The sequence below is a fragment of the Canis lupus genome, chromosome 5 (assembly GCF_011100685.1).
Source record: "Canis lupus familiaris isolate Mischka breed German Shepherd chromosome 5, alternate assembly UU_Cfam_GSD_1.0, whole genome shotgun sequence".
NCBI lineage: Eukaryota > Metazoa > Chordata > Mammalia > Carnivora > Canidae > Canis > Canis lupus.
Genome location: NC_049226.1, coordinates 66709830 through 66995639, shown reverse-complemented (window position 1 = coordinate 66995639; position 285810 = coordinate 66709830). Strand labels below are relative to the sequence as shown.

The 285810-nt window shown below is 51.0% G+C and overlaps 4 protein-coding genes, 3 long non-coding RNA genes and 1 other non-coding gene across 36 annotated transcripts; 6 read left to right on the top strand and 2 right to left on the bottom strand.

Moving 5' to 3' along the window:
* Positions 1-81490: 81490 nt before the first annotated feature.
* On the bottom strand, positions 81491-153250 carry LOC102153633. Of its 4 annotated transcripts, none has more exons than XR_005359972.1 (5): positions 153097-153250; positions 136005-136525; positions 97470-97843; positions 85896-85954; positions 81491-85656 (listed from the first exon to the last, which is right to left on the bottom strand). It is a non-coding gene; the product is annotated as an uncharacterized LOC102153633 (long non-coding RNA). The 4 variants fall into 4 exon arrangements; XR_005359973.1 differs by lacking the exons at positions 136005-136525; positions 153097-153250 and adding exons at positions 106061-106130; positions 106743-108982; XR_005359974.1 differs by lacking the exon at positions 97470-97843.
* Positions 153251-154937: 1687 nt separating this feature from the next.
* On the top strand, positions 154938-158942 carry FOXF1 (forkhead box F1). Its single transcript, XM_038538114.1, has 2 exons — positions 154938-155931; positions 157403-158942. Exons 1-2 carry the CDS (start codon positions 154938-154940, stop codon positions 157561-157563), a joined length of 1155 nt encoding a protein of 384 aa, XP_038394042.1. The 3' UTR covers positions 157564-158942.
* Positions 158943-168518: 9576 nt separating this feature from the next.
* On the bottom strand, positions 168519-194919 carry MTHFSD (methenyltetrahydrofolate synthetase domain containing). The gene is given in 9 exon segments (XM_038538111.1): positions 168519-171296; positions 171299-171401; positions 180664-180789; positions 181054-181166; positions 184077-184167; positions 186741-186854; positions 189918-190031; positions 191415-191518; positions 194798-194919. Coding segments are annotated over 9 exon segments (1116 nt in total). The 5' UTR covers positions 194814-194919; the 3' UTR covers positions 168519-170961.
* On the top strand, positions 181720-235529 carry LOC102153392. Of its 23 annotated transcripts, XR_005359955.1 has the most exons (9): positions 181720-181918; positions 184086-184236; positions 184382-184713; positions 186919-187134; positions 189139-189256; positions 222204-222250; positions 223983-224043; positions 234812-234932; positions 235515-235529. It is a non-coding gene; the product is annotated as an uncharacterized LOC102153392 (long non-coding RNA). The 23 variants fall into 23 exon arrangements; XR_005359954.1 differs by lacking the exons at positions 234812-234932; positions 235515-235529 and adding an exon at positions 224533-224616 and having other exon boundaries at positions 181722-181918; XR_005359958.1 differs by lacking the exon at positions 235515-235529 and having other exon boundaries at positions 181723-181918; positions 189139-189205; positions 234812-234826.
* On the top strand, positions 206987-213543 carry LOC119863920 (forkhead box C2). 2 transcript variants are annotated; one of them, XM_038538110.1, is made up of 3 exons: positions 206987-208793; positions 210753-210914; positions 211005-213543. In XM_038538110.1, exon 1 carries the CDS (start codon positions 207108-207110, stop codon positions 208623-208625), a length of 1518 nt encoding a protein of 505 aa, XP_038394038.1. In that variant the 5' UTR covers positions 206987-207107; the 3' UTR covers positions 208626-208793; positions 210753-210914; positions 211005-213543. The 2 variants fall into 2 exon arrangements, with proteins under 2 accessions (XP_038394038.1, XP_038394037.1); XM_038538109.1 differs by having other exon boundaries at positions 210753-213543.
* FOXL1 (forkhead box L1) lies at positions 215444-221264 on the top strand. The gene is made up of 2 exons (XM_038538112.1): positions 215444-220598; positions 220651-221264. The coding sequence occupies exon 1, from the start codon at positions 218207-218209 to the stop codon at positions 219275-219277; it is 1071 nt and encodes a 356-aa protein (XP_038394040.1). The 5' UTR covers positions 215444-218206; the 3' UTR covers positions 219278-220598; positions 220651-221264.
* A 24646-nt stretch (positions 235530-260175) lies between the features above and the next one.
* FOXC2 lies at positions 260176-268305 on the top strand. 2 transcript variants are annotated; one of them, XR_005358927.1, is made up of 5 exons: positions 260176-260267; positions 260824-261027; positions 261505-261659; positions 262682-262884; positions 265031-268305. It is a non-coding gene; the product is annotated as a forkhead box C2 (transcript). The 2 variants fall into 2 exon arrangements; XR_005358928.1 differs by having other exon boundaries at positions 260190-260267; positions 260793-261027.
* Positions 268306-279046: 10741 nt separating this feature from the next.
* On the top strand, positions 279047-284371 carry LOC111096007. 2 transcript variants are annotated; one of them, XR_005359947.1, is made up of 3 exons: positions 279047-279998; positions 282460-282605; positions 283733-284371. It is a non-coding gene; the product is annotated as an uncharacterized LOC111096007 (long non-coding RNA). The 2 variants fall into 2 exon arrangements; XR_005359948.1 differs by having other exon boundaries at positions 279047-280009.
* Positions 284372-285810: the final 1439 nt, after the last annotated feature.

The window sequence follows — 285810 nt, the reverse complement described above, 5'->3', positions numbered from 1 at the left end:
GCCGCGCGGACAGGGCTCGGCCCGGGCTGGGGGCACGCTTTCAAAAGAAACAGCGAGTTTTTACCTTTTTGCCAACAGTTCTGTAGACAACATTTGTTTTTTATTTTCCTCTTTTTTTCTTTTCATTAAATCGCTTTTATAAACTCCTCAAAAGTTTCAGTTTATTCAGTGACAATTAGTTTATGGTATTTCTGAAGTGGATTTAGTTCGAGTGATAAAATTACAAGCCAAAATTGCAACCATAATGGAAAATCCTGGTTCATGTTTGGCCTTCGAGACCACAACTGAAAGATTACTGGCTGATGCCAACTAGCAGGAAGAAGTAGCAATCACAGAACATTCCTGTCCACATGCAGCGGGATCCCAGGCTCCGCCGTGAGGACGCGGGGCACCCCGGGCTGGAGGCCGCCGCTTCCTGCCGCTAATGGTGGGACGGGAGAGGCGGGCCTGCCCTCGCCTGACAGGTGGAAGGAGCATGGGGCTGGGTTGGCAGATTTGCCTCCTTCTGCCCTGAGACATGCTCTCCTGTTTCTTAAACTCCAGAGCCAGCATTTTCCTGAATTCCAGCCCTGCTGATTGCATCTCAGTTTCTTGGTGTTTAACGGAGACCTTCCTGAGCTATTTCCTGATAGCGGCTGGGAGCCTTTTGAACAGTCGGCAGCGGGATTCTGGAACAATCTGAACCCGTAATGGCAGTTCCAGGGGCAGGGCTGACTTTGAACTACAGCAGGAAGAGCAACATGCGGCCAGCTCACCCGCTTTCAAGCTCTCTTCCTCTGCACGGTTCAGACCCCAGCAACCCTCCCTCCCCCCTGGGGCCCTGTTATCCTCGGGGGCACAGACTTCTGCTGGGAGCCAGGCTTTATTGAGCATCTACTGCATCCCAGCACTGGGGGTGCAGCTGCGCACCAGACAGGCCAGGTCCTCGCCCTCCCTGGTTGACGGAGAACACAGATAATAAAACAACCTAGGGACCAGGGCGTTTCAGACAGAGATTAGAGTTATGAGGAAAATGAACAGGGTGTGTGGTAGGGAGAGTAATTGTTGGGGGGAGGGCGGGGGTGGGGAGATGGAGCAGCCAGGGTAGGCTACTGAGAGGAGGTGGCAACTGAGCTCAACCCAAAGGACAAGGAGGAGCCAGCCAAGTGATGAGCTGAGAGCGAGCACCCTATACAGAGGGCCCCGCGTGTGCAAAGGCCCTGAGCTAATGTGGTGTTGAAGACACGGGAAGGACGAGCACTGAGTGTTGGAAGCATGTGTCAGCGTCCAGTGGCCTTGCTGCAGCAGGTTCCAGCCCTCGTCCAGTCCTCTCAGTGCTCTGGCCCCCCCTCCCCAGCTCCTTCACCACCCCTCTGTGGCTGGCTCCTGGCCGTCAACCCTCCACCCACTTCTCATTTCACACATCCTGCTGGAAAGACCTTGTTCCTGTCTACCTTCAGCTACCTCCGGTGGGTGGGCAGGACGGAACACCAGAAACATATTTTTTGACTGACGGATCCGGAGCCTGAGTACAAACTGGGAACAAGCCCTCTACCTGGATGAGCCGCTTGCTGAGGATAGACAGACAGATGGACAGACAGGTAGATATTGATTAGCTATTGAGAGATAGATAGACAGATATTGAGAGATCGACAGACAAAAATGATAGAGACAGATGGATAGACTGACAGAGACGGATAGATAGGCAGGCACATGGCGCAGAGACACACGTACACACATCGTATAATTCAGACACATACAAAATGATATAAAACGTAATCCTACTCTATCGACTGTTTTATTTATTTATTTTTATTTATTTATTTTTTTATCGACGGTTTTATAACTGACCTCACTAACTTTAACTTAACGCTAAGCTGGCGCTGTGAGCCCAGGCCTCTCCCTATAGCGTCCCCTGTGTATTTGTACTGACTCACACCTTCCCAGGGCGACACGCACTGCCTGCAACAACGCCAATGATGCCAACGTGAGCGAAGTCGAAGCGAAAGCCTCTCTGGGTCTCCGCGCCCACACCTGCGCGCTGCTTGCTCAGCGACATGTGTGCAAGCTCCTTGCATACTTTTTCTATTCAGGTAGAAACATACCGCGTGTTATTTATTTGGACAGAAACAGCATCACACCAGCGTGTTTCCCCCAGAGCTTCCTTTCTCTCTTGCTGAATCCCGCATGGACATCTTTCCTGCCTGTCCCTGTAGATCCCCAACCAGGACCCAGCACGCCCCAACACCTGAGGCTGCCATTCTGGGGACAAGCCTGTCTACATACAGGGTAAGTACAAGTGCTTCGGTGACCCCTCCCCTCCCAAAGCAGCCCTCAACTGTGGGGGGCGGGAAGGGATTTCATGCATGAGCTGGTGGCAGGGCTCTGGAGTGGGGCCAACCCTGCTTCCAAGGGTCCAGGTGCATTGAGTCCCAGGAGTCACAGTGGTGACATTCTGAATGATGTTCCTTTTACTCTTCACTCCCTCCCCTGTCCTGCTGCCCCAGCTCCCAAATCAACTCCTTGTACTCAAATCCTTCTATCAAGGTGTGTTTCTGAGGAAACCTAAAGCCAGATGCCCAAAAACTTGGACTGGGTGATTCCCTCTGGGTGACAATAGGTTGTTCTTACTTTATTACTTTTGGTGATTTGCTAATAGCCTGTCAATACCTGGAGCCAGCATGCTATTGCCTCTGGGACAAATGTGGCCCACCACCTGTTTTATGAATAAAGTTTTATCGGCACACACCCGTTTGTTCACTTACGGTCAATGGCTGGTTTTGCACAACTGCCATGGAGTAGAGTAGTTGCAATGGAAATTGAAGTATTTACTATCTGGTCCTTTTACAGAAAATGTTTCCCAGCCTCTGGTCTAAGTGATAAGCCAACCCCATACTTGAACCACTCCTCTGTTTTATGCATTTCTCACCCAGGTTAAAAATCCTGTTCTGTTGCTGTGACCTGTTTATTTCATTTGAGGATGTGCAAACCAGTGCCGTGCTCAGTGGCCTGGAGTGAATGTATGCACACTCATGTTATTCTCAACTTTGCATACATGCCTCAGAGTCAAGGACCAGAGCAAATGCTAGGTGTTTTTTTTTTTTTTTTTAAATGCTAGGTGTTTGATGCTTATAATCTATTCCTACCAAGTGACCCTTGAACCAACAGGGTTTGAAAATGCCCATTTAAGGGTCAGAAATCCCTCATTTTCAAGGGCCAGGTCATTTGAGAGATCAACCCAAACCCACAGATGCTCCAGAGCACACAGAAACCACAATGATAAGGAAGATAGGATTTTCTGATAGCCTCTGTGAAATAGGAATCGTGGTTGGCCCTTTACTTCCCTCATCCCTGAGCCTCCCCCCAACCCTGTGAGGTCAGCATTGAACCCAATAACAGAGGAGGAAGCTGACTCAGAATGCTTAAGTAACTTGCCCAAGGACACACATATTGGTGTCTATGTTAGTCTCTTGGGGCTGCTGTAACAAGTGACCACGAACCAGATGGGTCAGAACAGCAGCAACTTACAGTTCTGGGCGCCACAAATCTGACACCACACTGCTAGTGGGTGGGCTGAGCTCTCTCTGAAGGCTCTGGGAAACAGCATGTATGCCTCTCTTATTGGCTTCTAGTGTTGCCACTGGTCCCTGGTGTTCCTCGGCTTATGGACAATCTCTGCCTCTGTTGTCACGTGGAGTTCTCTCTGCGTGTCTGTCCCTCCTCTTCTCAGGAGGGCACCAGGCATTGGATTTAGGGCCACCCTACTCCAGCATGACCTCATCTTCACTTGGTCACATCTGCAAAGACCCTATTGTTAAACAAGGTCGTGCTCACGAGAACTTGGGAGTTGAGACTTCAACATGTCTTTTGGGGGGATCACAATTCTATCCATAACAGTGTCCTAATCTGAGTTCTTCAAGGAGCTGGTGAGAACCCAAGTCTGAGTAGCTGATTTCAGGAAAGGGCAGGCATATGAGATGGGAAAGCAGAGGCAGCTCCGAATGGGTTTTTCTTGATATGCCTGCCCCACTGGTGACTAGAATTCCCTCCTACGGGGAGAACCACTGACTCAGGGGCAGGGGAGCTGGGTATTTATGCCAACCCCCAGAGTCACACGTCAAGGGCCACTCCTCAGGGTGTCCATTCCCTGACACAGCTGGCCTGCTGCACAGAGCAGCCTTATGTGGTTTGGTGGAAGGCCCCCCAGCACAGATACCCCCAGGGTGGCTGGGAGTTGTGCAGCGCCTGGGACACAACAGATACCTGGGGACCAGAAGCATCAGCCTCCCAAAAGAAATGCAGAGTATAGGCCCGACCCCAGAATTGGAATCTGCATTTTAATAAGCTTTCTGGGCACATGTGACTAAGCCTTCGTAGGCACGCAGGTGACAGTCTGAGCACACTGCAGAGGCTGAGGGTTGAGGACAGGGCCACCAGCACCTGCCACACTAGAGACAAAGGAGTCGGAGAGGTCTCCTGACAGGACAGAGTCATGATTTAGAGGTTGCCAGTTAAAGAGGAAAGAGGAGTCAGACCAAAGCAAGTGAGGTCCATGCCTCCTCAAAACCACGACACGACAGTCCTGGCCTCACAGAGCTCCCAGCCCGGGGGAGGGGACTGACCAGCACCCAGCTCCACACCAGGCAGGTAAGGAATGCGGTATGAGGACAGGGAGTTCAAAAAGGGGCACCGTCCCCTGGCTCGGGGGTAAGAGGGGCAACCTCCAGGCAGGGTAAGACCTGACAGATGGGCAGGAGTTGGCTCAGCCCAAGAAGAGGTGAGGAGCGTTCCAGGAAGAAGGGACAGTACGTGCAAAGACCTGAGGCTGCACAGAAGACAAGGATGAGCGGGGATAGAACAGCTTGAGGGAGGGTGTGGAGGCTGAAGAGGAACCTGGCGTCTGTAAGACGTGCGTGCAGTGCGGTCCTATTGGTACACTCTCAGGCACGTTTGTATCTACCAGGGCAAGACAGCAGCAGAAGAGATCCCTAAATGTTCACAGAGGCCATCCCTGGGTGGCAAAACTGCAAATGAGAGTTATCTTATTTGCACTTCTCTCTGTCTGTCAACTTTTTACAGGAAATATTGTAGGAGCTACCTGTGGCTCACAAAATACTGTGTAACAAACCCCAAATTCTTAGCAGCCCGCAACAACAAACATCTGTCTAGCTCACAAGTTCGGGGCTGGTTAAGAGTCAGCTGACCAGGCGGGTTCTCAGCCGGCGTGGCTCCGCTCCCCATGTTCCTCATCCTCCTTCTGGGACCAGTGGGCCCGCCTGGGCGTGTGCACTCGCGGCCCCCGCGGAGGAGCAGACCAGTGAGGCTTGGGCTCAGAGCTGGCCTGTGGCCACCTGTACCTCATTCTAATGTTCAGAACACGACACAGAGCATGAACTCAGAGTTAAGAGATGGGGAAATCTCTTCTGTACCTTTGGGGCGAGGGAACTGTGATGTGGACAAAACCTTGGACACAGGGAGCAATGAGGAACTGGAGTCAACGGAGTGCTTTATGGCATCACCGCAGGTGTGTTATCTAAAGGGGAGGGGGATGGGGAGGATGATGAGAAGGGGGTGGAGAGGGGAGGGGAGGAGGAGGATGAGGGGCAGAGCAAGGAGGGAGAGGGGGGCCGAGAAGGCAGTGTGTGGATTCAGAGGCTCTCCCCAGCCAGGGAACTAAGACAGGCAAATCCAGACCCAAATATTTTTTTTCATTAATTTATTTTTTATTGGTGTTCAATTTGCCAACATATAGAATAACACCCAGTGCTCATCCCATGAAGTGCCCCCCTCAGTGCCCGTCACCCAGTCACCCCCACCCCCGCCCACCTCCCTCTCTACCACCCGTTGTTAGTTTCCCAGAGTTAGGAGTCTCTCATGTTCTGTCTCCCTTTCTGATATTTCCCACTCATTTTCTCTCCTTTCCCCTTTATTCCCTTTCACTATTTTTTATATTCCCCAAATGAATGAGACCATACAATGTTTGTCCTTCTTCGATTGACTTATTTCACTCAGCATAATACCCTCCAGTTCCATCCACGAAATCTAGACCCAAATCTTAACAGCTTGAGAGTAGTAGGAGGGGAGGCAGAGGGCAAATGGACGCCTCCCCCAACCGCGCTGCCTCAGTTTACCCATCTCTGCACAGGGATGGGAGAGTGCCCCAGCGAGTGCCTCCAGGGCTCCCAGAGCAGCGCCGGGCACACAGCAGGCGCCATGTGGGTAGTTCTGAGCATAAACATGAACTGAACCGCCTGGCCCCTCCATTCTGAGCTGGGCCCGCCCGCAAAGGCAGGGTAACCCCCAGCCAGCCTTCGGCCCTCCTCACCGCTCTTACCTAGCATCCTGCACGCGGCTTTTCTTCTTCCGCAGAGTAAATAGATCACTTCCCTCCGGCAAAAGAGAAATAAAAGCGGTTCCTTAATGCATAAGAGGAAAGTATGGAAGAAATTCCAGTTTGATGGTCTACAGGTATGTTTGTTTGGACTGGCGCATATAAATCAGTGCCTGGCTTACATCAGATTATCACAGCGGAGTGGCTCTGGGCTGATTGCGTCTTTACAATCTGTTTACGAGGAGGGCTGCAGTGAAACATTCTGGAAGGGTTGCCTGCATAAGCCTTTAAAAGTTTTTGTAATTGCTGGGCCTAGACCGTTCCGCGCTGGGAAATGCATCCTCCTGGGAGCAGCGTGATCTAGGGAAGCAGATCTGGCTTCCCATCAACCTCTGAGTCCTCAGTGCTGGCCCAGCACCACTCAGGCGCGGCCCTAGGAACATTCTGACATCTTTCCTCCTGCCCTGGGTGCACGCAAATGTGTCTATGAGTTTACGGGGGAGACCACACTGCATGCACAACGGATGTGCGCTGCTTACCTCTTCAGACCCAGCACATCCCACCCAAGTGTTTCTGACTCTGCTCGTTCCAGAAGGCACGTCTTGTCCTCTCTGTATCCTCAGGACCTCTGTATGTGCCATCCTTCTACCTGGAACACTCTTTACCTCCCCTGTCCACCTTTTTTGTTTTAAAGATTTATTTATTTACTGTAGAGGAGAGTGGGGGTGAGGGGAGGTGTAGAGGGAGAGGAAAAAAGAGAGATCTCCAGCAGAATTGGTGCCCAATGCAGGGCTTGATCTCACGACCCTGAGATCAGGACCCGAGCCAAAATCAAGAGTTGGACACGCAAGTGGAGGAGCCACCCAGAGCCCCATTCCTCACCTCTCCTTTAGCTGAGTCAACTCCTCCCCACTTTCCAGGTGGAAAGTTGCCTTCTATGACTCTCCAATCTGGCAAGAGTGCTGGTATGGGTTATATTGCATCTCCCCCCCCCCCCCCGAATTCATATATTGAAGTTGCAAGCTGCCATACCTCAGAATGTGGGCCTTACTTAAAGATGAGATTATAAAAATTAAAAAAAAAGATGAGATTATAGCACATGTGATTAGTTAGGTTAAGATGAGGTCACACCAGAGTAAGTGGGTCCCTAATCCAAATACATCAATGTCCTTACAAAGGGGAGACATGTAGACACAGACATGCACACAGGGCAATTTCCCTGTGGAGACAAAGGCAGACACCAGGGTGATGCGTCTACAAGCCACGGGGCTCCCAGGACCACCAGCAAGGCAGCAGGAGCCAGGGGTGGGGTGGGGGAAGGCCTGGCATAGAGTTTCCCTCACGGCCTCAGAGGGAGCCAGTCCTGCTGGCCCCCTGATCTTGGACTGCAGGAGAGCTCGGGTCTGCTGTTGGAGCCCCCAGCCTGTGCCTCTTGTCAAGGCGCCTCCATGCTGCCCCTCCTTCCATTCCTTTTGTGGACAGCCACTGGTCTTGGTCTCGAGTGGGGACTAGAACAGATGCTGGATGGGAAGGAAGACAGGCCAAGGTATGGGGTCAGTGAGTGGGGGAGACAGGTGTTCCAGGAGAGAAGTGACTCTGGGCTCAGAAGCAATAATGGGCATCAGTACATGTGCACACGAGGGGTGTTCCTCAAAGATCGTTTGTTCTGTAGGCCAGGGATTTCAAGCCCAAATCTCTGCAGGGGCCAAGCAACTGACTTAACAGAGCCAGGGTATTTTCTCTTACAGGAAGATGCATTAAATCAGGGGTGGGGGTCATGAGAACAGTGGTGTGCAAGCGGGCTTGTATGATGTTTCCAAAGACTTTTATTACCTAGAACAGGGTCTCAGGTCAGATGCACTGGGCTAAAGGGTGACTGCAGATCAAGAGGCAGAAGTCCAGAGTCCAAGGAAGTGCAATTGTTTGGAGAAACAATTTACTCAAGGCAAGACCGCTTTCCTGCAGTGAGTGTCCAGAGCGGTGGCCCCAGGGACACAGGGCGTCCAGGTTGGGGTGTCATGACCCCCCATCAGTGGGGTGTCACTCACGTAGGTTCACAAAGTGCCCGCCCCTTGTCCCCCCTTGACTGGGGAAAGCCTCGGGTGGTGCTGATAGGTCTCTCATCCCCAAATTTCAGGAACAGTTGAAGGGACTTAAACAAAACTGATAGTAGGGATACCGCTGAGCCAGAATCATGACCGTCCGTGCAACTGGGGAAACACCGTGACGGTGGAAGCAGCCCTGGGCTGGACACTGTCCACACGAGGACACCTGGGTGCAGGCAGGTGCAGTCATGGAGGCCTGCCTGAGCGTTCACTCTCCACCCCCACCCGGCTCTCACTGCCCACCTGACAACAGCACTGCGCCTCTGACAACCCGTCACTGGAACCAGGGGGGCCCTGTTGCCACAGAGGGAAAGCTCTGGATGAAGCTACTCTCCTTGTTTTGGTTTAGCTTGTTTTTCTAAGATAACCATTTATTTTCCAGCCACTGAAAAAGATGTCATAGCATACATCGGGGACACTCGGGGGTTTCCCGAAGATACACAAGTTTAGAAATCCCTACTCCAGGGACTCCTGGGTGGCGCAGTCGGTTAAGCATCCAAGTCTTGGTTTCGGCTCAGGTCATGATCTCAGGGCTGTTGGTTTGAGCCCCGCATCAGGGTCCATGCTCAGCAGGGAGTCCACTTGTGATTCTCTCTTTCTCTGTCCCATTCCGCGTGCGTGGGTGCTCACTGTCTCTCTCTAAAAATAAATAAATAAATCTTAAAAAGAAAAGAAAAGAAAAAAGAGAAAAGAAAAGAAAGAAAAAAAGAAAAGAAAAGAAAAAAAAGAAAGAAAAGAAAGAAAAGAAAGAAAGAAAAGAAAAGAAAAGAAAAGAAAAGCTTCCTCTGCAGATGGATGTGATCAGGTGACACAATTTGGGCCAATGAGTTGCAAGCAGAGTCCCAGTGGATTCGAACAGTATCTGTCCACTTGACCTTCATTTTCTTCCTTTGTTCTGCCTGGAACACAGATGCGATGGTGAAGAAGGGGCAGCCGTCCTCATGCCATGAGACATGAATAAAGCAAAGTCAGGAGAAAATCGGGACGATCTCCGTTCCAACAGTCTTGTGCTGAACCAGTGCTGTCTGCTGCCACCTTGGGACTTCTCAACGCTTGAGAGAAATAATATATACCAAGCGTGTTAAAGCCACCATTGGGGGATTTCTGTTAGCAGCTTTCAAATGCAAGCCCGAATGATACACTCTGTCGGGGGCGGGGGGGTAGTTGGTGAGGGGTGAATGGCTTGGTGGCCAATACTCTAGGACAGACTCTGTGTAAGGCTTTTGCTGCCCCTCAGAAGCCTACTTTTGGAAATGCTGTTCCTCCTCTAATCTCATAGAGAATGTTCCAGTTTCCTAGAGGCCCAAGAGATGTTGGATTGACTCCACGTCCCTCTCTGCCATCAGCACACTCCGAATCCTGCCTGGGAAGGCCTGAAATGACAGCCTGAACTTAACCACACTCCCTGCTGACCACATCTCATCTCAGCAGGAGGACAAACCCTGGCGTCAAGTGTGCCCTGTGTACTCAGTGTAAAGGAAAAACCCTAGAACAAAAAAACTAGTCCTTAATCAGGTTATTATGCTACACATGCACCCACTGGGGGCTGATCGAGTGAATTATGACATAGCCATATAATAGAACCCTACTCATGTGAAACGATGCCGGCAAATATGTAATGCATCCAGAAAGGTTCACACTACATCGGGGTGGGGGGGAGGGCTGCGAACATCCCTGCAGAACGCAGACTGGACTTCTTTTTTTTTTTTTTTTTTTTTAGTTTTTTTCAGACTGGACTTCTAGTGGACGTGCGACATGACGACCAAGGACTGGAAGACCACTTCCTCCCAAGTGTAACAGGTATTCTCCTGGAGCAGCAGGATGATGCACGATGCCTCCTTTTTATTGTTTGTCTCCACGTTTCCTCGCCTCAATAAAAAAGAAAGAAAGAAAGAAAGAAAGAAAGAAAGAAAGAAAGAAAGAAAGAAAGAAAGAAAGAAAGAAAGAAACAAGGACAGTAAAGAAGCCCCTCTGCATCTCCAATCCACTCAGTGGATCTGATTTCAGTTGTAAAAGGGTCAGCTGAGTCCTTGGCAAATTTTATTTTCCACTATTATCTGAATAGTATTGGCTAAATTTACTTTTAAGAGCAGCATTCTTAGGGTGGCACATGCCCCACCTCCCTTTTGCTTTTTTTTTTTTTTTTTTAATCTGCCTTCACAGAGGTTTTTGTTCTGACACATTCAGTACACATTCGAGGCAGCTGCTTTGTCTGCAGCCTGACTGGCTCCTCTCAATACAGAGGTTGTTACCCCTTCAGCTCATGCCATCAGTGAAGCATTTACAGAGCGCCAGATGTTTGCCTTCCACGGAGGGTCCCCAGAAAGTGCTCAAGAAGATGACCGTCCCCTCGCCGGGAAGAAAACTAACAGCCAGGGGACAAATACAAAGAACTGAGGGCAAAACTTGATGATCGTCACAACCCGCAGGATCCCTCCAGCAAGTTCCAGAACCATCCACAACAATGACGGTGCACCTCAAATAAATCAGACTCTCCTTTCACGACACTGGCAGCCCTGTGCCTATTTTTAAAAGTTTACGACCCTGGATTTGTGAGTGCAGCTAGCAGGGTGCAGCCCAGAGCTGTGCAGGGCAGAGCATTTTTCAGTTCCCATCTCACTCCCGAGCGGCAATCCATCATGATAAGAAGGGGCAGGGAGAGAAGGAGCCAGGCTCCCCGCAGCCTCCCGGCTGGTGAAGCTCCCGAAGTGGCAGGCACCGCGAGCCCAATCCATTAACCAAAAAAGGGCGCCACAGCCAGAGCTATTTCTAGGTCCCGGCAGGCAGGGCTCGGGGAGGCTGTGGGTGCCAGGCAGGAGGTCTCACTGGCTACCGTCCATGCACATGGAACTTCTTCCTCAGACACCAAAATCTGGACAAGCTGGTCCAGAGACACACAAAGAGGTACGAGAACGGCCGTATTGGATCCTCTCTATATTCATGTCTTGGGGCTGCTGTTACAAAAAGACCACAAAGTGGTGGCTTTAAACAACAGAAATTTACTCTCACACTTCTGGAGGCCAGAGTCTGAGATCAGGGTGTCACCGGGGTGGGTCCCTGCTCTTCCTCCAAAGGCTCCAGGTGAGGGTCCTTCCTTGGTTCTCCCAGTTCCTGGGGGCTCCAGGCGTCTCTGCCTTCCTGTTCACCCTGCCTGTGCATCTCTTCTTTGTGTGTCTCTTATAAGGACAGTTATCCTGGATTCAGAGACCACTTGGATAAGCCAGGGTAATCTCATTTTGAGATCTCTAACTTAGTTACATCTGCAAGGAACCTGTTTCTGTAAGGCCACACTCACAGATTCTAGGGTCAGGATGTGGGCATATCTTTTTGGGAGCTGCCAGTCAACCCACTACACTTGAGCAGATACTCATATCTTCCCAGGAAGGGCCCCAACTCATGGTTCCAGGGAACCTGGGGCACCCATGTTCAGCCATCTGCCCTTACCCAGGGGGCCTAATCCAGGGATCAGTGGCCCGTCCCTGCCCAGGTCCTGGCATTCACCAGTAAGCATCAGTCAGCGGGCTGCCTATATGCAGGGACACTAACCTCAGCCTTGGATCTGAGTCCTGGTTCCACCAAGTCTACTGGACAACCTCGGTCTCTTTTATAAAATGGGAATAACCAGAGTCCCTGTCCCCAGGGCCATTGTGAGAATCGAGAGTAGTCCCTTCATAATGGACAGAGCTTGAGGTGACCTCGGACTATGTTCCTCAAGCCCCTGTGTTTGAGGTTTTTAGCCTATTAACATCAATTCCATTTGAGAGGCTCAGCTTTGCTCCTTCCTGGATCAAAGAGGAATTAATGCCCCAGAGCAACACTTTTCAAAGGACTTGCAATGTGCAGTTTGACACACCATGGAGCAGTGAATGCAACTATGACGCCGTCTACCGGGAGGCAGTGTCAGACCCCACAGCCTGTGCTTCTGGCTGAACGGCTATAGGTAGGTCAGAGGTCCCAGTGACACCCTATGCAGGGTGGATTTATTTGCTTAAGTGGTTCACAGAATTTAGAGAAACATTTCTTACTATATCATGGGTTTGTTAGCATAGGATATAGCTCAGTAACTGCCAGATAGGAGAGATGCACCTGGGGAGGTTTGGGGCAGGGGGACACGGTACTTCCACATATGCTACAGGGGCACCACCTTCCCAGGAACCCCACCAAAAGCTCCCCGAGCCCCGCTGGAGAGGGCAACATAGAGTCACTCACGTCCAGCAGTGACGTAAGCAGGCAAGGGCGTTGCAACCAAGACCAGACAGATATCACCAAAAGCAGCAGAGGCTGGAGGCACCCAGAACTGATAACCAGCAAGGCCACGAGAGCCTGGAAGAACCAAGAGCTGATAATCACGAGACCCAGAGGAGGCCTGCAGAGGCCCAAGACTGATTAGACTCCTTTAAAAAGAAGGACTCTTGCAGCAAATGGTCAGACTCTCCAGATGCGTCATGACCTTCCCATGCCTGAGCGCCTCAGAAAGACAACTGCGCAAAGCCTCTGCCCGATTCATCTCTGAACAGAGCAGGTCCACGGCCTGAACACAGGAAGCAGCCTGGAGAGCTGACCCGGACCTGGCCGAGGCCTCATCCCTACTGCGTGCTCAGGGCCTGACTTCACGTTTGGCCCCCTAGCTCCTCACCCCGGTTGTATCTTAGTGTGTCACTTTGTCTTGTGCTTTGCTCCACGTGACGTGTACAAAGCCAAGTAGAATGTGGAGTGGAATATTGTTGAGTTTGGAATCCTGAACCTGCTTTAGAGATTATGGTAGCCTTACTTGGCGACCGAATAAAGCTGACTTTGTGGGAAGGTACGACTTGCATGGGGGCCATCAGAGCACACTTGTGACGCCGTCCTCTGGGCGTTCATGAGGGCTGCGTTACGTGGCCGCGTATGCTCATGTCACTGCTGGTGGTGACTCAACTCCTAGAGATCAGGAGCTGAGGCTGAGGATTCTCATCCCTCCGATCGGAGGGTTGGCTTCCCAGGCTACCAGCCCGATCGTCGGTGACCTCGGGGCTTTTCAAAAAAGGCCCTCAATGCAACCAAAGACCTCGATTGCTCTCCTCCCTGAGAGCTCTGCTCCGGGAACAAATCCTAGTAGTACAAGTCACAATATCGCACAATGGGAATCCACAGAGCCCTTTGTTTGCATGCATTTCCAGAAACCCCGACTTGTTGGGTGGAATGAAGCTGGTGGTGGAGAGGGTGGAGGCCAGGACTGAGCCCGGCCCCCAAAGTGGCCCCTCTGTGGTGCTGTCACACCTCTACGCCTTTGGTCTGCGGCCAGGGGAGGCGGACTGGACCAGGAAGAGGCCTTCACAGAGCTTAATCTGCCAATCAGCAACAAATATTTCTTACTTTCCACGCCCCATCGTGCTTCAAATATTCCAAATCTGTATTCAAGGACCACCTGAGCTCACAGCCATCAAGCAAAGCAGAACAAAGAAGGAACTGGACAGAGATGGAGAATTTCACACATTTTTTTTAAATAAAAACAACGTATGTTTATTGTAGAAAATCTGGAAGGCATACACAAGTGCCTGAAGTAAAATAAAAATCACATACAGCAACGATCTTTCTGTTGTCTTTACCCTATTCACATTTAATAAACCGAGCATATAAACAAAGTAAAAGACAGTCATGGCTAACACCTGGATTCATCCCTGGTGGGTTTTCCTTTTCCCCAGGCTAATAAATAAAATCCTTAATTTAAAAATCTTAACACATGGACTGCCTTGTCACTTATTTTTCCTTGCATATGCTTGCCCTATATTTCATAAATGTTTCTTATAGTTTTACATGTTTTTTAAAGATTTATTTCATTGTATTTTTTCCCTCATGAACGTTATTTATTTATTTATTTGTTTGTTTGTTTGTTTGTTTTTATTGAAGTTCAATTTGCCAACGTTTCTAGCAGCAATGTCCACAATAGCCAAACTGTGGAAGGAGCCTCGGTGTCCATTGAAAGATGAATGGAGAAAGAAGATGTGGTCTCTGTATACAATGGAACCCACCATTTGCTTCAACGTGGATGGAACTGGAGGGTACTATGCTGAGTGAAGTAAGTCAATCGGAGAAGATTTTTTTTTTTTTATTTGAGAGAGAGGGCATAGCAGGAGGGGCAGAGAAAGAGGGAGAGAGAGTCCCAAGCAGACTCCCCACTGAGTGAGGAGCCTGACACGGGGCTTGATCCCATGATGCCGGGATCACGACCTGAGCTGAAACTAAGAGTAGGATGCTTAACCAACTATGACACCCCGGTGCCCTAATCTTTAAGTATTTTTTAAGAATGTGATTTTAGGGGCACCTGGGCAGCTCAGTCAGTTGAGCATCTGACTCTTGATCTCATCTCAGGTCTTGACCTCAGGGTCGTGAGTCCTAGCCCTGTGTTGGGCTCCACGCTGCACATGGAGCCTCCTTAAAACAAAACAAAATGGAACAAAATAAAAACATGGTTTAGAGCATTTCTTTGCGGACACAGCCCATCTTCTGTTTACCCAACTCTCAGTCACTAGTTATTTGTGAAACTGCCAATTTTTTCCCCCAGAACACATGAATGATGCTGTGATGAATATATATTTGCTGCACATACGCATCTGCGTGTTTTGTTTGAATCAATCACTACAAATATAGTGACTGCCTTGGAAGGCGTGACCTTTTATGGCCTTCAGTGCCTGCTGTCAGACTGCTGCCCCGTAGAGTTTGTACTAGTGTACAGTCTCACCGGCACGTGTGACAAAACCGTTTTCCTGAAATGTCATAAAGAATGTTGCAATTTTCTAAAAACCTCTTTGCCACAGTGGGAGGCCAAAGAGCCAGGGCATCTGCTGAGGTTCACTTTATCTCCTTATGTCACTAGAGCACGTGTGCATTTCCCCGTGAGCGGGCTGGTTGTTTCTTGTCTTGCAAACTGCTCAAAAATACCCACTGCCTGGGATACTTGCTTGGATCTTTTCTGATTTACAAATATCACTTGCAGATTAAGAAATGTACTTCAGGGGACGCCTGGGCATCTCAGTCAGTGAAGCATCTGCCTTCGGCTCAGGTTATGCTCCCCGAGTCCTGGGATCGAGTCCCATGTCAGGCTCCCTGCTGGGCGAGGAGTCTGCTTCTCCCTCTCCCTCTGTCTGCTGCTCCTCTTACCTGTGCTCTCTCCCTGTCAGGTAGATACATAAAATCTTAAAAAAAAAAAGAAATGTATTTCATATTAGCCTTTCATTAGAACTGATTGCTTCTTCCAGAGGCCAATTAGAAAGTCAGAGTGTCTTTTGTAGATGTTGCTAACGTTTTCTCCGATGTGTTGATAGCTTCCTCATTTTGTAATGGATTAATAAAAAGGTTTTAAAGGTCAAGTGCACTAATCTTTCTCTTTATGATTTCTTTCTCTCCCTATAAACTTAGAAAGGTAGGAACTGCAATCTTCCCCCAACTCATGTGAGAAAAATTAGTAAATATTAGGAGAGGGCAAAGCCACCTTGATCCAGGAACAAGAGGACTGACCGAGGTAACATGGTAGCTACCTGTTCTAGATAAAGAGAGTTCGACTTGGCTTTTAGACCCCGCTGGGTCGAGTGTGTTTTGTCTTTCTACCACACTTCTCTGCCTGGATAGCAAGTGTACGTTTCTGTGGTGCCCTCTCAGATGTGCCTGAACAGCCGCTGAAGCTGTGGTTCGAATGCAATCGGAGGTCTCTTTCCTTACCCCATAAGCAGGGCCCCTTGGTCCTCGGTCCACACAGTGGGTTCCAGAGCTGAGTCCCAGAGGCCGACGAAGGAAAGAAGCATTTAGCAGCTCAGAGACAGAAAGTGCTTTCCCAGGACTGCGGGCCAGGGAGGAAGAGTGCCGGGGCCCTGTGCCATCCCGTCCGCACACCGCCAGAGTCCCAGACACCCTGACGCCCTGATGACCCCTCACCCAGGAGTCTGCATCTCACAGCAGCCCCCTGGTGCCTCCATCGCTGGCACGTGTGGGTGTGGACACCCCCTTTCTGGCCAAAGGCTTTGTTCTACAGCTGAGGAGAGGAAGCCAAAAGTGGGGGGAGCACTTTTAGGTTTACAGACAGAGCGGGGACCAAATCCAGTTTCTAATCCCAGACACAGCCCCCCGAGGCCCTGGCCAGTGTGTGAGCCTCTGTGTAGTTGCCTCCCCCCCGCCCCAGGTACTTTTCTACAGAGCTCCTCAGATTTCCCAACTCTTCACCCCTACGGTGCCAGGTGGTATCTAAGTTTCCTTTGTCACCACAAACTGGGGGGAATGAGACCACAGAAATTCATGTGCCCATAGTTCTAGAGGTCAAAGTTTGAAATCAAGGTGTCAGCAAGCCCCTGCTTTCTCCAGAGGCTCTGGGGAGACTCCTTCTCTGTCTCTTCTGGCCTTGGGCTATTGCTGTGATGACCCCTCGTGTGTGTGTCATCTGGGTCCTCTTATGAGAGTGATAATCGTATTGGACTCAGGGCCTCTATATGCCAGGATGACCTCATTTTAACTCGAGTACATCTGCAAGCATCATCCTTCCACCTAAGGTCACGTTCTAGGGTTGCGAGAGGGACATGAATTTTGTGAGCACACTGTCCCCCCTGGTGCACATGGTCAGAGAAAAGCCTGTGGGAGGAGGGGCAGCAGAGGAAGGCCCCCCACATTGAGGGCACCATCAGAATCACTGCAGGGGCCCTGCACAACCCTCGTCCTTGTGCCCACCCAGACCCCTGAGCCAGAACCCCTGGGCCTGGGCCCAGCACATGGGTTTTAAAAGTGCTTCCCTGGAGATTCTGACAGACAGTGGTGAGCCCCCTTCCATAACAAGGACTTATCACTGGGGACAGCTGCAGAACCAGAAGCTACCTTTCTCAGCCCCCTGCATCGAAGGTGGCCTGGGGACATATTCTCACAGTGACACGGGAGTCACTTTCTAGTCCAAGTGGCTCAGAAGTGGGTGTGCCTTTCCTTGGGCACCCACTGGACAAGAAGGGCCACCGAGGCAAGAGGGTGGCACGGCCACGTGATGAAGGGTCCTGGGTCCCTGAACGACCTCATGGAGGCCAACAGTGACCTGGTCACACCACCTGCAGTGCCAGAAATGACCCTTCCTTCACAGCCCTGGAGCATGGGGGAGATGGCTGTCACATAGGTACTGTGGGGTCCCAGCTGAGAACCCCTGGTCTGAGAAGACATGGAGCCAACCCTGCTTCTGTGCTCCTGCATCCTCTTCCTATCACCTTCAGATGACCTCAGATTTGAATATGTGACTAATGTTCTGTATCTTTAACAAAATAGAAGTCCAAAGCATTTTCCACCAGCCTTAAATAGGGACCTACTCCTTAAAGTTCTCCTAGAATTGAATAACAGGAAGACGCTGATGATCCTGAATAATTTCCATTTTCTCTTGGCTGCCAGGAAGTTCAGAGTAAAATTTTATGTTTAATTACAGCACCTAAGTCACTCCAGATTCCTGGAAATCGGTCCTTCTGCTTCTAAATGGTTTCTGATCGGCCTTAACTGTGCACTCTCACGGTTTATGTGCGTTTTAAGATTGCACGTGAGATCAAATCTCTTTATTCATTTGGGGGCTAATAAATAATAAAGGCATACAAACGCACATCGGCACAAACACGCGCTCCCAGTAGAATTGTGTCAGAAGTGGAGGAGGCCGTATTAAATTTAGCTAACGAGTTAATGTAGCAAGCAGGTACTGACTGACCTCCTGCCAAGGTCTGGGCGATGGGCCAGGTGCCCAGGAAGAAGAGGCGGACCTGCATGTGGCTTTTTGCCATCAGGCAATGTATGGCCTCGTGGGGGAGACAGGGGTGCTCACAAATAATCATAACATCAGGCCAAAATAATAACAAAACGTGCCACGTAACACAGAACAAGTGTGAGTCTGCAGGGAAGAGAATCAGCAGTTTGGACTGGCGGGATCAGGGAAGGTGTCACGGAGCCCAGGCGGCTAATCTGGCTTTAATGAGATGGAAATAAAATACTGACAGGTGGAGGAGCAGGGGGTTGTTTAGAGCAGAAAGAGCAAGGAACAGATGTGGCAGGTTGAGGGATCTTTCTGTATTTCATTCTCCGCTGTGCAGGTCCCTCCACCCTGTGCAGGGTTTTAACCGAGGATCACTCTTATTATTGTTATTATTTGTTTTCTACCTAATGAGTAAAGTTACTTAAAATAGTCACCGTGTCCTGGCATTACATTCTGAGTTTTTCCTAAGATGAAATCAAAATTCGCCAGTCTCGGAGGTTCCGACCTTCGGGAACTTGATGGAAGTCTGACATGTTTCCCTTGGCCGGGGCCAGGCTGTCTTCCCGTGCCAACAATAAGAGAGTAAGATAATGTTGGTTTCAGATCTTGATTCTTCAGAAAATGCCTCTGGCACTGCACTTTCTGAAACATAATGGTGCGAGGGGACGATTCCAAGAACTGTGTGCCGGGGTCCTCAGGGGACGCGGGGCCGGTTTGTAATTACCGCACAGGGGCACTCACAGACCCCGCAACTCCGCACCTCGTCCTCCCCCACGCTCCCCAGGAAGACAAAACAGCACACAACAAAACTGGCTAAGAAAATCCCCTTTGGAAGAGTTGCCTATGCCAGAAGAGATCCCAAAGTCAGAGAGCGTGTTCCCATGGGCGCTCGCAGGGCTCACATAGGACTGGATGTGAAAAAAATGCTCACTTCCCCAGCTGCTGTCTTCAGAACTGGGGGCGAGGGGTGATTGGGGGCAATTAGGTCCGGCATCCATGGGCCTCCCTATACTTTTTCTAAGTCTCTGTGTGAAAGTCAAGCACACGGAGGCAGGGCAGTCCCGGTGGCTCAGCGGTTTAGCGCTGCCTTAAGCCCGGAGCGTGATCCTGGGGACCCAGGATCGAGTCCCACGCCAGGCTCTCTACATGGAGCCTGCTTCCCCCTCTGCCTGTGTCTCTGCCTCTCTCTATCTATATATCGAATAAATTTTTAAAATTTTTAAAAAATGTTTTAAAAAAAAGCACACAGAGCCAGACACTGCTGAGACACCAGGTTCTCCAGCCGGTGTCCCTATCTCCTTGGCCGACGCTACCTACCGTGCATCAAGCCTCCCTATGGCCGGGGACCCTTCGGGGTGGGGCTCCACCATCAGGGCAGCCCTCCCTGGCCCCAGCCCTCACCCTAGCCCCCTGGATCTGGGCAGTGGTCCATTTCCAGCTGGCCCCACTGCCATTTTTTTCTATGTGCGGCCCATCTGTCATCCGTGAGGCTGTGAGCCCATGGACAGTATTTCTGCTGGTAGAATGTGACACCCAGAGCAGAGGGGGCAGAGGAAATAGTGGGAGGCAAGGGTAGGAGATGCTGCCTGGGTCCCCCCAGACAGGCCGGGGACTTCTTTCTTTTATTCTTCAGCCAAGAAGCACCTCCCTGGTGTCTCCGCTGCAACGAACGTCTCTGGTCATCGTTGGTGCTTTCTTCTCTCTGTGCCCAGTCCAGCTTCTAGGTGGGGAAATGACCGGCCACCTCAGCATGAGTCACGGGTCCGCCCCACGGCTTGGGGAGGGCAGGACACCATGTTATACAGAATGTTATTTATTGAAAAAAATAATTCCTCCCAAAGGAAAGTCAGAGTGCTCTGACCAAAGGAAGTGGGGTGAGGCTGGGCCCCAAGACAATTCATGGGCTCCACCTCAAGATCACATAGCGAGTTCATTCGCACGTGTGTTTGTTCAACTACTATTTACTGAGCTTCTACGCTAGGGCCTGGACCTGCATCTTGTCTCTAGTGTCTCCCTGCTGCTCTGGGTTGGGTTCTGCATGGGATGCTAGACCCAGATGTTGGCCCCTGGGAGCTATGGGGCAACCCCATTAGCCATAAGACACTCAGTCACTGAGGCAAAGTGACCCTGTGACCTTGGCCAGCATGGCCCCTTCCCCCTTCCCAACCCCATGACAAATCTCACTCATTCCTCCAGCAGAGCCCCATTGTGCAGGGTCTGGGCAGCCGAGGAATCACTGACAGACTCAACATCATCCTTATCTGACCTCTGGTGACCTTCCCGGGGCCGTGACCCCAGTGATACCTGGCCTGAGGATGGGGTCTTGTGGAGACAGATGGGCCCCCAGCGAGAGGCCCATGCATCATGCAGAAAGAGCTGCCTTCTTTGTATATTCTGCATCAACCCATGAGGTGCTGGCGCGGGATGCTGGTGAAAAATCAGACCCTTTGGAAGAACACCGAAGGTAATGGAGCAAGAAGATTGGCTTTTCTGGGCTTTTTCATCAGTGAGGAGTGTCCAGAACACATGCCAGCATGCAGACGCTGCGGGCCGGGCTGCAGGAGCCGTCCCCCTCAGCAAGGAGGTTCCGTGATGGGCATCGGGAGCCGAACGTGTGGGTGTCTGCTCACCAAACATGCAGCAGTGACAATCTGGACCTCAGGCAGCCCTGAGGATGCACAGCATCCTTGCTGTGAACCCAGTGCCCCAGGTCACCGGATGGGACCCTTTGGGCTGCCCTGAATATCTCCCGAGGACTGGTTGTGTTAGGAAATTTGGGGTTCCTCCTCCACGCAGAACCCGGGATCCCATGGCTCACAGAGCTGAAGAGTGGCCCAGTGGAGCTCCATATGGGGTGAATGGATCACAGGAAAATCTTCTTTCCAGAATATTCTAGTGCGCCAATCACTTGCCTCTATCCCAGACCTGCCAAAGGGCTGCTGCCAGGGGGTGAGGGGGGCAGCAAGAGCTAGGGTTTGGAGCCACCGAGTCAGGTCGGTCCCTTCAACTTCGAGCACATGCTAAACCTCTCTGGCCTAGTTTCCTCATCCATCCAAGACAATCGTGCTTCTCAGAAGTGCTTGACAGAGGCCAAGCACACAGCATACCACCACAGCAAAGTGTCACTGTGCTGCACCCACCTCTGATTGTCTCATCTGCAAAATGGGCATGAAACCCCCGCTCCCCAGGGTGGCCTGTGGCCTGTGAGAGGCAGACCGCCTCACATATGGGAAGTACTTGAGAAATGGCAGTTTCCTCTTCCTCCTCTCTTAATTGTCCATAATTGCCTTAATTCCTAATGACCTTGAGTAGTCAGGCAGTCCTGGAAGGTCCTGCTGGATCCATAAATACCAGGGCGGTCAGCCAAGGCGGGTTCAGGCCCTGGACATCCCAGTCTTCAAACCAGGAGGCAACCTCCTTCCTCATCCTTGGTGACCCCCTGCAAATGGGCTTATTGAGTGAATCTCGCCCTTTACCGGTATGGAGTATCCTGGATGCAAGATGCTTTCTCTCTGACTCAGCTCCCAGCAGAACTAGGATTCCCAGGCTCTCTTGCAGCTAGAGGTAGTCACGTGACCCTGCTCTAGCCAATGAGGCGTGAGCTGGGGGTCGTTGCTAGACCAGTGCCTCCATCTGCTCTCCCCCTTTCTGCTCCTGGCAGGGAGGGCTGTGGCTCTGGTGCCATTTAATACTGCATCGTACAGCCTCTCCTTTATTAGTTTCCTCTGGCCTCCTGAAACTGTTTCATCTTCTTAAAACAAAACTGCAGTTGACTCTCAAACAACAACCGTCCTGAACAGCCGAAAATGAGTGTGTAACTTCTGGCTCCCCCCAAAACTTGGCCAACAGCCTACTGTTGACTGGAAGCCTTACCCATAACATAAACAGTCGATTCACACATATTTTGTGTGTCGTATGTATTGTGTACTGTATTCTTACAATAAAGTAAGCTACAGAAAAGAAAACATTATTAAGAAAATTATAAGGAAGAGAAAACACATTTTTTGGTACTGGATTGTATTTATGGGAAAAAAATCCACATATATGTGCACCCACACAGTTCAAACTTCTGTTGTTCAGAGGTCAACTGTATTTCGTTTTTGATTTCAAATCATTCATAAACCGCTTTTGCTGGATTTCTAAACATATCATCTTGTAACAACGTGCTATGTTTGAATTATAAACGTGGTCACATTTTGTCATGACAAGAAGTATGGAGTTTCAGACTTCTAATCAAAGTCTAACACACCTACAGAGAAGTGCAGAAATCATAAATGTATCGCAGGACAGATTTTTTGCCAGCTGAACACACCAGAGCCACCATCACCCAAACCGAGAGACGCTAGCGGCCCCCAGAAACTCTCCCTCTCTGAAACTCTGCCCCAAGGGGCAATCACTGCCCTAGCTTCCAACAGCAAGGGTTTGCTTTGCCTGTTTTTATGCTTTTATATAAATGGAATCATCCAGCGTGTGGCTGCTTTTACTCAACGTGATGTAGGTAAGATTCGTCTGCGCCGCTGCCTGTGGTTAGGAACTGCTCATTCTGGTTGCTCTACATTATTTTGCCACATCAACAAACGACCGCGTTTTTGTTTCTAACAGCAGCCTGGTATTCTAATGTGAGGATGTGCCAAGCCTTATCTAACTCTTTCAAGACTCTGGGGGGTTTTGTTTGGGGTGGTCATGAACATTACTGCAGTTATACTCCTGAACTCACACCTCGGGGCACTTTCCCCAGATATCTATAGGTACATTCCTAGCTCATCTTTTCATTTATCTACCTCTGGACCACTGGGCTTATTAAAGAATCATACAGTCCTTTTACAACAAAAGGGAAAAAATCCTATAAAATATATTCAAATTGCCAAAATGCCCCAAAGGCAGAGTGGGGCCACCCTTCCGTCTGTCTCCAGCCTTCATAAAGCCTCATCTTCTTCCTCTGCCAAGGATCCCAGCCCCGTGGCTCCCAGCCCTTCTGGTGCTCGTCCCTTCTGTGTCTGGAAATGATTTGACAGCCTCGTGAGTTTTACAGGCTCTAAGCATCCATTAGCTGACCTAATCATTTTCAGAGACCTGGGTTATCTGTGGTCCTGCCAAACCTTCACCCGTCAGAAATTGGAATGGGGAGAGTTGGTCCACATGTCCAAAGAGAGTAGTGGAAAAGATGTGCATAGACCTCTTTCATTAGAGAAAGAGAATTCAGGAGGCATGGCAGGGGGTGAGGGTGGGGCGTCGCCAATAAAAAAGTGTTAGATGAAGACAGTGTTAAATGACAATAAGCAAGATTTATTTAAGGGCAGGCATATTACATGTTCTATGGAGGGAATGGGGCGGATCATTTACATATACTTGAAAACAAACCTCTCTCCCCACCGTTGAGGTTCCCGTGCACATGAAAGCTGTTCCTAAAGGGGTCTCAGACACCACAGCAAGGGAGCATGAAAGGGGCGGGACCTGGATTTTGCAAGTTATTCCCTTGTGCACTGTGGTGATTTTCTAGCCCTGGGCTTTGCATCACATTTCTGTTACTGTGTAATAATTTATTGCAAACTTAGTGGCTTAATACAACACACATTTACTCTCTCACATTTTCTGAGGGTCAGGAGTCTGGGCGCAGCTTCACTGGGTCCTCTGCTCGGGGTCTCACAAAGCTGAATCAGGGTGTCCTCTGGGCTGTGTTCTCATCAGCGGTCAACAGGGCAAGGCTGCCTCGGGTTTTGGGCTGAATTCTTTTCCTTGCAGCTGTGGAGCCAGGATGGGTTGCATCTTCAAGGCCAATCGGAGAGTCTTGGACATCAAGGAGTGTCTCAGTCTCTCTTGCTTGATTACTCTAGGCCCACCCAAGATAAGCGCCCTTTTGGTCAACTCAAAATCAGCTCAGTGACGACTTTAATTACATCTGCAAAATCCTTCACCTTTGCCATGTTCTATGGGTCGGAAGCAGTTTGCAGGGTGTGCCCACCGTTGAGAGGAGGGGAGCCCAAAGGTGTGTATGTGGGGGAGTGGGGAGAGGTCAGGGAGCCATATTAATTCTGCCCACCGCACACATTCACCATGTTTACTTAGGCAGCATTAGTGGGAGTCATCCAAGGAAATGGCTCATGGTTCAATGTTTGGTTTTTCCACATGTCTAAAGACTGCTGGTGCATTTTGTTAAAGGAGTATTTTGTAATGCTCTCCCCACTCCACCTGGTTTGTTTCTGCTCTCCGTGTGTGAGCAGTGAGGCACACTTACTGCCATGCCTGTCTTATGCTTACACAATCAAATACAACCATGTATACTCAAATGGAGAGTCCATCCCTGTTTTTTACCCAAGTGAGATTAAACCATAAACATTGCCGCTCACATCAGTTTATTTTTCCCCTCACACGGGCGGCCTCCCTGATGCTTCCCCACCCCCTCCTCCTTCACCGACGGCTGGTGTCCCGTAGCTCAGATGGGCCACGTTTCCCCCTCCCCAGTGAGGGATGTTCTGTTTGTGTCCAGGTTGCTTGGTCTATTTGTCTGGTTTTTTTGTTCCACACCATATGATGCCGTAACAGATATCCTTGTAAATATATCCTTACACCCTGGCACTTTTCCTGCTACAGGATGGATTTTCTGAGGAAAGATTTCTGGGCCACATCTGTGCATGTGTGGCTGTCTCCAAGACCACAGCGACGTGCACCCGTGGGCTTCGATGAACACTCCTACTTCCCTCCACTCTCCAAATTAAACAACTTGCCAAACCTGAATTCAAATCCTGGTTTTACTAGTTCCTCCTGTATTTTCAGGGATAAATTGCTCAACATCCCTAGACCTAAGTCTCCCATCTGTAAAAGGAGAATAAGGATGGTGCCTATGGATGGATCTGAGGGTTGGATTTGCTAACACAACTAGAAGTCCAGCCTGGCTGACATGTGCCAAGATTCACTATGTGGCCGCTACTCTGACGAGTAGAAGAGCAGAAACTGGCCTTCCAAGATCAACCCAAGGCAGCGCTCCTTGTCAAGCCTTGCCTTTCCTGAGAGCATCTTGTTCAAGCCGGAAAGGAAACGGGCTGGAAATGCTAAGCCTGTGTTCTCTAGAAGTCAGGGAGGGAAAGCAGAATTGTCAGCAGCACTGTCACCACCACCATCACCATCTACGTCAGAATGACCCCCACGTACTGAGCACTTATATTTGTCGACAGGTCTCTCCCTGCAGGAGGGTCACTCCAGAGAGTGTTTCCTTTCTTAGCCCATCCACCAGATTGGGGGTGTTTGGCTCTAAGTAGCACAAACCCAATCCAAGGTAGTTTCTACAATAAGGAAAGTATTTCTTCTTGCAGGAAAAGAAATCGGGAGGCTTAGTGGCTCCATAGATGGCTAACTGGGTGTCATCATCAAGAACTCATGTTCTTCCCTCTTGCTGCTCTTCCATCCTCAACATGTCAGCCTCTTCCTCCATATCACAAAATGGTTGCCATGGTTCCGGCTACCTGCTTGCAGCTGTCACAGTGTCCAGCGGACGAAAGCAAACTGTTTCTTCTTTGTGTCCCCTTCTAAGAGCAAGCAAGCCTGGGGGGGCGAGAACTGTACTTTCTACCCCATACCCCATGTCCCTCACTACAGCCAGACAGATGTGCTCCCGAGTTCATGAATCCTGCCTCTGACCCTTACATGGTGGCAGTGGATAAGTTGCTTCACCTCTCTGTAAACCAGGCTTCTGATCTATAAAATCTGATCTGGTCTATTTCTGATAAAATAGTATTTCACAAAGTTGCTGTGAAGATTCAATGAAATGGGAATGCCTGTGTTCTCAGGACCCTTACTATTACTGTTGTCCTTGCTGTCACTATTATTGTTGTTAGCCCGGGGCAGTGTCTGGCTTGGTAACTACTTGAGTTGCTGAGTGATTGAAGGGGGGAACTGTCGCAGTGGCGGGACGGAGATGTGGGAGAAGCAGGAGCTGACAAGGGGCCAGCACAGGACCACCCAGCACGCCAGTGCAGGCCCGGACGCAGAGTGAAGGATCCCCCATCCTGCATGAAGACCCTGAGCCCCAGAGGCGCAGCAGGCTGCCCCCGGACCATCTCGGCCTTTTGTTTTTATCTGGGCTGTCCCGGCGGCCCTCGAGCTAACACTCGGTGTCATTACTCTGCTTGAGCAGCTCAGGTACCAGCTCGTTTGTCAATCAGCACTGAGCATTGTGATCATCAAAGACCCGAGAGCTTTGTGCGGGCACAGCCGCCTGCGCAGCTGAGAGGGCCCCCAGCTGCTCTGCAGGGAGCCAGCAGATGCAGGAGACCAGGAGAGGGCTGATTTAGGGGTCAGGGCCCATGCTCGAGATCCTCCACGAAGGGGTGTAAGGATGCAGACCAAGGCTGAGGCCTCAGGAACCGTGGCTGGGGCCCCCATGTGCAAGTGAATCCTCGGGTCCCCACTTAGCTGAGAGACACTGGGCAAGTTACTCCCGTCTCTGAGCTACAGTCTCCTGTTCTGAAAAAATGAGAGTTGGACCAACCAGGGCTGAGCCCTTCCAGCCTTGGATTATGCACGCAGCTCCCGGAGGGCAGGGGCAGCCCTGGCAGGTGAGGCGGCGGGACACTCAGGAGGGTGGGAGACGGGCCGTGAGCTCTCAGGAGGCGGCCTGGTGTGCATGTGCGCAGTCCCTCCATGAAATTAGAAACGAGGGATGCCTGGGTGGCTCAGCGGTTAAGTGCCTGCCTTCAGCCCAGGGCGTGATCCTGGAGTCCCGGGATGGAGTCCCGCATCGGGCTCCCTGCCTGGAGCCTGCTTCTCCCTCTGCCTGTGTCTATGTCTCTGCCTCTCTCTATGTTTCTCATGAATAAATAAATAAATTCTTTAAAAAAGAAATTAGAAACTCATGGGAGGTTTAGGTGCTTGCCCTGTGACACCTGTGTTCTCTGCACCACGGGCCTCCACCTGCAGCAGGCTTCGACATCCGTGCAGCCGGCAAAATCCAGCATTTTCCCAAAGAAGTGAAACAGCATTGGCCAGAACGGAAAGTAACAGGGTGCATAAGGGTTAGGACCGTCTACGGAACTGTATTCCAGGGCGTGCACGAACTGGTCACTGTGCAGAAGGATTCCTCCCCTGAGGCCACTTTTGAGAGCCACACACACACACACACACACACACACACACAACACACATTTTTTTCAGGACTATCCTTTCCTTAGGTGACTATTCCTGGGGGCTGGTCAGGAGCAAGGAGGTGGTTGGGCTATGCCCACAGCAGACATGGCCTTGTCCTCAGAACAAATGCTCGGACATGACTGCTTATTCTCATCAGTGCTGTCACTGCGCCCAGCAGGCACCTGTACACAGGCAAGGGCCCATCCTAGCCAGCAGGGTGGCAGAGATGTGGCATTTCAGCGTGGGGGAGAAGGGATGCCCGGGACACAGGGCTTGCTCCGGTCAGGTGGGGTGAGGAATGGCAGGCAGGGTGCAGAGGGGACCGTGTGGCAGCTCCACGAAACAGCATGGGTCCAGCTCCTCACCCCAGCATCGTGCGGCTGCAAGTGTCAGGCGGCAAGAGTGAGAAGGCCCGGCCACCGGCCGGAGTCACGGCTAGCATCTCTTGTCAACTGTGACCCCCTGTGAGGGGATGGGGCTCAAACACCAGTTGGGCCCGGCTTGTCCCAAATCGATGCAGCAGGTGGCTTAGTGAGAGGGCACCTGGAGGTGAGTTCCAGGGCACGGGGCTGGGCCTGGGGGTGGGGAGGTGTCCCACGCCCAGGGTGCCGCAAAGGCCAAGGCCCTGGTATTTCATCCCTGCTCCCACTCTGGCACAGGTGCTGTGCTGGTAAATGCCCAACAGCTGGCTCTCCACACCCCGTGGGCACATGGTGCCTGATTCCCACCACGCTGACTTCCGAACAGAGATGCAGGGCCTCTGAACACAGAGCTGCTGGAGGCCCAAGCTGCTGGCTCCTGCACGCACTGTCGCTGCCACGCCTGGTATGCAGTAGGTGCTCAGCAGTTTCTACAATAAGGAAGATATTTCTTCTTGCAGAAAAAGAAATCGGGAGGCTTAGTGGCTCCTTAGAGCCATCCTTCTACAGTGATGGAACTGGTCTTCATGCTCATGATCATATTTGGGATGCCCCCAAGCAGAGCCCAAGACGATGGCTTGATCTAGGAAGTAATTCCAGGAAGCACGGTGAGGAGGTGAGGGAGTAAGGTGGCAGGACCACCGTGCCAGGGTGCTGGGTGAGCAGTGGGCTCAGCCTCCAGGGACCTGAGATGGCCTCTGAGGATCATAGAAAGCTGCAGTGTCCCTTGGCAACTCCTGCCTGTTGCTGGCTGAGGCTTCCCTCAGCTTCTCGAGGTTGGATGGACCATCAGGTGGAGGAGAGGGAAGCCAGCCCCCCAGGTGCCTCCCCACAGGCCAGCGGGAGGTGGGTGGTCCCCGTCAGCAGCCACGGCGACATCTACGCAGACCCCATGGCCACCCAGGTCCAGAGAGAGACAGCCTCCTTCTCTGGCTTATATATGAGGGTCCAGGGGAAGAATCTCTTCTCCCAGAAGTCCTGGTGTGGGCAGGGCTGAGCTCCCTCTGGAGGCCCCAGGGGTGGGTCCTCTGGCCCTTTCCAGCCTCTGGTGGCCCCAGACGTCCCCAACTCTGCCACTGTCCTCACTGTGGCCTGTCCTCTGGCTGGTGTCTCAGAACTGCCTGCACAGACTCAGGACAGGCTCATCTTGAGCCCTACTGCACTTATATCTGCCAGACTCTGTCTCTGAGTCAGGGTGTAGAGACACCTTTTGGGGGACGCTGTACTCCCCACTGCAGTGGCAGCCCGTGTTGGAGAGATGCCACTCTGCCATCTCCTCTCAGATCTCTGACTTCTTTCTCGAGGCCATCACCCCCTGTCGGGGCTGTCTCCCCATCCTGAGCTAGCACCCTTGCCCCCTGGACACTGGGCCCCATGAGGGCTGTGTCTGCTTGCCCAGAGCCTCCCCCAGGGCTTGGCCTGGCTTCCCTAGTATGCAGCGAATCTTTGTCCCGGGGAGAGAATGCTCAAGCAAGTAACAGAACTCAAATTCGGGGCGAAGACCCCCCACTTCCCAGGGCACACACTGCGGATGGCAGCCAGGGTTTTGCTAGTTTTCTTTTTGTGAACCGTCCCTTTTTGAGGAGCCCTAAAGGCAAGTCCAAACGGCCTGCCCTCTGAGCACGGGCCACCAGGGCAGCATTTCCATCCAAAGATGGGCCCCTGGGGATCCCTCCTTGGCTCAGTGGTTTAGCACATGCCTTCGGCCCAGGGCGTGATCCTGGAGTCCCAGGATCGAGTCCCACATCGGGCTCCCTGCATGGAGCCTGCTTCTCCCTCTGCCTGTGGCTCTGCCTCTCTCTGTGTGCCTCTCATGAATAAATAAATAAAATCTCTAAAACAAAACAAACCAAAGATGGGCCCCTTCCTTGGGCCTCTAGTGTCCGGCGAGGTTGCAGGGGTCTGGATGGCTGGGTGTGTGCAGGTTCTCAGAGCAGACCCCTGAGCCTGCAGGAGGAAAACCCCAGACCCCCTTCCAGCCCTGCTTCATAGGCCACATCTCCCTCCACACCCAGAAAGGAGCTCAGGACGCCTGTGGCCAGTTCTGCAACACTGCCAGTTTCCTGTCATTGCCCCTTAAAAAAGAGAAAATTTCATCGTTTTAGGATTAAGTAATCAGCATGCCATGTATTTCTCCAAACCACAATGGCAGGCCTGCTGAAGAGCCGGCATCGGCCCCAAGACAACAGCAGGCCCCACGGCTGAGCCTGACTTGGAGCCTGGGGAAAGCGCAGCTGCTCCAACCAGCCAGGCCCACCTTGCCAGCTCGGCTGGTGGCCGGAATCCGGAAGGGAGGGACGGGAAGGGCCGGCCTCAGAGCCCCTGTGACAATCCTCTCACTTCTCTGGGCTTGAATTTCTCCTCCATAGAATATACAAGCAATGGGAGCATGACAAGCGCCATGCTCCCTGCCGGCCAGACCCACTCAGGGCGCTGACCAGACTATTGTAGTTAGTCTTCATAAATGGCAGGTGCTACTTTCACCCCATTTTACCCAGATACGGCAGCCGGGGCTCAGAGAGGCTGAGGAGCTTGCCCGAGGTCACAAAGCTAGCCACTACCACAGTCAACTTTAGAGCATTCCATCCCCTCAGAGAAAACCCTCCACCACTGGCAGTCACTCTACGAATCTTCCTGTCTTCACGCCCCTGCCTATTCTGGATACTTCATAGAAATGGAATCATACACCGTGTGGCCTATGAGTCTGGCTTCTCTCACTCAGTACGATATTTTCACCCACGTAGTATGTGTCGGTCCACCCTTCCTTTGTGTAGCCACCTGCAGTCTGGCAAGAGAAGACGATAGAGATGACCCACAGGCAGCCCCCCTGGAGGGTCTGCAGCAGAGCAAGCACGGCTGTCGCTGCAGCTGCTGCAGCCCTGACACCAGCTGACCATCAGGCACTTGGACGTGCAGGGGCAGCATGGCCCTTCCCACTGAGAGTGGGGCCGAGGACCCTCCTGACTCTGTCTGGGTGGATTTTCCTGACTGCCCTTGACTGATAGAGTCCAGCAGCACTGATACTAGGCCGGCTCCAGGCCTGGCCTGTAAGAGAACTGAAGTCTCCTTCCATCCACTGGAAGCCCCAGCATGGCCAGTTGTGCTTGCCAGAGCCTATGTTCACCATGTAGGAGGGAGGGAGCCTCCAGCCCTTCCAGCTGCTCAAGTCCTCCCAGCTGAGCCCCAGACATCACAGAGCAAAGGCAAAGCAAACTTGCTGTGTCTTTTCTGAATTTCTGACCCACAAAGGAGAGAGATATGGTGATGAAAAGCAATTATTTCAAGTCACTGGGTGTTGGGATCATTTGTTACACAGCCATTGGTAAATGTAACAGTGAGCATGGTCGTCTGCTACAGTCCATTCTTCTGGTCGCCAAACATTCCTTCTGCTTCCCCCTTCCCACACAGACAATACACTCAGCTCCTCTCCGCAAGACAACCACAAGTCCCATCAGGAATGCATCCCAGCTGGTAGCCCAAGGTCTTTGGGGACGCATGCTGGTCTGTACAACAGCCTCAAATATGGAGATTCTAGGTGGAGCATCTGAGTCAGGACAAGTTATTTGCCCTCCATCCACCTGGAAGGTTCAGAGCTGCAAGATGGGGAGGAGAGGCAGGATACCCCAGTCAACACTGCCATTCAGAAAGAGGAGCTAATCTGAGGCATTTTTCAAATCCATTTGGGAAGCCCTGGAAGATGTGTCCTGATCAGGGCTCCCTGGCCCTTGCTTCTCCACACCATCCTGGCCTTTGATCCTCCCGGGCCCCTCAAAGTAGATATTGGGGATGTGCCTCTCTTCAGAGCCTATACCACTTTCCAGGCCACTTCCTGCCTGTAGAAGGTTGAGGATCAAGCCTTTCGTTGGCAGCAAAACTCTCACGATAAAGCCAGTAGGCTTCTTGTCTAGCTGATTGCCGTCAGTCTCATGAGCCAATAAACAAGCCCACTTGCATTTCAAGACACAGTGCTCATGAGGACATATTTCTCTGCTTTGTCGTCTTCTTCTCTTTCTGGAACTTGTTGGGAAGCTTCCTTGGGAAGGTCTCGCCATTAATCTCTGCCATGAGTCACTCCACCCGACTGAAAGGATTTACGGGGCCGCACACCATTAGTCTGTGCTTGGCCTCGAGAAAATGTAATTAGCCAAAATCAGTTTACAAGGCCTTCCAGATCTTTGTCTCTCAGAGTTCCTCCAGCTTTGCTCTTTCTGTGGCTGAGTTGAACGGCATCTGGATTTTCAATAGTGCAAGACCTTTGATTCCCTTTCGTTTTTGGTGTAAACAAGATATTTTCTTGAGCTTGTCTCTTTTTTACTGTACTTTGCCAAGTAGGGCCAATCGCAGCATATGTGCTTTGTGTTATGCTCCAACCTCTTTCTCTAAAGATGCAAGTTCGTCCTGTATGCCGAGTTCCTGCAGGTTTTATCAAACATCTGCCACCGCATGTCGCAGGTTCCATGCTTCCAACGCCAGCCTATCTCCTCATCTGCTGACTGCTGAGCAGATGCTGCATGTTTGAGGATTTTGTGATACCACCATTCCCCACTGGCATCAATTGCTGTATTAGTCCAGATGGGCCAAATCATGCTTTGGGTACAGAGTGAGCCCCCAAGTCCCCATGGCTTAACACAACATAGGTTTCTTTCTTGCTCGTGATCACGTCCAGTGAGGGTCAGCAGGTGCTGTGCCCCCGGTGCTCATGCAGGAACCCAAGTTCTTGGCAATACCACTGCCTTGTAGCTGTAAGGTTTTCAAGCAGCAGAGAGGCCAGCAAGAGAAGGACCTCAGGGCCTTCCACTGCCTGCACCGGGATGTGGCATGTGCTGTGCATATCCTGCTTCACTGGCCAGAACTAGTCATTCCTGATGACTGACGACCGGCCTCACAACTGCGGGGTTAGGAAGCACTTGGGACTGAATGGCTGGTGGGCACTGCTGTCTCTGCCACATGAGCCTCAAAGATGGGACAGGACACATGTCCTGTGGCTTTCCAGAGCTGGCAAATTTCAGAGGGGCAACCTTGACATAAAAATGAGCTGCCTATCCCCAAACAGCCAAAGCAGTCTTGAAAAAGAAAAACAAAACTGGAGGTATCACAATTCTGGACTTCAAGCTATATTACAAAGCTGTAGTGATTAAAACAGTATGGGACTGGCACAAAAATACACACGCAGCACAGAATAGAAAACCCAGAAATGAACTCACAATTATATGCAAAAAAAAAAAAAAAAGACAGTTTCTTATATGGGGGAAAAAAAGAGTTTCTTCAACAAATGGTGTTGGGAAAACTAGACAGCCACATGCAGAAGGATGAAACTGGACCACTGTGTTACACCGTATGCAAAAACAAATTCAAAACAGATTAAAGACCTAAATATGAGGTCTGGAACTATAAAAATCCTAGAAGAGAGCACAGGCAGTCATTTCTCCTACATCCGCTATAGCAACATTTTTCTAGATATATTTCTGGAGGCAAGGGAAACAAAAGCAAAAATGAACTATTGGGACTTCAAGATAAAAAGCTTCTTCACAGCAAAGGAAACAATCAACAAAACTAAAAGGCAACCTATGGAATGGGAGATGATATTTGCCAATGACATATCTGATAAAGGGCTAGTATCCATAAATCCATAAAGAACTTACACAACTCAACACCCAGCAAATAAATAATCCCATCAAGAAATGGGCAGAAGACACGAACAGACATTTCTCCAAAGAAGACAAACAAACAGCCAACAGACACATGAATAGATGCTCCACCTCACTCGGCATCAGGGAAATGCAAAGCAAAACCACCATGAGACACCACCTCACACCGGTGAGAGTGGCTAAAATTAACAAGTCGGGAAATAAGAGATGTTGGTGAGGATGCAGAGAAAGGGGAACCCTCTTACACCGTGGTGGGAATGCAAGCTGGTGCAGCCACTCTGCAAAACAGTATGGAGGTTCCTCTATCAAACCTTGGCTTCTTGGGGGGACCCAGGAAGCCCCAGTATTTATAGCTGCAAGAACTGAGCTCCCACTGAGGTCAAAAAGATGGAGACACAGCCAGAAGGGACTTTCTAATTATGCAATTCAAAGAGTCAGTTTCTAAAACAAAAAAAAAAAACAAAAACAAAAACAAAAGGTGTCAGAGTTTCTGGACTCTGGAGGACTGACACCACCACAGCTGTACCTGTCACCATACCTTCTGGGGCTTGCACAATCAGATCCAATGACCTTGACAAAAGACTGCTGGAGACCCCTGGGCGTATCAACATGAGTCACCAGGGCTTGTGTAATCTAATTCCCACCCTCCTGTCCCTGTCTCCCCAGCTCCCAGGCCTCCACGCCCTCCCAGGCCTCCCAGGCCTCCCAGGCTTTGCACATGCTGTTCCCTCTTCTGCAACACCCTTCTCCCCCCTTGAGCTCCTCTTCCTTTATCAAGATCCCATTGAAACTCTACCCCCACCCCCTGTGACTTCATGCCCAACAGTCCCCAGCCCTGCTGTCCTCCTGGGGGTCTAGGATTTCCCTCATGTCCTTGTTCTGTAAATGTTGGTCACCCCCAGGACCAGGAAGCCCTGCACATGAGCCGGGCTTTAGCACACGCAGCCTGCATCCCCACGGCCTCACACAGGCTCGGCAGGAAGCACAGGTGGGCGGCGGGCTGCCTCTGCAGCACTCTGAGCACTTTATGCCTGTGACCCAGGAGCTATTTTCATAATTTCACAAAACTTAATAGAAATTGCACACAAGTCAAAATCAGAGTGACTTGGAGGTCAAGTTTCACCACTCTGGGAACCAGTCATGCTGATTATCTCATGCTCTGATTGGCTGCCATGGTTCGAGTCATGAATAAAGAACGAGGAAGCTGCTATCATCTGGTAGCAAAAAAAGAGTTTCAAAACTTGGGATCCGAGAGGGTGTCCTACAGAGGGGGGTGCTGAGGCCCAGAGCCTCTCCTCCAGGGAGCTGTGCCACAGATTGGGGAGAGCGGACAGCTCTGGGATTAAGAGCTTTTCAAACAAGGCTGGCAAGTTTTAAAGCGACCCAAATATAAGAAAATATTATAAAATGAACTTGCTTATTTCTGGGATAGTAGTGATGAGCACTGTTTAGAAGTGGCTCTAGGGTAAAATGGGTAGGATAGACTTGCAGGCTGTGGCCCCCGCCTGGGGTCACTGTCACCGTAGACGAAGCGGAGACTGGAAAAGGCTGGAGCTCTTGTGTACCTGGGCTCAGACCCTCAAAGGAGCTGTGGCTCAGCAGCACCCAATGATGTCCTCAGGGAAACACTCTTCTTTGTGCCTGTGTCCTGCTCAGTGCTTGAATGCCTCCCCCAATGGAGAGCTCACTACAGCACCAGCAGGTGTTGGATGGTATGTTAGGATAAGGGGTGAGATCCATCACTGTTTCCACTCTTCTCTGAACCTTGTCTCCTCTGGTCTCCCTGCTACCAGCAGCCCTGTGGGGCTCTTCTTATTAAATCCTTCACAGACGGACACCAGGGCTCACAGAAGTTTCTAAATGACTGCCAGAAGCAAATGGGTCTAATGCCAAAGCTCAGCATCCCCTAAGGATAAAGCTGAGTCCTTGTCCATCAGGAGCCTTATCCCCTTTATGCAGGTGGTCATTCCCCTTCCAGGGAGGAGGGAAACAGGACACAGGTCCCCGCCTCTGTGTCCTCTCCTGGCCTGATCCCTTTGCCAGGGTGAAATATGAGCTGCAAAGAAACCATTCCCAGTCCGGCTTTGGTCTGAGATATCTCCAAGTTAGAGTCATTTTCATCAAAGGTGAGTTTGGATTTTGTTTATTTTGCTTTGTTTGAGGGCACTGGAGCAGGGGATCCTTTGGTGCTCAAGAGGGTAAATATGAATTTATCTAAAAGCCATGCAAAAGTGTTTCATTTCCCAGCAGTGCTGCATAAAGGGTGCACTCAGCACGCATGTGTAAAAACAGTGAGATGTCGTGTCAGTGAGCTGTGTCGTGCTCGTCTTGACTGAACCCCAGGACAGGACTCGCACGAGGCGCCTCACGGAGCACCCTGAGGAGCGGCTTCTCCTTATCTTCACCACAGCCATGAGGCCCTACATGAGCTCCATATTTAAGTAAGGAAACTGAGCATAGAAAGCTAAGTTAACCTTCCAAAGTGGGGAAATCAGATGGGCTTCCCCCAAGCCCGCTGGACACATTCGATAAGAATTTGTTGACCAAAACAACAACCAAACAAAACAGGAACAAACAGAACGGAAAGGTATGATGTGGGAAGTTAACTGATTATGATCTATAGTATTATCTCGTATTTTATAAGACATTATGTAGTTTTATAACTTTTTAAAGCATATTTTTGATCCTGAACAAAAAACAATATTAACATGCAGGCGCGTGCTTGCACACGCACACACAGAAATCACTTCTTGACTCAGCACGCACTTGGCTGAACTCCTTGGCCCACGCATCGCTCAGAACTCGAAACATCCTTTCTGCACCAGCACTGACCCGGGAATTGAAACAGGACACTGAACCTCATTAACGAGTTCGGACCTGCAGTGTCTCCACTGAAAAAAACATTTCCACTTATCAGGAGATGGCATTTCCTCAAGGGACACGAGCAAGCGTCACGCTGGAGGCGTTGCTGGCTCCAAGGAGAACTCAGGCCATGCCGTCCGCAGCAATGCTGTGCTCGGTGACACCGTCAGCATCCTCTGGCTGCCGCCACAGATGGCCATGAACGGGGTGCTTAAACCACAGAAATGTGTCTCTCACAGCCCTGGAGGCAGGGGTCCACCATCAGGTGTCACAGGGCCATGCTCCCTGGGAAGGCTCTGAGCAGGGGATGCTTCCTGCCTCTTCCAGCCTCTGCTCCTGGCCGCGTCCTTCCACCTCTGCCTTTGTCCTCACATGGCCTCCCTTGTGTCTGAGTCTCTCCTATTCTGTGTCTTGTAAGCACGTGTGTCCTCGGATGCAGGGCACGCTCCAAAGCCAGGGTGATCTCATCTTGAGATCCTTAACTCATTTATATCTGTGAAGACTCTATTTCCAAATCAGGACATATTTACAGGTTCTGGGAGTTGGGATGTAGACATATGGTTTGGGGGGACACTACAGTGACCATGGCCAGATCGGACTTTCTCCCGAGAGAGAGGCCCAGGAGGGCGGCCAGCTCATATGGTTATCCCCACCTGCACTGCTTCAGTGTCACCCCACTCAGAGCTGCAGAGTCTCTGAAGCAACACATGAATGAATGCATGGCTTGCTCGAGGTCACAGAGCCACCCACAGGCTTTCCAGCAGAGTCCAGGCTTTCAGGTGACCGCAGCCCCCGGCTCCGTGCCATACCCAAGGCGAAGTGGCTAAAGCAGCACTAGAGCCTGTTGTGGGATTCAGTCATCAAAGAGGGACCTCCAGGATCCCAGGGGCACCTAGTGGAAAGGAAGCCCAGGCATCCCCAAGTCCAACCTTACCTGCCAGATGACAAACTGAAGCCAGGGAGGGGCAAGGACTTGCTCAGGCCACCAGGTCAGTAGCAGGGCAGAGTCTAGAGTGCTGACCCCACTCATCCCACAGATACCCACCCCTCCTCCCCGACCTCCTTATCTGCTCCCTCCTCCCCCTTCATCTCCTCCGCCTCATATCAGCCTCTTCCTCCTCATCATCACCCTCCTCCCTCTCTTCCTCTAATCCTCCCCCCATCATCGTCACTTTCCTCATCATCACCTTCCTCCTCTTCTTCACCACTCCCTCCTCCTCATCCTCTCTTCATCATCCTCATCATTGTATCACCCTCCTCCTCAACATACCCTCCTCCTCGTCATCATCCTCCTCCTCATATCACCCTCCTCCTCATCATCCTCCTTCTGCTCTTCCTCCCCTCCTCATCATTGTCATCATCACCTCCTCATCACCACCTTCCTCCTCTTCTTCATCACCCCTCCTCATCGTCATCACCCTCCTCCCACTCTTCCTCCCTTCCTCCCTCTCCTTGTCATCATCACCTTCCTCCTCTTCATCATCACCCTTTCCTCCTCATCACCCTCCTCTTCATCACCATCATCCTCACCCTCCTCCTCTTCCTCCTCCTCCTCCTCCTCACCCTCCCCAACCAGGGCAGCTCCCATGAATGCACTCTCCTCCTGCCGGGTTGAGAATCTCGCACCCATCATCTATTTCACTTCTCCACAACCCAGTACTTTGCCCACCATTCTTTTCTTCATTTTATAGATGGTACCACAGAGGCCCCAGGGAGGAAATAACTCCTCAGCATTCTCACTTGTCACAGGAAGTAGTGTAGCCAGGATTTCAGTTTAATTTGTCCGATTCCTAAACCAGAGTTCTGGGCCAGGGGTGCACAAACCATGGCTCTTGAGGCAGATCTGGTCTGCCGCCTGCAACTGCGGCCAAAAGCAGGAGAGTTTTCACGAGCGCACGTAGAGTTTAATTGGAACACGGCCACACCCGATCCTTAACGTATTGCCCACGGCTGCTTTCCTGCTTCGAGGGCCACGCTGAGTAATCCGACAGAGACAGTACGATTTGCGAAGCCGAAACACTGACTACCTGCCCTTTCCAGAGTGTTTGCTGAGCTCTGATCCGTACCGCTTACACTACACTATCCTATAATACTCTATTAACCATACGCATCGTTGTAGATGCTGCAACTCATACAAAGATTTAAAGGCTTGGCACTTATGATTTATCAGTCCTTTTACGTTTTATTCTCAAGTGAAATCACTAACAATTAATTTACCAGAAACCAAGCACTTCCTAAATGTGTTGGCCTCCCCCTGGGGGGGGGGGGGGGTCCTACTTCCACAGCTCCATTTTCTGAATGGATGATCCCCAAAGTGGCCAAGGAAGATGGAGAAGGAAAGGGAGGCAGAAGAAACTAAAGAGCCTGACCACTGGAACTGCCCACAGTATCTGAATCAGAAGGTCCGTTCATGCTGATTTTCTACGTATGTCAGGAATTTTATGCCAAAAAGCGACTCTTCTACATCAATAGCGCATCTCCCCATCCCCAACGGGAAATGACATTACAAAAGGCGGAAAGGACATCAGACACGCTGGCTTGGCAGCCACATGTTCATGTGGGATTACTGTCAGAGTTCAAAGGAAGGGCTGAGAGGTGGGGGCCCCGCAGGGCAGCATCACGGTGATGCTTTTACCTCGAGGGACAATGACAGCCTGCTCTGACCGGGCCACTGGCTTCCTGACGCCCACACCAACCTGGCAGAGAGGCCTGAGGGGCTGGGACGGGTGGGCTGTGCTGCCCCTGGATGCTACCTGTTGCCCACATGCATCCCTGGTTTGCATGCCAAACAGCATTTCCAGGCATGGCAGTGTGCACTGTGCGCTGTTCCCAGGACAGGCCTGCCCTCTGGAGCTGCCTTATTCTCTGGCTTGGCCAGGTAGGAGCCATCGTGGCTCCCCTTTTGTGAAGGGGGAAACTGTGATCACTTGATGTGCCTGCTTCACAAAGTCAGGGGAGGAGCCACAACCCAAACCCACACAGCTCAAACCCAGAGAGTTCATCAGGATAGAGACTGTGCTTAATGCACTATGGATCACCAGCTTGTATTAACAGGATTGATGCTAACAGCAGGCAGCACTGACTGGGCACACAGCAGGTGCTAGATATTGGTCTAATAATCCTTAAAATAATCCTAGAAGACTAGTACCAGGGACCCCCGGGTGGCTCAGTGGTTGAGCATCTGCCTTTGGCTCAGGGTGTGATCTCGGGGTCCTGGGATGGAGTCTCCCATTGGGTTCCTCACAGGGAGTCTGCTTCTCCCTCTGCCTCTCTCTCTCTCTCTGTGTCTTTCATGAATAAATAAATAAAATCTTAAAAAAGAAAAGAAAGACTAGCACCATTATTCCCCACAGGGGCTAGGTTCTGAAGCCAAACTAATGCCTTTGAATCCTGACCCAGCCTGTGGTCCTGAACCAGGAATCACTTGGCTTCCCCATCTTCTGGGTTCCTAATTTGATAAAATGGGATAATCAGAGTAGCTACCCAGGGGAATGCTGGAACCAAGTCATAGCAGCTTATAAGCACTTAATAGTGCTTGTAAGCACTATTAAGTTTTGATGAAATTTAAAAATTTTCCATGATTAAAAATTAAATTATGTACAGTTAAAATTAAATATATTATGAAAAATAAAGGTAATGAACACTCAAAACATCATTTCCAAAGCATTTTACTGCATTTTTACTATTACAGTTGCTCTTTTAAAAAAAAAAAAAGATTTTATTTATTTGTTCATGAGAGACACACATAGAGAGAAGTAGAGACACAGGCAGAGGGAGAAGCAGGCTCCATGCAGGAAGCCCTACGTGGGACTCCATCCCAGGGCTCCAGGATCACGCCCTGAGCCGAAGGCAAATGCTCAACCACTGAGCCACCCAGGCATCCCTATTATCATTGCTCTTAGTGTATTTACAGCTATCGAATCACTTAAGCAGAAATAAATACTGAGTCACAGTGACACCTCTTTCCAACTCTGTGCTCGGTGATCATGCACTGGTGGCCTGGAATCAGCCATAGTGAGAGTGTTTACACACGGAAGCTGGCAGATGCTACGAATCATCGTCCCCCCTCTCCTGAGAGCCACTTGTTGAGCATTCTGCAGCACACGGCTACAACTACCCCCTAGTCAGCAGGCAGTATGCTGTAGACATTATTCTTGTTACTGTTGAACGAATCATTGAGATTAAATAACCTGCCCAAAGTATGGAAGATCCAGACGTGATCTCAGGCATTGCGGCTCCAGAGCTTAACCAGCAAGACCTCGAGGCCCACCACAGAGTAGGGATCAATACAGGCTAGTCACATGACCAAACACTAAGCTCTCTCCAATCTGCTGGCTGCAGAACTGCCCGGGGGACTTTGCTAACACGGACTCCTCACAGCATCTCCTATGCTGGGTCCCAGAATGTGTGTCTTCAGCATGTCCCAGAAGCTCAGATTCTGGACCGTCACTGTCTCCACTGTCAGCCTCCATCCCCAGCCTGCTGCCATCCAGCCTGGCAGTGACTGGTGGCTGTGGATAGGGAAGCATATGGGGTGCAGGAACTCCGCTGCCCTCTGCATGGGCAGAGGCCTGAACCAAGAGGGCACCTGAAGATGGAGCATTGTCCAGGGGCCTCCTCCAGCAGGGGTGGCAGTGATGCCTGGGGAGCTGATGGGCTTAGGTTATCTGGGGCCACATTCACACATGAATCACCCACGAAGCAGGGCATGGTGTGTGCATGGTGTTAGGAAGTTTACAAAATATGGCCACATCCCTTTTGCTCTAGTATCACGATGACCCTATGAGATCATCGGAGGAAGCACCAAGTCACCCCCCGTTTACAAGCCAGGAAACTGAGGCTCAGAGAAGTTCTTGCCCAAGCTCATTGCTGCTTAGATCTGGAGTCTCTGGTTTCAAGGCTGCATTTTCTCTTAAAAGCTGGTGTGAGGGCAAGGTATGGAGGGATGGGGCTGAGTTCCCAATAAGTCAAAGTTTATGCATGATCTTGGGTGTGTCACTCACAAGCTGTGTGACTTAGGCAACTTTCTTAATCTTTCGGTGCCTTAGGTTTGCTCATCTGAAAAAGTGATGGGCAGCCCTCTCGTATGGTTGTTGCAAATTACTAGATATAAAGATTCTTCTTAGAATGTTGCACTAAGTGGGGTTTAGTAACATGAGAAACAGCAACCACAGTAATAGCTATGATGATATGATTGCCTTTATCTAGTTTTTGGCTTCTCATGATTGGCTCTCTTCTTCAAAAGACAGCATATATTTGGGGCAAAGGTGGGAAGTGGAGATGTGTTGGGCTGGGAGTTACAGGCCCTGGCCTGGAAACAAGATTCAGCCCATCTACAGTATTCCCTGGGTGCATATTACATGATGATGCTCTGAAGGTGTCTCTGACTCAGTGGCCACATGGAGCAATGCCTGAGAGTGAGCACCTGGGTCACCTGGGCACTGTGCAATTGGTGGCTGGTGGTCTCACTCAAGTCCTTATTCTCCCTAAATCTGCCTTCCCATCTATAATGGGATGAATAAAAGAAAAATCGATCCCATAGAGTTTTTGTGAGTATGGAATTTTAACATGAAATTTTGCCCAAGTGGTGTTTCATCTTAGGGTGGCAGCAACTCCCAACGTTGGTGATGTACTTTAGAATCATCTGGGGAGCTTTTAAAAAAATGACATTGCATCCCACCCCAGACCAACTGAATTGGAATTGTGATGGTGATGGTGGTGATGATGGTGATGATGATGATGGTAATGGGGGTGATAGTGATGATAATGGTGATGATGGTGATGATGATGGTGATGGTAGTAGTGATGGTGATGATGGTAATGGTAGTGATGATGATGGTAATGATGGTGGTAATGATAATGATGATGATGATGGTGATGATGGTGATGATGGTGATAATAGTGATGCTGGTGTCAGCAATGTCCACAATAGCCAAACTGTGGAAGGAGCCTCGGTGTCCATCGAAAGATGAGTGGATAAAGAAGATGTGGTTTGTGTATACAATGGAATATTCCTCAGCCATTAGAAACGATGAATACCCACCATTTGCTTCAATGTGGATGGAACTGGAGGGTATTATGCTGAGTGAAGTCAGTCAATCAGAGAAGGACAAACATTATATGGTTTCACTCAGATGGGGAATATAAAAAATAGTGAAAGGGAATAAAGGGGAAAGGAAAGAAAATGAGTGGGAAATATCAGAGAGGGTGACAGAACATGAGAGACTCTTAACTCTGGGAAACGAGCAAGGGGTAGTGGAAGGGGAGGTGGGCGGGGGGATGGGGTGACTGGGGGACAGGCACTGAGGGGGGCACTTGACGGGATGAGCACTGGGTGTTATGTTATATGTCAGCAAATTAAACTCCAATAAAAAATATACAAAAAAAAAACAGTGATGCTGGTGATGGTGGGATGATGATCATGGTGATGATGATGATCATGGTGATGGTGCTCCTGGTGGTGATGGTGATGGTGGGCATGGTGAGGATGGTGAAGAAGATGATTATGATGATGGTGATGAGGAGGAGGAGGATTGTGGTAGAGATGGTGGTGCGGATGGTAAGGATGGTGAGGATGAGGATGGAGATGATCATGGTGATGGCAGTGGTAATGATGGGGATGGTGATGATCATAATGATGGTGGTCCTAGTGAGGATGGTAAAGATGATAATGGTGATAATGGTGGCAATGATGGTGAGGATGCTGCTGGTGGTGGTGATGGTAGTGATGGTGGGGATGGTGAGGATGGGAATGATGACGATCATGGTGATAGTGGTCATGGTGGTGATGGTGATGGTTGGGATGGTGAGGATAGTGAGGATGATGATTGTGGTGTGGATGGTGAGGGGGATGGTGAGAATGTTAATGATGGTGATGATAATAATCATCATTTTCCCCTTCTCTTCCTCTTCCCTTGAACATTGTCCTCCTGTATCTGCTCATGGTTCCTTCACTCACTCCTTCATCTGTACACCAGTCAGTGCCTCCACTGAGCACTCTGTACAAACTGGTGCCCCCATTCTTCAGCAGACTCCACCCTGCTTTTTTCATTATGTGTCTCTAGCTCATGTTACATCACACATCAGTTTGTGTACTACTGACGATTTCCCCCAACAAATTGTAAGCCCTTGTGAAATCACAGATCACACACCAGAGTTTCCAGGTGACGTGAGGAGCTCAGGCATTTATGCCCCTCCTAACCTCAGCAGTTTAGGGTCTGCCAACATGTGGGGCAGAGCAGGCTTGGGGATGAGAGGCAACATCAGGCTGGGAGATCTGTGTGCAGAGTGTGGTGAGGGTCAGGAGGTAGGAATGCCCACACTGTGGGCACTGCTCTAATCTCCAAGTGTCAGTTCCTTCTCTGTAAAATGAGCATACTTGTAGTACCTAACCTGTGTCATTCACTCACAAAACAATAACTGGTGCACTCACAACTACCGCCATGTCTATCCCTTGGACTTCTGACACAGGGCTGGACACCCAAAGATGGCAGAGTCTATGCAGAGGTCAGATCTGGTTAGGGGTGGAGAGCAAGCTGGGGTGCAAGCCCCCGCTCAGCCTCCGACTGGGTCACCTGAACCAGATAGCCAAGCTCACCTAGCCTTAGTTTCCTCTTTTGTAAAGTAGATAGAATTGATAAAATCACCTTATCTGGCTATTGAGAGGATGAAATTAGATGTAGCATAAGATCACTTTGAGCAGTAATGTCTCTTCAAGCTCAGAGAGGTGATAAAAATCAGTTTGGTGAAATTCTCTCCTTTTGGTTGAGCATAGACTCCAGAAAAATGAAGAAGGAAAAGGAAAGAAACATGAGGAAAGGAAAAGGTAGGAAAAGGTAGAAAATGAAGAAAATGAAGATGCACACACGCACACTCCCACACACACACACACTGATATGCACACATGCACGCTAACAGGTGCACACACACACTGACACTGTCACATACACATTCACACATGCACAGAATGACACACTCACAGATGCTCAGTGACATAGGTGCACACGCACACATTCACTGACACACCTTCACACATTGCACACATGGGCACACTCACTGATACGGATGCACGCTGAGACACACTTAAACACTGACATATGCACTCACACACATGCACACACAGACACTCACTGGCACAGATGCACATGCACACTGACACACATTCACACACACAGATGCACATGCACAATGACACACTAACCAAGACACACATGCTGACACGCTCACACTGACTTATATACTCACATACATGCACACACGCACTGACACAATCATTGATGTGCACACTCATGCATGCACACACATGCACGCACACACAGGCCAACAACAGGACCCTGTTGGCATACAAACAAGGTGGGGGTAGCCCCAAAGCCTTTCCTCTGACAGCCAGTGGCGGCAGTGATGAATCCGTGAAGATATCTAAGTTTCCACTGTTTTAATTAGAGACCCGGGTTCTGAGGCCTCGCAGCTGGCGTTTCTGTGCTGCGTTCTGTTGCCTGACAGAGAAAAATGTCTTCACTAACGTCAGCCAAGCTCTGCGCCTGACCTGAGCGAGCGAAACTTCTGGGATTCATAAACTTGTGGTTTCTGGGCAGAGTGTCGTTTGAACCAGGCCTGCCCCCCGGAACCAGGGTGGGGGCCACCATCACTGGCAGGGAGTAGGGAGAGAGCCAGGACCACGGGGTGGCCCTGGGACTGTGTGGGGGTCCTGAGCCTAATCCACAGGTCATGGAGTGTCCTGCAGTTTATGACTGAGCCCCGCTCGCAGAGGCAAGTGCTCTGCTTTTCCAGGACAATGCCTTTGATTGCAGAGTGTGTGCTCAGGGTAATTTAATTTATTGCTCATCTTCTGCCAAGTGATATTTTACGATGCTCTATCCAATGGACATGCAGCTGGGCAGAGGCTCTCTCCATCTCTCCCGGCTCCCTGGCGGCTGCTGTCTTCCTTGTGACTCACTTTGAAAAGAGGCAAGATGGGTGGTGGCGGAGAGAGAGGGTCCCGGTGTCAGGCGCACCCACGTCTTGCCTCCGACCCGGCCCACACGCAGGCAGTGCCTTGGACTAGGGTTCCTTCCCCGACACTGCCTTCTCATCTGCAAATGGCAATTGGGAGGATATTGGTTGCGTCGGGAAGTAGTGGGGATCGAACTAAATGATGAGGAGGGGAGATGTAAAGAAGTTGCTAAAGTAGGGAGGATAAGAAGGCCCCTGTGAGATCCCAATAGGTTTCCGGAGGAAAATGCCTTCAATGTGCAATAAATGCTTTATATGCAGCATTGCTGAGACCACCCTGGAGCAACCCGGATCCCCCCTTTTCCAGAATGGATGTGAACTCGTCTCTGAGGCCCATTTGAAAGCAAGTGTCTGGCCGAGTCCTGCATGGCCTCGCAGCATTCTGTCCCGCGGCGAGCGCTAATCTTTCTGTCTACATCTCAGGGAAGAAGTCAAGCCCTAGCCCATGTACCCTGCACATAGTAGAGGCAGTGGTTGACAGTATGTGGCATGCTGCCCACGCCGGGTAGGAGAAAAATGGCTGTAATTTGGTTTACTCATTGACCATGAAAGACGTTACCTCTGAATCATGAGTCCAGCCAATGCTCAACCTCCTGACCTAAAAACAACTCAACTCGGAAGCACACACATAGCAGAGTTTCACAACAGGGGTTGATGGCCTACAGTCTTATTTATTAAAAAAAAAAAAAAAAAAAAAACAACCTTGGCCCAGATTGTGTACATTCAAGATGCTCAAATGATTATTGCAATTGATACTTTTGGCCATACAAAAATTGAATGATCAAGTTGCTTCCAAGTAACTTAAATGTGTCCTAGAATAAATCTTAAGAATATTTATAGGAATACAAAAATATCGGTCGCCCAACATGGTGAGATTCACAATGTCTGGCATCCAATCCAAAATTTTCCAGTATGCAAAGAATCAGGAAAATATAATCCATAATGAGGAGGAAATCAATCCATCAAAAACAACAGAAATAACACAGACGATAGGGTTAGTAGACAAGGAGGTTAACAGTTACTGTGACTGTACTAACTGTGTACTAGGGCCTCTGCTCAAGCCCTGTCCAGCTAACAGAAGGAGTGGTCCTGAGGAGAGAAGATGGGCAGCATGGGGATGCTTACACCAGTTCCCTGGTCATCAGGGACAATGAGAAGTGTTCTGGAAGGTCCAGAATGAGGGGAGGAGCAAGTAGATGAGGGATGAGGGAGACACAGAGAGCTGCACATGACCCTGAGAGCTCCCACCCTACACCTCAGTCTCATCCCCAGAAACCACATCAAAAGATGTGCAGAAGGGAGACCCCAGCACTATGTGTCAAGATGGACTCAGGGCCTATTACTGGCCAGATGCCTACCTCCTGGGTGTCAGGGGTGGCCCTGGAATTGGAACTCAGAGCCAATGGTGTAGTGAGAACTACATGCCCAGCTCATGTGGAGCATGCAGTTTGGGGCCTGGCATACAAGGACTGCTCACTAATCAGCACCTGCTCTCGTCACCCCTGACATGACACAGTCCCACTGTCACTCCAGCTACTCAAAGCCCAACATTAGCACCGGCATCTTGCCGAGCCTTCTCTGCAGCTCAGTACGGGCCCCAGGGTTCTGATAGTCCCTGTATTCTAGGGTGATGTTCAAAATATTCACAGTGCAGACATTGGCCTCCTGGAGACCCCCTCTGCCAGGCATTGTGCCCCAAACTCCAGGGTCTACGTATCCAAGATGGTGACAGGCAAGCACTCAGAAAACTCAAGGCAGAGGCTGTTTACCAACCTATGTGGAACTGTGTCGATATGTAGCAAGTGATAAGGCTGGATTGAGGCATGCAGGCTCTCAGCCCCAGTGGCAATGCGTTATCATATTCTCTGACTCACCAATTTCCCCATGAGGACCCTTCCCAGCTCTCAGGCCATGAGGTTGGATGCGGCTGGCCCCATGTCCAGCGCCAGGGTAGCCATTTGTCATGGCAGCAATGGACACAGGGCATCCAAAGAGAGTCAAGCTTGAGACGTGTCCGGGGCCTAGAGGATTGCTGAGCTGACAGGAAGACTGGAGCTGCCAGTCATCACCTTTGCCACCCCTTCGGAGGGACTATGTCCTGACAAATTTCTCACAGAGGAAAGCAGAGATGAGGAAAGGAGAGAGGGGCAGCCTGCTGATCATATCACAACACCTGGATCCAGCAGCACCTGAAGCTGACATGCCCTGGCCTTCTTGGGTAACTGAACCAAGATTGTTTGTCAACTCAGCCAGGTTGAGTTGGGCTTCCTACCATTCGCAAGTGGCCAAGACTTCACCCATACAGTGACACCCCCTCCAAGTCCCCTGTGTGTCAACACAAAGCCCATTCCTCCCTGTGGAAGCCCCTCCAACTGGAGCACATCTCCAGTCCCATTAACCCGGGTCAGGGGACCCAGTGACTCCGACGTGCACCTCTCCTCAAATCTTTATCATTTAGGATGTCTCTCTGCAGGGTCCTGCAGGGGATCATGACAGCTGGCAGCTGCATCTGTGGGGAAATGGGGAGGCCTCTCCCCTTTCCAGTTAAATGTCTAATTAAACTCAAGTGCTGAGGCCCACGACCTGAAAACATTAACCACGTTCCGGTGTCGGGTGGGGGCGTTCATGCACCCCAAATGCACCAGGAATGCACAGAACCTGCAGTCAATGGGCTGGGGCTCCGAGAGGGACCATAGTCCTAGTGTTGGTCGCATCCCACTCTGCACGCCCAGGGCTGGGCTCCAAGGGGCTCTCTGCAGCAGGCACAAGGGGGGGCACCATCGGGGCGGCAGCACCAGTGTGCAGCTGAGCCCATCTGTCCTGACCTCAATCCCTGTCCCCCTGCTGTTCTCCTCCACCCGCCTCTCTCTGTGCCCCCACCGTGCTCCCTCTCCTAACTCTCCGTCTCACCTGACGTCTCTCTTTCCCTCCTACTCTCTTTGCCTTGGTCATTCTTGTGACCAACCATGGGACATGCCAGGCAGGGCTAAGGACCCCACCCCGGGGCTTCTGCGCTGAGCCACGTCAGGCTGCTGAATGACGCAGCAGGGGACCAGGAATGGGGGCCATACCGTCCATCTTAGCAGATTCTTGGGGGCCCAGAGAGGAGCTCTGGGCTGACTCTAGACAAAGCTTCAGTCTGGAATGATAGCAGAGCCTCCAGACTTTTAAGGCAACAGCAGCCTGCAAATATTTGGGGAAGAACCCACTCCCACTGGCCCTCAGGCTGCCCTTCCAGGCTCTTCCTGTGTCTCTGGCCTCCACCAGAGCCTTCAAGGTCTCATCTCTGGAGGCCGACTGACCAAGAACCAGAGCCTGGAATCACCAGAGCCCGTGTCCCGTGGCTTAGTGACCCTATGTGTCTCCCAGGGCTGTCATGATTACATAGCATAAACTGGGGGCTGGAGACAACACGAACATATTCTCTCGCGGTCTGCAGGCCAGGAGTCTGAAATCCAGGTGTCACGGGGCCGTGCTCCCTCTGAGGCCTCCAGGGGAGGATCTGTTCCACGCTTTCCTTTCAGCTGCCGGCAATCCTTGGCGTCCCTTGGATCGCAGACACATCCCTGGGTCTCTGCTTCTGTCGTCACTTGGACGTCTTCCCTCTGTGTGTCTGTCTTCCTGTCTCTCCTCTTCTTATAAGGACACCAGTCATTTTGGATTAAGGGCCCACGTCCTCCAGAATGACTTCATCTTACCTAATCACATCTGCAATGAGCCTATTTCCAAATAAGGTCACGTCTCCGGGAAGGACATCCAACCCAGTCGCGTTACTGAAGGCAGTGTGTGTGGCAGAGCCGGGGTGAGGGCTTGGACCCCGCTCTACAACTGCTGAGAAGGCTGCTCAGCGTCTCTGCGCAGGGATAACCATGCGCTGCCCGGGGAGCTCGGGGCCGTTTCCCTGGGCACAGAGCCCGCCCACGGCGGACACAAGCACCGAGCAGTCAGCATTCTACGTACACAGCACTTTGCAGATGACCTAGGACATGCCAAGTGGCCTCTTCAGTCCCTGATACCCTGATCACCCCCTCTTCCAGCATACTCCTTGGCTTCCATCTGTCCGACTGCTGTTGGGGAGAAGGAGATAATATTGGGGGTCCCAGGAAGGCTTTGGGCCTTGACAGTCACTGATGCCCCTTCTTTGGCCCCAGACGCAGATTCCCTGAGAGGACACAGGAGATGGAGCTGCATCCTCACAAGGTGGCCAAGGGGAAGAGAAGCAAGGGCCGCAGGGGCAGGAGGGGGCCTTCAGAGCCGGGGGTGTCTCGGCAGAGATGCTCCAGCAGCGAGCGCCCCAGGCCCCAGCAACCCCGGCTGGGATCCCGGCCCCATCTTTGACTCAGCCTGCTGTCGGCTGTTTTGTAAAATGGCAACATCATCCCGAGTCATGAGACAGTTGAGGCAGGTCAGTGGATTAATGACCTGTGATATGGGCAAGACGTGCTAACCCGAAGTTTCCCACCTGGCCACCCTCTCCTGCACCAACACCACTGTCAAATCCCATGTGAGCAAGAGTGACATGGGCAGAGGAGGGGCACCCAGCCCAGGGAGGCGACCCCATCCGCAGAAAGAGGCTGGGAGAAAGGGGCCAGAGAGAGGTGGAGAAGGAAAACCAGGCTGATGAGGCTGGGTGGAGTGCTAGGGGGTCTCAGCCATGAGAAACACCTGGAAGGATTCAAGATGGGAGGGAATGTGTTATGGGACGTGCTGCTTTTGAGAATGAATTGGCATCCATGGGATGACCCAAGAGACATATATGAAACAGGGGCCAGCAAACAACAGCCAAATCCAGGCTGCTGCCTGCTTTTGTAAATAAAGTTTTATTGAAACATAGTCATGTCTCTGGCCCCTTCGGTGTTACAGTGGCAGGATTTAGTAGTTTGTCAGAGACCCCCCTGCTAGCCTGTATGGCCTACAAATCCCCAAATATTTACTATCCACCCTCTTTGAAGAAGCAGTCAGCTGGCCCTGAAATAAAGGTTAGAATTCCTTTTCCTGGATCACTCTGTGCAGCCAGATGCTGCTTCCTGGAAATGTTTCATGCAGAGACCAGGCACCTGCAACCCTGGAATGTATCAGGGCTACAGTGTGGGAATGACTGGCCTACAGACCAGGTGAGCTCGACACATAAAAACGGTGTCCGAAGACCTTTCCTATAGAAAGAAAGGAACAGGCAACGGTTTCCTATAGAAACAAAGGAAAATTGGGACGCGTGGGTGGCTCAGCAATTGAGGGCCTGCCTTCGGCTCAGGGCCTGATCCTGGAGTCCTGGGATCTAGTCCCGCATCGGGCTCCCTGCATGGAGCCTGCTTCTCCCTCTGCCTCTCTCTCTCTGTGTGTGTCTCTCATGAATAAATAAAATATTTTTTTTTTAAAGAAAGAAACAAAGGAAAATAATGGCAAGGAAGAATGAGGAGGGACAGAAGGTGCAGGAATGGAAACAGTGTCTCTCCGAGGTGTGGCCTGGGGTGTGACAGACACGCAGCAGTGCACGAAGATGGGACACTAGGCTGCTCATCTGAGCTCCATCACGTTCGAGGTCCCCACGGTTCCCTGCTACACCAGGCATCCCCCTTAGTATGTGTTCCTTGTTCGAATCTGGCCCTGGCACTCCACCAGTGCAGGCTGTAAAGAGAGGTGGAGTTTCCATCCCTCCTCTGACCTGCGTCTTAACCAGACCATAGTACCTGAGAGCTGCTGCTCTGGCCACAGGCAAGAGAGCCTGCCATCGTCAGAATCTCCAGGGCATTTCACACCGATGCCCAGGGTGTGGCGGTGGCCAGGGGACAGGGGGAGGGACAAGCAGCTACTGGCTGCTCAATGGAGATCTAGCGAACTTCCTGGAGGAGGGGGCTTTTGATCTAGGCCTTGAAAATGGAGTAGCAATTCATGCCACAGCCTTGAGGCCAGCTGAGTCCCTCTTCCTGACTTCTTCCACGTTCTGACTGGGGAGCAGGGATTCAGGCAACCATGTGCAGCGGTACAGAACACTTAATGCTGTCACTAGGTCCTCTGAGAGTAGAAGTGTACACAGAGCAGGCTCCTGGGGCTGGCTGAGAGGCTGGGAGGAGACAGGCCTGGACGGGCAAAGAGAGAAGAGGGGACAGTGCAGAAATAAAGAGGAGAAGCCCCAGACACAGAGGACTGGGGATCCCAAACTCTTAGCTTAGTTTAATAGTGTGGCTCAGATGTGCCTGGCATTCCTGTGTCTCCTATATAACCCTCACAACTCTCAGGGGGGTGCTATTATGTTCTCTGAGGCTCAGAAGGAACCAGCTCGAGGGCATGCAGTTAGGAAATCACAGAGAGGGATCTGAACCCAGGTGGTCTGGCTCCAGTGTCTTCACTTGAACACCTGGCGAGCCTCACCTGCATTACCTGCCAATTACTGCAGGATTTTCTGACACTAAGAGGTAGATGCCCATAGGGCGATGTCTGCTCGTGGCTTCCCCCAGGATCCCTACCAATGGGAACGACACAGAAGATAGGAGTGAGGGTCCTGGCCAGGCTGCACTTAGCCACCATCCAGCCATGGTGCGGTCACCTCTGACAGCCCACATGTGCCCCAAGTACCTTTGGTCCTTCTGATCTCTGCCACATTCTCCCACAGGTAAGAGGGGACTCTCAGGTTCATTGCCTCTTCCTAGCCTGCACTGCGGCTGCTGAGTCCCCACCTCCAGGGCATTGCCTGCACCTGGCACAGAACAGGTGGTCATTAAATTAGATCTTCTAACCCTCACTGGGTATCACCCCCACACACACTCCACTCCCATCGGGCCTGCAAGGGACTTCTGAGAAGTCACCAGCTCCCAGCCCTGGACCAGGCTTGTTTGTGCCTTCAGGGAGAACCATATCATCTCTAAGAGGAGAAGAGAGGCACTCCTTCCCAGTCACCAGCCGCTGGCCCCACCGGCAATTTTCCATTCTGCCTTCAGAGTGGATTGAGACCCAAGTCCAACTCCAAGAGTTAAAATAATACACATTCTATGATGACTAATATGGGGGGAAATCCAGTGCTTCTCAGGAAATAATATTCCACAGGCTGTGTTACCTTTTGCTGGGAAACTCCCAGTTCCCACCAGAGAGACGAGAAAAGCCATCCATTTCCAGGCAGCAGAGCTAGTGCGGGACCCAGGCCTCCAGCCGTGGCACATCGGCCGCACTCGGAACACCTGTCCTCCAGCAGGAACAGACCTCTTCCAAATAAACACACAGCCTTTGGGAATGAGGCCTGGCTGGGGAAAGGGGTCCATCCGCCCCGCTCCGGATATCCTGGACAACAGTCAAAACGCTTCCTTCCACTGTCTCAGAGAAAAATGGCACCTCCGTCCAGCCAATTCTTTTTTCCTTTTTGACTGGAGAACCACGCTGAGAGTGCTTTCCAAAAAGCCAGAACAACCTGGATATATCTCCTTGACTTAGCAGTGTCTATGGCTTTTTTCATTCATTCCTCTATTCCTGCATTTATACATTCAACGGGTCTGTATTGAGCCAGGCAGTGGGGGGTATGATATGGGATGGGGTCCCTTTCCTTGGGGTTCTTGCTCTTTTATCATCAACCCAGGCCTAGCAATGGCAGCTCCTTATCCACCAACTGCCACACTAGAGTCACCAGGAACCACACTTGCCAGCCCACTGAGCAAGCAGGTAGGACCACGGGACCCCTTGGCCAGTCCTCATGAAGCGAATGTGAGCAGAAAGGGCCTAAGGACCCCGTTGGTAAAGGAGCATATGTCACCTCCCTCCTGTCTACGCACGGAATGCAGAGCAGTCCAATGTCCTATGGGGAAGGCAGAGCCACAAGGTGGCAGGAGCCTGGGCCCTTCCATGACTCCCCAGGAGCCCACAGAATAAAACCCATCACAGTGCCCACCTGCTGAGCCTTGTCCACCATCCCTGCTGCACCAGATGCAGCAGAACCCCTTCTAAGACAGGAAGGAATCCAGGGAGCAGCCCTGAGATGGGCCTTGGTGTGTGGCCCCACTACCGGGGTGGACCTGGGAGTGAGAAGCAGAAATCAGGACAAGGCAGAGGAGAAGCAGAGCTCAGAGATAGTCCCCAAAGGCCTCAGCTACCGCCATAGGGAGTTTGGAGCTACGCTGGTCTTTCAGAGCTGTCCCTCATCGGGCTGGGGCTGGGACATATGCCCATGTGAGATCAGTCACTGGATGCAGCTGCCACACAAAACCAGGACGTGACACTGGTTGAGACACGTTTCTCCTGCTACAGCAACCCCAAAGGGATTTGTCAGCCCCTGAAGGGAGGCTTCCCCCACTTCTTTCTCAAGGGGGCATCTGGGCAGTGTGTCCCAGAGCCCACCCATGCCCCACCACCCCATCAGAGAGAACCAGTGATGGTCCCTGCATCTTGGGGTCACAAATTCCCAACTTAAAGTCCAGCAGAGATATGTCTGACCAGGGGGACCCAGGCCATGTGTCCACTTCTGGGCTGCAGGGAGGCAGGGACAGTGGTTGTCTGGAGCGTCTACTTCTGAGCTCTACCAGAGTAGCCTACCAGGCTCCAGGTAGCCACAAAGAAGGACAAGTGGTCAGTGCATGCACAGGCGAGCTAGGGGCAGTCAGGGGTCTGGCAGGAGACAGCTGAGGGGAGTTTAATACAAGGTGACTCTTAACAAAGTTTGTGGGAGGAAGTCACAGGGTGGTGCGGGGCTCAGCCTGGAGGGGGTGAAGGCAGTTACTAGTAACCCAAGAGAATAATGTGTGCAGGGGGTCACCCTGGTGGCCCATGCACCCATGAGAGCTCTCTCCTCCCATCTGCCAAGGAAAGGGGAGTCACCACCTGACAGGCCCACATCTCTCAAAAATGAGGAAGAGCTAGCATGTACCGAGAGGGTTCACTCGGTGTCAAGCAACCTGCTGACACCTAACATTAATACTCATTTATTCTCACACTAACCCCGAGACTGGTCCTATTCCATGCTGTTTGTGGCAGATACTCAGGTGCTCTGCTTCTAGCCCTCACCCTGGCCCCTTCTGCGCATCGGCCCCTTCACTCCTGGTCTAACTCCACCCCCTGCTCCCTGCAGGTGCTTCCCGCAACCACCTCCCAAAGAACTCCTCATCCAAATCCTCATCACAGGGTCTGCCTCAAGGAGAGCCAAACTAGATGAAGAAGCCCAGAGGGCTGAAGTGACATGGCCCAGGCCACGTGGCCTCACCAGGTGGAGCAGCCAGGACCCAGGTCTGCAGGTCTCGGAAAATGGCGGTACTCCCAAGTTCAGAGACTCCCCCAAGCTCTGGGGCACGTACATGGTGAATGTCAGGGTTCCGTCTTAGGTGTGCCAGGAATGGCACACGCTTCACTCTGCCAAGGAATGATCCAGAAGGAGCCTGGCATTGCCTTCTGGCTGGTAGTCAGCCCCGTTCATCCCTGGCCACTCGGAGTGCAGGGCTTCTGGTCCCTGTGCACATAGCAGATGTGTGAGGAGGGTCTGCCCAGAGTTGGGGCGGTGACTCTGGGGGGTGCCCATGCCTGGGGCTCTGCATTTGGTGCTGTGCTCCACTAGCACCCCAGCCCTGTGAGCAGCCGGTTAGAGACCCCCACCCCTCCCACCTTCCCAAATGCAGCCCTGAGAGGGTCACTCCTTGGCCCAAGTCTCGGCCAGTTTCCCTGGTCAAAACCCCCACATCCCTGCCTCCTCCATCACAGGCCCCTGTGTGGTCCTCGTCTCAGGCCGGGGGAAGGAGGGGACGCCTGAGCAGGGACCACTGCACACCTGCAAGCTGACACACACACCCGGCTGGCCTCACCTAGTGCCTCACCCTCTTACCAATGGGGAAACTGAGGCATGAGAGAGGTTGTGTGGCTTGCCCAGGGTAATATAGCTAACAATGAGCTGGGCCCGGATTCCGTGGTCGTGATATAAGGCCACTCCTGCACAGGCCACCCCTCCCGAGTGTTCAGAGAGCATCGGCCAAGCAGCCTGGCCTACATGGGACAGCAAAGGCGATGCAAGATGTTGACAAGAGCCAAGAATGGACAGAAGGGTGCTCTTGGGGGCTTCCAGGAGGAGGCAGCATGTGAGCTGGGCTGGGACGGCAGAGAAAGTCTTATATAGGTTGCAGTGACATGGCACGGCCTAAGCAAGGGTAGGAGGATGGCCAGTGAATCGGCCGTTTGCTGGAAGACCGTGCACCCGGCTCAGTTCTGGGAGATCGACCTGGTCGGTTGGGCTCCTGAGAAAGACAAGAAAGGTGGTTTTTCCAAGCTTCCCGATGGCAAGACACAGGAGCTGTTCATCAAGGGGGCCCATGTGAGCACCCATTTTTCTGTTGTGAGTTCCTGGGGCATTTTGAGTAGAGTGTGAAATCACATTTATACAGAGAGGTGGGAACCTTTCTGAGTAGCCATTTATCCCCCAAAATAGGTTCGCAAGTCTTGTGACTGTTGAGCCCATGAATACTATTTCACACAGCCCCAGGCTTCTCCGTCAGCCCTGGAGAGTGGGCCGAGGCTGGCTTCCCTTCCATTTGTGCCCTCCAACAGCGGGGTGTGCGTCCACCAAGTGGATGCATGTGTTTAGTTTGGCAGTGGGACGTTGGAAGGGGCTGGGAAGCCTTGGGGATATTTGGAACTGCTAGGGAACTGGTCATTGGCTTAAAACAAATTTGCATTCCTATACATCTGTTCCTCTGGGCCTGAGCTTGAAAAGGAGGCTTATTCATCAACCAGGGTGGAATTTGGTCCCGGGGTTACTGGCTTCCATCCCTCTCACCGGCCCATGTAATCAATCATGTAAATAGCAACTAATCTGCAAAGAACAATAGAGTCGTGTCCTGTGTTTGTAGGATCCCGGCATAGCCAGGGCTCCGTGGGCAGCGGGGCTGGATGGGGTTTGGACCCAGACAGCAGAAGACCTCTAGAGTCTCACTACTCTGGATTGAATTGTGCTCCCCACAATGCATAGCTTGACATCCTAACACCCAGTGCAATAGCATTTGGAGGTGGGGCCTTTGGGAGGTGAGCACAGTCACGGGGGTGGGACCCTTGTGACGGGATTAGTGGCTTTATAAGAAGAGGAAGAGAGAGGTCATAATCTGTCCACCACATGAGGATGCGGGGAGGAGGCGGCCCTCTGCAAGCCAGGAAGGGAGTCCTCACCAGGAACCGATGCTGCTGGTGCTTTGATCTTGGACCTCCAGCCTCTGGAAGTTTGAGGGATAAATTTGTGTTGTCTAAGCTCCCAGCCTGTGCTGTTTCGTTACAGGAGCCTGGGGGGACCCACACGCTGTGGAGGGCAGCACAGAGAGTGGAGAGATGTCTCACCAGGCAGTGAGTGGGGACCCCTAGGTGGATGGGAAATCAGCATTGGAGAGGCTCGGCAGGACTGGGTGGAGGCAGAGGGAGGGCTCCCTATTTTCCCTGTAGCGACAAAAGTCCTCCTGCAAGTGTTGGTAGGGTGCAGGGCCATCACTCCCCTGTCTCCCCATCAGCTTGGTGGGCGCACGGGACCGTGTCCTCAGCATGGGGCCGTGCAGTGCCATGGCACGTCTCAGAAAGCACTGGTGGCTCTCCCATCTGCTCCTGCTTGCCAGGCTGGAGTGCTGCTGTGGTGCTGGTAGGTCTGCTTCAAGCCTGTGGGCCAGGCCCTTGCCCTCTGGGGTGACTGGGCAGGAAGATGACTGGGCAGGAAGATGACAAGCACCTGGACCTTTCACGAGCTCATGGAGCACAGCCATCTCACGAGCTCAGGATGACAAGAAACACAGGCCTCCGGTGGTGTGAGCCACTGTCCTGACAGGTCGGGTCTTTCTTGTTGCAGCTTCTGGGCCTAAACTTCACCCACCCACAAGCTAAGTTAGAAATTCACTCCCTGAGGAACAGTCCTTCTCGTCCTGAAAGGATTTTGTGTTTATCTTAGGGGGAAGTTTGTCTTGCATCGATGGCTTGATGTAAAGGCAAGTGGGATGAACTTTATCCAGAACCAAAGCTCCCTGGGCTCATGCTTGTGCCACATGTCCCCTGAGACAGGCTGGTCCCCTTAGAGAAGCAGGGGATGGTGTGGCATGCTCATGGCAGAGGGCCTGAGGGCCCCACGGAGACACAGAGGAGACCTCCGGGAGCCCACTTTCCCAGAAGCCACACTGCGGAGTCAAACCGTGGGGGCTCAGTCATTCCGATCCCTGCCGGTGGATTCGGATGGATGTGCACTCCGGCACCCACGGGCTTTCACGCTTCCACCTCTCCTTTTCTTCCCCGACTTCATTCCCGGATGGCCCAGCTTGGCCGAGGCTCCTGAGGTTTGACGTGTGCTGTTTGACACCCAGGTGACACGTTACAAACTCCAGGAGCCTCTGTCAGGAAGGCAAGACGGCAACGCGAGCTAGTTTCCTTGAGGCTGCAGGGCTTTTATTCCTAAGTCCACCCTTCCCATTAGCTGAACTTTTATAACTTGGAAGGAAGACAACAAGTCATACACATTTCCAAGAATTCTTGAGGCGAGTTCCACAGAGTACAGGACTCATTAAGCATGTACCTAAGTCCCAGTTTGGGACGCAGAGACTTTAAAAGCCCCACAGAGAGCTGGGCCTGTGCCCCAGCGGCAGACCTGGGGTCGGCTCCGCAGCAGTCTGGCATCGCGGTGCGGCGGAGGACACGGGCTCTGGGGCCAGGTGGCCTGAGGCCAGCCACGGCTCTGCCACTCACAGCCTGGCTCCTCACCCTCTGCGGGTCTTAGATTTCCCTCCGCAAAACGGCATAGGCACAGCGCCCGCTTCAGAGGGTTGCCACTGGGGTAAAGCTGTTAACCCGTGACAAGTAGTTAAGGACCACGGCGGGCACAAAGCAAAAGCCCAGACCATTCCAGCTGCTATTTTTCATATAATCATTCTTCCCAGTTTGGATGGGAACCAGCCTGCCTCCACCTCCTAGACAGCCTTTTCCGTCCTTTCCCTTCCTCCTCAGCCACTGTGACTGGCGTTCTGGTGACCTCAGACCCCCCGTGTGGCAAGTCACGAAGACCTGGTGAGAAAGGGCGGCTCAGGTGCTGCAGCTGCTGAAATATGCGAAGGGGTCGTCATTCCTTGCGTTATAAATCGGACCTGATTTATACATGATTCATCTCATTCTAGAAACGAGACCTGATTTGTTGGGACCCTGTCAGTTGTTCTCCCTCCCATGGCCTCATCCTTACTTACATGTTCCCATACGCTTTCTTTTTTTGTGGTATAGGTCTTAAAAACAAATCTATACGAATAAAACAAATTAAGTGAAGAAAGATTAGAAAATACAGATGGGTGAAAACAGGAAAATGAAAATCCCTAGCAATGCCCTGAGCTGCGGGGAACCGTGGCTAGCAGGTGGACGCACATTCTCCCAGAGACATGTGGAAGATTCCATCAGCAATCTCTGTTTCTAAGACATGGATCCTTCTGAGAATTCTGGAATCCACTTTGCCCTTTTCCAGGTAAAATCCTGGGGCTCGGAATCTCTAAAGGACTTTTTCACCGTCACACAGCTCACACAGCCAGGCAATGGCAGGGATACCTGAGGTCGAGTTTCTGGGAAACAAAATCCAAGTGGGAACCCTCGAGAAAGTGCTTTGCAGGGAGCGGGGGGGCTCTTGAATGGGAGTGGACGAGGAGGGGCTGAGCCCGAGGGGGTCTTAGCGGAGTGTGGAGTGTGAGCAGCATTGTAGACGGGGCCAGGTCTTGGGTGTGAGTGGGTGCACAGCTTCCCAGGCGAGGTGGCCCCCTTTCTGCACAGGCGCTCCTGCCCAGAAGGGGAGCTGAGAACTCTGAGCAGCCAGCTGTCATGGTCTCCAGGTGGGCGCCAGGCTGGTTAAGGGGATCTGGGCAGGACCGCCCACCCCAGGAACCTGACATCTAGGCCAGTCATTATTTTTCTGTTCACCTTAGTCTCACTCTTGGCTCAGCTCAAGTCTGGGGACAGAGATGCTGCCACCAGGCCCTCCTGCTCTTGAGACTGTGCCAAACGTCTTGGCCTGCCCAGGAGCACCCCCTCTGCCTTGCCCCTGGATCCAGCTTGGGTCTGTAGGAGATTTGTGGCTTCCAGCTGAGTTCAGCCCACGAGAGGCCTGGCCCAGGAGCCAAGTGTGGGAAGAAGGTGAAGTCTGAGGGTCTCTTTCCCGCCTCCCTCCCTCCAGGGTCTCCATGTGGCAGCGTCCCTAGGGAGGCTTCAGCATCCTTGAAGCAGCCCTCCCTCCCCGGGAGCCCCTCTCTCCATTCCCAACTTTATCTTCCTATCTTCCCCTTTGCACAACCAGGTTCCTATGGACCCTGCCCACCCAGACCTTTGCAACCAGTCTCTCTATCACTGTCTCCTGATCACCCAGCTAGGACCTGACTGGTACAAAGTCTTGTGGTCCAGTGAAAAGATCAATGGATCCAGAAATAGGTGCCTCGAGGGGCCCAGGACCTCCCAACCACTAAGAAATTGGAGCAACCCAAGGATTGCAGGGGTCCTGCTCATGAGGACACTGCAATCACCGGAGGGAGAGATGGCTCTCACGGGGAAGAGCTACCAGCCCAGCGCCACCCTACGGTGGGAGATGCTTGGGTTCCTCCAGCACACCATTAGCGAGGGCTTCACCAGCACCAGGCCTCTCGCTAGGTGCTGGGCTGCTGGGGGAACAGCCAGGTGTGCCCTCTGCTGAGGGGGCGGTCATCCCAGACGGCAAGACAGGGTTAAGTGGCAAAGCAACAAACCAATGAGATCATTACAGACTGTGACGGCTGCCCTGACAGCAACAGAGAGAGGGGCTGGCACCCGCGGTCAGCGCCGGCTGACCCCCAGGGGATGTTAGGTGGCACGCAGTCGCAATACTGGATCGTTCACCCCACACCCAGAAGAACGCATGTCCTCCCCAAGACGGAGCCTTCTTCAGTTCTGAGACTGAGTCTCTGTTCAGTGCTGACAGGCCTAGGCCTGTGACATCTCTCTATCACTGTCCCCTACAGTCCCGTCCTGACACAGAGGGACGGGGCCGCCACCAGCCAGAGCTCGCTAACACCATTCTCGCCTCCGGCGTTTACTCTGTTTCTGTTGTATGACACTGATTTTCTACTTATAGAAGAGACTCGGAGCTTCCTTTGGAAATAAATGCATAAAAAGCAAAGGGGGAGTCAAGTATACGAAATGATTATGAGGTCAGGTAAAGTGGAAGGATGGCCAGATGGTCAAGGAGCCACCCTGGTTCCATGATTTCTGACCGTCTAGAATTCTATGGCCTGGGGATCCCTAGTGGCTCAGTGGTATAGCGCCTGCCTTTGGCCCCGGGCGTGATCCTCGAGTCCCAGGGTCGAGTCCCGCGTTGGGCTCCCTGCATGGAGCCTGCTTCTCCCTCTGCCTGTGTCTCTGCCTCTCTCTCTCTCTCATGAATAAATAAATAAAATCTTAAAAAAAAAAAAAAAAAGATACGTTTAGAATTCTATGGCCTGAAGCAGTGGTTCTCAAAGAGGGGTTCCCTGGGCCTATAGCCTCAGTCAAGTGTCAGCCCTGTGGATTCAGAAACTCCCAGAGTGGGGCCCAGGTGTGCTTATCAAGTTCTCCAGCTGATGTTCACCCAAATATGAGAACCACTGTCCACATCCTTGGGCCACAGGCAGTGCTGCTCCTGCTCAGACTGAACAGAAACCATTTAGAAGCAGAAATTGTGAACAAGGATTTCGGGGGGTGGCTGGACCTGACAAAGGCCTCGTCCATGCTGCTCAGGGGCCTGTCAGGCTCACTTTACCCCAGATGGAAGTTTGGAGCTTGCCAACTGACTCATGATGCCAGGCACAGTCATCCCTTACTCAAAGCCTGCTTTCTAGGTAGGAAACACCTACCTGCCATGTGCACTCTGTATGTGACAAGTGAGGTACAAATTCATCAGGGCTTCTAAAATTTCCCACTGTGACCCACCCACTGGTAAGACACACTTTTTTTTTTTTTCTTTCTAGAGAGCGTGTATGTGCACAAGCAGAGCAGGGGAAGGAGCAGAGAGACAGGGAGGGAATCTCAAGGAGATTCCCTTCTGAGTGCAGAGCCCGGTGTGGGGCCTAATCTCATGACCCTAAGATCATGACCTGAGCTGAAACCAAGAGCCAGACACTCAACTGACTGCACGACCCAGGCAACCCAAGGTACGTATTTCATATCTTACAGAGAATCCAAACCCGAGGTTCATGAGGTGATACTGAATCTTGCTGATAGCCTCACACTTTGATCATTTTTATCTTACTTCATTTTTTAAAATGCTGGTCTTGAGGCCCTAAATAAATGTAGATTGAGGATCTGCAAACTTTTCCTTAATGCTAAGTATTTTAGGTTTCGAGGTCATATGGTGTCTGCTGCAATTTCTCCAGTCTGCCCTTACACCACACTCTAGGAAAGTCAACCACAGGTCTGGCGGTGTGTGATGTGCACTCCAGCTCCCCTTCAGGTCACATCCTTCTTCCCCCAGCCACTGGGAGAGCTGGCTATCGGAGGCACGCAGCCTAGTCCCTCCCAGAGGTGGCCCTCAGCTGAGGAGGGTCGCCCACACATGGGGACTGGTCCAGCCTGGGATTCAGGACAGAGGGGCTGTCCTTCTGCAGCGTTCCTCCCAGGACGGCAGCCTCATGGCCCCAGCCCCATCTAAGGCATTGTTCATGCCCTCAAGGGAGCCGCCTTCCATGGCTCAGGCCTTACCTTCCAGGGAAGCCATGGCCTACCAAAAGGTTCCAGTTGCTTTGAGAAAAACACTGAATTAACCTGCTTCTTGGGCTAGGGAGGTGGTCCCCAAAGTCCATGACTTGAGGACAGAGATCTGGGCAGCCCATGGGGGTCCACCCTTCCCATAGGGCAAAAGCTCCTCTGCAAACCCAGAAGAGCCAGCCACAGACTATGGAAGTGCTGGCGTACCCATGGGAGAAACCTTTACATTGCTCCAGAGCCTCCAATGTGTGGCAGTTTTATTAGGTGGTGTCCTGCCCGTTCATTCCACAGATGGATAATCCCCGGAGCATCTCCGTGCTGCACACCCACAATAGCTCCATCAGCTGAGAGAATACAAGTACATATCTTTCAAGTCCTGAGACTCAAGAAATGTGGACAGGGCAAAAGGAATGCTCTTGATTGTGCCTCCCACATGGACCCCACGCTGGGTGAGCTTCACTGCACTGTTGTCAAGTGGGAAGGGAGGTCATGGTTCAGGAACAGAATACCTGTTGTTTCACACAGGCAGAGACCCAGAAATTGTGGAAAACAATCACAAAGAGGGAGGGCCTGTAGGCAAAGGGGTAAACCCACTGTGGTACCTCTACTCAGTTGATGCTACTCAGCAATTTAAACCAAACAAGACACCATTGGGGCCTGCAAGGATGCAGACAGGCCTCTAGAACACCGTGCTGCATCGTGGGGAGCCAGCCCCATGGAGCATATCCTGTTTGGTTTCATTGGAGGTCAGGTTCTAGAACAGGCAAAGCCAGCCACCAGTGACAGAAAGCCAATGAGCAGCTACTTTGGGCTGGGGAGAGGGATGCAGGCTGACGGGTGGGAATGTGGGAAGCTCTAGCAGGGAAAGAAGCCATCTGTGTCTTCATCGTGGTGGTGCTAGCAGAACTGCACACATGGCCAAGCTCTCCAAGTCGCACTCCCAAGATCTTTCAATAAAGCTGAGGGAGTCGTGAACACACGAATCAAGTGATCTTTGGTGGTGGGATTGTGGGGGGCATTTGTTATTTATTTTCTTTTTATTTTCTGCATTTTTAGAGCTTTCTGTTGTTTTTAAACTGCCAGCCAGACTATCATCTACCTAAGGACAATGTGATGGGTTTCTGAATACCTTTATATCCTCCTTTTAAGAGAGGGGGGCCAATTCCTCTCCCCTTGAGTATAAGCCAGACTTAGTGACTCACTTCTAACAAACAGAATTAAAGGAATAAGGAAAAGTGATGTGTGACCTCAGAGGCCTGGTCACCAAAGGCACTGTGGCTCCCACTGGTGTCTGATCACTCACCCTGGGGGAAGCCAGAAACCATGGTGTGAGGACACTCAAGGGCCCCTCACAGGGAGAGAAGCTGAGACCTCCCACCAATGGCCATGGAGGATCCACTGTGGAAACAGTTCCTTCAGCCCCAGCCGAGCCATTGGATAAGACCGCAGCCCTTGCCGAGGTTCCAAGTGGATCCCTGCATCTCTGTAAACACCCTGAGCACCAGCACCACCCAGCAAAGCTGATTCTGGGCTCCTGATCATCAGAGACTGTGAGATAATAAATGTGTGTTGGTCTAAGCCACCAGGTTTGAGGTGATTTGTTACTAATACAGCCAGAAATATTGTTTTCCTCACTATTGGCCTGCCAGCAGCCAGAACAGTGCCTGGTACATCATGGGCACTCAGATGAACAATTTATGGAATAAGTGAATATGTGAGTTAAACAATACTGAAAACAAACACTATCTTGGACTACTGTAGGATACCCTTACGGGAAATAAGACACCATTTGCTGTGGGCCTACCACATGCAGACATATTTACCCACATTGGCTCATCCATCCTTGCCCACAAGCCCTGAAATCAGTGGCTTCTCTCAGACCAAGTTTACGGATGTGGAGCATGAGGCCTCTACCCACAGCTCTCCCATGCCTGCAGTGATGCCCCTCCCAGCTTGTGGATGGGGCCTCAGGCACGGACCTCCTTCACCTCCAGAGCCTCTGTCCCTGAAACATGTCTTCTTCACTGCAGAATGAGAGTTGATGCGTGCTCAGTTGAATCTGAAGATGGAATTATGATAGAAGGGAAGAAATGAAACATGAATGTGGAAGGTGAGCTTTCCAGAGGACACTGGGCACGGAGGTCATATGGCTCAGGCCCAAACCACAGGCTGGCCGTCACCAAAGCAGATTGAGCTCAAGGATATGACAGGTGGCTCTCACCGATGGGTTCTCCCTGTTTGTAATCACCACTGTGTAATGTTTGCTTTGCTTTAGACTGATTGCAAAGTAATATGGGTTTTGTTTGAAAAGATTAGAAACTATGAAAGATCATCCAAATTTCACATAATCGGCCTTTCTCCTCATCCAAGACGAAATCAACTCTACATTTTGGTGTACATTCTTCTAAGCATACATGACATATAACATTCTTATTCAACAAGTATGGGAATTATAGGATGCATTTTCTATAGCAGGGCTTCTCAGCCTCGGCAATGCTAGCATTTGGACCAACCTGCCGTGAACGGCTGCCCTGTGCATTTTAGGGCGGCTGTGGTGTCCTCTGCCCATGCATCCCTGCAGCACCCCCAAATTATAACAACCAAAAATGTGTCCCGATATTGCCAAATGTCCTCTGACATCTCGCCCGGTTGAGAACTACTGACACTTACTCATATGCATTGAAAGGTTTCGAGCCTTTCAGCAGCTTCCAGCTTTCTTCTGAAATAAGACTTTGCAATAATAGGCAGTTAGATCGTGTCTTATCAATGGTCATCCACCATAACTCTCACTGGGCATTCATGCAGTTTCCAGTTTTATTTCATTTGCTCTCAAAGCCAGAGCATCACTTGTGCATTTATCTCTGCTGTGGAATTCAGCCTCGGTGCCCTGTTTGGTCCAAAAAATATTTTCTTTCTTTGTACTGCAGACAGTGCTGCGGGAAGTCGAGTGGGCTGTGGCTTCTGTAAGGAACTCACAGGCAGGAGGAACTGCTTTCAAAGACTTGGCAAGCGCGGCCTTCACCTTGCTGTGCGTTTCCTGTGGCGAGCGGGGGCCCTGAGATGCTAAACAATAGACCCTGCTAATAGGCCTCGGTGGCATGACCTCTTCCCTCACTGCTGGAAATCACTACAAAAAAGCTCAACTTGCTGTTCTCAACCAAACTGTTCAGAACTAATTTAAAACTTCCGATGAAGTCCGTGTGTTAAAATGGCAGCCTCAGGTTGTTCTTATTTCCTCTGGATAATTAAAGAGTGACCGGTGGAGCTGGCCAGGATATGGGACGAAACTCCTCCATCAGGACTCCCCGGGGGTGCAGTGGAGGAGGCCGGGGTTGCAGGTCAGAAAGCCTGATTTCTGGTTGCTACGTGGGCTTGAAACACTCACAGGAGCCGCATGGGCCTCAGGCCCCTGCTCTGTGGAATGGGAATGAGAAGGCCTCCCTTGCGTGGCTCACAGGGATGCTGGGAGGATAGAAAGAGCACCATATCGGAGGTGCTTTGGGGCTGTGCCACCTTACAGGAGCACACACAACCAGGATGGTTATGTCAAGGAGCAGGCGTGATGGGGCCCAAAGCTCCGTCCTTAGCTAAACTATACCATTCCATCCAGGATCCAGGGCAGGAAAGAGAATTCACTCTTAAAAGTCAGACAGTAACAGGTGTTGGTGAGGACCTTGGTGAGACTGGTGGTCCATACTCTGCAGGCATGATGTAAATGAGGCTGCTGCAGGGTCGGCGGGGGGTGGGGGGGGAGTGGATCGTCTGGCCCTTCCTCAAACAACTTAAGGTAGGGTTGTCATAGGAGCCAGCAACTGCATGCTGAGGCATATGCCCAAGAGAAGTGAAAACATACACCCCACAAAAACAGGTACATAAATGATTACGACAGCATTATTAGCAAGAAACAAATGGAAACAGGTCAGATGTCTGCCAATGGAGGAGGGGATAAACAAAATGTGGTCTATCCACAAAATGGACTATTAGCCAGCCATAAAAAAAATAAAAAATAGAAAATAAAAAAAAACAGGGCAGCCCGGGTAGCTCAGCGGTTTAGCGCTGCCTTCAGCCCAGGGCCTGATCCTGGAGACCTGGGATTGAGTCCCACGTCAGGCTCCCTGCATGGAGCCTGCTTCTCCTTTTCTTTGCCTGTGTCTCTGGCACTCTCTCTCTCTCTATCACATGAATAAATAAATAAATAAATAAATAAATAAATAAATAAATAACCAGTAATGAAGCACTGACATTAGCCACCACCACATGAGTCCTAACGATACTATGCTGAGTGAAAGAAGCCAGACATAGAAGGCTGCGTGGTGTGTGATTCCAGTCATGTGAAACATTCAGAGCAGGTGAATCCTTAGAGATAAGAAGCAGATCAGGGGCTAAGAGGACAGGGAAACAGGACAAGGATCACTGTGGGGGCCAGGATCTCTTTTCAAGGTGATGAAATGTTCTAAAATGGGCTGTGATGACAACTGCATGTACCTTAAAAGTAAGACAATGTGTGTTGTTACATGAAAAATAATGTATTTTCATTTTTTTAAAGATTTTATTTATTTATTCATGAGAGACACACAGAGAGAGGCAGAGGCATAGGCAGAGCGAGAAGCAGGCTCCATGCAGGGAGCCGGATGCGGGACTCGATCCCGGAACCCCAGGATCATGCCCTGAGCCATAGCCAGACACTCAACCACTGAGCCACCCAGGCGTCCCAATGTATTTTCATTTTTGACTTTTGGATAAAATGAGGATGACAACAGTGTATGTTTTTGTATATGATGCACCTGGGCATCCCCTGGTTCCTAGCATAGTGGGCAACGCACTTGCTCAAAAAATAGACTGTCAAATGAAAGAATGGGCAAGTGGATGAGCTGATGAAGGAAATCTTGCTGTATCTGGTTTGTTTAACGGTAATGTTCCTATGGCGGCAATAATATGACACTAACATTCCCAGTCCCTTTCTTCATGGAATCAAATTCCATTCAGAATGTTTGTTTTACCTATTTTTAGCCCATTAATTTACCCAAAAGACAATAAAAGAACAATATTTATTTATATTTTTACATATTTCATTCATCCTTTCCTTCAATCATTCATTCATAGAGCATTTACTATATGCTAGAGCACTTCATGTGTATTAAGACATATAATCCACACCAGCAATTTCTTCACGTGGGCTCCTTACTATCCCCATTTTATAAACGGAGAGACAGAGTGCCTAGTTTGCTCTAGTGACGTAGCTGCATGAGTCTGAAGTGATATGCATACAAGGTGACTCCCTGCAGCCCTGTCCGTAGCAGCAAAACATTAGAACGAAGTGTCCATGAAGTAGACACAACATACTTTGAGTGGAATATAACTTAGCTGTTAAAAAGGAAGGAGGCAAATATTTGCAGATTTTTATGGAAATCTCTCCAAGAGACATTAAATGCAAAGAGAAGCAAGACTGAAAACAGTATATATTGTACATTATTCTGTATTTCTTTGTGTAGGTTCTGGTTGTATCTGGAAGGATACCTGAGAGAACAGTAAACGTGGGTGCCTTCCAGAAGGGGACCTAGAGGCAAGGTGCATCAGTCAGGGGGGGCTGCGGTAACAAACAGCCCCCACCTTTAAGTGGCCTAAGTAACAGAGGTCTGCTTTTCACCCACATCGTGGGACAACCGGGGTTCTCTGCTCATACATCACTCAGGGATTGAGGCTGAGGGAGCTTCCGTCATCTCAAACATTGCTGGCTGCTGGGCTGAAGAGAGCCCTGGAGGTCTTGAGCTGACAATGAGCTACTCCAGCCTAGAAATGACGTGCATCACTTCTGCTCACAAGCCCTTGGTCAGCACGTGTCACACGATCCCCTCCTGGCACGGGGCAGGCCAGGAAATGTGAACTGGTGGGTTGCCACGAGGTAGAGAGCTGCTGAACAGCATCAATGACCACTGCCCGGGGACAGACAGACACTGGAGGGAGAATTAGTTTCATCCAGAAGTGCTTTTAAACATTGGGACATTTTGTCATCTTACATGTAAATTCCAGGCAGAGACCATACACCCCACCAGGTGAGAGGAGGGGGAATTGTTGCAGGTCGTGGGCATCGGAGAAAACAATGGCCGTCTGACTTTCCACCTGCATTTAAAGAGCACCTACTGTGTGCCGGGGCATGCCCTGCAATGGGAGTGTGCAGTGAGGTAGGACCTGGTTCTTCCTTGGCAAGGATCATAGTCGATCAGAGGAAAGAGAATTCTGCTGGAAGCCAGCCCAAATCCCACCTCTTCCCGGGTCTGCTCTCTTGCCTCACCTCTAACATGGGCCTCCAAATACCTACCATGGAAGGTTATGAAGAAGAATCTCTACACCAATGCCACTGAGGATCTGAACAAACGTGGACGGAGTCGGACTCTGTCGGCCCCATGAGACGCCTCATATGTAGGGACGCAGTGCCTGCCTCCACTAGGCCCTGACCGTTCACAGGCCACAGGTTCACAGGTTCACAGGAGATGCAGTCTGGGGACAGCATGCAATTTCATTTTTCTCCTTCCGTTTACTTCCTTCCTTCTGCTGGGGACCAACTCCCTGGGGTCACCAGGCCATGCCTCATTCTGTTCGGTGGCATCATTTTGGGCCACCCCACTCAATAAACCCACACAAACCATATCAGAAGGCGTTTGTGGGGAGTAATCTGCTCAGTATCTCATCAAAACATTGAAAGCTGTAATTTGGTTGGGATGGGGGCATTTTAGGGCTGCAATGGGGAAGAGGGGAAATGTCAGAGTCTTGGGATTATCAGGATTTGGATTAGCAGGCAATTTCCTGAGTTCCCCGACTTCATCCGTGAGGTCAGAGAGGTCCGTTCCGAATGGAGCCCATTAATCTCCCTGTTGTGAGCGAGGAAACGTTGGAAGGTGCAGGTGTTAACAGTCTCGGTGTTATTTTTGGGAGAATGTGAATTGAACACTCACAGGAAGTGTACTATTCCCTTGCCAGCATCCTGGAGTATTATTTTAGGCAGCAGAACTGAGGCTTGTGAGCAGAAGCCGGCTTTCAACACACCTTTAAGGCAAGAAGGGTCCTTCACAGGCAAGAATTCTGTTGCAAAGTTTGGGGAAATTAAAACAATCCTTTTATTCTATCTGCAACAATGTTTGAGAAGGCCACCTGCAGCCCCCCCGCCCAGGAGAGAAGCACCAACACCCTTGGCCAGGAGCCCCCTCGGATTCTGCAAAATACAGGGATCAATCCCAGGTCCATGGAAGGTGTGGGCTAGCATGGAACCACCAGCCAACAGATGAAGACCGCAATCAACTCAGCACGGACATATTTGCCTATAAGGGCTGTCTCCCCATAACTGGAGGAGTTTACTCTTTGAATTCAGGTAAGAAATTCTAAATTGCACATGCACAGAATCAGAGTGTACTTGGCCATCCTGATATGGCTCTGCTGGGGATGAGATGGAATGTTCTCTTTTGGCTCCTCTCACTGCACAGCAGTTTAGAGTCATTGTGAAAAGGAAAAATCTTCATGCCACACAGTCAGGCTTCATAACATCCTAGTTATGGGTGCTCTTGGGCAGGTTTCTGAACCTCTCTGAGCCTCAGTTTCTCCACCTGTAAAGGGAGGGTGGGCATGACTATAACGATGGTATCTACCTATATGGTTGTTGCATTGAGAGCATGCAAGTTAAGGCCTGTGTCGTCGCATGACAGAAGAGGCAAGAGATCTATTTATAAGGACACTAATCCCATTCATGAGGGCTTCACCCTTACAACCTAATCACCTCCCATAAGCCCACTTCCCATTACACCAGGGATTAGGTTACAACACATGCATTTGGTGGTGGGGGGTGGGCACATTCACTCTACAGCAATGCTGATGGTGAGGCTGAGGGCCCTGTGTGTTTCTGTGTATGATACACACCAGAATATATACTGGGGATGGGTATTCACGAAGTGTGTGTGGGTGTGTGAACTGAGGCTACTAGTTAATTAGATCATTTGTGGTTAGCTGCCAACCAGCAAGTCCCACTGAACAGATTTAAACCTCTCTCAAGGCTTGATGGGGGGACACCTGGGTGGCTCAGTGGTTGAGCATCTGCCTTTGGCTCTGGGTGTGATCCTGGGGTCCTGGGTTCGAGTCCCACATTGGTCTCCCTGCATGGAGCCTGCTTCTTCCTCTGCGTGTGTCTCTGCCTCTCTCTCTGTGCCTCTCATGAATAAATAAATAAAATCTTTAAAAAAAAAAAAGGCTTGATGGGAATCTGGGAGCATTTGGTAAAATCATGAGAACACAGCCTTCACAATGTATATTTCTCTGGCAAAGTCAGATCCGCAGCACATTTCCCAGGCAAAGAGTCAACTGTGCATCAGAAGATGGTTCACACAGGAGGATGGGAAGGAGAAGCAAAGAAAGAGCGTGATCAAAGTTGTTTGCTCTCCCAGTGACCAGTGAGACACACATGGGTTTCACCATGTTTCCATGATGAAGAAACCATGTCCTAGAAAGGCTAAGTGGCTTTGGTGGGGCCACCTGGATGTCAGCAGCAGGGCCAGAGTTTGGACTCATCTACAAAAACCTCACCCCAAGACCCATCCAGGGGGATTCAATCCACACCAAAGGACACAATGTTGGTTTCACTGTGTGTCATGGCCTCCAGCACCGGAGTCAGAATCCTTAACCTTCCTTCCAGCAAGTCTCAGACCTCTGCTCACAAGATGTTTCTTTGGGCAGATAATTAAATCTAGATTCCTGGGTCCTGGCCCCTCAGGTGTGCTGACCTTGGAGTCTGGGTGCAGGCTGGACTCTGCATTGCACAAAGCACCCAGGGGAGCAACCACAGGACCCTTGCACCTGAGAAACACAGGCGTCCAGTCCACTGCCCTCGGTCCTCAGCCACAGTTTGGATTTTCCAAAATGGCAGGCAAGCAGAACCGAGTCAACTGTGGCTTTTTTGAGACACTTGATGTGTAACAGCACAAAGACAGAGGAAGGGATGGCTCAGGACTCAGGAGATGGAACCGCAGGAGGACTGCACCATATCCTAGCCAAAACCTCGCTTCAGGCCTCAGTCCCCTCATCTGCATGGTGGGTGCAATATGCCCTGTGCAGTTGGGATCCAGGGAGATGATGCCCCGTGTTCGCCACCAGCAATCCTCATTCCTGAAACCTACAGATTTCCAGAGAAAACCCTCCCAAGGCATGTGCTTGGCATTCTCAGAGGGGACTAACTCGGCAGGCGGGGGACCTTGTGAGCTACACCCGAGCCCATCGGGACACGCAGCTGTCCGCATGGAGGAGGCTCTAATTACCACGCTCAAGGAAGCAAATGCAAGATAAAATTACCACCGACTCCAGTCATAAATACTAACTTTCTCTTTTAACATTTTTACGATACTCCCTCTTTTCAGATGCAATAATTTACCCTAATGTGTTCCTCCCACCATGTTTTCTACTCATCTGACATCTGTTTAAATGTTGGGGCAGCAGGATGAGAGTAAATCACATTATGCTGATTACGTGTATTTTATTCTACTGTGCACCGCTGAGCCCACATCAGCCTCATGCGCCGGGGCTATGGCCACAAACACCAAACTCTGCTCTTCACATTATCTTGATGAACAGGATGTACATCGTAATCCCCACAAAGTGGAAAAATACCAAAATGCCATCAAGTTGGTCTGGCTGTTTTTTAAGGAGTTGGAATGGAACATATTTGTCTCATCCATTCAGCCAGGGAGCCATGAATCAGTGTCTAGTGGACCTGCCACTAAACACTTAACAGGAGAACTTTGGGAGGACACAGAGAAATGCTACTTGTTTTCTAAGATCACATTATATGGGAAAGTTTCCCGGATGGAATTCTGTTGAAGTCTGAAATCATTTAAAGAGCGAAAAGATGTTCCTATTGGGGGTAAGGTTCCACTGACTAGGACAAAACAAACAAAAACAATCAATGAGAGTGGCTTAAATGCACAATATTTTATTATTTTGCATAAAAGAAGACAGAACTGGGTATTCCAGGGCTGGTGTGGTGCTTTCACAAAGTTGACCGAGTTCCAGGCTCCTTTCAGTCTCCCTATGTTGCAGCCCTCCTCCTTATGGCCCAATATGGCTGCGTGAGCTCCAGCCATCACATCCAAGTTTCTGACAGCAGGATAGAAGGAGTGAAGAAAGGCCATGTCTTTCCTTTTTTGAAAATAGATTTTATTTTTTAGGAGTTTTAGATTTATAGGAAAATTATAACCATGTCACAGAGTTCCCATATACCCCACACTCAATTTCCCCTATTCTGAACATCTTACATTAGTATCACACATTTCTTATAATCAATGAACCAATACTGATACATTATCAATATCTAAAACCCACACCTTTTTTCAGATTTTCCTAGTTATTACCTAATATCCTCTTCCTGTTCTAGGCTCCCTATCCAGGATCCCACGTGACATTTGGCCGTCATGTCCCCTTAGGCTCCGCTTGGCCTTGAAGACTGTTCATTCACTCTTTTAAGGAGACTTCCCAGAGATATCACAAGACACTTCCTTTGACTTCTCATTGGTCTGAACTTAGTCCCAGAACGGTACAGAGCTGCACGGAGCTGCATGAGAGGCAGGGAGAGCATTGCTGGTAACCACTGCCCAGCTGAAAATGAAGGAAAAGATGGAGAATGGGCCTCAGGCACTGGGGATAATGGTCCTTGCTACAGAAGAGTCTCAGGAGACCACCCTGGCTGGCTTCCGCTTTGCTGGTGCAGTCCTAACAGCCCCATTTGTGGGGCAGCTGTCACCCAAGAAGGGTGAGTGATTACGAAGGGTGAGTGATTACCCCAAGGCCACGCAGCCAGTCCCCAGCATGTGGCTCTTTCCACTCCACCAGCCTCCCCCCATGACTTTTTCTCTCCTCTTTGAGCTTATTTCTGAGCCAGTTCCAGCTGTCATCCTACACAGACTCCATTTGGAGGATCCTCTAAGAGGGTGTCCCTCATCGCTGGGTTGGGGCCACACACCCATCCCGGGACCCCAGGCTGGATCAGATGAGCAGCAGATGAACTGCTCTGGGAGCTTTGATCGAGAGTTTACTATATATATGGTGGGTGTTGTGCTCAGTGCCTTCCCAGGATACTACTTGGAATCCTCAAAACAATCTCATAAGGTGAGCTTTATTGCTCTTCTGGGTCTACCTAAGAGGAGCCTGAGGCTCGGGGGGTTAACTGGCCCAAGGTCACAGTCAGCAGGAGATGACGCTGGGATCCAGGTCTGACCTGCAGGGGAGCCCTGGGTCGCGCTGGCCTGCTGAACGCCCGTGGTGCAGCGCCCAGGAGCTACGATGCAAGGGAGTGACACAGGCTCTCAGCCCCTGAGACACTCACACCCAGACACTGTGTCTGGAGGCAGGACTCGGTGGGGGTCGAAGCTGTGCCCCTCCAGCCTGGTTCTAAGGTTCATTTCAGGCCCTCATTTGCACATTTTACAGCATTCTCAAAACCTGTGACCTTGCTAATAGTTCTTTCTAAATGCCTTTGCTGCCGGGTCAGATGGAGCTCCAACCAGGAACCCCGGGTGATCCAAGCAGGGCCTTGCTCCACATGCTTTACCCACACGACATGTCCTCCTGACGGCGCTACGGGCAGCCTCCGCGTCCTACAGCCAGGGACCTGTCTGGCCCTGGGCCAGCACTGCGGCTGCCTCCCTGGAGCTCACAACACCCCTGGTGGCCAGGCGAGGTGTCTATGTTGTCCCTGTTTGCAGGATGGGAGAACAGAGTCAAAGAGGCTGAATCCACCTCTTGGCGATGTGTCAGTGAGGGTAGCCTAGCGACTGGAACAAATATCCCCGGGTTCCAGGAGCTTAACCTTCTGTCACAGTCCAACACAGGACCGTGGGGTGGGTACTCAGCTCCACGCGGTGGTTCCAGAACCCATTCTCTCAGGTCTTGGCATCTCCCGCTGGATGTTGGCATCACGTCAGTGGACGAGGAAGAGAGCCAGGCTAGATGTGCACACAGCGCTCCTCCCGCGTCCACTGGGCCCCAGTCTCAGGGTCCCCGCCTGGTTGTGTGCAGAAGTGAGAAACACAGGCCAGGGGAGCCCCAGCAGACGCCGCAGAGCGCCTCCCGCGTGGACGCTGCTGTGGGAGGCTGGTGTGGCTGGGGAGGGGAGAGTTGGGAGCATGAGACGGGGGAGCAGGCAAGAGGCCCCTCAGCAGACCTGTGAGCCTTGGCATCAGACACCATGGAAGGGAGTGATGAGAGCAGATTATCTGGCAAGCCCAAGGTCACCCAGCGAGTTACTGCAGCCACCAGCCCCAAGTGGAGCAGGACCTTCAGATCCTAGAGCTCTGTGCTCTTCCTGGGCACTATTATTCAAACCCAGTGGCTACTCCCTCCCCCGTCTTCCTAACCCCCCCCCCCCCCCCCGCCCGCCCCAGGACTGTGCTTTGTCACTGCCAATTCTTCCCCGGCAGTGCTTGAGACTCCAAGGCTCCAGGGGCTCGAGCTGTAGGTGGCAGAGCCATTCACCTGTGCTGCCAGGGAGCACCCTGCAGGCAAGTCCCTGCAGAGCTGGCCGAGAGTCAGGCGGCCTTACAAATTACTCCGTTAAACCTAAAAGCTTCAGCAATCCTGGGGATTACGAGGAGGCCCGGCGAGGCCTTGTTAGGACGGGCCTCCGGGGGAACATGGAAGGTATTTACATTTGCTGAAGGGGCTCATTTCGGTGAAGGATGACAGGGCCTCGGCCTCAGAGAATCATGTGTGCATGGGCTTTTTTTTTTTTTTTTTTTTTTCCAGCAAACACTCAAGCTCTCAAGAGGTCAGATACAGTGCAAGGCAGAAATCACGCTCAGCTTCAGGCGGGGATGTTGTTGTGGGCTAACCAGGTGCCGGGCGCCAAGTTGTCTCTGGATTTCAGTGCCTTCGCAGTTTGGTGTCTGTGAGCTTGGCAAACATGACACCTGTCCCAGACACCTTTTCATGGGTTCCAACTGCATTCTGCAGGCGCCTTGCTGGATGTCCGCCCTGGGCACCTTCCACCACTCCCTCCAGGAACTGTCTGTTGCCCGGGGGCGCATATGGCCTGGTACTTGCCCTTCTATCCATGCACAACCAGGAAAAGAGTTCAGGCATCATGGGGTGGACCGTTGGCCAATGACTCACAGAAGCCAGTGGATAAATTTCCTTCCTTTCTCCTTGGACGGACTGTCCTGAGAAGCAGTTTGTAGGCATGGACTTTAGGAAGATGGTCCCCTAAAACTGAACAACCAAATCTCTTAACACCAAGTGGTGGCCACTTCATCGGACCCTCCTGCTGGCTCCCCTTCCCCTCACTTCTGCTCTCTGGGATTTTGCCTCCTGACAAGGTAGTAGCACGCAAGTGTTTGCCTAGGATTTTGTTTTCTGAGGAATACACACTCAGACCTCTGCACACTCACGCTTGTACACGCATGGAACTGGTGGTCATCCTGAGCCTTTCTCAGTTCTGACAAGCAAGTCAAAGGGACTCTGGTTTTCTTCTACAAAATGATCAACAGCAGCAACTTCTTTTTTATGACCATGACTATCACTTCTGGGGTAGGGACTGACAGACTGTTCCCGAAGTCATTTCCCTTTCCTCCAGGGCACATGGCCCTCTGCAGTTCCCAGATGCCCTTACAGGTGGCAGGGGAGAGGACAGCCAGGTGGCTGAGTCATGGGCAGTGGGATATGACAACAGCAATATTGACTGCTTCTGGGTCTGATCCATAAAATGCTCACGGGCAACCTTCCTCATTCTCCTTCCTCACCCACTTGCTGAATAGAGGGGTGTCCAAGGACTGGGAGAAGGGAGATCCAGAAGATGGAAGGGGGAAGGCTCCTAAATGGGAAAACGGGTGCTGGACTACAGCGTGAGCAAGAAAGAAGCTTCCGTGTGTTGAGCCTCTGAAAACCCAGGGTTGTGAGTTGCAGCAGGAAAACCAGGAAAACCATCCTCCTGAATGTGATCTACCAGACTTTGCATGGAGTGCATCTCTATGCACCATCCTATTTAGCCTCCACAGAGAAAGTCCAATTGTTATTAAACTAGGCTTGTGTGGGATGTGGGGCACACGCAGCAAATGGAGGGGGATTCTCCAGAATTTTAGCACTAAAAAAAACTCCTGCCACCAGAAAGAAGCCCACCTCCACTCTACAGATGAAGAGACTGGAGTTCAGGGAGGACCAGAGACCTACTTGAGGCATCACTCAGTTCATGGGAGTGCCGATCATCAGTCCCCCACCTCCCAATCTCCCCCGTCCTAAGGCACTGGGGACTGGCAAGCATCTTCACAGTCCTTGGCTGTGTCTTCCAGGGGGACAGGGAATGGAGGCAGTGATCACAGAGATAAGTTGGTCGTATCCTCATCAGATATGGTGCCAAGAACAGCAATGTTGCAGCGAAGGGTTTAGCCGGGGTTGGAACTGACTCCTCTACTAACTAGCTGTGTGTCTTGGAGCAAATCTCTTTGGGCCCTAGGTCCTCACTTATAAAAGAGAGCTGGTCATGGAACCCACGCAACAAAGCTGTCGGGAAGACTCAACACCGTTAGACGGGCCACCCCACGTCGCTAGCGCACGGTAAGCATCCAGCATCATCTGTATTAGTGTCGTTTGAATTCACGAGTGGGCCCAGTTGCAGGACTATCCAAACTTAGTACCTCACACTATCCCTGCCCAGGCTCTTTGCCTTTGTTCCTCCAAAGTTCTCACCTCACTTCCCAGCTTCAAAAATCCATGGCCACCCACCGACTCCCCTCCCCCCTCATTAAACTAGGCTTTCAGGAAAAGATCTAGTATCAGTCAGATAATGTAAACCATCCAGACGCCTCGCCAGGGGCAGCTCCGCCCAAGCTTTCGATGTGGGGGCAAGCGGCAGGGCTTCCTGGGAGAGGTCTGGGGTCTGAGCCGGCAGGCGGGGGGCGGACGCAGAGGGTGGGGCGCTCCTCCTGAAGGGTCCAGTGAGCACCCCTCCCTGCCTCCTGCCCGGATGCCGGGCCCTCTGGCCAGCATATCCCGGCAGGCACTCGCGGCTGAGTCACCGGATGGCTTCGGCCTTCTCTCCGACCCAAACTGAGAGCCCATAATACCACCCCAGCTTGGCTTTGTGGTTTTCTGTCTTGCTCATTCCCCAAAACAAGGTCCTCAGGAGGGGGTGGAGGCCTGGTGCACTATGATTCTGGGGAAGGGTGGGGTGGGAGCAATTATCCCTCTGGAGCCCCGAAGAAACTTTTTTCAGAAAAGGATGTGGAATGTAATGGGGGAAGGGTGGGGGGAGACCTGCAAGATGCTTTACCAGAAAGTGCTGTCGGCCCCTGGGTTGGATGCGATCTGAGGATCCTTCACACCCATCGTCCATACATTCAACGGTCATCCATCCGCTCCCATCCCCACCCTTCCCTCTTTGCATCTTTCCTGGGTCCGTCTACCCACTCACCCATCCATCCACCTACTGTCCGTCTTGCTCGCCCATCGACTTTCTAACTGTGGAAGCATCAGATGTGGCACCAGGAACCCTGCACAGAGCAGGGCAGGCACAGACCCTTCCCCCCTGCCCTCGTGCTCATTGTCCAGGGCACGCGCACAAGGATAAGCATTCGGTTGCTCTCTCTGTCCGGGCTCCGACCACTGCAGACCCTGAGGGTGAGGAACGCAATGTCTTTGGAAGATGACCCCAGGAAATACCCCTCGGGGACTGGAGAAATGAGACAAGGAAAAAGGGTGCCCAAGAAAAGGTGCACCGATGAGCAGGCTGGGCCCCTGAGGGCAGCTGGTGGTCCACCCTGCCAGAAACCTCTAGAAGGCTTGTGGAATGTGCCCCAGGGGCATCCCAATTACAGGACGAGAGAACTGAGGCAGCCACCCACCTCTGGTTAAGGGCTGCTCCTGGGCAGCTGAGCCCTGGGAGGGCAAAGCCAGTCCCCTGATCGAATAAGCCACACACAAGATGGGGTTTGGGGTTAGGGGGAGAGGCACCACGCACTTGTCATATCTGCACAGGTGTGAAACCTCCTGAAAGGAAGAGCCAGGATGGGCAACCGAAGTGTGGCGAGTGTGCCGCGGGTGAGCTCAGCATGCACCATCAACGGCCATCCCGCATGGAAGCAAAAAGGGACTGGAAGACACATTAAAACAAAGTGCAGAGTAATATGCCATTCCAGTGATTATAAAGCACCTGGGAATTACCCTTTAAAAGAAAGTGCAGAACTTTTATGGAGAAATTGAAAACTTTATTAAGAAGTGAAAGAAGACCCGAACAAATAAAAAGCGACCTCTGTTCGTGGGTGGGATGACCCAGCCGTATGGAGCCACCATCTCCCCTCAAAGCGACTGTACCTTCCCTGACGCGCCCATCAGAATCCCAGCAGTCTGGGGAAGAACCTGACAGCCGGATTTTCTAAAATTCGTATGAAACAGTCAACTTCCACAAACCGCTAGAACGATTTTGAAAGAGTGCAAAATGTGATCTTTATCTTTTTGTTCATTCGAGTGTTTTATGCTGTCACCCCAGCATACACACATTTTACATATTTTTCTTTACGTTTTTATGTAAACATCACTTAATAACATTAGTTTAAAAGTCTCATGATAAGTCATCAGGTTGCTTATCTTAATTTCCTTAACCATAGCCTTACTGTTGACATTTCAAATTCCAGTTTTTAATCAGCATTTAAAAAAAAAATCCCATTTTAAAAATCTCCCATTTTTTTTTAAACTTATTTTTTTTATTTTTGAATTGTGGTAAGGTTGCATGAGATCTACTTGTCTCACCAAGTTCTTAAGAACACGATTCAGGACTGTGCACTACAGGTGCCAGCGCCTCAATACCTCACCTTGCATGAGAAGGTGTCTCCCTCCCCTGCCCCTGGCAGCCACCGCTCTTCTCTCCGCATCTGTGAGTCAGATTTTTGTAGACTCCATGTGTAAGTGAACTCACGTAGTGTCTGTCTTTCTGTATCTGGTGTTAACAACGTAATGCTGTCCAGGTTCATCCATGTTTCACCACTGCCAGGATTTCCTTCTTTTTAAGGGCTGAATAATATTCCAGTTGTGTGTATATAACCACGTGTGTTCTATTCCCTTCAATCATCCATACACATTTAGATTGTTTGCATATCTTGGCTGTTGTGAACAATGCTGTAGCAAACGTGGGAGCTGGGATATCTCTTCGAGATCCTGATTTCAATTCCTTTGGCTAGATACAGAGATGTGGAATTGCTAGATCATATGGCACTTCGACTTTTAATATTTTGAGGAACCTGTAGACTATTTATTTTTTAAAAAAAAAAGATTGTATCTATTTATTCATGAAAGACACAGAGAGAGAGAGGCAGAGACATAGGCAGAGGGAGAAGCAGGCTCCCTCTGGGGAGCCCGATGCAGGACTTGATCCCTGATCCCAGGATCACACCCTGAGCCAAAGGCCGACACTCAACCACTGAGCCACCCAGGTGTCCCACCTTTAGACTATTTCTATAATGGTTGTATAAAATTACATTCTTACCAACGGCGCACAAGGGTTCCCTTTTGTATACATCCCAAAGAGCTTTTATCTTTTGTCTTTTTTAAGATTTTAAATAAAATCTTAGCCCCGACATGGGGCTCGATCCCAACACTCCAGGATCATGACCTGAGCTGAAGCCAGATGCTTAACCAACCCCAGGGCCCCATCTTTTGTCTTTTTGGGGTTTTTTTTGTATTTTTTTTAAATTTATTTATTTATTCATGAGAGACACACACACAGAGAGGCAGAGACACAGGCAGAGGGAGAAACAGGCTCCATGCAGGGAGCCTGACGTGGGACTCGATCCCGGGTCTCCAGGATCATGCCCTAGGCTGAAGGCGGTGCCAAGCCGCTGAGCCACCAGGGCTGCCTTTTTTGTATGTTTTTTTTATTGGAGTTCGATTTGTCAACATATAGTATAACACCCAGTGCTCTCCCGTGAAGTGTCCCCCTCAGTGCCCATCACCCAGTCACCCCATCCCCCCGCCCACCTCCCCTTCCACTACCCCTTGTTCGTTTCCCAGAGTTAGGAGTCTCTCATGTTCTATCTCCCTCACTGATATTTCCCACTCATTTTCTCTCCTTTCTCCTTTAATCCCTGTCACTATTTTTTATATTCCCCGTATGAGTGAAACCAAACGTTTGTCCTTCTCCAAATGACTTACTTCACTCAGCATAATACCCTCCAGTTCCAACCACGTTGAAGCAAATGGTGGGTATTCATCGTTTCATGGCTGAGGAATATTCCATTGTATACATAGACCACATCTTCTTTATCCATTCATCTTTCGATGGACACTGAGGCTCCTTCCACAGTTTGGCTATTGTGGACATTGCTGCTAGAAACATCGGGGTGCAGGTGTCCCGGCGTTTCACTGCATCTGTATCTTTGGGGTAAATCCCCAGAGTGCAATTGCAGGGTCGTAGGGTAGCCCTATTTTTAACTCTTTGAGGAACCTCCACACAGTTTTCCAGAGCGGCTGCACCAGTTCACATTCCCACCAACAGTGCAGGAGGGTTCCCCTTTCTCCACATCCTCTCCAACATTTGTTGTTTCCTGTCTTGTTAATTTTCACCCTTCTCACTGGTGTGAGGTGGTATCTCATTGTGGTTTTGATTTGTATGTCCCTGATGGCAAGTGATGCGGAGCATTTTCTCATGTGCTTGTTGGCCATGTCTATGTCTTCTTTGGTGAAATTTCTGTTCATGTCTTTTGCCCATTTCATGATTGGATTGTTTGTTTCCTTGCTGTTGAGTTTAATAAGTTCTTTATAGATCTTGAATACTAGCCCTAGTATCTTGGGATCCTAGCCCATTATCTAATATGTCATTTGCAAATATCTTCTCCCATTCTGTAGGTTGTCTTTTAGTTTTGTTGACTGTTTCTTTTGTGTCTTTTTGGTAATAGTCCTTCTGACAGGTGTGAGGGGACATCTCATCATGGTTTTGATTTGTATTTTTTCCCTGGTGATGAGTGATGTTGAGCATCTTTCCATGTGTCTGTTGCCCATTTGTATGTCTTCTTTTGAGACATGTCTATTCAAGTCCTTTGCTCATTTTTTTTTAGTTGGGTTTTCTGTATTCCTGCTACTGAGTTGTCTGGGTTCCTATGTATTGGGGATAGTAACCCCTCATCACATTCACATGTATGGCTTGCAGGTATTTTGCTCCATACCATGAATTATCTCTTAACTCTGTTGATGGTTTTCTTTGCTGTGCAGACACTTTTCAGTTGGATGTGGTCCCATTTGTCTTTTTTTTTGGCTTTTGTTGCAGTGTTTTGGGGTCATAGCCAAAAAGTCACCACCCAGACTAATGTCAAGGTTTTCCCCTAACTGTAGTTTTACAGTTTCAGACCTTATGTTTAAGTTGTTAATCCATTTTGAGTTGACTTTTGCATATGGTGTGAGATAAGGATCTAATTTATTCTTCTGCATGTCCTCAATGGCTTTGTTTTGTTTTCTTTTTATTTACTCATGAGACACACACACACACACACACACACACACACACACAGAATGAGAGAGAGAGAGAGAGGCAGAGACATAGGCAGAGGGAGAAGCAGGTTCCCTGTGGGAAGCCCAGTGCAGGACTGGATCCCAGAATCTCGGGATCATGACCTGAGCCAAAGGTACATGCTCCACCACTGAGGCACCAGGTGTCCCTGTGTCCTCAATGTTTTATAGTTTTCAGTGTACAAGCCTTTCCTCTCCTTGGTTAAGTTTATCACTGAGTAGTTTATTCTATTTGATGCTATTATGAACAAGAATGTTTTCTTAATTTCCCTTTTAGATAGTCTGTTGTTAGAGTACATAAATGTAACTGAGTTTGGTGTGTGGATTTTGATTCCTACAACCTTACATTTGTTGTGGAGTCTGGAAGATTTCCTACATATAAGATCATGTCATCTGCATGTTTTAGAAGCAAAGAAGCAAATTTTACTTCTTTCTTTCCAGTTTGGATATCTTTTATTTCTTTTTCTTGCCTAATTGCTCAGGTCAGGACTTCCTGTACTATGTTGAATACACATGGCGAGAGTAGACATCCCTGCCTTGTTCCTGACCTTAGAGAGAAAGCTCTCAGTTTTTCCCCATTGGATATGATCTTAACTGTGGGCTTTTCACATACTTCCTTTACTATATTGAGGTACATTCCTGAAGGACAGGAAACACTTCCAAACTCATTTTAGGAGGCCAGCATTATTCCGGTACCAAAGCAAGGCAAGGGCACTGCAAGAATAGGAGACTACAAGCCAACTCAGATGTGAAAGTCCTCAACCAAATACTAGCAAACTATCTCAAACAGAAGGATCATACACCATGACCCAGTGGGATATATCCCTGGGATGTAACAGTGGTCCAATAAAGCAAGTCAATTAATAGAAGACACCACATTAACAGCATGAAGGATAAACACACAATCAACTCAGTAGAAGCAGAAAAAGCATTTGACAAATTTCAACCTTCTTTCATAATAAAAATCTCAGCAAACTAGGTATAGAAGGAAGACATTTCTTGATGATAGAAATAGCTTTAAGCCTCTGAACAATGCGCCCCCCCTTTTTTTTTTCATTTTACGAGTGCTATACTGTTCAAGATAATTCTATTTCCCTCTAACTGTGGAGGTAAAAGAACTCAGAGTGAGATATGTGGCCAGTGCCTCTGGGGTCATGTTGGACATTTCTTGTAGCAATTTCACTGCAGGTATCTTTTACATCCCTGCCCTTATCTCTCTTGGCTCAATATTATTAATTAGCCATGCTAAGTCTCAACACGGTCGCGTCCAGACACAGCCCCCAACTGAGCAGTCCTGGATTTGCTCATGGAAGTCGGGCTCAGCTGAGCCTGGGGAGCACCAGATGCTGCGGGCTGGGGCTAACTGTGCTGTCTCCTGATGCCCTCTCATCATTAGAAGGTCTGCCCAAACTTGTGGTGCAGGTTGCTGACTGTGCAAATGACGGACGCATAACCCATTGGTTCTGCGGGCAGGAGGAAAGTACACTTCAGCTCCACAGAGAACTGGTCTGGACATTCCTGCATGGAGGAACGGGGGCCCGAGGGACTTTTCCTTCCAAACACAGGAGTAAGGAGGAAGGTGTGGCGAGGCATGGCAAAGCTGCTTCCCCAGAGGGCCGAGGGGTGCAGACAGAGCAACCTACCTCTTCAGGACAGCTGTACCCCCTGGCACGATCCCTGTGGAGTCACTTTGAATGCCAAGAGTGGTTCGCCTGAGTGTGATTTTCTTTCCTCTGCAGACATCTCCAAGGGCCCTGTTACTCACACCCAGAGTCAAGATTTCACTGCCACCACCGAGGGCTGCAGGCAGCACTCAGAGACCCTGCAAGGCCCAAAGACCCACCCTCTGCCTCCTTCTCTGCACCCCAGGCTGTGGGAGTCAGGGAGGGGAGTGATGCTGGGAGGATCATCTAGGGTACAGGAAGGCCGCACTCTGGAAACCCGAGGTTCACCCCAACTAAAGGCACTCGAAGTCACCCTGTCCCCATAGCAAACTCCAGCCTTAGTCTGGGCAGCTCATTTTCCTTTGAAAATGGCTGTTTTTCACCTGGGAAACAGGCTACTTCTCAGAATGAGCCTTTCCACCTGGGCAGAAGCTGCCCGGAATCCAGCAGTGCACATCCCGCCCTCCCACCCCACAACCTGGCAAATGGCGAGAACACACCCCCCGGGGCTGAGCATGTTCTGAGGCTGGCAGAGTGAGGGTGGAAACGGGCCCAGATCGGCTGCTGAGCCCCGTCAAGCTCCCAGGCAGCTGGAGTCAGGCCTCAAAAGAGTGGGGTTCATTTCCAAACCCCCTTGGTTGAGTTGAAAAGTTAGTCCCGAGATCTTTTAGTTAATGACAAATGCCTCCTGAGTCAACATACAGTGGAATTTAAGGTTAAAAGCATAATTAATTTTTTGCTTTCGAGTTAAAAAATAAACAAGTCAGTATTCACTCATCAGCACGTGTTCCCTGAGTGCCCACCTTGGGTCCAGGCAGTGCTCCAGCGCGGCACGCAGCAGTGGGCCCTGACCTACAGAAGGCATCCAGGAGGTCAGAGGACAGCAGACGTGCACATAACGGATGTGTGGCTGCGGCGGAGCCGGGGGGCAGGGGGGATGGGGGCTCCGGGAGGGCACAAGACAGCATTTGAGCAGAGGCCTGAAGGCAAGACAGCAATAGACAGGCAGGAACACAGAGGTCCAGGAGGGCACGTGAACAGGGGAGGGTGGCCCCCAAGTCAGGGAAGTCATTGGAGCGAAGGAGAGATGCAGGCCCAGGTCAGGTGGGAACTTGTGAGCTGTGGTGGTGCACTCACTAACTCACACATCTTCATGCCCACATCAATACCCCTGAGTCTCACAGAGATCTACACAAGCATGCACACCAGACACACACACATCCACACACATGTAGATGCTTGTGCACCTTGACTCACACATACCTGCCCACATTTGCACACTCACAGGTCATGACTCACACATACACACGCACACTTTCACATTAACACATATACACAGCTGCACGTTCACACATAAACGCCCCAAGTCACACCCACTGACATGTACATTCATCTGCTCACGTGACACCACCTGACTCATGCACACACACACACACACACACACACACACACTGTCTCACACACCTCTCCAGCAACATATTTCCAGTTCCACCTCAGCCTTCTGTTCCAGAGATCTGAGCTGGAACTCCACTCTGCACCTCTGCATGGTAACCTGCACAAACGTGCATGCCCTCGGCCTCAGTCTCCTGCCTCTGTGTGTGCTGGAAGTGCACCCCCTCAAGGAGCAGACAGGCTCTGGAGGTGGGAGCAGAGACGGCAGGCTGAAGCCCACTGTCCCACGACATCAGAGGTGACCGGTGTGAAGTCCCTGCTCACCAAGGGATGCACTGAAGCAGCACAGGGATGGGGCAGCCTGGGAGTCCCTGCACGTGTGCCTCTGTGCCTCTCCCCAAAAAGCACACACCCAGAGACACTGGCACAGGGGCCTCGGATGCGCATGGAGGGACCTGGGGGCGACAGGTGGGTAAGGGCCTAGGGCTGCTGTGGGAGGCTGAGACAAGGAGGGAGTGGACAGGGCTGGGCACTCAGCCTAGTGCTGGATTTCACCAGAACCCACCCTGCCAACGCTTTGAAAGCTGAAAGGAAACGTAAAAGATTCTCCCCAGGACAGCATTTACGGAACGCGGTACGCTGGGGCCCTTTCACTTGGCGCTCGCGGTCTTGGCAGGGGGGGTGGCTGGCAGCTGACGGGGGGCCACTGCGCTTCAGCAGATGGAAGGGGTACCAGCCTCTCCGCGCAGAGTCCTGGACGGCTTATCTCTGGCTCCTGACGGGAAAGGGAGTTATTTACAAGGGGTGAAGTCCAGCCGCTGGCCACGAGCCAGCTCACATCCTCTGCAGAAGGCAGGGTTTTTTCAGACTTCCACGTTCTGTTGAACTGAAGAAAAGCACTTCTTCCACGGAAAAATAAATAAGTAAATGCAAGTAACAGCAGTGATTTTAATAATCAGGTTAGTGTGGTTCAAATGCCAAGATGCAAACACGGTGCCGCCGCCGCCGTATCCTGCTTGAGCTCTTCACAGGAGGAGAAAAAAGTCCCCCGCGGAGATACGAGCCTGAGTCTGCAGATTTGGAGGCCTTTTACACCTGCTAAGTTCTGTTAAGTTGGCCACCGTCTTAGATGACGCTACCTCGCAGAACCGGCGTGGCCGCGGAGTCCGGTGGCCCGCCAGCCACATGGCTGCTGGGGGCATGAATGCTCACATCTGCGGGGAGAGGATATACACCCGGGTATCAAGAACTAGCTTGATAGTAATTCCTAGCTACTATCTATTACTAGATAGTAATAACTAGCTTGATTAATGGCCGTAATGCCTTGATTTGGTAAAAATCTTACTTTTAGAAAATTATTCCAAGGAAGTAAGCGAATGCTCATGTTAGAAACATTTGCTGGTGTGAGAATGTTCGTGCTCATAGTTTTATAATAGAGAAAATGGAAAAAAACCTGAAAAATCCAGCAGGAGAGAAGCTCCGCCTTCCACATCTTGAGACGGTGACCAGCCCCTAAAAGACAATAAACAGCAAAGCGAGGCTTATAATGTAGGAAGTGAAGAGAAGCACATGCACTCATTACAAAATTATAAGGGCACAGGCGCAAAGCATGTAAAGAAATAGAAGAGTGACAGCTGAAAAGTGAGGTCCTAGGGGAGTCCATTCCTCCCCCTCCAAAGCTCAGAGGGCTACCGATGTAGTGTAGGGTCATTGATGTGGCTTCACAATGTTGACTAAATGAAGTGAAGCTAACTCTGTCACACGGATGAGCCGAGGGTGGTCAGGGGAGCAAGGCTCCCCGGGCCCTGGCTGTCCCACCCGCGTGCTGACCCCTCTGCTGGCAGTGCTTGCTGGCTGCCCCTCTGCCACAGGTGGCAGCAGGTTCACCCCGGGCGGTGCAGCCGTGCATGTGTGTGTGTGTGTGTGTGTGTGTGTGTGTGTGTGTGTGGCTTCGTCCTCAGCATGGCAGCTCGGAGCTGGGTGGGCCGGAGATCAAAAGCCACTGGGCCCCTCAGTAGCTGTACCACCTGCAGAGTCACCACCTTCCCTGTCCTCCCACGTCCTCATCCTTAGGGGTCCTTTTCCGTGGTCACTAATCCCGTGGTCCAAATGTGTTACGTTTGACTTGAGCCGTGATTTTCAATAAAAGGTCAAATATCAACTCTCAACACACTTCACTGTACTTTTGAGAAAAATTAAAAACAATATCCGTCCATTCCGGTTGGCAAGTTATCCACTTGCCTGGAGGCAGGGGCTGGGTGTCGCAGCCCCAGCTGCCTCCAAGGGTCCCCAGCCCTCCATCCTTGCTGTGTGAGGCCACAGGGGGCCCCTGCACATCCCGGAAGCCAAGACTGAGTGTCCGGGGGCTTTTCCACGCAATATCCATTCAATTGTGTGTCTTGCTTGAATGCAAAAGCATATGGCCTTCCCACTTATTTTTTAACAACTCGTGGGCATTGTTTGGCTTTCAGTCCTCCATCCTCCAAAATCGCATGCTGGGCGCCCATAAAAATGCATAGGCACTAACTTTCCTGTTTTTCCAGGCACAGGCTCCCTCAGGAAATGCATCACTGAGTGGGTTTTCACTGCGGTTCCCAGGCCTGCAATGGAAGCTCACATTGCTTCTGAGCTTGGAGCCCAGCTCAGTGCGCCCAGATCTTTCTTCTCTGGGGGATGAACCTCGACCAGTGGGGCTGCTCAGGGAACTACCTGAAGGCAGGGGTAGGAAACCATCCACTGGTCGATCCAGGTGCTCAAGCAGCAAATATTTACTAGATGTGCACCAAGTGTCAGGGACTCCTGCCTCCAGGGAGATTCAGCTTTGCAGGAGAATGTTCTAGCAAGCGGGTGCCATGTCACAAATCACCCCAAAGCTTCGTGACTGAAACAGCAATCATTTTATTTTCTCCTCTGTTTCTTTGCTAGGGCTGTTGTAACCAAGTACCAACCACTGAGGGGCTTAAACAACAGAAGTCTGCTTGCCTACAGCTCTGAGGGCTGGGAGTCTGAGATGAGGGTGCGGGCAGCGTGGGCTCCTGCGGATACCATGAGGGAGGCTATGTTCCAGTCCTCCCCCAGCTGCTAATGGGGCTTGCCAGTGATCTCTCATGTTCCTTGGCTTGTAGAAGCATCACCCCAATCCTTGCCTTCACATCCATATGGCTTTCTCCCTGTCATCTCTATGTCTGATTTTCCTTTTCTTACAGGGATACCAGTCATAGTGGATTAGAGCCGCCCCTCATGACCTCACTTTACCTTGATTACTTCTGTAAAAACCTCATCTCTGAATAAGGTCACACTCTGAACCACTAGGGATTGGGTCATGAATGCATCATTTGTAGGAGAACACAAGTGCATCAGCAGTATCTCTCTCCCATGGGTTCTGTGGTCAGGATCCAGTCGGGTCTCCTGGCTGCAGGCAGATTCAGAGAAGGGGTGCGGCTGGCATGGCCCACCCCTGGGTGGTCTGGGTGGTCTCTCCATGTGGGGGGGCTTGGGCTTCCTCACAGCATGGCCACCGGAAGCTTCAGGAGCAGACACCCCAGTGAGCAACAGGGAAGCTGCCTTGCCTTTCATGACCTAGCTCTGGAAGCCAACATAGTGTCACTTTTGCCACCCTCTCATGGCCAAGTTCACCAACACGTGCTGAGTGTCAAGGGACAGGGATGTAGACCCCACCTGTTGATGGAAAGAGTGTTGAAGAAGTCACACGTGGGATGGGACTATTGTCACAGCATTTACAGCATTTTTGACAGATGCAATGGGCTACAGGGACGCTGGAACAGTAAACACAGAGTGGATGGTAGGGTGGCGACTGCTGCTTTCAGATAAGTGTAGGTTGCCATGGAAACATAGCAACTGGGCACTGGAGCCCAAGTGAACAGCCTGGAGGACTTCCAGAGGTTATGCTGAGGTCTGAAAGGCGGGGGGGGAGCAGCAGTTAGATTGACATGGGGTGAAGGGCAGAGGGACCCATCCGTTCCAGGGCTAGGAGGTGGGAGAAACTGTGCATATTCTACAAAAATCTGGGATTCCAGGGACAAGTACACTCTTCCAGGGCCCACAACAATCTCCCAAGATCTCAATTCCTTGCATGAAAAACCCAGAAGACCCACATTTTATCCAGACTTATAAGTGGCTCTTACAACACTCGGGGCCTCTGATCTGCTCTCACAATTCCATGGCAGTCATTCTTTTTGAACTGATTGTGCCTTTGTCTCAATCAAGGATCAGTAAACTTTTTCCATAAAGACCAGATAGCAATATTTTAGCCTTTGTGAGGCACACAGTCATTGACACACCTATTCAACTCTGCCGCTGTAACACAAAAGCAGCCCTAGAAAGTACGTGAATGGATGGGCATGGCTGTGTTCCAATAAAACTTTATTTATAACAACAGGTGGTTGGCTACTCTTTGCTGACTTCTGGTCTAGGCTGAAGTTTGTTCTGGTCAGTATTCGAGTCCCAGCTTCCAGCACTTACTGTGCATGACTCTGAACATGTCATTCGACATTTCTGAAGCCGTTTCATCTTCCATGAAATATTTTAGGTTGAACAGGCAATACTGCCTCTCTCCCCGCTGTTCAACTCTGCCATTGTAGAGTTTATCACCCATGACAGAAGAAAACGAAACAAAGTATGTGAATGCACATGGAAGGTCATACAGCACTGGCGTCAGACTTGGATGTCTGACCCAAGCTTCCTAGCTGTGGCCTTGAGCTCTTTGAGCCACCAGAGCCTCAGGCTCCCCACGTATGAAACAGGAATAAATATGGACCACATGGTGTTGTGGCAAGGACCGAAAGAGAACATATAACTCCGGGTTACTGGGGTCAATTCCTTAAGGCTGCCCATTTGGGGTCAGAACAGACATCCCGTTTCGGGGAGCTGGCTAAGCAACTGGAGGCCACCTCGCCAAGTGGGGGCCCTGGGGTCTACGTTCAAGGCAGCCCCTTAGGGCAGATCTAGAATCCTCTGAGGATTCAGCTTCTCTTTGTCTTATCTCCTTGGTCCTAAGATGCCTAATGATCACATTTCAGCATTTTGAAACCAGAGGGCCTTTTCTGATCCGTACTCACACCTGATGTGGAGGCTGATCCTCTCCTCTAAAACAAAGGCAGTTATTAGGTGCATCTTATAGTCAGAGGCATTTGGGGATGGAAGAAGGAGTATACAGAGGTACAGTGATCCCAAATCTGCACAGGGATGCCACCCTCTGGGTAACCTTGAGCATCGGCCAGCCAGCTGGGGACAGGGCCCCGAGGCCCTTGGAGCTGGAGTTGGGGAGCAGGGACTTCACACCAGACACCCACTTCCTCCGTGGGGCGGGAGCTTCCTCACTCTCAGCACAGAGGCGGCCCCTCCTGCGATAAGGAAAACAGGGTGCCAGCCCCCGCGTGCAGAATGTGACATTCTTTCCAAACAAGCCAGTTGTTTTACAGCCCTGCCTTGGAAGACTTCAAAAACATACAAGCTCCAAAATCAAAGGCTTCCTGTTATAAATTCATTTCTACACCTCAGGTACTCGGTGGGTGGGGGAGGGAAAAAAAGCTGAGATTCAATGAAAAGTGGTTGAAAATGCTCTAAAAATACTCTTCTTGTGGAGGAGAATGGCCTGGCCTGTCTCCGAGGTGGGCAGAGAACCATTTCGGGTAGTCCCGAGGATTTTGAAAGCATTTTACACATTCAGAGGTTAATATTTCTGTTGTTCTAAAATCTGCGATGCCTTAAATTTTTTTTTTTTAATTTCAAGGCTTGAAAATAAATTTAAGATGCAGAATGGATCTTTGTAGTCAGATCTCCTCACCTTCTAGATGAGAAAATGCAGGTCAGACTCAACAGGGCTGGCCACGGTCACCAACTGGTTACAGATAGAACAGGGTAAGCCCGCCATTCTCCTGGAAGGTTCCACAAGGTGAAATTGGACTCACGGGCACCACAAGACAGTCCTCTCTTGCTTTTTTTTTTTTTTTTAATCCCAATTACAGAAGCAATGTGTGTTTATTTGAGAAAGTCTAGAACATTCCTAAAAGCCAAAGAGGAAATGTGAAATTGCCTGTGACCCCGACACCCACAAACAACCCCTTTAGCATAATTTCCACTATCTCTCCAGACCTGGAGGATGACACAGAACGGTGTTCCGAGGTTGCAGAGGACGTCATGATGCCACACACCTGTGAGCTTGTCTTCAGTTGCTCAGGGCCCAGGCTGGAACCTGGTTCTCTCTGGGGGGCTGGGAGAGGGGAAAAGGCCTTTCTAGCCTTGACAACACAGGCAGGCAGGCAAGATGGACATGTGGCGAACGACAGCATGTGCTGCAGGCTTTTTGCAAGGATGGCAATGGGATTGGAGCTGGTTCCTGAGAGACCCCCGAACCGTGACAGTGGGGTCAAGACCTCTGCCCTGGCTAAGGCGCCCCCACCCTGGGGCACCCTTTCCCTATTTGCATATGGCTTGACACCTTGGGCGCTCAGCTCTAGTTAGGCTCCTGTGTCTGGCACAGGGGCCTTTTTAGCCACCTGCACGGTGGCACTGGTCCCCCTGGACTTGTTCTCCCCTCCCTAGGCCTTTGCTGACACCTGCTCTACTTGTGTTTTAATTTTAGCCATGTTGGTGCATGTGCAATGTCTCGACCCTGTTCATGGACTCAGCACAGCCCAGCTTTGGGTAAGCGTCCTGTCTTGGGCTACCCCATATTTGACTCACAGTGATAGGCCTCAAGACAACACCGGTCGTGCTCTTGTTTGCAGCATGATTATTTCAAGTTTGTATTTATTTATGATAGTCACAGAGAGAGAGAGAGAGAGAGGCAGAGACACAGGCAGAGGGAGAAGCAGGCTCCATGCACCGGGAGCCTGATGTGGGATTCGATCCCGGGTCTCCAGGATCGCGCCCTGGGCCAAAGGCAGGCGCCAAACCGCTGCGCCACCCAGGGATCCCCTAGCATGATTATTTCAAATCACTCTTTTGGTTCCCAAACTTCTGACTCTAGGGCTCAGCAGCTGCGACTGTGCTCTGAGGACCATAAAGTACAATGTATACAATCGCAGCACACACCAACCACAAGCTTTTCGTTGCACCTTCCAGGCGCAAGCCTGTGCCTGACTACCTGATGCCGAGATACAGATTAAACCTGAACGTTCCTGTCAAGCCTCCCGTCTGCTAAGGGCCAGATGTTTGGGGTCAGGTATCAAAACATCTGTTTGCTGGGATGAATTTTTTGGTTGTCACTCTCAGGTTTCGTGTCACGGAGACGGGAGCTCCGGGATAGACACGTCACATCCCATACATGCTCCGGAAACAGCCATCCCTGCGGGCGCACAGCCTCACTGGGTCACTTGGACACCAACTAGAGCAGCAGACGCAAGCAGGCAGGGACAAGACTCGGAGGGCAGGAGCTTCCATGCACTTCACAACCTTCTGCGTTTTTGAACGATGGATTTTGAATGATGTGGGTAGTGAACCAACAGGGATCACACATGATCCAAATAAGGAACATGCAAGCATACAGCAGGGGGGACAGAGTCTTGTATTAACTTTGTGAGGTGATGGATGGTAAGTAGACTCATGTGGTAACCCTTTTGCCATGCACGCAAGTGTCAAATCACTGTGTTGTACACCTGCAACTAATAGAATGTGGTACGTCAACTATACCTCAAATTTTAAAAATTAAAGAAATAACACACAAGCAGAGTCTGTCCATGACCAGACACGCAGGCAGCACATACATATGGTTTCAAAATACAGTTGGGGCCGCAGTGAATAAATGGAATTTTGGAATGATTTGCTTTACAGTTCCCTTAAGTAACATTATCTTGTTAAAGACATTAACCTCGGGCCTTTGCTGTTATATATTTGCTTTTATTGTTTTCATCCTGGGAGCAACCTGTAGGAGAGACACTCGTCAGGGAAAGAGGGGTCAAGGGTCGTGAAAACATTGATTTTCAAGGTGGCTGAACGGCCGTCTGGGGAACAGTCGCCAATTATGGAAAACAGACATCACTTTTCAGAACCTGCTTTATAATTTGAAAAAAAAATTATAAAATCTCCAACATTAATAACCATTTCATTGTGTGTCCGGCATGAGGCAGTCTTGAGGAACCACCTCCACTGATACGGCTTTTCTTGGGAGAAAACTCTGCAGGCAGGTGCTTCTCCCCAGGGGCTGGGGCTGTCCGGTGGTGCATCTGGGAGCTGGACTGCCCAGCTGGGCCCCACACCCCCATTCCCTGCGCCCCACTGCCAAGACTGTTGCAAAATGCATCTTCATTTTACTCTGCAGGTTTTTGGGTAGGCTTCTCCAATAGAGATTGGGGCTTGGGCTGATCCCTGTTCAGAACTATCAGACTCCCGGATTCAGTGAGATTGCCGGGGAGATGTTAGACAACAGAGTAAAGGGGCCACCAGCCACTGAAGGTAGCTTCACCTGTGGCTGATACATTGGTGTGCCTCCCTCTCTGGGCGCTCTGCTCAATGCCCTTTGCCTGCTCTGCCCCAACTAAGTGGTGACATCACCAGTTCCCACCAGGTCATTTAGACACCTCTCCTTGCAATCATCTCTAAGGCTAGAAGACAAGTTTTGGGGTCACTGGGATATAATTCATTCCCAGTGGTGACAGAGAAAACTCTCTCCCTTGCTTATAAAGACTAGTCTTAGGCAGGACAATCTGGAGGACAATATGCATGGCAAATTAGTTCTAGGGGAAGAGCCTTTCTCAAAAAATCTGTGCACCATCAAGCTTCCCATCCTGCTTCTTCTCCTGCCTTCCTCTCCAGTGCCACAGATTGCTGGCCCAGCTTCCTGGGTAACTGGAATATTCCTCCTTGGAACATGGCTGGGATCTTAGTGGCCAAAAAAGCCTCTATGACACCAAAGACCTCATTAAGAAAGATTTCCAAAACTTCGTTGATCCTGCTCAGATACAGTGCAAATTTGTTCAACTTTTCTGGAAGGCAATTGAGCAATATCTACCAAAATTGCAAGTATGAATAAACAGTGACTTGAATTCCCCACTGTTAGGGATTTACAGAGAGGAAATAATTAAGGATGTGTGCAAAGAAATTTAACTCTAGGATGTTCACTACAGTGATGTTTATCTAGATACCCAACACCAAGGGGCTGAGTGAGGAAGCAGGGCCCAAAGGTGCAAGGGGTTCTGTTAGTGACACAGAAACACAGCCCTGCTGTTATTGCACGAGACATTCTCAAAACGTTCAGCTTCACCTCTTTGTCAGCATGCATGAGTGTGTGTGTTTGTGTGCGAGCATGCACGCATGCGTGACTGTGCGTGCATGTAGTAGTGTATGTGGGTGTGTTGCATGTACAGATGTGTGTTAATGTATGTGAGTTTGCCACACGTGTGCCTGAGTGTAGGCATGTGAGTGTGCAAGTACATGTGAGTGCGTGTTAGTGTGAATGTGTGAAGGTGCGTGTGAGCAAACAGACTCTGCCAATAGGGTAGCTAAGTCCCCGTCACAGCTCTATCACTCCCTCTCTGACTTTGAACAATTCCCTTCTCTTCAGCCCAATAAATGGGGACCGTAATCAGGCAAACCTGGAGGAGCTTCAGGAGGATGAAATGAGGTGACAGGTGTACCTCTTGGTGGAGAACGTGTGCTGAATAAATACAGCAAAGCATGTTTTTAAAACACCCCAAAGGTGGGAGAAGGACATTTAAATATTCAAAGCAGTTATCTTTGACTGGTGGATTACCCAAAATGTTTTTCTTTTTGCTTCTCTGATTTTTCTAATGAACAGTTTTACCCTGAGGTATCAGGAAATAAAAACACTCATATTCCTCTGCATCCAGCAACGTGAGCAGAGCTGGGCTCACCAGTGGGTTGAGTAGGTAGTGGTCAGTGTGGGGTGAGAATGGCAAGTGAGCATGGTGGGTGAGCATGGCAGGTGAGCCGGGGGGCCAGCACGCTTGCAGATGAAGCCAGAGTGCAGCCACCTGCCCACAGCCCCCCACTGGTACTCGGCAGTGCCAGGATGAGGCTCAGCAGCGAGCCTCCTTGCTTCCCTAGCTAGTGGGCTGCACTGCTGGCTGACAGAGCATGGGCTGAGGGCAGAGCCCTAGGATTCTAATCTGTCTGAGTTTGGGTTGGGCCAATATCCCAACTTCTCTGGGCTTTGGCTTCAAGATCTGAAAAATGGGGGAAATAAGAGAGGCGGACCCATGGATGTGAAGACTGAGTACACCAGGTAAGGTGAACAAAGCCAGAAAAGGCACTGCCCTCAAGGAGCCAACATGAGTGCACAAGGCCAAAGGTCATCATGTGATCACCTAAATCCACATAAATTTCAGCCACTCATCTGTTTAATGAAAATTAATGAGTGTCTGCCCTGTGCCAGGCATCATGCCCATGTTGGGTATACAGCTGCAAGTAAGAGAATCAGCCCCTGCCTCAAAAACTGATGTCTGGGGAAGTTCTGTTTTAAGTATATATCCATAAAACATGAACACGAAGAAATCCCTACCTTTCAAAATGTTACTAGTTGATGAGTTTGCATAGAATACATGAGAGTTCATAGTGCTATTCTTTCAACTGTAGGATTCAAGTTTTTCAAAATTACATAATGACATCTGCAAAGACCCTATTTCCAAATAAGGTCCCATTCACAGGATTGACTTCAACACATCTTTTTGGGGACACAGTCGACTTATAACACTGCTCAAGTCACTCAATGAGCTCAAATCTTTGTCTAAAGATCCAGTGCTGGGGGCGCGGTTCCAAATTAAGATAATATTCTTCCTTCTTATGTTAAAAGCACAAAGTGCTCACCTGCAAGTATCTATGGAGGCACAATAGGATATGTGTTGATATTAAAACACATACTCATGCTAGTGGCTTCACAGTCTGGACAAAGAAAGGGCACTGGGAAAGTGCTGGAAAGGCCATCTAGGACCAAGGTATCCAACAAGGCAAAGAGCCCTTCCATCTAAACTGTGCCCAAGCATCTTGCAACCATGCTGGCTCCCTTGTGCATGCAGGATTTGGAGCACTACTTCAGATACAGAACATGTCAGGACACATAGGCTGTCAGCCAATATTTGCAGAGCCCAACATGGCACACCAAAGCAAACCTGTTGCCATAATTACAGGTGGAAAGTATTGCTAACAATGCTTTTCAAATAAGTCAAATACGTACCAATCAGGTAAAAACAACAACAGCAACAAAAACAAGATTTTCTTCCATGAGCTCATAAAAGGGCTGCTCACTCTCAAAGTCCAGTAGTCAAACTGTTTATTGGGACCGTGTCTGCAGCTCATCCCAGACAAAGATCTACTTCTGGATGCCTTCTCTGAGCAGACTAGAGCGAACCTCACATACATCCAAAACCAGGTACAAATGCATGCTTTTGTTCCTCCAAGAGCTGCTATGTACATAACAGTTTTCTTGTCTGGGGAAAGATCAACTTTACTGAGAGCCTGAAAGTCAGCCCCCGTGAGAAGACTACCACCGAAGTCAGCACTACCACCACCACCACCAAAACTGAAGGTCAGCGGCTTCTGCAGACACAGTACAGCTGTGCATAGCACATAATCCTATGCCTACACAGAGTACATGCTTAGTATTTAATGTACTTTCTCATATTAATAAATATGTAACATATTTACCTATATTAAATACAATAGGTGCCTGTATGATAGTGAATGGATGGATGGATGGATGGATAGAAGATTTATTTCTTGATGTCCTAAGCCTCACTTGTCAGCTGCCATGCTATGGGAAAGTCCAAGCAGCCCAAGGGTGAGGCCACACATAGAGAAGCCAAGACCCTCCTTGACAGCTCCTACTGAGTTCTGTGCAGACAGCCGGTTCAGTTGACACCTCAAGGAATACACTGTCGAAAGTGGATCTTCCAGCCCTGACTGAGCTGATCCAATGGAGCAGAGCCTTCTGTACCAAACCCTGCAAAAATTCCAAATCTATGCAAGATAAATAGTCAGTGCTGTTTTAAGCCACTAAAATTTGGAGTGGTTTGTCCTGCAGCAGTAAATAACTGGATGGTTTATTGAAACCAAATCTCGAGATGCCTGGGTGGCTTAGTGGTTGAGTGTCTTCCTTTGGCCCAGGACATGATCTCGGGATCTGGGATCAAGTCCCACATCAGGCCCCTTGCAGGGAGCCTGCTCCTCCCTCAGCCTATGTCTCTGCCTCTCTCTTTTGCTGTGTCTCTCATGAATAAATGAAAAAATCTTTTAAAAAAAAAGCAAAATAAAATGAAACTAAATCTCTAGAGGTGGACTCCCAGAATCTTTCTAACAAGAGCACCTAAGGATGGAGGCCTGCTGCAGCTTGAAGAGTCCAGCCACAGAGACTCCTCTAATGGACGGGAACCTGTGTGGGTGAGCTCCTGGTGAGAAGGAAATGTTCCACGTTCACTGTGCAATTATCCAAAGAGAAGCAAGGTGCAAATCACTGTGTTGTGCACTCCTGTTGTAAAAAGCGTATTTTTGCTTATAAATGGGTAAGACACTGTTGGAAAAGTAGTCAAAAAAAGTAACAATGGTTATCAGAGGGAGAGTTAGAGACAGGGTCTGTAGCAGAAGATCAAAACTTCATATTCTTTTTAAAAAGAAATATCCAGGTTTTTTTTCTCAGTTTATTTTATATTTAAATTATTTTAAGGATGGGAGAAGCTGGGGCTCTGAGATTTGACCCCATGGGTTCTAGTCCTAATGCGCTGCTTACTAGGTGCATGACTCAAAGAGGTCATTTCCGTTTGCCAAACTTCCATTTCCCCCTCTGCCAGAGGGAATGAAAATACCACCTGCTTCACTGAGTGGTTGTGAAGATTAGGTGAGCTGAAGCACAGAGGATGTCTAGGTCTAGGCCCAACATACAGAACCTCCAATCAATGGCAGCCCTGGATGACACTAGACTTTCTGTACTCTGTGCTTTAGGAATGGGCCTGTGCCCACATTACTTTCTGCTGGCATCTGCCTCAGCTTTAGGCAGGTTGACTCTGAGATCTGAACCCACATCTAGCCCAGAGCCTCTTGTCCCTCTTGTCTTTACCTCAGGTAGCTGCAGAAAGAAGTGGGAAGAGCATCTGATTACAAGTGTGGAGGGTGCAGCAACATGGGAGGGGAGCACCAATGACAAAATCCCCTTCCAGCTCCCAGTATTCCATTTTGGACTCATAGAGCCTTTCCTCAGGACACAGAAGGGAGCTATGGTGATTGACAGCATGCTGGATGGATTCCGCTTCTGTAGGTGGCCAGGGAAGCTTGGACACCACGTATGACAATGGGTGGATGAGAAGGACCCTCTTCAAGTGCACCTCTGGACCAGGCACTCAGGAAGCAGGCTCAAGTGACCCAGCTCCAGCTCAGCAGACAAAGGACCACAGATCAGAACTGAATCAGGCAGCAGGACCCATGGAGCTGAGCCTGCAATTGACAGGAGGAAGAGTCAGACCCTGTGACAAGAAAGGTGCCCAGAGGCAGAATAGTATGGTGGTTAGGCATCTTCTGATCCCTGTCTGCATGGCCTCTGTCTCCCGTAACCTTCCTTATAAAGTGATCATGAGTTTGAGGATGAGACGTTTCTAAAACAGTTCCCCTTAAATATGAGTTACTATTACTATTCATAGGTTACAGGGAAAGCTGGAATGAGAACCCTGGTCTCCAGAATCCCCCACAACTCTCTACCTTCCACTGGTAGATGTTGAAATATGCTCTGATGTGGACAGGAGCATGTTCCACTGGAGGACATCCCTGCACACCCTGGTGAGCCAAGGTTGCCTGGAGTGGCCGGTGATTCTTCACCTGCAGGACTAGCTCCAGGGACATGGTGCCAAGGAAATTTCCCCCAGTGGACAAGAAGTTAGTGGTGTGATGCCACGCTAGTAGGTGCAGGAGTGGGGCTTGGGGTGGGATGGGAGGTGACAAGGAGAGATGCAGTGAGGTCAGAAGATGTGCAGCCTCAACCAAGTGACTTCATTTCTTTGATTCCTCTGGATTCCACTTCTTTTTTAAAAAAATATTTTATTTATTTATCCATGAGAGACACAGAGAAAGAGGCAGAGACACAGGCAGAGAGAGAAGCAGGCTCCATGCAGGGAACCTGACGTGGAACTTGATCCCGGGTCTCCAGGATCACACCTTGGCCCGAAGGCAGTGCTAAACTGCTGTGCCACCCTGGCTGCCCATGGATTCCACTTCTTTAAAATGATGAGAAGGGGACCCCGGAGTGGCTTAGTCGGTTAAGAGTCTGACTCTTGGTTTGGCTCAGGTCATAATCTTGGGGTCATGAGATCAAGCCCTGCATCAGGCTCTGCACTCACTGGGAATCTACTTGAGATTCTCTTTCTCTCTCCTTCTGTCCTTCCCCCTGCTCACTCTCTCAAATAAATTAATAAAATCTTTTAAAATAAATAAGTAAATAAGATGAAGACAAGATCAGTTTTAGAGATAGTTGTGCAAAATCAAACAAGACACTATGTTAGTTGGGAGTGGGTGTGTGATGGAAAGACCCCAAGTAACCATGCAGAAATGTCTGTCTCACATAATGCCCTGAGGATAGATGACTCCTCCCAGCTCACCACAGTGAGCCCTGTGGACTCTGCCCTCCAAGGTGGCAGCAATAATTGCCTGTGAACATCCAGAAAACACGGTGAAGGGAGGGACCAACTTAGGGGTCCTTGGAGAGCAGACTCAGACAGAGATTACAAATGGGAGGTTGGCTGGGGTTTGCCCAGTGGGACCCACCCCAGAGGCATGGAGACAGGTGGAGGACACGTCAGAAGCGAGGGTTTGGCAGGAGGCCCAAGTGGGGTCTGTGAAGGATCTCCAAGCATGTAGCTGGATTGTTGAGTAGGTATGGATGTGCTGGGGAAACATGCAGGACAGTGGAAGCCACACCACGGAGGACCTCACACATTGGTCTGAGGACCAGGAGAGTGTAACCCTGCAGACAGCTCTGGGTCAGACACCATGGGTTACACACCCAGCTCCTGCACTTCCTGGCCACACAGCCATGAACAAGTGGCTTACCCCGTCTGAGTCTCAGCTTCCTCCTCCTCATAAAAAAAGAGCCAATAGCAGCATCTGCTCTTTAGGGCACTAGAGAGGCTTATACCACCTGCACTATGTGTAACAAATCACCCCAAAGTGGTGGGGTGGTTTGAAATAGCAAACATGTATTTAGCCCACAAATCTGTTGTTTGGACAGGGCTCTGCAAGAATGTTCATCGTCTCTGCTCCACAAGGAGTCAATTGGGGCAGCTTGATGGATGCTGAAGGGTCTCTGTCCAAGATAGCGTGGCGCAGGGTTGGCTAGTTGGTGTTGGTTGTCAACTGAGAGTCCAGCCCAGCTGAAGGCAGACAGCCTTGGTTCCTCTCAATGTGGGCCTCTCGGGCTTCCCCACATCATGGTAGCCCAAGAATGAATGTCCCAGTAGGATGGCACAGAAACTCTACCTCCCTGTAGGGCCTACTCCGGGAAGTCACACAGCTTTCTTTGTTTCTGCTGTAGTCACAAGCCCACTGAGATTCAAGTGGAGGACAACTTAGACCCTCCTCTGTGGGGTAGGCACGCTAAGAAGAGCACGTGGTGTGGGAGGCCTCATTGCAGCTATTTTGGAAAATATAGCCTGCCAAATGCCTGATGGAGAATCCAAAAAGGAGACCCATCATAAGCCACTGCCCTTCCTTCTCTCTGGTGTGGCTCCGTCTAAGCTGGCTGTCGAAATCACTCTCATCTTCCCACTGAGGAAATGGTGAGGACAGAATCACACCAGAGTGGGGTTAAGCCAGACTTACTCAAATCATTAATGGGTACACGTTGCCAACCAACCTAGAACTTCTATTAAAAAAAAAATTCTCATATTGAGGCACCTCAAGTGTCCAACTCTTGATTTCAGCTCAGGTTATGATCTCGGGGTCTTGAGATCAAGCTACACGTCAGGGTCTGAGCTCAGTGCAGAATCTGCTTGTCCTTCTCCCTCTGCTCCCACCCCCATGCTCTCTTTCTCTCTCTCTCTCTCATAAATAAATAAAATCTTTAAAAAGAAAAAAATCCCACAGATCGTCCTAAGACATGGGTTGCTGACCTCATGTTTCCAGAACAGCTAATCTTATTGAATACAATATACTCAAACCTGAAGATGGAAGATGAGCCTCTGTGAATGAACATTTCTGGGTCAAGTCGCCGACTAAAAGTCACCGAGGATGGTGTAAAGCAGAAGACAAAAAATACCAAGGAGTGAATTGTTTTGTTTTGTTTTTTCCTACATGGATTTCCTACTTTCCCACTCACTGTAATCACAATATCTGCAGGTCTGCTTTTAAGCCCAGAGAACACCCAGGGCAACTGAGAAATAAAAGCGAGGCATGGGCAGCCACCTCAGAGTCCAAGGTGTGTGCTCATCCTGACCTGCAGGCACAGGGAGGGAGCAGCCCCACTCTCTGCCCTTCCCATCAGGCCCAGCTTAATGAAGGCCAAGTATCTCAACGGGGCGATGGAGGGCTCCATTTCTCCTGATCTCCCTCCATTTGGCCCCTAGAGCAGGTGTTTGCCGAGCTCAAGATCTCTCTGCTTACATAACCCTTGTTCCATTTGGAAGGATGAAAAATCTCCCTGGGGTTTATTGTAAACAGGCTTATGTTCACCCAAACACGGAGAGGAAAGGTCAGCAGATTATTCATGTACCTCTGTCTCCCTGCCTGGTGCTCTCCACCCCCACCCACTGCACGTCTCCCCCACCCCAACATCTGGGCTGTGGCCAGGACCTGCACCCAACCCCTCCACCAGGCCATCCGGGGCATAGGGCCTGGTGATGGGGACCAGGGTCAATTTGGCAGTCCTGATGCTTTAATGGGCTCTGCTTTGGGGACCATTTACACTGGACCTCAAAGAGGAGGCGAAGAGGAGTGGGGGTGGGGAGCAGGAGAAATTTCTTGACAAGCCGCCATGAGTAGAGGCTTGCTCATGGAAAGACAATCTTTTATGATGACAGAAACGAAGCCAGGAACTCATGGTGAGGGGCCAGCATGTTTCATGCAGGAGAGGGAGGACTGCTCAACTGGCCACTGTGATGCCAGTAACACCCACGCCCTAACTTGGTTGTGCACAGTGTGTCGGGTATTTTATACACATGACCTCATTTGAGATGGCGTTATTAGGCCCATTTCACAGATGAGAAGTTGAGGTTAAGCTCAGCAAGGAAGACTAGCCAGTCTTAGCCCTACTTGACCTCAGCTGGGACAGCTTGGAAGCTACAGGACCCAACTCCAAGATGGCATGGCACAGGGCTGCTGTGCTGGTGCTGGCTGTCGGGTGGGCTTCACCCCAGGTGAAGTCTGGGAGCCTCGACTAGTTCCTCAAGCTTGGGCCTTATGTGACAGCCCCACTCAGAAATGCTTTTGTTTATTCTACTTGGCCCTAGTTAGATCCTCCATGTACCTACAGGCAGGACCATCTAGCCCTAAACATCATGAGGAAAGACTGGTCGGCAAGTCACTCAGTGGGTGGCTCTCAAGGTCTGGCACTCAGCCACAGTGTCACCCAGGAACCTTGTTAGATATCCTGACATCCTGACATCCCTTCATCCCTCATGAAACTCCAGGGATGAGGGGCAGGAGCAGTGGTGCAGGCTCAACCATCTGTGCCTTAACACCCACTCTGGTGCTGCGGAGGCTCCAGATCAAGCTGGAGATGTGCTGCCACAGGCCAATGTCAGCTAGCTCCTACCCCACAGACCAAGGGCCAACAGCCCGAAGCCTAGGAGGGTTGGGAGGGTTTTCCCATAAGGCGGATGCAGGTGACCTCCACAACAACTGGAGGGGGTGGATGAACAAGCTCACCAGCCCGGCCCCTCCCTGGTCCTGTGGTCTTTGGAATTCAGTTTCCATCCTGTCCAGACACGCAAGGGTCAGGCCACGCTCTGAGGCTTCTTGCAGGTTTTGGTCACACCAGAGGGACAGCGCGATGGAGCTCAGGATGCCACGTGTGCATCCTGGGGGCATGTAGCAAACCCACGCTGATGCAGGGAGGAGCTGGCCACAGTGGGCCCAGACAGCTTGGGGGTCGCAGGGGCAGGGCAGGGGTGGATTTCAGGAGGGCTGCCCACTCTCTGTACACGACTGGCAGCTTTGGCAAGTTAAAAAACATCCCCCAACCACAGTGTCCTCACCTGTGAAACAGGTGAATCAGCCCTTATTGGACACATAGAGTATCGTGTCCAGAGGGTTTTCAGTGAATGCTTCCATTGTGTTACTTTTGTTTTGCTACCTCACTTTTTAGAGTGAAGATACCCTGACCTTCCACTGGCTTCCAAGAGAAGCACAAAGCAAGGAAGTGGGGTATACCTGGGGTCCTCCTGAATGGTCCAGGCACCCACCCTGGTTACCATGGAGACTGGGGCTGGAGGAGCCCGGGCTGGAAGGGTCTGCACAGTGAAGGCACACATCTTGGGCTGCTCACCGAAACCCTGCTCCAGGGACCAGCCTGGATGGGCCGGCCAGAGGAGGGGAGCGAGGAAGGGGGGCTAGCCACAGACTCAGCTAAAGAGGGTGCAGGGCTGTTGCTTGGTTTAATATTTATCTTGTTCTTTTGAGGGGAAGACAGAAGGTACAAAACTGTCCGAGTAGACAAACAAGCCCCACCACTTGCCACCAACTCAGATGAGAGCTGGGCAAGCTGCTCAGCCTCAGTTTCCCTAACTGTTTGTGGGATTTACAAGCCTTTGCCAGTTGAGCAACGCTGCATGTGACTCAGCAACTGAGATATTTGGATTCAGACAGCCCCTGGTTCCGGCCCAGGCTACGCCCCTCCCCCTCTGGCTGTCCTGTGACTGGGGGGAGTCACTGAACTCTGCAGGCCTCAGTTTCCCTGTGGCTGTAAGGGATAGTGGTGTCGCCTGCCTCAGAGAAAGGCAGCCCGGGCCAAGTGCTTGGCCACAGAAGTTACTCAGAGAGTACCAGCCACTGTCATCTCCATGGGGATGCACCACTGCTCCTGCCCCTCATCCTGTCACTGAGTACCCAGCCTCCAGCCAGGCTCAGTCCCACTGCAGGGCGGGCTCCTTACCTACATCATCTCAGATGGCCAGTCCCTCCAGGTCCTAGGGCGCCTCCCACGCAGCCCCCGCTCAGCACCTGCCCGGTGCCCTCCACCTCACTCTGACTTACTTCCTGGGGTGGCTAGTTCCCTAGGAATGTGCCTAAGTGGGGGGTGACCGGGGTGTCCACTCATCCTACAGAACAGCTTCGGTAAACACAGGAAATGTGGTTTTGTTCCCAATATGACCGCACGAGACTCTGGTAGATGGGACATGCTCTTTCCAGGAAAAGGCCCTGCATCCAGAACTGACCCTCCCTGGATTCTAGACATTGGCAAGGCCAAACCCCAGCTCCCCAGGAGGGAAATTCCCTGGCTTGGGGGATTCTCTAAAAACCTGGGGGTAATGATGTTACACTCAGAGGTCACAATTACACAAATGAGGAAGCCATCACCCACTTCCATTCTTGCCCATTTGGAACTGCCAGGTCACTACAGGGGCAGGAGCCAGACAGCCCCAGGCATGGTTGTGAGGAGGTCAGATCCCCTCACTGCCTGTGAGAGCTCTGTGACCTTGGACAAGTCGGGATGCCTCAGTTTCCTCACGTGTCTAAAGGAGGTAACAACAGTCGTCGTGGGATTAAATGAGGTCCATATGGTGACTAATGCTCTGGGTAAATCCTTTCCGCAGAGATGGATGTTTGGATAGATGGGTGGATGTGGGTGGGTAGATGGATGAGTGCATGGGTGGATGAATGGGTTGGGGGATGTGGCTGGTTGATATATGAGTGACAGACTGGGATAGACAGATGGACCCGTCCAGAATAGCAAGGTGTAAGCCCTTGGACCCTTGCAAGAATAGCAAGGTGTAAGCCGGAATCTAGGTGGGGTTGTTGGGTGTTGCTGGGAGACTCCTTTCAACCTCCGAGGTGTCTGAACATTTCCATAATAAAAGCTGGAGGACACAATGCCCCCCACCCCAGGCTATCTATTTCACAGGGAGTGAAAGCTAATTTTCCCATAGGTCCTCTGGATCCCAGTGAGCGGATTCATGCTTGACCCTCGACAGACAGCAGCAACCAGGGAGCCAAGGACAGCACCCCGGGGACAGGGGCTCAGGGGACAGACCCTGCCCAGCTGCGGGACTCCAAAGGAAGGAGACGGCTTTGTGTCAAACCTGCAGGGAGTGCAGAGGGCAGGGTGAGTGGCATTCAGCTTCTGCCCCAGGCAAGTCCAGTCCTTCATGGGCACTTTTACTCCTGTGACTCCCCCTCCCTGGAGACCCCCATAGTCCCTTTTTATCTGCCTAAAAATTTCCAGATTCTGACTCTGCCCATCAGGTCCCCAAGGAAGGGCCAGGTGCATTCCTGCAGGGGGCCACAAAGGTACATTGGTAAAACCTTAAACAGAAGCATTTCGGTTAATAACTGGATCCCAGAGGTGAAATCTAGTGCCAGTATAAAAGAAACTAAAATTAAAAAAAAAAAATTTTTTTAAGGTGCCTAGAGGGATGGGGAGATGAATAGAGGCCTCCTGGATCTCAGTGTGGTAGGTCTGTGCGATGTGGCCAAATCCATTTTACATCTAAAACAGTCCTACGTGGCCCCTACGTGGCAGGCACTATGGTTATGATTCCCTTTCACGTGGGGAAACGGAGGCACGGGGAGGTGGCTTTGGTTGGGTTTCTTCTGCTGCTGGTGGTTTTCAGCCACACGCAATGACAGCGGCGGGCCTGGCCAGGATCTGAACCCAGGCAGTCCTGCCCCACATTCGAGGTGCCCAGTTTCTCCCAGTGTCGGAGGCCAACCGAGCTTCTCTTCCTCGGGCTTACGGCTGAGCAAAGGCCACGGTCTGGCCAAAGGCTACAAAACTGTCCAAGTAGACGGACCAAGCCCCCAGGTGGCTTCGGCCCCCTCCAGAGCTTGGCCACCCTCCTCCCGCCCGCCCTGAGCAGAGCGCACCAGCGACCCAGTGACCGCAAGGCTGACCCGGTGCACTCCACACCACGGGAGAGACCCCAGGGGCCCACGGCGGGCCGGGCCTGCGCGCCTCCTAAGCCCAGAGACCATGGCCCCGGGGCGCAAGCACCCTGACGAATCTCAGCGGCGACGCAGACGTCAGAGAGGTTTCCTCCTCGGGCAGCGAGGGGAAGGCTCACATGTGGGCGGTGAGTCACCATAAGAACCCATAGTAATACTAATAAGGGCAGGCATGAAGTCTCGGCTCTGCCAAGCCAAACAGGCCGGGGGAGGGGTGCGGGGGGGCGGGCGGAGAGTGCTGTTACTACAGTTTATAGGGTCTCTCCACCGTTTATGAGGCCGCGTGGTCTGCACCCTAAGTGGACAGTATGGTCAATTGTATTATATCTGGGCCCGTTCCAGGCCTCAGTGGTTTGAAGGAAAAGCCACCCTACAGAATAATGATGCCCTGCCCAACGTCCTCACATACAATTTTCTGCGAATACTCCCAATCTACCCGCTTTTCAGATGGCCGTCTGCCCCAGTGCCATTCATGGGCTATGGCCCTTCGCCTGGCTGCCTGCACAGGTGCAACTCTTCGCGCAGCTGGGGTCTCCTTCGTGGACAGGAGGAGATGCTTTAGCTCACCTTAGCATCATCCAGAGAATTCTATCAGCTAGAGATGTCTGCATTGGCTCCCGGGTGTTGGATTCCAGTGCTGCAGGGTTGGGCACAAGGATTGGTATTTAGAAATAGGCCCCTCCCAAGTACTGATGAGTGGGATGGGGTGGGGAGTAGTTCTATCTTGTGGGCATCAGACCAACCTGGAAGGGGGACAAAGGTGACTATCCCCATCCCTGGGCGCCCTCTAATTCAGCAGGTTGGGGTGGGGTCTGGGAATCCACATTGTTTAGAGCAGCTTCCAGTGCAGGTATTGGGGGAAAGTGACCAGCATGCCCCTCCCTGGCACTGGAAGTGTCCCCTGCAAAGGAGGGGACGTGGTCTGGCACCAGCTTCCTTTCTTTCATCCTAGCCTGCCTTACCCCCCCCCCCAGCTTCCCCTCCCCAGTCACCTTCAGAAGAGGGTCTCCAAAGTGAGGTCCCTGACTGTAGCAAGGTGGCACCCGGCAACGTGTTAGAAAGGCCAATTCTTGGGGCCTGGCCCAGACCTACCGAACCAGAAACCTGGGGTGGGAAGCAGCCTTCTGCTTTAGCAAACCCCTCCCTACTGTTGGTGGAGGTCCCAGGTGGTGGAGACCAAGACCTGGGGCCTCCTGAAGACACATCCCCACTCACCAGCTGTGTGATCTTGGATGAGATGCTTACTTACCATCTTTGTAAGAGAGCGTGCGTTTTGATCTGTGTATGGCCCTTTAGAGCAGGAGCACCTTCACCAATTTAGACTGAGGTCTAAGAAGCTCCAATCCAGGGACGTGGCAGGGTGGGTTTTGCTGTCTCGCATGGAGTTCAGATGAGAAAACCTGGAGCTCAAGGAGAGCAGCATGATGGGTCCTAGCGCCCAGAGCAGATACCAGTGGGACCAGGTTCTAATCCTCTCCCACCCTTCAGGGCCAGCCTATCATTCCCAAGTCTACTGAGGCTGGCTTTCCAGGACCCCCCAGGCCGCACAGCACCCCCAGGGCCACAGGCAGCGGGTGGAGTTGTTGGAGGTGCCCTAAGGCCAGCAGCTAAGCACCCTGCTCAGAGCCCCCCCCGGGCTGTGCCTGGAGGTAGGATGGGATGGGGGGGCTTGCCTTCTGCCTTCCATGGTATTCACTAAAATGTTCACAGCAGGGGATCAGACATGGGTGGCTGACCTTTAGGGTGGGGCCAGGCTTTCCAGCAGGGCTTTGTGCTTCTACCACACTCACGTGAGCATGGGATTCCAAGCACAGGTGGCCCCCTCTTGGAGACCCTGGCAGAGAGGATACCATCCTGTCCTGTGGGGGGAGCACACCATCCAAAACTACTCCCCTTGGCCAGGGCTTTGGCCAGGTAAGGCGAGTGGGATGCTCGCCTCAGGCCTCATACTTAAATGACACCTCAAAACTCGAAATAATACAAAAAAGCCACAATGAACAAAACATCGAATTTCAAGTAACAGCAGAATCTGATCCTGAGCTTGCACAACCCTGCCTTGCTTGCCACACTCTCATCTTGGCCCTGGTTCCAATAAAACTTTATTTACAAAAGGGTCAGGCAGCAGGCAGTAGTTTGACCGTTTATTTTCACTGTTACGTATTATACTAAAATGTTATCCAGATTTTTGGCATTCCCTTGAAGTTTGCACCCAGTCCTGCCCCTGCTCCACCCACTCTGACGAAACTGCCCTGGGCCAAATCGTCCCCCTATGATGTGCTGCTCCTGAGCCCGTGAGCCAGCGTCCTGAGGTGCTGGGTGCCCCAGCAGCCCCAGGGAGTCCTGCTGTCCCCGGGCGGCTCCCCAGTCTCCCCTCACTCAGCGAGACTGTATATTTGCAGTGAACATTCCCGAGCACATTGCTGCTGACGGAGCAGAGCCTTTGCCAGGGGTATTTGCATCAAAGTCTTTTCAACTTTAATGGTGTATGACATTTTTGAGACAAAATACATTTCAGCTGATCATGTTTTAATAGCTCTACCTTTATAAGCAGCCTGACTTGGAGTGTATACAGTAATATTTTAATTTCTTAGCCTTGATGAGCATCGTTCTCACCAGGTATTCAATTTCCCCATTTATAAATTTTGCTCTCAGATGTTGGATGCCAGGGAACTCTACTGAACAACTATACAAATATAATATTTAATATTGGATGTCAGTTTGGGTGTTCCACTCAATTTCCTGGAAAGAGCTCGAAACTCCTCTTATTTTGGGCAGACTATCCAATCAGTTCCATACTCCGAGACCCGGCCCGGACTGCCATGTAATACCACGTAACTAAGCTCTCTAATTTCTGAAATGCAAATTTGGAGCAGATGTAGGAAAAGTGTGTCATTTATTTCCAAATGCAACAGTTATCGGGCCGAGCGACCAGGAGGGATAATTAGCAGGGGCCAAGCTCCTGCACTGGCCCTCCCTCTTGCTGGGTGATGCACCCTTGTGCCTCGTGTCCGCCCCTGATGTGGGGAGCTAAACTGGACTGTGGCCTAGAACAGGCCTTGCAATTGACTTCGAAATAAAAAATGAGTAATGGGATGCTCATGGGGGGAAGGTGGGCAGCACACAGCCTCTCCCCTCGTCTTAAAGAGGGAGTCCCCTGAAGCTCAGAACGTGTCTGCAGTTGCCATGCGCCCATCCTGGTGGGAGCCCTGCTTCATCGACTCTCTCAGTCTAGCTCACTCAGTTTGGGGACCATTTGGTCCTCGGAAACTCGGAGTTTCTGTTTGGGGTCGCACCTTCTTAGTGACTCTGACGTGTGCTGTCAGCTGAGGAAGAGCTCCCAAGGTGCGGAAGGAATGCAGAAGCAGTGCCACCGGCAGCCAGTGCCTCTGGGGACCTGGAGCAGCCCTGAGTGGTGGCCAAGGGAGGGCCATCTGTGGGTTGGAACACATCTTTCCTGGGATGTCACTCATGGACTCCTCCCTCCCTCAGCTCCCCATCCAAAGAAGGAATGCAGGATCCCCACCAGGCGTTCCCCTGCAAGGATCTGAATGGGGTGTAGGAAACTATGAAACAAGGTGCTTTGAGCCTCCCAGTGGGAAATCGAGGTAAATTGCTCACGTCTGGGAGGTGTGCTATTCCTGGCCCAGGCATACCTGAGGCACGATGACAGCCCCTTCCGAGGGACCTAAGAAGGACACCCGTGACCCGGAAGGCAGGCGACCTCAGGCCTAGTTCCAGCTGTCCTGGGACCGTGGGTGACATGTACCCCTCTCTGAGCTTCCCCTCCTGTCAGAGGAGGAGGTTGGACACTGTAGCTGCAAGATCCTTCCAGCTCTCAGGAACCCCCTCTGGGCTACCCAGGGTGAGGATGGAGGATGTAGACAGAGCCGGGGGAGGGGGCGGCCAGGAACGTGGGTCCTTTGCGTGTTTGGGCCCCAAGGAGAGCTTAAGGAGCCACAGCTGGGATGCCATATGGGGGAAGTGTGTGGGTGGTTCCAGCCTTTCCTGCCTCTTCCATTCATGGTCCAGCCAAGTCCAGGAGCATCCTCCCTCCCTCCCCCCACCACCCTGCAGGAGGGTCAAGACCCCTCGAGGCCTCAGCTCTCCTCTGTCCTTCCTTCTTTCCAAACATCCAGCAGCCTACCCTCCACTACAAGGACCCTGGCTGTGGGAAGCAGACTGCCCCAAGTCTCGCTGCCATCTGGGGGGTCTCCTGCTAATTGGGTCATAAAAGATGATCCCGCAGCACAGCTGCCTACAAAGCCGGGGCCTGGTGACACAGGATAAATGAAGTGCAGACAGTCGGGTGGGGATACCTGCTAAAACTCGGCCAGCCCAGACCCAGGACTGGGAGAAGGCATCAGGCACTTAGATGGGGCAGAGCAGAGGAGAGGCAATTGAGGGACTCCCCCAGAGCCCCTGGGGGGCTGCTCCATCCCCTGCAGGCCTCCTCATGCCCCGGCCTCTGTGAGGATCTGAAGTCAAAGCTGCCAGACCCTCTTTGCCCCTCCGATGGGAACGGTACTCCCGGGGCAGCTCAGCAGCAAAGCTGGGGGAGCCTGGAGCCTACGGTCCCGTGAGGCCCCATCGGAGGTAAGCCTCACATCCAGGTCCCACTGTCGGCCATGCATCCACCCACCCGCTCATTCAAACATCACCACTTACTGAGGATCTCTGACAGTCCTGGCTCAAAACTGGGCAATAGGAAAGCACAGACCTCCTTGTAGCCCATGTCTGTCATTCCCCTCCATGGGAATAGAGCCCGTGTTCAAACTCCACCCTCTCCCCACTCCCTTGAGCCAGAGGTGGCCAGGTATGATCTGGCCAATGAGATAAGCAGAATGTGCTAGACCCTTCCTTAAACAATGGCACAGCTGACACAGGCCCTCTGCCCTTTCCTCCCACAGGTCTTCTTTCCTGATGGCTGGAATGCAGATGTGATGGCTGGTGCTGAAGTGGCCATATTGAGCAAACATGGCTTTGGGCAAACAGCGATATGTAGTGGATTAATTAGATAGAAGAAGCCATGTCCTGAGGATGCTATGGAGGAGGGGCACTGCCACAGCCCTGACTTGCCTTCCTCCAGACTTTGTTGTGAAAACAAAACAAAACTAAACTAAACTAAACTAAAGGGACACCTGGGTGGCTCAGTGGTTGAGCCTGCCTTTGGCTCAGGGCATGATCCTGGAGTCCCGGGATCGAGGATCGAGTTTCGCATTGGGTTCCCTGCATGGAGCCTGCTTTACCCTCTGCCTGTGTCTCTGCCTCTCTCTCTCTCTCTCTCTCTCTCTCTCTGCATGTCTCTCATGAATAAATAAATAAATCTTAAAAAAAAAAAAAGAAAAAAAACCCTAAAGATAATCAAAACCCATGCAATGGTAATGTCACTATTCAGGAGCATGAAATACTGGCTGTACAGAGGGGCCCCATGCCTGGTCCAAGGAGGTTGTTCACGGCTGTGACCCACAGGGTGTGTTGGCCTGGGGAAGGCAGGTGACAGTGGCATTTCGGGGAGAAGGAAGGCTGGAGGAAGTGCAGGGTGTGGGGGGAAGCACTGTGTCCTTCAGGGAGGGGAGGGACCCCCTGCCACGGTTCTGTGAAATCTGAGTTGGCATCCTTGATTCAGAGGGAGAGAGGCTCATCACTCATAGCACAGCACAAGGCCATGTGGTTTGTAGGGCTGCCGTGTTGCCTTCTGATTCTGAAGACTAGTAGACACCTGATAACAGGCTCATGTAGAAAGTCACAGCTCCAGGAGCAGCTTCTCAGGTCGGTCCCCACTGCCTCCTTAGCCCTGTGGTCCAAAAGTTCCATGGCCAGATGGTCAGTGTCCTTCTCTTAGGTTCAGACAATCCCCTTCTCTCCAGAATGCCAACAAGCTCCAGTGTGCTAGCAAGCAGGAAGGGCCAGAATGAAGCCACCCCACTGTCTGGCTCTGTGATACTGATGGGAGTCCTCCTGGGCATGGGATATGCCGTCTAATGGGAGGGATCCATCCCACAGGGCCAGGGAGCCAGCTCTGCAGCAAAGACTGGACTTCCTTTTTTTTTTTTTTTTGGACCATACTTCCTGGTCCTTTTGGTCACTCTGTGTCCTGTGACCATGTCAACTTTCTGATCAGAGAGCACTCCATGAGGTTACCTGTATTCTCAAAGAACACCCGGTGCGATCCATCTGTGTGGAAGGGTCACTGTACTCCTAAGTCTGTGGCGTGTGATCAATATAAAAATCTAGGCTAGGGTGCGGCCACCACTGGGGGCCGAAATAGAGACAGTAATCCCCGTTTCACAGAGAAGCTGTCCACAGCTACCAAGTGCCAAAGACGGACGCCGTCTGACTCTCAAACCCATGCTGCTGCACACTGTGTCAGAGCAGAACTCTGCATCACTCTGTGCATTTCAAAATGAGGATGATGATGGCCAGTGTACGCTGAGCACGCAGTGTGTACTGAAGCCACTAACCCTCACAGCCAAGGAGGAGGTGCCGCTGTGGGCTCTCCAACACTTGCAGGTCTGGGAAATGCATCTGGATCCCAAGACCCGGGAGCAAGCAGAGAGGACTATGTCATGTGCCACATACCATGTCCTCCCGAAGAATATGAGATTTGACTAGCTATTCCCCTCACCAGGATTTGATCACATATCTAAGGCTGCTCCCACGGGGGAGTGGCACCAAGCGAGCGAGTAGCAGAAATCTGGAGACACAGCTGGCGGTACATATCCGTCTGGCAGCGTCCCTGGCTGCTGGCGTGCATTGTCATCCAGACAGAATAGGAGCTTCCCTGCACTTAGAACCTCCCTCATAACGTGTCTTTTCCCACCCCTCATTCTGGTTATTGCCAGGTAGCAAAGCTCAGCATTTGTGGGACCATTATAGTCATTCACCTGAGGATGCTAAAAGCCCCCAGCAGTCAACATGAACACCCCAGCCTGCTGCCTCCCGAGGCTCACCGAGTCCAGTAAACAGTGGCCAAGTGCATCTGGGCTCCTGCACCCGGGTTGCCGAGAGGACTCAAGGTGACACTGCCCCCAAAGCCCACCCCGGCCAGAGGGCAGTCAGCCACCTGAAGACACACTCAGTGCAGCATGGAGCGAGCTATCTGCAGGACGCCCTGTGGGAAGCCACCCTAAGACCCTCTTTAGTGAAGACGGGATTCGACACCGTCAAGAAGCAGGAATGCATGGCTGAGCTCAGGCCACTTCGGATGCATTTTCCTTTTGTGGATTATTAAATTACATGCATGTTTAACCAAAAACGATGATCTCCTCTGTTGGTTTTGGAGGACATATTTAGGAGAGGTATTTCAACTCTGTTGACGTTTAAAACTAAAAATCAAAACATCATTTTTGATGTTCAGCCTGTTTCTTCTGCAGAAATACACACTGTGGTGTGTTACAATCATTTCTCCACCATTTCTGCTTTAGATGTATGTGTAGGTATGTTTATTTGGTTTTCGACTAGTTTTTTTTTTTTTTTTTTTTTTGCTGAAAAATCAGGATCACATGTCTAATCTCGAAGGGTGGGATAATCCCAGCTGGGATGTAAATTTGGCAAACGTTCCTACTGGCTTAACATCAACAAATGGCATCCATGGGGGGAGCAAGGACAGTTGGCAGTTTTATATTTTGCAAAAGATAGCTTTTTGTTGCATCCCCCGTATGGTTAGGAAGAAACTCCTTTCTTATTTGAAAAAAAAAAAAAAAAAAAAAAAGCCTACCCTTTTCTGGGAAAACCAGTACGGCTCTGTGTATATTATTCCGCATGAAAGCACTCTGGCCTTCATTTGTGGCTGCTTGATTACAAAGACAAGATCTTTAATTAAAATTGGTTTGGTTATGTGTATTTCTTTCAAAGAAAACCATCGAAATAGCATTTGTGACTCATTACCTTCTTAACAGGGATGTTAGCCTATCTGCCTCATTATTTAGCCTGTTCTGATGGGGATGCTGACCCTGAACGGCAAGGGAATGTCCCTACAAGGAGCCCTGTCTGCACCCCTCAAGTTGGCTTTCTGGTCCTACAACTCTGACTTGGTGTGATCGTACCTCGAGGACATGGAAACGCAGGGACTTACGCAGAGTTTGGGAGCACAGGGCGGAGGTTCGTGCAGTCCAGCCGGCATCTCTAGGGTGGGCCCAGGGCTGGAGCACTAGGGGATGCCCCCACTCGGCTGGGCTGAGGGAGAGGGAAGGCAGGAGCTGATTTCCTCATTACCCTCCACATGCCCAGGGTGGGTTTGGGATCACATGGCTTTCGGGAACTGTTTCCAGCCGAGGAACAAGATTGCCTAGATCCGAAAGGCTGTCTAACATGTTAGCAAAATTAGTGCTTAGCAATATTCTTGAGAATTCTGCGGTTTGGGCATTTTGTGTTTTTTCCTCTGCCAAAACAAGCTTGCTAACTTCTCTGCTTCTCTGTTTGCTGCAAAGAAAAGCAAAGGGACTCCAAATCGTTTGCACATCTCATGCTGACAGTGTCCTGCGTTAGCACGATCCTGCAGGCACATGGGTAGGAAGCGAGGCTCTACCTCGGCTTTTATCAGGGTGACCCAGGCTCGCCCACTCTCCCAGGGTTTCCCACCTGATTCCAGCAGCAGCTGCTCTTCCTCCCGCCTCTCCCATGGGTCCAGCGCCTCCAACAATTGCACAAGGTGAATTTGAACCTCTGCCCTTTCTTAGTGTACCGGTATTTTCCACCTAGAGAGACTACCCATTTTCCAATTTCTTGGGCAGGTAATGATGACAAGAGCTAATATTTAGCGATCACATATTAGGTACCTGGCCCTTGCCTGAATATGTAGTGTTCACTGATGGGTTTGATCCTCACGATAACCTGGAGCCAGATTGTTTGCTGGGACTGAATGCTGGCTCTGCTGCACTGTATGACCTTAGGCAAGTTACTTAACCTCTCTGTGGCTCAGAATGATTTACCACAGGGCAGATAATATGACCTCTCTCATAACGTTGTCAAGTAAGTGAGATTAAAAGTGCAACGCTCTTAAGAGTCATGCTGACTACATAATGAGCACCCCCTTAACGTGTTAGCTATTACTGTCCCAATGCCCCAAAACAAAGTCATTGCCAAAGGCACACGGTGAATTAGTAGCAGAGCCGGGCGCCCAGGAGGTTCATCACTAGACTACAGGGATGAATACAGAAGCAGTAGCTGCAAAATACCACCGCTCTGTTCAGGGTATTTGCAAAAAACAACTCCTTATACAAACATTGTTCATGGGCCTCTGGGGGTGGCTGTGTGCAAGTGCCATAAACACTGACCCTCCTGGAGGGCGGGACCCCCATTTGAGCCCTGTGACAGGAGGAAAATGTTAAATAAGGAGTGCTCATGGTCTCCCTCTGTGAAGAGGGTGGCGGCAGCAGCACCGTGCAACAGCCCATGCGTCACCAACCAAATCTCCCCAGGGGGCTTGCTAGCATCACCACGTGAGGGGGCCCTCGCAGCCGTCCCAGGGGAAGCTCCACTGTGCTGTCACGAAAACAGCACCAGGACAGTGTTATGGGGAAAAGGTACATGCAAAAGAGCACATATCACATGCTAACTTTTATGCAGGGGGGAATACGGACATATATATTTGCATTTTCTCTCTTGTGTATAAAGAAACTCTGGAGGAATTAAAGTGGGTTTCTGGGGAGGGCAGAGGAATAAGGTGATAAGAACTGGACACATGGGGCACAGAGATGGGAGTGAGCCCTGTATACATACACTGCATCAGTATTTAGATAAACAACATTTGTGCAGCACGTATCATGATTCTATATACAGCATGTGTCTAGTATATACATATGTATTACTCTTTGTGTACACAGTAATTAATAAATATATATTTTAATCTTTGTGAATAGGCAAATGTGCAAACACCTGATAAACAGTGCTTCAAAGTATCATGAAGCAAAATTTAATAGTTAAAAAAAAAAGGAGCAATGAAAAACTCTACAGTCATAGCTGGAGATTCAAAACTCCCACTCCCAGAGACTGATAGAATGAGTAGGCAAGAGAAATAAGCAAAAATATAAAAGATTGGAACAAACCTGTCAGTCACCTTGACCTAACTGACCTTACAGACCACTCAACAGCCCTGGCACACTTGCTCCTGCTGAGCACATGTGAAATACCCACCAAGAGACCCCGTGTGGGACCATGAGATAAGCCACAGGGTCTGTGGGGACCTGAATGTGCAGATTGTGCAGTGGAATTAAATTAGAAACAAACCACAGGAAGATCCCTGGAAACATCACAACCCACTTGGAACGTAAGGAACACACTTCTAAATAATCCATGGGTCACGGGAGTCACAGGGAAAATTACAAAATACTTTGTGACAAAGGGTGATGAAAGCAAAGCATCATATAATCTGCAGCATGAAGCCAAAGTGACCCTTAGAGGGAAATTTATAGCTGTGATTCTACATCAGTAAAGAAGGAAAGTCTGAGGTTAATAGTGTCAGCATTCATAGTAGAAAGCTAGAAAAGGAATAAGTTAAACACAAAGTTGAAGAATAAGAATAAGAACAAGGGATCCCTGGGTGGCGCAGCGGTTTGGCGCCTGCCTTTGGCCCAGGGCGCGATCCTGGATATCCGGGATCGAATCCCATGTCGGGCTCCCAGTGCATGGAGCCTGCTTCTCCCTCTGCCTGTGTCTCTGCCTCTCTCTCTCTCTCTCTCTCTCTCTCACTGTGTGCCTATCATAAATAAATAAAAGTTTAAAAAAAAAAAGAATAAGAACAAAAATCAAGGAAATAAAAACAAGAGAAAAATTAAAAGCCAGAAGCCGTTTTTTTTGAAAAGATTAATACAATTGATAAACGTCTTGCTCAATGATCAAGCAAAAATAGAGAACACAGAAATGATTGATACCAACTATTAGTAATAAATAATGATTATTAATTAAGAGGGAAAGGATGGCTGTCTTAACAAATGCTATTGGAACAACTGGAGGTCCTTAGGGAGAAACAAATGAATCTTTTTTTTTAAAGATTTTATTTATTTATTCATGAGAGACAGGGAGAGAGGCAGAGATACAGGCAGAGGAAGAAGTAGGCTCCTCACAGAGAGCCTGATGCGGGATTCGATCCTGGAAACCTGGGATCACGACTGGGTCAAAGACAAACACTCAACCACTGAGCCACCCAGGTGTCCTGAAACACGTGAATCTTAACAGTGATCTGACTCCAAGCAAGACTGTATTTGTCATGGACTGTGCGCCTGAATGTCAGTAAGATGCTAGACAGAGCATGAAGTATTAGAGAGGACAGCGAGAGCACTAACAATGAAATTAAAGATTTCTGAACTGGGGGGCGCCTGGGGGGTGCCTGGGGGGCTTAGCAGATTAAGCATCTGACTCTTGATCTCAGCTCAGGTCTTGATCTCAGGGTTGAGTTCAAGTCCCATGTGGGGCTCTATGTCGGGTGTGGACCCTAAGTAAAAAAAAAAAAAGATTGCTAACCTGTACTCCACCAAAACTTAGGACTTTTGCTCATCAAGAGACACTATTAAGAAAATGAAAAGGCAAGCTATGGGTTGTGAAAAATATATATCTAACGAAGGACTTATATCCAGGATACAGGAACTCCTACAACTCAGTAATTAAAAAGGCAAACGACTCCAGTTTCAAGATGGGCAAATGACTTGAACAGACCTTTCATAAAGGATGATAAGCAGGTGGCCATTTTATCACATGAAAAGATGCTCAACATAATTGGTCACCAGGAGATGCAAATTGATACCATAAGGAGACAGGAACTCACACACCACAATAGCTAAAATCTACACCACAGACTGGCACTAGCAAACGGTACCGAGGATGTGGGGGGGCCGGATGCTAGCACGTCACTGTGAGGCTCTAAATGGCATGACTGCTTTGGAAACCAGCTTACAGTCTTATCAAGTAAAGCACGTGCCTACCCTTCAGCCCAGCTGCTCCACTCCCAGGCATTTACCCAAAAGAACAGAAAACAGATGTCCCTAAAAAGACTAGTACCAGGATGTTCATAGCAGCTCAATTCATAACAGCCAAGTGTCCTTGACAGGTGAAAGGACACACACATTATGTGTAAATAATAGGATGAGAGGCAATTTTTAAAAAAGAGTATTGATGTACACCATTTGATGGATGACATTCAAGAGCATGTTGACCAAAACCAGCCAGACACACAGCGGCTGCCCTGGGAGCCTGTTACATGGAGCTCAAGGACAGGTCAACGAGCATGGAGGTGGGAGTTAGAACACTGGCTTTGTGGGGGTCCAGGGGCCCTGACCGCACAGAGGCATGGATGAGCTTTCTGGGTGCACAGGGAACCCCATGGCTGTAAGATTCATCCAAATCACTAAACTGTACATTTATTTTTTAACTGTATATTTAAAATCTGTATATTCTATTGTATATAAAATATATCTCAATAGAAAAAAAACATGAGTATCAAAAAGACTCCTGGCCGAAACCCTTTACCCCATACTTCCAGAGGTTAGGGACTAGGGATGAGGGTGGGATGGGGCTGAGGGTGCTTATAAAAGCAACACCAGAGACCCTTATGTCACTGGAGCTATTCTGTGTGGTGACTCCATGAGGATCCCCAGACCTACACAGGCAAGGAAATGGCACCTAAAAAAATACACACTCATGGAGTACAAGCAAAGCTGCAGAAATCTGAATCAGATTGGTGGGTTATGACAATGTCAGCATCCTGGTGGTGATATTGTACTGTTGTTTTTCAAAGTGTTGCCAATGGGGGAAGGCCAAGTAACAGGTTTACGGGATCTCTCTCTATTATTTCTTACAACTGCATGAGAATATAAAAAAGTTTAAATGAAAAAACAACTATTTGCCCCTTTTCATCCCTTTCTCTCCTACTAACTGGAACATAGATGTGATGGCTGGAGATGACGCAGCCATTTGGGACCATGAACTGGACCTTGGGAATGGAGGCTGCTCACAGTAGAGCAACAGGATAGGAGGGACCAGGCCCCTGAGGACTTCCTGAAGCCAAACACACAGAACCAGACCATCTCCCAGGGCTTTTTCATTCATTTAAACCCTTGCTGCTCAGAATGTTGTCCACAGACCAGCAGATTTGACGTCATCAGGGAGCTGGTTAGAAACACAAAATCTCAACCCTGACCCTGGACCCACTGAATCAGAATCTGCATTTTTCACAAAGATCGCTGACTGATCCATGCACAGATTAAAATTTGAGAAGCACACATTCTAGCAATTGCTATTGTGCATCTGTTCATTGTCAGCCGATGCTAACTATCTCAGGTACCTTACTGCTAATTTTCATAATAACTGTCCTTAGAGATTCAGCAGTACTTGTGGTCTCTGAGAGCTACTTCTCAGACTGAGGGAAGATTTGCAAAGAATCAGCATCTTTTATGCGTGAATATATGGGCAGGTGTGCGTGGCCACCTGAGTTTACCTGCAGCTGCAGACATACCTCCCAGTTGCTGACAGCATCCCACCCAACCACCTGTACCTCATCCTCCCCACCTGGAGGAGGTGGGGAACCAGTGAAGGATGAGAGCCTTGGATAACTGCCCAGCCCTCCTGTCTCAGGTGGGCTGACTCCCTCACATCTCTCAGAGGGTCTCCAGTGGGATGATGCTCGTAATGCATCCATATGACCTTATGTTCTTTTGCCCCTCCCTATCTTGCTGTCTCCCCACTCTTTCATTCCTACCTGCTGGGATTTCCCCCCAAGTAACCCCAATCTGCTTCTTTGGGGCCCAAACTTAGACACCTGTAGATGAAGAGCCAGGAACCCCAGCTTACAACACTCAGGGAACTGGCTTATTTCATCCAGTGTGCCCACAAGGGAGAGAGACTACATAACAATGTGTGAGTGGCTTCGGTTTAGGGGAGAATAGGCTGCACTTTGGGAGTTGTTGCCAGGAAATCACACAAATTTCCCAGACACCTTGGAGAGCTGGCATGCCTCAGAGGTCAGTGTCTCCGTGAGAGTGGCAGCCGATGCCGGGCCCACACACCCAGTCTTAATGGAACAGCCACTGTACCCTTCCCTGTTGAGCACCTGCGATGACTTCTTTCCAAGGGGGCCAAGAGCTCAAGCCAGGTGTGGGGGATGCAAGCCCGAAATCTATACCTCTGATTTCCTGACAACCAATCTTGGTCACAAAACAGCCCATGCCATCTGTGCCAGTCTCCTAAAGATGCCAAACTGGGACACCTGTGTGGCTCAGTGGTTGAGCATCTGCCTTTGGCTCAGGTCGTGATCCCAGGATTCTGGGATCTAGATAGTTCTGCTTCTGGATCCCTGCAGGGAGCCTGCTTCTCCCTCTGCCTGTGTCTCTGCCTCCTGTGTGTCTCATGAATAAATAAATAAAATCTTAAAAAAAAAATAAGATGCCAAACAGACTCCAAGAACAGAGAACTCAGGCAAAGCCTCAGAAATTAAACCATATTCTTTGTTCAAAAAATTTTTTTATATTTAAAATGACAAGTAGCAGAAGAACCTCAGGATGTGCAATGACTCTTTCCTTCCCACCTGTTTCTACCTCACTCCTACTCCAAGGTCACCTGTGTTTATCACATGGCCTTGTGTGTCTGCACACACTTTGCTCCATTGACACAAATGCGCACAAACATATGGAGTTTTCTTGGGGTATTTACAGAATGGGGGAGGGCAGCACCATAGTGTAGTGGTTTCGTGCACGGGTTTTGGGGCCAGGCTGCTTGGAATCCTTGCCAGGCCACCCACAGCTGTGCGTCCTGGGGCAAGCTTCTTGGCCTATCTGTGTCTCCGTTTGCTCCTGTGATAGTGGTGCTTGCCTCGAAGTGCTGCTGTGCGGGCGGCATAGAGATCCCAGCACACGCCTGGCAGGTGTCTGCTAGTATTTCCACCATGCGATTTTCCCTTCTCATCTAAGAAATGCTATGGCCGTTCTTTCCAGGTCAACAGATGTTCCCTCATGACATGTGTCCCTTTCCAAGCTGGCAATGACTCTCTATGGGAGGTGGGTGTTTTATCCCTATTTTACACATTAAAAAATAAACTGGCTCAGAGAAGTTAATTAATTTGTCTGAGGCCACAAAGCGAGAGGCCATTACGTGACAAAAAGGGGAAACAGAACAATCCTTATAAACATCCTAAAGTATGTGTTAGCCTTTTCTTTCTTTGTGTGTGTGTGTGTATTTTTTTACTGGAGTTCGATTTGCCAACATACAGTGTAACACCCAGTGCTCATCCCATCAAGTGCCCCCCTTAGTGCCTGTCACCCAGTCACCCCATCCTCCTGACCACCTCCCCCTTGTTCGTTTCCCAAAGTTAGGAGTCTCTCATGTTCTGTCTCCCTCTCTGATATTTCCCACTTATTTTCTCTCCTTTCCCCTATAATCTCTTTTATTTTTTTTATATTCCCCATATGAGTGAAACCATGTAATGTTTGTCCTTTTCCGACTGACTGACTTCACTCAGCATAATACCCTCCAGTTCCATCCACACTGAAGCAAATGGTGGGTATTTGTCGTTTCTAATGGCTGAGGAATATTCCATTGTATACATAGACCACATCTTCTTTATCCATTCATCTTTCGATGGACACCGAGGCTCCTTCCACAGTTTGGCTATTGTGGCCATTGCTGCTAGAAACATCGGGGTGCAGGTGTCCCGGCGTTTCACTGCATCTGTCTCTGCACAGCACTGTAATTGCTGGGTCGTAGGGCAGGTCTATTTTTAACTCTTTGAGGAACCCTCCACACGGTTTTCCAGAGCGGCTGCACCAGTTCACATTCCCAACAGTGCAAGAGGGTTCCCCTTTCTGCACATCCTTTCAACATTTGTTGTTTCCTGTCTTGTTAATTTTCACCCTTCTCACTGGCGTGAGGTGGTATCTCATTCTTTTTTACATTCTGAAGGGACCCATCCTGGTTCCTGCGCTGCCCCAGGCCCCACGCAAGCCCCCCTCGGAGTTCCTCCTGGAGAGGGCCATCCAGCCCCCCTGTGGTTTTCATGGGCACAGCCCTGTCACTTCAGGAAGTCTCCCTCTCACCCAGCACTCCTGTACCTACATTTTGGTCATTTTTGTTATTATTATGGGGACTGGGGTGGATCAAAGAGCCAGGACCCTCATGTCACCAGTGATGAAATATTGGCTTCAGCATATGTGTCATCGGCTGACGACTGGCACGCAGGCCTGTCGGCCCAGATGCACGTGGACTGATGTCATCAGCCTGGCCATGATGGTGGCAGACGTTCCAGCGGAGCTTCTTGTCCCGCTCCGCCTCCTTCATCAGCCCCCACAGGAGGTGCAGCCAGGGAGGCAGGGGCAGATGCCTGCTTGTCCTGCTCTGGAAACCATTCTGGTCAGTGAAGAGAAGTAGCACTTTGTCCAAGAGAAGCGGCACGGGCACCCGTGCACAGAGGGCCACTTAAACCCTGGAAGCTCGCAGCCCCCTTGGCTTCCTGCACCATGGGGTTGTGTCTGCGGAGAGTGTGACACATGTGCCATCCCCAGGGCCCCAGCAGCAGCCCACCCGCCCATGGAGACATCTTTTGGGGGGTGAAGCCACTTTGGAATGACCTTGATGCTCAGGTGGTTCCCTGGCCTCTGGTCGAGAAGGGCAGAGTGTGAAGAGTCTTTCCCTGCCCCCCTTTCTCCGAGCCACCGAGGTCCCCATGTGCAACCAGGACTGTCTGTCTGTCTCTCGTATCCTTCCAAAGCTGCTGACACCATAAATCTGCCCATCTTCCAGAAGAAATCCACTTTCCCAAGAGGGAGGCGAGCCTCTGTACTGCCTCTGGTCATAGCGGCCGGGACAGCCCCCCATGAAGGGTTTGTCTCGGCCACGGCTGGTTCCCGGTGCTGCCCGGTGGACGGTGGCCACTGCGCCTGGAGCTGCCTCCGAGCAGGCCGCGGTCCTTGCTGTCCTGGGGCAGCAGCCCTGAAGGCCCCCTTTGTGACAGAGGGCCCCCAGTGCTCTCCTGTCGGGGTGCCTCCTGGAACGGCCGCGAGGTGGGCAGCCGGTGGAGCAGAGCAGAAGGAGGGGAGCAATTTTGTGGTGGTTCCCGCGGCCCAGTGGCCCCGCCGGAGGAGCTCACGCTTCCAGGTCTGGATGGAGCGCGGGCTCCTTCCTCGAGCACACCCGGCCTTGGCTGCGGGGAGGCCAGGCCGGAATCCCGGGCACCGGGACGCCACCCTCCCTGGGACACGCCGGCCTGGAGGGGGCTAGGGACACCGGGAGGCCAGCGTGGCCGGACAAAGGCTGCCCAGGGGGGCGTGATGGCCAGGACAAGATGTCAATCTGCAGTCCCAGGTGATGCCCTTCTTCCTGTGATTCTAAAACTAAGTGCTTCACACGTTGGGGAAGTAGTATTAAATGCGGTCTGCTAGACGGTCTGTGGTTGGAAACCATTTATTCCAGTTTGCAGAGCGTCGAGTTACCCGTGAGAGCCCTCAGGAGGCTGTCAGAATGGCCTGGACTTCAAGGCAGCTCGAGCGGTTCGGCTGGCCCCCCCTCATGCCTGCGCCCGGGAAACCTGCGAGTTCCTTCCCCCCGAGGACCCCTGTCTCTCCTGGTGGAATTCGAATGTGAACGCCAGAGCACTGGCCCCATCGCTGAGAACCTAGCACGGGAATTATTTTTGTTCACTCTGCTGAGAAGGAAGTTTGGGGCTTTAGGTTGTCTCAGGTTTACTCCAAAGGCAAATCTATAATCGATTAACAACAACAACAACAACACACACACACACACACACACACACACAAACTTGGCATTTAAAAAAATTCTTTTCGTGTTTCTCTAAAGTGTCTGATAGACACAAATTCTTGAAACATTCCGGAGAAGACAGAAGGGGATTATACCATTTTGGATAAGTAGATACACACTTTTCAAGAGTGGAATGAAGTTCAAATTTGTCAAAAGAAAATTCGGGTTAAGGCTAAGACTCTCATGTGTCTGTCCTGCCCCCAAGAGTGACACCCTAGGACGGCAGGTGCTACAGGCTGAAGAGACTGGATTCTGGAGCCAGAGGGAGTGGGTTCGGGTCTTGGCTCCTCCATGTGCTAGCCACATGACGCTAAGCACCTTACTGAGCCTTTCGGGGCCTCAGTTTCCTCATCTGTAAACGGGTACATCTGGCCGCACGATTAAAGGGGTTAATACTTACAACATGGTTAAAGGCTACTGGTGCGTAACAAGTGCTCAGTGAACAATGCTATGGTTATGTTCCCTTCCTGCACATATGTGATGGCCCTGCCACCAGCTGCAGGGAAGGGCCCTAATCTATCGAGAAGGTGGTCCACATGTCCATTTGCCCAGTGGCAGAAAGGCCAACAAATAGGCACAGCTCTGATTTTTTTTTTCCTGCCAATTGACAAACTCAGACAAGGAAAATGATTGGCTAAAACCTCGTTGGCAAGTCTCCTAAGATCATTCTCAGTGGCGGGGCTGAGCATATGGACCCAACAAAAGACACCAGCAGAGTGGCTCACAGCCTTGCCTGGTCCCCAGATCCCAGCCCTGCAGGGCAGGGTGACACAGCCTGGCACAGTGTGATCAGCTTTGTCAGGTTTGTGTGTTGGACTCGGCCAGGCTGCAGTGCGCAGCTGTTCAATCAAATACTCATCTAAGTGTTGCTTTGAAGGCATCTGGTGGATGTGGTCAGCATCCAGAGTCCATCCACTTTAAGTAAAGGACATAAGCCTCAATAATCTGAGTGGGCCTTGTCCAATCAGGCGAAGGCCTGACAAAGCAAAACAGGTTTCCCAGAGAAGAAAAAATTCTGTCTCAAGACTGCAGCCTCAGCTCCTGCCCGAGTTCCCTGCTGGTTGTTCAGATTTCAGGCTTGCCAGCCCCGTAATGGTGTAAGCCTAGTCCATGAAGTCTCTTTCTATATGTTTTATATAAATATCAATATATATACATAGATTTCCTACACATCTTACTCTTACGTCTATCACGTTTATATCCTATATGTACATATAACCTCCTATGCACTCTGCTTTCTGGAGACCTCTGACTGCTGGGTGGGGGCAGGAGGGGACCTTCTCATTATTGTCATAACCACAGGATGACTAGCCACTGCTGTTCCATCAGTGCTGGTGGGCACTGGACACAGAGCTAAGGGACTCCAGAGATCCTCTCATTTAAGCCAACCAGCACCTTCCTTTGTTTCTGAAAACTTCCAAATAAGATTCTGGGGCATCAAGGATGCATGCATTTAAATTTTCTGTTTTTATAAATGCAACTGCTCCAGGGGCCTCAAAGAAGTGGACTCACACAGTGCTTGTCCTCTCATGACTGGCTTCTTTCAGTGAGCGTGATGTCCTCCAGGTTCATCCAGGTCGTAGCAGGTGACAGAGTTTCCTCCTTTTAAGGCTGAATAATACCCCGTTGTGTGTTTATTCCACACTTTGTTTATCCAGTTTTCTGTCAATGGACACCTGGGTTGCTTCCACTTCTTGGCTATTGTGAATAATGTCATTATGAATGTGGCTGTGCAAGTACCTATCTGAAACCATGCTCTCATTCCTTTGGAAATATACCCAGAAGTGAGGCCCGCTCGATTTTTTATTGGCATTTCCTCAAGAATCCTCAGGAGGCCAGAACCGTCTTCACATCCTTGTAGGTGGGTCCCCCATGGTTTCCAACATGACGGCTCCATGGTTCACAGTGCTGTCTGGCCACACAGATGATGCCAGGCAAATTCTAGCACCCAGGCCCCTCGGAGGGACTCAATACATATCACGTATTTATCATTTGCTGAGTGAATTGAAGGGTGAGCTGGAGCACGGAGATGAAGGAACACCCCGAGCCCCGCAAAAGGCAATTTCATTTCCCACGTCCACTGAGTCTCAGAAACAGCAGGATGGTGAAATGTTTGGTTTTGGGGTCTGGCAGGAGGCTCTGAAACAAACAACAATGAGGGGGATGTTGCCAAGGAACGCAGGTGGTCTTGACTTCCTGCAGACATAACCTCATGAGCCCTGCTGGGCCACATAGCATCCCGGAGCAGCCAGCAGGTCCCCAGAGGGCCCTGGGCTGGCCACTCTGGGGGAATGTTTGTGTCCTATCTAGCAGAGGGCTGTGGGCCAGAGAGCTCCCACAGCTTCTCAACATGCATGACACAGGGGGGTGCCTGGGGCAGTGCCTGGCAGGGTGGCCAACATCTGCATGGACAGAGCAGGACCCTTGCCATGCTGGGGGTGTCAGCTGGTACGCTAAAGAACAAAACCAAGCCAGCCATCACCCATAAGCTGCTGTGCCCAAGGACCCAGGAAAATAGAAAAATCTAGGGCTTTTCTAGGCAGACTCATCAGCTTTCCTCCAGCAATTCCCAGACAGCTAAAGAGTGGGGAAAAGCTGATCCTACTCTCAGAATGCCAGTGCCCTCTTTGCAGATGGCTGTTGTCAACAGTGCCATTTCCCCTTCTTTTGAGGGGTGAGTGGCCACCTCCAAAAAAGCATATACGAGATCCCTGGGTGGCGCAGCAGTTTAGCGCCTGCCTTTGGCCCAGGGCGTGATTCTGGAGATGCGGGATCGAATCCCACGTCGGGCTACCGGTGCATGAAGCCTGCTTCTCGCTCTGCCTGTGTCTCTGCCTCTCTCTCTCTCTCTCTCTCACTGTGTGCCTATCATAAATAAATAAAAATTAAAAAAAAAAAGAAGCAAAAAAGCATATACTTGTGGACTCCCCCCACAGCCAGCTGTGGTCACGTGGTCAAGTGCCAGCCAATAGGATGTGAGTGGAAGTGTCATGTATTATGCCTTCAAGGGGAGGGGGCCAGGAGAGAAGCCCAAACACTGAACAAACAGTCCAGACAGGCGCTGCAAAATCAGAACACATGCTGACTGCAAGGAGTGCACCCGGGCACCTGGGATGTCTTCATTTCCTGCTGAGTAGAGTGTGGCTCTGTGTACAAGCATGGGGTGAGTGGCCCAATGTTCTCAGGCCCCTGTGTCTTTGAATGCACCTACCCAACCCCAGGGAGGGCCACCTCCCTTGGCCCTCAGGCTTCCCAGGTCCTGGGTGTGGGCAGGGATATCTTATGCTGGGGGGTCCCCAGCCTGCCCTGGGGTCTTGCCTCGGAGAAGGCAGGGTGGCTAGGACGCAGGAAATACTCTTGTGTGCTTAAAGCCTCTGAACTGTCAGGAGGCCGCAGACTCAGAAAGCCTGTCTTGGAAGTCAGAAGCTTTCTCTCTGCATTCCTACCATAACATCCTAATCCCCCTGTGGTGGACTGCTGCTTCTCAAGGAAATGCGAAAGGTCAGACACTGATGCATGTGGAGCTGCTCCAGCAGAGACCCAAGCAGAGAGGCTGGGACAGACAGCCTCAGTGTCTCAGGCCCACACACTCAGAGAAGTCCACGTGAGGTGGCTCCAGGGTGGCTTGGAAGCAGCCAGTCCTTGACCCCTCCGCTCCGCTCCCTTTTGCGCAGCAGTCTTCATGTCGCAAGACGGCTGATGATGCTGAGAATAGAGGTGACAGCTTGCCCTGCGCCAGACCCTTCCCTTGACCCAGCAATCTAGTTCCCATGAGCCTTCAGAGCTGGCCCTGTTGTACAGAAGAGAAAACTGGCTAGATGCATACATTCTGTCCTTTGGCACAGCAAGAAACCTACAGGCAGGTGGCTCCATGGTTTGTGATAATAACACGAGGGACTCGTTTCCTTCATTGTTCTGCTCAGCCAGGAGCTCTCTCCTCAAGCTCACAAGATGATTGCACAGTTCTGGCCATCACATCAGATACAAGCATGCCAGTAAGCACAAGTGGACAGTCGTACCCACTCGTGCACGCGCACACACACACATGGTCTGGTCAGAAGCCCTTCAGAAGGCTTCCATTTAGGTTCTTTTTTTTTTTTTCCATTTAGGTTCTATTGACCAAAATCAGGTCACGTGTCCATGCTGTAGCTGCAAGGAGATTAAACAAAGGAAAATGAAACACCTTCTGACACAGAAAGCTCTTAGCACCATGCCCACCACACAGTGACAGCAGGACAAAAGGGCAGGTTATTTCAGAGTGTGTGCTTGGGGCCTTACAGACCCTGAGGTCCAGAGCCAGGTTGTCTACACTGGCCAGTAGAGGCATCAGGAGGATGAAGATTCATGGCATGGGAATGAGGTGGAGTCCCAAGACAGCTGCCATCAAAAGATGACAGGAACCACCTTGACTGCATGTCTTTCCAAGGACCTTGGCCCCAGGAACACCTGCTGCTGGCTGAGAGCAAAGAGAAGATGGCAGTTGTTTTCCTAGCTACCTGATTACAATGCCTGGTTTTTAAAAAATGTTTGCCAAAGCCCAACCAAACCACAGCTCTGAGGGAATGTATATCTGATCCTTACCTTCCACATACATACATACATTTTAGAAACTGATGCCGTAACATAAAAATACATCTGATACCTTCACTTAGATGAGATGATCGCAAAACAAATTTGCCATGATATGGAACTAATTTTCACAACACGTGTCTTAATGTGGGGTCCATCAGATCCAGAGAGGAGGGAAGCTGCTCCGCTGCAGGCAGGTGGAGTGCCCTCGGCCCCAGGGCGTCAGCCTTTCTGCTCTTCTTCCAGTGTTTGCTGAGAAGTTAAATGCTCCTTCTCTTGACATGAAGGCTTTGTTGTGGGTCTCAGCCTTCCTGCCACACCTTTGGGAGTCTCTGTCCCTGGTTTCCACCTCTCCCCACACCATCTGTGGAAGGGTAGCAGAGCCGTGGGCCGCAAGAGCCAGTGAGGGGCCACGGAGAGGCCGTGTGCCCACGGACCCGTGACGGTCCTTCCCTGTGTAGCAAGCCACCCGGAAAAGCCGTGGCTTGGGATGACAGGTGCTTGTCTGGTTTGCAAACCGATGGGTCTGGCAGGGCCCTGAGGGGAAGGTTCCCCGGAGCCAGTGGTGGACCCGCTGGACCCGCTCCCAGCTTGGCGGCCCCATGGGGCTGTGGGCTGCAGCCCCGGGGCCTCTCCACAGGCAGCTTCCTCGAAGCTTGCAGGCTGGGCTCCAAGAATGAGTATCCCAAAGCCTCAGAAGTCACATCTTGCTCCTCCTGCTGTCTCCCTCTGGCAGAGTGGCAAGACACTGGACACTGGACACTGGTGGGAGACACTGGACGCCCCATCCCCCCCTGCATCCGGATTGACCTGGGCTCAGAGCCCAGCTCTGTCGTGTCTCAGCTAAGTGACCTTAGGCAAACTCCTTAACTCTTCTGAGTTTCTGTTTCCCCAAATATGAAGTGGGGTCACTCTACCTGGTGCTGGGGCCATCAGAGGAGGTGGATGCCTGGCAGGCTGTGGTTTCCATATATGTGTCAGCATGCCCGTTTGTTTCCCCACTGAGATGTTCACTGTTCCAGAGCAAAACCACTTCAGAAACTAGTGAGCTCCTGCACAACCGTTCGCTTTTTATTGCAAGTCCATTTCATGAGCCAAACAGGACTCCGCAGAGAGCAAGCAGAAAAGCTCTTCCCTTTCTCCTCTTGACCCCATTAAGACATACCTAGTCCTCTGTTCTGCATGAGCTCTGGGTGTGTCAGCTGCTCCAGCCCGGTCTGGCCCCATAGGCAGTCCCTGTGGGTGGCTCGGTAAGTCCTGCTTGTGGGGTGTCCTGCTCGGGTGGTCTCACCTCATGGGGAGACCAGACATTTCTCACCTGGTTTCTGTAGCCCGTCCAAAACCCAAGACAAGAAGACAAGCCCTCGGGGTCCTGGGAGCACCATTCTGGACGCCCTGACAATGGCAGCAAGCCTTCTGGGGCGGTTCTCTCACAGCTTCCCACCCTCCAGGCCAGACTGGGGGCTCAGAGTCAGGGATGCCCAGAGTTCCATTCACCTCTTATTGTGTCACCGCCTCTCAACACCCAACTTCCTCATTTTGAAGTGGGGTAACTATCCTATTCTTGCCGAGGGATCAATTAAGAGCCACAGGAAACGCGGCTGGTGCGGGTGGGGGGGGGCGTACAAACATGAGCAGCTGTGGCGGCCACTCTGCACCTGTTCTCTCCAGATTCCTGAGGTATGGACCTGATTTGCTCCTGCGCCTCCATCAGGGCCCAGGACGAGGGGTGTTCCTTTCTGAGGATGCAGGTATTGGGAGCCAGGTTCTGTGTGGGGGCAGCGCGGGGACAAGGGTGAGACAGGACATTCCCTGCCCTCAGGACACGGCTGTCCCAAGGGGGTGTCAGATGGAAAACAAAGCACACAACTGGATCACGAACAGCGGGTGAAGACGACAAAGCCACACTGTGAATTGGTGAAGGCTGGGCGGCCCCTCGGTGCAGCTGACACCTGTGCTGAAATCCCACCAGAAAGCAGCCGACCTGTGGACAGATGCAGGCAGGGCCAAGGGTGACCCCACTGGGGCTGCTCCAAGTCCCACTCCGCCGCCCCCCACCCTTCCCCAAGGGTGCTGAGGGTCAAACAGTGGGTGGGCACTGTGGGCGCTCTGGGAACCTGGCCCTGCGGGCATCACTGTGGGAAGGTGACTCAGCCTCTCTGCGCCTTGGCCCCTCACCTGCGGCATGGGGACCTGCTGGGTGGGAGTGGACGGCAGGCGTTGGTACTCGGCAGACACCGTGACCACGACTCCCAGCATTGGGGGATCCTGGCGGCGCTGGTGAGTTCTCGGGGACTCAGGTGTCCCTTTTTCTGCGCAGGCGGGTCAGCGGCAGGAAGTCCCTGCTGGCATGTGATGAGACTCAGGGACAGAGGGGGTCACCAGGGGTGGAATCCTGGCCTGGAGGACGGAGGCTGGGACAGGAAGAGGGCCCTGGAAGCTCTACACCCCGAGCCAGCGGTGCTGTGAGCATTTCTCGGAAAGGGTTCCCACTCCCTTCTCTGCAAAGGGCGAAACCCCAAACTGCACAGACGCTGCCCCCCCCACACAGGACTCTGCCTGGAGCCCCAGCCTGTTTCCACGCCGGCGGGATGGTTTACCCACTGAAATCACTGAACCCTTTCTGTTTGTTTCGTGAAAAAAAAAAAAATGGTTCTGTTTGTTTTAGCCACATTGTTTGTTGTTTAAAGGAATGAAATAATTAAAACAAGAGGAACCCTCTGTGGGCTTGGATTTTTATCTTTATGAGCATGTAAAACGTATAGATAATGTTCTATCTCTCTTTTCTCTACCAACACAACTCCATCAATTTTATTCACTGCCCTATTGATTTATAATGCCACGTCTTTTATTTAACAAACACAAATATGAAAAATTAGATATCTAAAATCCGCATTAGCTTCCTGGGGCTGCCATAACAAAGCACCACTAACTGGGTGGCTGAAAACAGCCTGCCTCTCGGCTCTGACGGCTGGAAGTCTGAACCAGGGTGTCCACAGGGTGGGCTCCTTCTGAGGCTCCGGGGAGAATCACGCCAGGCCGCTTCCAGAGTCTGGTGCTGGCAGCCAAGCTTGGCGTCCTTTGGCTTGTGGCTGGCTCCCTTTGTCTTCCCTTCTATCTTTTTAAAAACTACTTTCTTGCCATCTTTGTCTAAGTTGGATAAAAAAGCAAAAAAAAAAAAAAAAAAAAAAAAACCAAAAACAACAACAACAACAAAAAAACAGAGGGATGGGCACAGATGTGTTCTGCCCCAGGACACAGGCACCCTCGCTGAGCCGTCTCTGCTGGTCTAGCTCTTTGCCGTTAAGCAGGGGCCCCCCCACACTCAGGAGGCACTCCACATCCTGCTGCACCCCTCTCCCTGCCACTTGCTTCTGGGGACTGCACATGGGGAAGGTGAGTAGGTGAGAATGTAAAAACCAGGGAGGATGAGTAAGTTGCCCAGGGTCGCAGTCAGCAGGAGAGGGGAGATTCGGACCCTCACATTAAAGCTCCAGGGTATGAGCTGCTACCCATTGTGGGGCACTGCCTCCACCCTGGTTCTACATTTCCTATGTTTAGAACTTGTTCCTGTTGCTGTGACAGCTTTCACAGCTGCACAGCAGCTCACCACATGCACACACCACACTGTTCCCATCTATCCTGAGAGGAGTACCAACATCGTCCCCACTTCCAGGCTCCCCAGGCCTCACGTGGATGAACATCATGGTTCCTCGCTGCACATCCATGAGACTCAGTTCACGGCCAAGTGGGTGCTGACCTGCAGGCTGCGTGTCTGAGGCCCACTGTGGGCACTGTGCAACTCTCAGGTCAGGTAAGGTGCTGACTCACCTGCTCAGGACTCACACCCAGGGGCCCTGAGAGGACAGACCTTTCATGCAGAGGTGGAGGTAAAGGTGAGAAGGGCCCTCAGGTGATTCTTTTTTTTTTTTTTTAAGATTTTATTTATTTATTCATGAAAGACACAGAGAGAGAGAAGCAGAGACACAGGCAGAGGGAGAAGCAGGCTTCCTGCAGGGAGCCTGATGCGGGACTTGATCCCAGATCCCGGGATCGTGCCCTGAGCCAAAGGCAGACGTTCAACCATTAAGCCACCCAGGCATCCCTCCCTCAGATGATTCTTATATCCCAGTGGACTCTGACATACAATCCACTCTCTACCACTAGGCTCCAGACTGTACCCACTGACATGCCCTCCACCCAGAGACAGAGCCCTCCCCTGGAATCTGGGCTGACCCTCCCACTGCTCTGGCCAATGGAGTGGTGTCTGTGCATCTGAAGCCAGGACTGAAGGAAGGCAAGAAGCCTCTACTTCCTCCCTCTTGGAGTCATTAGGAGCCGGAACCACATGGCGTGGCCACAGGGAGGAGTGTGAGATGCTCTTGCGCAGAGCAACAGCCGGCACCAGCTGCCAGCCAGGAGAGCAAACCAGCTCGCATACCCAGCCTGCTGGTGCAGGTGAGCATCCAGTGGAGCAGAACTGCCCACCTGAGCCAGGCGTCCACAGAATCCTGAGAAAGAAGAAATGGTTGCTGTTTTAAGCCACCTAGATTTTAGGGTGCTGTCTTTGGTGTTAAGAGGCAGTGTGACAATATCCAACAGAAATGCACATATAGGTTCGCCCAAAGACATGTACTAGAGCATTCACAACAGCACCAATGACAATTGTCTCAAATCAGAACCCCAAGGTCACATCCCTCAGTAGTGGGAGGAGTGGAAGGCTTGGGCTGGTGTGAGGGATGGGATGCCCTGTGGCTCCCTGCAGCGGCCTATGGGGGTCACTTAGGTGTGACACAAAGCAGGAGTCACCAGGCCACACTGTATGATTCCATTTACACAATGTTCACAACAGGGCAGGACGATCGGCTGCATGGCGTGAGGAGGATGGTCACGTTCTATGCGTCGTTGGTTTGGGTGGCTATGACAAAAACACCATAGCCTGGGCACCTTACACAACAGACACAGATTTCTCACAGCTCTGGAGGCCAGAAGTCTAAGACCTAGGTCCTGGAGACTCAGTGTCTGGTGAGGACCCGAGTCTTCAGTCAATGACGGTGCCTTCTGGCCAAGTCCTTGGGTGTGGCTCTCCAGGGCCTCTCACAAGGGCACTCTTCTCATGGCGAGGCTCCACACTCACGTCCTCATCACCCTCGATACCATCACACAGGGGGTTAGGATTTCACACACTAATTCTGGGGGACAGGGATGACAGACCTTCATCTATGCGCTGCTTATAGAGGGCACTGCCTTTGAAAAAACTCACTGAGCTGGGACGCCTGGGTGGCTCAGCGGTTGATTGTCTGCGTTGGCTCAGTTGTAATCCAGGGGCCCTGGGATCGAGTCCCACATTAGGCTCCCCATGGGAAGCCTGCTTCTCCCTCTGCCTATGTCTTTGCCTCTCTCTGTGTGTCTCTCATGAACAAAATCTTTAAAAAAAAAAAAAAAAAAAAGAGGGGGGGTGCAGCCCTGGTGGCTCAGTGGTTTAGCACCATCTTCAGCCCAGGGCGTGATCCTGGAGACCCGGGATCGAGTCCCACGTCGGGCTCCCTGCATAGAGCCTGCTTCTCCCTCTACCTATGTCTCTGCTTCTCTGTGTGCATGTGTGTGTGTGTGTGTGTGTGTGTGTGTGTGTGTCTCATGAATAAATAAATAAAATCTTAAAAAAAAAACTCACTGAGCTAACTTGTGGCATTTTCTGCTTATATGTTCTATTTCAATTAAGAGTGTACATTTAAAATGTAAATCAGACTTTTCCTGATTATCTATTGCTACATAATAAATCATGCCTATGTGCAGTGACTTTATTATTTCTCGCGGTTTCTGTGGGTCAGGAATTGAAGAGGGGCTGGATTGGACAGCTCTGGAGCGGGGTCTCTCGTGTGGCCCCACACATGGGGGCTGAGCCGGGGTCCTCTGAAGGCCTCGTCACACATACTGTGGCCTCCTTCCACCACTGGTTCCCACTCATTGCTGGTTTTACTCTCTTCAGGGCACTTCACTCTATTAGATGAACTTTCTTGATGATTTGCCCTTCCCAGATGCTCACCTTTGCATCTCCCCACCAGGATGCCCGCTCTTTATGACCACGAGGGCGACACCTGGTGCTTAGTAAATATTTGTTGAATGAAGAAGCGGGGAGGTAGTGAGTGAATGCAGAGTGAATGTGTCCTTCCAAGCATGTCCTTGGTGCTGTCTAGGTCCTGGGGACCGGGACAGATGAGCTGCAGCGAGACAGTGAATCACAGGCAGCCAGACACGGGCTCGCCAGCACCATGAACAGGGCCTCTCCTGTGTTGAGCCGTGTTGCCTCTGATGGGCTCCCAGCATCCCCTCCCCTCTTCTCATGTGTCTCCAGGTCAGGAAAGTAGAACAACTACATTTCCCAGACTCCCAGCAGCCATCGTGCAGTGGGGAATGAGATCCAGCCAGTGAGGCGCAGCTGGCCATGACCTGGAGGCAGAGGGAGGCAGCCTGGAGCAGGTCCCAGCATCTGGCCAGCTGCACAGGTGTGCGGGCACCGAGACCCGGGCAGCATGCGGCAGTGGGCCAGAGTCCAGTCACGCGCCATGGCGAGTCCAGAGGCAGTGGGTGGTGACTTCCCAATCCTGGCTGGCAGGCGTAGCTGTGGTCCCAACTGGGGCAGGTCCGGTGCTACCTCCTGCCTCCTGCCCGAGGTAAACACGTAGCTATCTCGGCAGGCCAAGTCGGCATTACGCGACAGTCCGTTCTGGAGGCCCAGCTAGAGCACAGATTTGGTCTGACAATTTGGGATGCCCCGAATCTACCCTGTGTTAAGTCCTATTGTATGGAACATACTTGGAGAGCATTGTCATGTCACCTGCCATGGCTGGGATGTCTGAAAAGAGGATGTGAGTGTTCAGCATCCAGATATTTACAGATATTTCCACAAGTCCCAAAATGTCCTGAGAAGACAGGACTCCAGCCCACCAACTAGAAGCTGCAGCTACAAGAGCACAAAGCTTCTAGGTTTTTGGAACGTCCAGGTGGCTCATTGCCTCGCTCACCTTTTTGTCCACGTGTTTAGTGTTAAGACGTGACTGACAGCTCACTTCTGTGATTTCATAAAACTGTGAATACTGAATGCTTTTCTTCTGCTACATGACCCAGTTAAAAACAAAATGAAACAAACGTCTATGTCTTCGTGCGATCTAGTCCTGACGCTACCACCAACATTGCGGTGCCACACTGGGTAAGCCACTTACCCCTCCTGGTCTTCGTGTTTGTCACTATAAGAAGTCAGAGCGAGCAAAACCACATCAGGCTTCTTTTCAGCTTGAAATGCCAAGAATTCTTTTCTGCGTGTGTTCTGCGTGAGTGCGTGCGTATGTGTGTATGCGTGTGCACGTGTTTAATGCATCTTTAGGACCAGTGAACTCTCCCCCAGGCCCTACCCTGCCATGTTGGTCCCTATGAGCTCTGGAAATGCTATTTTAATTTTTTAAAAGAGATTTTATTTATTTATTTATGAGAGACACACAGAGAGAGAGAGAGAGAAAGAGAGAGAGAGAGGCAGAGACCACAGGCAGCGGGAGAAGCAGGTTCCATGCAAGAAGCCTGATGTGGGACTTGATCCCGGATCTCCAGGATCATGCCCTGGGATGAAGGTGGTGCTAAACTGCTGAGCCACCCGAGCTGCCTTTATTTTAATTTTTTGAAATACTTTTACTCTGGAGAAAAGCAGAGCACACAAGAGTAAAGACAAATCACAATGCCCCCCACCTGCCACCGCCCTGTGCCCGGCTCCCACTGGTTCTCAGCTTATGCCCGATCTCATTCCCTCTCGGCCCCTTCCTCCAGGCCCCAGGCCCCTGGCTTACTGGGAGGTAAAGCCCAGGGCTCACATATCTCACTGTGTATCTTTCAAAGGCAAGGATGGAGCTGGGTGTGCTGGCGGTGCGGCTGTTGGTCAAATTAAGCATTCTGCATCCCAAAGTCGAATCTGGGTCACCTCTTCACAAACCTTGTTTGGAAGAGTCGCCTTATCGAGAACAGATGCTCCAGATGTCTCACAGACACTGGCACACAAACCAGAACATTCCCCACCCCCCGACACACACACATTTTTTTTTTTTTAAGAAAGCAATTTTTAGAACATCAGGAGTGATTCCAGGGTGGTCTGAAGTCAACTGTTTTCAGAAAACTATGAGCTCGATATGGAAGTTAGGCAATTTATGTTTGCACCTACCCATGCTGCGCCTCAAACTCTGCACCATCCCCTACAGCTCCTCCAGGATGCATGGGCAGGATTCCTTGCCGTGTGTCTGTGTTCAAGGTCCGTGGCAGCGATGAAGGCTCCGGCAGGTCTCTAAGGCCTGAGACTTGCAGCTGGATCCCATGTCAGCCCCTGGCTCCACCAGTCGGAAACATGTGACTGTGGACTAGTCAAACTTCCCTGGGCCTCCATGACCTCATCAGCAGAATGGGAATCATGATCTCAAAGTCTCTCATGCGCTGCTTGGAGGATTCACCAGGTAACAGAACACTCCGCACGGAGCCTGGCACAGAGGATGGGCCGACCACACTGCTGTCCTGCCTCCCAAACCAAGAGCAGGGCTCTCTCTTGGAGCCCGGCTCCCTCCAGGTGAGCCGTAGGCATGCATGTGAGGCTGACATCAGAGACCAAAATGAGATCCCAACGGGGAAAAGTTGTGTTAGTTGACTGATCCTTCTGGATCTTCAGCCATTTCCTCCACCGCTTGAGCAAGCCTGACACAAGAAAGGCATTCAATCTCATTTTCAAAGGAGAAGAAAGCATAGGAAAGAAAACATTTTTTAACAGAGAGAACTTAGTCTGTGCAAGAACCATGATCTCGAGGCCCCGGAGGACACAGTTGGAGCTTTGTTTTTGGGGCTCCTCACTGGAGCAGCCGGCTCGCCGGACAGTAAACACGCTTCTAATGAAATAAATGTTTTGGGCAGCAGATTCTCTCGCTGTGAGTAACAGTCAGTGTGCTTCCAAGAGTGTGTCAGGCTAAAATGCATTTGTCATCTCAGATGGGAGACCCTCCCAGCAACAGAACAACCTGAACAGTAGCAAGGAAGCCAGCCCTGGGTGGGGGAGTGAGTCCCTGCTTCTGAGCCAGTCCACAGTTTGTCCAAGCCAGTGCTTCAGATCCACCTGAGGCTGATGAGCAGACTCATCCAGCACTGACACCCTGGCTGCTGGTGCCCCTTCCACCCGATGGAGCTCCTCAGTTATACATACAGTGTGCAACCCAAAGAACCTCATACCCTCGATGCATGTTGTTGCATAACAATAAGCCACATGTGTATTTATATGTCAACCAACAAAAGTCACATCTTACAATACCACTCGATAGGGACTCCCTATGATTAAATCTGTTGAATGCCTCCCTGTGCCCCCACCCCAGCCCTGAGCCATCAGAGAAGCCTGGATCCCAGAGCCACCTCGGGATTAAATGCCTGTGAAGCACCTGGCACAGGCTTCATGAAGGTGATGAGGTTAGTGATGCCCCTGAAGAGAGACAAGTCAGTCAAACCAAGCAGGGTCATACCCTCGAATATCAGAGGTAGAAGGTCTGGCCTTTGGCATGTTAACACAGAATGCCCATCCCCCCAAGAAGAAACTGTGGCTTGGGGGCAGGATATGGCCTGTCAGTACCAGCACAGCATCACCTAGCCATCCAGAGCTCCCCTCACAACTGCAAACACCTCTAGAGTTGGCCCTGATGCACAAAGAAAGGCTGTGGGTACCCTCCCCTTGCCAGGACCTAAGTTCAGAGGGACCCCAGGACTCTCTGCCATCTCTGGATAGTGCTGAAGAAGGAGACAAGGAGATGTGGGTGAGCTGAGAGGATAGCACCTCAGGGGTGTGGGGAGGCTGCCCTAAGGAGGCAGTGACAGGTGCTCACTTCAGCAGCACATATACTAAAATAGGAGGCAGTGACAGGGATCTGGTTGGGACGTGTGTGTGTGTGTGTGTGTGTGTGTGTGTGTTGTCAAGAGGGGAAGTCTACAGAGAAGAATGGAGAATGGTGTCCTGCCCAGCCCAGAAGCCAAGGAAGTCGAGCCTTGGTCAGTGGGGGTGGTGGCCACAGCCTCTTTCCTCAACGACACACCTGTCCTGCCCCGATGGGGCCTATTAGCCCTGGGATTAGTTTATTCCCTCCCTCGGGGGCCTTGGGCAAACGTTTAGACTGGGGCCTCCCTCTTCTGGTTTGTCCAAATATTTGTAGCTTCTGGGTCATGCGGTCACTTTCTGAAAGGCTAAATTTGGGGTGGTTCTGGCCCAGACAATCTCCACCCCGTGAGCACTGCCAGGGCCAAGGGGAGCATCCTCAGCATGTCTGGAAGCTCCTGGCGACATCTGGGATGTTGAGGAGGAGAGACAGGCAGTGAGACAGGCGTGAGTGCCTCCTCTTAGCACAGCTCTGCATTGGGGACCCTGCCGTTGCCTCTCAGCTCCTTCTGGACGTGAGGAGCCACTCTGAGGCAGGCAGTGTCCAAAGATGAGGACCCTGGGGCCTGAGCAAGGGAAATGTTACCCAAGCCAAGGGAACAGCTGGTGATGGTCTGAGCCCCACCCACTGGGTCTGTCTCCAACCTCCGCTTCAGAGGGCTTTCCTTCATCATTCAGATCAGCAGCTCAGAGAGTCATGTTTTATCAATAGCATCCTCGTGAGGTTTCCTTTGGCCACAGTTTACTGAATTCCTCCCCTCGTCAGGAGTGGGGCTACAGCCTTCACATTCATATTTGATTTAATTCTCCTGAGTCTCCTGGAAGGGGGTCGGACTTCTCTCCCATTTTATAGATGAGGCTACTGAGGTGTGGAGAGGTTGGGTAACCACCCCCCCAAGGCAGCCCAGGAGAGGTAGAACCACACTGGAAGCCGAATATGCTGGACCCACCACGCTCCAGACCATTCCCCAGCACAACTGCCGTGCCACCTCCCTACAGTGCTGCCATGGGCTTTCGGGGGGGCCAACCAGGCCTCTGGGTTTGAGGGGGGTCTCCAAACGTGGGAGCTGAGAGCAGACGCAGTGGATGTCAAGCGCCCCGTCACGGAGAAGCAGATTCCTCCCCAGCGGCGCCTTCTGGGCCTTGGGAAGCAGCAGGGAGGCCGCTCCTGCCAGGCCCGGGTGGGGGCACAGGAGAAGCTGAAGCGGAAAGGGCCTGGAAGCGCGGCTCGTCCCGCCTGGGGTCGCCTGGAAGCCTGAGGCTGTACTTAGTTCTCCCTGCTAAATAACAGCTCTGGTTTCTGCTAAAAGGATTCATTCCCAGAGCACAATAATTTTCATCTCCTCCTTGCTACAACCCATAGTTTATGGCTAAATATACGCCATAATGAGCCGCTGGCCTGATAGCGTCGTTAAGGAGATATTTGACCTCGGGTTTAATTGCAGGATGGAATAAATGGCTGGGCCCGCCAGCTCGCAGGCGAGTTCAGGGCTCCGCATCTGGCACCGGCTGCCCCGGAGAAAAGCCCCAGAGAAAGTGAAGCAGGCGGGGAAAGCGGCTCCTGAGGCGCCCGAGGCACCTGGAGCTGCTGAGTGGGGGGAAGGCTCAGGAGCCCCGTGGGGATGCCTCCTAGGCCCGGCTGCCCCTGGAGCCCGCTGCTTGAGCCAACCAGGACGACCGTTAACCTCTGAGAGCAGCCTGCAGGAGACGGGCCCCCTCTTTTCACCTGATCCTCTGCTTTCCAAAGCCCCCCAGAAAAAAGCCACCTCCACCCCCTTGGGCAGGATGCAAGGCCAGCTGGCTGGGCGCGGGGCTTGAGATGCGCGCCTTGCCACCAAGCTCGACAGACTAAACACCGGTTTGAAGTGTCCCCAACATAAACCTCCCGCTTGCGTCAGGGCTGGTGATGGGCGAGGGGAGCTGGGAACGAGGACACCTCGGCACCTGCAGAAAGCTACCAGGACAAGGGAGCTCGCTGGCGCTGGTGCTGTCACGCAGCTGCTGAGCCGGGCCACAAGTAGGAGGGGCTCCGCACAACAACTGCGCCAGGTCTCCTGCCTCTGAGCCTGCGACCCCAGCACTTCTGCGAGAAAAATGTGGCCCGGCTGGAGCCGTGACACCCACCCCCAGCCTGGAGGACCGGGGTAGACTGAGGCATGTAGAAGACCATCCCTCACCCTGGTCTCCTGGATTTTTCCCTCCGCTGCACAATGTCAAGGCCACGAAACCCATCAAGAGGATGTCAGCCAAGTGCATGGGGTTTGATAAATGGCGATTCTTTGAAAGAACAAGGGTACCAATAACCATAAATGAGGTTCAGTTTGTTCGAGCTGGTGGCTCTTACCTGGGAGGGAGTATGTCAGGGATTTTGAGCAACCAGTGAGAGCTATGAGGTGCTCCCCCCAAATACACCCACACTTTTGCACCTCCCACCTCAAGATCCTTTGATCTAATCAAACCCAGGGCTTGAGCGACTCCATGACCCTGGTCCCTGGAAGCACGCACAGATCCAACCTCCCAGCCCTGGTTTCCAGGGGTCGGCATGGGGCCCTGAGGAGGCAGAGGAGAGAGATGGCCACGATGTCCTTAAACAGACATCCTCCCTGGAGCCGGTCACCCCGACATGGGTACTCTCTACCTAAAACTAGGAAGTAGAAGGAACCATCCTAAGAGCAACTCGCCCTGCGGAGGGAGAGCTCACTTGCAGAGCTGAGCCTTCAAAGCTTTTCTGAGGAATGTGTCTGCCCTATAGAGATGGGGAAAGATAGATTTGACCTGGGGAACGGAACGTGGTGCTGGTAGATCCGATAGCCAGGATGGAAGCGCCAGGCTAGGGTGCTCCCTGGAGTGACACCTAATACCTGCAGCAGCCAGTGCCCTGCCCACCGGAGCCCCAACGGATCAGATCGGGAGCTGCGGGGATGGAAAGCACGGGGAGCAGCGTCCTCAAAGCACGGTGTGGTGAAAAGCCCAGGAAATGTGTGGGAAAAAACAAAATCGCCCCTGTCCAGTGTCCTCTAGGAAAGGACTAGACGAGGCCTGACATTTTCCCACTGTTTCACTTTGACTGTGGAGACACAGGGTAGTGTTTGGAGGATGGGGGTGCATTTCCACGGGGAAGCGTGGGGCATGGAGCCAGCCTCGCTGCCGCCCTGGGCCGGAGACAACCATCCGTCTGGCTGTAGCCACAGCCAGCCTCCAAGCCTCCCTGAGAGGTCAGAAGCCCCCGACTTGGGCCGTGCTGTGTCCTGCTGGGTCCTGCTCTTTCTTCTCAGTTCTCACTGAGTTAAGAAAGGGAGGCACTGAGGATTTCCCGCTCTGCAGAGGAACAGCAGGCTGTGAGTGCTGGTGGAAAAAGTTCCCCGAGGTTGGGGAACCTGGAGATCAGAAGCAGAGCAATTCCTTTTCCTCAGAAGGACATCCTGGGCCAGGAAGCAAATAGAAGAAGTTGTGGGCTGGTTATATTATTTTTAAAATAAAGAAGAGGTAAGGGAAAGCCAAGAGCTGAAGAGAGAAGGGAGACTGAATTTGTCCCCACCCCAGTGTTCCACAAGAGTTATCTGGGTGCCCTTTAAAAAAGGCACTGAACGACTTAAATTAGGGTTTTCCTTCACCCAAAAACCTTGATCGTGCTACCGCGGGGTTGGGGGCGTGATTCCAAAAGGAGAGTTCCAGATTACCGGCGGCTGGGGGAGGAGGCACGACAATTTCACCCCTGGGGGGGCTCGCGGCACGGCGGAAGGCCCCCCCCAACCCCGGCGCGCGCCCTTTGATTGGGCCTGGGACACCAGCACCGCAAGTGCCCCGCGGCCGCAGCGCAATCGGCGGGCTGTTTGTAATTCCATCCTTTTTTCATTAACATAAACACCACTTGAACAAAAATATACACGGCCACCTACTTCGCCAGGAGAGGCGGCCCAGCGCCCACCGGCCCGCGCTCGCCCACCCGCAGGGCCCCCCACCCTAGCGGTGCGCCCCAGGCGCCCGGGGCCACGCAGTCCAGGCTGTGCGGGCTGGCCCAGGCCTGCCTGGGTACGGCTTTGAAGCCTCAGGCCGCCAGGCTCTCGAGCCGCCTCCCACAGCTCCCAGCGTCACCGGGCTGGCCGCCGCCCCCGGTGCCCCACGGAGGTGCTGAGCTGTCAACCTGAATTCCTAGTTAAGCCTCTTGTTGATGAAGCCTCGGGGCAAATTGGTTCCTCTTTACCTGCCCACCCCCGGCCTCCAGCAGGAGCTGCTCTCCGGCGGCCCAGGCAGCAAGCTAACCCAGTTGGAAGCATCGTGGTCTCAGCTCAGCTAGACGCTAGGCGAGGTGCAGGAGTGAGCCAGAGGCGCAGGGGATGGGGCCGTCCTGCGAGGTGAAGGAAGGATCCCGGGGGACGAACCGTCCTGTGAGGTGGAGCAAGTAGCCGGCCCCCCGGGGACACACCACCGGGGATCTCCGTCCTGGGGTTGGAGGAGCCCCACTCTTGACTGCGGTGGGCTTCTGGTGGAGGAAGAACAGTAGTAAGGGTGGGGTCTCAGCCATCCACACCAGTGGTGCTGGCGCCCGCCTGGCAGTTCTCGATGTTGCGCCCACGTCCTGTGTCCCTGTTCACACAGCCCCGATCCGAGGTTCATAACCCCCCCGAGCACGGACGTTTGCGTGTGCACGTGTTCCGTGGGCCCCTGCAGTAATCTCCTCCCAAATCAGAGTTTATCAGAGTCAGCCGAAGTCCCGGGTCTGCCCTTCGCCCTCCATCCCCCCACCTCGACCCCACTCCCACTGCAATTAAAAAAAATTGGGAGGGTTTTGGAGATGGCAGTCAGCCTGACTCACTCAGGGATCCCCTCTAGGCTGTCTATACGGGCAGAGGCAGGTGGAGCACAGAGCCAGTTTCTCGGGTAATTTCCGCTCCGCACAAGGTAGCCAGAATGGTCCACGTAGTAGACCTTTGATGTGCTTTTTCTCCTTTCGTTACTGCACAATTTTTGGTATCCTGCTATTTTTCCATCACCCTATAGACATGTCCCAAGCATTCTTGCAGTTTAAGTGGATTTCCCAGTTTAGCGGGGGTTGGGGGGAAAAGAGAGAGCCCCACTCCAGACGCCCCAATGCACGGACCTTAGTTCCAGTCCAGGCGTCCCCCTCTAGCGGTGACCTACGATGCATCCAGAGTCCAGCGCTGAGACCCTTCCCCTCTGCCCCTCTCCTTCGTGTGTGCCCGGGGCCGCCGCAGGATCCGGGACTGGGCAGTCCCGCCACGGCCAAAGCGGGGCGCTGGGCCTGGAAACCCGCGCGTAATTGGTTTCCAGAAGGCGCCTCTCCAGGAGTGCCCTGAGACCCCCAGCCTCTCCCTTCAGAGGCGCGGGTGGAAGAAGGCTGCATGGGGCCCTGCGGGTGAGAAAGGGGTGCTCACTGCCCCCATGTCCCCAAGCCCGACCCTCCCCGGGGGCCGGAGAGTTTTCAGTCTGCAACTGCAGCATCCGTCGCCGGCATCCGGGCGCACACCCCCTCCCCCGGGACGATGGAGGTAAAATAAACACCGCGTTCACGCAAGCAGAACCCATCATTAGCCCAAACCAAGGTTAAAATAATTGCTTGGTCGCAGAAGGAGAGCAGCAGTAACCAGCCGGGGCTGCCCAGGACCCTCGCGCGGCCGTGGCCGCGGCCTCGGTGGACGCGGAGCCGCAGCTCAGCCCCGCCAGTCCCGAGCCGAGCCAGGGCGCACTGGGAGCCCCGCGGCCGCCGGGGTCCGCGCGCGAGAGAAACCCGGGCGCACCGCCTCGGCCGAACGCCAGCGCTCGGCAACTCTCCTCGGGGAGGCCACGTAAAGAATGCTCAAGTCAGGCTCGCCAAAGCAGAGTGAGTCTGGGCAGCTTCAGAGAGAGACAGAGGCCGAGAGAGAGGGGTTAGGGGCAGGTAGGCGGTGGTGCAGGGCAGCTCCCCTGAAGCCAAGTCCTTCCGAAAATGCTGCTTTGCAGAAACGCAGAGAAAAACGTGGGGGTGGTAGCCGGCGGGGGGGGGGGGGTAGGCGGTGTTAGGACACTCATTACTGGTCTCTTTAAAAAAGAGCGAATTTGATTCCTAATTGAATTACTTTTCATGGTGAATTAAACGGGTCTTAGCCCAATGCAGGGGGGGTGACCCCAGGGGGCAGCGGTGCCTGCAGCCGCCACGTGGACCTAAGCCATTCTCCAACTTTCACAGAGAAAAGGCAGGTGGGAGGAGGGAGATAAAAGCGTTGACTTTGACCTTGGGAGTATAACAAAATGTTTAAAATACTTTCGGGTTTATGCTTTTAAAAATAGCAGGTTACTTATACATCTTCCCATGGACGGATAGGATTTTTGTAGGTAATTGCTAATAAGAAAAAAATATGCCCAGGATAAAGATTAATTGGTGCCCGGCAGAGACAGGGGGTGCATAGTGAAAGCCTAGTGCCCCAAGACAAAGACCAACGGAGGGCTAGGATCCCTGTGGGACAGAGTTGTTCAAAGACACGGAGTACTGCAAGCATTGAGAAGATATGTTTCAGAATAAAAGGACTAGAAAGCTTGAGTGGCTACTTTTTTTCCTCTGTTGGATTTTTTAATTCTGTAGGGTAAAAGCTGCCCCTTGGGAACAAGTTAAGCACGGAGAGGCAAAAATAATAATAGTAAAAAAGGGACACAGCACATTTGAAATGAAGGAGCTCCGCAGCATTAGGCATGGGGAGTGGCAACTGGATGAAGGGGGAGAGCTATGGAATCTCCCCAGAGAGAGACCTGGTGCCTGGGCCGGTCAGGACCCCACTCCCAGGAATTCCCGGGAGGTCCGCTGCTGGGAAGCAGGGACCCCTTTGCCTCTAAAGAGCTGAGCCAGGGCTGCTCCAGCGTCGGCCTTGCTCCAAGTCCTCTGCCCCAATTTTGTGCCTCAGCACACTGGGAGGGAGCAGTGTAGGAGCTAAATGAGCCCCCACCCGCAGCAACACGGACACCCTGGCAGAGTGCTCAGACCAGACGTCCACAGTGCCGGGAAGCGGGATGGGGGTTGGTGGGGCTTCTGCGAGGGGCTTGGACTTTCCCCTCCTTGTCTGGGGGATGGGGTGTTAACAGGGCTATTATTTTACTGTTTTGGAGGGCGGAAAATGGGGGTGGTGACAGTCTCCCCTCTTTTTCCGGACTGGCCAGTGGAGCCCAGAGTTGGGACCCCATATTGACCACAGGGGAGGGAAGAAGATGCCTTTCAATTGATCCCACATTTATGGAGCTCTCACTGCCTGTGCTGTGCCTTGCTTTCCCATCTGTGAAATGGGCTCCACAGCAGCAACCCTTTAGTACAGGGCTGGTACAAAGTAGGCGCTCAGTGCTTCTCTAACCACAATGCTTATTCCCATTCAGTGTCCCCTCGGGGAGATAGCTTTATTTTCACCATCATGCAAATGTGAAAGGGGGCCCAGAGAATTTAAGAAGCTTTCCAGAGGTCACACAGCTGGCCAGCAAGGAGGTAGGACTCTAACCCAGGTCATTGGCCCACCAGGCAACCTGCTCCAGGAGGCCACCCCATGAGTGTAGGGAGCCTCTGAGGGTCTTGTAGACTGAAGAGGGTGATCAGGGCCTAGGTGTGGCCAGTGGGGTGTAGGGTGGGGAGGAGCACACCTGAGAGAGACTTCATCATCATTCTGTGTCAGAAAGCTCCGGTTCAGAGGCAGTTCTCCTCCAACCCTACACTCCTCTCCCTGAGGTTGGGACCAGGATTCTGAGCCACTTTCACAACCATACTGCCCAGGGCAGCCCATTTCACTGATTGTAAAATGGAGACCAAAGAAGAAGGGATTTGTCCACTCACGTGGGCTGATTCCCCAATTTGTGTTCACTCCACCAAATCTCTGGTTCTGTTAAACCAAGTCCCAAGGCTGGAGCTCCATAGACTTTTGGGACCTCCAGGAGAAAGGGACAAGGAATCTCAACCCCCTAGATCCTCAAACACCATAAGTGAAGGAGCACCCCCAATAATAACAACCATGGTTAACAATTGCTCATGTAGCTAATCCTGTCAGTACCCAGAAGGAGGTGCTGTCACTGTTCTTCTTCTGCAGATGAAGAGACCAAGGCACAGAGAAGTAAGGCCACCAGCCCCAGTCACACAGCCACGGAATCGAGTCTCAATCAGGCAGGACTTGCACTCCCAACAGCTCTCTCTACCTTGGTTCGCATTCAGAGATCCCCCTCACCTCACCACCCTTCCCAGACCCTACATATGGGGCAGTTCCAGCATTTCTCATCTGGTCCTCAGGCCAGCTCTGTAGATGGGTACTAACCTTATCCTCTTTTCAAAATGAAGAAACTGAGGCACCCAGAGATGAAGTCATTTGCAGAGGCTCTCTTTGTTCTACTCAGCCCATGACTTCCTCTTAAGGCTTTACTCAAAGCCCCTAGGGCACCAGAAGGGCCCCTCAAATACCCTTCCTCACTCTCCTGGGGAAACCCCATTCCAGGGCTAAAAGGGAATGAATACTCCCAGGAATACGGTCTGCAGAGAAACTTCCACGTCAGAGTGGCCCCCACCTGCGTGCTCGGAGCCCCAGAGAGAAGTCTGCTCTGTGTGTGCCTAGCTGAGGCTGCACCTCCAGACACCTCTCTCCCTCCCTGTCTCCCTCCCCCCTCCCTCCTCCTCTCCGTCTCCCTTTCTGTCTCTGTCTCTGTCTCCCTCCCTCCCTTCCCCTGCTCGCTCCCTCTCTCCTTCGTACACACACATTCCTCACTCGGGTCTGGAGCTCCCTGCCTGACCCCCTGGAAGGCGGAGGGCTGGCTGCTAGTGTTCTAGATGCCCTCCTCCCGGAGCAGAATCCGTCCATCCTTGTGAGTTTTGTTTCTCCAGCTCAGCCTTGGCTTTGTTCTCAGTCCGTTCCGGGCTCTCCCGGGTTTGTGAACTGATTGTCCCACGATCCCGAACGTGCGTCTTGAGGTCTTGCTCTCCATGTCTCCCACTCTAGGTGTCTCTGGGTTCTAATAACTAAATATCCCTGGGGCCCTCTCTGAGGAGGGGAGTGTGTCTATGTCTCCCAGGCACCTGTGCCTCTGCTCTAGGTGCACAGGCCAGGTTGCCCAGCAAGCACCCCACCCAGCTCTGACCTCCCAGGAGCAGTCACCTTTCCCGAGTCCCACACCAGAGCCACCCCTCCAATCAATCCTACAGGAAACGGGGCTCAGCAAAGCGATGTGGGCTCCCATGCGCCCACACACAAAGCTTTCCAGGGTCCGTGGCAGCTGACTTAGAACCCGGCTGGGACAAAAGGAGCCAACCAGATCACGGGGAATAGTGGAAAGAGGGAAAGAGAGTATCAGCTCCATTTTCTCAGCAAACCCTGGCTTGCGGGGCTGAGCCCTCAGGCAGGTAAAGCCCCCGCCTCTGCCCACCCCTCCCTTCCCAAGCTGTGCCACGGCTGGGCGGATTTTGATTTCTCCCCCAAAATAACACTCGCTATCATCATTTTCAACGCTCCCTGAATGGGAATAGACAGCACCACTAGCAAGAAGTGGAGACCAACAGGCACATTTTGATTGCACACGCGGGTAGCTTTCTGGGAGCAAATTGCTGCTTTTGATTAAGGAACAAATCTGAGCGCCCCCTCCCTTCATCTCCCCACCTTGCCCGGTCCCCAATTCCCAGACCTCACTCGGTTCGAATGCCCTCTTCCGCAAGGGCTGAGTGTGTGTGTGTGTGAGTTATCTTTCCTTCAATTCTAAGAAACACAAAATACCTGGCCCTTGAAATTTAATTTATATTTTCCTTTTGGTTTGTTTCTTTTTAGAAACTCTTACAGAATTCATTTGCATTTTCCCTGGGCACTGCTCCTCCTCCTATTTCAGGATTTATTTCTACCGGGAGCCCCAACCTCGGAGTAAGTGCGGGCCCAAAGCCCCTTCCTCCAGGCTGCACCTTCTGGGCATCAATTCTCTCCTGTGTGGATCTTTTGTTGGAAAACTAAATCTGGGAGGCATCTTCTCTTCCCCACACACACACACATCCTCACATGCACACACACGCCTGCTGGTGTGAGAAGGAACATCTTCATCCTATCTTTCTGAGTACAGCTGTCCCAGCAGTGAGGGTAAAAATATATCAGGATGCCTCTGTGGGAAGAAGGAGAGCTGCAGACCGGCCAGGCATCCGGAATGGGAGCACCAGGACGCTCCGTGTCCCGGGAGCAGTCTCTGTGTCTTAGAGCAGTATGTACTGCTAATGCCAGAAAACTCCCAAAAATCTCACAGGGGAGAGAGCTGTAAATTCCTAGGCTGCAGTGTTGTCAAATATTTCATTGAAGAACGTCATGGAAAATGTGTGCTTTTGGGTAAAGTGCCCGAACAGAGGAGTGAGCTCAGGGCAGCAATAGCCCAAATATGAGACTTTGTTGTTTTGGGGTTTTTTTTTTTTTCTTGATCAAAATGTGAAAGTGTCTCTAATGTGCAGCTGACAGGAAGACAGCCGATCTGCCAGGGTTGGGTGTGTGGCTGACTCTCCCCACCGCTGCTCCTCCCACGCGGCCCTGGTGGTCCCCATAGGTGGGGTTTCCAAGCCTCATCTGCACACAGGGCACTGCCACTCTCTCCTCTTCATCTTGGGGTCACCCATGAAGAGTCTCAAAGGTAGGGGCCAAAATCTGGCCTGTCGCTGACAGAACAGGGCCACCGAGGTTCAGAGCTTAGCTGGGTGGTGATGAGTACAGATAGGGACAGCCCCCCTCCCCAAATGACGTGTGCACTGCAGATCAGTTTTTCCAATGGCCCCAGCACATCCAGGCATTGGGGCTTTCCACAATTCACCTTCCAGTGCTCATTCCACATGGTCCTGAGCTCACAGCTTCTCTGTGACAAACACAGAAGCACTTTGTCCCCACGTCTCCACTCCAGTCCAAGAACCACTCACCTTTGCCAGCATGACAAAGTGCATAAAAGTCACTCTATCGCCAGAAAAGTAAAGTAGGAGAGTCACTTCATTTCCCTGGGACCTGAGATGAGCGAATCACCTTCCAGGGTTATGGTCTCATGAGCTAGTGACTGGCCGGGGCACCCAGGCACACAGCGTTAGTGGTGTGAGCACTGCAGGATTTTTCTGCGTGTTGATCACACTCGAACCCCCTGATGTCTGTCTGTCCGTTTACCTATTTGCACTCTGCGGAAACACACTGCCTGCTGCAACTCCTTGTGATATGCTGTCCCTAGGACGAACTGCGAATGTCGCACCAACAACTCTCCCAAGATAATCTGTGCCCACAGGCATCAAAGTGTACACATCTTACAATGTTCGTGTACATAACCCAGTAGAGCACATGCACACCTACAGCAGTCTATGTAATTCTGTATCATATGGTCCAAAGAGCCTATAATGTTCTGTGTCTGGAACCCATTACATCGTATATGTCCTTAGACTGTTCTCTGTGTGCAATGTGCTATGCTATACACATTTATAATTGTCTGTATATGGAACACCTCATAGTGTACTCGAATATTCTACACACATAACGAGTTCTACTGATTGAATCTTACAATATTAGTTACACGGGAGGCTACCGCACCGCACTCACATCCTGTGATGTTCAGCACAGAAACGAGTTAGATGTACACACCTCACCCCGTTCTGTGCACAGAGACCTGATCTTATACACCTGCCTGACACTGTAGTGCCCAGAGGACATGCCAGCACGGACTTCGCCTTACCCTACTCTGTGCCTCTCTATTTCTTGCAGGTTTTTTTTTCTCTCTCTCTTTTTTTTTAAGTAAACTCCATGCCCAACATGGGGCTCAAACTCATGACTCTGAGATCAAGAGTCACATGCTCTACGGGCTGAGGTAGCCAGGTGCCCCTATGTCTGGACAATATTCTACATGTTGGCATGCATGATATGTGTGTACATCTGGCATCTGCAGAGAAACATACCACGTATTTTGTGCACAAGTCATCCTATATAACCCAGGGAAGGGGCGATGCCCTGTCTCCTGACCCTGACATTTCTCTCCACAGTCCCCTGTCTCCAGGGCCACATTTTCACCCACAGATACCCCGCCGCCACTCCCCACTCCGGGCCTCCCTACTGACTCTCCTAGGCCATGAGGCTTCCCTAAGTGCCCGGAGCCCACCTCAGGTCTGGGGCCCAGCCTGCCCTACCTTGTGTTGTCTTTGGACAACGCCTGGAAGGGGTTTGAGGGAGCAGGGATAGGGGAGGCTCAGGCCCCACGCTAATGCAGAGCAGGGATAGTGGGGGACAGGGCGGCTGCCCTCTCCGTGGGTGGTCGGCTGCCGCCTTCGCCTCCGCCCCCTCCCGCTGGGCCGGCCGGGCACAATCCGAGCTGGATCTGGTTCCCTGCTCGGGTTACGGCGCACTCTCCGCCGGGGCGGCTTCACTTAAGCAATTAGCCAGTAAAAATACCTTGGGCTTGGGGAGTGGGAGACATGGCAGGCGTGTCTGTTTTTACACGCTCCCCCCCACCAATTTAGGATTCCTGGGGCCAAAGCTGGGGCGCAGATTTGATTTGGGATGGGAGGGGTGTCCTTAAGGATCTTTAAGCTAAGAGCAAAAAACTACCCATATCCCCGTCTATATTTTTTCCGTCGGTCCCATGAGCTGGGCCCCTGGGTCTGATGGTTTCTGTCTCTATGATAGCCTTTCTCCACACACTCTTACCCAATGCTCACAATGGCCCCGAGAAATAGGTGCCATTATTTTAGTTCCTTTTAGATGAAAAACTAAGGTGCACAGCATGATGATTAGCTAATAATACTTATCATATATTTAAATGTTGCTAAGACAGTAGATCTTAAATGCTCTCACACACAAAAGAAACGGTAACCACGTGACAGAGGTGGCAGGGAGGAATGCATGGTTGTGATCGGGTTCGTTTTTTTGCAACACGTAAATGTATTCAATCAATATACTGTATGATTTGAATTTACACAATATTACATGTCTGTTATATCTTAATAAAGGTATTAAAAATCAACCAACAGTCACTGCCCCACACCAAAAGAAACTAAGGCACAAATAGCTTATCCCTGTGTGGTAAATGCTGGATTCAAATCTGGACCACGACAATTCCCAGTATGCGGACAGAGGGTCTCTGCCTCCTTTTCCGTTGCAGACCCCTGCTCGCCCTGTGGCTTAAATGCTGGTTCTGCAGTCAGATCTGGATTTGCATCTTGGCTCTGCAGGATGGCCCAGGGTGTGGGATAACCAGGGCGGAGTGACCATCTGTAAAGGGAGGGATAACACTGACCTCCTAGGAGCTTCTGTGAAGATTAAACAAATATCTTCGGGGCATCTAACCTGGGTCCTGGGTTCACAGATGGGAGGTAATGGGTTCATGGACAGGCTCCAGGTGTTTGGTGAGAACTTGAAAATCATTCTGTGAATGGCACAGGTATGTGCAGGTATGTGGGTGGGAGGGTGGAGAGGATCTAGTTTTCAATAGTCTGTCAAAGGGATTCACAGCCCATGGAAAGGTTAAGAACATCCGAGGGGTGTTGATAAGGCGGCATCAGCACTTGGCGCAGCCAGCGGTTGAGAAGACCTATTAATGGCACCGTGTCTGTGACGGCTGTTACTATTTTATCACCTGCTCTCCAAAGGGCCTCTATGCGCCTGGGAAGCCAGGGGCTTCGGGGGGCCACAGAAGCTTTCCTAGACTCTCTCTGCCCTCCACCTGTATTGAAGCTTCTGGGGGAGGGTCAAATGCAACGAGTCTGTCCTTGGAGGTAGAGAGAAAAGATAGGTGTTCGCCTGGCAGTGCTGGTTGACCCAGGCCAGGTCCTTGGTGGGCCTCAGTTTCCCCATCTCAAAATGCAAGATCAAGTGAGACTTCTCCAGGCATCTTAAGAGCTGAGAGCCTGTCTCGCGGGCATACACAAAAGCCCTTTTGCTATGGATGTGGTTTTTCCTAGAATTGAAGGGGGGGTCCCCTCCAAACTAGAGCTGGGAGCTCATTTCCCCTCCTCTCCTTCTCACACTCCCACCTTTACCTCCTTCCTGGGTGGAGATTAGGAGTTGGGAAGAGCCTCTGTCTGGCACATTGCTGAGGATCCAGGCCACGAGGCCCCCTCTCCTTGGGCAAGGTAACTGCTGCCCTTTCCCTGCAAAGCCTGGTTTGCTGTCAGAGCGTGAGGGTTAAGTGGAGGCCAGGTGGGGCCCTGACTCCACACTTCCTCTCCAGGAAGGCAGAAGCTCTCCCACCCCAAAACACACAGGGGCCCCCTTGAGAGCCAGTGAAAGACCTGAAGGGAGGAAGTGATGGGGGGGGGGGGCTCAGCCAAAGATGGCATCTGCGGCCCCCTTCCGAGTAGAGAGGACCCAAAAAGGAAGGGGCTGTTGGAAGAAGCCTCCCCCATTCTATGTTCTATAGAGCCCCCTCACTTTGAAGGTGCCCCATCAGAGAAACAGGCATTACTATCGCTTTCTGGGAGCCACAGGGCACGGCGGCATCCTTAGGCTGGAGAGTGGGGCAGCCTCTCCCGCTGGCCTTTCTACTAAACGCCAGATGTGCTCCCAGCAGCTGGCGGTAGCGACCCCTTCTCGGGAACTTCCCTCTCCCGGCAACGCCAGGGCCTCCTAGCCTGCAGCTGCCGTTTGGCCAAAAAAAAAAAAAAAAAAAAAAAAAGAGAGAGAGAGAGAGAGAGAGAATGTAAGAATGTGTGCGTGAACGTGTAGGCGTGAATGCAGCGGCTGTGCGTGGGTGAACACGCAGTGCAGGAGTGTGTGCACTTAACGCAAAGCGTGTCCTCTGCGGTGGGCAGGCCTGTGCTTTCGGGGGAGAGTTGGGGCTCCCGAGCTGCGTGAGGGGTGTTCGCCGGGAGGATGCACTGGAGGCTGTGCGGAGCTCGGGGGCTCTGGGTGTGTGCGTGCTGGCTGGGCTGCGGGGGGTGGGGGTGGGTCTGCCGTCGCGCCTCCACCTGCGCGAAGGTAGGGCCACACACCCTGTCCCCAGGCCGCGGAGCCCGGCGGCAGCGCTGCGCGGGGAAGGCGCCCCTCGGCCTGGGAAGGCGGGGACCGCTGGGCACGCTACTCCTGCGAGCCCCCCAGCTCCTCACACGGACGTGCCAGGCGCCCCGAAGGCGACGAGGCGTCTACCGCCGAGGCTGGAGGCGTCTGAGCGAGGAGGGGGGACCGCGGGGTCGAGGACGCCAAGGAAACCCGAGAGGAGAGGACGGTGGGCTTTGAAAAGCGCCGCGGGGCGGGCTCAGTCCGAGCCTCCCGGCGCTCCGGGAATCCGTTTCTGGTCCCGGCTCCCGCCGGCGCAACGCGTCCAGGCTGGTCTTTGCGACCCTGGAGAACAGCCGTCTCCTCCCTACAGCGGCCCGGAGAGGCTGGGCTGGGTGCCCCGCAGTTAGCGCGCGAACGGCACTCACCTGGGTGCCTCTGGCCGCCTTGCGCTCCGCTCGGTGCGGTCCCGCGCCGGCGCCCCGGTCCTGCGAGGGGAGGCGAGGCGAGGCGAGGCGAGCGCGCGAGCTCCCGGCTCCGACCGCCCGGCGCGAGGGCCTCCGGGGCCTGCGCTCCCACCCGCGCAGGCTGCTTTCCGGAACCTGGCCTGGCGCGCAGTGTCAGAGGCCCCGCGGCGGCGGCAGGCCGAGCCCACAGGGGCATTAGGCCAACTCCCCCCGCGCACGCGGAATTCTCTATTATTATTATTAAAGAATCCCCCAGAACGTGTTTACGTTGAGCCGTATAAACTTCCTGCCAGGGCCTCTACCATCTATGAGGAATCGGAACCTGTTCTTGGAAAGTGGGGACACCGGAGCTGCGGGGCCAAAGGGGCGGATTTTAAGCCTGTGCCAGTGTGTGTTGGGGGGGGCCCCTGGGCAGCATGCGGGTTCAGATCGGAAGGCGGGTGGGAGTGGGTGCGAATCCGCTCCTGGGGGGCCTACTGTCCGTGCGCGAGTGGGGCGCGCCCTTGGGCACGCGCGTGCCTGAGCGAGCTGTGCGCGTGCGGGGGAACGCACGCAGGGGCGCGAGTGTGCACTGGGGGGTCTTCGCATTTTGCGAGGTGTGCACGTGCACCGAGGCTTGCGGGCGTGCGCGGGAGTGCATGCACGAGCGGGGGAGCGGCCCCGCGGCTCCGGGAAGCCTGTGCGGCCGGGGTCCCGCCGAGCCCGCGGGTCTCACTCGCCCCCGCTCGGCCCGCGGCGCCCGCACGAAGCGGCCGCGACCCGCCCCGAGCTTTCGTTTTCCGCCCGCGCTCGGCTCCCGCGGCGGCCCGCCTGCTCGCGCGCTTCTGGGCGAGTCCAAAACGTCCCGGGCGCAACGCAGTCCTCCCCGGGGCGGGGAGAGCGGGTAGGCGGTCCCTCCCGGGCACGTACGCCCGCGGCCGCGGGGACCGGTGGCCCAGCCGGGGTGGCCGCGGTGGCCGCGGGCTGTGCGCGCCGGGCAGGGCCTCGGGCGCCCGCGCCTCGGGGCCGGGAAGGCGGGGGCCTGCGCGGCGCGGGGCTGAGCCGCGGCCCGGGCGCAGTCACACTTGCTGGCCAGGTTGGTGGAGGCGGGGCGGCGCTGCCGGCGGCCCGGGGCGGCGAGGGTGGGGGCCCTTTAAGCGCCCACCGCCGCGGGCGGGGGGAGGGAGGAGGGGACTCCCGGAGGGTCCCGGGCGGCCCGCGCGACGCCGCGGAGGGGAGCTGCAGGCGCGGCGGCCTGGCTGCAGCGGCGGGGCCGAGCGCCGCGGGGGGCGGGGGCCCAGCGCCGCAGCCCGCGGGGGCGCACGGCCTCGGCCCCGGAGGCGCTGCTCCCCGCCCCCCGAGCTCGGCGGCGGGGGCGGGGCGGGGCGGGGGGGGGTGGGGGGGCGGGGGGCGGCCTCGCGGCCTCGGCCGGGGCCGCAGGGCTGCACCGAGGCTGCCCTGAGCCTCCGCTCGGCTCCTTCCCCAGTGGGAGGGCGAGAGGGAAAGAGGGAGGAGAGAGGGCGAGGGCGAGGGCGCGGGAGGCGGGGGGAGGGAGCCGGGGCGAGGGGGGTCCGCGCCACCCGCCGGCCGCTCCCGCGGCTCCTCGGGGCGGACGGGCGGGGGAGGGCGGGCGCGCCGAGCCCCGCCGCGCGCAGGGGCCGCGGATGACGGCAGAGGAGCAGCCGGCCCCGCGCGCGCAGCCCCCTCCCCCCCGCCCTCCGCCCCCCCCTCCTCTTCCTCCTCCTCCTCCTCCTCCTCCTCCTCCCGGCCGGTCGGCGGCGCAGAGCAGCGGCGGCAGCGGCGGCGGCGGCAGCAGCCACCCGATGTCTTCGGCGCCCGAGAAGCAGCAGCCACCGCACGGCGGCGGCGGCGGCGGCGGCGGCGGCGGGGGCGGCGGGGGAGGCGGCGCGGCCATGGACCCCGCGGCGTCCGGGCCGGCCAAGGCCAAGAAGACCAACGCGGGCATCCGGCGCCCCGAGAAGCCGCCCTACTCGTACATCGCGCTCATCGTCATGGCCATCCAGAGCTCGCCCACCAAGCGCCTGACGCTCAGCGAGATCTACCAGTTCCTGCAGAGCCGCTTCCCCTTCTTCCGCGGCTCCTACCAGGGCTGGAAGAACTCGGTGCGCCACAACCTCTCGCTCAACGAGTGCTTCATCAAGCTGCCCAAGGGCCTCGGGCGGCCCGGCAAGGGCCACTACTGGACCATCGACCCGGCCAGCGAGTTCATGTTCGAGGAGGGCTCCTTTCGGCGGCGGCCCCGCGGCTTCCGAAGGAAATGCCAGGCGCTCAAGCCCATGTACAGCATGATGAACGGGCTGGGCTTCAACCACCTCCCGGACACCTACGGCTTCCAGGGCTCCGCCGGCGGCCTCTCCTGCCCGCCCAACAGCCTGGCGCTGGAGAGCGGCCTGGGCATGATGAACGGCCACTTGCCGGCCAACGTGGACGGCATGGCTCTGCCCAGCCACTCGGTGCCACACCTGCCCGCCAACGGCGGCCACTCGTACATGGGCAGCTGCGGCGGCGCGGCGGCCGGCGAGTACCCGCACCACGACAGCTCAGTGCCCGCCTCCCCGCTGCTGCCCGCCGCCGCCAGCGGGGTCATGGAGCCCCACGCCGTCTACTCGGGCTCCACGGCCGCCTGGCCGCCCTCGGCCTCCGCGGCGCTCAACAGCGGCGCCTCCTACATCAAGCAGCAGCCCCTGTCCCCCTGCAACCCCGCAGCCAACCCCCTGTCTGGCAGCCTCTCCACGCACTCCCTGGACCAGCCGTATCTACACCAGAACAGTCACAACGCCCCAGCCGACCTGCAAGGTGAGTGGGGGAGACCCGGGCTGCCCTAGGCCTGGGGGACTCCGACGTCTGTCAGAGTTGGGTGCTGAACCGGGCCCCCACCCCCACCCCCACCCCCACCCCCACCCGCTGACCGCCCTGGGCGAGAGCTTGATGCCACTCCTGTGGGGTGCCAGCCCCGCTGCTTCCGGAGGCCACCAGCTCTCCGGAGTGTCTCTCAGCCTCGCATGCCCCCCTCTGCGGGGTGAGTGCAGTGAGAGGGGAGGGCAGATTTGGAGCAAGATAATTGTTTCACCTTTTCAGTTCCAACTCCCAGCTGCTGGTAGCCCCCAGCCTGCCCAAGTAGGCCCCTTCCTCACCAAAAAGGCTCGGCCCCCGATATTCCACATCCCTCTAAATCTTTAGCCCCTCACACCTCATCAAGTTCCCAGGATGGAGCCAGAGCCCAGCCCTGGCCAGCTGGCTGGGCCTCCCCTATATTCGCCACCACCGGAAGGCTGCCTGGGCAGAAAAAGAGCGTTAGGCCCAGAGCTGCCTGGGCTGGGTGCTCAGAGGCCCGGCACCCCAGCCTCCCAGGGAACCAGGCCTGGCCGTGGGGAGGTCGAGTTGGGGGACATTTTGTGGTGACAGGGGCAGAGAGGGACTGTGACCAGGCCCAGAGCAAGAGTGAGAGGTGCAGGCCCCACAGACTCTTTGTTTCTGAGGATCCAGGCTTTCGGTTCCCCAGGTACACTCCTCCCCACTCCTCTGAGAAGGACCAGGCAGGAAAGGCTCCCCTCCAGCACTCTCCTCTCAGCACCCACCAGCGTCTCTGGGCCCGGTTCTGGAAAGAGCTCGGAAGGGCTAAGCAAGGCCTGTCAGGGCTCAGCTGTCAGCCTCCCGCGGGAGGCAGGAGCCGGCCTGGAGGTTGGAGGGCCCCCTCTCCACGGGGACCTCCCTGTTTGGGCTGCTTCAGACTCCCAGCGGCTGGGGCTGCCTCTCCACCCCCTGGCGGAGGGGGAGACGGCTGTTCTCCAAGGGGCCTTTCCCCCTGGAGAAGCCTCCAGCCCTACCGGGGCCTCCGCAGGCTTCGGGGTTGGGAGGTGAGTGCCCCAGCCCTAGGCACAGGCCTTGGGCTGGCCCTGGAGGTGGAGGCCGGCTCTCCTTGAGGTCTGCTGGCCCTTGGCAGCCCCCTACCCCTTCCTCTTGGGGCTTCAGGAAGCCCCAGCCTGGAGCTTGGTGCCTGAGGCAGGAGAGGCCCACGCCGCAGGCACCCAGGAGCAGGGGTCATCCCTGGGGTCCTGGGATCTTCTGCTGGAGCACAGAGCCCAGGGCCCGAAATCCGGGGCCGCCCGGCCCCGCCCGAGGCCGGAACTCCGGGAGTCTGGCACCTCGGTGGGGCGTAGGGAGGCAGCGGGCCCGTGCGCCGGAGCCGGGGAGCGCTGCTTCTCCGCCGGAGCCGGGGGCGCCCACCCTAACTCTGCTCCCTGCCCTCCCGTTGCCTCCTTCGCAGGCATCCCGAGGTATCACTCCCAGTCTCCCGGCATGTGTGACCGCAAGGAGTTCGTCTTCTCCTTCAACACCATGGCGTCCTCATCCATGCACTCGGCGGGCAGTGGCTCCTACTACCACCAGCAGGTCACCTACCAAGACATCAAGCCCTGCGTGATGTGAGGCCGCAGCTGGCGGGGCCCTCCAGGCACGGGCGGCCTGGCTCGGGGACCCCCGGAACCCATCGCAAGAAACTGCTTTATTCTTGAGGTATAACCGTAGGCAGAAGACAAGGGTTTGACCCCTACCCACCCGGATTATTTGGAAAGGAATCCCCAAGGCAAAGACCCAGCTTGGTGGTCAGCACCTCCTCCCACACTCCTTCAAAAAATTAACAAATGGTGGCTGTGGGGCCTGCTCTGACTACAGCTGTTGGTAGAAGTATCTATTTTCGATCCAGTGGAAGCCGGCTGAGAAGGTGCTGTATTGGGGGAAACCCTCGACATCCAAACAAGAATTCTGCTGAGGCCTCTCCCCGCCTTCCCTCCAATGGCAAAAGTGGGGGAAGGTTTTCAGAAGAAAGGCAAACATGTGAGACCATCATTATCAAATACTTTTATTTTTTGGTTGAGTATTTATCTTTTAATTTTTAATTTTTTTTTTTTTTTGGAAAGAATGTCTTGGAATGCGCAAGTCTCCTCTTAGAGCCGTGTTTTGCAGGGAAGGGGGGGCAAGAAATCACGTCTTCCTCCCCATCTCAGAAGCCCTCCAGCAACCACAGGTGGATCTTTGTGCGGACTTGCATTTCTGAAGCCACTGTTCGTCTTACAAAAGGAAACTAGAAGGAGCCCAGAAGCAGGGGCTCCCCGGGCCTCTGCCGTCCCCTCAGCCCTCCTCTGTCTTCTCTACAGTCCTTTTTGGTTTTGTTTCGAATTGCATTTTGACTCTTTTGGCGGGTGTTTTTCTCACAAGACCCGACTGTCTCCCGATCTCTACTGTAAAAAAACGTGCTGGTGTGAGAGCGAGGGGAACACAGCGCGGCGCGGGGGCAGGGAAGGCCGGTGAGCGCACGAATTCAGGATTGCGGCGACGCAGAAAGGTTAAGGCACTTTTTTAAACTATAGCAAGGCTCATCCTGTTATTTATTCTACTTTCTTTCCCTAATAATCGAAACACCGCATAGGCTCCTCCGTTTATCAGTATTAATGGTGTAACTTTGTTGGCAATATTTGCCGCGTAGAATTTTTTTTTTTTTTAGAGAACCATTGTAAATTTGAAACAAAGTCCGATCTGTGTAAAAACAAATTTCCATATGTTTATATAAATATATATATAAAATGAAGGACTACCCCCTTTTTTTTAGTATTTGGCTGCTGGGGTGCAGCATTTGTGACACGTATTTCAAATTTCCTTCTGCACTGTATAAAATGACAATTTGAGGATGTTTTGCCTTTTGTGTATTTTTTCCTAAAAAAAAGAACAAAAATAAAAATGTATAACATTTGTACATGGCCTTTAACATTGTATCAACTAGAAATAAAATCGCATGAGTATTTTATTGGGATTGGGATTGCGGAGTATCTTCCAAACCCCAAAATATACACAGAAACCAGCTTGGGATCTCTAGACTTGTTTTATATGTAAAATATGGGTTATTTTGAATACTTTTTTCTTTTTTGTGTCTCTTTTTTGCTAATCCTCCTCTTTCCATCCTTCACTTCCCGCTGAAGTGAAATTTGGACATGCGTAACTATTTTTCTTGGCTTCTGTTTTTTAAGAAGAGCCCTCTGCCCCTCTAAATGTCATTTCTTGTTTTAAAGAAATAATCAGATGTTGAAAGAAAAACTTGTCCCTCCTTCCTCCAGGGAAAACCATATAGATATAAGAATATAGATGATTTTTTTTACCTTTTTTTTTTTTTGCCACCAATGGGAGTTTATTTGGAGTTTCAGGCTTTACTGTTTCCATATTCTAGCTGTTATAAATTGTGAAACTTTAACTTTTTTGTATGTGGAGTTTGTTTTTTGTTTTTGTTTTTTGAGGTTTTTTTTGTGGGTTTTTGTTTGTTTGTTTTTGGTGCCCTATACTTGGTTTTCCCCAACTTAGAACTGAGTAGAATTTAAGCGAGAAAAGAACCATTGGTGGGAAAGCAAGGTGACAAAAACATTTCCATTCAGGAACACTTTCCTGAAAATGGGGTGGGGGAACACTGTCTAAAACCTGCATCTCCAACCCGACCACCCTCCTTCTATTCCAATTCCCGCCTACCTAAGAAAACAAACACAGTAAAGTCACATTGTCGGTGCACCCATTCAGGACCCACCGCAGTTTCTCCGCGTCGTGGGGTCGCAAGCCTCTGAACCTGGTTCTTCTCAAATTTGACATTTTGGACATGAGGGTAATTTCTCCAGTGCTCTGTTACATCAAAATTATCAAACTCGCCCAGGCAATTAATGTCCCAAACTAACCGCTGTCTATAAAAGCAAGATAAAGGGTACAGGAAAAGGCCGGTGACTCCATCCCTGGGGGCTCTGGTGGGCCGAAGCGTCGGGCGGCAGTTCTCCCTGGGCGCAGCCGCTGTCGCTGGCATGCGCCTGGCCCTGCACTCCGGGAGCACATTGGCAGCAAGGGGAGAAGGCACTGTCCTCCTGGGGTGGAGGCCACCACCGCATCCCACCAGTGCTCAGGAAAACCAGGCCAGAGAAAATCCCCCAGGCCTCCAGCACGGAAAGTGCGCTGCGCTTGGAACCGGGCAACCTCCACAGGCAAGAGTGGGCCTCATCCTCCCTCCCCGGCCACGGAAACTGCACCCCAATTAGGACTGAGGCTCTGGTAAGTGGGGTTGATGAGGAGAAATCCAATGCCAGCTCAACCGGCACCCTCCCCAGTCTCCAGCAACTTCTCCAGCCTCCGTCTGCGTCTGCACCCGCTCCTTTGGCCCCTTGGTGTGCCAGAGATGCCTTGTGCGCAGGCTGTGATTGGCTTTGGTGGCTGGATCGGAGTCTGGGGCGGTGAGCCCGGGCTTCCTGCTCATCTCCTTGGCCGCACCTGCGTCTCAGCGGGCTCTCCTACTGCTCCCACATCCTGGCCGGCTGTGTGGGAGGCACGAAGACGGGCCGGTGCAGGAAAACCGGCCAGGGAGCCCCAGGCAGGGCCTGGCCTCTGTCTCCCGGTCTGCCCCAGAGCCTGGGGATGCGAGAAGAGCCTTTCCCGGGAGAAAAGGTTGGCTCAGAGAGGGCCTGAATACTGCAGGCAAAACTGCATCGGGACCCATGTTCAAGACTGCACGCCGCTGCTGTTGCTACTGGTGCCCTCGGAAACCAGAGTGCTTGAGTTGTGTCTGCTCCCGGCCCATCTCATCCCTGCTTCGCACAGGGGCCAGTACCTGGAGCTCCCACTGTGGTGCACCCCCACAAAAGCATGCTGTGCATATGCAAGTTACAATCCTAAAAATGTAAAGGTGTTTCAGAGTCTGTTGCAAACCCACACATGCTATGTGCATAAATGGGTATCATTCTGGCACAGGGGCATTCTAGGTAGAATTAATTTAAGAACCTCTGCGCATACCTGGGAGGGGGTTGTCTTGGAACAATGCAGCCAAGCTACCCTAAGTGTATGAATCCTCTTAAGTAATAAAATACCTGGAGGTGGAAAGTGGCAAGAGTCATATCATAGGGTTTCTGTTTGTGGATTACACATCCCAGGGACTCCGGGGTTCTACTCGGGGAGGGGGTGGACATCCTGGGCGCACCCAGCCTTAGCCGCTGGGCCATTGCAGCAGGAGTGTCTTGGCATCCTCCCGGCTCCCAGTCCCAAGCGGGAAGAACTGCAGGCCCAGCTAGCCCCCACCCCATGGAGCTCACCCCCTCCCTCTCACCCACCTCTGGTCCACATCTGGCCGGAAGGCACTCAGGGTATGTGCTTCTGATGGGAAGGTGCCTGGCCCGTCAAAGCCCATCTGTCCCAGTTTTCTTTTCCCTTTGGGGCTGGAGAGCTGGGGAAAAGGATGGGAGTAGCAGTGTACAGAGGCCTGGCTCCCTACCTTCCAGGCGCCCACGAGCCGGCAGCTAACCCAGAGGTAGTGGATGTCCTGCCACCACCGAACCTGAGCACGCCCTATGACCTCTGAGCCTGTTTCCTCATCTGTAATAATACCATCGTCCTGACCTACGAAGGGCAGTGGTTCAGGGGTGAGGCTCCTCAGGAGCTCTGCGGTACACACACAGGAGTGGCCACAAGATCCACACGTCTCACCCTGCTTCCCTAGAGATCTGCCTGAGTGTATGTGTGTGTGTGTGTGTGTGTGTGTGTGTGTAGCGGGGGGGGGGGGGGCGGTGGATGCCATTCAAGATGCAAGATTCCATACTTCACAAGGGCCCTAGACTTGGGGGTTTCCAATGAGCAGTCTGGGAGCCAGTGAGCTCCCCATCTTCTAGCACGCTGCGCCTGCATGGACTCTCCTCCCTTCCCAGGGAGACCCTCCTAACTTCCAGGCCAGATGACCCTTGAGCCCAAGGACTTCACTTCTCACGGGGATTCTCAGTGTGGAACCGCCCTCATAGGAAACACTTGAGGTGTCTGCTGACACTGCAGACTGGGGGGCGGGAGTCGTGCTGGGAACTACTTGATTCGACTCTCTGGAGGTGGGACCCGGGACTCCAGTCTTCATAGATTTCCAGGGGTCCTGGTGAGTGGAGTTTGAAGTCTCTCCTGCAGTGTTCTCTGGGCTCCTGAGAAAGGCCCGGTGGAGGCGGCTCAGCCTGGCCTCTGCTGCCCCCTCCCGACCACCAGCTGACAGACCTGCAGAGCCCAGGCAAGCCGACGTTCACGTTCACAAGGCATGCTGCTTGCTGCCCTGGCAAGCCCTCGTCCCACACACACTCCAGCCCTTCTTGGGATTCCCTTAGGGAGGTCCTAGGACTACTCCTGCCTTCCAGAGACAGAAACTGAGCACGGACAAGTGAGGGGGCTTGCTCCAGACACTGCAAATAAGAGCTGGTATTTGGACACAGACCCAAAGCCCACATCCCTAAAGCACTGCGCTTCCTGGCTCCTGGTCACCCACTTTCCTCCAGCCACCAGGCCTAGTGAAAAGCGGCAAACTGTCCATGAGCAGCTTCTGCTGGGGTCTCTGAACACAGGGCCTCTTATCACCCCTGCCTGAGCCAGCAGCCTCAGCTCACATCCCTGACATCTACCTTCTCTGGCACACCAGACCTCAGTCCCCCCACGCCCCTCCCCACCGGAAGCCCCCCTCACTTCCTTGGGCCCCCTTAGTCCAGCAGAGAAAAGCTCAAATGAAAGCTGAAACTCAAGGCAAGAGAGGGCAGCTAGGGTAGCCTGTGGGGCTGTGCTTCCTCCCTTTGCTTCTGGAATCTTCTGGGCATCAACATGTCCAAACCCTGGGCCATTTCAAGGAGAAAGGCCTTTGCTGGGCATCTCCAGCAGACAAACCATATCCATTTACAAGGGTACACAGATGGATCTCAGGACTGAGACAAATCACGGCCCTTGTCAATGTTGACACATGTGCTTTGAGAACGGGCAGAGGATGTCTCCAAGTGTGACAGGGAGAGAACCACCATGGATGCTGAGTACCTCCATGTCTGCCATTGCAAGGGGCTAGACTCAGTGGTACACACACCCCAGTCATCATGGGTCAACAGACTAAGGCACAGTTTGCAGCACCAGGAACCATGGGGTTGTGTCGACACGCTGGAGAGACGTCACCAAGGCCAGGGCAACCCTGGGCCCCGAACAGAGGCAGAAAGCCCCAGCATAAGCACGATCAGCAAGGGGCTCCCTCCAACTCTTAGAGCATAGCCTTTCTGTGGGGGACACAGAAAAGGTGCAGGCCATACCCTGTGGCTTCGGAACAGTGGTCTGGGGAAAAGCAATGGTGACTAGCCTCTCCAGGCATCTTATTGAAACTACCACACCATGGAGGGGACATGGGCCATGCGTCCTATTGTGTCTAGGGCCTGTGGCCACAGGGAAGCATGCCAGGTCCTCAGACGTCCCCTAAAAAAGGGCAAACTGTTTTTGTATTTGAAAATGACCCCAGGGCGAGCCACCGATCAGCACACGTGTCTGGGTCCTGCAACACCTTGACATGGCCATAGCTTGTGTGACACAAGGACAGCTGCACCATCTCTGTCCAGATGGTCAGGGCCTGGCAAGGTGGCAGCAGGCATGAGCAGCGAGGTGCCAGTTCACTCTCCGGAAGCCTTCACCGCGATGCCTTCCCCGGGGAGAGGGGACTCTCTTTGGGAGAGGAGGCAGCTCCCTGCAGCTGACCCACTCCAGGAAGTGCACCCTTGGCGGTTTCTCCATAAGGTAGCAGCGCCACCTGCTGTCTGCCGTGCAGGGCTTGTGTTGGACCAACAGCCAACTTCCCAATAAACCCGAGGAAAACAGGTTTCACTGGAACGTGGACAGATGTGTGCACAGATGAACCTGATTTTGAAGATTCAGACCATTTGATCTTTGTTAAGGGGCACCTAGATAGATCAATTTAGCCTTTCTCTAATTATACAAATGATACTGCTTATTTAAAATAAAACCTTGGAAAAGTGAAAAGAGGGAAGTAAACATCACTTCAAACCCTGTCCCGAGACAGCCATTGGTCCCCAAAGATGTCCCTGTACACACAGACCCCAGGGCTCCTGAGAAGCAGATATCAGAGGTTGTAGTTGAGAGAGCAGGAGTCAGAGGACCCGAGTTAACGTCCCGGCTAGGAGAGCTCAGGCAGGGCTTCTCCCCGTGCCTCCGCTTCCCCATCCGCGGAGATGTTGGTAGAAGTACGTCTCTCAGAGCACTGCTGTGCAGCCAAAGTGAACTTAAAGCCTTTGAAGGGCTTACCAGTGAAGAAGCCAAGGCACAGAGAGGGAAAGCATTTTACCTGAGAACACACAGCGGGGACGTGCCACAGCTGGATTCACCGCAAATCCTGGTGTGCACAGCTTCATCACCACGTTCCTCAGCCACAAAATCATCTCTCTGTGGTGTCCCCACAAGCTGCTGTGGCTTCCAGCTACCCAAGGCCCTGACGGTGGCCAAAAGATGATCCAGCAGCACTTCCCCGGTGGACAGGCTTCTCCCCTGTCCCATCTTCCTCACCTGGGAAATGGGAGTTTAACAGTACATTCTTCTGGAGGTTGAACGAGTTAATTCATCCTCTGAGGTGGGGAGGGATGTTTGTTTTGCTCATAACTCAGCACTTCAGGGCCTGAGTTTATTGCTTCCAAGCCATCCAAAGTGCAAAACGTCCACTTTACATGGTCACATGTCAGCTCCCATTTTAACCTTTGTGATTTATGGATGTTGAAAATAAAGGGTTCCATTCACAGGAAGGAATCCTGCCCTGTCAGAGGAACAGGAGTGTGAGCCTGTTTGAAAGATCGCCCAGGCAGTCTCTGGTGAGAACCCAGGACAATGACAAGGCCTGGCAAAGTGGTCGGGGCCCACTGGGGACAGGGGCAGGTGTCCAGAGGGGCCACACCACACACTGGGAACAAGCCACCACACCTCACTGCCTCTGGTTCCTCACCTACGAATGCCAGGAGACACTGGCCACTTCAAGCAATGGAGGCCAACCTGGCTCAGTGCCCATCACACCACAGGCTTGCAACAGGGAAAGCTGCTTAGTGACATACAGATCAGATGTGATGGCAGCAGGAAGACACGGCACAGAGTGGACAGCACCCAGGGGGCCAGAATCCAAGGTTCCCCCATAGGCTGCTCAACAGGCCTGAGCCCAAGTGTCACTGTGTCTTTGGTGTGCAGTGGGGCCTTGGGGAAACCACATCTTTCCCATTCCTCTCCTAGAAAATGCCCCTGGTGTTTTCTACCCCTGTCTACCTGATGACAAGGTGAAGGCAATCCATAGGCACAGAAGTCAACAGACTGCCCTGGACTAGTCTGTAATCAGTGACAATTTGACAGCCTCACTGCTGACCAGCTGGGGGCTAAGGGCAAGTGGATTCCTCTCTCTCTACTTTGTTATCAGTTCTGTGAATAGGGAGCTCCCCCCAAAAGGACTGAGGATTAGGGGAAACTATGAATTTGCTTATCTATGTATATAATGTTTCTAGATTTTATCTTCATGAATACGGATAAATACAATTTATATATAAATAATCATGATATAAATGAAATTATGCAACTGATTAATAACCACCCTTGTCCAAACATAAAGCATCAAAAATCATCCATTTCACTCCTGACCAGTCTGGGCAGGGCTCAGTGGAAAGAGCCCCCTCACTGCATCAGGAGGCATCTGCGGAGACAGCCTGGCTGGGGCTGGGGGACCCAATTCCAAGGCAGTGCACCCACAAAGCTGATGAGGCGGTCATGTTAGTCTCTCTCTGAGTGGGTCTGGCCTGGGACAGCCTGGGCTTCCTCACAGCACGGTGGCTGGACTCTAGGAGCCAGTGTTCTAAGAAAAGGCCGCAGTGGCCAGGGTCTTAGCCACCTCCTACAAGCCACCAGTGCCACTTCTGTTAACCAGGCTGTCCCAGAGCCCAGAGCCAAGGGGGTGGGCACAGATCCCCTCTCTCTACAGGAGTGTCAAAAAACCTTTGGGATCACATTTTACAAATTCCACAGCATTTAAAACAGCTCAATAGTGGGTACCAGGCTGGCTGTCAACTGGCTCTGGTAGGTAAGAGCAGATGACTCTCGAGCTCAGTGCTGTGACTTCACACCCCAAGGATTACTTTTAAAAATCTTAATAAAACAGCTAAATAAATCTGGGCTATTATCAGGAGAGAAGTGTCAGCAGACAACATAAGCCAGTGTAGGCTGAGGATGCAGTCTTCTCCCTCACCTGTTGGGGAGAGGGAGGGAGGGGTCAGATGGGTTGCACCCAATTAAGACTGATGTTGGGAAATGACTTCAAGTTCACCTGCACAATAGCCTCCTCCTCCTGCTTTTATGCATGGGGTTCTTGATTTTGAAGGCTTCCCTGGGACCCCAACCCCCTAAAAATTGTTTTTGAAAAATGACTAGAGTCCATGGTCCTTAAGTTTCAGGAATATCTATTCTTTTTGGAACACTGGTTGGAGTCAACCTGGATAAAGGGGAAGTATAGCAACCCTCACTTATTTCTTCAGGGAACAGAGGGTGGAGACCCAGAAGACATTTTCAAAGAGTCCTCTGCAAGCCAGGTGCTTCCTGGGGCCTATGGGGTAATGTAGATGAGAATATGGGACAATGTTCCCCAGGAAGATTAGAGGTGGCAAAGGGAAGCAGTCCTCATTTTTGCACCTCCAGCAGAAAGACAAAAAGCTCCAGGATCAAGGGTCCAGTAAGACCATCTGGCCTTGGTTCCTAAAGTGCAGCATGAAGGTCTCCTGAAGAGGTCTGCTGGGGTGGCATGCAGGCCTCAGGCTTACCACCGCTAGACCTGGTTACCGCTTCTCTCTGCTGCTCTCCCCCGACATCTCTCCCTCTCTAGTATCCTGTGGCCCCATGCCAACTCCTTGTGGCTTCAGGTGTGCGGTCTCCTCTTGGGCACATTTGTCCTGAGCCTTCTTACCTGCAGTCCCGTGTCAGCACAGGTTTCCTTCCCCTGATGAGGTGCCTGGAGTGAGGCACATGGTGTCTGGAGGATGACTACCCAGGTCCCAGGGAGAGTGGGAGGGCAGGGGCAGCTGGGCTCACGGGCCAGATTCTTATATAAGCTAGTGTTTAAGAAGCTATTTGCTGCATTTGGCAGCATTAAAAAAAATACCAACTATATAACTGCATAAAATGCACTGGTTGCTCTTACTACTCAGGAGTATTCTTCAGAAAGCTTGCTGTGGACATCCCCGCCAAAATCTGACATTCCAAGGGGGAGGGGGAGTAAAGGAATAAAGTCTTTAAATTCAGGGTCCTTTTTTTTTTTAAAATGATGCTCTTCCCTATCCCAACACTGTAGATGGGACAATACATTCTCCTGTATCATCCCCCAATTCTTTCATAATTCCTGTTTAGATATCCAACTCGTCTGGAATTTACCTCTATGTGCAGTAGGATTTAGGAACCTGAGTGCTGTATGCATCCTTCGAAGCAGCAGCTGATAGGTCTCACTCCATCCTACAGGAGACCTTCCTCCTTCTGCAGTCACTCTTTTGTCCCAGCTTCCCACCTGCTTCAGAACTTTCTTCTGCCTCACTGCTGCACAAACTCATGGAGAGCATGCTGCTGTAGGTTCTGGCCTCCGAGGGCAAAGCCCCTTCCCTTGCTCCTGCTCACTCACTGCCCACTCACAGGAGCTCCCTGAACACACACTGCTGGGTTCTGGCAGGGATACTATGTCTCACTACAGGGAGAACTATTACCTTTAGAATACCGGACTCCTCCAGCTGGAACATAGCATGTCCTTTTACTCAGATCTTTCCTTTTTTTTCAGGAAGTTTTATTGTTTTATCCATCTGAGCCCTGAACAGCTCATTAGGCATATTCTCAAGTACCTAACAGTTTTTGTTGCTACTGTGTTAAAAAGTTTCAGTAAGTCACTGAAAAGTCAAATCTTTCTTCAGCTAAAGGAAGTTTTAACTCCTCTCCCTTCATTTCACACTTCTCTGTTCCCTTTGCACTGATGTCAGAAAGAATCAATCACATGCCTTGATCTTCCAACTCACTGTATGTGCTCCTATCTGCCTTCAGCTGGACTGTCTGCTTCATTTCTAAGAACTGAGTATTTTCCTTACCAGTTTATTCTCTTTTTAGCAGGTTAAGATTGCCTTCAAATCACCTGGTTCCTGTACTGGTATTCCTACAAGGGTCCCCAGCTGACTGGGGACTCTGACACGTGCCCATTTGAGAGGCACCCCTCTGAGAGAGGGCGCATGTGCCTTACTACAGGCCAGGCTCCATGCTGCCTCTGGCAGTGGGGGTTTGAGTGGCTGTGGCAGCCTGGACTCCCATTCTCTAGCCTTCTTGCTGGAGGACTCCTTTCTTCTGTACATCACATCTTCTAGTATAAATTTCAATGTCACACCATGTATTTGTACATTTAAAAAGCATCTTATCCCGCTCGAGATCTGAGCAGAAAAGGGCAAAAATGTACTCAACTTTTTCAGAGAAACATGGAAATTGTTTCCCCAAATTTTTCAGGAATACAGAGTAGATGTGGCCTTGAACTTGTTTCACGGAACAAATCTTTTTTTTTTTTTTTTTGGAACAAATCTTTTCATACATGCTCTTCCTTCACACTTCATGGGTCAGGTCCTTCTGTACTGACACAGCCTTTCAAAGGTCCTGTGTTGATCTGCTTTCTGTTTATTCACCAGTATGTGGACTGCATGTTTTCCAGAAACTGGCTAAGTGGTTTCTCCTCAGGTTTTGCTTTTTCATTGTGTGGTCATACACTTTCAGATCCCAAATGGGAGGGACTGCTCCTAGTTCACCAATCTAGTCACCCAGGGGCTGGGCCACAGCTTCTCAGGCCAGGGAACATAGGCTGTGTATGCCTTCCTCTGTCCTGGGAGAAGCTCGTATGCCAGGGTAAGACCACACAGCCTCCTCTGAAGCAGAAATGGCTGCTTTTTTGGGGGTCTTTGTAGAGGGTGTGCCCAACAGAACCCCTTCAGAAACATGCTCTCCAGCAAGCTCAGCACTGTTGCCTTCCTTGCCCACTTCCACTGGTCTCAACACTTATGACACTGTCACCTGGGAAGTGGCTCCAGGGCCATCACCACCATTACTGACACTCAAGTCTTGGGAACAAACTGCCAGATCACGGAGCAAGTGCCTTATACTCTGAGTGCTCATCCTAGAGGCCCTGAGAGACTGTCACTCCCAGGTTGTCCACGACAGGAGGAGGAGAAAAGGCGTGCAGGCTGGTACGTTTGGGATACCTACATTTCAGGCACTTGGGTCTTGGATTTTGCTTATACTAAACTATTTCCCACAAATATAAAAACAATGAACTCATTCATATAATTTGTGTATCAACACATCTAGAATTTTTCTGGCTGCAATGGACTGCAAAGCCAAGTAAGCTGGCCTAACTGGGAAGGATGACTTAACAGACCCAGGCAGGCTGGGTTTGGTGGGACACACTCCCATTGCTGTGATCAGGAGTGTTCCTCCCTCTCTTGGCTCTGATGCATCCATCCTCGGTGCCAATTTTTCATGGGTTGCTGTGTATTTACCAGGTGCCCTCGCAGCTGGGGTGCAGTGCAGAATGAACAAGATACCAACAGACTCATTTCCTGATCTCCCGGAGTATTACTCTAATGGTGTAAGATCAATGAAAAAAAAAGCCAACAAGGACTGAACAAAAACATGTGAAATACAGGAAAAAATTATGAAAAAAAGAAAAAAAGAAGGCAACCCCCGCCCCCCCAAATCCAAAAAATGTGAGGAGTTAGATGAAGAGATTCCGACTCTGATGTCTGAGCTGAGCACCAGTGACAAAACAAAACCAGCCATATGGACAGGACAGATGATTCTAGTAGAGAAAAGGGGGCCCAGAAGCCCGAAGGAAAGGTGCTGACATGTCTTCAGATATTTCTGCTCTTCATTTTATTCACGATGTCTAGGGAAAGGAGCCTACGCTTAATGAGCAACCTAAGGGCAGACTTACTTTCTGACACCTCTACGGTATTTTCATTGTAAAGCCAAAGAGAAAACGCTTTTACAAAGGGTGACAGTGCCTCAAAGTTTTCTTGAAACCATATGCAAGGTATACCCTTCAGTAAGACCCTCTGATGAAAAAATTAAAATTTCAAACACATATACATTAAAAAAAAATAGAATCTCTAACTCAAATGCTTACTTTGACTTTCTGCCCAGGATCAACTGCAAAAGCACTTCGGATTAGAAAAAAATAGTTTAGCCAAAATCCAGTTTTGTTTTTTAGGAACAAAGAACCAGAGGGAAAAAACCCCAAGAAACATCAGGCATTAGGCAAATCAGTGTGAGTGTCTCTGTCACTGTCTGTGATGTAAATTGGGATAGCTTTCTCCATGACCAGTACCTCCAAGGTAGTGCAGAGCACAGGGTATTCACCCAGAGATGGGGGAAGGATGGGAAGGCAAGGAGGGCATAGAAATGACACTAGCATTGAGCTGTGACAAGCAGTTTGCACTCAGGGGACCATACTTCTTGGCTTCTGTGATTTGATTACAGCTCTCCCCCTGCAGTCATACCAGGACAAGGATCCAAGAACAGCAGGGCGCTCTACTTTAATACCCCCTCCAAATCCAGAGCACAGGCACTCCTAACCACTGTCACCATTTACTCACTTGTTCATTGCCCATTCGGTCCCCTGCAGCCCCTGAACTACCACCACACAGAAACCAGAATGGCTCTAACACCCAGCAAGCAGGCTGAAGGGCCCAGACAGAGCAGGGCCTGGACATTCTGGAGGTACACTACTGGCTACTTTCCTACTCATCAGCAGGTCCCAGGCAGAAGAGAAGGCTGGGACATCCTGGCAGGGACTGGGACCAAAGGAGCTCACACAGCAACACTCTGCCAAGTTGCTGTAAGGCCCCTTAAGTTCCACAGGGACCAGAGCAGTACATAGTCACAGGTCAGAGACAGCAGAATGACGGTCAGGGTGTGGCTCCTCTGTGTGGCTGCCTGTCAGGTCACTGGCCCTCTGCTGTCTGCCATCCTCAAGGTGGCACCACCCAGGTGCAAGCCCTGCAAGCAGGGGAGAACCTGCTGGGCTGAGATGGGCACCTGATGGAGGAGGAAGGCCCTGAGCTGTGGCCCCTGCCATGTGAGCCTCTGGGGGACTGGAACCAGTTCTCTGAGGGCTCTCTTCAGCTCACTCACTTGGGCATCCCAGGGAAGGTTCCCAATGTAAACAGTGTTAGAAGGCCTATCCTCCTCCCCCTGCACGGAACAGGATTCTGGCTGGTGTGGGTTTGGAGGTCTTCTGACAGCACTCAGCGGTACTGGCTGCTGGTTCCAAGAAGGTGCTGGGGCTCATCCTGAAGGGTGACATCTTTCCCAGCCCGCCTCTCTCGGTCACGAAGGCTTCTGAGTATTGGGATTTTCCTCATCATCTCACAACTGATCTGAAAAAGCAAAGCAGTTTCAGTTATTCTTCAGTGTCCAAACTTGGTCAGGAGGGAGGAGAAATCAGAGGCGCAAAGGGCCTCTGCCACATTCCTCATGTAAGCAGTCTCCGCCACACTGCACCAGTGTTCCAAACTGGCCCTTTGGGAAGAAGGACCTCCGTCCCTACACTGGCCTACCTGAAGTGAAATCTGGGAACCCCAGCCACTTTGGATTGTCCACTCTGGACTATGCCTCATGTGCCATGGTAGATGGCAGGAAAGGAATGGTTTTCTCTATCCTCCTAAGGCCCAGGAAGCAGAAAACCAAAGCCTTCCTATGCAGAAGGGACAGTAGGTAAGGTTATTGGAAAGAGGGTTGCATGGTCATAAGAGGCAACTCTGGTGGTGGCCTCCAAAATTATGCGGCTGTCTGCCTCCATGCCTGGCCCTCCTCCCAACTTATGCCTTTGGGTGGAATTGACTTGGGCCTCCTCCCCCCCACTCCTCCACTGGAGGAGCATGTCTCAGGAACCAAACCTTTCAAACTATCATCGAAGATGCAGAAACAAGGCAAATGTGAACTAGGATGCTACTTTTGAAAACGCTTTCTAGCGACAGGTTATCAAGCTACAAGATAACACCACACAAAACATGAAGTCTCAGTGAATAGAATTCCTATACGAAGGACACGTTTGGCTTTTTGGGAACCTGAAACAAAGGAGGTGGTTGGAAGAACCCCAATATGTGAGGTGGTTTCCCGTCCTTGAGAACTGGGATCGACAGGTGGGGCCTGCATGCAGAGGGGCTGCCTTGATCTAGCTTGCAGCATGGACGCTGATGGTCCCAGCCCAGTGCGGCAGCCACAAGGGGGATGGCCCCACGGGTTAGGCAAGCCTGGAGAATGGGGGCCAGGTCTTCTGTCACTTGAGGAGTCACATGGCAGAAAAGACACAGAAACACACTATGTTAGTCCTTCTCAGCAATCTTATCCTTCAGAGATGCTCTCTGTCCTGCTCTAGGGCACAAAGCCCATAAACAACCCATTACCAAGAGGCAGGTGATGGTTCAAACATGGGACTTCCCACAAACACAGGTACATCAGAACACAGATCAGTACATGAGTTAGACAGATAAAACTTTACTTCAAAAACAAATAGCTCAGGGGTGCTTGGGTGGCTCAGTCGGTGAAGCTTCTGCCTTCAGCTCAGGTCATGATCTCAGAGTCCTGGGATAGAGCCCTACATCTACTCCCTGCTCAGTGGAAAGCCTGCTTTTCCCTCTGCCCCTCTCCTCAACTCATGCTAGCTCTCGCTGTCTCTCAAATAAATAGAATCTTTAAAAACAAAAACAAAAAAGAACAAAAAATAAATGTCAATAGATCAACTAGTAACAATGTTCTGGTTATATTCAGAATCATATGTAACTAGAGTAATGGTTCTTATCCTTGGCAGGGTGTCAGAGACCTTTGAGAGAAGCTGGGGTTCCTTCCGAAGAACAAGTCCCCAGCAATTCTGTGTGCAATTTCCTAAACTCTATTCATGTATCTCCAAACTACAAGAGGTTAAGGACCAATGATTTACAGGAAGATTCAAAGAAATTCAAACACCTAACAACAGTGGAGTACCTTCTCATATACTTCAAGGCTCCTGATCCTAATTTACTATCAGGTTCTCTCTTCCAGCACTATGTTGGCAATCCCCTCCACCTTGGAACAGCCCTTCCACTGGGTCAGAACCCTCTGCAAATGGGTGGCTGCTCCGAGGCTCGGTCCTATCAAAAGCCTCTGCAGGTGGCACTTGTCCACTTGGGGTCTTCAGAGTAGCACGAAGATGCCTGGCTGCCATAGAGAGACTGCTCAAAGAAAGACCTGCTCCTTCTAGCGTTTCCCATTACTGAGACGCAAACAAAAACCATGTCCATGCCATGGAGGTATGTAGGAGATGTAACTACTTTTTTCTAACCCAAAGGAAGTATTCTTATACTTGACTCTCTGTAATTCTTTTGAACTGATTTATTGAAAGATGACTAAGCTCACGGGCCAGTACCTAAGAGGCTCTATTACCAAAGAATTCTGAAGATGATCTAAGTCCAACCAAACCAACTCCTTCCCACGCCCTCATTCTACCTTCTTAAAGAGTTCAGATTCTTGTGTCCTTTCAGAAAGCAGAAAGCCTGCTTCTCCCTCTGCCCCTCTTAACTTATGCTAGCTCTCGCTGTCTCTCAAATAGAATCTTTAAAAAAAACAAAAACAAAAAAGAACAAAAAATGAAAGTCAATAGCTCAACTAGTAACAATGCTGAAATACATTTGATTTCAACAACGCTGAAATACGTAACAACTTTCAACTTTTGAAATACGTAAATACCTTTCAGAGTATTTCAAAACAGATATACACTAGTCATAATTAGATTCTTGTTTTAAGTAGGGTCCATGGGACTCGAACTCACAACCCAGAGATCAAGACTGAGCTGAGACCAAGAGTCAGACACTTAACCAACTGAGCCACCCAGGTGCCCCTAAAATGGTCATAATTAGATTCTTAAGGATGTCTTAAGATACTAGATCTAGTATTTAGAAAGGATGATCAAATTTAAAATTGCAATTACAATCAGAACATATGACTACATACTCTTACGGAAAAATTGAACGTCATTCTGCTGTGACACCAGGAGACAGGAGCAACAAGGCCAAAAGCCTTCTTACACATTGCGCTTTCCCCCAGCACTTGGACCTATCTTGGCTGGGTGAGCACCTCAAATAGTAAAACTCCCATGTGCTTCTGCCTGGTGGAACCACAGGGTTTCCTCAGGCCAAAGCAAGTGTTCTCAGGAAACCCAGCCCACAGGGCAAGGCTCTACACTCATGCAACAGAAATCCATTTAAAACATGTCGTGTGAAGCAAAATTACATCCTTCTCTGCACATCACAGGAAACTACTTTATCCCAAGCTGGCACATGGACAAACTATAATCAGTTGAATAACAAATAGATTTTAACTGCACAGATTATGAACTAAGTCTATAGCACTGTCACACACACACACACACACTCTCTCTCTCTCTCTCATACACACACACACAATCTTTAGAAATGGAAATACCAAATGCGTCACTTTTATGTAAAATTGCTCATCTCAAAGGCAGGATGTTTTTTGGGTAAGGAATGACAAAGCTTACTGTCAGCTCATGCTTCCGCGCCCACAAGTTCTAAATGGAAAAATCTCCCTGTTCACGAGGTGGCTTTTGCCACTTTCCCAGCTGTTGGCCATTTCTGTGTGCTTTGCAGAGTGGCTTGGGCTGATAGTTGTCCCACAGCTGACGCAGAGGCTACTGTGCACCAAATAGACAGGCTGGCTTCACGCTCAGGCTATCCACAGGAGGGCTATGCTGTTTTCCTGGCTGGTAATTAGGAACATTTGTTACATTCTGTAAGTGTGCCATATGAAATGAAAGATTTTGTCCATTAATCAAAAATAAAAAAATATGTCTGCTTTTCTATAATCATTCCATTAAATAGCATAGAGCAAATTTGATTGTTTTATATGCTATAACCACTCTTTGATGTTTACAGATGTCATTTATACATACATATTCTCTTTAAAGATTAAATAATACTATCCCCTAGAAATACAGATCAGAAATCTAACTCTCAAGGTACCAGTGGCCAACCCAAAAAGAGACTCTGGTTCTAATCTTGCCTCACTACCCCATTGACTTCACAATTTTGGACCTGTTGCTTTTCCTGGCTCTCACTTTACTTGACCACAAGACTGGGAAGGATGATCTTTAGAATCTCTCTCATTCTAAAATGCCAGGACATGTTTGAGCAGCTGCTGGCAAAGAAAGAGGAACATTGTTAAGTATTTCTAAAATGTGAAATACAACTTCCACAAAAATTATCAGTTGTCTTGCAAGAGACTAACTTATCATTCATTGACCAAAAATACTTTTAGATACAATACTTTCAAATGATCAAGACGAAATCATCCTATACAGTAAGCATGCAAGAATATAAGAGAGCCAGTGACTGTACTGTCTTCCAGATGGCATTCATGCCTTCCAGCATTTGTTTGCTTTCTAATTACAGTGTTTCTTAATGATAATAGGGCTCATTTAAGACATCTTTTTGCACATAGTTGATGAAAGACGTCACTTACCAATCATAAAGAGCCCACAGCATTACTCCTTATGCTTTTACTGTGGGTACTGAAGGACCAGCAGGGCAATGACCATACCATCATTCCATCATGTGGAATGATGGAATGATTCCTCCATCATTCATCATGTCCATGATCAAGGAGGTGGTTCTATCTGGGAGTGGCCATGGAGGCCACTAAAAATTATTGAGTAAAAAAACTGTTTATTTTCTGGTGTATATATAATCACCTCAAAACCTGTGCCACAACATGCCAGTTTCCATCTGCAAACCACAGTTCCTGCCTGTCCTATGCTCTCCAGGGGGAAGGGGACAGCACAAGAGCAGTGAGGTCCCCTCCCACTAGGCCAGTTCAGAGCTGCGTGTTGGACGAGTACATGTCTGGCAGCTCTAGGCTCAGTTCACACCCAAGTGTTAGCCACATGGGGAAGAGTGGCCCATACAGCCCACCTCACACACAGGTATATGCTTTGTACAAACAGCTTGGATAGTACCATGTTACTGCCTTGCACAAGCACATGACTTCTAAGAAATAGCACATATTTAACTATCTTACATCTTGGGTTCTAATTTTTACCATCTGGGAGTGTGCAGAGAATGGAGGCTCTTTTGGAACTGGAGCCAAACATGCATGGGGCAGAAGGTTGCCCTTGGAAAATGGTTTCAAATGTCCTGTTTTCTCTACTGAACAGTGTTGACTATAAAAGGGTGTAGTTGCGGTAGGAAATTTAAAAAACAAAAGAAATCTGAAATCTCAGCTTGCAGAGATTACTATTAATATTCAGATACACTTCTTCTTTTGAGGGGGGTGGAGAGGGAAAGAGAGAGAATATCAAGCAGGCTCCACCAGCCAGTACAAAGCCCAACACCAGGCTCAATCTCACGACCTTGTAGTCATGACCTGAGCCGAAACTAAGAGTTAACATTTAACCAACTAAGCCACCCAGCTGCCTTTCCATCTTTTTTCTACATGTGTTTTAGCATAATGAGAATATAAAATGCTATACTAAACACATATAGATTTATATTCTACTTCTTCTACTTAATATTTATTATACCACAAGCATTTTCTCATGCCATTAAATACTCTTTAAAAAGGCTGTATGCACTTAGATTACAGGGTTGGTATTTGGCTCCCTGACCCACTTTAAGGCACTGCATTATACTGAATACACATGCACTTCTATCTGAATTTATAAATATTTCTTTAGGACAGATTCCTAGAAGTTCAACTATTAGATCAAATACAGCAAATTTTTTAAAATAGAAGTATCATCCTTCTAACTTGTTGACCCAGTTGTGGTAGCTGTCAGCTCACATTTGGCTGTAATTTCGACAAAAATGTTGATGGGGGATTGGAAGGCAAGTACTGATGTCCCAGAATGGCTGTTCCTCACAAAAGAGGTCCTTTCCCCCAAACCCTTTTTCTCAAGGCATCTGTCCTTCTCAACAAGTAAATCAACAGGGCCTGGTGACCATCTGGGAATGATCCTCCCTTTGTAGCTGTGGATGCTACAAAGTTGTTTCTCTGAGTTTATATACAAGAATGACCCTGGCAGATTCCCATTTCCTCAACTAAGGAGAAAATGATTGAGAAAGGAAGACATCCAGATTTTGGTCAGTGGTGTTACGCTGCTCTCCTTTGTAAGCAGTGATGATACCTTTCCCACAGTTACTGTAGGGAGCAAAGGGGTATGGAAGCAGTCCTTTGATCAGGGGCTTCGGAGGCAAGCAGTCTCGTGGGTACCCTGGGTCTCTGTGGAGCTGCAGCCACACTCTGCTGCCTGGCCTTCTCTCTAGGGTATTCTTTTTTTTTTTTAAGATTTTATTTATTCATGAAAGACAAACAGAGAGAGACAGAGACAGACACAGGCAGAGGGAGAAGCAGGCTCCATGCAGGGAGCTTGACGTGGGACTCGATTCCGGGTCTCCAGGATCACACCCTGGCCTGAAGGCGGCGCTAAACTGCTGAGCCACCTGGGCTGCCCTACGGTATTCTTAAAGTATTTCACCTTTCCTCTGCCTCATTCTAGCTCACAGAAAGTAATAAAAGAGGTATGAGCTTGGTTGTTGAGAGGTCGAGCCCAGGAAGGCTGTGTGAGGGGAGCAGAATTGTTAGGGACTGCCCAGGGTCTCCCCCAAGCAGAGGGCCCCATTCTACTGCTGCTTTCCAGATGCTCACCTGGATCTAGGAAGGCAGCCAGGCTCCTGAGCAAGGATGATTCACTGCTGTCGTGACTCACCCAACACCTCACTGCCTTGGAAACTGACCGGGCTGAGCGAGAACTCCTGGATGCTAGTTGCTGGGGACTCAGGCCACCGTCAGTGTACTCCTGCCAGAGCCAAGGCATGCAGGCAAACGGTTCCTGAGCCACTGCAGATCACCTTACACATAGCCATCCTGAGGCAGGGACATCTGGACTACTGTCTCAGAGATTAAATGACCACCTAAGCTGGAAGTGGTGCCTGGAGGTTTAGGACAGACCTCAGCAGCCAGGTCTCATACCATGCACCAGCAAGGGAGAGCTCCTGGGGTAGAGTAGACCTGCTGGACCGGGTTGGTTGGTGGGGGAAAGGGCTCAGGGAGTCCTAGGTTCTCAGGGGTGGCAGCCTGTACATGAAATGGGGTAGTCATGGTACCTTGGGGTTCAGACATGGGTAAGTCACGCTAAGTTCTACAGGTCACCAGGTGAGAGGCTGCCCTGAGGGAAAGGAGGACCCCAATGAACAGAGCAGACACACCTTTCAGAAGCAATGTTTCTTTCCTCTTCACTGAGGCAGTAGAGGGCACGAGGTGACAACACACTGCCATGGAGAGACATGGGCAAGAGTCCTGGCTCAGTAAACCACTCAAAGGATAGCTAAGGAGTCTGCCCGCAGTGAGTGTCCTGTTTCACACCTGTGACAGCCCCAACAGTGACAATGGCCGAGTTCAGCAGGCACTTTGTGTGTACTGCCTGTGAGGTCAGCACAGACAACACTCTACAGATAAACAAATACGGGGCTTGCAGAGGGTGCACCAAGGTCATAGATACAATGACTGACACATGCTGCTGCAGCTTCTAAGCTCACCCTAAACCACTGCCCCGTCTGCTCTCTTGTCTTTAAAACCACAAGGCACAGGCAGAAAAAAGCAGGAGGTGGGCTGAGGAGGCCCGCTGTCCGAAGTAACTACAGCGGAGCCTGCAAGACCCCAGTGCCTGGGTGGGGGCACCACATGCATCTCTGAGAAGGTGGGACAAAGCCCAAGGAGTCAAATGGTACACAATCTTTGGTTAGTAAGAATGAGTTAAAAAAGTATCACATTTTGTATGTATTTCATAACCTTCACCTGAGAGATCTACAGTGCTTAGAAGAAACTGGATTCTGGATATTCCAACAAAATACACACGATGCAAATTCTGGGATCCTAATACCTACATAGTAACGAGTCTATGGGCAGAAAATCAGAGAAGGATATGCCAATGTGTATCAAAGAGTTCATGTGAAATAATATCATACCCTAGCATTGAACTTCCCCCACTCATCCCCAAATATTCAATGGAATTCAGGGATGGTTTTCCCAATGTTGATGAAAATTCACTCCAAATGCATACACAGCAAAGCCAGAAGAAAAGCCCCAGGGGCTGGACAGTATCATTGCTTTCACATGACGCATGCAAAGGGAGGCCCAGGGGTAAAAGAACTGAGAACACAGGGCCCCAAGAAGAGAAATGGCCTTCTAAAACTTTGTGATTCTTGCCCAGGCCTCTCTAGCAATGAGATGTTTCAGGAAGAGGGTGAAACAGTTGGGATGTCAACAAACAGTGCAGGTGCTGACAGACTGCACACATACACAGCATGGCCGTCTGTGTTGCTGGCACCTCTGCTGGACGTGGTTTCCTTTCACACACAGGGAGTCTCTTCACCTAACATGACCAGTAACATCATCTGTTGCTATTTTTGTATTTTTCTTGTTAAAATCAGCGGAATGTAGCTGTGGCTATTCCCCAAAGCTTTCTCTCTTCCTGGAGAGGCCACCTGGAATCTTCCTAAGGTGGGCTGCAGTCGGCCCTCATCTATCAAGTGCTGACCTGCAGGGGACCTGCAGCCTCACAGTGGCCAGCCCCTTGTGCAACCTCCCCAAACCCATCCTCTCAGCTGTGAGCAAATGCCACCTCACTCCTATGACCTGTGTAGCAGCCTCCACTTAAGGAGAAGCTGTGGGCCCGAATTTCAGGATAATCCTGAATTCTTATGAAAGATACCAAGGGACATTTGAATATTCACAAAGGATGCCACTGCCTTCCCCAGGACACTGGGCCTGCACTCAGAGAGACCCATCCACCTACTGCCCCATCATGCATTCTCCTCCTCTCTGTTCTTACTGGAGCTAACCTACAAGCACAGGCCCCAGGCAGCCCCAAACCATCTGGCTGTGGCATCTGTGGGAAAGGCCCATTGAGCCGTGGTGTTTCATGTTGGTGTCAACCTTGGAGGTGGATGTTATTGGTTTCCATGCCCAAGAGAAGGCTGCTTTCCAAATCTGATGATTCAGGTTTAAGGAATTGAAGATATGGAACAATGGCCTCAATCCAAAACCCTGTTTCCTCAGTATTATTATCTTGCCAGCAGATGGGATCATCACCTATAGGTTGGCTTGTGGGATTGAACTACTGCAGACTGATGTAATGCGTGCCACTGACTATTCTGCAGATAGAAGTCATCAAGGCATTAGCTTACAAAGGCTGTGGGTACCGCTTGGGAGACCCAGGTCACAAAGCAAGACAAGCTGGACTTCTAGCAGGAAAGCTGAGACAGTAGGATATGATGTTGTGGCCAGGATTGTGGAGCACAGCTCTCAGAGATGGCCCTTCAAGTGAACTGTCCCTTCAGCCATTTAGAATTGGTATCCTACAGTAGGAGATCTTGAACCTGGTTGCTTATCAGAATCCCACAGGTTTGTTACAAAGGAGATTCTTGGGCCGATGCCTGGAGATTGTACTGCAGGAGCTGAATTTTCAAAAGCTCACGGGTGATTCTAAGGTATAGACATGCCCAGCTTGGGGATAGCTGCCATGCCAAAGAATACCACACAAGAGGAGATGCCTCTGAGCTACAGGCCACTGATGGCCACAGGACCCACCTTGGACCACAAGATTCCTGCTGGCTTTGGGCGCTCACACCCTGTGGCAATGACTCTTGTCGGAGTGAGAATGTAGTCCACTGTTAGGTCATGGTCTTCAAGCAGCGTTTCAGGTATGTCGATGACCTGGTCAAACAGAAGTGGGTGAGGGAGTTGACAGGGAATGTGGCTCCTGTGCTCACTGCACAGTAGCAGCATGGTGCTCACCAGACCCATGGGGATAAGGCCTCACTGCCAAACATCCAGTTCCAGCTGATCACTACCACTCACAATAGACATGGAGTGAAGGCAGAAACCAGTCTGTCTCTATGCATCTGTCTCCTTCCCTCCCTGCCCAATTTCTCAGAGGGGTGTAGCAGTGGCTCTGTTTGGCCCATTCATGGGCAGCACCTGGCAGTCGTGGACGATGGTGACCACGGGCGTCCCCTGGCTGACTGCTCCCATCGACACCATCATGGCATATTCCAGATCAGCATAACCTTCTCCCTTCCCAATTCTCCAGCCTAAGAGACATGCAGAGTGTCAGTATCTCAGGAGGAAATGTTTCATTAGGTTGTGGTGGAAGCAGGCACTTGGACTTAACTTAATATCCCTGGCCCCTCCTTAGAAACTTCCACGGTGAGCCCACAGGCTCAACAGTGGGGTTCAGGGGCATGCCGACATTGCACACGTACAGGAGTCAGCACACAGTGATGTGAAGCTTGAGTTTTTTTTTAACGTGTTATGAAAGGAAACAGAACCAGTGTTTACATGAGAAGAACTCACATTTAAAAGTAATGAAAGAGTAGTTTTTAAAAAAGACTAAACACAAACTGCTACTAAAACCAAAATCTGTTTGATCGATTTCTCTTGGAGAGGAGATAAAATTAAAATCAGGGATACACGATTTAAAATGATATCACTTTGTCTTCTGAAAGCCTGGCAGTCCGTGGAGGAGAGTCTTAGGTGGGACTCTTGGAAGGCTTAGCTGAAGTGGCACAGAGTTACACCTGCAGGTGAGAAGGCAGCCAGACAAGAAACATCACAATGCCTCTGGCTCCTGTCATCAGGGAGCCTGTGATGCTACAGAAATTCTAACTTCTGCTTAACATTAGCATCAGCATTCTCACCAAGAGCATCACTGCCCATGTGTCCTTCTGAGATTCTCATCTATCATGCTTTTACAATTACCAACCTCCAACCATACAAGCAAATAAACAGGAGAAAGTGCATTGGAGAAACAGCAAAGCACAGAACAGTCCACAGAGACAGGCAGGTAAGCAGCAAGCATGAGCAATGACCACCTATCCTCATCACTAAGGGCCAATCAGACAGCACATGAACCACCACTGTTCACTACTGGGTTGGTAAACATGGAAGTTTGAGGATTCTAGATATTTACAAGGCAGTAGGGAGAGAGGCGAGGTGTGTGGTGTTAGAGATGGGAGGCAGGCAACCTTTCTGGTGGGCTACTTGGCAACAGGCACCAGGAGTTCAAGTTCACCCTTCTGTTCAGCAATTCCTCTGTTAAAGTTATCCCATGGATGGCCCTCAAAGGCATAAAGAAACTCTATTACAAGACCACAACTCATTTTAGTGTGATCTCTAAGAGAAAAGCCAAAACCAAACCCTGGTGGCACCTCAAGTGCCCACCAGTCTTCATGGATGCGCAAAGACCCAGCCAGACAGCATCTAGCAGGGCACAAAGTATTGTATGTGCTGCTGCCCCTCCTGGAAAAACAGAACCAGGACAAACATAACTGCACATAGAATGTAGGACATGTGTGGACTCACAGGCATATGGAACCGATGACGGTGGGCATCTGGGAAGAGCACAGGCGGTATTTCCTGTGCTATTCCAGTTTCCTACATGTGTGCACGGCGACTGCTGTTGTGTTAGTCGGGGGTTACCTGAATGATGACATTTACAGAACACTGCTTTCTTCCTTATACATCCCCAGCTAAGAAAGAAAACTCCTGATTTTTTAAAAAGACCTCTTTGTTAATTTCCCATTGCCAAAAAAAGTATAGCCCCAATCCCGTCCTCTGATCTTACAGCCTCTGGAAAGCCAATGCCAACCTCCTGGATGGCCATGCTATGTGAACACACTGCTGCTTCTGCCCCAAAGTCCTCTTCTGTTTCATTTCTCTCCAGAACACCCAGCATGTAAACACCAGCCCTGAGGTCACTTCTGAGACATTGCCCTGCTCAGGGCCCAAGGGTGGCTCTTCTGATACCAACCAGTGTCAGTGCTGACTTCTGTATGTAGCACTGAGCACAACATAACACTGTTAAGCTGCTGTGTCTGCTCTTCTGGCTCACCGTGGGCCCAAGACAGAGATCACCCAGTGCCAGCCTGACACTTGGCCCACCTGGCACCCAGAAAAACATGTGTTCATGGGAACCCATTCCTGATGACACAGATGAAGCACTGTAACTGGAAATACAGAGAAAGCAAAGAAGCTCTATAATGTCTCACATACTAGCACAGAGCAAGAGCTTGAAAACATCGTCAATTCCAGATGAAGATACGAAAGGCCAACATTTAAAAACATGACACTCAGGGTTTGGAATGAATGATTTAGAGCATCTCTCACCAACTATTTGTTGGAAACCTCTCTTAAAGGAAAAACTTGGCTTTGGCTGATTAATTTCCAAAGGAAGAGTTTTAAGGACAGGCCTCTTAGAACAGTCTCTTTTTTCCTCTTGGAAGGGAAGGAGGAGAAAGAACACTTTCTCAGCAGGGGGCCCAAACCACGCTGTGCAGGTGCAAGTCTGTGACAGTCTGACCTCCCCACTGGAACTCACTGAGCCTGTGGCAGTATAATCAGCAGTATAACCAGATCGTCTTCAAAGAGTGTTGAGCCAGGCCCAGGGTAGAGCAGCAGAAGGGGAAGAGGCCCCAGGGGAACCACAGGGGCCCAAGTCCTGCAGGCAGCTTGGCAGAGGGCAGAGAGCAGACAGCAACATGGGACACCCTCCCCACCACCTGCCTGAATGGCACAGCACCAGGCCTCTCCAGGAAGGCTCGGGACACCCTGTTGCCCAGAGGCCGCTGCTTCCTAACAGAAACAAGGTTAGCATCTAATGTTTTTCCATTCACTGGAGGTTCTCCAAAACCCACTATTTACTGACATACTACAAATAAATCCAGCTCCAGTTCCAGGTAGCTTAAGAATTGAGGAAATATCTTTCACCACCTGAAGAGAGATGATCTCACTTTATTTTTTCTGCTAAGAAAAATGAAAATACTGTGAAGGTACTGAGTGTGAGGAACCGAGTTAATTCTTCAAAATGATTAAGAGATGCAGTGGTTTCAGAGGACAGATGTGTCCAGAAAACTGAAATTACTTACCATCAATGTCTGAAACAGGAAAGACAGCAGAATGTCAAGCTGCAGGTCACATCCAAGAGTTTCTGATTTTAATCTTACCTTTTTCAGAGACAGCAACGGACCCCACCACAACTAAGTCCACAGGGACCTTGGAATCCAAGCCCACAGGAGTACTGTAGTTCCTCACACCCTGTGAACACAGACATGGGCCTGAATGCTTCCTGGGCAGTGAGTGGCTGCCCCACCTCACAGTTCAGAGGTAAGAAGCGCTCAAAAGGTCTGAATTAACCTCCTGTATGAGGCAAACTATGCCCTATAGCAAACATGCATCGTGGAAGTGGCATTTTAGGAAAATCATGGTTCAGAAACCATCTTAGGATAATTTCCCACAATTTCTTCCCCAGGAAAGATGCCACTTGGAACTGGCGGCAGACGCGTAAGATGTTAATTTCACAATACTGAGCACGTCATTTCTTCCCATGAGGCTGAAGAGCACAGTGATTAGAACACAGGCTCAGGAGTCACAAAGAACCGGGTCCAGATCCCTCTTAGCCCTCAAGAGGAGGAAGCTGACCTTCAGTTTCTTCACTTCTTTTACCTATCTATCTATCTATCTATCTATCATTTTTTTTCTAGTTTCTTCACTTCTAAGGCAGAGGTGCCACCACTGCCTTGTCGGACTGGTGCTGGAATAGAAGGAGATCATGGAGGTGGTGCATTTAGCACATAAGACATGGTCAGTAAATGTGTGGGACAAACTGATTATACATGAAATACTGGGGCCATTACCTTCAGGTGTAGCATCTTCACTTCTGAAACATAACTTGTTCAACCAAAACCCACAAGTACACTATATATGTTTATGTTAATGGAGGCTTATAATTAGAGTTGGGAGGCTGATATGGTTATGAGTCTCAGATAACAAGGGCTACGGGGTCAATCTTAGAGCCAAATTAAGACCCTGCACAGACCAGTGTCTAGCAATGGAGGGTCACTGTATGTGGTACTGTACCTCATCTACAAATACATGATAAGTCACTTATGGGATCAGTACAGGGGGTTGCTTTGGGGCCTCTCAGCAGTGACCCCACGGTGGGAAGGCCTGCTTTTCTTAACCTCACAATGGCCATGGAAGCTGGCATCTCACACCCCCAGCTGGCAGCCTTGGTGAGCAGACACCTGTGTTGAAACTCTGTCCATCACACTTCCTCCTGGCTCCCTCGGTCAGCTTTACCTGCTCTGTTGATCAGAGTGTGTGCAACCAGGAGTCTCCCTAATTCTCCAAAGTCCCATTTGATTCAACAAAAACTCAGCTGACAAACCTGTGTGCCCATAGAGATGGTTACTAGAAGACTCTCAAGTTAGAGAATAAACACAAAGGCACCGACATTTCACAGGTGGCTGGGACGTGCTAGTAGCAGAGGCAGTAAGGGACAAATTCAGAGACTTAGCTGCCAAAAAGTAAGACCACATCTGAGTCTCTTACTGTATCATGACCTGTACCTGCAAATAGATGTGGCCTAAGATCCTCTCACCCTGTGCTATTAAAAAAAAAAAAAAAAGGTTGGCAGGGGCGGGGGGAATGTCCTTTGCAGGTTCTGGTGTGTCATATGTTAACAGAGCCTGAACTCTGCTGCTCAATCTCTAGTGAAGTTGAGTCAAGAGAGCTGGTCGGGTTCTACCCTGGCCCAGCCACTTTCAGGGGCAAGGCCCTGTGATGGACCCTCAGATATATCTGACCTAGACCTCAACCCCAGGAAGGGAACTGCTGGTACAGTCCCGAACCTACGACTTCTGAATTGCTGATCATAGGCCCTGCTGGCTCTGGGAAACGCGAGCTCACACCTGTGGCCCATGTTTGCCAACTGCAGATGATCATACACTTTGCGTTTCTGAACACTGACCAGAACCAAGACTATCTCTTATTTTTCTACTTTTCCCTTTGCACTTTTTTTTTACACATATTTTATTCTTACTTTGTTATGTATACTTTCATAAGCTGTATCAAATTCTATTTTTAGAATAACGTTATCAATAAGTAACAACAAGCATTCAATTTTAAATTCTACTTTTAAATTTAAGGGGCAATTTTTTTTTTAAAAGGAGTATCTTGAAGCCCTATTTTTTATTCCCAATAGATTAGGAATCAAATGACTGGGGATCTATTCTAGGACTCTGAAACAAGTCACCAAATTCTATTTCTTTATCTGCAAAACACAATACAAATCCCACTACAGGGCACCCCAATGTAGTATTTATACACTTTGGTTTTACTACATTGTGTGACACACTCAAAAAAAAAACTATACCACTGAATTACTAAAGCCATTATTCAGAACTGGTGAGGTAGCTTCCAATCCAAGTATTTTGGAAATTCCTCCAAGTCTCCAATTGCTCTGAGGGCACTTAAGAAAACCCTATGGGCCACCGGACTATGACACAAGTTAACAGAAGGTGCCAGAGCACAAGAGAACTTGTTTTCTCTTCATTTTTTTTTTCTCTTCGTTTTTAATAGGGAATTTACAATCCGCCAACTTGGTGCAAAGGAGAAAACAGAGTGACTCAAATGGAATAAATGTGTCCAAGTTTTTTCTACTTAGTGCCTTTACTGACAGGATTGCTGAATACTTTCCCATCTCTACTCATTTGGCTTTATGAAAAATTAATTACAATTTTGTGGTATATTTTATGCATTCTAACACACCAGAAGTCTCAGCTGAGAACAACGATCTCCTTGTGGATGACGCTGCCTCCTGCACTTACCTGGGAGGTGGCACATTTTCTCAAGATGTCTTTAGTTGCCCCAGGAGGTGGAGTGATCTTATTGAATAACCCTGTTCTCAGTCGTGGTGTTGGGACCAACAATGTTTTTTTGCTCTTCAAAAAGAAAATCAATTACAAAATTAAACACAGGAAATTTCTTGTGTTTCTAACATTTCAGGAACAAGTTACTATTACTGGCATCTTTTGCGTGTGTCAAGGAAAGGACTTCTTTGCAAACTCAACTAAATAATGCATAGTGGTCAATCTCATGTAGGGCCACTACTCTACCTCACTTAGGATGAAGAGGTAGTGTGTCGTCAAACTCCTGAATTCTAGTTTACTTGGCACTCAAAATCACTACCAATACAAAAGGACAATGCAAACCCAAATAAAGGTATGCTCTCACAAGAATTCCAACCAGGACTTTCCTGTGACTTCCCTTCCCAGCATCATGCACTGTAGTTACAATGCTTTCTTTCTTTCTTTTTTTTTTTTTAAAGAATTTATTTACTCATGAGCGACAGAGACAGAGACAGAGAGAGAGAGGCAGAGACACAGGCAGAGGGAGAAGCAGGCCCCATGCAGGGAGCCTGACGTGGGACCCGATCCCAGGTCTCCAGGATCACACCCTGGACTGAAGGTGGTACTAAACCACTGAGCTACCCGGGCTGCCCATAGTTACAATGCTTTCATTTGAAACCTGCATTACATGGTCTCAAGCCTTCATAACCAGTCTGCTATTCAACAGGGTCCAATCTCAGAGAGTAGTACTCATTATAATCGGTATTGGTATTGACCTGAGCCCATAGCCCCTTTTCTTCTATTTAGTTTCTGAACACCTTGTTGCGAGTCCCAGAGCAGGGATTCACAAAGTTGCGGGCCTCTAGCCAGCAGATGCAGGCTCTGGGCACCTGTGAGAAACGACCAGAAGCTTTAGGGCAGACATGGCAATCTGCTTTCACGAGCCTCCCAGTTGATTCTGATGCCCAGGAAAAGTTCCAGAACCACTGCCATAGGCATCTCTGCAGAGTATGCCAGGGCAGGCCATGAGGCAATCATAAAATTTATAAAATCTTCAGTGTAAAAAGAGTATATTTTAGTTTTTGTATAGGAGATGACAGCCTGAGACCAACAGGAGATCTGTAAAATCACAGGTTGGCTCACTTAAAACCATGACAGAAAAAATACTTCCAACACAAGTCATGACCATGTGCTCTTTTCCTTCTGAAAGAGGTTTGGGTTCATTAGGAGTCTGAAGATTCTGGTGTACTGTGCGTTATGCTAGTTGCTCCCTCTTTTCTGGAAACTGCTTATTCCCTAGCTCAGGGGCTCTCAACTACTTGTACTTTAGAATCACCTGGGGAGTGGGAGTGCAGATCCACTCAGAGCAACTGATTCAGGACTTGATATTGGCAACACATAGTTTTCAAAGCTCCCTGGATAGTTCTAAATCCAGAGTTGCCAAATGCTGGCCTGGCCAGTGGTTCTCAAGGCACCATCAGGGTGTTTATTAAAAACAGATTCTAGAAACCAACTGAAGGTCTGAGGTTGAGCCAGGCAAGTCCCCAGGCATGGACTGTGGCCATGTGCATCACCATTCTTGCCTACCCTTAGGTGGTGCTATGGAGCATGCAGGTTTACATGCTTGCTAGGTGATTCTTAAACCACTAAAGTTTCCAGAAACACCAAGGAGCCTATAGCCCTAAAGTTCAGGGAACCTATGTGTCTTTTTCACTATTATATCCTTGTGCCCAGCAGAGTCTGGAACACAGTAGATTCTCAAAGTTTGGCTTTCTTTCCCCTGAATAAACAAAGAGGCAGTGAGGACCCTGCTATTCCATCCTGCTGCCTGGCTGCACTCCTCCTATAGGATGTCTTGACTAATCTCCAACACACTCATGGCTTTGATTTTGTGCTCTGATGGGTAGACAGGTAAGAACCTCATACACACAGAGAGCTGGCTCTGGAATCACAGTGGAGATCAGAATTCCAGCTCCATTATTACCAAATAGGGGACTTCATCAAGTCACTTGACCTCTCCATATCTAGCTTATTCCATGTCATATGAATAGAGGTCACCCCTACTGGCTGAATTAAATGAGGTGATACAATACAGTGTTTAGATAGAGCTTTGTCCTCACACAAGGCAACCACTCACGTCAGGCCCTTCTTGCTATTATTCCCTCTAGTTCATTAAAGTGAATTACTGAATGGGAAAATACAGCTGGCAAGAAAGAATGCTTCCAGGAAGGCCTAAATGGGAGGCTCCTCTTGGGGCTGAACTGCAAACAGCAAACAAAATGGTCCCCTACACGTAACCCTTGAAAGAACCAGGAAGATCCCTATACCCTCCTTGGTCCCTATAAAATAACTTTCTGGCATTCCCTTCTCCATGCAGGGCTGCAAGGTGTGCTGCATGACTGAGGCCTCACAGGAGCTGTGGGAGAGCTGAGTCACCACACAAGGTATGGTCACCTAAGGACGAATTCCAAAGATCTGGATTCACATTATCAACAGTAAGTTGTCTCAGCAAAACAGCAGCAGCTGTTATGTTAAATCAGTGTTGGCATTTGGATGTTATTGCTCTGTTTTGTCTATATTTAACTTAACAGGTTTATTTTGGTTTTACAGTTGCACAAGAGCTATGAACATTTAAATTTATACCAAGTTTTCTATTAATACTTATTAAATTAAGTTAATGAATTTAAAGCAACCCCGAGGGAAAAAAAAAATAAAGCAACCCTAGGGAAAATTTTTTTTCTTGAACAAGGGCCTATATACGTAAATTAAGAAACACTGTTCTGATTTATAGATTTTTGGAGACGTCATCAGATTTCTTACAGTTACCAAGTGTCAAAGAATTATAAAAATAGCAGAAGGAAATAAATATAACCTTTCCTTTCTGATGAAGCACATAGTATGCCTCGAGGTCATCATCTTGAACGTCCTTTATCTTTGAATTCAGGAATATTCATGTTTTTTGACAAACAAATGAAAGATTTCTGGACTGTTTCTGGGGGGAAAAAAAAAAAAACAAACTCCTCCAAGGATATGTTCTGTATTGGAGGAAAGTCAGAAGTACCATCTTTCTAAATATCTGAGTGGCACACATTTGCCAGCCACTTGGAGAATGCATTTTATTATGGCCAGGGCTCTGGCTCAGGAAAATATGATTACCTGCAACATCAGCAGCCGAACACCTTCCAGCGGCTTATCGGGGTCCACTTTCACTTCCTGCGTTCTGGTAAAAACTTCTAGGTCTCTGATGTTTTGGCAAGCCAGATAAGAGCCCTAGTTAGACAAACAGAGTTGAACTTACGTCGAGGACGAAGAAGCGAGCATTTTTCTGGGGAGCATCAGGATTGACTTTAATGGTTCTGGCCATTTTGAACGCCTGCAAGCGTGGGAAGTGCTCAGCAGCACAGGAAGCACCCTGTTTTCAAATGCAATTGCACATTACTGACAGGACAGCATGACCCTGGACCTACTGCATGGGTAAGCAGATGGGCTTAGCATCTCTCCCAGACAAGTGGGGTACACTACTTCTGAGACAAGATCTAAGAGTCACCCAAAGAAGTCTGGGAATGCAGTCAGGGTTAAAAGCTGCTGAGAAGGCTGGCCCCAATTTATTTTTAACCAAAATAAAACATATATTCCAAAAAGGTGTAGAAATCATGAGTGTATAGTTTGATAATTTTCACAAAATGAACAAATTTGTGTAATAACTGCCTAAATCAAGACTGTATTACCACTAACCAGGAATTCCCATCCCTCTCCAAGATGGTTCCTTTTTAAACATTTTTTTTACTGATTCTGTGCATCTTTCTCTTTTTCCTATATTTCATGTACATTTCTCTCCCTGGGATAGCAAGCACTAAAGCAAAACAAAGTAACAACAAAAAGCATACAAAAGGAAGAGTTTTTCAAGGGTACAAGATAGCCTTGGAGCCAGCTCAGCTGAGGACCAGAGAAGGGCAGGAGCTTGCTTCTAAGAAGCCAGGGGTGGGGAGAGAAAGTTCAGCCTTTGATGGCAAGTAAACAGGGCTACACATCCTTTGGATCTAATAGAGCAATCAGTATATTTTCAAAAAGTACTTTGTTTTCCTTGTGGAAAACACACACTAGAATTATTAGCTATGTTTGCTCATTCAAGCAAACTTGTTTCCTTTGAATAGTATCATAAACAGATATCTTTATCTTCTATCCTGAACGTGGGGAAACTGAGGCCTAGAATCAATCATCCCTCAGGGACCGATGAGGCTGTCCTCTTTTAAAAGGTGCTGGCCGGGACCCCCTCTGAAAGGGCATCACTCCCTGCTGTTCTTAGGGAGCCAATTTTGAGAAAAGGCACCACAATAATAACATGCTTCCAGCCAGGACAAATATGTCAAGTGGTCAACAGTAGCTGTAGCACTCCTCATCCAAAGACATGACCAAACCACTAACTGTGCACGGACAGGTAAGAGGCCATGAGAGTGAAGGTTAAGGAACACAGATGTGGGACATTTCAAAACATAAATGACACCCAGGCCAGTGGCGTGGAATCTGCACCACTACTCAGTATTCACCCAACCCGGATCCACCATGAAGCAGGACAATAGCTGCATTATTACTAATTCTCTTATTTAGAAATATCCTGTTTTCCTTTTGTATGCTCCAGGAATGCCTCAGTACCTTGAAGTTGGGAATCCTGTGATGAACAGGCCGGGGAAAATCAGCTAAATTTTGTGATTCCATGTAGTCCCAAATCTGTTGACGAATGTCCTGTTTGGAAACACCTACGGCAACAAAGGGTGGGACTGGTTAATGTGGCAGAGAGGAGTCCCACCACATGTGAGGCTGGGTGCTGTCAGGTGCCTGCTCCAGCTGCACCTCAGGACTCCTTCATGCCAGACCAATCCAGGGTTTCTCATCTACAGCGAAAAATCAGGGTTAGTGATCAACTCACAACAAACTGCTAAAGTCCAAAAACTGAGTAAATTAAAGGCAATCCAGGTATTTTAACATAGCTCTACTGAGCCGTAGCAGCGGCAGAACAAAATACAGCCCAAGCCATGTACCCAACCTTTCCTCAGGTCCTTACCTGGAAACGCACATCCTGTCAGTTAAGGCACTGCAATTCTCAGTCTAACTAGTTTTGACATAGCTATGATTAGCACACACAGGCTGTACACCCAGAAAGCTTGCCTTAGGTCTAAGGGCTTTGTAAACCACCTATTATTTTGGATTACCAATTATGATGCGCTTTATTAGTATAGCAATTTCTTATTCTTATACCCAACTTTGGAAGTGCCGTTTTTGGCAACAAATATTTTTTAATTATCTGACTGAAGCAGTTTTAATAAAATTTGCATTAACCATGTGCTCCTCTTCAAGTGGAGAACTATAAAAAAGTTTCCCATTAGGTAGAAAAAAAATAAAACCAGCACCTTCATATAGATATATATTTAAAATATTTGCTGAATTTTCATTTTTGTTGGTCCAAAATTATATCCTTGTACTTGTATAGAAGTCTGTTTCAAATCACTTTACCTACAATAATCTGTTCTATGGCCAGGACTGCGAATCATGAGGCGATCTCATTCACTGGTAAACTCTCAACACAAACCTGCTCTAATACCAGTGAAGAGGAGTGCCACCTACCCTGTGCCATCTGAAAGTCACCGCAGGGATACACATAAACAGTGCTTAGGGAATGTGCATTTTCAAATATGGCAGTGGAAGCCGACCTCTTCTTTTCAGAGAACTTAGTGTTCGATACAGCTGGATCTGAAGCTCTACATGTACTGTGTGTGGATGGGGTACCTCCCTTCACCTGGGTAGGAAGGAGGGGCATGGATAACTTCACAGGTCCTCAGTCTCCCTTAAATGAGTGTAGGATACTGAAAAGTGACCCAAGGGAGCGGCCCAGGGCCAGAGACAGCTGGGAGTCACCTGGGTAGGTGGGGGCGGGGTAGGACTGGCAGCTGGCTTCTCACCAGACATTTCTGACTTGGCTTTGAATCATGACAACAATAATGTTCTATAAAAGCTCATTTTTCATAAACGGACTCTGAAAACATGCAAAGGGAACTATAACTGACAAGCCTTTCTCCTTGCTGCCTGCTGGGCACCAGCTTCCCTCCTCCAGGGCAATGGGTGCACCCTTTTTTCCTCATGAATTCTTCCCCAGGTACCTCTGGCCCACACAGAAGACACTTCCCGTCGTGTCCTTTCCCTAAGGTGGCCCACTGCACAGCACACACTGCCCTGCACATCAGTGTTCTTGCCAGACATCTCGCACATCAGCCCACGTGGTATATAAGAATGCCTCCATCCTTTTGTGAAGCTGCATGGTATTCTACTGTGGGGACAGGCCGAGGTTTACCCAGGCAGTCCCCTTCTGAAGGGCAACAGGCGGTTTCCAAACTTGTTACCAACCAGCAGTTTGCTGTTCTCCACCTATCCCTGCTGCTCATCTTACCGCAACTTAAACCACTGCCTGCCGTTCTAAGGCATAAGGGCCAGAGTTAAAGGCTTCCATTGCCTCTGCCCTCTGGGTAGGTCTAGATCTCCTCAGCGTGGCATGCAGCCCAGTCCCAGAGCCTCTTGGAACCCACAGCAAACACCACTGGTACCTCCTGCCCCTAGGTGTGCTTCCAAACCACTCCAGAAATCAAAACTGCAGATTTGGGTGTGCTTAGAGGACACCCATCTGTAAGATGGAACCTGAATAGGCCCATGCAGGCAGTTTCCAGCGCCTGGCTTGTTCTTTCCCGCTGGGAGCTTTGCACTGAAGGTGTGTGCTAGCAAGTCTGCTCAGCAGTCTGTCCCTTCCACAAACCCTCATTCTTCAAGGCTCAGCTTCAGCACCACCTCCGGGAAACACTCCCTGTTCTGCTCCACTGCCTGGGAATCCCTCCGTCACAGGGTCACAAGGAGCGCAGGCCTGCCACACCCTGATGCCCACGTCAGCTTCATCTTCCATGTACTCCTCCCCGTGGATTCACAATGTGGCTCAAGCATGCTGTCCCTGCTGCCACACACCTGCCCACCTCTCTCTGACTTTCAGTCCTTGGTACCTCCTCTCTCTCCAGCTCTGCCTGACACACGACATCCCCCCTGCACGTATTTTGAGGGCCGGGTCCCAGGCAGATAGATGCCTCCTTTAGGAACCCAGGGCACCTTGCTTTTCTCAAACACAATTATGTCGCTAGAACCATACGGGTATCACCTTGATCGCTTTCGCTAATAACCCACAGGTGCTACAACATTCCCGACACTGTGCAGGATACTGGGGGGGGGGGGGGGCACAAGATATGCAAGAAATTGTGACCCTCGCCCTTGGAGAGTCAATTAATCACAAACATTCGAGTGGCTCCCGTTTAGAACGCAATGTGCTCACTGGGAGGAGCAGGGGCGAGTAAAAGGGCAGAGCTTTGTAGAGGCACAAAGCATGGCACGTATCGAAGGTATAGCTGAAGGCGACACGTATTGTGTGCAGTGCCTCAACTGTTCCGCAGCTGCCTGTTTACCTCCCTCCACAACGTGCGGGCCCTCGCCGGGTCGGCTGGCACTCGGCAGGCATCGGAATGATCAGCGTCTGTGTGCGGGGCTGCTCACGCGCCGCACGCTCGCAAGGGCAGAGGCGTATTCGTCCGGCGCCGCGGGGCCTGAGCCCCCGGTGCTACCTCGGCCAAGCGATCCCGGCACCGATCGCCAAAGCCCAGGGGCCACGAAGCCGGCGTTCCCGGCGCCCGCCAGGCGTTGGGAAGCCCTGACGCGGCCCGGCGTTTCCGTTAAGCCGCTCCCAGGCCCGCCGCGCCCCCGCCGCGCCCCCGCCGCGCCCCCGCCGCGCCCCCGCCGCGAGCCGCGGAGCCCCCGCCGCGCCGTGGGGATGCTGGCGGAGCGCGGACCTCACCGGGGGCACCGCCAGGCACGGCAGGGGGCCTTGTTCCTCCGCTCCGCGTTAGCTCCACTCCGCTCCAGGGCGCCCCGCGGCCCCCCTCGCCCGCCCGCTGGCTGTCCCGCGCTCCCCGGCAGCCCCTCCCGGAGGGTCCCCGCCCGCGGCTGCTCACCGGTCGGCAGCTCCATCACTACGCAGTCAGCGAGCGACGCCTCCGGAAGCCAAATCCGGCGCGGAGTGACGTCACCCGCTCGCGTGCTCCCTTCGCGCCTGCGCGCTGACCGCGAGGGGGGCGGTGACGTCGCCGCGGAGGCCTGGTGGGCGCGCATGCGCGTGCGTCTCCGCGGGTGGAGCGCGGGGATGGGCTTGGGGCGCGGAGGGAGGGAGGCCGGCCTGGTTCCTGGGCTGTCATTTGTTCACGGAGCGGTTCGGTGTTGCGAGCCTGTCCCCAGGGGCGCTTGTGGGGTGCTGGGGCTACCGAGGTGAAGAAGCCCCTCGCCTCTTGGAGCCCACTGACCATTGCGACGTACCCCATCTCCTCTTCTGTTTCCCCAGAGGCCGCCCCCTCCGGGAAGCCAGCCTTGATTGCTCCTTCAGGATGCGGTTCCTCTTCCCTGAGGCAGATACCCAAGTGCTCACCCCTGAGTGTGCGTCTCCGTCGGCCGTGGGCACTTTCTCATGGGCGTGGGATGGAGCCCGGCATCCGGCTCTGGACTGGGCGTGGAGGCGGCTTCCGAGTCTCTCTCCCTCTCCTCCTCCTCCTCCTCCTCCTCCTCCTCCTCCTCCTCCTCCTCCTCCTCTCATAAATAAGTAAAATATTTTAAATATAAAATAAAATGTCAGGCTGCTGGAGTGGCATTCACCGCACGTGGCACGGGGACCAGCCTGGGCGCTGGCTTGATTTTACCGCGGCCTCTGGAGCTCCTAGGGGCTGAAAGCATGTGGCGTCCTGCCTCTGCTCGCCTCTATCATTCCTTCAACACATCGAGCGTGTGTCAGTATAAGGGCCGGGAGGTGGCTCGGGAGAGGGGCTCAATAGATAGCCCAGTCTGAGCCCTCCTCTCAGGGCCCCACTCCCGGCCAGAAGGAGAAGGAGGCGCATTCAAGCTTTAGGGAGGTGATCGTGTCACCAGTAACCACACTCCACTGAGTAACTGCACACTGGTAGCATTGTACCCCATGCAACGGAAGCCAGCAGGAACCGGCAGCTACTTTTCCAAATTGCATATCTGATACTTGATAAGATCCTCACTTGTGAAACAGACCAAGCATTTTACCGCCGGCTTCAAGATATGGGAGATGCGGTTCTGGGTGTTCCAACCATGTATTCCAGCTCCCACGGAACGGATCCTCTATCCTTTGCCTTTATCAGATAGAACATAATCAATGACAGTAAGAAACACTGCTACAAATGTGCCAGGCATGCCAGGCTAAGGGCCTCGGATATCATACCTGGATATAGTCCTCACAACAACTGTGGGCAGCAAACGTGACCGGCATTCTACGGGAATGCGAGGAAGCAGAGGCTCAAGACGTTAGCAAGCCTTGCCCAGAGGTGCCCAGCTGAGAAAGGGCAGCGCCTGTGCTTAATTATAAGTATTGCAGCTCCTGGTCTCAGCTCTCCATCCCTAGGTGGTATTCATGGCATTGATACGTAGAGACATTAACATTGCTTTTGTTTACGCCATGTCTTGTAGGCTTGCAAAAAGGAGTACAAAGCTTTGCTCTGGACAACAGAAGATTATAAAATAAAATCTCTCAGGGAGGTTGGTGTCTTTTCCCACTCTCAGGAAAACACAATCAATAGATCAGTGCAGAGTATTTATGCAAATGGACCTGTCCCCAGCAGTGGAAATGTGTGTGGGAGTCACTATTAGCCAGCTGTGCTCAGAGTAGCATCCAGGGTGCTAACCAACCGTCCAAGTCCCTGAGACGGACAGCCTAGTGCATCCCCCAGAGAGTAACAAGCCACTGGGGACAAACTCCCTCAGTGGCAATTTTAGAAAGCAGGTGGCATTCCCCAAGACATTCCCTCTGGTTCCTTCATTCCTGTTGCCAGATTAGAAGTGCTCCCAAAGCCCAGGCACTTAAAAGAATAAGTAGTTATGAAAGAGAGGCCCCCTGGGCAGCCTGCATGGCTCAGTCTGTTGGGTGTCTGCCTTTGGCTCAGGTCATCATCCCAAGGTCCTGGGGTCAAGCCCCACATTGGACTCCCTGCTCAGCGGGGAGTCTGCAACTGCTTTTCCCTCTCCCTCTGCCTCCCGCCCACTCATGCTCTCTCTCCCTCTCTCACTCTTTATCTTTTTTTCTTATCTTTTTTTATCTTATCTTTCAGATAAATAAATGAAATCTTTAAAAAAAGAAAAAGAAGAAAAGAGAGACCCTTAGAAGAAATTTGTTGGCTTTCCTGTAAAAAGATGTTCTAGAACTTTGACCTAAAGGCTTCAGACTCAATCCTATATGTAAATTTGTGCGTGGGTCACGTGAGATTTTTAAAAAATAGCCTTAATAGAACCATTTTAGATTCACAGTACAATTGAGTCAAAGGTACGGAGAGCTCCCATACACCACAGCCTCTCCCAGGCTCAACATCCCACACCACAGCAGTACCTTTGTCACCATCACCTCCAACACATCGTTATCACCATGGACTGAATGTTTGTATCCCTGCTCCATTCATATGTTGAAGTCTAACGCCCAACGTGGTGGCTTCAGTAGGTGGAATCTTTGGGAGGGGACAGGTCATGAGAGCAGAGCATCCTTAGTGCAATTTGTGCCCTTATGTAGGGGGCTCCAGAGAGCTCCCTCACCCTGCCCCTTCGGCCATGGGAGGACACAGAAAGAAGACGGGCACCGGTGAACCAAGAAGCAGGCTCTTAACAGACACGGAATCTGCCATCACCCTTGATATTGGCCTTGACAGCCTCCAGAACTGTGAGCTATGGTGTTTTGTTGTAGCAGCCCAACCTGACTGAGGACACCAAAGTGGACCCTCAAAGTCCAGTTTACAGGAGGGGTCGCTCTCGGTGGTGGACATGCTACGGGTTTGGACAAATGTATAATGATGTGTATCAACATTAGAGTATCCCAGAGTGGTCTGTCTCACTGCCCTGAACGTCCTCTGCTGCACCTATTCACCCCCACCCCCCACCCCGAGTCCCTGGCAACCACTGACACTTTACTGCCTCCATACTTGTGCCTTTTCCAGGATGTTGTAGAGTTGGAGTCACACAGGATAGAGCCTCTCAAATCACCTTATTTCGCTTAGTCGTATGCATGAGGTTCTCCATATCTTTTCAGGGCTTGGTAGTTCTTTTCTTGGAATGTTCTGAACAACATTCCATTGTCTGGATGGACCACAGTGTACTTATCCATCACCTCCTGAAGGGCATCTTGGTGGCCCCCAGGGTCTGGCATTGATGAACAAGCTGCCAGGACACAGCGCTTAGGTTCACTTGAGGGTTTTATGGCTTGTCACAGCATTTCCTTGTGAGTTCTCACAACCCCTTCGAACCCGGCTAGGAGGAACACACAAGTAAAAAGGCAAGAGCATGAAGAGCTTGGCCATGGATCTCCAAGATCTGTGACTTTGGGTCATTAACTCCACGTCTCTGGGCTTCTGTTCCCTTTTCTTTAAAATGTGGGGAAGTGATTCCTCCATTAGCGTTGGTGAGAGGACAGAGCATACCCAGCCTGCAGCAAGCATGCTGTCATCGTCCCATAACCATCCTGTTAGGCAGACAAGAGAAGGTGTTGAGAGATCAGGTCCAATGATTCACCCGAGGTGCCGCGGTGCTGACAGCCAGACCTCTCCCCGCGTGTGCTTCTGAGACGCCAATATGTCCAGCCCCTAAACTTTACAGGTACAGACTTAAAATATTAAATGCCACATTCTGCTTTCTGCTCCCTGCCTTCTCCCTGCATCATATGCACATATGCACACAACTCCTAAAGTGCTAAAAAGAAGAAAACCACACAAATAATTCTAGTAATAACAAAGACTGGCTCCTGAGGAGCTAGAAGGTTCCCTCCCCCCTTCAGGCATTCCTCTGTCATCTGGCTCTGCTCCTGAGTTATGTGCCTTCTCCCATCCTGGGATCGGGTGAGGCCATCTGTCAGCACCTGGCATTTCATGGGAGGTTCTATTATGGCAAGATGAAGATGCCTGAGGTGTCACAGTGATGGCTCACTATTCCTGCTGCCACCGCCCAGGCCAAGGGTGTGTCACCATGCTTTAGACTGCAACTGTCTCCTGTCTCCTAACTATATCCATTCTCTGTGTCATCCACCTTCGTCCTCCCCATCCTTCTCCTCTCCCCTTCCTCCCTCCTCTCCTCCTCCTCCCTCCTTCCTTCTTCCTCCTTCTCCCTTCTCCTTCCCCTCCATTTTCCCTCCTCCTCCCTCCTGCTCCTCCCCTGTCTGCCCAGTTTTCCCTCCTCCCTCTTTTCTCCTCCTCCCTCCCCCTTCTTCTCCCTCCTCCTCCCCCTTCCTCCTCACCCTCCTCTGCTTGCCCTCTGAACTGCCCTCCACCCACCAGCACTCCCCCTGCATATCTTCCAGCTGTGATCTAATGGCTCCCCTTGGCACCCCCCCCCCCCCCCCCCCAGCAGAGCACACACACTTCTCAGCTGGCTGTCCAGGCCTTGTGGGACCACCACCTTGCACACTCAGCCTCCTCTCAGCCAAAATTTGTCTCTGTCAGTTTGACTTTGCCCTTCTCTTTCCTGCTTTTGGTGGTTTTTTCCCCATCCCAGAAATGCCCCCCTGCACCCCAAATCAGCCTGGTGGCTAGCGGGAGGGAAAGGTGGAGTGCCAAGGAACTCCTCTAACAAAGCGGGGATGGACTTGAAGAGTCATTACTTCAATGCATAAAGAGGACCTGCACGGGGTCTAAACAAACGTCCTTTGGGAGCTGGACAGGCAGAGGGAGGGTGGAGTAGTGCCTGCACAGAGCTCTGGCATCCTCGGGTGAACCCAAATGCTAATTTAAAATATACACACTGTGCTGCAGTTACGCAACAGGAACAACCGGGCGCCACTTGGGTCATGTTTTAAAACGTCTCCTTGCACACGGGAACCAGCCCATTTCTTCTAAGTAAACTTACTACTATCTTCAAACAGAACAGGGAGGCAGAGGATCATGGTCATCCTCACTGAGAAGTAGCAGCAAAGACTGTTTTTTTTTCGAGATATGTGGGTAGCGGCTGAAGAAGCAGTGGGAGGGGTTAATGGTTTCTGCAAGCAGGGAGGAGGGTGGTGAGAAGATGCTCTTTTGGTTTTTAAAGTCTTCTGTGCTATTGGGAATTTTAGCCACGTGGTCTATGACGCTCATTCTTCCAAAAAAACAGTATAGTTTCTTTCATATTTTGAGCTGCAAGCAATCCATTGGCACCTCTCCCGTCTGTCACAGAGCCAAGTAAAAACCTTCTCCTGTTACACTCCCTTGAATTGTGAGCTTTAATGATACATAGTTATTTGGAGCTGCATCTAATACTTAATAGATGTAGAATTGTTTAATATGCTAATAATGAAAAAGGTCTATATGTGTTTTGCCAAAATAAAAGTTTCAGCCTGTGAGCCCTTCCAAGACAGCCTTGAAGCATTCAACAATGCTTCCCCATTCCCTGGGCAGCCTCTGCCTAAAATAAGTACCAGTAAATGTTTGAATTGAATCCTGGGTTTCAACCACTAAATGGGGGATGAGGCTTGTGGTTATGGCAGGAGGGAGGGGTGTTTCTGAAGCCCCAGGTGACATCCATTCATTGAGTTTAGAGCATGGAGTCTGTGCGGAGCAGAGCAGTGGGGTGTGGCATGCAGTGGCTCCACAAGGCAGACAGGGTCCTGCCTGCTTTCTTGCTGCTTATATCTTGGCATGGGGGGTGGGCAAGGCCGACCCCAGGCTAACAGGATCATCTAACAGAGGGTGAAAATGAATCAGGATGGGGGTGCGGTGAAGGACAGGAGGAAGCAGATGGGAGATGAGGTCTCAGAGGAGGTGGCAAGGCAGCAAGGAATTGAGGATGAGAGACCCAGGCAAAAGGAACAACATATGCAAATGCCCTGTGGATGGTTCAGGCCGGTCTGGCATTCAAAACCTCCCGTGTGGACACTCGTGTGCAAAGGCTGGGGTCCAGCAGGGGAGCATCTTTGCTTTAATGGAATTCCTAAAAGGTGAAGAGCATCCAGTACCTGCCATGGTCTGACTCCTTTGGGGGAGCTGCTCTGCGCTCCTGACGCCATTCTGTCCTTTAGAGGTCCTCCTGGGGCCTCCTTAGGTTATTGCCACCGTGGGACCCTGCCGTCACTTTGAAGCACTGCTCACAGCTGCTCCTGGACTGTGATTCCAAGTCTGGCTTATTCCCTGGGGCTCAGAACACCCATTCCAAACCTCCTCCCCTCTTTTTTCTCCCTGCCCTTGTCTACACAATCAGAGCCCTGTCTGCACCTCTCAGGGAATAGTCCGCTTTTCACAGTCTCCGATAATGAGTCTATTTACCCCACAAGGTTAATTACAGGGTTTCCAGTTGATGATATAGAAAGCTAAAATTTCAGAGACATTGAGTCATGTGTGTTCAGAAGTCATGCCTGTGTGCATACACTATTCACTGTGTATATATAGTCATGAAATTATATATCTATATGTTTCCATTTAGACTATTTTTACACATATACAGAAGTTGCTATTTTAACTTTTTATGTCTCCTCTAATTTCCAAGGTCCTGACCCTAATTCCAAAGTGATGGGCTAAGAGACCCAGTTAGATCACGTGGCAGCTGCAAGACATAGGTCAGTTATTTAAAGCCTCTGGATGGGGCTTAAACCTCACCTGTAAAGTGGTGATATTAATAGTAACTACCCCAAAAGAGGATTAAAGGAGCTGTCATGGGCAGATCATCGGGCACAGAGCTTGGCACATAGCACACACACTTTACACTTTCCTTTATACATCAGGGAGAAAAATCTTGGAAAAGTCACACATTCATTCAACAAACATTCCTGTGCACCTATTATGTGGCAAGGTATCACTTAAGGCACTGACACTGAGGAGGTAAATAAGGCAGTCACTATCCACCCAGAAAGGCAGGATGTGAGTGGCACAGGTAAAGCTGTTGTTAAGGTATGTTGGCCTGCCCAGCTACCTGTTGGGGGGGCGGGGTGGAGGGTGGGGCCATGTGACCAGCTCTGGCCAATAAATGTTTATGACAATGATTCATGGCACTGGAAGGCGGGACCACTGATGGAGAATCAGTTTGTTTTTTTTTGTTTTTTTTTTTTTTTACATTAACAACCACAAGTGAATATGATAAAGCACATGGTTGTTGGTTATTTTTCAGAGACATCCAGAACACAGGGAGAAGGGACACCAGGACCAAGTTGGCCCCACATTAGGTCTTGCAACTCCTTCCATAGAAGGATCTTTGCTTTGGGTCACATCCCTTTTTAGATTTTCAGAGAAACAGAGAGGTTTTTCTCCCATTTTATTTTTTTTTAATTTTGAAAAATTTCAAGGGGCACCTGGGTGGCTCAGTTGGTGAAGCGTCTGCCTTCAGCTCAGGTCGTGATCCCGGGGTCCTGGGATTGAGCCCCGAGTAGGACTCCCTGCTCATCCAGGAGTCGGCTTCCCCCTCTCCCTCTGCCTGCCCCCACTCATGCTTGCTCTTTCTCTCTCTCAAATAAATAAGTAAATAAATAAAATCTTTAAAAAATTTTTTCAAACTCACAGGAAAGTTGCAAGAACAGTGCACAGTGAATGACCACACAGCACAGGCTCAGCAAGTGCTATCATTTGACATTTTAGGTGTGCCTGCCCCTTCTCCATCTCCCCCATCCCACCTGCAGGGAAATCTTTTAGAAGTTGCAGGGATGATGATACCACCCCTAAACATTGTGGCATGTGCCTTCCAGAAACAGAAACGTGTTCTTGCTTGACCACATACAGTGATTGCATGCAGGAATTTTAACTTTGATACAAGATTATTATCTAATATGCACTCCAGATTCAAATTTCCCCAGGTACTCTCAAAACTGTCCTTTTAAATTTCCTCCACTCAGGATCAAGTATTGCCTTTCGTTATCATGTCCCTTTCATCTTTCGAGCAAGGACAGTCCTCTCCCCTGTAATTATGTCGTTCGTGGCACTGCCATCTGTGAACAGCACCAAGTCGACTTTAAATCCTGGGGAAGGAGGATTATTCCTGCACAGTAAAGGAGGTTCAGATAGCTTTCATCAGGGACACGCTTGTTGTCCTGGAAAAAGATCATTGCTAGGAGCTGGGTTGCAATGGATTTTGACACAGCTGCATTGATTCTGTTCCTCCCAAGGGTTCATCAGATCCCCAAGTAGATTTTGGAAGCCTGGGACTGCACTTAAATCTGGTCCCTTTCCCTAAAACCCAAGGCATCTCGTGGGTCCAGAGGGGGACGTTGAAAGGAACCCAGGACAAATGTCTTGAAAACACTGAGAGGAGACACAGTCTCCTCTCACTTGTGGCCTCATCGAATTCTGTGTTGTGTCTCCAAAGCAGAAGGAGCTTGCGGACGTGTTTAAACCTCTCCCTCTCGTTCAAGCCCATGCTATATACCACACATCCAGTGCAAACATTTTCCTGATGAATCCCCCCGGAAACCCACACCACACCTTGGGCAGAGGACAGCTAGCATCTGGAGGGACACAGAGGGACAAGCAATGTGTTCAACAACCCAGGGTGGGGTTGGGGGTTGCGGGGTTTGGGGGGATGCCTAGACTTCTAGCCACCTAAGAGGCACAGATTTTATTTGCTCAGAACCTCAGCGTATCTCCCTAGAGAGGATTTCTTGCTCCTGAGAAGTTTCAAAGACATTTCTGTTTTCCAACAGATCATGTTCTTGACACATTGCATAGCTGTGGAAAATGTTTTGCTTTTTTTTAATCGACGCGCCGCACACAGTTTATTTAGCTTCTCTCTGACTTAAGAGATTTTCCTGCCGTGCAATGCTAAAGTGCATCCATGCGGTGTCAGCACCTTCCTTGCGACGAGACCCGCCCGGTTCCTTTTTTCTTTTTCTTTTTCTTTTTCTTTTTTTTGAAGCAGTTCCCTGGTTGGCCTTCAGATGGCGCCAACACCCCAGGCCCGCGGGAGCCGCGCGTCCAGGTGCGGGAGCCCGCGGCGCCTGGGGCCAGGAGGCTGCGCGGTGGGGGGAGGACCTGGGGGAGGGGGTGCCTTGAATTTCTCCTGCCTCCAGCGTCGCTCGGGATTGTAGCAGCGCACAGGACCCTCTGGGGCCCGATTCCTCTCGGCTCCGTGACCGCAGGATCAGTGGGGGAAGAAATCATCAATGAATTAAAAGCCCCCCAATCCCAAATGCCCTGGCAGGTTAAAAAAAAAAGATCGGAAATACGGTTTTCTGCAAAGTCCAGGTGCGTGGAAGATGTTGTTATAATAACCTGTGCAAACAACTCTCCCGGAGTCCCACTGAACAGAGAAGAAACCCAATTCCAGGGGCAAAGGAAAATATCCCTCTCACTTTTTCTACCTAGATTATAAAAATTTCTTTCCTCCCAAATCCGCTTTTTTGGGGGAGGGGGCGTTAATAATTTTGACCCCTCCACCGAGTGCTTTTCAAATGACAGTAATTTTAAACCTGGACACCCCTGTAAATACGAACTCAGACACTGCCATTTTGGAATTTATTTTCCATGGTCCTCATTTTTTTTTTTTTTTTTTTTTTTGGTTTTTGTCCTATGCTGTGATAAAGCTTTTTTTTTTTTTTTAAGCACCTCATAAAAGCAGAGTGAATAATATTTCACCGGGAAACACAAGACCGAGGAGTGTTTCTTGATCAATAGTTTGCATTTCCAGTAAAACCATAAGAACTTGAGGTGCCTGTCACGCAGTCAAGGAGGAAGGCAATTTTTTTAAATTTGAAAGATGGATCTGAACATATTTTTTAAAAATAATAAAGTCGTGGTGGGGTGGAGGAACGTTCAAACACTCACCTGCGAGCTGAGGCTTGGGAAGCTTTATTTCGTTGCAAAAAAAAAAAAAAATCATCTTAGAGAAAGACTCAGCACCCATAAAAAAAATACAGCGTTTCAGAAGTAGATTATTCAGGGTCCTAGGGACCTGGTTTGTATTTGCCCTCTGATTTTGAATTTATCAGCAGATAATACCATTCATAGATAATGTACATGCAGATTTTTTTCTTTTGTTCCTTTATTGGAAATGAATGAGATGTGTCCAACGCCTTCCCTTCACCTCCCAAAACTGGGTGAGGGTGGATTGTCTCACATCCTTTTTCTGGGGATCAAGTGATGGAAGAGGGGCAGAGGCGGGGGCGGGGGGGGGGATGGGGGTGGTGGTGGATAAATACAGAAGTTTTATCTTTGGTCTCCCCCAGCCCCACCGAGGGACAACTTCCCGAAGAATTCTGATCCGTCTTCAGCCCTCCGGACGAGTGTCCTTCCCCCTTCAAGGGGAAGCGGGGAAGGGTGAGCCGGTCGTTCGAGGGGTGGGAGGAATAAATACTCCGTCCGCAAAAAACAAAAACAAAAAAAAAAAACGGACTTTCCGGGGGTACTCGGAGGAGAGAGGGCAGCTTAAAGGGTAAGACCTCGAGTCGCCCCAGGTCAGGATCCCCACTCTATAACGTCTGGAGGTGTCTTAACCGTTTGCGATCGTTTACGCGGTCCTCCCACGGAGCCCAGTGCCCAAATCACCTTATCAAACTTCAACCAACAAAAAGGACCGCGTACAGAAAGTCAGCTTGGAGAGTCCCCAAGGGGCTTCGCCGGAGCGGGAGGCGGGCCCTGCGCCCCGGGACTGGCGACCCAGCGGACGGGGCTTGGGGGCAGCTTCCCCGCGGGGAGCCCGCCGCGTGCGGCGCTGCGGGCGCGCGTCCTGGAGCGCAGCCCCCGCGCAAAGCGGGCTTGGGTTTCCCCTCTCCCGCAGAGGAACCCCGGCTCTCCTTGGGCCGGGTGGCTGGCCGCATTGTTCCCGTCTTTGGCGAGCGCGGGAGTCAGCTTGTCAAAGGGAATTTATCTCTGGGAAAAGGGAGAGGCTCTGAAAATCTGGAGAAGGTGAGCTGCAAGCATCTGCGCGGGAGGGGAATGAGGCGGGGGGAGAAATTAGTGGAGCCACTCCACTCTCCCCAAACCCTGCAGGACTGCTCACCGTGGCGCGTACGGTTTGCCGAATCCACGGCGCACTTGAGGATTAAATTCTCAAGATACTGCTCCTTCTCCCACTCTGCCTTTCCCCTCTAGAAGCCGTGGCCTGGCTCCCCCCGTGGAGGTGAGGAATATTCATTCAGGTTCTGCAATTTGCCTCTGAAAGCTTTTAGGCTATTCCTGACCTCCCTGAACCTGGAAACTCTCTGTTGAAAATTAATAATTTTTTTTTTTTTTTTTTTTTTTACTTAAATGATGACAACATCCAGGGGAGGCCCCTTCCATTCCAATCCAGCACGCTTGCTTTGAATCCATTACACCTGGGCCGCGATAATTAGGAAATCGAATTATTCGCCTCATCACTCATTAATAAGAAAAACAGTCCCAGGGTCTTTGCTACTTACAGGGTCTTTGGGGAGATATTTGACTACATTAATCAAATCGATTTTATATTTCGAACTAACTTTATCGGCCAAGGAGCATGGGTTTTGTTTGTGGTTGTTTCTTTTTTCTTTTTCTTTCTTTCTTTTTTTTTTTTTTTTTGCTCTGGGCATGTGGGCCCATAAACCAAAATGTGATAATAGAATAAATTTTCATAAGATATCACTCTTTTTTTTTTTTTTTTTATAAAAATCTTTTCAAGTGAAGGCTGGCTTGCAGAAAAGCCTGGTTCTGAGCAGCTGGGTCTTAGAGCCGACGGGTTCCGGCGCTCCTGGCCCTGATTGGCGACAGCTCCGCGCAGCCGCCGGGTTATTGGTCCGAAGTTCCCGGAGGGGGCGTGGCTGGAGGAAAGTAAAAACTTGCTTTCAGCAAGAAGACTTTTGAAACTTTTCCCAATCCCTAAAAGGGACTTTGCCTCTTTTTCCGGGCTCGGCAGGGCAGCCACTCTGGACCCCGGTTCGCCGACCCTCGGGGCTGCCGCTCTGCTGGGGCGCCGGGAAAGCCGCCTTCCCCGTCCTGCCGCGGCCGGAGCGGCCGGCCTCCTCCGTGCCCCGCGCGCGCGGCGTCTCGGCCGCGTCCCCGGCCGCCGGCTCCGGCTGCCACCCGCCGGTCCCGAGGGCGAGCGAGCGAGCGAGCGGGGGCCGGCGCTGCGCTCGCCGGGGCGCGCCCTCCAGGATGCCGATCCGCCCGGTCCGCTGACCGCGAGCGTGCCTTCCGCGCGCTCCGGCCGCTCCCCCGCCGCGCCCCCGAGCGCCCCCGAGGCGTGCCGGCGCCCGGGGCTCCCCCCGCCGGCTCCCTTCCTCTCGCTCCCTCGCCCTCCCGCGCTCTCTCGCTCTCGCAGGGCCTGCTTCGCGGTGCGTGCGCGCGGGCGGCGGCGAGCCGTCTCGGACGCAGCATGCAGGCACGCTACTCGGTGTCCGACCCCAATGCCCTGGGAGTGGTGCCCTACCTGAGCGAGCAGAACTACTACCGGGCGGCCGGCAGCTACGGCGGCATGGCCAGCCCCATGGGCGTCTACTCCGGCCACCCGGAGCAGTACGGCGCGGGCATGGGCCGCTCCTACGCGCCCTACCACCACCACCAGCCCGCGGCGCCCAAGGACCTCGTAAAGCCGCCCTACAGCTACATCGCGCTCATAACCATGGCGATCCAGAACGCGCCCGAGAAGAAGATCACCCTGAACGGCATCTACCAGTTCATCATGGACCGCTTCCCCTTCTACCGGGAGAACAAGCAAGGCTGGCAGAACAGCATCCGCCACAACCTCTCGCTCAACGAGTGCTTCGTCAAGGTGCCCCGCGACGACAAGAAACCTGGCAAGGGCAGCTACTGGACGCTGGACCCGGACTCCTACAACATGTTCGAGAACGGCAGCTTCCTGCGGCGCCGCCGGCGCTTCAAGAAAAAGGACGTGCCCAAGGAGAAGGAGGAGCGGGCCCACCTCAAGGAGCCGCCCCCGGCCGCGGCCAAGGGCGCCCCGGCCGGGCCCCCTCTAGCGGACGCCCCCAAGGAGGTCGAGAAGAAGGTGGTGATCAAGAGCGAGGCGGCGTCGCCCGCGCTGCCGGTCATCACCAAGGTGGAGACGCTGAGCCCCGAGAGCGCGCTGCAGGGCAGCCCGCGCAGCAGCGCCTCCACGCCCGCCGGCTCCCCCGACGGCTCGCTGCCCGAGCACCACGCCGGCGCGCCCAACGGGCTGCCCGGCTTCAGCGTGGAGAACATCATGACGCTGCGAACCTCGCCGCCGGGCGGCGAGCTGAGCCCCGCGGCCGGGCGCGCGGGCCTGGTGGTGCCGCCGCTCGCGCTGTCCTACGCCGCCGCGCCGCCCGCCGCCTACGGCCAGCCGTGCGCGCAGGGCCTGGAGGCCGGGGCCGCGGGGGGCTACCAGTGCAGCATGCGCGCCATGAGCCTGTACACCGGCGCCGAGCGGCCCGCGCACATGTGCGTCCCGCCCGCGCTGGACGAGGCCCTCTCGGACCACCCGAGCGGCCCCGCGTCGCCCCTGAGCGCCCTCAACCTCGCCGCCGGCCAGGAGGGCGCGCTCGCTGCCGCGGGCCACCACCACCAGCACCACGGCCACCACCACCCGCAGGCGCCGCCGCCCCCGCCCCCGCCCCCGCCGGCGCCCCAGCCCCAGCCGGCGCCCCAGCCCGGGGCCGCCGCCGCCCAGGCCGCCTCCTGGTATCTCAACCACAGCGGGGACCTGAACCACCTCCCGGGCCACACGTTCGCGGCCCAGCAGCAGACTTTCCCCAACGTCCGGGAGATGTTCAACTCTCACCGGCTGGGGATGGAGAACTCGACCCTCGGGGAACCGCAGGTGAGCACCAACGCGAGCTGTCAGCTGCCCTACAGATCCACGCCATCTCTCTACCGCCACGCCGCCCCCTATTCCTATGACTGCACGAAATACTGACCTGCCCGGCCCGCTCCGGCTTCGCCTCCCGCACCCGGACCCGGACCTCTCAGACCGTTCGGGCTGCAGAGACGCAAAAAGAACCAAAACATTGCCCACCAGCTTTTTCTCAGACCCAGGAGCAGAGAGCGCGCTCGCCAGCCTCAGCCCTTCTCTGTGAAGCTGCAGGTAACTTTAATTCGATGCCCCCCCCACCCGCCCCCGTTTCCGAGATCCTAAGAAGCCCCGGTAAAGGGACGCAGCCCAGCGAAATGAATATTGATTCTAAACCCACCCACCCCCCTCCCCTCTCCCTTCCCAGGATGGTTGTGCTCACTGCTCCAGCTGGGGTTTCCAAAATTAAGTTACGGACCAAATCCCATAGCGACCCAGTAAATGACTCTCTGTAGAGACCCCCATAGGTCTATGGGGGCCTCTATAGATTACCTTTGTGCTGTGTGTAATTTTAAATTTCTCTAACCGTGCTGTACAAATGTGTGGATTTGTAATCAGGCTATTTTGTTGTTGTTGTTCAGAGCCATTAATATAATATTTAAAGTTGAGTTCACTGGATAATTTTTTTCATCTTGCCCAACCATTTCGAACTGCCAAAATGAAAATTTAAGAAACCCATGTGGGGTGTTTCCTTTTTTTTTTTTAAACCCCTGTACACTTATGAGATATGATTCTTTTCCCCGGTGGTAGGTCTTTTACAAACAAGGAAATAATTTATTTTTTGTTGTTGGCGGATAAAGAAGTCAAGTATCTGATACTTTTTATTTACAAAGTGTGATGGTTTTGTATAGTAGGTTCCTCCCTGAGCATTCCTAAAAGAAAAAAAATCTTTAAAAATTTAACTTCACCTGTGTTTGTCTTATGTGGTCTTAATTGTTGTACTTACCTTAAAATAAACCCATGTTGTTTTTCTGCCCAAAGTCCGGACAGTGTGTTTGTGTTCTCGCATTTTTTTTTTAAAAAAAAAACAAGGTGTGTTTGCAAATCCACCTGTTTTGATTATTTTTGTTACACAGGTGGGTAAACTCCTAGACATATACAGATGATCACGGAGAGATGGGGGCACTCCCCTATTGTCTTCTTAGTGATGGAAAAGACTTTCCGACTAATTTAGATCTCACCCTGGCCTAGGCAGTGGAGAAACAGCCCTGGTTGGATGCGGCTGCCCGAAGGAGTGGGAGCAGTTGTGTCATTTGCTGTAAATGCTTTTTGCTAAATGCGACAAAACATGCCGATTGTCAAAACAAACAGTACCATTACATCTCAACGTCCAGTCCCCAATTGAGGAGGCAAAGGAGGGGAGAGATAAGCGTTTTCCATTAGCTAACTACTACAAACCGGGGGAGTCCTGCTTTCCCTCCATTTCCTAAAATGCGGACTTCCTTCCCCCACTGTAATGGTTTTCCAGAAAAGAATTTGAAGTGGGCAGGAGAAGGTCCAAAGGGGATTGATTCTGGAGCATTTTACGGCCATTCTCGGTGGTGGTTAGATCAGAGGTGGATTCCAGACCTCTTTCCTTCTTGATTTGATTTCTTAATCCTTACCCTATTGCAGTGAAAAATTGTAAAGGCTCATTGGCCATCAAAAATAATTTCCAATGCTTTTAGAGTCCTGAATTTATCAACTCTCAGGACTTTAAGTAACAGGAAGATTACCTGCCTTTTCGAGTTTGATGTCTTTTAAAAATTTTTCATAGCAGTGAAACCATTGTGAGGTATGGCTGGGGCAGGGGAATGGTTTTATTATCTGTTTCCCTGGACCAAAAGCACAACTCCCCCGCTAGACTCTGTGTGTGAGTTTTGAGGCCAGAGCTCCAAACTGGGAAGGAGTTTCCCACCCAAATAGGTGAGCTGTACTTTGCTAAGAGCGAAGCTCCTTGTGAATTTAACATTTCACGTGATGATGAGTTTTCCAAAAAGTGATTTTCCTTGATGCAGTGGCGCTGAACATAACCTGGGTTTGTGTTGTTGTTTTAGCCGTGGCAGTTTGTCTCTAAGTCACGCTGAAATAGAACTGGGGGACGTGTGAGCATAATAAATCTCCCCATATGTGCAACACAGATTCTTTCGAACCATAGCCGCAGAGGTGGCTGGCGGGTAAGACTTAAATGCTGCATTTTATTCCTTTCCACAGAGCTCAGAATCTGGCAGCCTCAGTGCTTGCTGCTTGACCTCGAGCATCCCCCAGGCCCCCGTGCTTTGGTTGAGTGAGCTGGACCGGCCAGCTAGGGAAGAGAGGGAGACTGAGTCCCCTCTCACGGCCACAGAAGAGACCAACCCTCCTTGCCCAGCTCTGGTACTCTAATTCCATTTCGTTCCTGTTCTTAAGATGATGTTTGCCGCTGGTTTAGAGGAGAGTGGTCTAGCTGGCTTTCTCCTTCTCCAGATTTTTCTTAAGAGTCCACCCTGAAAGCTTGCCTTCATCTCAAGATTTGGAATTCAGGCAAGGTCTGAGAGACACACGGGAAGTAAAGGAGAGAGAAACGGGGAAGAATTGGGTGAGACCTGGGCTGCTGCTGAAGCCACGCTGGGATCTACTATCTCTGGGGAGGCTTCTGAAAGAAGTCACTGTGCGTCGGCCGCTCACCCAAGTGAGTAGCTCAAGAAAGGTCCCCACACCCCATAGAGGCCACAGCGGGGCCAGGGGTCCTTCCATTTCCTTAGGAACCTGGGCAGCTGGAAGGTTGGTGTTTGGGGCTTTATCCAGGCCTCTGAAGGCGGCAGAGGGGAGAGGTGTGGAAGGCTGGGGTGCGCTGGAACGCCTTCGGTCCCCGGAAAGCTTCCGAGTCTGAGGCCCCGGGACCAGGGTAGGTGTGGGTAAGCGCCCCAGAAGGCCAGCCCTGTGTGCTGGGCGCTGAGCTCCTAGCTCGCTCAGCTCAGCCGCAGCCGCCCTGCTTCAGCAGCCCTATGCAGACTTCGGGCCTAGGGACTGAGCGGCCTGGGGGCGTCTGTTGGTCCCCCCTGCGGGATGCGGAGATCCAGCAGCGAGGAGCTGAGCCCCGTGGGGTGGAGGCCATCCGGGGGCCGACTCGCACCTCGCGGCGACCCCTGCGGGTCCGCTGCCTGGCGCGCAAAGACAGCGCGCGTGCGGGTGACACAGGCTGTCCCTGCTCCACGTATCCGCTGGCCTCCCCTTGCTTCGGCCACTGGATCCTCAGTCCTTGGGAGGCCCAGGGCCTATCAGAGAAAGGGGAAAGGAGGTCGTGGATGGAAGGGCCGGAATGTTGGTCGCTGGCTGCCAGGACTCCTGGCCAAGCAGCTCTGTGGTCCTCCGGGCCCAATTTGCACGAAGGCGCGTCCCGATAACCACGTTCCTTCCTGATCCAGTAACCGTGGAGCTAGGCAGGTCTCAAGGAACTGCAAATAAAATACAAGCAACCCCAACACCGCGGCAGAGACCATTTCCCATAGAGTTAACTCCGGATGTCCTACTGGCCTTGGCTGCGCGGACTGTTTCTAACCAGGGCCCCGTTTTGACAGACATGGACTGCTTGGAAGGACTCCGTGGCCTCTAGAATCCCGCACATTCCCCGCTCCACAGAGGCTGCAGCTTGAGTAGCCTCTGCTTCTTCCAAGACTCGGAGACATGCAAGCTCACTACTTTCTGGGAGAGGGACTGTCCTGTGTGGCCCAGCCCAGGCTTCTCTTCCCAGGCCAGACTTGGGTCTCCAGCCAGGTAGTCTTCATCTTCTGGTTTAAGTAGCCAATCCTCACCCACACCAAAATCAGTGGTGACATGTGCCTTCTAAATGCTGGAGCACTGGGCTAGGAATTCGAAGACCAGGTGATGCTGTGTGAACAAACTATTTCCCTTCCTGGTTTCAGTCTTTTCATCTGTAAAATGACTGGTTGCTTGTAAGGGCATTTGGGGTGGTCTAGCACTTTCCTTTCTGGCATGGCCATGCTCCCATGATGGGCCCTCATTTATCCCCACTCCCTTGCCCTGCTGAAAGAAATGGAGATCAGAAGCGGGAGGGAGGAGCAAACGTGGGGTCCTGGGAAGTTAGGTGCTTGGCTCATAAATCTTTCGGGGATCCATCTCCTCTCCTTTACCCCAAGACTGCCTGGGGTGGCCTTTGGGCCTGGGAGAGGCTTATGACCTGCATTCAGAGCAGAGAGAGCAGAGTTCCCAAATCTCCCATGAAAACTAGCCCTGGTGCCTGAGCACTTGCCTTGTCACTCCTTGCCCCCACCCCAAATCAAATCTCCGCACAGGGTGTTGGCCAAGGTCAGTGTGATGGGAATTCATTAATAACCATTAATCTGAAATGGGCGGAAACAGCAAACTGAAAAGAGACATTAATTAACAGGCAGAACCAAGTCTCTCAAGAACGTGCTGGGGTCTGGGTCTCAGAACCTGTACCTGGTGCCTCAGGGAACGGGTACCTGCATTGTCCTGGACGGGACACTCATGCCCCTCCGGCTGTGGGGAACATGGATAGAGGCCTGAGGGGCAGCCAGCCCAGGGCGGCCAGGGGCTAGACTCTGGGTGAGCGGTGAGCGGACACACAAGGCCAGTGCCACCAGAGAGGGCCTTTTGGCACCACATACTCGAAATGCTTTCCCAAACTCTGAGAAGCATTCCCTGCCTCCTCCTTTTTGCATGGCCTCAGCTAGCCAAAGCAAGGCATTTGAAATGTTTGCTTTTGGACATAGGCATGTAAAGAAGGGGGTGGGATGTTTCAGGGAGTCTGCAGTCTGCCACTGGGCCTGAGTGGACATCCCTGCCTTGATTTGTGCCAGCCTGTTCCCGGCTTTTGCAACCTTCCTGCCTCACAGAAAACACAGAAGGACACAGCCTGTGTAGAGTGTAGTTCTTGAATGTGGATCTTTGGTGCTTAGGTGAAGCTGATGGGGGCTTTATCTTGGGGCTGTGTGTGTGTGTGTGTGTGTGTGTGTGTTTGTGTGTGAAAAACTGGCATAGAGGGAGGGGGGTGGGCTGGCAGATGGACTGGCTCCCTGGCCGCATAGGTCCCTTTAAGGAAATGGAGTTGGGGAGCATGGGGAGTGCTGCCCCAGCCTGGGGTACAGCTTTGTGCTCAGTCTGTATGCCCACCCAGGGTGGAGGTCACAGAGGCCAGAGAGGCCTCTCTGACCCCTGGCTTAGTGGCCATTGGCCCTGGTCTTACCTTTCCCAACAGCCCCGTGGGGGCTCTCTCTCTCTGCCTGTGTGTTGTTTTTACAGGCAGCCTCTTCAACAGAGCTTTCTAAGCTGACTCCTGGCCACATGCACCGACTCAGGACCTCCACACAGGCCAATGGAGGGTTTGCATGACCTCAGCTGTGCTCCCTACAGCTCTCTGGGCCCATTTCTCAACTTAGAATTGATAGGATCATCAAATATGGTTGTCATTGAGGATTGTGGGAACCCAATACGCGTCAGGAGGGTCCTTTGGTAATGGCCAGGCCCAAGAAGGACTCACTGTTAGCCGTTGGGATTTACCCCAACCCAAGAAGAACCATGGTTCTTTGGTCTCGGCCAGCTGTGCATGTCAGGCTACATACTGGTATGCTCTGACCACCTCTGATTTAGACCCTTTAAATTATGAGCTCCAAAGAAATCAGTAATTTGGAAGTTCCTGCCCTGCTCCTGGGCTTTAGCAGACTGGCCGAATATTGCATTTGTGGCTCACTTCCCCACAAGGGAAGCAGCAGAAGACCCTGCCCGAGACACACCTCTCTGAACCTCTGCAGACACCTGAGGATGTCAGACCTCAGAGAATCCACCTTTGCAGAAAAATGTGTGCATTCCAACACTCTGTTCTGCTACTTATGGCCTCCACTGTCTGGAGGTGTTCACTGCCCATTCCAAATCTTATCTGTAAAATGGGCAAATCCATTACTTCTGTGTTTTGTAGATGCTGTGAGGGTTCTCAAGAGAGTTTCCATGGGGCTCTTGGCATCCACACACAGTAGCCCTGTTACGGTGGGATTATTCTCCTGTCTTAGCAACACTTCCTCGTGTTAACCTCCTGGCGTTAGTGTCCTGGTCTGCAGAATGGAAATGGCCAAGACTCCTGGGAGGAGGAGTGACTTAATCCAAGGGAGACCTTAGGAGGATGCCAGCCCAGAGTAGCATTCAAGACATTTGAGCTATTACTATCGTCCTTGTCATCACCATCTCCGTGTTTAGGATGTCAGTAAGGTGACCTGGCTGAATAAGTCCTGTATCTTCCCACCTTCTCCTCACACCTATTACAAGCGTAGTAGATTGTGCATTCGTTTGTGTATATATACTTTGTCAACTGTCTTTGCTTGGAGAAAAGTGATGCCAATATTTGGGAGGTGTCGCAGACCATCCTTAATTTGAGCATCTGCTTTTCAGTTGACTCCAGGAGCAGAGGAAGGGTAGATGCCCCCAGGAGGGAAGACTTCCTGCTTCTGCCCTCCCCTCAGCCTTTTCCCCTGAGGCCTCTTTGGTCCTGCCTGGTGCCTGGCCTCTGCGCAGACTGCCCAAGGAGCAGGCTTTCTCCCTGGAGGGGGGAGGAGGGGGGCTGGAAACAATACTCTTTGCCCTCATCCCATGCTGACCCCAGATAGGAACCCCCACTGTCCTTCTGGGAGCTTCCAGGCAGGCTGAAAATCTCAAGGCTTTGCTGCAGGCTGGGAGATGCCCTGGCACTGACTTCAGAGATGAATGCATGTTTGGGGCGATCTGAAGACTATGAGCCTAGGGAGAACTTTTAGTGTCCCTGTTGGCTCTCTAGGATAGCCAGTCAGCCTGGCTGTCTCCCAGGCTCTTCTGCACGGCCCCCCCCCCCACCCCCCCCCAGCCTCGGATCCGGCCTCAACGCACCGAGCTTCCGCACGAGGGCGCATCCGCACTCGGACGCCAGGGGCTTGTGCCACGGACTCCCCGGAAATATGCCCCAGAGCGGGCTCCTTCCTACGGCGGGCCCCTCCTAGGCTCAAGTTACAAACTCCTTGCCCTGGAGCCGGAGCCCAGGATTCGACCCCGCGCGGGAGCCGGGTTTTGGGGCGCCACGCAGTTCCGACGGAACCTCCCGGAGATGCTGCAAATCTGCAAACGCGCGGGACTGGACGCGCCTCTCCAGACCGCGGCTAGAACTTGGGTGTTTTTTCTTTTTTTTTTTTTTCCTTTCTTTCTTTACTATCAGCGCCCCGCCCACCAGCCGCGCGGTCTCCGCCTGCGTCCCGCCCTTGCCCAAGTTGGGCGGTGTTTATTATTGTACGAATTCAAGCTCGGATTTGCCTGGGAGTTTAGAAGTAGCGCTGCGGAGGCGCGCCTTTCGGGAGAGGCAGGGATGTGCTGCTGGACTCCGGGTGCCGGGCAAGCTCCAGGCAGGGCTCGGGGTGCGGAGGGGGCGGTGCGCAAGGGTACCGGTGTCTCTTCCTCTGGGTCTGTTGGAGCGGGAGCCGAGGCCGGACATCTGGCCAGATCCAAGCTTGAATTTGCCGGCGGCCGCGCGGGTCTGGGGAGGTTGGGTGACCACGGGAACTATGGAACCGCGGCTTGCATATGCTGGGGCGCTCAGGTGTTTCCTTCACCCCAGGGTTGAAAGGGGTGCTCTGGGGCGAGCCAGGGATCCAGAGAGAGGGCAGCCCCCAGCTCTCTCCTGGCTAGAGGGCCATCCTGACCACCTAGGCTGGAGTCAGGCTGGGCTGGACGGTTGGCCTAAGTTAGAAATGCAGCGCCCCGGAGGGAGGCCCGGGGCTGTCCCAGCGCCCGGCCTGGCGCTCCCTCAAGCCGCCCTGCACCCAAACCGGTTTTTCCGACCCTGATTTTGCCTTCCTTTTGCGTGTGCCAAACTTACCCACTGCCCTACTGTCTATCCAGACCTAACCCCAAAAGATAGTTACTTTATGGGTTCCCCATTTTGGGGTGGGATTCTCCTGTCTTTCCCTTGTTCAGGGGTGACCTGGCCTTTCCTAAGCAGATGTGGCCTCTTTGTGACCCCAGCAGCAGACCTGCGCCTCCCCAGGGCACTACGGTGACTCTCACCCCCTTCCCAGCAGAGCAAGGTGGTGGGCCACCCCTATACCCACCTGCCGCCCTCACCCCTCACTCTTTTCTGGGGGCATCCCCACAGGGTTTATTCAATGAAACGCTAATTCAATTATCCCAAGTGTTTTTTTTTCTTTTAAAAATATTCAGCAGAGATCATAAACAGGAACTAGTCCCGCTGATGCCCCCACCCCCACCCCACAGCAGCAGTGGAGCAGGAGAGGGCTCCTGAACCCGCATCATTCAGGGTTTTTGATTCAAAGCATGACGTGGCTGAATGTAAAATGAGACAGGGTGGGGGTGCTTACACCCCAGGGTGAGTGGGGGGGAGTAGGTGGAGAGCAAGCAGGCTTCCCAAATGCTTAATGTAATCACGGGCCAGCTGCGTGCACTTGTAAAGTTGTTATAACCCCCCTCCTTGTTATAAACAGGAAAGCGCAGAATATAAAGCAAGAGACCCGCATTCACAAATACCAGCTCTCCTGCGACAGCTGCCAAATTCCCCTTTTATGGTGTTCCTCAGTCCCATCAGAAGGACCTTAGCTTCTCCCCACTGACCTCTCCAAACAGGGTTTGTTTTGATACTACCCTCAACTAAGCTGTGGACCACGTACCCATGCCCTCTCTAGCTCCCCAACACCCTGTGCCTTGGCTTCGGGGGAAGCTGGGCTCCTGGAGGGCCTCTTCTGGGTCGCCCAGGGAGCCCTGGAGATAGAGGCTTACCCCCTCCTGGATACCAACCCCCTCCACCACCACCCCGCCCCCCAGTGCCTCCATCTCCTGCAGGGCATCTCAATGGTTTCTCCAAGGAGCAATGCGCCCTCTGCTCCGGAGACTCCCAGACCTCTTAGATAGACACGCCACTCCCTCCACCCAAATATCTAAAAGCTTTCAAAGACCTCAGGAGGCATTTATGAGTCGTGCCATCTCCACATCTATGAGTGCAGAGAGAAGAAAAGATCTTTTGTGGAAGGCTCTGGATAACTGAGCTCCCCCAAGCCAGCCGTAAAACTCACCCCTGTGCCCCCCGCCCATCCCCACCTCTCCTTCCTGGCTGGGCAGACCCCGCTTGGAGCCAGAGCCACCGCGGTCCACATCCTGCCTCACTGACTGTGTGTGCTTACAGCGTCAAGGGGTGGACGTGATATTTCAAACATCAGATCAGTGCGTTTATATATTGGGTGCCCGGAAATTTTTCCAAATAAACACAGCTTGATTCAACTTGGGTGGGCGGACTTATCAACAGACTAATTCTATAAACAAATGAAGGAATAGCCCCGAAACCGATTGGCTGGTATCAAAAAGACACGTGGAGGGAAAAGCTTGGAGTTTTTCAGCAATGAAATTTTAATTAATGTGGGTGGGCTGAGCACACAACGACTGTTTATCATAGACAATTTATTTTCCAGCGCTAAGTCAACATATAATAGCAAACTTACAACAATTATTTAACATTTTTAAAGCCATGAAGGGACAGAGCACGGAGCGGCCAGGGAGAGCGGCAGAGCGGGAGGCAGAAGCACGGCGGGCTCCCCGGGAGGGCCCTCGCCGAGCGGGGCGCAGTCCCTAAGCCGCTGGGTCGCCTGCGTCGTCGCGGGGAGCGCGGGGCCGGCTGCCTCGCCATGAGCCACCTCTTCGGGCCCCGGCTGCCTGCACTGGCGGCCTCACCCATGCTCTATCTGTACGGCCCCGAGAGGCCCGGGCTGCCTCTGGCCTTCGCCCCCGCGGCCGCTCTGACCGCCTCGGGCCGGGCGGAGCCCCCCCAGAAGCCGCCCTACAGCTACATCGCGCTCATAGCCATGGCGATCCAGGACGCGCCCGAGCAGAGGGTCACCCTGAACGGCATCTACCAGTTCATCATGGACCGCTTCCCCTTCTACCACGACAACCGGCAAGGCTGGCAGAACAGCATCCGCCACAACCTCTCGCTCAACGAGTGCTTCGTCAAGGTGCCCCGCGAGAAGGGGCGGCCCGGCAAGGGCAGCTACTGGACGCTGGACCCCCGCTGCCTGGATATGTTTGAGAACGGCAACTACCGGCGGCGGAAGAGGAAGCCCAAGCCCGGCGCGGGGCCCCCGGAGGCCAAGCGGGCCCGCGGCGAGACGCAGCAGCGCGGCTCAGAGGCGCAGCCCCGGGCCGGGAGCGGGGCGGGGAGCGGGGCGGGGAGCCGGGCAGGGCGGCGCGGGCCCGAGACCCCCGGCCAGGAGGGAGCGCCTGCGCGCCCCTCGCCGCTCCGGGACGGCTCCTCTCCGCCCGCGCCCCTCCGCTGGTCTGGGCCCGCGTCCCCGGAGGAGGACGCCGGCGATGCTGTCCAGGGCGCAGCGGCCTTGGCCATAGGCCAGCCAGCGTGCACGGTGGATGGCGCGGATGGCCCGGGGTCCCCCCCACGCCCCGCTTCCCACAGCTCTCCCAAGAGCTCCGACAAGTCCAAGAGCTTCAGCATAGACAGCATCCTGGCCGGCCGGCAGGGTCAGAAGCCTGCTGGAGGGGGCGAGTTCCTGGGGGGCGCCAAGCCGGGCCCCGGCAGCTGTCTGGGTGCCTCGCTGCTGGCCACCTCCTCAAGCCTCCGGCCGCCTTTCAATGCTTCCCTGATGCTCGACCCGCACGTCCAGGGCGGCTTTTACCAGCTCGGGATCCCTTTCCTGTCCTATTTCCCCTTGCAGCTTCCAGACACGGTGTTGCACTTCCAGTAAAGCAAACTGTGGCTGGCACAGGTCCTTCCTCTACCCTGGGCTGCGCTTGTGAGCGACCAGGGGTCCCATTGCTGGGGGAAGGAGCCACGTTTTTTGAAAACAAGTATCTTTTCTTCTGCAACGTGTGGATCCTGGGAAGTGTTACCAACTTTTGTGCACGCAGGTGGGCACAGTCGCCTGCCTTCTCCCGAGGTGAGGCGGATTTTTCCTGAACCTGGAGCAACTTCAGAGATTTAAAAGACCCTGCCTGGCTAGGACTTGGGCATCGCGGACCTCCTACCGCGAGAGCAGGAGAACTCCTTGGCCTTAGGTCAGTCTAAGGTTGTGATCTTCCGCTACCCACTGCAGGTCGTACATGTCCAGAGCAGCAAGGGCCCAGACAGCTGGAGAGCAGGACCAAATGAAGCGGCAGGGTGGTTTCAAAAAGAGCCACGGTGGGACTGTGGTCAGCTCCGTTGTCGCTGTGGCTCAGGCCCTGGCTTTGAGTCCATGGAGTGATGATGGGTGTCCACAGCTGGATTTATCCGTGAACTCTAGCTGTGGAAAAACCGGGAGCAACCTCTGTTTTTCATATTCTTTGGGAGACCTAGGGCCTGGTGAGGATTTACAACCCATGTCCAGGTGGAAGCTAAGAAACCACACTTTTATTTTAAATAGAGAATCTCTCTCTCTCTCTCTTTTTTCTTCCTAGACAGTAAAAGGAATATGCTATATTCTTTGGCTAGATGCTCGACTCTTTTCCTACAACAATTGCCCTGTGAAAATGTCTATATTAACAACCTTTATTAAGAAAGTGCACTCTATATAATAGCATTTTGTTGCATTATGATAGCTCGCTAGTCAGTACCCATGATCTCCAAGACATGTTGCCAGCATTAGCAGGCGTCCTGTCTTGTTGCTTTTGTTTTTAAGGGATCAAAAGATAGCAGAGGAGAACGGAAATATGTGAGGGGGATGGAAGGTGTCTTAGACACATAAGATTTTCCATTTGCATGCTTTTTCAAGATCTAGGTTTGATTTTTTACTACATTTTCCAGACCTGTGTACTAAAGGACCGCCTTTATTCAAAAAACTTGGGTGAAACAAACATAAAAAGCAGATACTGGGAGAGAGGGGTCATATGGGGCAGAGGAAGGGAATCTCCTGGTATCTACTAGAGGGTGCCTCTCTGGACCCCAAAGAACAGGAGGCTCAAGAGGAGGAGAGGAGGATTCTTTCAGACATTCCCAGCTGATGGCATCTCAGCCTGCCACCCAGCTCCTCCCTCCAAGCCCCCACCCATCAAGCCTAGAGCCAAAAGCTAAATAAACACCTTGTGGAGGTGACTAGAAATCTGAAGGGTGGGGAACAGGAAGTTGGGGGGGGGCGGGGAGGTTTCTGCAACAAAGATCTGGTTAAGAAAATGGAGATTTTAACAGCCCAATTCAGCTTGGAACTTTTGGGAAGTGCATCTAACCTCTTATAGTATCTCTCTTTGGGTTCCCTTAGGTGGGAAACTGAATTTCCTGAACCTCTGGGTTACTTTAATTTTATCTGATGTGGGAAAGGTACAATAAGTAAGTCATGAGTTCTGGAGGTAGGCTGAAATGGATCTTCAAAATAACTTTAAAAATAATTTCCAGGACTTATATAAAAATGAACACAAACTTTATGGCAAGAGACAGCCTATTGGTTAGTATACTCAAAAGGATGTTTCGGATAAGCATAATAATTTAATAGTTAGTAGGCACAGAGTTGCCTTTCTGAGGATTTATTCTTAGAGCCATGTGCTACTGACTCATAAGTTTCCCATCCTACCCAGGTTGGTGGGAACATTTTGGTGAGCTGCACAGTGTCCTTGATTTTAAGAACTTTGATGAGATTCCCATTGTTGAGATCCAGGCTCACTGCGATTAACCTACACCGTGGTGGAAGGGCTGTCATGGGTATTTTGTTATCCCAAAGTCTCAGCCTCTGCAAATAAAGTTGTTTTTTCATTAACCTCTCAGTGACTGGTTCAGTGGATTACTGGGGGGAATAAGCAAACAGTGTAATAGGAGAGAGGAGTCGGGGATTATATTTGGGAGCCCTGTCAGCATCTCAGGGGCTCTGCCTTCTGAGGGTGAGTTCACACACAGACTGTTGAGTAGGAGCAGAGAAGCCTGGGGCCAGCGGGTGCTTTTGGAACATCATGGAAACTCCACTGTGTAGGTTATGGTTTTAGTTTTTCTTTTTTGTGTTTGATTTGCTATCTCACGCATTTTGTTAATTTATGATGGCTGCTTTCTGGAGAAGCCAATAATCTAATCCTGCCATTTTATTTTATTTTCATTTATTTATTTTTTTAAAAAAGATTTTATTTATTTATTCACAAGAGACACAGGGAGAGAGATGGAGGCAGAGACACAGGTAGAGGGAGAAGCAGTCTCCATGCAGGGAGCCCGACGCGGGACTCGATCCCAGGTCTCCGGGATCACACCCCTTGGGCCAAAGGCGGCGCTAAATCGCTGAGCCAGATTTCGGGGCTGCCCAAATCCTGCCATTTTAAAAAAGATGGCATTTTAGAGTTACGATTCCAAGAAGTATAATATAAACATTATTTTTATGGCTCGGAAAAAAAAAGGCAGGAGTATGTATCTGCTTTGTAAGAGTGTTTATACATACATTAAGAGGAATTCTGTTACCTAATCCCCCGCATCCATCTGGTTTGGAAAGGCTGTGGGGGATTGAACAGTAGGATGATGGAATCTATGGAATCTATATAATCCCATGAATATTCCTTCCCACTGAAGAAAAAGAGGACCAGTTGCCTTTCACAATTCACACAGCTGTTTCAGTGCTCCAGATTTATTCGTGGGCTCCAAATTGTAGATCAATGAGTGTTTTTTGTAGATCAATAAAAAATGGTTTCTACTCTTATTTAAGGCAAACTCTCCTTTATATTCAGGGTAAACCAGAAGCAACCTTGTCATTCTGCTCTTCAGCAATCTGAAGGTACACCTCTGTGCTCTCTTCTAAACAAAGGGAATGGGTTCTGTTTCTCTGAAAAAGGTCTTTGGTTCAAGCTCAGTGTATACACACACACACACATGCGTGTACACACACGGGTGGATACACGATCATAATGGGGATATAGGAGGTGTACAGTGTACAATGATAAATACATAAGTGTGGATACACATGCATGGGTGAATATATGCACACGTGTATTTGTACATGTGTATGTGTGTATATATGTGTATGCTCTGTACACATGAATGCTCAGAGTTCATCCTTTTTTGCACATAAGTGGAACAGATGGGATCATATCAAATACTGAATCCTTTCAAATTAATCCAAGTATTGATACTCTCAAAGATTTTCTTTTTTCTTTTTCTATATAGTTCAAGCCAGGGAAAATTTGGGTTTTGCACTAGTCTGATGAAACTAATAAAGATTTCATTAAAGGATCCTGGAAGACACACCAACATCGAGACCTTTATTTCTACGACTAGTGAAAGGATAAGAGAACTTTGCAAAGGAAAGGCCTTTTGGATGTTCACTGGCTGTTGTAGCAGCTAATGGCCTTCCTGGCACTCAAATGCCTCCTAAGGTTTTCCAGGACCTGAACAGGATGTGATTTGCCATTTTGGACCTAATTGCATCTCTCTGTGAAGGAGGTCACATGTGGCCTCTACCATTTTGCGAAGAGTGGTCAGTGTGTATCCATGTGTGGGTTAAAGAATTGGCCACATGTAATGTTACTGTTGCAGCTGGAGGCCAGAGCCCACTGCCCACACACTGGTAGACTAATGTTAACATCATAAACGTGGGGGACATTTCCAGTAGCTGGCTGCACTCAAGTGAGAGCCACAGCTTTGTATACTTCCCATCTTCACGGGAGCTGGAAACATCTCCTTGCTTCCATGAAGCAAAGGTTGTTCCACAGAGTAAAAAAAAAAAAAAAAAAAAAAAGCACAAAGTAACAAGTTCATTAATTAAAAATAAAGAGAATGAGTTTGTTGGAAAGGTAAAATTCTTTGGCTCCACATTTCAAACAGTTTTTTAAAAAATGTCTGAACTGCTAAATGGCAAGTTCTCTATCACTTTTGTCCTTTTCCAGGGGTTCCTTACTCAGGAACCCCATACTTGGGGTTCTCCAGGACCAGGTACACACCATACATGTGTGCAGCAGCAGCCTAGTGGCGAGCTATAAGGGGTGCTGGAGCCTGGGCAGAGCTGAGGGTCTGTCTCTTCCAATGGCATCCAAATGCCAATTTCACTGGACAGACCATGTGAGGGGCACCCAGTCCTGATGTTTTCAAGCCCAGGGGTCTACACCATTGTGGGTTGATGGGAGTGGGTACAAGATTCAGTTCTGCCCCTGGAAGGTGGCTACAAGGAAAGAGGGTAACCAGAGCACATGTCCTAGGTCCTGGGGGTGGGGATACAGTCAACACTGTCATCTTTATTTCCCCTGGCAGGGAGGAGGGAGGCGAAGGGGAGGTGGTGGCCGAAGATTTGGTCCTAATCTTTTTCCATGAGGCATGAGAATCAGGGCTCCAGCAGGAAACAGAAAGCCCCTGCCCAATGGAAGAGACAAAGTTGGAAGGACTGCTTATGGGGGAGTGGCCCAGGGGAAGGGCACATCCATGGGGAGTGAGGGCGCATGTGGTCGGAGCCACAGTGTTGCATAGGTAGAAGCCGAGGAGAAATACCCCAACCTGTCTCCTCTCCTGCCTTCCAGCCTCATGTGGATACCCCTGATGGCTGACCCTGCTACAAGTCCAGCCTACAAGGGAACCCAGGTAATGCAGTACATAGGGGTCAAACCTGCAAGGGCAAGAGGGGCTGAGAATGCATGGGTGTGGGGGCGGGGCAGACAGAGTATACCCAGCACCATGGTGGAGGCGAAGGTCCTTCCTTCAGGGCCTGTTGGTGGCAGCTGCCCTGACCACACTGTTGGTCCAAGAGCCAAGCCTAGGATGCCTTGGACAATACTGGCAGCTACAGCTGGCCTGCCGGGAGATCGGATTGTCCTATCTGCCAAGCTCCCAAGAGTGGTGACTCTAGAGCCTGTCTGAGACCCTCTTAAGAAGGCAGGGCCTGGCTCTGGACTTAGCTCCTGGGGGCCTGTCCTCAGCCATGCAGTCTCTGCCTTCACAGCTTTGAGCCTGAGTTGCTGAGGGCTGTGAATGACTGCACATGGAAATCTATCAGTTCACTGAGAATCCAAAACAAAGTCACCTTTTACTGAAAGTGTTCTGAATGTGGCCAGTACAATCTCATCCTCACAGGACACATGGACCTCACGCTGGTGAGGGCATCTCCTGGCCCCAGTGCAGAGGAAGTAGGGCACAAAGGAAGTGTCTGGGCGCCAGGACAGCACCAAGGTCAAGCCCTCTTGGAAGGTGGAGGGATACTCCGGTGTCCACGGGACTGTGTCACCTTGGACAACACTAAGTTTAAAGCATGACTCAGGTCCTCATAATGTGCAATGTAAAATATTAGAAGTATCATGCCTCTCTAGTGTGCTGGCATCACTACTTTCCCAGGTAGCTGGTCACCATGAACTACCTCCTGTTTCTAGGCTTTTCTGGACACATCTAGCAGTGGGTAAGAATTCCTCTCATTACTGTCTTATTGACTTGTTACCATTCAGCAGGTTGAGTTTGGTGGGAATGGAGAGGGATACATTAATCTGGTTAAAAGTGTGCCCTTGGGGCCCACCAGGCAGAAGCTAATAACCCAGCTCTGCCCTTTTGTGCTGTGTGACATCAGCAAAGTGACCGAACACTTCTATGCCTTAACCTTCTCATCTGTACAAATGGGTATTGTATCAGCAGCTGCCTCGCGTATCTGTCCTGAGGAGTAAAGTAAATGATGGGTATAGGTCCATAAAACAATGCCTGCCCCAATCTCCATCTCAAAGTGGCCATCACCATGATGGCTCCTGCACGCAGAAAGCGCCCAGTAAATGGGAGGTCTGTATACAGACGTAGCCTCTAATCTAAACACTTTTGTTTTATGGGCTCATTTGTGTCTTCCTAGTTATGTACAAAATCATGAATCAACAGCTCTGCTCACATTATGTAATTGTGTAGGTAGCAGAAGACTTCTGGGGGCGGACTTCTCCGGGGAGGCTGGGATGCGTTTTCATCCCTTCATTGCCCGTGTTACGTCTCTTGAGATGATCCATCCGTTTGAACATGAAACCAAAAGCAAAATAAGCAGCTATGCATAGAGTTGGGGGGATCTTAGGAAAGCCACGGGAGAGCCAATCCCACAGGCCAAAGAGAGCGAGGTCCCTTTGGCATTTCCTTGCGTTGTGCGGGAGCTTAGAGGGGCTTCCCAGGGCCGGCTCTCTAGCCATTGTGAACCCAAGGGCCCTGGGAATGAATGCAAGTCTTTATTTCTGCCCTCAGCACCGGGGCCACTCCTGGGGAGAAAGGGACCAGCCTAAGGAGCAGTGTTCCTTAAACTCTCGTGTTTCATAGCCCGCCTTATAAAGTGTAAGGGACGTTTCTTTAAATGCTGTGGCTAAATATAGCAGGGGCTTGGTCAGCTAGAGCATTTTTAGAAAGCATATTACAAATCAGGAATGTTTTGAAGAAATAAATAAACTTTCCCACATTTTTGGACTTTGAGTCGGCGCTGTGGGCTCCATCTTGGGAGCCTGCTGGTGGGGGGGTGGGGGGGTCACCACGAATAATTCACATTCGGGCTCCTGCTGGTGGCTGAGTACCCTGGCAGTGACCCCCCTCCCTTCCCTCCACTGGGCGTGGGTGGGAGATACTGTTAGGCCACGGCACCCCGCGTCTGAGGAAGGGCTGCTCAGGGACGTAAGGAAGTGAGGATTAAAGAGAAATAAATCTACGTCTAGCACGTTTCGCCATTTGTCTGGTCTTGTTCTGGGTGTTTATTGGACTTTTCTGCGAGAGCACAATGATCCTGGGGGGCGGTGATGCCCACTCTCTGTTGCAGGACAGCCTGCAACTCTGGCCGCTTTCAGGGCCTGTGGCCTGTCCCCAGGGACCCCCCCCCCAATTGGGTCAGACTGTGGTGGGACCGGACGGCGTGTCTCTAAAGGCCGCTCGGGCGAGTCTGCTCTGCAGCCAGAATGGAGAGCCACTCCGGGGAGGGGGCCCGGCAGTCTGGCGGATCTGTGGGGGCCAAAGGACCATCCTATCCTTTCTTCTCACTTGCTATTCCTGGCTTACATGTGATCGGAGTAAATCCCTGGTTTCTGTCCAAGGCCTCAACTGTGCTTCTGTACTCTGGGTAGCAGCACCCTGCACTAAAGCAGCCGTTGTAGAGTTTGTAGTGTTCATGAAAGAAACGGGGAACATAGGTAAGGGGGGTATTGAAAAGGGAGCAAACCTGCAATCCCCTGACCACCTGTTACTATCGCCTCCTCCGAGAGATTATAGAAGGCTGGCATTTCTAGGGTGTCCTGGTAGGACCCTCTGGATGGACAAAGAGAGGTATATGCACACACGTGTTTACACACACAAATATGTGTAGATTGTCTTTTACTTCATCACTGCCACCACCACCATCATCATCACCCTGTCACTGAGGAGCTGTTTTACATTCTCTGTGCAGGGCCATGCACAGTGCTGGGGACGGAGACCTCTATAAGGTACAGTCCCTTCTCTGGCGACAGCCCAACAACAGAGGGAGGTGAGCAGATGTGAGATTTGCTCTTTTACTTATTAAAACTTTTCACTTTGGGACAGCCCTGGTGGCTCAGCGGTTTAGCGCCACCTTCAGCCCAGGGTGTGATCCTGGAGACGGGGGATGGAGTCCCACATCGGGCTCTCTGCATGGTGCCTGCTTCTCCCTCTGCCTGTGTCTCTGCCTCTCTCTCTCTCTCTGTGTCTCTCATGAATAAATAAATAAAATCTTTAAAAAAAACTTTTCACTTTGAAATAATTATGGACTCACAGGAAGGAACAAAGAAATGTCCAGGGAGGTGAGAGAGATTTGTTTTTAAAGATTTATTTGACAGAGAGAGTACAAGCATGGGGAGTGGGAGGGAGAAGCAGACTCACCACTGAGCAGGGAGCCCAATGCGGGGCTCGATCCCAGGACCCCAGGATCATGACCTGAGCCGAAGGCAGACGCTTCACCCAGGCGCACTGAGAGACACTTATTTTGTACAAGAATTCTTTTTTTTTAAAGATTTATTTTTATTTATTTATGATAGACATAGAGGGAGAGAGGCAGAGACACAGGAAGAGGGAGAAGCAGGCTCCATGCCGGGAGCCTGACGTGGGACTCGATCCTGGGACTCCAGGATCGTGCCCTGGGCCAAAGGCAGGTGCGAAACCGCTGAGCCACCCAGGGATCCCCTGTACAAGAATTCTTAAGTCATTCTGTGATCTAATTTTATTTAGTTTTTTAAAGATTTTATTTGTTTATTCATGAGAGAGAGAGAGAGAGTGAGAGAGGCAGAGACACAAGCAGAGAGAGAAGCAGGCTCCATGCAGCCTGACACGGGACTCGATCCCAGGTCTCCAGGATCACACCCCGGGCTGAAGGTGGCACTAAACTGCTGAGCCACCTGGGCTGCCCCTGTGATCTAATTTTAATTTCTGGCACCAGGGATTGGGGGCACAGACCCCCACCAAGTGATGGCTGCTTGACAGATCTGCTCAGTGACCTTGCTGTCCCCGCTCTCCTGGTCATGGGGGTGCCACGCCGGCTTCTCTGTTTGAGCCATGCCAGATCTCAAGCTCCGCTTTCCTGTGGGTTCCTATTCTTCCAGCTGTTATGAAAATTACGGAGATACCTGCTGGCGAGCAAGACGGACTTCTGTTGTCTGTGGGGCCTGGTGGGTCTCTACCTGGATCGAGCCCTGGAATCACCAGGGAGCTCTACAAACTATTGACGGGTTGGTCACAGCCCCTGATGATATATTAGAGACATCTCCAAACGGTTCTAGTGTGCAGCTGACTTCAGGGACCCGTGGTTTCGATATCAGTAAGGGAAGGTCTGAGGTCAAGTGCCCGGATTATTTAGAAAAACCACTTGGCATGAAGAAACAGAAAAGTAGGCTTGGAGCTGAATGAAGCTGACCAGCTGTTGACATTATTCAAGGCTCCATCGCTCCTTGCACGCCCTCCTGGGAGAAGGTATTGAGCACATGATCTTTGCCACACATCATCTCATTGAATCATTACAATGATTACATCATCTGCTTGATGGATGAGCTAAATCCAAATTGGTGGAGGGGAACCTGACCTAGTCAGGGAGAACCTGAGTCTACAATGGAGACCATTTCTTCCTGAAGCTCCCAACCCTTCTTCACACCTTCTTGATGCAGCATTTCAGCTTGGGGTGGAGGAAGCACAGGCACTCAGGGATGTGCAGAGAGCAGTGGGAGGGTTTATATTTCCCACAATTGGGAATGTGACTGGTATCAAGTGACCTCTGTCATCAGAATCACTAGTCGCTCTTTGGCTAACCAACAGTGAGTGCCCACTAACAGCCAAGCACACACACCTTTGGGGTATCTAAGAGCACCAGGCCCAGATCTTGTCCTCGAGGGTTTTGTGTGCTGGTGGGAAGCCCTGGGGAAGGAAACAGACATGCACAGAGCAGCCCTGCACAGCACAGTTATCTGACTCAAAATATCAACAGTGTCAGGGCTCGCCAGATCCTGCACGGCGTGACTCTGTGAGATCCTGACAACCAAGAATGGAGCGGATGGCATAAGTCACATTTCTCTCATTTTCTCACCTCTCTTGGATTTGCAAGCTAATGGGTCTCTTAACTCCCAGACCGGTGAGCCAAAAAAGGAGTAATTTCACGATGCTCAGTAGCCACATTAAAAAAAATTAAAAAAAAAAAAAAACTAAACTGAAAAAGAAACAGGTGCAGTTAATTTTAGCTATGTATTCTATTTAACCCCACACATTAGAAATACTACCATTTCAACAAGTAACTGAATACTGGAAAGTATTGAGGTACTTCACATTTTTTTGTGTGGTTCTGAGTCCTCGAAACCCAGCATGTTTTCTGCTTATAGACAAGCCACGCTGCAGGTGCTCAGGGGCAGTGCATACCTGGTGGCCTCCCCCCGCCCCCAACTGGCAGGTGCGGTTCCAGATTCTCTTTGGTTGCCGCGCCACACACTCTGGAAATCCGAAATTCTGTGTAGAACTTATCCCCAGTGCAGTGAGGTAATAAGCTCTGCCAGAGCAAAGGTTGTAGTGCCCACCACATAGTAGGCATCCAAAAAACGTTCCAGGATTGCATTTGCCTTGATATCTGACTCTCTTGTTTGAGTGAATGTCCCTCAGCTTTTGATAAGCACATGCTTGGTGCATAACAGTCAATATTTGTTGAATGGACGCACAATCTTATGAAGGCATGTGCCCCCACTCCCGATGTCTTCTTCCATCTGGGGTTGCTCTGACAACCCCTTTACACACAGCTCGGGAGCCAGTGGTAGGTTTTATCTGACAGGTAAATGTAGATAATATTAACTGGGCACTGACGTCCAGCCTGGCTTTTCCCCTTGGGAGTGAGCTATCCTCAGGAGGCACACATTCTGTTTACTCTCAAGGGCCTGGGGGCAGGGGCAGAGGTGGTCCAGAGCTGCCCGGGGCTGATGGGCAAGTCTGTTGCTCACCATGGATCTAAGTCACATTCTCCAACTGAGTTTTTAAAACAAATGTGTTGGCTTCATTCAGCTCAATCCCATCATTTCCCCAATGGTTCAGAATTCAGGCAAATCCCCAGTTTTACTGGTGAGAACCCCACCAAGGGGCAAGGAGGAGGTGTGAACTCCCTGAGGCACAAAATTATATAGTGTAGGGTCGCAGGGGGCTCCCAGCTCCCAGTCTGCAGTGCGGGGGTCAGGCTGCAGCGCATGAGAAAAATGCTAGCCGGAATAGCTTTTCTCACTCTGGATGCGCCCCTGCAGGCAAGGACCTCCCCGAAGAATCAAAGGGAGTGGGGCCTTTAGAGCACCGTGAAAAAGACCCAGGGTTCCGTGTTTAATCCCCACAGCATCCAAAGGGACAGGGAGACCGTTCAAACTGCAGACTCGACCTCTGGATTTATTGGTTTGTGAGTGTGCTGTGTCCCATCCCCTCTGGTGAGAAGGATGCTCCCGGGAAGTGGGGATGGGGGTGGGATAAGAACAAGAAGGCGGGGCAGCAGCTGGGGACTGTGAGAAACAGGAAAAGTCCTTGGAGCTCCATTAAGAGCAGGCGGTTGTCTTTCCCAGCAACAGAAATTCTCCATGGGCCCCATAATTCATGCCGCAGAGGCGAGCTTGAAATCAGCTCAGAGGAGCTGCTCTCGGTATGACCACCGACTATGATGTGTGTGTGTGTGTATGCATATGTGTGTATGTGTGTATATGCACGTGCGCATGCATGTGTACATGTATCTATGTGTGTGCATGTGTGTACGTGTACGAATGTGTGCCTATGCATGTGCGTCTGTGCATGTATGCATGTGTGTCTATGTGCCTGTGCATGTAGTGCGCGTGTGTATGCGTGTGCTTCTATGGGTGTGCGCATGTGTCTATGCATGTGTATGCATGTGTGTGACAGAAAGAGGCTTTGAGGGGACAAGACTGTCCAGCAGTGATCCTTCCTCCATCCCCAGATTGGGGGGACCCTGCCGGCACCCAGCACGTCCTCCCCCTCCGCTCCGAGTCCCACAGAGATTCTTCAATCCTCAGAGAGCTTCCTGAGCCTTTGTTTTCATTAGCAAAGCAATATGTAATAATAGTTGTTAAAATAATTGTATTTCTGTTTTTACATCTGTAAAGATTAAGTTAAACAGTATGAAGCCCATTAAACTATTTCATGACACGCTGCCGTAAATTGCCCTTCGTTCCCACTGCTACTATTATTCCAGAGTAAACTTCAGAGATCGGGCGGCTGCCACGAAGGGTTATTTATAGCGGCTCATTCATCAATAAAAAACTTCAAAAGGAATCTGTTACTCTTCTATTGGGAAGCCAAAGAAAACTCACATAAAGACAGCCCTGTTAAGAAACAAAGCGGAGGCGACCGCAGGACATTTAGTTAAGTAAAATCCTGATTTCTAACAAATACCATGTCGCAAAAAGAGATTGCTGGCAACGTGAATCCATTTAAGCAACTCCGATCCCATTGGATAGTTAAAATAAGCTGTTAAACAGTTGTATTTACGTTGGCTTCAAAGGGCCTGGGCCTCCTTTGGGGTTTTAAAAGTGTAATAGGTTTGTGATCCTGACGTAGCAGAGCAAATCTTTTCATCTTAAGCAAGCTCGGGGGACGGACTCATCCCTTTGCCTCTTGCTTATGGTTTGAGTCTACAGTTTTCTCTGCTTTTAGTAGGAACTTGGGCTGGGGATTGGAGTAGCGTCTGTAATGGTGGGACTACCATTCGTTGAACACTTACTATGTTCTTGGTACCTACCCTTCAGAAGCAGGTACTCCTGGCTCTATCTTGCAGCTGAAAAAGTTGGACTTGAGGACATCCGAGTCCATGTCCGTCACGTGGGCCTCAAAACATGACCCATATATGACCCCGTCTTTTGGGACATCTTAGAACCGCAGTGATTGGTTTCATGTCAGGTCCCAAAGCATGACCAGGTGCAGCCATTTGCACTTTCACGGGACAAAACAACCACCAAACACCTGGCTCACCAGTGAAGGTGAACCCCAAGATGTCAGATGATGGAAGCCCTGGCACTTCTTTGAATTCCTGAGCCTCAACCCTGGACAGGACTCTGGTGGGCGCGATGCCGAGTACCTAGGAGATGAGCTGTGGGAAGGAAATCGTGTCTGACTGACTCTGTGTTGTGTAGACGGTTTGTACTTCTGGAGGTGGAGGCTGGGATGCTGACAGTGACGACATGGGCACGAGCATTCACGATCCTCAAGCAATTAGTCTGTGCTGGGAACCCTGCCAAGTGAGAGCATCATGGGTTTTATGTCACTTATTTTTCCCAGGCGTGTGACGTAAGTAGTAATGTTAGGCCCATTTCAGAGATGAACAGATTGAAGCTCAATGAATTAATTTGCACAAGGTTGCTCAGTTGGGATTGGAGAGGGCTCAACTTGGGGGCTGACCTGGGAGGCTCATGTCCTTATGTCTCTGCCCGTGCCCGAGTGGAAGGCTCAGGCTTTGGAAGGATGGGGTTATGGTGATGGTTGTGTAGCTTGTTTACCACACAGACCTGGCCAGGAGGCTGAGTCAAGATAGAGAAGCAGCACGCCCTCTCCTTGCTGAGCTGCGCACCTCGGAGACGGTGACTCAGGAACCAGCTCTATCTGGACTGGAAATTTGGCTTTGCTACTTGTTAGCAAGTTATGCAGCCTCTTGGAGACTCAGATTTCTCACCCCTCAAATGGGGTAATAACATTGAGGCAGTGGTGAGGATTGAATGGGATGAGGTCATTTATCTGCAGGGACTGGCAAAGCATGATAATCACTGTGGCGCCTGTTCCCCGAGCATCGCCGACTCTGGGCCAAGCCAAGAGCCTCACCTGTAGAGACACAGGCCTACGCTCCAGCCACGTTTCTAGATAGGGCTCCACTATCCTCAGGGTGCAGAGAGGTTAGGTAGCTTGCCCAGCACCGCACAGCTCCCAGTGCGAGAGCGGGGAGGCAGAGCCAGGAGGGTGGTTGTGGAGGCTCAGGAGTCTGTTCTCATCCCTTTCTTTAGCAGATTCTCAGTGAGTATGTTTGGAACGGGTGCCACCCTCTAGAGCACACTGGCAGGGTGAAGAGGATGAGAGTCAGTGCTCATTTTGGACGTGTGCTAGCCATGACGCATTTCTTGTACCACTCCAGGGACACCGCCCCCGAGGAATGCTCAGAGATGGTCTAGGATGTTGTCCTCTGGTTGTGCAACACCTGATCTAAACAGGCAGCCATCCCTATGACCACTACCGTGGATCTCAGCGGGTGACCCCTAGCAGGGGTCCTGTGCTCTCTGGACTTGGTTTCCTTACCTGTCTGACAAGGCAGCGGACTCCAGTGAGGTTGGGGGACTGCGGCATTGTAATGCGCTCTGGGTCGCTGTCATTGGAGTTCGGAGGGCCCCCCTGTCGCACATGCCTGACCCTCCTTCTGGGGTCCACACTGACTCTCAAGGGACACGCGCTTTTTTTCCAGAGCCTGAGGCAGGCACCCCATCTCAGGCACACAGAGCAGTGACCAAATTACTTCCCTTTGTGGGAACTGTGTTCATTTCCCATATGCGGGTGAGGGGGGATTTCGGAGAGCATCTCTGATTCGGGCTGGGGACCAGAACAAAATGGAAATGCTGCCTTTTGCAATTTCCTTAGATTTCTTTGAAAGCAGTTACCAGGAAGAACAGGTGACTGCAAAGAGCAGAATCACTCTCTGGCCTTGTTAGCTGGAGCTTCCAGCACTCGGCTTCCTGGCATGAGGAAGGGAGCCCGGCTTGTTGGATGCAGGATGGAGAGAGGGAAGCTAGCGCCCACCCCTGCCTGGCGCTCCCAGTGCATTCAGCGGGTCCTTCCCTTGGACCTGCTCTTGGAATTAAATGGATTCAGAGGCATTTTGGATTTGCTGACCATCTCACCCCATTTTAAAAATGCTTGGGGTTCCATAAAACTGAAAAGATATTTGCCACACCTCTTCCCCTCCATTTTTAAACCCATGTGGATTTTAAGGGGAATTTAATCCATGTGTTTCTGATTCATTTGCTCTTAACTCATCAAAACCTTGTTTCAGAAAAGCTATTTGATGTCCAAGGAGCTTTTGGAGCTGGGCTTTAAATCTTTTCAAAGTCTCCCCTTCCCAGCTTTGAAATGAGACTTTGCCTTTTGCCAAGCATAAATGAGCTCACCAGCCGAAAAAAGGTTCCTGCTTGGTTCACAATTGGAGACTGTGAATTCTCAGCGGGCTGTGAAGTTGGCGAAACCTCCCTCCTCTGAAGACCTGGTAGGTTAGGTCCCCTCTCCTCGAGGTAGGACCAGTGTCCTGCGGCCTTGGTGTCCGCCTAGGAGCCTGCTCACCGGCCACTCGCAGGCGAATGGTGGCAGTGACCGAGTCCACCGAGCCTACCACCTTGACTCTGCCTGGAGAAGCAGGGATGCTCAGAAGACATTTCGAGGAATGGTCTCCCCTCATTTAGGGGAATATAATGTAGGGGTGACTGCTAACCTCTTTATAAAGCCTGAATTATTATTTCTTAATTGAAGTAGAACTGATAGAGTCTGAATTATTTTGAACTTTTATGAAGAGAGGGTTAAGACATGTAGGAGAGTGGAGAAAGCACATCAGCCCCCGCCCATTGGGCTTTAGCAATCATCTGCTGGCTGCCCGTCTCACTTTTGAAATGAATCCTGGACTTCACATTATTTCATTCTTAAACATTTTGACCTCTATCTCTAGAATATAGGGAAGGGATCTAAAAAAAAATCCACAATACTGTAATCACAAATTGACATTAAATTCCTAAATTTCATACAATATCATGTCAGTGATTAATTTCCCCCATTTCCTCATAATGTGTTCTTTGAAAATCTTGGACCAGCCTCACTGCTTTGCTAAACTTGCTACATGTTTTCATATTTATCATTTCTTTCTCAGAGCATCCTTTTGGCGTGGCCGAGAAGGACTGAATGATTAATTTGACCAAGTGTTGTTTGCCGAGTGCCTGCCTCTTCTGGGGACGGCAAAGATGCTAGTGAGCTGGAGTTTCTGTGCCCAAGTAGGTGACACTCGGGAACCACCGTCCGCCTGATAGGAAACCAAGACCCCCAGGCTAGCTAAGCGGCTTTCCCGAGGAGTCAGGGGAGCTGGGCACATCCTTTCACCTCCAGGACCAGGACCTTCCACCCAAGCTTGAAGCCCCTCTGTGGCGTTGGGCCAAAGCCCACTCTTGGCTCCTTCTGTGGGTCTGCTGTCTGGGACTTAGCTGTGCCAGTGTGGGCGGGTCCCTTTTTACCGCCTGCCCATGAGTCCAAGGACCGCATAGAGGGTGCAGATTGCAGCCCCCCACCAGGGCCGGGCAAGTTTTTGGTTTCTTTGGTTTGACAATACTTTAAAGCACACTGTGGCTTGGAGATCTTATTCTTGGTAGCAATCCAGGCAGCCTTGTGTCTAGAGCCTTACGCCCGGCCACCTCTACCATAACCCCGGCCCCCGCGGACTGTCGGATTTGCCACCCCTGCATCACAGGGTGGCATCCTAGGTACTTTCCAGGCTTCACGGTGCTGCTATTAAACTATATGCGTAGATGCGGCATATGCAAACTTCTACACATGTGCAGACTCCTCCTGTCACCTCTCAGCTTATTCTAGACTCTTCCCATCACCCCAGAAGTTTCTCTGGAGCCTTCCCCAGTAGGACTTGCATGCTACAGGTAAGCGCTAATATGACTTCCACCACCCTTAGTTTTATTTACTCTTGGCTGTCATTTGCTTGCTCTGGAGCCACACAGTGTGTGCTTGTTTGTGTCCAGCTTCCCTTTCTCAGGTGATGATGTGCCTCCTGCAGGGAGTTGTGGGCAGTGCTTTGTTCCTTTTCCCCACAGGGTATGACTCCCCTGGGTGAGCGTATGGCTGTCTCCCCCTGCACAGGTGTGAGTGAACCTTGGTCTTTTCCCCTGCACGAACATACTGTGGTCTCTCTCCCCACATGGGTGTGAGTGTACCGCTGTCTCCCCAGCTGCACGAGTCTACGGCAAACCGCAGTCTCTCCCTGCACGAGTATGAGCATACAGTGGTCCCTCTCCCTGCACAAATCTGCTGCAGTGTCCCCCTGCACCAGTCTACTGCAGTCCCTTCCCGACAGTCTGCCACTGTCCCTCTCCTGCACGAGTGTGAGTGTAGCGTAGTCTCTCTCCTTGCACGAGTCTACTGTGGTCCCTCCCCTGCACAAATATACCACAATCGATTTACCCATGGTATTGTTATAGGTGTTTGGCTTGTTTGCAGCTCTATCATGAGTACAGTTGCTATGAGGATTCTCGCACATGTCTTTCTGAAGGACATAAAGCTCTTGTTTCTGTTGGGACGTGCTTAGGAAAGGATCACAGAGCAGTCATGGGGGTCTGCCAGACAGTGTCCTGGGGAGGCAGGGCTCCTGACCTCCATTTCTGACTCCTTCTGAGGGGCTGCCTTGGGCGTATGCTTCCTCCTCTTTGCTCACCACACTGCAACACATACTGGGTGTTCAGCTAATGCAGCTAATGTTTGGGGAAGAGTACTGCATAGACCCCTTGTTCGGCACCGTTGTCCCGGCCACTGCCAGCATCCATACTACTGCCACAGATACAATTTGCACATGCTTTTTTCGTTGTCTTTCTCCTTATGGCCGTCACTATAGCGACCGAAAGACAGGCATGACTGCAGAAATTTTCAGAAAGAAAGAAAGGGAAGGAAGGCATTCCTTTATTGTAATACTGCATACTTCCTTCTTCCTTTTATTCGGCTATTCTTATTATCTTCATTCTTTTTGCTACTTTTCTTATTCTTCTTCTTCTTTCTTTCTTTCTTCCTTCCTTCCTTCCTTCCTTCCTTTCTTTCTTTCTTTCTTTCTTTCTTCTTTCTTTCTTTTTCAGAGAGAAAGCACGTGCATGCACCTGAGTTGGGGTAGATGGGTGGTGGGGAGGGGCAGAGGGAGAGGGAAAGAGAATCGTAAGCAGACTCTCTGCTGAACATGGAGTCCAAGGTAGGGACTTGATCCCACGACCCTAAGATCATGACCTGAGCTGAAATCAAGAGTTGATACATAAGTGACGGAGCTCCCTGACCCCAAGACACCCCTGCACACTGCTATTTCTGTCCCAGAGCTCCTCCTCTAGTCTTCCCAAAGCTTTGCGAGGCTGACATCACCATGCCCACTTTGCAGAGGGCAAAGCTGAGGCTCTGTGGAGTGAATCACTGTGTCTCCATGGTTCTGATGGAGTTGAGCTGGAACACAGATGTTCCTGAGGCCTACACGCTCAGTCACTAACCCACCCAACTGTAAGCACCCCACAGCCCTTGGCACCCCTAGCAAGCCACTGCCAGACAGCCTTCCCAGCCTTTCTGTTCCTGGGGAACGGTTTTCAGCGACAAACTCATTTCTAGACAGTTTGGCTTCCCCTGGGATGTCTCCAGGGGCTACGGTCTGTTTATAAATGGCCCCTGGGTCTTTTCCTTTACTGGCCTCTATTGACAAATAAATGGCTGACTCACAAGAGTAAAAATATACTTATGGTTTAGAGTTGTGTAGAGTTATTAAAAGTTTGTTGTGTCTACTCAGATGGCACAGCTGTGCCCCCGGATGAGGCAGCTGCCTGCACGACAGTTGGAAACTGACTCGGTTGTGGCCATGTGTTGTAGGCCATGGTGATGAGGTTCACGAGGCCGTGGGGTCAGTTTCCCTCTGTGTTCCCTCTGGAGCACAGGGTCTGGGGCCAGGAGACCCGGATGGGTGCCACAGATCTGTCGTTTCTCAGCTATGTGACCCTGGGCCAGTCATAAACCTTGACCCCAGGGTGGTCATGAGAAATGTGCAAACTTGATTTCAAACAAGTTGCCAGAATGAACGTTTTGAGATAAGAAGAGGTGGCCTGATTGGAGCTTTGAGAGGGAGGCTGGACCAGACCACAAGAGCCTGTCAAGGACTCGGAACATCGCAGCTTGTGATGCCAAGTACCTGGCACAGCCTCTGACACCTCCCCATCTGGTGCCCTTGGCAGGCATTGCTAAGCGATCACAGTGTTTTCCCTGCTGGGGCTGGAAAGGGAATCTCACAGGGCAGGCTAGCGTGGGGTCTTCAGGATGCAGCCTGGGCAGCCACCAGCACCTGATGAGAGCTGGCGTGGGAGTTAGAACCCGTGTGCGCTTCTGGCAGAAGGTCGGCATCTTCCAAACTGTGAGCCACGTTCTGCTGGGACTTCTGAAGGTGGCTTCACTGGGACATCAGGCCTCCTGCTAAGTCCATGTGAATGAGCCACACAGAAAGTTATTTCCTGTCCCTCCTCGTTGCCGGCCTGTCTATGTGATAGGACGCCTCTCCAGTGACCCCTCTCTCAACACTCCTGACCTCCAAGTGTAACAAAGACAGATGAGCTTTAGCTCAGAGGCCTCGGCGGCTAGGGCGTCCGGTTTAGGCGGGGGAAGCATTGTTTGGTTTCCGTGGCATTTATTCCCACGGTCATGCCTTCTCTTGACGGCCCTACTATGGGTTTTCCATGTATGCTAGGGACAGGAAGTTCCTTATCGAGGGAGTCTTTTCTGATGCAGGTGAGTCTGTTTAGAGGAGATTCAGTGGATAAGGGAGCAGGGTGGGTGTGATTGTGTCAAAGCCCACGAAGACAGCCTCTGGTGCTGGCTGGGCTGGGTTGCTGGAGGCCATACAGGAACCCCTGTGACATGGGGGGCTCAGCCTGGGGCTCTTGGGAGCTGTGGGGAAGTATGGGCAGGCAGGCAGGCCTGGGTGGGCTTTAGCAGCCCTACGGCTGGTGTCTCGAGGCGACTCAGAGAGGGGCAGATGCAGGTGAGCGGGGGGGACAAGTGGAGCATTGTGATGGGTGCCACGGGTGAGGAAGACAAGGGCACCATAGATGTCACCCAGGGCTTGCCACTCGCCACCATGCTCCTACTGCTGATGTGATGTCTCCACTATGCTTTGCTTATTTCCAGACCCTGGTCTTAGTTCTCAGACTTTAAAAAAAATTTGGTAAAATACATATAACATAAAATACACCCTCTTGACAATTTTTAAGTGTACAATTGAATGGCACCAAGTCCTTTCACGTTGTGCAGCCCCCCCACCATCCATCTCCAGAGCTTTTCCGTAGTCCCAAACAGAAACTCTGTCCCCATTAAACGAGAACTCCTCATCCTCCTTCCCAGCCCCAGCACCCACCCACCACTCCACTTTCTGTCTGCAGGGATTTGACAACTCTGCGTGCCTCATATTAGTGGAACTATACACTATTTGTCCTTCTGGGACTGGTTATTCCACCCAGAATCATGTCATCAAGGTTCATCCATGTTCTAGCAGGTGCTGGAATTCCCTTCCTCTTTAAGGCTAAATATTATTCCATTGTAGGGAAACACCCCATTTTGTCTACCCATCCATCTGTCAATGGACACCCGGGTTGCTTCCACTTTTTGCCTATTGTGAATAATGTTCCTGTGAACACAGGTGTGCAAATATCTCTTTGAGACTCTGCTTTCAATTCTTTTGGGCATACCCAGAAGTGGAATTGCTGGATCGGATGACCAGACCTCAGTCCTGAAACCCCACAGGCATGAATCTCTTGTGACATGATTCAGCCTATGACTTAGATATTGTAGGGAAGATGGAACTTGCCCAACACCCTTTCAATCACAAGATATATGTCTGAACTTAGGTTCTCCAGAAGCAGAGCCTGAGACAAGGATTGGGTGCAGGGAGTTTACCTGGAAGGTGGTCCCAGGAAGCACAGGTAGGGGAGTGGGGAAGTAAGACAGGGAAGGGATGGGGGCAACAGAAATACATTGATAAGGAGGTGACCTCTGAGGTTACCTCTGAGGAGGTGCCTCTGAGGGCATCTCAGGAGATCCTAGAACAAGCCTCAAAATCAACCCATCCAAAGGGTGAGGTCACTGGGGGTATTTACTCCTTGAGTCTGGTTCACTGTTGGCTGCGGGCTGCTCTGGGGTGAGAGGGGGTTGCATTTCCTGTACAGGGTGAGGGCCCCCGAGTAGGGTACCGGCAGCCTCAGCTACAGTACAGGTGCCCCCTGAGCCCTGCCAGGGAGCCCCTCAACTCCAGAGGCTGGAGAAAAAGTATGCTTAGTTACAAGCTACCCCCCGCTCAGGGCCCCTCTGGATGGTCACCTACTGATGACAATGAGGGACGGGCAGGATTTACTGTGCAAATCAGAGAGCAAATCTTAACATACCAGAAAGACTGCAGAGAGTATCGAAAGTAGGGCCGGCAAATGGGTGCCCATGAGCACCTCTGCTCCTGACTGTCCCACCCAGTACACGTCCCCCGAACCCCTGAGCCTGGCTGATCGGAGCTGGTACGTGCAAGCAGGCCCCACTGCCCCCCAACCAGTGCTCCTTGAACACCTCGCTTCCCAGTCGGGGAGTTTAGGGACCAGAGTCAGTGAGTCTCTGGAAGCAAAGCCTTCTCTATGAGGCCACAGGCAGCACCCACGGTGGACCTTTTGGCCTTGGGAGGCACTTACCCTGAGGGACGTTCTGGTCACTCAGTCTCATGTGTCTGGAAACCAAAGAGCTAAGAGCTTCCCGCCGGGCTGTGTTCAAGCAGTAGTGAGACAGTATTTAACATTTCAGAGACAGAAGTGGCCATCCGAAAAAGCTAAAATGATATGTTTTGGCCCTGTCTCTAACCTTTGGAACAATGCCCGGCTTCCGACAGTCTGATGCTGTTTTGGGGGAGGAAATCTTGCGTTGAAGAAAAACACATTGCTTTTGTCCAATGTGCTCTCTTGTTTGGCATCTTTCATTTCAGACACCGCAGACACCATGTCTCTTGATACTCTTCGCTGCCTCCAAGTGGGGCGCGCCCTGGACACCCAGGTGGTCAGAGCCTGAGCGTTCTTGCCGGGAAGACAGAGAGAAGAGAACTCTTTTTTTTTTTTTTCCTGAGAAGTAACTACTCATAGTTCTTTGCAAGACAACACATTCCCACAGAGACTTGAAAAAATCCTCCCAGGAAAGTCCTTTTTTATCAGAAAGGGATATCATCCTGTGAGTGACCAATCTGTAGAAAACAGATGTGTTCTGTGATTCACAGAATGAACCCTGGCGGTGATCAGTGGCCTCTTAGGGAACGAGTCAACACAGGTCACTTTTGACATTCTATTTGGAATCCAGAGCACAATATGGCTTAACTTGGGAATTAAAAACAAAAAACAAATCTAGCACCATATTATCTAAAAAGCAGTTGGTCGATTCCATTGCAGAATAAATGCTAACAGGTCACTTGTAGGAATAACTACCTGCTTGCTTTTCTCCCCTCTTACATCTCTTTTAAAGATTAGTGTTGGAGTTGACATGAATGTATTCATTTTTGAGCTGAATTAGGAGGTGACTCAAATCAGAGGAAGGAAGTTGGGTCTGGGCTCTCTGGGCTCCTCGATATCTTGAGTCCCTGCTTGAACCTGGCTTCTGCTTCTCCGTTTGTAACACAGATGGTCTGAACCAAGTCAGCCTTCTCGTGCTACTATTTAATGAGAAGATAGTGTCTGTGGGGCAGAAATGTGCACTACTGTGACCTAGGACAGTGCTGTCCAGTGGGACTTTGCACGATGACAGGAATGTTCTGCAGCACGCTGGGTGCATGGGCTCCTGCTGGGCTGCTACCAGCCCCACCCTGCTACAGGGACTCCACACGTGGCCAGAGCAAGTGAGCAACTGAGTTTTAAAAGTGATACAATTTAATTCGCTGAAATGTAAGCTGGCTACATGTGGCTGGCAGCCGTGGTCCTGGCAGCACAGGCTTTGGAGAGAGTATGCGAACTGGCCGACACGGCAGGCCATTTCCTCTGCGGACCTCGCTTTTCTCACCAACGAAAGAGAACTTTGAATAGATTAGGGCTTCTTAAAATTTTCCACCGAAGTGCAATGTTACAGTCAGAATCCGGTTAGGAAAACAAGCCACAGTAGGTATTTCAAAGAAAGGGCCTGGGTGTAGGGAACTGGGTGTTTTCAAAGGCTTCAGAAAGCCCGGGGGCCTGGAATCAGGAGAGGCTGAACCCCACTTTTAGGTTTGTTGCTCTATATGCGATTCAAAGACTCAACAACTTGGTGATGTTGCCCAGAGGTCAGAAAACTGTAGCAATCACTGCTTGTAGGGCTGCCCCGAGCTGGGTGGCTGGCAAGGGACCACAGAGACGGTCACAAAAACTTATCTTTGCCAAAGCCCACACATCCTCTGAGGCTGCCAGAGAAGCAGGAGTGGCTTCTGCCTCCCAGAGGTCACAGGACAGCTCCCCATCGTGGCACATATGCTGCATAAAGCACTCTGAGGCCAGGGCCTGGGAGAAATGGAGACCAGGAGGTGGAGACCATGTTGACTGCCGCCAAGCAACAACCAGCGAACGCTTCTTCTACCCCCGGAGGGTGACCACGTGCCCAGAGATCAGAGGGGGTGCAGCGTGGTGGGGTCCTTCGTCAAGGACAAGACTGACATTTGTGGGGTTGTCTGCTCAGTATCTGTATTCCTGTCTCCTGGCAACAACACTGTGATTTTTCCATGGGTGCCATCTCTTCTCTACAGTCCATCCCTTCGGTTTGGGTCGGGTATCTTACTCTCACATCCAGAAGTGGCCTGAGGATTCAGGCTGGACAACTAGATGATTATTTCACACGCCCCCTGCCAGAGTTCTGGGGTCAGGGATGGATATGAATTTAAATCAAAGAGATCCAGTGGCCATGGACCACTGGGAAGGGAACTTCTGTTTGGCTAGGGAGCTCAGGGAGACAGGATGCAAGGCAGGAGCTTAGGCAGCCATTCTGCCTCCGTGAAGGCAGTTTTTGCCTGAGAGTAAAGCCAACAGACAGCAATGCAGAGATGAAAGATGGGGTTGTGATGTCGTGTCACTCCAAATTCACATGTTAAAATCCCATTTCTTAAAGGTGATGGTATTAGAAGGTGGAGCTTTTGGGGGGTGATTAGGTGGTGGGGATGGAGCCCTCAGGAATGGGATTAGTGTTTTTATGAAAGACACAGGGCTCCCCACAGGGCTCCAGCCCTCCAGCCCTATGAGGACACAGCAAGAAAGTGTCCAGCTGCAACCCAGAATAGGTTCCTGCCGGAGGTGCTTAATGATTTTTCATAAAAATCATTAGAAATCAACATAACACATAGGTTATCAACTCTGATAATATTTGGTGCACTTCTTTACTTAAATTGGATTCAAAGCACTTTGTAGAGAGCATCTGGAATGTTCTTTTTGCTCTCTGCAAAGTGAAGAGAATGCAAATATTTACTATGCCTTATTGTTAGCAGAGAAGGACACTGCATCCAGGAGAATAGTAATAAAATAAACATTTAATAACAACAAAATAAACTCTCCGAAGGTTTATATAGAGCTAGCAGCCGGGTTTCAAAAAACTTTTTTTGATAGTTTACTTTATTTAAAATACTTCCCTCCACTGTAACAGCAAAATTAATATGTATTTGTAAAAAGTTCAAGCATTACAGATGTATAGCAGATTTTACTTTTTAAAATGTTCACTCAAGTCACTTCTAAATTGTAATTTTATGTTCATTATTTTCGTCCACTTATATGTTTTATTTAAACATGTTCTTAAATAAACAAGTGACATAGGTATTAAAATTTTTAAAAATTATTAAATTTATAACGTAGGGAGTGTCAGTTCCTGCTTGCAGGATAACCACATTAAGAGACCTTGGAGCCTATTTGCACACACGCCGGGGACACATTATTTTTATTTCTTTTTAATAAAAAATGGAAATGGGCCTTACTTTCTGTTTTATTACCTCTTTTTCACGTAATGATCGACTTTGGGCATTCTCCATGCTTATACACGTGGATCTTTCACTCTTTAATGGCTGTACGTTTTTTTGGAGGGTTGTAGTTTATTTAACCAATCCCCCATTGGTGAACATTTGAGTTGTTTCCAATGATTTGCTATGACAAATGGCACCACAGTGGAAATCCTTGTGCAGTTACTTTGGCACATTTATGAGAGTTTTCCTCAGGATAAATTTCTTGAAGAAGAATTTTAAGTCAAAGGATAGGTGCTTCCTTAAAAAATATTTACTGGGTATGACAATACACCCTGCATAGAGTTTGTGTTGGTTGGCTGGCACTACCAAATGGATTTCTTTACCCCCCACCTTACCACATTGGCACTTCTACGGGTACCTACATTCACAGCCATTTTTTTTTTTAAACAAAAATCTTGGCTGTATCCAATGACCTTTAGCTGCTATTGTCATTATGAGACAAAGTCACAGCCCGTTTAGTATGAGATGCTACTTCAGAGCTCGCTATAGCACCTGTCCCATATGACACCCCCTCTGGCAGCTTCAGCCCCACTGACAATCCTGATCTTACAACCTGAGCACGTGAGGCTGACTCAGCCTTGCCAAGTGCCCTTGTGCTGGCAGGATAGCCAGAGGGCTCCTACTTCTCCCATTGGTACAGTCAGAACTTGGTGGTCCCTCCTCCTGTTTAACTCTTGGGACACACACAGTCTCATTTTAAAGTAGTGGAATGAATGATAAGACCCCAGAGAAGCATTTTCTTTTCCTGGACAATGAGGAGTCACACACATAAAGGCTTTGCAAAATACTTTTGGAGTTGCCATATTGTTTTCTCAAAAGCCAGGAAAAAGGACCATCTGGATCTTCCATGGCTTCAGTTCTAGAAGGCCTCTGACAACCCTGCCTTGACACCTTTGCTCACGCTGTGTGCCATGTTTCTCTCTCTCTGCCCAAGTCCTAGGCCTCCCTTAGACTGTGTGCCTACACTCTGCATCACCTCCCTGCCCTGGTCCCAGCTTCCCCATCCTCGGGGATTTGGGCAGAAGTTACCATGGGCAGTTTCCCAGCCCAGCTCTCCCGTGGTATTTCTTCTTCCCTAGAAGGCAATGTCTCTTCAGCTTGAGACTCAGGATGAAAACCTGGACAGGTCCATGATGATACTCTCCTGAGCCCTGCAGGATCTGCTTTAGGTTCCTCACCCCCTTTCCATCTCCTCTTATAAAGGCCGCATGTCAAATAAGTGTTCTGCAGCCCCTGTTGTCACAAGGGTGAGCTCATCTTGGCACATGACTTAAAATAAGAAATCTTCTGGAGGGGTTTATGGGATGCTTCTCTGTTCTTCACAAAGTTTCCCCCTTTATTCTTCTTTTTATCTTGAATGTGAATACGACACCTGGAGCTGCAGCAGTCATCTTGTGCCATGAAGTATGGCAGAGAGAACCACAGAAACACAGGATCCGTGTACTAACAGTGTTGGACCACTGACCACACGGTTTCCTCTAGATTCCAGTCGTGTAAGAAAATAATCCTGACTTTTTAAAGCCATTGTGGTGAGTTTTCTGTTGTCTGTACTCTTAATGGATACAACTCGTTAATAAATGATGATACAATGATATAATAGAACTGCCTGAGCCACTCAAGGGATGATATTGCTGTATATCTTAGTAATACAAAGAAATTATTATGATATATTAAGTAAAGGGAAAAGTTCCCAAAGAGCATTTTTATACTTATGTACATAAAAGAACACACAAACATATAGGCCCACATTTATGTTCATGAATTTCTATTTGTAAGAGAGAAAATCTGGAAGTATAAAAGTAACCTGTTATGTGTGGTGGGATTTAAGGGAATGTTTCATGTTTTTCTCTGATGCTCTAGCCTCCAAATACGACAACATGTGGGGGTGACCTGAGACCCGAGATGTGGGCATGGAGCGCCCCCTGGACGAGAAGGCTCCCCTCCCCCAGATAGGTGCTGTCCTCTGCACAAGACATGCTGCTTCGGCACCAGTGTCACCACGGCTCTTTTGGAAAAGGCCATCCTTGGATTCCTTCTGTCATCAGCAAATACGGAGTGTCGAAATTATACGGTTTATTTCTAGTTGTTTGGGAACTGGACTCAGTAGCCAGGAGGCCATTGGAGTGTCAGGGCTCTGGTCAAGGCCAGGCAGGTGGAAGTGTCTGGAGCTGATAGCGGTGAGCCATAGCTGGGCTGTAGCTTAGGCTATTGATGGTTGTCACCCACCCCAGGGTAACAGGGGTCATTGCTGCTTTGTGTGCTGGGTACCACTAGATCAGCATCTGGGATGCCCACTGGGACACGCACTGGAGCTTGTACTGAGGAAGGGGTGCCAGGCGCAGACCTGGAGCCCCCCTATGACATAGTAGTGACTAACCCTGGAGGATTAGTGAACTGTGAGATGCTGGTGTACTATTAACAAGAATAGGACAGGTTAGCCAATGAATGCTACTGTCCACACTAGAGATGGGTTCTATGAGCACAGGGACTGTCCCCGAGCTCTCAGAGGGGAATGGAGGCAGGGAAGCTCCCCACAGTCCAGCCTGAGTCTTGTCCCCTCTACCTGCTGTATGCACAGAGCCATCGTTGGCCTCACTTATGCTGTGGGACACCTCGACTCACTGCCCTGTAGAAGCTGCATCTGTTATTAGACCTTCACGCCCTACAACAGTGCCGTCTGGGAAAACGTTCTGCAATCATGGAATGTTCTAGAACCACACTGTCCCATGTGGTCACCACACGTGCCTATTGGAGCACTTGAAATATGGCTGGTGTGACTGAGGAACTGAGGTTTCACTGTCATCTAGTTTTAATGATTTTGATTTAAATAGCTGCATGCAGCTGGTGGGTTCTGTACTGGGCAGTGGGACCCGAGGCTGAAAGCCCCTGTCTTGCTCATCTTTGCTCCCCCCACCCACGTGAGTGCCTGGGAGACAGCAAACCTGCACTAATGATGATCTTATCTTACCTGCTTCTTTCCTGTTAGTTTGGTTGGATCCTAGGTTTGCAAGAGTTAAGAGGAAAACTCTCTTCTCAGCGTGTGCACGTTAACTCCCTGAAGGATGTTTGGCCAGGACTGGTCCACGTCTACTCTCTGTAAACCTAAAAATAAACAGTAACTCTTCAACATAATCAGATACCCAGTTCCTGCTCAACATTTTCCAATTGCCATTTCTATATCTATCTGCATCATCCCCAACCATATCTATACCATCCATCATGTATGCTGAGAGCATCCATTATCTTTGTCTCTGCACTATCTACCTATCTGTTCTATGTATCTGCCTGTCTGCCCACCCATCCATCCACCCATCCATCCAATATACTGATACTATACGTCTATCCACCCATTCATCTCTCTCTACCTATCATCTATCATCTATCTATCTATCTATCTATCATCTATCTATCATCTATCTATCATCTATTATCTATCTATCTATCTATCTATCTATCTATCTATCTATCTATCTATCATCTATCTATCATCTCCAGCCAGCCATCTATCTAAGGATGCGCGCAAGGCCCACACACATTACACATGATGCCAGCACCCCACTCGTCATTACCAGGCTGTTGGTCTCACCCCCCTGAGCAGTGACATGAACGGAATTGGGGGCTCTCCTCATGACTCGGGGAGGGATCACTCCCTCAGCCCCAGGGTGCCGCCCCCCTCCCCATCTCTCTATGGGTTGCTGAGGATGCGCTTGCCGAGCTCGGAGCCCAGGGCTGGCAGCCCAGCCATCAGATACGATGCCCTCAGGGAGATTTCAGCACTCCGTCATCCTTGCCGTCCTGGCGCCTACCACTCGGGCAGCCTGCTGCCAAACGGAGCGGTTGGGCCCCACGGCCGTGTTTCACATGCTCGGACACAGCCAGGCCGCGTCTAGACAATCCTGAGCACCCAGGAAAACACCACAGGTCTGGTCAGACTGGATTGAGCCCGATTTCCTGGAGGCTGGAGGCCCATTTCGGCACGGACAGCCGTGGGTGCAGTTTTCGGGACTCATTGCTCAAGAAGGCAGCCCTTCCCACGGAGACTGGGAGGGGGCGCGTGCAGCTGGGAAACAGATTTCCATGGGGGCAGTTAGCTGTTTTTCTCAAGAAGTGAAACTGTTATTCTTTTAGTTTTTCCAACTTCCAATCCCACTCCTGCCCATTCCATCATACCTGTTTCGTTAAAGCCAGCTCGATTCTAATGATACTACTTATTGTGCGTATAGAATGCTTTCTTTTATTCCCACAGTGACCTTCATGTCTTATCATTCCCACTTTATGTGGATGAAAAGGAAGCCCAGAGAGGTTCATTTACTTGCCCACAGTCACACAGCAGAGCTGAGGTTTGAGGCTAAGATCTTTGAATCCAAAGTTAGGAAGGAACGGATTGTCCAACAGACCCTTGCCCTTCCTGGATGGCAGGGCCCTCAGACACTCAGAGGTGGGCAAGGGGCAGAGCTGGGACAGAACCTAGGAGGACCCTATGGATGCTATAGGGACAGAGACCCTCTCCATAAGGCCTTGCACAGCTTGTGGGCCAGGCCACAAGGGGTCCTCTCATTCCCCTGACTTTTCTTTCTCTCTAGCCTGAGTTCTGCCGTGGGGACAGAGTCTTCTCAGAATGCTCCTCATATATTTCAGCCCAGTGAGTAAGAGCTTGTCACCACCTGCCCACCAGAGCTTTTGACTGAGCCTGAATCCCAGCCACGGCCCCAGGATGCAGATATATCATCCTCATTTTACCCATGGAGAAACTAGGCTCAGAGACTAAAGGAGCTCACCCAAGGCCCCCACGGCCCGAGCTGGGAGTCAAAACCAGGAATCTTGGATGTGTCTGTACCCATTGGAACAGCCGCTCTCAGCCCTGACTTAAGCATGATAGAAATCAATCACAGAGTGTCAGAAAAATATAGATGCCTCCCAAGGCCCCAGAAACTCATGTACAGTTCGTCTGGGATGGGGTCTGAAAGCTCCTCATGTGATTATTGTGTTCAGCCAGGGCCTAAAATCTTGATGCTCTAAGTGGGGTCCCCTGGCCCAGAGGCATCACCTGGGAGCTTGCTAGAATGCAGAGTCCCCGGCTCCACCCAGATTCTCCGAATGGTCAGAATCTGCACTTCCAACAGACTTCTTGCTTGTTTGAAAATAATATTTTTCCCTATTGTCTTGCCAACTGGAATCATGGGAAGCCTTAAAAACAACCAGTGCTCCTCATGACTCCACCCTACCTCTGGGCTCTGGCATGATAGGTGGGTGGGGGGTGTGACTCAGGAATCGGAGTTTAAAACCCTCGGGTGGTTCTGCTGAGCTGCAAAGCTGATAGCCACTAGTTCCAGATAACTTGCTAAATTAGGCTTCTGAGAAGGTGGTCCTCACAGCATCTTTGTGGGGTAAAAGACCCTTTCTTTACTGTAGAAAATCTTTGTATTTATGGATTCAGCCCATGACAAGAGTCATGACAAAGTGATGGCTTTCCAGGGCTATCACCTTTCACCTTCTTTCACTGGATTTGGGGTGTCCCTAGCTCCGTCATTCCTCCCTCCTCCTTGCCAACCTGGGAAGAAGAGGCAGGCACTTGACCAGGAAATCTGAATTTAGGAAAAAGTGAGTCTCATCAGTAAGAAAATTTTAACTTGGGGAACCTAGTTTTGGAAAATTTCTGGCTAATGGATTGTAAAATCGATGGAATGTCTCATAAGCAGTGGTGTGTGTATGTGTGTTTTAATGAAATAGAACAGAATAAACAAGACGAGAATAGAATAGAGACTTCCAGACCACATCAGAAGTGGTAAGAATATGGTTTGGGTTATACTGGGGTGAGGTGTAAAGCATGTTTCTCATCGTACATGAGGTAGAGACAGGAGCTGAAATCCACTTTGGAGGGACCTTCGGAGGACACGTTCCCTCTCTACCCACCTGTCCACCCTATGCTGTGGGTATTTGAGTGTCTTATTTTAAGGGGAGGAAGCAGGGGTCACTAGGGCTTCTATGTCTTTCATAAAGCTACAGAGTCAGGAAGTTGGAGACAGCACAAACACTGTCCACAAGGTCATCCACAGTCCGTCCTCTGGCACCGAGAACCAGGTAAATTAAGCTTCATGGTGGCTAAACTGGAGCCTAAGGATGTCTTTCCACTTGCAGAAACTCCCAGTCACCACCACAGTTCAGGAACTATGCTTTCAGGACCCATTTGTGGGGAAAACAGGTAGACTTCAGTACATCTGGAAGCAACTCTGAGTTTGCAAGTACTCCTCCAGCAGAGTCCACCCTGGGAGCAGTGGGTGGCCTCATGGGAAACCCACCCAGACCCTTGACCTGTAGTTCCTCACATTCATCTTGACCTGTGACTTTGTCTCATCCCCAAAGTCTTCCTGGAATCATCACCACTGGTTGGCCCCATGTCTGCAATCACTAGTTCTAACATCCACTGTGACCACAGGCTCTTCTTCTACCTCCCCCAGCCCTGATGCAGTAATTCCTCATCCTCATGAGGCCCCTGTGTCTTGACTTCTCATCTCGGATCCCTGGTGCCAGTCACCTCCTGCCCTTCCTCTTGTTTTTGTACCCAGCTAAAGGTTCCATGGCCTGTCACTTCAGCCTGTCACTTGCCAACTCCCTCACCACAGGCAGCTTCTAGGACCCAGAGAAGGCAAAGAAAAGAAAAGGAAACAAATTCTTCTCTGGAGACTCTAGAAGGCATGTAGCCCTGTGGACACCTTAATTTGTGCCCCACGAGAGCCAGTTCCAGACCTCTGATCTCTAGAGCCATCTGACCACACATCTGTGGTGTTTGAAGTCACCAAACTGGTGGTAATCTGTTTTGGGAGAAATAGGAAACAAATATGGTCCTTTGCCCTTGGGGTGTTTCAATAAGGTTACAATATAGGGCAGTGGGCACAGTCGGCGGCCTGTCTGACCCCTGGTCCTGTTTCTACTTCTGCACGCCCTGCCTCTAGCAGATGCACACACCTGCACCTTCACCAGAACAGCTGATCTGGAGCGGCCTGGGGCTTGTGTGCCTCATCCAACATCAGGGCAGCCCATGCCCCATGGCCGGTACCTGTGAGGGGCTGCAGTCCAGGTCCCCTCCTGGAGCAAGGACAAAGTCAATGCTGCAGGCTCTCCTCCAGAGCTCCTGTGGGGCCAGGCTGAGGCTGACTCTATCCCAGCCTGCACCCCTGCTCCACTTTTCCCCTGCACACCCCCTACACCTTCCCTCCTGAGGGTGTCTCCCGAACACTCATGCCACAGATCCTGACTCTGCATCTGGGGACGCCAGCTCCCGCTATCACAGTGGGGCCCTAGCTCTGCTGGGCATGGCCTTGTGAGGCAGGTGGGCCCTGAGCTTGGCTGCGGTACCTCAGTGAGGTGGGGAAGTACCAGGTGCCCTGAGGCTCTGCCTGCAGCCCAGGAGTAGCCCATGGGCTAGCCTTGGAACAGAGGTTACCATTAGAAGGAGCCTGCATGCCTGGCCATGGTAGGTTAGGGGACGGGGTGGTGGTGGCAGTCAGTTCATGACCCCTCCCCAGCCACTAATTAATCGATCTGCTGGCATGACCTTTCATCTCCAGGGGTTTTAGCCTATCCTCCAGCCCAAGGTGCCAGGACAGTGTGGCAGGACCCCATCTCAGGATTTAGCCACAGCCTCTTGGCAGTAGAGGTGGCATCTGGAGGGATAATGTAAGGGCACATTTAATTTATTAGGAAACAGTCTATTGGAAAGGAAAGCGAGTCTAACCACATCAGCAGCTACATTTGAGCATCTAATCTACTGTGCTCCGAGCTCTCTCCATGGTGTCACTTTTCTTCCACAGTGGGACTGTGATCATTCACTCCCACTTATGGACGAGCATCCTGAGACCCAGAGGAGCCAAGTCATCTGGCCAGGGTCACAGTTGCTGGCGGGGCAGGCAAGGGACGTCAAACCGGGTCTTGCCGACTCCTTCTCTGCATGCTTCCCTCCAGACACACTGTCTCTCAGGTTCCTGTCCCTGCTTGGAAACAACGGTCTTCATGGGTTTATGAAATGGTGAGATGCATTTGGTGAATAAAACATTTCAGACTCCGTGGTGGCCAGAGAACTACAAGGGCCCTTGGCTACGTGAAGGCTCTGGCCCAACGATTTAAACATGTCATTTCACAGAGAAAGGCCTCCAGACCCTAAGAAACTGAGCCAACTAGGTCATGAGTCTGAGAGGTGTCTGGGGAAGAGTGATGTCCCAGTGTCACAGTGGGCCCAGAGCAGATTGGTGGCAAATGTAGACGTGGGAGCATAGGAGGGCACAGCCACTTTGGAACGCAGGTGGCCAGTCTGCCATGAAGGGAGACACGCATGTATACAGGGCAGTCGCTTCACTCCTAGGAATCACCGAGGGAAACCGAGACTCGTCTCCACACACAGACTTGCTTATTGCTAATGCCCGAGCGTCCGCACACGGGCGGGGGGACAGACAGGCAGGGCACGTGCGTACACGGGAGTAGCACCCGGTGGCAGAGGGCCCAAGCGTGGCCAGTGTGGTCAGGAGGGTGCCCACAGAACATGGAGCTGAGGAAGGGAGCCGGACCCCCAAGAGCACAATGGGGTTTCAGGTAGAAAGAGATTCCCACAGTAGTGACACCTGGGGCCAGGGCTGGGCAGGTGGGGCCTGATGGCAAAGGGGTCCCTGAGGCTCCCTAACCTGAGGGCAATGTTCTACATCTCACCTGGCCTGGTGGCTACCCGACCACACACCTGTGTCCAAATTTATCCAGCTGTACGCCTATGACGGGCACCTTTTATTTTACATAAATCACATCGTGGGAAAGTTGCTTTAAAGAAACAGGTCTTGTTCGCAGACAGATGTGGGTGTGCGTGAGAGCCCTTCTGGCCATGTCAGGCCTGGGGCCGTGGCCTGGGCCCCTGGGGGGTGGTCTGCCCCTTTGGAGAACAGGATGCTGAGGGTGCAGAGGGTGCGGAGGGGCCAAGCCGGGCGGCTTGTGGGAAACGCTGTGCTGGGCCTGGGGCACCGGCCTCGCCTCCCCAGTACCGGCAGGAATATTCCAGTTCCCAGGCTGCCCTCAGCCTGGGCGGGGGATCCCACGGCACTCTGCCTGCATTCCCAGGAGCATCCTGGGGTGTCCCTCAGGGCCCCTTTCATCTTGCCTCCCCTTCTGGAGTCTCCCGTCAAGGACCCCATCACTCTCCCCGCCCTGGCCTCAGCCCTGCATGCTCGTCTTCTCATTCCGGGTTGGAATCCTGACCTTTCAGCCTCTTTGACAGGCGTGGGCCCCTTGTCCCCACACGTGACACTTGTTAATGTAGAGGTGGTGCTGCGGGGTCTGGGCTGAGCTGGAACTCCAGTCCGTGGTCCGGGGACAGGCGCCTTCCCAGGGCCCCAGGGCCCTCCTTCCAGGTGATTTCAATTTGCCGTGACCTTGTGCAAAGCATCATTTCATGTGAATAATATGTACATCCGGTTACATTTTAATTACTGACTCTGATCCAAGGGAAACCCAGAGCATCTTGCGGAGGCCTGGTTCCTTGCCACTTCCTCTGTCTGCCCACAGCCTCCCTGACGCCGATGCCTCCAGTCCTTCTGGCCTGCTGTGGACGCTGGAGGTACAGTGGGCTGAAGGGGCGCTGACTGTAACTGCACGGCTTCGCAGGGCAGGCTGACAACGCGGACGGGGCAGATGCTGTGGGCATGCTGTCCACCCGACCCTCACCACAGGCAGCCTGGAGCCCCCCTGACACTGGTCTGATTCTACTCCATCCTGCAGGCGTTCTGGTCACTCATTGCTATATAACCAATGACCCCAACACTTTGTGGCTCAGGACAACAGGGGTCTTTTCATCTGCTTATGAATCTTTTTTTTAATATTTTATTTATTTATGACAGATACAGAGAGAGAGAGAGAGGCAGAGACACAGGCAGAGGGAGAAGCAGGCTCCATGCACCGGGAGCCCGATGTGGGATTCGATCCCGGGTCTCCAGGATCATGCCCTGGGCCAAAGGCAGGCACCAAACCGCTGCACCACCCAGGGATCCCCATCTGCTTATGAATCTATAGGGTTTGGGGGACCACTGTTCTCTGTTCCATGTACCAGAGGCCTCATCTGGAGCTGGACTAGGTGAATGGGACCTCTCTGTCTTCACATAGCCTGTTGATTAAGTTGCTCCAGCATGGTGGCCTCGAGGAAGCCGGATTTCCCATGAGATGGCTCAGGGCTGCAAGTGTTCTGAGAGTGCACGGCAGAAGCTGTAGGCCTCTTGTGGCCCAGTCCAGGGATCACCTGCATCATCTAGGCCCAGCCCCTGATTCAGGACCCACAAGACATGAGGCCACTGGGGCTCATGTGTGCCAGGTCCCAGGCTGGGTATGGGGATGGCTGGGCTAGCCATGAACAAAGGAGACCAATGCTGTGGTGAAAATTGTCAGGAAGGCATAGACAGCCAGCCAATGATGGGGGGCAGTGGGCAGAGATGTGACACAGGGGACTGGGGACAGCCCCTCAGAGGATGGGCATTTGAACAAGGTCACAGGGACATGTGGAAGGAGGCTCTCTGGAGAAGAATCCCTAGGCTGAGGGAATGGAACAGCCAGTACCAAGGTCCTGAGGCAGGTGTCTTTGGGTGCAAACAGCAAGGTGGTCAGTGTTTGTGGGCTCTGCCAAGACTTTTAATGCAAAGTGAAGGGTAAGGCCACTGGAGGGTTTTGAGCAGAGGAACAACATGTGACAGGTTTTAAAAGTGACTATAATCCCATGCTCATGATCGGAAGAACAAATATTGTTAAGATGTCCATGCTTTATATTTAATGCAATCTCTATCAAAATAACACCAACATTTTTCACAGAGTTGGAACAAACAATTCTAAAATGTGTATGGAGCCAGAAAAGACCCCCAAATAGCCGAGGAATGTTGAAAAAGAAAACCAAAGCTGGGGGCATCACAATGCCTGACTTCAAGCCGTATTACAAAGCTGTGATCATTAAGACAGTGTGGCACTGCCACAAAAACACACACAGATCAATGGAACAGAATAGAAAACCCTGAAATGGACGCTCACCTGTATGACCAACTCAACTTCGATGAAATAAGGAAGAACATCCAATGGAAAGAAGATAGTTTCTTCAATAAATGGTGTTTGGAAAATTGGAAAGCCACATGCAAAAGAATGAAACTCAATCACTTTCTTACACCATACACAAAGTTAAACTCAAAATGGATGAAAGATTTAAATGTGAGACAGGAATCATCAAAATCCTAGAGGAGAACACAGGCAGTAACCTCCTTGACCTTGGCCATAGCAACTCTTTGCTAGACACATCCCCAAAGGTAAGAGAAACAAAAGGAAAAAATGAACTATTGTGACTCCATCAAGATAAAAAGCTTCTGCACAGCAAAAGGAATAGTCAACAAAACCAAAAGACAACCTATAGAATAGGAGAAAATGTTTACAAATGTCTTATCAGATAAGGGGCTAGTATCTAAAAATCTTTCAAAAAAAACATATCAAACTCAAAACTCCCCCAAAAAAATCCAGTCAAGAAATGGGCAGAAGACATGAACAGATATTTCTCCAAAGAAGACATACACATGGCCAACAGTCACATGAGAAAAATGCTCCACATCACTCGGCATCAGGGAAATACAAATAAAAACCACAATGAGATACCACTTTACACCATGAGAATGGCTAAAATTAACAGCTCAGGAAACAATAGGTGTTGGTGAGAAGGTGGAAACAGGGGAACCCCCTCATACTGCTGGTGGGAATGCCAGCTGGTGCAGCACTCTGGAAAACAATACGGAGGTTCCTCAAAAAGTTGGAAAAAGAGCTACTCTACAACACAGCAATTGCACTGCTAGGGATTTACCCCCAAAGACACAGATGTAGTGAAACGACCGGGACACCTGCACCCCAATGTTCATAGCGGCAACGTCCACAATAGCCAAACTGTGGAAGGAGCCTCGGTGTCCATCGAAAGATGAATGGATAAAGAAGATATGAGATATATATATATATATATAATGGAATATTACTTAGCCATCAAAAAATAAATCTTGCCATTTACAACGACATGGATAGAACCAGAGGGTATTTTGCTAAGTGAAGTAAGTCAATCAGAGAAAGACAATTATCTTATGATCTTACTCATATGTGAAATTTAAGAAACAAAACAGATGAACATGGGAAAGGGAAGGAAAAGTAAAACAAGGTGACATCAGAGAGGGAGACGAACCATAAGAGACTCTTAACTGTAGGAAACAAACTGAGAGTTGCTGGAGAGGAGGGGGTAGAGGGACAGGGTAACTGGGTGATGGGCATTACAGAGGGCACGTGATGGAATAAGCACTGGGTGTTGAATGCAACTGATGAACCACTAAATTATACCTCTGAAACTAATATTACAGTATATATGTGAATTAACCTGAAATTTTAAGAAATGTTTTTTAAATGTCAAAAGAAAAAAAATCACTGCAGCTCGTGTGTGTGTGTGAGAGTGTAAGGGGTTAAGAGCCAGGTAACTACAGTCTCCGTCCTCCAGGTGAGCACACTGGCTCAGAGACTTAGAGACAGACTGTTCCTGCTGTCCGTCCACCTGCAGCCTCCAGCCCTCGCTCTTGCTGTTCAGACTCCCCAGGCAGCTCCTGATGACCCCAGCAGCTGAAGACTGAGCAAGATGGCCAGAGTGGAACAGGTGACAGTGACATGGGGCTGGGAGATGCAGCAGGTGTGGACGCCAGCTAGCAGAGCCCACGGCTGCACTTCCATTCCAGATGCATCAGCCCACCAAGCCAGGAGGGGTGAAGCCACCAAGCAACCTGCTTTTCATGTCCAGCAGCTGGCCTCTGTCGCCCGGGGCTATGTGCCATCAGCCCTCAGAGGGTCAGTGATGCTGAGTCTGGCCACTGGCTTGGGCGTGCCCGTCCTTCAGTCTTTCAAGAGCTCGTGAGCTTTGCTCTCACAGATCTGGAAACTGCCTCTCCAATAAAGTCATGGGACAAACACGACAGTGATAACCTCCAACAGGTTGAGCGCCAGAGGCCCTCCCCTCGGAGCACAGGCTTACCTGTTTTATTTAGGTTAAGTGGTCGCTGATGTGGAGAGACACCACTGCTTTGCATTTGTGGTTCTAGAAGGAGGGGTTGGCGAGGGTGGCCTGGGGGTCAGAGCTCTGTGTAACCTCCACCTCCCACAAAGCGTGCCAAGTGAGGCACTGGGACTGGGCCTGCACACCGCAGGGCACCGTGAACGGGGAAGTGGGGACACGGGAGTGGGGCCCCTCAGTGGGGCTGCCTGCTTCTCCCAGACAGGCTCCCCAGCCATTGGTGGGACCCCAGTGATGAGGTTACAGAAAGCTGGGGACTCCTGAAGGAAGAATGAGTCTATTGCACCCTGTAGTGCACCTTGGAAGGATGCTGAATTTTGGGGTGAGACTGAGCAATCAAGGTACCTCTCTCTTCCTTTAAAAATGCACTAGTTGATCCTAACAGTGTGTTCCAGGGAAGTCTGGCTTTAGAACAAAGTGGTTTTTCATCCCTAAGATGAAAATGCTGACATTTAACCCAAACAACTTTGGATAGGTTTTCTTTTTTTCTTCTCTCTTTTTGGGAAATGAAAAGTTATCGAATGGACAAGTCCAGATGTGTTTAATGGTTAAGTTAGTTTGCAGTGTGTGTGGTGTTGGCTGCACGTGTCCAGCCTGCGGGGTGCTCGTCGTGGCTGTAAATGGGAGGCAGCTGATGATAGAGGGTGTCAGTGTTCAAATGTGGGGTTCAGTGGTGTGGGGCTTTTGCTGGATGTTTCCACATGATCCTTTAAGATCAGGGTGTGCAGAGGAGTGACTCTAAGTTCTACGGTGAAAACCCAGAAACCAACTCCATCAACAACCTGAAACTACCATCAGATTCCTAGCTGTAAAAAAAAAAAAAAAAAAAAAAAAGATTCCTAGCTGTATGTTATTAATAAGGCTTTTCCCGGCATATGGTGGCTGAGACTAAGTCACAGGAGGTGGGGCGGCATCCACCTGGACCTCTGGGGGTGCTTTGGGCCCTTGTCAACACATCATGACAAAGCCAAGTAGCCCATAGAAAAGCCATGTGGAAGTGTCCTGCTCCCAGCCCCATCCAAGGTCCTCACCAACATCAGCCACCAGCCAGGTGGTCTGGCTCACCTTCAGGAGATTTCAGCCTCCACCTTGAGGGGTCCTGGGTGATGCTGTGTGGAGCAGCGGTGGGCAGGTCCTACTGATCTGTGCACCATGCACAGATTTGTGAGCAAAACAGGTGTTGTCATTGTTTGAAACCACCACATTTTGGAGTGGTTGATTATGCAGCAATAGGTAACCACACACAGCAGTGTGAACTGTGTGGAGCTTCTTGGCCCGGGCTAGCTGATTTTACTTTATTTTACATCAATTATAAGGCATTTTGTAGGACGATTATTTTGTTTTATCATGTATTTAAACACATTGAAGAAAACATTTTTAAATCAAAGGTGAAATTCATGAAACATAAAATGAGTCATTTGAAAGTATAGTTCAGGGACTCCTGGGTGGCTCAGTGGTTGAGGGTCTGCCTTCAGCTTGGCGTATGATCCCAGGGTCCTGGGATCAAGTCCCGAATTGGGCTCCCTAGAGGGAGCCTGCTTCTGCCTCTGCCTGTGTCTCTGCCTCTCTGTGTGTGTGTGTGTGTCTCTCATGAATAAATAAATAAAGAAATTTAAAAAAGTACAGTTCAGGTGCATTTACCACATTAATGATGTTGTGAAACACCACCTCTATCCCAAGTTCTAAAATATTTTCATCACCCCAAAGGAAATCTGTATTTGTTCATTTGTAATAGCTTCCCATTGTCCCCTCCTGGTAGCCACCAACCTGTGTTCTGCCTGTGGATTTACCTATTCTGGACATTTGATAGAAGAGGAATCATATGAATGTGGCTTTGCATGGCTGGCTTCTTTCATGGGGTATAATGTTTGTAGGTTCATCCACGTGGTGGCCCGTGTCTGTGCCTCAGTCCTGTTTGCTGCTGAGTAACATTCCAGCCTATGGATACTGCGTTTGGCTTACCCATCCATGGGTTTCTGGATATTTGCATTGTTTCCACTTTTTGGCTGTTGTGAATAGTGCTGCTGTGAATATCCACGTGCAAGGGCTTGAGTCCCCATCTTCAGGTCCTGGGGTAGATCCTGTAGGAGTGAAATGGTTGGGAAGATAAGAATTTCTTTTAAACACCAATCGTGGGGTGTCCAGTCTCGTGTGCAATATGGAATGGTCGGGGATCTCTTACCGAGTTGCTTGAGGTATTAAGGCCACCAGGTAAAACACGGTATTTAAAACCTATTATTATGGTTCTTAAGAGATCAACTCCTTACCCTAGAAGAAGACAGTTGGAGAGTGGTCGTTTGCTACTCTTTGTGACCCAGATTTATAGGAGATGGTTCAGTAATATTTAGAAAAAAGGCAACCTGACCCAGCATTGCTGGAAGGAGATCGATGCCTTGTGTTTATTTATTTTATTGCTGACCTTCATTTTTTAAAAAAAATTATTTGGGAGAGAGAGAGAGAGAGAGAGAGAGAGAGAGAGAATTCACAGCAGGGGAAGGGGCAGAGGGAGAGGGAGAAGCAGACTGCCAGCCGAGCAGGGAGCCCAATGTGGGACTCAATCCCAGGACCCTGAGATCATGACCTGAGCCGAAGGTAGATGCTTAAGGGACTGAGCCACCCAGGTGCGCCTGACCTTCATATTTTACTTAGATATAGTGATCTTTAAGGAAATAAACAACAACAACAAAACCCTTACACAGCAAACGTTTTACATAAATGTAAACATGCACATCTACTTTATAATTATGGAAAATAAACTTTTAGGCATAAGATTTTAAAAATCACTAAAGAATAATGACCATGAGCCCAGGACATATACAACAGAAGCCACAGACATAAGTATTTCATAATGCTTCAGTTGGCCTTGTCTTCCAGCCTACTGGTTAAGGCCTCAGCATCAGGAATCCCACCTTCCTTGCCAAATAGAAACATCCAATTTGCCTGCACCTAGTATACATCCACACAACAGACTGTTATCCTTCAAAATCATGTAAAAAAACACATCTCTCTCACACACACAGATGCATGCACACACATACACCCTATTTAACCAGCTTTTCAAGAAGGCAAGGATTTGAGAGTTTTCAAGTTTTCCCGCCATTGAACCACATACATATTAATACCATACAGGGAAAAATGATCCTGCCATAGAAATAAAATAGTTAATGATTGGCATCATGATAAATCTCTACTGCGGGCAGAGACAATCACATACCCACAATTTCCTGGGGTTCCACCTGATTTAAATTAGGGGTGGGCTCAGCTGTACAGGAACTTGACCGTGTTTTACCAAAGGAGGCTGAGCCATGAGGCATGATTTTCTCACATGACCAGAATTCCAAAGATGGAATTGCATGTCATAAAGGCTGAAGGAACTTGCTAAGAACTGGGTCTCCTTCCAGCATGCTGCCTTCCTCCCCTTGGCACATGGAGGAAGCCTGCTTCTCAGGCATGGAGTAGGTGGTAAGAGGAAGGGCAGGAGGCATGTGTCAGGATTTTATTAAACACACATGCACACACCCACTTACATGCATATATGCATGCTGTGCCCAAGCACACACATCCAATGCATGCGCAGCCTCCCCCCCGCAAGCCTTACCCAAAACCAACTCTGTGGACAGTCATCTGTTCCCATCTCATTGGCCAGGACAGGGTCATCTGGTCATCCCTTAACTGCTAGGGATGCTATGTATTTTTTATTTCTACAGATGTTTTGTTTTGGAATAATTTTAGAGTCTTAGAAAAGTTGCTGAGACAGTACAGAGTGTGCCCATATACCCTGCACCATTTCCCCAAGGGTCTCTATCTTCCATAACAATGGCACATTTTGCAAAGTAAGAAATCCGCATTGGTACATTACTGTTAACTAAGCCCCAGGCTGTAGATCTCATCCGGGATCCCACCTTGCATTGAGGCTCTGTGTCTCCTTAGCCTCTGCTGAGCTGCGACGATTTCTCAGACTTTCCTTGTTTCTCATGACCTTGACAGTTTCGAAGAGGACTGTTTGGATCTTTTGCAGATTGTCCCTCAACTTGGGTTTGTCTGTCAACCTGAGTTTTTCTCATGATCAGACTGAGTTTTGTGTTTGGGAAAGCACACCACAGAGATGAAACGTCCTTCTCTTCAACATGGCATCGGAGGGGCTTCATCTCCACCTGACGCATCACTGGTGCTGTTCACCTCCATCTCCTGCTTAACAAAGTGTCTTTGGGGCTTCTCCACTGTAAGCTTCCTGCTACTCCCTTTCCAAACTCTGTTCTTCAGAAGCAAGGCACCTGGGTCCGCTCACACTCAGGGTGGGGTTAAGCTCTACTTCCTGGAAGAGAGAGCATCTACATAGAGCATGTAGCATTTTTCATGCAGGGAAGAAGGGCGGCTATATTATCACCCTGGATAAAATTGAGGTCCTACTGATAAGGAATTCGGGGAGCATGGAGATTATACCCTCAACTGTAAATGGAGATGAACAACATTTGCCTTACCTGTGCTGATAAGAGAATTTTTACATTGAATGTTGGGACTTCCAGAAGCTTAGAATGATGGTGGGGGTTCTTATAGAGGTTGGCAACCTGTGAACAGTGAGTTTATTGATCTGAGACTTATGTCCTGGAGATTGGAAAAGATGTGGAGGACACAGCATGAGTAAGATGATGGCAGACACAGCTAGTGGCCATCAGTATCCACATTCCCTTTGCCTTAGGTAATAGAATTCAAGTGTTGCTGGCACATAGCTGCCGGGGAAGGATTATGTGTCCCAGCCTCCAGCACATGGGCATGTGACCAACTGCTGGCCAGTGGGGTATGGATGGAAGAAATGTCTCCAGCGTCTGAACTAAGCCACTGTCTCTTGGATGGGTGAGTGCGAAGAAGAAATTTGGTGCTATGTAATATTGCATTATACAAATTTGCCACATCTTGCTTATCCAACTCCTATTTTTAAAAAAAGTAAAAAAAAAAAAAAAAAAAAAAAGACAGCGGGTGCTGGTGCTTATTTTTTTCTCAACCAGAAGGTTGTGGTAGGGTCATCCCTGGGTTCCAAGCTGTGGCATCAGTATTGTGTAACACTTTTCCTCTGGATGCCAGTAAATTCTGTACCCACGAGGGACTCAGATTACTGTGAATCCTAACCAAAAAGACCATGGCTCTGGGTCCACCTTGTACTGCCTGTGCCAGCTTGAGGGAGCCACACCACTCCTGAGAGCCTCTGTGGGCGTTTCTATGAGTGTCTGTGGGCACACTTCTTATACAAATAATTAGGAAAATTCAATGCATTTTGTAGGTAAGATACTCAGTATGGTGCCTCACAGGTCCTGAGTGTCAATAAATATTTGCCTCTATTTTTGTTAGCATTATTGTGGATTATTACTGAAATGTTTGTAGGATTTTTAAAAAAGATTTTATTATTTGAGAGAGAGAGAAAGAGAGAGAGAGTGAGCGCACACAGGGAGAGGGAGAAGCAGACTCCCCGCTGAGCAGGGAGCCTGACATGGGGCCCTGAGATCATGGCCTGAACCAAAGGCAGACGCTCAACCCACTGACCACCCAGACACCCTGTAGGATTTCTTTTTTTTTTTTTTTTTTAGATTTTATTTATTTATTCATAGAGACACACACAGAGAGAGAGAGAGGCAGAGACACAGGCAGAGGGAGAAGCAGGCTCCATCCAGAGAGCCTGATGTGGGACTCGATCCAGGGTCTCCAGGATCATGCCCTGGGCTGCAGGCAGCACTAAACCGCTGCACCACCGGGGCTGCCCCCCTGTAGGATTTCTAAAAAAAAAAAAAAAAGTTTAAGATCAGATCAGAGTTCACTGTCTTCTACTTTTTTCTTTCTTTCTTTCTTTTTTTTTTTTTTGATCTTTTTTTTGTGAAACACAGCTCTAAACTGCAATTCTAAGGAGGATCATCTTAAATGTATGAAACAATTTCTAAATTTGGAACACACGAACCAATTCGGGGCATGGGAATTAGTCTGCATTCCGGATCAATTAGGGAAATAGTTTGCAGTCACTACGACATTTTGAAACACGTCAAATGAGAAGGAGAAACCAACTGTTGTATGTCACCGTCACAAAGAACAAGTAAGGCAATTCTGTCTATTTCCAGAAGGGCTCGCAGAGTCCCCAACGGAAGTGCAAGAAACAGCAGGCCCATGTCAGAAGGAAGGCTCTGACTCACAGACCAGCCCCCCTCCCTCTGGCCGACCCCAGGGGATTGGGTGACTCCACGGAGTCCTGGTGACCAGGGGAGTGCGAGTGCAAGTAGGGTTACCGTTTCCATTTTTCCATCAAGCAAAAAGGCAGAGTCTCCCCAAAGAAGATGGAATATTTGCTCTCAGCCCAAAGACCCCAAAGGACCAGAAATCTTTACCCGAGATTACAAGAGAGGAAAAAAAAAAAGTTTAACTGCATAGCTGTGCTGGGTCTGGACGTTCTTGCCAACCCCACACTATGAGCTAAAGCCCCTGGCATTTGAGTCAATGAAAAATGAATAATGCACTTAGTTAAATATTTCCTTCCACCATGAAATCCTCGCTCACCCTAATTTCTTTTCCTACTTGACATTTTCACTTCTTCTTCTGACTGGCTCTCTCTAACGAGACCTGGCGCTCAGAGGACAAGTGCTGTATTCTACGCAGGCTTCCTCCGAGGTTCCATTAGACGCCTTTGAAACTGAACCCCTTCACCCTCCATTACTTCCTCCCCTGGAACCGCTCAATCTCTGCTCAGCAATCCCCTTAGAGTTGTAACTTCCATTTCTAAAAAGCTGATAAAAGGGTAGAGATGTTTGAACCCCATCCAGGGAAGTCGACTTCCAAACTCTGCAAAGAGGGGAGAGTGGCTGGGGAAGGGTGGGGTTGAGTTGCGGGTGAAGCAGGGCCTGTGTGTGGTGGCGGTGGCGGCGGTGGCGGTGGTGGCTTTGTCCTGTGACTGACGGCTTGCTGAGGCTGCTGAGTAGTTGGTGGTCCATTTTTGGCACATGAGTGGCCTTTGCAGCACGATCAGGGGGTTGTGGGATTCCAGTACAGATTTCTATGTGGCTTCAAGTGCTCTTATTTGTGTTTCTGATAAGTGGCTGACATTGTGCAAGGAGGGAGTGACTGAGTAGGACACAGAATAATTGCAGGGAAATATGATAAGGTGTCTTATCACATGGAGGGGGTCTGTGGCCTCTTCTATTCCCCTTTCCTTGGGAGAGAGGGAAGTTGCCAGTTTTGCTGCAGGGTAGGGAGGGTGGAGGAGCTAGGACGTTGGCAGGGCAGCTTCTCCAGAAAGGGAAAGTGGGGGAAGGTGTCTAGGAAGATGGCTGGCTTTGCTGAAGGACATGTGATGAGTTATGGGAGCCACAGAGTACTTGAAAGAGCCATGGGAGGCACACAGAAGAGGGGCTACTTGGGTTTTAAAGGATAACTAAGAGTTCTCTTCAAAAGCCAAGAAGCTGAAGAACTGATTCCTGTGGCAGACTCATGCACCTGGCAGGCACGGCCATGCCTCTCTGCCTCCCTGAGAACGTGTGTCTGAGGCGGTAGGACCTCACCTTGGAGGTGTCGGAGGATTTATTTAGAAAAAAAGGCAAGAGCGATGTAGTGGATATCAGAGAACAGTCAGACAGACTGGGTCCGGGCCTTGGACCAGGAGGGTCATCACTGGGCCTCGGTTTCCACGTCTGCATAAGGCACTTGCACAAACCTACCTGGCAGCTGTGGAACTCAGGAAGGCCATGCTGGGAAAGCACCTGCTCTGCATCGTGGCCACACGGGCGCTCTGGCTGATGTCGACAGCAGGGACCCGCAGGCCATGCCGTCGCAGAGCCACCGAGCAGAGGAGCGGACAGAAAGAGCAAGCAGTTACACTAAAGATGTATATTTTGATCTCTTGCACATTGGATGTTATTTTAGTGATTTTTATCATGACATCACCCTGCCTGGCCCCTGCATGTGTGTCTCCTGCATCCTGATGGAGAAGTGTGTCAGGGAAATATTTCGGGGGATATTGGGTGGTTGATTGAATCTAGTCCCCCTCCCCATCCAGCAATAGCTCCTCTGACTTCAGCTGGCCAGGTGGTCCTTCCTGCTTCTCAGTGGTTGTCACAGGGCACGGCTGGATCAATATCACTGTCAATAGGCACTTTTGGAACAATAGCTGGTATATTTTGACTTCCTCCTCTGTCAGCTTGTTACCAAGGGTTGTAGGGACTTTTGTCATTGATTATTCTCCTATTTTACAGATGTGCAAGTGGAGGCTTGGATAAACTAAGAGATGGTGCCGGGGGCACAGATGAGAGTGACTGCCCCACATGTGCTGCTTGGCCCCAGGAACAAGCTCAATCCATCCTAGGATCAACACTAGGAGGGAGGTATGATTATTATAATCACACTGCAAATGAAGAACTTCACTGCCCAGAGGCCACAGGCTGCTCGGGACTGAGAGGACGCTTGCATTCGGATGCGGAGCCGGCTCTCCCAAAGGCTTAGTCTAGACCTCCCAAAGTGGAGGCTGAGTCATGGAGGCACAGATGGTCTGCTGCAGGCAGCCAAGGCACAGCACGCCTCACGACTCTGAAGCTCAGAGACGTCCCACAGCTCCTGATCCACGTTGAATGCTCCTGCGGGCATTGGCTCTGTGGTCCTTGTGGCCTATCCTGTGAATGTCCTCTGATGGTCCAAGAAATGCAAGAAGCCATTGGCATGGGAGGGACTGTCTGTCGGTGACCCCCCAGGCGTGCTGAGAGCTCCTGAGCAGTCTCCAGGGTAAAATCTCTGCATCAAGCCCTTTTATACTTGGGTTCTAGACTCTTCCCAAGTCCCATTGGAAAAGACTGGATGACAAAATCACAATGGAAGTGAACCTTTCTGGTTGTTTAGCTGGTAAGGGCACCACCTGCCAGCTGTTAGGACCTGGCATGTACTGAGAGGGGCCGTCTAGTGGAAGTAGGGCCTAGTGCCAATGGGTGGGAGTGGACACCCACCTGAGATTCCAAGGGGTCATGCTCCCCCTCTGGCTTCTCAGGCTTCACCCCAACAGCAGGATGGTGGGGAGGAAAGGTCAGGCCCTTAGATCCAGGTGATGGGGATTCATCTGGGAGCTCTATCTAGCCTGAGGTGTCAGCCACTGAGGACATTGCTGTGCAGTCAGCAAGCTGCTCTGGTGCTGAGGCTGCTCGTCCAGGGCTTCCGTCTTTGATGACCAGAGCCATGTGAATGTAGTGGATGTAGTCAGCTGACAAAGTGATGGGGGGCCTAGTGGGGAAGCGCACTGTCAGTGGTATAGCCCGTCCTGAGGAAAGGCCTGGGGCCAGCGTGGGGCGTGGTGCAAGGGCAGCGAAGCAGGAGGTGGGAGATATGGTTCCTGGCCTCAGGGAGCTTCCTGAGCAGAACAGAGCCTGGGAGCGGGTCTGATCGCCTTCTGCTGTGTTCCAAAGTCACGGTGGTGCCTGGTTGTGTAAACCTATGTTAGGTGCCTACACACACTCTCGCTGAATTTTAATAACTGGTAAGCTGGGGGCTGTGGCCATCCTCCCTCCACCCCCATGAGCTGTGACAAAATGAAGTCTGGGGCTAAACCACCTGCTACAGGCTACACAGCTGGTCTATTGGGAAGCAAACATGTGAGCCCAGGTGGCTTGGCTTAGAAATTCACATGTAAAACCTGTAATGCCATTCAGCCTCAGCTTCACCCTTAATTCCAATGAACCATAATCAAGAAAAAGTAGCTATGATGCTGATAGCTAATACTCCCAAGGGTTTACTAACTTCCAGGTGCTGTAGTGCTTTCTGTGCATTTTCCATGTAAACCCTGCAGCCATCCTGTGGAATTGACATTCATGGTAACCGGGGTTTATAGATGAGGAAAACAAAGCTCAGAGAGGTTAAGTGACTGTGCCCAGGTCACTCAGGGTGGAAGTAGTGGAGCTGGGATTTGAACCAGGCAATCACCAGGCCTCTAGGTGTAGCTTATTCTCCAAAGTGGACTAATCCCTCTGAGATGTGCTCCAGGAAAAGAGCGTTCCATGACCATGCAAGTCTGCAACAACCCTGAGGGCTCCCTTCCCCTCCAGGAGACTCAAAATGCTCCTTAGCAGGCAAGAGGCTCAAAGGAGACACACTTCCAGTTACAAGATGAGCAGAGGCGAGGTGTGTGGGGGTGTCATGCACAGCTGGTGCCTGCAGCTCCTGATACTGTATCCCACACTTGGGCACCCAAGTGCTGCTACCACAGTAGATCTTAACTGGGACATATGGTAACTCTGTGGCGGGATGGAGCTGGGGGCCCATGCCATGCTCTCTCTGGGTCTTGATTCTCTTATGTTATCACTTCTCAAGTTATTATTTTGTTTTAAAAAGAAAAAAAAATCTGATTCTATACTGGTTCTACCAATAAATCCACAGTAGACTGCATTATGTGGAAGAATAGGTAAATCATTAAGTGTTTGCTAGTTGGAGATTTTTAAACATACCTTTTAGATCCTGAGAGCTCAAAGAGACAAAAGTCACATGTGCGCGGGGCGTTTTGAATTACATCCTAATCTGCTACATCCTAATGCGTCTGCTAGACGCATCCAGAACTTTACATCCAACAAGCAGGGCAACATTTTCTGATGATATTTCCACATTCTCTTCCCTTCCCATCTATTTCTGCTCGGCCCCCCGAACCCCATCTTGTTCCTTTTTTAGACACGTCCTCCATGTACTCTATGATTTTAGAATTGCTTGGAGCTAAGCAAGGAAGAATAGAGTGCCGGATGGCATTTGCACATTACTTTCAGTTCGTGGCTCTGAAAAGGAGAGCCAGGTGAAGCACTGGTAGCTGCACTACCTTCTCAGGGGCGGGCTTGCAAAATGGCAGGTCAAAAGCCCCTGGGGAATGCATGTGGGTATATGCTGGGAGTCTGTTCTGCCCAAAGGAAATCGCTGGCAGGTATTAATTTGAGAGAGAAAAAAGGGCAAGTTTCATAAAAGGAAGTCATCGTGAGCAGGAAAGCAAGACTAAAGGGAGAAAAATCACAGCATGTTCTAATTGCGATGCAGAAACTTTATAAACACAACTTACACGTGTATCACTTATAATCACGGCCCTGGCCAGAGCAATAATTATGATAAATCCTTTGTCAACCCTGCTTAGAAGTCCTTATGAGGTAGTCGGAAATTAGTCCACATTCTAGACAACAGTTCAATAAAAGTCCGATCCAACCCAGCCTCTCCGCATGTGGAATTCCACACGGCCTGTAATCAGATGTTCACCAAATCACACTTTCTCATTGCCAAATGCCTTGGCAGGTTCGCATAAACAAGTCTTGAATTCATTAAGTTGCATTTTTTAGCCTTCTAATTAGCTAAAGTCGTACACTTCAAGCACAGCCCGTCAAGAGCTCGATTTCAAGGTATAATGATGTGGCATGGAGGCCAAAGTCGTGGCTTTCTGTTGGAAATGTTGGTTGGTGGCTCTGTGGTGAACTGACCTTGGACTGGCTTCGGTGGGCGACCTCAGAGATAGGCAGAGAGATGTTGGCAAGAAAGCATTCTTAGCACTCAGTCACTCTGTTGAAAAGGTCACCCCACTGGGGTACCTGGGGCTCAGTGATTGAGTGTCTGCTTTAGGCTCAGAGAGTGATCCTGGGGTCCTGGGATCGAGTCCCACGTCGGGCTCCTGCATGGAGCCTGCTTCTCCCTCTGCCTGTGTCTCTGCCTCTCTCTGTGTGTCTCTCATGAATTAAAAAAATAAAATAAAATCTTTAAAAAAATAAAAAGTCACCTTGCACCAGCTGAGTTTCGGAGGTTAGACATGAGGTTCTCCAACACTGTCACCGAAAGAGCAAATTTTATTTTGTTTTGTTTTTTCAATATTCCCATTTCCCCCCAGTGAGCCCACATGAGCAGACTCAGCCCCAGATCAGGTCTTATCGTGATAATGTTGAAACACAATCATGCATCACTCAACAGATGTCGCACACGCTCCTCGGCAGGGCGCCCGTGGATAGAATGGCATTCCCATAACAGTGCAGCTCATTTGTTTAAATTTATGGTTAATAGCTTTGGACCACATAGAGAAGACTCAGGGCAGGGACAGGACAAGGAGATTCTAAAATAGTTAGACCTTTAGGACCTCCAAGCCCAATGCTGTCCTGTGTTAAGGTGACAGCGGAACCCCAGAGGAGAAGCAGACCAGGAGCAGAGCGGGGTTTGAAGGGAATAACCGTGTCTTTCTTTCAAAGGGCACCGTTCAATTTTCTGAGGTGATTCACATTCCTGATCTCACTTCAGACAGAATCCGAGGGGCCCTGTGCGTGAGGGCGTGGGGACCTGCACCGCTCCTGCTGCAGACCCTGGGGAGTGAGGAGGCTGTGTTTCTGCGCCAGTGCATGTGGTCAGGTGGTGCCAACCAAGACCACGCTCCAACTCCCCTCAAGTTCAGATCGTGCCTTTTTGCTGGAGCACAGGATCGGGGCTTTCATAAAGGACAAGAGAGAGTGCCATAGGCAGTGGTTTCATAGCATTTTAAGCTCAGCCCCACTGAGAAGTCATTTATCTGGTTATCCCGTGTGGTGGAGAATGTCCACCGACCTCTGTTCCCCCTTTCTTGCTATTAGTGATGGAATCTCCCAGGTATCAGGGGTGCCTGGTTGCTCAGCTGGATGGGTACGTTTCCTATCAGCCTCTCAGGGCAAGTAGGCATGACCCTGAGACTAAGTTCTGGCCAAGAAGATATGAGAGGATGTGTGAGCGCCCATCTGCTCCTGTCCGTGGAGAAGGAAAGTGCTTGCCTTCCATTTCCCCGTCATCCCTACCTCTGGGCTGTAGTAGCCTTGAACCCGTGAGCTGGCCCCAGCCAGGCTGATGGAGGTGACACCCAGGGAGGGGGAATGGGATGGGAAGAATGGGGGTGTCTAGATTATCCCCAGAGCAGAGCCATGCGCTCACCCTGGCCCACCTGCCCCTGCTAGACTGGTGCCGAGGGGGAAACAAAATACCACCTGCTTGATACACTGTATCTGGGTGTCTTTATTATAGCAGCACAGCCTGTTTCCTGACTGATGTGCCCAGGCTACACACTCACACACACCCATGCACATGCACACAGACACACAGAGGATGGATACATATGTTTCAAAAACAACACCTGTCTTAGCAAGTGAAATGTGCTCTGTTCTACTCCGTCCTATCCTATCCTATCCTATCCTATCCTATCCTATCCTACCCTGTTCCACTTTTTCAAAAAATGAATGTCACTATCATACTGACCTCATGACCCGTGTTATGACCTATGTGACCTGTAGGACTGGAACACCTAGAAACCATTCACAAACCTTTGCTGAGTGACCCATGGGCAAAGCACTTTGTGAAAAGAGGTGGAAGGAAGCAACCTACCCCAGCAGATGGGACAAATATGGAAAAATGCAACATGGCACAAGCAGAGGACCCACAGGGGTAAGGTGCTGGAGTCTGTGGGGAGCAGGGGCTAGGTGGGCTCCGTGCAGGTTTGTTCATAATGGGAGAGGCATTGACTTTGACCCCAGGAGCATAAAAGCACCACCGAGGGTTTGGGTGTATGACTCTCCCATCTCAGAGCCCCAGTGGCACATTTCACACTCGAACTCACATGTGCCCAAGGAGTAATGATTCCCTCCTCCTCTGGGGGCTTTGTTCAGACAGACCACTGTTCTCCTACTTTCTACTGGTATTTTCATCTTCTTCGGGGCTTCGCCCACCAACTTCTTTGCTAACTTACAGGCAACAGGTGGTGTGGGAGGAAAGAACGAGTCCTTTGAGCCTACATCTGGCTGCACGACCCTGGAGAGTCATGTAGACGTGTCTGTCCTTGGTTTGCTCACCTATAGCATTGGTGCAGAGACACCTGTCCAGTGAGGATTGGTCTCCAACGAAGCGTCGGGTGGCAGATGATCTTTGAGCAGCTACTAAAACAGGCTCTGGGTCCCCGGAGGGTAAAAGAGATGATGTATGTAAGGTGCTGACATGGCATCTGGCTGGTTTTCGGATCGCAATGTTATCTGTCATGTGTGTGTCATTTATCATTAGATCGTCAGCTCCTTGGGGATTTGGAGACTAACTTACAACATATCGGCCATTATCCCAGTTAACGGGAGGGGCAGAAATTGAATTCTGTAGTAAAAAGTTTTGCAGTAAAAGGGTCGCTATTGTGTGAGGATTTGGTGGCTGAACGGATTCTAATCAAGGATTCATTTTTATCATTATTTTCCTTTTTTATTATTAATACTTAAAATTGAAGAAAAACCCCACAACTACCTAAACCAACTTCTGATATCATCACATCATATTGAAAGTGTATTTATGTTAAATTTTAAAAATTTTCCCACTATTTGCCAAAATAGAATAAGCAAACATAACACGTGTGAGTTTTAGAAGGTGGCTGCGTTACTTTTCACGAAGGAGGAGATGACACACATCAGGGAAAGAAAATGTCTTTTTTTTTAATTAAAAATTTAATTTTTTAATTTATTCATGAGAGACAGAGAGAGAGAGAGGCAGACACACAGGCAGAGAGAGAAGCAGGCTCCATGCAGGGAGCCCGATGTGGGACTCAATCCAGGGGCTCCAGGATCACACCCTGAGCTCAACCGCTGAGCCACCCAGGTGTCCCAGGGAAAGAAAGGGTCTTAATGAACACCGAGGATCTTGGAATGAGCTTTGGGGGCCCCGAGGTCTGCATGTGAGACCATGCGGCGGGACATCTGTAAGTTCTCCTGGTGGCCACGTCTGCTTCATAGGGTCACAGGGCGCGGCGAATCACAAGGTCACTTCTACTAAAAACATCTCGGCACCGAGTCATTCTCCAGGAATGTGGCTGTGCTCGGTGGGAAAGCAGAGTGAGCGGGCGCTGGGTCCAAGCTACAGGGTTTGCAGTGGGCAGGACCCCTCGGTTTCTCTGGGCAATCTCACCTAAGAGTGGCTTTGCTTTCTGGGGAGGGTGGACACGCATCCCAGACAGACGGGGCTCAGGGAGGGCTGGCGTGGAACCTCACTGCAGACCCTGCGGGAGGAAGGCAGCAGGGGCCGTCGCTGACATGCCAGGCACTGCCATGGGCAGCGTCTCCCTGGATGCCCATGGTGGCACCTGAAGGTGGGTGCGTTGGCACATCCATCCACAGGTGCAGGCCCAGGTGTGCAGCAGCGAGGCAGCTCCTCCCAGCTGTGGGGCTGAGCCTCAACTCCAGCCGGGGAGGACCCAGAGGATGTCCTCCTGGCTCAGCCCCAACTCCAGCCAAGGACAACCTGGAGGACTTCCTCCTGGCTCAGGGAAGATGTGGCCCTGCAGGCAGGCAGTGCCCCTTCCCGTCTTTGTCGGGCGACAGCTGTCCCCGCTTCTTTGAGGACTGCCATGTTTATGGGGCGTGTAGTTTAGAAATTTCTTTCTCTCCGCCACTCCCTCTTTGAAAGAGCACAGAGACTCTGTGCAGAAGGGATGCCCTGAGTGCATCTCTCCATGCAAGCCGTGGCAACCAGGGTCCAGAAACATCCTCCAAAGAAGCATCGCTGGCAGGTAGCAACGGTAGAGGGAGGATTTTCACCTGTGGGGCTGACTGCAGAACAAAACTTTCACGGAGGAAAGGGCAGACTCAGAGGGAATATTTCAATTTCAGCGAGAAAATCCATTCATTTTTACCTCCTTAGGTTGATGGATTTGTCCACTGAAACCCATTCGAAATATACATACATTTATACATTTTAAAGCGACATTTTGTTTATTTAGAGTTAAAATAAACCTCGGTAAATATTTTTGTGCTCTCCTTTTACCCTGCCACAAATAAAATATAATGAGCTCGACGTTTAGATAATCCTCTGATTTTTCTCAGCAGACATTTTAGATAAAAGACAAAGAGTTTCTTATTTTTGGGTTCATAAAACATTCTACATTTATGGCTTCATTTTTCTGAAATTCAGATCAAAGACTGGCTGTGAAATTTTACTGTCCCACTGCTCACGGGTCTGTTGACTTAGTGCATACTTCAAAAATCCCTTCTTCCCTCTAGACCCTCTGACCACCTCCTTTTTTAAAAGGATATTTGCATTTGATACTATTCAGGACCTTCGAGATGTGGATTGACAGCATGAGGTGGGGGGTAGCTGAAACAACATTTTCCCGGGCTCTAATTAAAAGAATTAACCGTATTCATGGTGAGGCCCTCCCTGCAAGCCCTGTGTTCTCGGATGGGATGCTCCTGTGCTAAAGGCAAGCGGAGTGCCCATTCTCAGCCTGCGATCCCCCCCATGCCGGCTCCCTGGATGCCTTTACGATCTTTGTTTATATTAATCCCCAAAGAACTAAGCTTCATTTCATTTTATTTGGGAGAGAAATCCAGCAGAGAAAAGTTCAGGAGACCCAAATGTTTCCATAATTGCTGTGAGTTCTGAATGTATTTCAGGCTGACAGCTGAGATAAAATGCCCCTTGTGGTCTGGTGTCGGGAGTCATTTTGCAGAGCCGTGTGTGGGAAATGGAGCTGGGGCTGTACGGGGTGGGTCGGCTCCGGGAGGCCGGGGAGGCCAGAGCTCGCTCGCAGACATGCGGTGAAGGGGCCCCGCCTGTCCCTTTAAATTGCCCCACGACCGACCAGTTCAGGCCGCGGTGGCACTCACTCCTCAGATGAGCAACAGCAGTGCTGGAAACAAATTTGCGGAGAAGTGACTGGGAGGAGGGCAGGCCCTTGTGTACCTCTGATGTCGTGTTTCTTAAATTGCCCCTCATTTTCTTTTTCCACCCACTTGGATAATTCCTGCTTTCAGCGGTGACGGAAATGAACAGGAGCCAGAGTACTACGAGCTATTCCCAGGATGACTGCAGCGAGACCGCAGGCCAAACCGTGGATGTGTCATGAGAAAGGCCTGGTCTTGCACCATGCTCCCGCTCCGAGGCTTCTGGAAGCTTGGGGAGCTGGGTTCTGCTTCTGCCCCCAGCGACAAGGTAGCCGTACCCCAGGTCTGCTCTCTGGTGTGATCTCGGCCTCTCTTTTCCCCCATCTAAAGAACGGGCCTATTTGATCTTGGGCCTTTTTATCAGTCCAAAACCTCTGCAAAAAATTTCAAAAAGTTTGTGAAATGCTTGGGAAGAGATCCACGGAGCAAGAGCTGTCCGAGATGGCTTGTCCCCTAGGAGCTCAGAGGCTAAGTGATCACGCACCACAACTCATCCAGTTTTCTTGAAAGCCATTCCTAGATGGCGTTTAGCTTGGGTGGGGGGGATTTTCAGGAAGTACATTGTATGAATGATGGTTCTCAAGGTTTTTGGTCTCAGAACCCCCTTATAACCTTAAAAGTTACCAAGAGCCCCAGAGTTTGGTCTGGGTGGGTTATATCTATTAGCATCCGATGTATTAGAGTTTCAAACTGAGAAAGATCTAGAGTATTAATGTATTCAAAAATGACAGTAATAAACCCATAACCTAAGTAATTCACTTAAAAAAATTTTTTTTAAGTTTTATTTATTGGGGCACCTGGGTGGCTCAGCGGTAGAGTGTCTGGCTTTGGCTCAGGGTATGATCCTGGGGTCCTGGGATAGAGTCCTGGATCAGGCTCCCTGCATGGAGCCTCCTTCTCCCTCTGCCTATGTCTCTGCCTCTCTGTATGTGTGTCTCATGAATAAATAAATAAAATCCTTTAAAAAGTTTTATTTATTTAAGTAGTCTTTACACCCAGTGTGGGACTTGAACTCATGACCCCAAGATCAAGAGTCACATGCTCTTCTGAATGAACCAGACAGGCGCCCATAAATACTCCATTTGTAAAGGAAAAATAATAGTATGTTCCAAAAGAAGAAAATCAGTAAGAAGAGAGGCATTATTTTACACTTTAGCAAATCTCTTTAATGGCTTGTATAATAGAAGACGGGCTCAGCTCTTATGTCTGCTTCTGACGTCCATCTCTCGCCATATTTTGACTGAAGTGTAGGAAGAAGGTCAGCTCTCCTCAGATGCATATGGAGTTAGAGAACAGAGGAGCACCTGGATAAGTGTTTCCAGATCATTGTAGCTTTGCCTCTTTGATACTATCCCAAAATTCAACCAGTGGCAGTGTCTCGAAGCTTAGCTACGATACTGAATCCAAAATCATACGGAACAACCGTGCATTCTCTGCGACGATAGAGTCCTTTGGTGTGTCTGGCACCCTGAGTGCACTGCTTATCCATAGATAATTTCATAACATCACCTGCTGGTTACTTAGAAAATTCGGATGTTCCAAATGTGGATGCCTTTGCTGATACGGTATTTTAAACATCACGTCGATTAACATCACCACAAATATCACAAGAAAAGTCTTTAAGAATTAGGAAGCTGTCAACCTTGCAGTGGTGAATATACAGTTTCCAAAACTCTAATTTTTACCTGAAAGTTCACATGTCGTCGTTGGCAGCAAAGTGTCAGGTTGTTTTCCTTGAAGTTACGGCAGGCTCACTTTGTTCATTTCAGGAAGATGCTTGCTGGTCATGCAAGTCTGAATAACGACCGTCTGTTGTGGTATTCCACGAAAAAAGAAAAGGCTTATTCAGCTCATAACTTAGACAACTGCACCTGTGCTTTTCCTTGAGTCTCCATTGTGCTTTAGTCTCAGGACCGCATACGTCGGTGGACCGCACTTTGAGAAACACTACCTAGAACATAACTCATTTGGGTGCTTATTTTAAATACACCCGACTTTCCAATTTACAGACGGGTAGTATGCATTGCATTGACTGGGTATGGTGCCAAGCACATGAGATTCAGTTGATGCCACTAGATCTGGGGAGTACCTACTATGTGTCCTAGGCACTTGGGAAACAGGTCAACAAACAGTCTGAGACAGAAAATGAGGCTTACGGTTCTCCCTCTCAGCGACTGGGGTCCACAGGAGGGGAATTTGCAGAATGACAGAGCCGGCACTTCCGGAGCTCCCTCTGTGGGCCACGTACTGTGCGCTGGCACCTTCATTTACTTCTTAATACCCACCGCCCTGCTTCCCTCCCTCCATCTGCACGCCTGCCCACTTAGCTGTGCGTATTGAGCACCTGCTGTGTGCTGGCATGGGCTGGCATCCGCTTGGGGGCTTCCTGTCTGGCATCTGTCCCTCTCAGGGTTTGGGCGAGTTGTGGCTAGACACACACGAGGAAGTCAGGGGATGTCATGAGAGCTGTGGAAGGGAGGTTCCTGAGCGCAGAGGCGGCTGCTCCGCAGACGCCCAGGCTCAGGTGGAGAAGTGCAGACGAGAAGGTGTGGCCAGGTGAAGAAGGTTCTGGGCAGAGGCAGGAAGCAGCCTGGTGTGGTTGAGGAGCAAGGGTGGAGGAGGCTGGACAGGCCATAGGGGAGAGCCCACTCGCACTTCGTGGGCAGTGGTGCACGTCTCACTTCTCATTAAGAAGGATCGAGAACCATCTGGTTCTGCGCAGGAACCTGGGAGGACTGTAGAGACCCTTGCTGCTTTGCTGGGTGGAGAACAGGCGGCAGCAGGGGAGCAGCTGGGCAGGAGATTGGCTGAAGGCTGGGGGGTGGCTCGAGGGCAGGTGTCGAATCCGAGGGCGAGGGGGTGGTGAGGGCTAGGGTGCTGGCAGCCAGAGAAGAGATCCCATGGGCCCTCCAGAGAGCCACAGTGCTTCGTCTGATCTCCCACCATCAGAGGGAGGCTTTGTATGGCCACTTTATGAAAACAGCCAGTTCCTGTTCAGAGTTTGGATGATTTGCCCAAGGGCCCCCAGGTCACACCAGGAGAGCCTGAGCCAGCTCTCACCCACTGGCCTTCATGGGCCCTGTTGGGTGATGTCCACACTGTGGGCAAGTATCAACTCACACCATCCCCCAGGAGCCCTACAAGGTGGAAGCTGTAACCATCACCCCATGTTACAGGTGAAAGACCCCATGTTACAGGTGAGAAACCCAGAGGCAACGTCACTCTCCCGGGACACCCACGCTGGCTTCATGCTCAGGCCCATGCCCCCAGCTCTGCACACACTGCCTCACTGCTGCCAGCCCTGAGAAGCCGAAGCCACCTCGTCGGTTTGACGGGGCCCGCTGAGCTGCCAGGCTGGTTTTGGTGTGAACATCAGGATGCCTCCCCGGCGGAGGATTTATTCACTGGCTCTTCATCAACTCTAGGAGACAACAAAACTGACTCTGAGTCTCACCGAACTGCCTTAAAAAGCAATATCCTTTCTCCTGAATTCAGAGACTCATCCTGTGTGTCAGGAGAGGGGGGAGGGTGGTGCAAGGGTAAGCTTGGGGTGGGGAGGATCCACGAGTCCCCCGAAGATCCACGAGTCCCCCGAAGGCTGTGTGCCAAAGGTGGTGTCTGTGTGCATTTGTGTTTTGGGGGGAGGGGGCCCCAGAAGAAGGCTGTGCCCTCATGGTGATTCAGACACCCGTGGCCTAAATGGTGTCCTAGAGCTGTCAACCTCCACTGGTTGATGTCGGGCAGAGGGAAGTGTTCAAGCATCTTCTTGGAGAAGGTCGGTCAGAAAACCCTGCCGTGGAGGAACAGAAGCAGCCTTGGATAGGGAATGTGTTCCCAACTAGCCAGATGAAGGTCCAGCCGCCCCGGGTGAGTCAGCTTTCATCCTGGGCTTCATCTGGTGCCCCGTCTCAAAGCCGCACGGTGGTGGCTGTTCAGCAATCTTCATCGATGGAATGATTGGGCCCGTGTTGTTCTTATTTTCCAGCCGAGTGCTCACCCCTTGGGGTTCGGTCTGTGCCTGTGGTCTTTGAGGCAGAGGTGGACCTGGCATTTGGGCTGTTTTTCTCATCTTCTCTGTGGATGCTGGTTAGCCCTGAACCCACCCTGTCTACACACTTAATGTGGTGTCTCCTCGCTGCAACCTGCGGAAGACATAATCCAGAAATCCTGCCGTTGTCTGGTCCACAGAAAGGAAGACGGTCTTTCTCAGGCGGACAGTCTCAGAGTGCGTCGCACTGTTCAGACAGGCAGGCTCCACGGGCGTGATGCCCGGAGGAAGGGTCAGCTCCTTACTTGACTTCCTGAAGAGCTTGCTTGGAAGTGTGATTTTATTAATTCGTTTGCACAGCTCTATTGAGCTCTGCCATGGTCTCGGCACTGTGAGTTAATCCAGAGAAGTCTCAGACCCTTGTCCTTGAGCACTCGTGAATCTACTGTGAATTTATTTAATCAACGTTTCTTTGCTGTCAGGGTTTCCACAGATTAAAAAAAGAAAGCCAGAGAGCTGATTCATTATCCTGAATATTTCACCCCGAACCTGCTTTCTATCAAATCATCTGTGTGTCCTAATCTACAAAAGTATGTATGTTAATGCTTTTCTTTTTCAGAGGGTGTTTGTGAACTTTCAAGGGAAAAAAAAAAAAAAGAACTTGGAAAAATGAATAGCCATTTCAGGAATTTCCAGAGTAAATGAGGCTTTGAGCAGAGCTTATGATCACTGTGCATAATTCATTAAAAACAAATCACTCTGCAAAACTGGGGAAACCAACATTCTCAGACTGTGTCTGTGCCATGTGGCGGCCATTCAATCCACACTGCTGCTAATGAAGCTCTTTATATAAATTTGAGAGTAAACAGATTCGGACAACTTTATTTGCTGGGAAAGCAGCAGTGAGAATCCTTGCCCAAATCACACAGGCCCTTAAAATGTGGTCTGGACAAAATTGGCCTTCTAAAGACGTGTGTGTGCACGTGCGCATGTGTGCGTGAGCTTGTGTGCATCGTGTAGAATTATTTTGCTTTATTACAGGGCTTTGGGAACACAAGCCCAGTGTTTTCAATAACTAATCTATTTCCAATAGGGGGCAAGTTAAGGAAACAAGAGCAGCCCCCATACCGAGTGCTCTGCAGGCAGATGACAGCTCGGCGAGCACCTTTCGATGCCTTGTGTGCCATCATCTCTGCACACCTGCCAGGTCCGCAACCGACACTGAGAGAGGCGCACGCACTCCCCATGTGTCCCATGTCCCGTAAGTAGCAGAATGAGGACTTTGAGTCCAAAGCATGTGCTCTTAATCCCTGCACTTCATTCATAGGTCTGGAAGATTCTCAACACTGAGAATATATCCCTGTTCTACCCACTTGAATGTAAGCATCTCCGGTGAGTGAGGGAGGAGGAACTTGACACATGTGTTCTGGGATAGTTTGCCTTTTGTTAGGTAGGCACGATATTTTAAAACATCTTGCTGTTTCCTATTCTTTTTCTGCTTGTTGGTTTTGTTGAAAAGTTACCTGATAGGAGACAATCGATTGAAGTTTAGAATTCTGGTTCAAAGTATTCCGGTTACCATGGTTCCGGGTGGTCAATGCTGTCTACACCGCGGCTCCCGTCTGCCGCTGGACAGGATGCTGACTCCTGACTCCTCGACTGGCGTGGAAATGCTGCCTAGGCCTAGATGTTAAAATAAGCTACCACAAGCTCTGTAAGAAGCAATAGCAATGACTGAATTTTACCCCAGAGCACAGCCCGCAGCTGATCCGTCAGGAATTCATGGGGTGATCCCAAGGTGGAGCAGAGGACCGGTGTCCATGGATGGCCACAGGGCAGCTCAGCCCAGCTCCTGGGAAAGTTCTCCCAGAGAGTGCTGCCGCCTGGGGTCTTGTTATTCCTTTGTTGACTTAGGTGTTTCCTCTGGAGTTTGAGGGTGGTCGCTTCGGGGGCAGCCCCTCATTGTGTTCACTACGGAAGGTGGCCCCAGGCACTCCGGCGTCTTCTCTGAAGGGGTGTCCACGCGAGGCCCGTGGACAAGCTGTTGGTCCGGCAGAGCCACGTCGGCTCACTGTTTCCCCCTGTGGTCTGGATTCCTGTAGGAACCTTTGACTCTTCTCATGCTTTTCCACCTTATTTACTTGGGGAAGAAGTACAGAACACATGAATATTCTGAACTGTTTCCAGAATGATTACACTCGCTGGCGGGCGATCCTTTCACGTTTCTACCACATGGAACGCCATCTGGTCACCGCCTCCCCCCCCCACCGCCGCCCACTGTGGCCTTTTTGGGGGCGATCAGGAGGGGAGCACAGAGACCGTGTACATTTCAACACAGCAAATTTGATTCCAACAAGGGAAGGGCCAAGGGCCTCCGGACCTTCTACGATTGCCTCTTTATTTTTCTGGACCATGCTGAAGTCGGCCTGGCCACATTTCTGTTCTCTGGTGCTGTGGGCTGGTTGGCGCTGGCCCTGGTCAGAAGGAGAACAGAAAAATCCTCGGGGAAAGTACAGGATGTGACAGAAAACGGAGCTGGTGAATCAGGGGTGGGCTGGTCTCCATTGTGTCAAAAGTGCAAGAGTTCTTGAAGGTTGTGGGCAGGAAATGGCGTTGCTGAGTCAGTGGAGAGGGCCTGGCTCCGTGAGTCAGGACCCATGGACAGACACACCTTGGGGCTTGGATGTAGACGCAACCCCAGACAAGGTTACAGCCGGGTTAATAAGAAAGGGGACCTGTAAACCTGTGGAGTCTTATGAAGGAATATGTCCCGAACTTTAGGCTTTTCAGAGAAAATAAGATCTTGAGATGCAGTTTCGGGTGGGTACCCTGGGAGCAGACTCTGGGACGAGATTAGCGTGAAGGGATGTATTGGGGAAGTTCTCAGGGAGGACAGGGGAGGAGGGAGGCGGAAGTGTGAGAAAGGAGGGGAGCCAGGCGAGGGTGAGGCCCACGCACAGCCTTAGCTGCCAGCGTTGGTGGCCCGGCAGCCAGGGGGTGCACAGCGGGCAGGGGGCCGGAGGGCACTGTGTTGTGCCAGAGCCAGCTCGCCAGGGATCGAAACCGCAGGCGCTGTGCTTCCCAACTCCATGCTGAGTGACGGCCATGGGCTTAGCTTGAAATCAAACATGTGGGAATATTTACACCATGGAAATTGGCAATTGCTACAATTCGGGCCTTTTCTCTTTTTTTGAGAGTCTGTTGTTGCGTGCCTCCCAGCCTGGGTGGACCTGACACTGTCCGGTACAGGCGCACACAGCAGATACTTCTGAGTGTTTCCCACATGTCAGGCACTGTTCTGGGCATTTTCTTTTTTTTTTTTTCTCTAGTTTTTTTTTTTAAGATTTAAAAAAAATTTTTTTTAATTTTTTATTTATTTATGATAGTCACACACACAGAGAGAGAGAGAGAGGCAGAGACACAGGCAGAGGGAGAAGCAGGCTCCATGCACCGGGAGCCCGACGTGGGATTCGATCCCGGGTCTCCAGGATCGTGCTCTGGGCCAAAGGCAGGCACTAAACCGCTGCGCCACCCAGGGTTCCCTTTTTTTAAGATTTTATTTATTAATTCATGAAAGACAGAGGGAGGGGGAGCGGGGCAGAGACACAGGCACAGGGAGAAGCAGGCTCCATGCAGGGAGCCTGGCGGACTTGATCCTGGGTCTCCAGGATCATGCCCTGGACTGAAGGCAGCGCTAAACCACTGAGCCACCCGGGCTGCCCATGTTCTGGGCATTTTCACACTTTAGCTCATTTTATTCCCACAGGGACCCCTAGAAAGAGGACTATATTTCATCCCCATTCACAAACAAGGCACAGACAGGTCCGGGCTTTTATAAAAATAAGTCAGGCAGTTATTTGGTGGCAGAGCCGCAGCCGAAGCATCCTGGTCTGAGTTTATGGCCTTACACGTGCAATGTTCAACAGCGCAAAACATGCAAGTTTGTACCACATACCAAACGCTCTCTTTGACAGAGTACACAATGACATGGCATTCTTTCTAACTCTACACATAATTGCAAATGATGATATTTGGAAATTACCAGAATGCCCACATGTAGGAGATCTGTTGGAATGACCTATGGTACCTTCACGTGGTGAAGCACTGCGCAGCTGTAAAAAGGAATAAGAAAGTCGGATATGAACTTATGTGTGGCAATATCCAGGGTAGAGCATTAAGGGGGGGAGTCACCGAAGTGCAAAACGGAATGTACAACACACTATATTTTGCACCTAATATATATTTATTATGCATGCGTATATTTCTTATACACATATATAGATGCATGCATGTGCATGTGTGTGTATACATACATTATTATATATATAATATTTCTTCCCCCTCCCAAAATACAGGAAGGACAGACCAGAAATAACTAAGGAGGTTGATTCCCTCCAGGGTGTGGGAGTGAGAGAATGGATAGGGATGGAGTGAACCATCCAAGTGTACATTTTTGAAATTGTTTTGATTTTTGGAACTAAGTTAATGTTCATATTTTACTGTTTAAAAGATTAAATCCATAGGATGGGGGGCATGTCTGCGAGGGAGTATGTACGTCTGCTGGTGTGGGCACCTCTTTGGCACGTGTGGTCTTCACACGTTGCTTACAGATGTGCCTGAGGTCTGGATCCCTCTGGAGGAAGCCCCAGCGCAGAGCCTGGGACGCGCTCCCTGGTGGATGGCAGCATGAATGCCACAGGGTCGGCAGTGAGCTGCTGGGATTGCTGTGTGCCAAGAAAAAGTTCTCACTGCTCAGATTCGGGGGTGCTTGGAAAAGACGGGAAACCATTCCAACCTGACGGCATTGAGAGAAGACTCCCCAGGTGGCAGCAGACAGCTCTTAGAGGAAGGGGACCCCCAGTGGCCGCACTCCTCTAGTGAACTGCCTTGTTGTGACCCCCAAAGCAGGGGTCAGGGGGCTGTGATGATGGGTTTTAGGTAGAGACGTGTTGTTCAGCTTTTGTTCCAATCCGGGTTTATTGTCCCCATCTTGTGCCAGACCCTCCCTCGTGGGGCCGAGGACGAGCTACAGACGGAGCCAAGCAAACCAGCAGATAAGAGAATGTGAAACCAGACTGAGCTGCGCTCCCGCTCTCAGCCGCCCCGCCAGGCTGTGGATTTCATGAGAACAGGCTCTCTCTTGAGGTTTGTGCTAATTCCTTTTCCCAACTGTGCTGGGAATACCATCAAACAGCTGTGCTGGTGTGGTCCAGGGTGTCTGCATCTATCCTGACAGCCACCGGAAACCATGCACGTCCATGGACACAGGGTGGACGTTTTGGGAATCTGCAGCCTTGTGGAATCTGAGCTCCGTAGTTAGGGAGGGGTTGCGTTGCTCGGTTTTCTGGCTCATTCTTGGGACTGGTTCTGATCTCGCATTCCTGCGTCATACGGGTAAGAGTCACCTTCTCGTCTAATGTAGAGGAAGAGGGTCATTTAGTGCAGACAAGAGCCCTGTGTTCCTGTCCCGATTTCCTTCATGTCCAAGCTGTGTGACCTTGGATAGATCACTTTCCTTCTCTGAACTCTGGATGATAAAATGAAAATACTGATGCCCACCTGGACAATAATGAATTGCACAACCCCACTGTGCAGAGGAGGCACCAGAGGCCGAGCCTCCACCCACGGTTGCACAGCAGGTAGGCAGAGGAGCCAGGTGCGCCTGCACCCCCATGCCCACTGGCCTTCTCACCCCATCAGGGTGGCTGGAGCTCTCCTTGCTCACCCTTACATTGTTTAGAGTCTGTAAACCCGCTAATCCCCGACCACGTGTCGTTCCCAGACAGTTAACGGGTCTTGCTTCAGAGCTCAAGCCAGAAGGCTGGCTCCCCCCTCCGTTCATGTAGTGTCCAAATTTCTAATTTACTGGGGGAAGCCCAGCGCATCCCCTCCAGCCTTGATAACTAGAGCCGGCGGAAAGGCGAAAGGGTCTTGGAATGTATTTTCAGATGGAAGGAGAAGGGACATCAGTCTCCCTGGGGAGATCTCAGGCGAGCTGGTTCCTGCTCACCACTCCAGCACCTGGGAGGCAGTTAACCTTCACTGGATAAACCTGGAATTCTAAACCCAGCACAGAGCTGGGACAGCTGGGGAGGTGTGGGCAGAGGCAGGGAGAGGCACCCCACGGTTGAGCCTAAGGTGCTGATGGGGAAACGATGGGGCCTCTTTAAGCAAACAGCTTATCTTTGGGTCTTAACTTAAATCCCTGCTGAATGTTCAGGACAGAAATCAGGTTCACCCACCAGAAGTCTGATTTATTATTATCATGGCAGATACTGGAAACTCCCACCGAGCGGCTGTGTCCATGCTCTGCGGCGTGTCGGCATCAATCCCACGACTGTTGGCCACGTTAGGAGGTGGTGGTCCATGGCAACAGCACCAGACTCCGTCAGCCTCGGCCTCCCAGGCACTCGATCATCCCATCCAGAGCCTTCTGAAAGGAGAGCTTCCATCAGGGGCCCCTGGCGTGAATGGGGACCATCTCCAGCCAGTCAGAGCTGCATGGGGCATCGGCACCCAGAAAGCACCCCATGAACGTCACCTCTGGCTCTGTCCTCCTGTTCCCAATGCCGGGTCCTTCTGGACACCTTACAGCTACCAAAGTTGTTTTGCTCTGGCGGGTGACACAAAGAGGGAGGACTGCTGTTATTTCTGGGAGCAGAGGTCCATCAGCCCTGGAATGTAGAAATATCCCATTTTATTTCTGTGTCGCAGATGTGGTGCTGGACACCCCACGGGTGTGTGTGGGGGTTGCTAGCTGTTTCAGGGGCACTTCCCAGCCGGTGCACCCGCGGGGGGCCAGCGCGGCCCCTGTCCTCCTCCAGGCTCCACCGTGAGGCTCTCTCCACCACCATCTTTGAAACCACCCGTCCTTTTCAGGAAAAAGGAAAAAAAAAATCAAACCAGCAAAATGCAGTAGTCTGACATTCCAAGAAACCCCAGAAGGAGGAATGCAGAAAGTCAAATGTGCTGGGCCCCTTCCAGGGGCCACTCCGGGGAGGCGGGGGATCGCAGGGCTAGCGGCCGGCCCCCCAACACTGACATTTTCCTACAATGTTCTTAGGTCCGGTTTGTGTTGCTTTCTGTCTCCACAACAATTACCAAGATTTATTTTTTATTGCTCTGGTTAACTGTGCCAGGACCACACTTCCTTTTTCTTCTTAAAGGAACAGCCGTATGCACAGTGGGGCCTAGGAAGTGAGCATTCTCGATCGCAAACATGAGCATAAACAAGGCTGCACATCTCCTCTGGCTTCTGGTTCTTCTCTGCCCGGCAGATGGGCTCACCCGGAGACGTGGCCGCGGTCCCCAGGCGAGGCGGCGTTGTTAAACTTGTCCTCCCCGCGGGGTTCCCCAGGGCACCCACTGGGAGCTGGGAAGGCACTCAGTTCCTGACATCAGGGGCCCGCATTTCTTGTGTGCCAATGAGGATGACATCAAGGGTGCATCTTTCTCAGAGTTGATGTGGTTTTGCAAGACGAGGGTTCAGAGATGAAGTGTCCCTGTGTGGTGTCCAGGTGGTCTTTCCTGGGAAGACCTTTGCCATGAAGGCAAAGGGCCCTGGGGTTGCCACGTGGAGATGTGGGGCTATTCCAGCCAGGTGACACCAGCGTCATGACCAGGGTGTCATTCCTGTGCCTCCAGGTTCAGGTCATGTGGCCTGAAGATTCCCCTTCCTCTCTGAGCCCCAGTTACATCGCTGCAAAGCATCTGCCTCCCTGGGCTGCCCTGAGGATCCCCCGGGACCAGGGGTGGGGAGGGGCTTGCACCTGGAGTCCTGCCTGCAGCTGGCTGTCTAATGGCCCCACCCTGGCATGGAGAGATGCTCCTGGATTACCTGGGTGGGGCCACTGTAAGTAGAGGGTCCTCATAAGCAGACACGGGAGGTCACAGAGAAGTGACGCCCGAAACAGAGGTTACAGCAATGTACGGCCACCTGCCACCTGCCACCCTCCACGGACTGTAGGCGGCCTCTGGGTGCTGGAGGGCAAGGGGACGCACACTCCCCGGAACTCTCAGAGGAGGCGCTCTGCTGACACCTCGACTGGAGCCCGTGAGCCCTGTCAGGCTTCCGGCCCCAGGCTGTGAGAGAAGAAATCTGTGTTGTTTTAAGCCGAGGAGGTTGTGGCCACTTGATGCAGTGGACACAGGAAGTAATCTGGCGTCTAGAGCCACCATCACCACGCCCAACAGGGTCCGCGAGGAGAGGACTCCACACTGTCTCCCCTCCCCACCTGTCCCCCCAGGGTACATGTTGGCCTCCAGTGCCCTGAGGCTGCCGTTCATTCATTCATTCATTCATTCATTCACTCACTCATTCATTCATTCATCCTGAGCTCCCAGGGCCTGC

Bases quoted from the DNA above. Each gene is read 5' to 3' on its own strand.
- LOC119863920 (XM_038538110.1), top strand. From the start codon at position 207,108: ATGCAGGCACGCTACTCGGTGTCCGACCCCAATGCCCTGGGAGTGGTG.
- FOXF1 (XM_038538114.1), top strand. From the start codon at position 154,938: ATGTCTTCGGCGCCCGAGAAGCAGCAGCCACCGCACGGCGGCGGCGGC. The intron at 155,932-157,402 runs GTGAGTGGGGGA...CCTCCTTCGCAG, and splicing joins CGCCCCAGCCGACCTGCAAG to GCATCCCGAGGTATCACTCC.
- FOXL1 (XM_038538112.1), top strand. From the start codon at position 218,207: ATGAGCCACCTCTTCGGGCCCCGGCTGCCTGCACTGGCGGCCTCACCC.